We start from the raw sequence: 281,330 nt of genomic DNA on the forward strand, positions 1-281,330 counted from the left end.
TCTCTCTCAGTTGCTGCCTGGAATTTTTAAATAACAGAGATCTGGCTTTAATTGAGGTTTTCATTGTTTGAGAAGGAGCTACAAGGATTTCTGAACTAAAATATTTGCATAGTTTCTCTCTCTCTTCCCCACTCAGTCCTGAGAGGTGCTGGATGTTTCACCGCGATGGATGTCGTCTCTGGAGAACACAATTACCATCCTGTTGCTGCAATAGAAAAGATTTGAAGAAAGGTCTTCTGAATACATATTTAACATCTAAATGTTTTCCTTGCTGTCTTTGGGCCAAGTTCTTGTTCAATTGTTACTCAAACAAAACTCCCATTCATGTCAAGGCAAGCCAGCCTTTCATTAGCTCAGGAATTTAGCAAATTTGTGGTTAGTGCATCCAGAAATTGGTAGCATTTAATTAATCAAATAAAATAATTTTTAAAAGGGATTTTCACCACTGAAACAAGGATGTGTGGCCATTTGGAAACACTTCAGAATAAACTCGGTGTTTAGGCAAATCTTTTTATTATTATTATTATTATTATTATTTTAGCTCTCAGGCCCTTGGGTACCAACAAACACGTTGCCTTGGAGAAGCGCTGTTGCCTCAGTGACCCGTGACTTGGGAGGGAATCTTTGATAGAGCCAGACCCACAGAGAGTCTTAAAGATCAGGTCCCAATAACATCACAGCAGTAAAATCATAGAATCGTTAAGGTTGGAGAAGACCACTAAGTCCAGCCATCAGCCCATCACCACCATGAAAAACAGGACAGTACAGTTTGGGGGGCAGATACCACCATTTTCCATCCATCCATCTGTGATCCAGATTTCATTTTGGGCATCCCGTACCAGGAATTCAGCACATTGTGGCACAATTTGCTCAACAATTCAATGCTGTCTGCTATTCTATTCCTCGTTACCCTCCAGGTGTGGTCTAATACTTGCTTCAATAATTCCTTCTGATCATTTTCTATGGGCTGGAACTGAAATGACTATCTGTGATTCTCCACTTCCTGGACTTCACACCTCCTCTTCACAGCTTTTTTTAAGCATCACGTGTACCCTTCATAGTTGTTTCTTTCCCCATCCTCCACACACTCTCAAAGATAGCTGCTAACATTACAGAGATTGCATCAAGCAAATCTGTAGCTCACAATGGGTGGAGTTCATTGGGCCATCAGAATTTCAGTCATTAAACTTTCCATCATTGCCCTGTTTCATTCAAGGCTGCTATCTGTTCTTTTGCCAGAAGCACTGAGTGTGAGGAACATGTGCTCATGTGCTTTGCATCCCACAGGAAAGCAAAAAGAGGCTCTAAGTTCCCACTTCTAACCATCACAAAAGGATACTGTACAGAACATCCAGACTGGACATCAGCTAGCATACAAGTGTTGGAAAGGGTCTTAGAAATGTTTCAGTACCTCTGTATATTCACAGCTGCAACTTCAAGTGATTGGCAGTTCAACTTTGGATGCATGTAAGTGTGCCATAACAAAACCTGAGCATCCTGAAGCTGTCCCCTCTGGAGTACATAGTGCTATTCAAAATACAAAACCTATGAATGCATCAAGACAGCCAGAAGATCCTTAGGGGCTTAGAAGCAATGGGAACTGAGAAAACAACCAAATGGCAGGACAGGACTAATCCAGACAGGGTAACCCTCAGTTACCAGGCTCTGAAACATGGAAATTTCCATCCGTGGGGCAGCAAGCAGCTCTGTGTTGAGTTTGTCACACATCAGCAGTGGAAGTGGAGAGCAAGAACAACCAAATTCAAAGCCCCCTTTGATCAGTGTCCCCATCCTGCAAATAGGCAGTAACAGCTCGTATAAAGAGAAAAACTCACTTGGTTTTGCACTGTTACTTGAAAAATAAATACATAAATAAATAAATACTTGCCAGTAGGAGACTAAATTTCACTTCTAATGCTAGGAAAACAACAGATTTCTACATGGCCTTGCATCAAATTTAAAACATACCCTCATTTTGAAATGCTGTGCTGGAACTGCATGCATGTATGTGCGCATGTGCTTGTGTGTCTTGTATTGTTTAGTTATGGTAGGAGAGAAAATACGAAGCAGACCTCAGCACGTTTTTGGAGCTGCTGGATCTGCATTTTCTCTTGTAAATCAGAAATGACTCCACTGAAATTATGTTCTCAGATGCAGCAGCGTTAATCTCCATCTCTAATTGCTGTCATTCCTCCCTGGCTGTGATTCAGTGCTCTATAGCAGGGTAAATCTTTGACTCCATGTACCTATATGCTCCCTGCCCTGTACAGATGCCAGGGACCCGTCCTGTGGCTAGATACACCAGCAAACCTGATTCCGTGGAGGATTCAGTGCAAAAACATATGCTCATTTCATATCTAATCTGTGACAGCATATGTGTGTCTTTTATCCGCTGGCCTCAGGAACTGGAGCGTATTTGTGCCATGCACAGCCCCATTAGGTATTTTGTGCAAGAATGCCTCTGAAAGAGCTCTCTTGTCTCCAAACTGGTGAGATATTTTCACTGCTGAACTGGAGCAATCTCCATATTCCTCTTTCTGACCAATGGGGAATCTACAATGATAGCATTTTTGAGAAGCTGGAATGACTCATGGCACGGCGATGGAGCCACGTCGTCTCAGCATGGGCAGCTATTAATGGTCTGGATTCAGTAACACGATTATCTACGCTCCTCTATATCAAGTTCATCATGTGAATGGGGAACCCAAAGATGAGTCCAAAGGGAATGAACAGAACCCCCTAAAGTTGTAACTTGGCTTTGCAACAAGGGGGAAATCACCTGCCTGTGGAAGAAACGTTCGTTTTCTTTTTAATTGTAGTGCAGTTAGGTAAAAACAAGAAGGGGGACAACAACTCATGATGTGCTCAGGAAGGATGGTGGAAATAAGCAAGAGGGATTCTTTAAGGAAGGATGGAAAAAGAAAGTGTGGGGCCAATTTCCATAAGGAACATCCTCCTTCTTGTTCTAGAGCAGGCCTGAGGAAAGCCATGAGAGGTGGTGGTGGTATCCTCATCTCCTGCCTTTAATCTGCATAGGACCATTGTAGAATCATTAGGGTTGGAAAGACCACAAATATCATCTAGTCCAACCATCAACCCTTCCCCACCATGCCCACTAGCCCAGTCATGGGCTACCTGAAGAAAACATGGGGCTTTGTGGGTTAATAGGTAGTAGCAGTGGGAAGGGAAAATGCAACTGGGGGGCTGGGGGCTGGAGCTTCCCTGTGTGCCCCCCAGGGGAACTGCAAGGATTAGTGCCTGCAGAGGTGAAACACACAGTTCAGCAGATGTGTCCACCTGTGACAAATCACCACCTTTAAGTCATTCCTGTCCTCCTTTCCTGGATCAATACTACCTCTTTAGTGTCACACTGCCCAGGAATGGGCACTGATTTATTTATTTTTTAATCATTTAGATTGCTTTAACCCTACTCAGGACGATGGGGTAGATTAAGAAAGTCTTGCTCAATTAAGATTAACGACCTGTATATTCTGCTTTATTACATGGAAGTTGCTCATCGTAACCTGAACATTTTCTTACCTGGCAGTTACACAAGCAGTTCGGTTTATTGCAATTGCTTTCTGAGACTCATTGGTTTTCAGACAATGAAAACAGTCCTAGAAAGAGCACACATTGACTCTAGGTGCTCTAAGGACTGTATTTTGACTTCAATTCCACTTAAACAGCAACAGAAGAAAAACAGCTCAAATGGTTTATTTAATTAGTTGCCATAATTATCATATTCCTGATCACCCTGTGTTACCTGCTCTATTGAAATTCAGCTCTCAGATCCTTCTGTGCTGGTTCTGCCCACTGTTTGGTGGATGCTGCAGAGGGTAACATCACAATGCAAGATATTGGGAACGCAGAGCTCTGCAATCTTGCTTTGCAACCTGACCTGGGAACTGCTGGCTTGCAAGGCAAAGAAGTGCCACTGAGATTTAAAGAGTACCTTGAACAGTAAAAGCCAATACGTTTACTGCTTCTAGTTCTCACACTGGTCCCACTGTTATTAAATATCAGGGCTGTACAGTGCAACCAACAAAGGGTAAGACAGCAGAGGAATAAGTCAACCCATACAATGCCTTCACCTGTGCTACTCATCACCTTCATCACTCTCAGCCCAATCTGTCTGGGACCACAATGGATCTGAAGCAGGGATTTATTCAGTTCCCCTCTCACAAAGTTCTCACTCCCCAAAGCTGCTTTGTTTTCCTTTGAGTTTTGAGCTCATAAGCTGTTCTCCTTTGGTGTTTGGCACATTGGTTGGAAGAGCCAGAGAAGCTGAGAGACACTGCAGATTTAACCTGGATCTAATTGGAGCAATTCGACATCTTGTCTTAGTAATAAATCTCTCCTGTATTGCCTCCCCAAGCCAGAGAGGAAATGGAAGAAAGAAAGCAGTGCTCTCACATGAGGGCATCACTCCAGGCAGCAGAAACTGTAAAATACACATATATGTACCTATAGTACATACGTCATCACGCAGTGAAGGAGTGGTACCAAGGGGTAACTCACCTCATCACTCCAAAGCACCCCAATTAGGACAGGATAAATCATCCTCTGAACGGGCTCAGGTCTCTCCACTGAATGCAGATCCCCACTGAATTGGTCCATCACTAAAAGTAAGTCCTGAGCTGTCAGGCAGACAAACCTCTTTGGGATTTGTGTCAGGAAAAGGATGCTGCAGGACAAGGAAGATCTAGATGCATTTAAATGGCAACTCCATATGGAAATCCTACTGAAAGAAAAAGATGGGAGAAAGGCAGCTTCCCAAAATGCCTTCATTGGGAAATAGAGACTTGTTTGCCTGATGAGCTAGTTCAGTGTGGGATGGGATGGGATGGGTTAAGCATGAGCACTGGAAAACAATGTGGTAACACCAACTATTTGGGGATTTTTTAAATTAATTAATTAATTTATTGGTCACAAACTGTCCAGCTTGAAGCAACACATCTAAGATGCCAGTCAAAGGAGAGCTGATTTTTTAAGAGTTCAAATGTGCATTGGATGCCTGTAACCTGCTTCAAATACAGTGCTGATGAGGGCGGCTGATTAGGAAGAGGACATCAGAGCCTCAGGGCACAATTAACACAGCCCCTTCCACCTGCTCTCCTGAGCCTGCAGTAGGGATAATTAATAAACCAGTACCTGACCCTCACAAGGTGCAGGCTGCCTTAGAAGCCAAAAAAGGATCAAAATGGATAACAGAAGATCTGCTCTCAGACACCCCATGGGGTGAGAAAAAAAGGCCAGACCCAAACTAGAATGGAATTGGGTACCTAAAGTAGGACATGAAGAGCTCAGCTCTCACATAGCTATTATGGGGGCTGCAGACCTCCCCCCACCAGCAGAACACCCAGACTCACCACTGTCCTTCACCACAGTGAATTACATGTGGGTGTTTTAGTTCATCAGACCTTACTGTGCCTATGAACCATTGCTGTGACTCTGCCTGTGCAGGAGGCACAGACCCCTGATCCCTTCAGCTTTGCTCCACAAGGTTCTGTTCTCCTAGGCAGCCCAATAGAGAAGATCCAGGTTTGGTCCTCTTCCAAACCAACCTTCAAGTGACTAATACCAGATCCCCAGAGCTCTGCTTTGACCTCGACTCATCCTGCACTCGACTGCATCCTCGACTGTTACACTGAGCCTCGTGAAGGAGACCTCTAAGAACAGAGCATGCTGATTAATACAGAGGGCCAGGCTGATTTGTGACAACGTGGAACTTCATCTTACATCAAGCTTGAATTTGACTTCTCAGGTTTCCTCTGCTGCTGTTTGGCATGGCCATTTATCTACATCTTGTGACAGATCCACGCATCCTGACTTCAAATCTGCACCTCCTTGCAGCCATTTCTTCAGGAGAGAGAATAATATAAATGCCTCGATATTTGGCCATGACACTTTCCAAAGGGAAACAATAATATTCCCATTGTTTCAAGCCTTCAGTCTTGTAGCTCAGAGGATTCTGTTTTTTACATATATATTTTCATTTGAGTAACAGAACATAACGCTTTCTTTGGGCAGGGAAGGAATAGGAGAAAGAATAAAACTTCCTTCGGAGGTTAGAAAACTTCTCCAGCCCTCAAGTTCTGCTTGTGTATTACTTATCTGTGCATCCATCTGTTATGTACGCTGGATTATCCTGACCTTTCGGCATTCTGTATGCTGATTATCCATCAGCTCCATTCCTCTGATGATTACAGCCCCCTCAACTTGTGGGGAAGGGCTGGGATAGCCAGTCCGTCAAACTGTAGAATAATGAAAAGGTCAGACCAGAATAACATACAACCATATTTCAGAGGCTACATCATGCATTAGATTTGGGTACCTCATCTTCATAAGAGAGACGGTAATGAGGTCAGAAATCAGCACGGTGGTTGCTAGATCAATGGCGTAGGAAACAAAAATCAGAGATGCGCTGCAGCCCTGAAATCTTTTGGAGTTCCAAGCAGAAGGGCAGAGAATCTGGTTTCTAACCCCAGGTTGGGATGGAGATGTGATTCCTGTGCAATGGCACAAGAGGCAAAACTAAGCACATTTTACAGTGTGTCGTCAGTAGTGGTGAGTTGAAGCCAACTGTAAATTTCCCTCTCTTAGGAGAAGGAATTAAAACAGAACTGAGGGCTGCCCCTGGCTTGAGTCTGGCAATGGCATGGGCAGACCTGGGAAATGGTCCTATTTATTCTTTCCTCCTGGAGCAGAAATGTTCAGGGGGGCATTGATCCATTTCAGTACAAATTGAACCAGGATAGCAGGAAAACAATACTAGAATAAAACTGATCACCATCACCAACCAGCAATAAACAGCATGGTGTGCTACAGCACTGACCCCAGCTCCACGGCCACACATCCACACACAGACATCACATCCTTAGAGAAAGAGCTGCCCATTACTCACTGCACGACAGGGGCTCTGAACCTGCCTTAATCCCAGATGCTGATCCTAAACATCATGTAATAATGCACCCTAACAAAATGCACCAGGCCTCTCCCACGTCCAGGAAAAATAAATTAAGAGGAAAGAAAGAGAAGGGAAAAGTATAAAGGGGATTTGTTGGGATTTGAGTGCCAAACTCCAACAGGCTCTCCTGAAAATCCCTGCTTAAAGCAATAGACTTGTGTTCTTGCATTTCTTTCTCCTGATGTCAGTAATGATGAGCGCCAAATTAGTTTAAAGATCTCACGTATTGCTCCTGGTTTTGTTTGTTCGTTTATTTCCTACATTTTATTCTCCCAAAAGTTAATAAAGGGAAAATTCCCCTGCAAAAGAAAAGAGGGGAGGAAAGATAAACTCTGAGAGAAAAGACTGAGTTTTCATCCCATTTAAACCCACAGCTGATAATTGAAGAGGAAAGCTCTTTTAAATGAAGGATCTATTGGAAAGATTTGATTCCTGTGTTCCCAATTATGTACTGCATATTCCAGAAACAGGTTCAAGTGAAGGGCTTTGGCAAAGCCTATGCTTAAAATTCAGTACAGGCCTGAAGTCCACTGACTCCAAAGAGACTTTTTGCTATTGGCTAAAATTTTAGCACAAGGCCTGATCAGCACAGTCAAAGGTAAATGTGCAGCTCAACCTCTGCTCAAGTACTTTGCCTGGTCATTGTATTTAGTGCTCAAAGCAGCAAAGGACAAGGCTGGGAGGGGGGGAAGCATTAAATTGCTGAGAGATCAGAAAGTTCCCCACAAAAAAAAAAGAAGTTCCTTAAATTTTGGAGTCAGACCATCACCAAGAAAGGGCAATGAGCTGTTCTCTGAATTTCACCTGAATGAAGCATCCAGGAACTGAAAACAACCAACTTAATCTGGAGTCTGATTCACCATGAGCTGTCCACCTCCCTGTTTGCCCACCATTTTGTTTCATCCCAGTGGGCTGAAAACAAAATGTGCCATAAAACCACACGAGAGGCTCTGAGTTTGGTAAGTCAGCCTTTGATGTGAAGGAAGAGCTTCCAAAAAGCCAGCAGGGAATTTCCCTGTGGGACTTCTCCCATCCACTTGGAGAGAATCAAGACCTCAGGAGGAAGCGTGATGTCCTGTAGTTCAACCACAGACCTGGCCACAATCTCAACCCTGCCCCTGCCCTTCCTGAATGACTCCATGGCCATGTGAGAGCATCACCTTCAGCCAAATCTCCCCATGACCTCACATAGGTGGCCGTGCAGGTTGCCAACAGTGCTGGCTGTGTCCAGGTGGCTGGAAGAGCACTGCTGACCCTTGGCTACTTCAATCCATCCAGGGAGGCACGGGCCCTCCATGCTGTGAAATAACATGAACACTCAAAAATGCAGACAGTGGTCCGAATAACATAAAAACCGAATGTGTTATTAGTGCTGTCAATTTAGCCAAGAATGTTATGGCATGTGTGTCACTAAGAGAGACAGAAGCTATTATTGAAATGAGATTAGAATCGTTTTGAAACATCAACAGTGGCATTATAGTTGGTAACATTTCCATCTAAAATAGATGACATTGATGCTATACAATCAACAATGCCACTGGGAATACGATATAGAACAGAAGACTAGATTGTTTTACTCCATATTGATTTTCCCTTAGTAGTTTTTGATTAACTGTCAAATCAATTAGCTTCCCCCACCCAAACATCATATCACATTGCTATATTTTTTGGTGTTCCCCTCTCAAACTCCCTGTTCAATAGCAAAAACACAGGAGAAGCTTGGGCTCAAGCGTTTAGAAGTGCTCCAAAACAGAGGTATTGCAGGCGGAGATAAGGCCCTGCAGATAGCCTGCTTCTCCTCACACTGCTGGAGCCCAGCCATGTTTTTATTGAATCAGGTACTGAGGCACTAAGAGATCTGATTATAGCCTTGCCATAATGTCCTTTTAAAATAAAATGCGTGGCATTTTCACGGTGACATAATGTTCTTTCAGCTCAGAAGAGACACTGTGTCTAGAAGTTTTCGACCGGCTTGGCCTTCCCATACTGCAAAGGGAAAGCATCTATCTTGTCTATCTGCCCATCCATCTACTTACCCATCTCCATCTCGTATCTCTCTATAACCAAACACCTCCCCAGTTTCATTACATATATCGTCCACCCATCCCAGGGAGGCTGCAGGGGCTGTGCTGCACCTGCTTGTGTGCAGAAAACAGTGTATATGCAGAGGTGGGAAATGTGTAGAATGCCAGAGATACAGAGCATTGTACTTTTCTTTGCTGCCTCTATCACTTTCCTGGCATTGCAGAACTTTCCCAGGGCAGTTTGGCTGCTGCTCATCCAGTTCTCACATTCATGTAATAGCGAATGCCAGTGCATAACCAGAAAGCTCCATTCCAGACTGAGCCTAAGTCTGAACTTTTCTGAAGTTCAGCAACATGCTGGACCTCGTCCTTTGTTGCAGTCCTTATTTGCTAACCCCATCTATCTTCTCCCACACCTTCCCTTTGTTTTTCTAATTCAGATTGTGTTTATTGTAGTCACTAAAAGCCTCTCAGGGACACTGTACCACCTAGTCTATCTACCAGGGCTGATAAATCAAACAACATATATTACTATTTGCATTGCACCAACACTTGTAGGACCCAGCTGGGACTGAGTGCCTTTCATGTCAGAAGTCAGCTCCAGCTGTGAAGCTCTGTTGGCCTGAATGGGCACAGCAAGGCAAGGCAGGGAAACCTCAAAGTCACACAGCAGGTGAGTGTCTGGGACAGATTTGGGGTATCTCAGTTCCCAGTCCTGCCTCCCATCCATTCAACCCTTCTCTTCCTATTGAAAGATGCCTCAGACCAACAAGCAATAAATAAACACCTCTAATAAAGACCTCTGCTGTTCCATTAAAAACAAGACCAGCCCAACAACAGTGCACTATTTTGTAAGGAAAAGGGTCTTTATCTGAGTCGGAGCTGCCCCAGCGTTAGGTGTAGGGAGGCACAGTGAAGCCAGCTGCTGCCGCCACGCCGCCAGCCAAGACTTCATTTGTTTTGGCTAGCGCTGAAGAATCAGCTTCGGCATCTTTGAGAACAAAATGGTGCATGGAACCGGTCCAAGCTGCAAAAGATAAGAAGCAATAAGAGTCGCAACAGATTATTTGTCTGGGAAAACAGAAGGAGAATTCTATCAAAAAAGAGGGAGGATGCTGGTCCAGCGCTGCGAGCATAAGTTCTGTTTGCAGCACACCAGATGATCACCATTCGGGCTGCACAACAGGTGCTGGGCTGCGGCTATGTCTGGCCGACACCAAATTGCTGCTGCCGAAAGGGAATGACAGGAGAAAGTGATTTCTGCACGACTGCTGTAAAGCGAAAGGCTCTGCAGCAACACTGCAGTGAGGTCGGAGGGGAGGATGAGAGAGCTCGGCTGGAATAAACACAAGTCACCATGTAAAATAACCAGCTTGCTCTCCTGCCAGGTTGAAGATTAGCCACAGCCTTCTCCACTAGATTGTCAGCAGTTACCCTCTATGAGGGGTGATGAAGTCTTGCCTCCACATTGCCAATGTTTCCCATCTCCTTTACATAGGAGAAAGCAGAGCTGATGTGAGAGGGCAGCAGGATCTAACCAACCAGAAGGAAAAGGGAGAAAATGGAACTCTGTAACCAAACATAAATCTCATAAGCAGCGAGGAAAGACGTGCATAAAATCTGGGATTCAATTCTCACCTGATCCCTCAGTCAAACATAAACTCTTAAAGGTACCCTTTTCCTTTGGAAGAAAATCCACACTGAAGTTGAGATGCAGCACCCTTCTGATATTCCCTTGCAGATCTGGGTTCATGCAAACCCAACCCAAACTGAGAAGTGAAACCCAAAGCTCATTTCACCCTCAGATGAGATGATTTCAACTGTGTTTGCTCCTGCTTCGGTCCCTCCACAAAGGAGGTCTGTGTGCTTGGAAATGTCTTCTTTGTTTTTGCTTCTGCTCCTCAACTCCTTGAGGTGATCCCATACAAGATGCTGCTCCTCCCTATAAACCTTGGATCCCTTTGCAGAGTGCAGCATTGTTTTTTAAATTCAGGATGTTCAAGTCATTCTAATAAACACAGCTCTGCAGTCAAAGGGATTTTTAATCTCCCTTGATTTACAAGCATTTCATTGCATTTGAGTATCGAGTATTTTAATAGCTTAGCAGAAATTGCAGCAGGGGCTAATTAGAGCAACTAAGTTAGTTAGATTCCTGTGCATTTGGAAAGCAGGCTGCATCCTTTTAATAGGATAATCAAAATGGATCACCCCGACTTGTGGAGTTGCTCCGTAGGTACCAAGAGTGCTTCTGCATGCAGACTAAATGGGGTAAAGGGACAAGGATGATGGGGCGTGATGCAGCCCATCCACAGGGTCAGATCCTGCCAAGCACAGGGCACCTTCATTTCCCACAAAAGCAGAGGTAGCTCTGGGCAGCTCAGAAATTGGTAGGACCAAACCCTGTGGATAAAGCCCTTTTTCCACTACCATATTATCAGTCAGTGCTCAACTCACCCCCAGGACGCACAGTTGGGGATTTTTAAGACTCACAGTCATGGTCTTAAACTAAATTACAAACCATTTGGCATCAACCAAGTCTGACTTGCTTCAATCCCATCAGGCTGTTTCAAATTTTCCTCAACTTGCAGCCCTAGCCTACAACTAATGTGAAACACATTGGGAAGGTCAACAGACCTGTCCCCAGCTCCCTCCCCATGTCGCCGCTCCCTACAGTATGGTCTTTATGCTTAGACCCTGTCCTGGTTCCCACTGAAGACACAGAAGAGTGATAACCACACCTGGGGTACAACTCACACCCAACACAACTCTCTACCCTTGAGGGATGAAAGCCTTGATGTATCTGATTCTGTTGTCCTCCACACAAGGTAAATGATCTGTCTTCCAAAAATTACTTGGATAAAGGTATAGAAAGAAAGGGAAAATTCTACCTGCCTTCTGCAGAACTGTTTTTCCAGTGGTTTCCCACCTTACAGCTGGGAAATGTTCCACTTAGGGTTAAAGGAAAAGCTGGGGAGCATCTTTAATCCCCTTTGAAATTTCCACGGAAGGCTTTCATTTAATTTTCCAGGCTTCTTTGCCTTTCTCATGGAATAATAGCTGATATCATTTAGTGCAAAGCACAACAAGAGCCATTAAAAATGGTTATTAGTCTGGAACTGCTTTCTTAATACAAAACACACATGTCACACTCCGGGAGCTCAATTCTTTTTTTTTTTTTTTAAATAGACTTCAAGGTAAATGCCACTGCGACCCTTAGTTTTAAGGGGGGGAATGAGGGAGGAATCTGGTGCTTGAGCTGAGCTCATGCCCTAAGGCAGAGCCTCGGGCAGGAGGTAGAGCAGCCCCACCTGCTGTGTGCTGCTTGGGGGTGTGCTCAGAGCCCCTCAGGTGCACGTCTCATTGCTGCTGGAGGGAAGGAAGATGCAGCAGCTCTGCAGCATCCCACTGCTGGAGCAAGTCTATGGTTCAGCATCCTGACCTCTGCCACCTCTCAGGGGTGGCATTAAGGCTGACCACTGCTTTGCCTCAATGACTGCCCAAACACCACTCGTAGAGCAAGGAAACTACAAGTTCTTGCTATGGGAAAGAGTAAAACACAGTGCACCAACCTTCAGTAGTCCAAAATGTTTCAGTGGGAGTGAGACCACATTCCACATTCAGAAGCAACGTTGGTACTTCAGATCACCAGGGATTTCTGTATTTTTTCAGCCCCTCTCTCACACCTGAGCAAAGCATTAAGAGCAGAATCTGAAATGAAAACTGTACCCCATATATACTGCACAGCAAGGACACGGGGAGCTGGAGGCTGCTAGACCTGGTGGGAAGGCTCAGAATCCACTGCTTTACCTTCCTTAATGCAAGATATCCCCCTTCCTCGCAGACCTATTTCATTAACATTTTTTGCACTGGCAGAGAATATCGAATGCGTATCTGATGTTTGCGTTGGGGTTTGTTGCTTTTGCTCCTTTCATCACCTTATAAAGGCCACGTGGTGATTGCGTGACGCCGAGACTTCTGACAGATGTAACATATGTGCAACAATATTTATCATTTATTTAGCATGCTGGGTATAGCGGCTGGCAAGGCGCTGCCATTCCTGACTTAAAGGCTGCTGGCATTTCCATTAGATAAACTCCCGTCATGCAGGGGGTTAAGAACTCAGGCATTTCAAATCGCATCAGGCTGAATCATGATTCAAATCAGAAAAGCCAGTTTTGGGTTCACCAAGGGCTGACGACGTGGGGGCAGGGAGAGGTCGGGGCGAGCAGCAATGGATGGAAGGTCACGAACACACTCCTGCTTCCCAACCGATGACCAGGAGAACGCAGCCTTGTGCCTTAAAATAACAGAGGTGGGGGGGGGGGTGCAAGGGGTGCTGTAGGATGCAGATGCAGCTCTCACTACTTCAAGGTGGGATTTTGCAAAGCATTTGTACCTCAGCCTCACTGCTGCAGACATTTGGGGTGGAAGCAGACATAAGCCAGCAGCCAGCAGCTCTGGAAACCCCACCGCAGAGCGTCTGACAGTTGCATTTTCAGGACCACATGCCCGCCAGACACACAGCCTCCTGCTGCACACCAACGTCCTGCAGCTCTAAAAGGAAATGTCTGTGCTCACCCAGACTGAGGGCAAGATGCAATGGGACCAGGATGGACAGACCCCAGACCTTTTGTACCACCAAAGTGGAAAAGGAACAGGCAGATGCTGCAAAACCATATGCAGTTAGTGCAGTGCAGCCTTCCTTCCACCATCATCCTGAGCAAGCTTATAGATGCAGCAATCATTTCTATTTGATTTGAAATGTATATAGTTTAAACATATATATAAATATATACATTAAACTCACATACATACACATATAGCTATCTTAAAAGACCAAAACAATGACTACCAGCAGTTTCCTCTGACCCTGCCTTGTCCAAACAGAACAAGAAGCATCTCCTCACGCTGGTCCTAGCAAAGCACTGTTGCTCATAGCACAGCAGCATGCCACACATTTCATAATTAGGGCCTTGCAGGAAGATAAGGCTGTGGGTCGGAGCACATGAAAGGAATGTGCTGGGTGTGGGGAGACGGCGCTGAAAGGGGAAGAGCTGAGGACAGGCTGGAGGGGGATTGGGATGAGCAGCATGGCAGTGGCAGGAGGCTTCTCCCAAAGCATTGCAAACATTCAGAATAGGTTAGTAGGAAGAAATACATTCATTTTCCTTCCACTTGAATTTCTGGTGGAGGTTTGGCCTTCAGGTGAAAGGAACAGGTGCTTCACTGTGCTAAGGGAAGCCCAGCCACCAGAAATGATGGCCAGTGCCACAGCAGTACTGCTATCTGCAGGGGGACAGCCCTGCACAGATCTGCTTCAGGGTAATGTTTAAAAAGCCCAGCATTTTGGAGGGCTTCTCTGTTTGTTTTGAATAACCTCAGATTTGGCATCAGAGTGTAAGAAACTGCACATTTTTCTGGGCTTCCAAAGCAAAAAGAGACCCCAGCAGTAGTGAAAGACACAAAGGCACAAAAGCTTCCTTTGGCTGAGGCAGAAGATAACATTATTTGCTGAACAAAACCAGAGAAAAGCCAGGAAACATGAAATCATAGCACAGCACACAACCTGTGACTTCTGGTTGCCATCCCAGCCCCTGCTCCCAGCCCTTTGGGAGCCCTCAGTGAACCACTTGGTGCCATTCTTGGCTCCTCTTAGGTATAGTTCCTCCAGACAAAGTTCTGGGCTCTGAGCCCACAGCACTGGGCCCATTTCTGGCAGCAGTGAGACCTGGTGGCCATCACTGCTCCACCGCCAACCTAAAATGCCACCAACCACAGACAGACAGATGGGAACGTCGGGACCCGCGGCTCCATTCCTAAGGATCAGCAGATGCGTATCACACATACAATGTGTGTATTTTTGGCCTCATTTTTAACATCAGCCCAAAGCCGTTACAGGAATGGTGATGCCCAGACAGGTGTGGGAGCCATGCTCCTTTGTGCCAGACAAAAGGACCACCCTTCCATGGCACATGCTTTGTCAACGCTAAATCACTACAAAATGACCTAAAAAAGCAACGCTCACCTCCCTTATTTTTAATATATATTCAAATGCTGCATTGCTACCTGTGCGCCCTTTGCCTGGCTGTATTCTCCATTGGGCTGGGAGCAGCAGGCTGGCTACAAAGACGCCCATCCCAAAGCTTTGCATTGTATTAACAAAAGCAGCACATGAACCACCCCGTATAAATGGCGTGGAGCGTTTTCCTAAAATCAATCAGGCTCTATTATTCAGTTTAAGCCCAATCTCATTGTCTACTTCTTCCTCCGGAGGCCGATTGCTGCCAGGTAGAAAATTAAGTTTCCTTTACTTTTCTTCCCTACACAATTTTTCAGTGTTTCGGCACCGTTGTTCAGTGTGGGAAACCGACTTCCTGTCTCAATAAACAAGTGCACACAAGGCTTTTCTGGACACATAATGGGGTCTTTTTCTTCTTCTTCTTTTTTTTTTCTTTTTTTTTTTTTTCTTTTTTTTTTATTTTATACAAAAATCATTCCACACTTAACACATCAATGAAGCCACTTAAGCTCTGCTGCATCTGAATTAAAGGGGGAATTGTGTGATCAAAGAGTGTGAAGGAACCACACATGGAGTTCTTCAGACGCTCCACTTTTGTTACATTTGATACATAACAAACCCAATAAATATGCTTATCCCAGTAGCCCGTTCCATTATCTCATGCCCTTATGCTGAAGAGCATTTCCTTTAAGAGCTTTTTTCTCTCCTTTGTTTTATGGCATCGTAGATTTGAGGCAGTTTACGTTAAATTAAGATGCAAAAGAGACCGAGGGGGAAAAAAACAAACATATTTTTTCCTCCCTATGCCCAAATAAGATAAAAAATCGCTCTGCTCTGTGAGTTTATCATCATGCTCCGATTGAGCACATGGCAGAATGCACAGGCAGGTATGATCACCTGCAGAAAGGGTTATTGGAGCCGGCTCACAGCACAGGGCAGGAGGGGAATGTTTCCTAAACCCCTTTGCAATGGTTCTCTTCCCTATACTACTGATCCATTTGCTAAGAAAAATGAAGATTTCATGCACCTTTCCTGGTGGATGGTCACAGCTTCTGCTTTCTGGTTGAACCCAACATGTTCATAGACATCACAGTACGTGACACTGAGCATCCATGCCCAGCAGATGGCTAACACCAATGCTCATCTGAGCAACCTGCATTGACACAAGGGCTTGCCATAGGATTGCAAACTGCACGCTCGGAGCTACTAATTATTTGGTCTGCTGCAAACAATCGTTGCAAAGGATCCACAAGACAACTCATTTCAAAGTAAATGACAGGTGCTTTTAGCAGAGCTGCTCATTAATAGGTGTTTTAAAACATAATTGCCTTTTTATCTTATTGTTTTTTTCCTGTCTCCCCCCTGCTTTCCCCAAGGAGCCCTGGCAGAAATGCTGGAGACAAGATCTATCCACTGAAATACAGAGACCAGAATGCATTTTGGAAGCCTCTCTTTCTACCACAGAACATCGCCTGCTTCTCTCTTTCTAAAGCTGGATGAAAAATTATCCCGTCCTAAAACCACAGATGGAACTGAACACATTTAAATGCTTCTCACGGACTTCTGTGCAGCAACAACAGCACCTGAACTATCAGGAAAGAAATGTGTTTTCTGCTCTGTTTAATTCCCATCATTAAATATCGCGCCTTTGTAATGAACGGCGGCCCAGTTATAGCTCCCTTTGTTTCTCCAAGCAGTGTTTATCTCTTGTTGCTTCCCAAATGAAAACAACCAAACAAAACAACCCCCTGCCAGCAAGGCAGAGCCCAAACTTCTATGTAGGACATGGCTTCATCTCCAAGCTCCCACCAAAGCCAGCATGGACTTGAGGGTTTGAATGAGATAAGCCTCACAATATCTGACCTTGTGCCCTCAGGTTTTTTTTATAGCCCCGAGACATCAAACTCTGCTAACTGAGCTTTTCATCTCATCTGTGCTTACCACAAGTCCAACCATGTTTCTACGGAGCCTTCCTTGAAACTCGGTTCCTGAAATCACATACTTCAATGGGAATATCAGTTTTCATTAAAATGGGGGCCAAGAAAAAACAAAACAAAAAAAAAAAAACCCAAAAAGGAAGTATTTAACATTCACAGCTCAGGAGAAAAATCTTGTAAAACTTAAGCAAAGAGAGCCAGCAATTTCAGAAGCCAGAAGGCAATGAGAATACACCTACTACCTCTCAGCTTTGAGCACCCAATCTTTGCCTGTTTCTAAACACATCAATTCATAGCACCACCCCAACACCTCCATGCTACAGATGAAAGCATTTGGGCATGTAGAAAAGGAAGATAGAAACAGGCACCCAGCTGGTGCTAGAGAGTAACGCAACAGAGGACGTCAACAGAAGCACCCATGGTGCAAAGGGAAGTATTCAGTTATAGCCATAAGAATATTAAAGGCCACTTCCATACACCTTGGATTCACTTCTGGGTGAGCCAATAAGGAATAATCAGACAGCAGCTTTTAAAACAGCCTGTTTACAAGAGCCTGAGGAAAAAAAAAAAAGAAGTGGAAAGCCTGTAATATCTAACCCAAGTCCTTGCCAAAACACTCCAGTGATAATGAAACAAAGCGGCATTTAGTTTTTAACAAATTAAATTGAGAAAAGAAACCACAAAAGACCCACAGAGCCACAGCAGATAGCCGGCCTAGCAAAACACTGCGTCCAAAGATTAAACCAATTCCCCACTCTGATTTTTAATCTGCATCTAAATTGTGAGACAAATGTCACCAAAAAGAAACCAACCCAGAATGGGTATTTAAATGTGGGGTGGTTTGGTTTGTCCCGCTGTAAGAAATAAGGACTCCCTCGCTGCATTAATTCAATTAAGCTTAAAAACAGCCATGGGAGGAATGAGAAAAAGATTAGAAAACATTTCTTATCCACATATAAACTGATGTTTAGCTGTGGATTGAAAAAAATATAATAATGATGCTGTCCACTGTGTGGGCAGAGATGATCTCTCATTGATTTTGATGTGAAACATTTATTTCTATCAGTCACATATTTCAGGTTTTAAAACTGTTTCTAGCAATATCCACAAAGGTACCTGCATAGCGTTGGAACTTCTTTGCTATTCGTGGTTGGAATGGTTCGTCCAAGTGCTTAAATATGAAATCCTTCATTATGAGCTGCAGCCATTGATTCTTATATGGGGGAAAGTATTATAAGCCTGACTGTCTGCTTACAACCAAGTTTCCCCCACTAAATCATGTCCCTTAGTACAACAACTAAATGTTTCCTGATTATGCTGAAGAAGAAGTCAGTGTCACCATGATAACGTGTAGAAATGCCCCTCAAACCACCTGATGTATCCTTGACTCATCCCATTATCACTGATTCAAAACAAATAAATAAATAAATATTTATTTATTTATAAATATATATATATATATATATATTTAATATAATATAAATAAATAATAGTCTGAGCTGAGCTGAGAAAATAAAAGCAAAGTCTGAAGCCTGCCTTGTATATGTCTATCATCCTCTAGGAGCAGGGGTGCTCTAAGGGAAAAGCTCTGCACAGCAATCCTGCCCACAGGAGTGCCTCCAGAGAGGGGCTGGAACTGAAGACCCCAACTCTGACCTCTGGAATAGGACTTAGGAAAGCTGAGATCTCAGCCTAAATCCTTTCCTCAGACCCAGAAACAGAGCAATAGTACACACTAAATAAGAGCAGAAATGAAAGCAGTTTATATAGGTGTGGAACAAGGACATGAGCAGCCTGAGCCAACTGCTCCCTGTCCCACCACTGCATCCTGCCCTCAGAAATCACTGCTCAGCGCAAGGAAAGCTTTGTAGCACAGGATATAACTCATCACGAGCCAAAGTCAGGAGCTGAGCCATGACATTTTAATTTCAGACACTTCTGAAGGTAAGAGAATCTCTGTTCTGACTGAACTTTGGCTAAGCACACACTGTGCCATGATTTTAGTCTGCTCACAGCATTCCACACATTTTCACTGCGGGAGGAGGACAGAGAGAAAAAGAGGAAAACAATGAAAAGGAACAAGAAAGAGCAGGGAAGGGAGAGAAAGAAGCAGAGAAAAAGAAGGAGTTTGGTTTACAGGAGGTGTTTTATTGTGTCGATACCCAAAGGCTGGATTCAATAAAACCTCCATCTGGCTCTCATGCAGAGCAACCTCCTCTCAGACCTCGCAGCAGCCCTCCTCACCTCCACAGCCAGTTTTTGGAGGCTTGAGAGAATTTGCATGGCCTTCCCTCCTGCCACAGCAGGACAGGGCTCTTTATTGAGTCAGACCCACAGAAAGCATCTCTCTGACTTGCAATCATTGCTGAGATTAAGGGTGACTTCAAACCCAGAGGATGTGCCAAGTGTGCTTTAAAACTTGGCTTCAGAGCGTCAGCTATTCCCCATGTGCCAGAGCACCAATAAAGCCAAAGGACTTGCTGAAACACTGCACTGAGAGTTTGCTGAGCGAGGCTCACAGAGAGCCAGACGAGCTCTTTATGAGGGTCTCCAATGGCCTTCCACCCAACAGAACCTCCAGCTAACACATTTTCCAAGGTCAAATCAGAACGTAGGGTTAAAAACTCCCAGACCTACATAAGCCTCTGTCCTACAGTCCTTATTTTCTGGTCTGTCACAACCTCAGGTGCCAGAGATGTAGCACAAAATAAAAGGCTGGAAAGACAGCAAGATAAATGAAGCTCACATCGATAGACAGAACCAATTAATTAGGTGGGGCTGATGCATGCTTAGGCCTTTGTCAACTAAAACTACTTTTAACTCTCAGGAACACTTTTTTCCCTTGTGCTGCAAGGTTTGATCAATAAACCTCAGCTAAAATACTCATTTCCCTCCCCAGCAAGTAGGCTGCTAATTTTTAAGTCACTTAATTCCTTTGTTAATTCTCATACAGCCTTTTCTCCTCCTGAGAGCACACATCGTAGCTGGCATTCTGGCTCCCATTTTGTCTCATAGCAAAGCACACACAGACAGACAATAACAGAGGGGGGAAAAAAAAACCCACCCTATTCCCTTCTCAACAGATAATTCTCGTGTCTTGTTACAGAATTTTCAGGCTGTAAATCAAGTTGAAAAGCTAATTTAAGGATATTCACTTGCACTATTCAGGGCTGTATAAACATTCCCAATTCCAATTTTTCATAAAGACATATGCGAGCATTTAGAAGGGATTTAAAGAGCCATTTTGCAGTTGAGAAGCTCGAGATCCGACGCTTTATTTTCTTCCTCCCCCAGATTATCGTGTAATATTAATACACAGGAAAAAATACACATCTATATGTACATTTCCAGGGCCTCTACGTATTTATGAGGTCCCAAGGGATGGCAGAATTCCTTTAGCCAGGAGGAAGGCCAGAAGAAACTGCAGGACTGAGGCTGACTGCGGAAACATCAAATACACGGCAGCGTTCGCTCCGACGCTGCAATAGCTGTGCAAGTGCTGCGGTGTTGGTTTTCACTGTATCTGCTGGTTTAATTGTTTCTGCCTGTTCGTTTCTTTGTCCACCCAAACCGCTCGCCTAAGGGAGGTTTAGAAATCAAAAGGTAGGGCCGGAGTCGAACAGGAAATGAGCGCCGGTGTCGCGGCGTTATTAAAGCAAAAAAGTTCAGGAGTGGCTCCAGGAGCCAGAGCTCAGCAAAGGCTTCAATGCCATCTCCTCCTCCTCCAGCCTTTCTCTGCTCTTCCTGTCACCATCGCGACTAAAACTGAAATGGTGAGCATAGGATGGGAAGGATTTGCCCACTGGAGGTTTTCCCCTTCCGCTGATGAGTTTTGCCTTGGATTTGGTGCAATCCCAGCTGTATATTTCCCCATGCAACCTCAGCCCATGTGGGTGGTTGTGAGGACAGAGATGGTGTTTGGGTCGGGTGGGGGAGCGCGAATGGAGCTCCTGAAGTTCAGAGCACCTCAGCCCCAATTATGGCACACGGAATGAAAATAAACAGAGCCCACATAGAGTCCGTGAGAGGGATTTCCCCCCTTTTCTAAGTGCACTCTATCTCTGCCCTCCACTATCTCTCTCTCCTTTCCTCTGATCTCCAGGACAAAAGAGCCAACCATCACAGATTCAAAACCCAAGCGAGGAGGAGATGTACTTAAAACACCACATGGCCAATAAAACCTATTTTACAGCATATCCCACCTTTAACAAGCAACTTGACCAATGTAAGCCAAAACTCTGGCCCAAAATCCCTTTATTAAACAGCGAAAAAAAAACCAAAAAACCACAAAAACCCACCTCCATCGCAGCCATCTAAGCAGCCCTATGATTATTAGGGAAAAAATATTGCTCCAATTTCAAACATCCTCATACTGACTGTCTCACTGCCATCGTGTGCTCCCTAACCAAAAAGCATGAGGCCACAGATTCCAGGCATTGATTTGGGTTAATTCAAATGGCAAAGACGAGGTAGGCAAAATAACAAGCAATTACCTTTTCCTGCCTTTGAAGAACAATGAATTTGGGACCGGTCCAACTCCAGAAAGAGTGATTACAGATTGTAAGCCCAAACCTCCACCTTTTTTATGCATACAACCTATGTATCTGTACATGCATTCCACGTGCATCCTTTCTCTGTACATACACTTATCTGTATTCCGTAACACTCTACACTTGGAGGTTTAATTAAAGATAAAATTCAATTATTTATTACATGCCCTGCTAATTATTTCTGAAGCTCCATAAAAGAGAGCAGGAAAGCTACCCAACACAAGGCATAATTAAGGAGAAAGGCAGCATTTGTGTGGTCACTTGGTGGATTCAACATGCAAAACGTTTATCGTTTAACCATTTCCTTTATATTGTGCACCAGGGTGGAAGGCTCTGAAAGCCAAGCAGAACTACAGAATCGGCTCTAATATATTTTTGAGGGGGGAATATCTATGGCTGTGAGTATCAGCAATCGCTTTAGCAGATAATAAGCAACGTTAAATGAAACATGTAACTAAATAGGCATTAAGGGCCTTTTACGTACTTGGAAGAAAAGAAAACAGTTTTTCTCTTTTTTTTCCTCTTTTTTTTTTCTTTTTTTTTTTTTTTTTTATGCTGCAGACTGCAGGCATTTTGGTCTATCTCTGTCAAGTGCAATTCTTTCTTGATGAATGACAAGGTACGATAATAGGCTGCCGTTACCAGGACAACCAGACAGCAGAGCTGTGTGCCTTGAATTTTGTCATCTGAAAATGAAACCAGAAGCAAAAGAAAAGCTGAGAATCTAGCGACAGATTAACTCGAGGGGGGTGCAGCGGGGGGAGAGTGCAGGAGGAGGAAGGAGAAAGCAAGGGGGGCTGCTGGGGGGTGGAGGGGAGTAGATTACAAGCAATTAAAATTGCTGTAATATGTAGTATCCATGTGTGTGAGCCTGCATTGCCATTTCAGCTACTGTTTGCCAATAGGCTTTCACCCATTTTCACTGCCACTCCCTTTGTTCCAGAAATATATAGAAAGATTTAAAAAGTACCTTTCAGACAGCCCCTCCAGCACACTCACCTTCACCATGGGTGTCCCTGAAGTGCTGGCTCACACCCTGCTCCCAGCTGCACTTCATCCAGTTCCTCCCAGTTATACCTACGCAGCTGAGGCTACAGCTGGAAGCTGAGGGTGGGAAGCCCACACTTGTTCTGTGATTTATGCTGGGGCAGATAGTGTAGGACCTTACATGGAGACATTCATCCCATGGCTAAAGCAGAATCTCCAACCTAACCCAGTGCAACACAACCCAACACAACCCAGTGCAACTCAACATAAAACAATGCAACCCAATGTAATAAAAGGCAGGGTCCAATGCATTCCCCTGGGGTTAAGATCGTCTCAGGGAAGTCCCTTGGTTACACCCTACCAGGTAGGGTCTAATTTGTGTTCACAGACACAAGAGTTAGAGGGTATTCAGCAAAAGGTTGAAAGCAGGAAGACCGAAGAGGCAGCAGTGGCCAAACTCTGATCTGGGACCAACTTTCAGACTTCAGGGTATCTGGATCTGGGCTTTTGGTTTAGGCCTGGACCTTTTGGAGATGAGCAGAAACTGTAGTAGACTATTTTCTCTATCCTCTCCTTTGTACCCCAAAATATGAATAAAATAAAATCCAATGTAAGTGAGTTTTAGACCTGAAAAAAAGCCCACTCTGCAATGCAAGTATAACATACCCACAGGCCCTACAAAACAAGCAGTTATATTCATAACTGAGACAAAACTCTGCTCAAGCCATATTAACAAATAACTTTATCATATTTCCTCAGCAGTGTAACCTGAATCCTCATAACATTCATGTTTCAGAGTCACCATCTTCCACTCTCTTCATGGGTTTTACAGACATCTCTTATCAGCCTCTTGGATTATAAGACAAAACCTCCTCCTACCATTCTGTGGAAGAACTGCTGATAAAATAAGCCTTCTCCAGTTTCTCTGCCCCTCTAATTTCTTTGTCCCTTGGGCAAAATTCCCCGTGATCCTTGCACAGAGTGGGTGAATCATTCATGGTCTCCTACCAAAGAAGGCAGCGTTTTTGCCAACTTTAAAGATGAGGAAACCAGCACAGAGAAAAGCTGCCTGACTCAGACCCTTTGAAGCCAAAGGGACTCTGGTTTTCCATCAGTCAGCTTTGAACCAAGCCTAACGGCCTCCCATGGCTCAGAGAAGTGCAAGGGGGAATATGGGCTCCTGGCTCAAAACCTCAGGCCTCCAAAAGCCAACTTCCTTCCCCACAAGCTTTCTGTTCACAAGCTGATTCAAAATGGAGTAAATTCAATTAAATAGAAAGGCAAAGCAATAAATGTTGCTTAATCAAAATTGCCCCACCTTTGCACAGGAAAATTACACTCTAAGAATGACAGTAGTAAAGATGATGTGTTCTTGAAATAAGGCTTCATCACCTGTGCATGTCTTTGCATGGGAAGATCAGATGATTTTAAAGTATCTAAAGAAAGTGACTGTCCTTACTGTTTCTCCATAGACGCCATGGATTATAGAAGAATGACTTAATTTTTTTGGCATCTTGACTCTTTGAATATTTTCCATGGAAAAAAATGAAGTGATTTTTCTCAATATCATCACTTCTATGATTGACTTTTTTGCCATGACAAGTCCAGGACATTTCAGTTATCTTGATTTATTTTTGCTTGACTAGCATCCTATGACTATGTCTACATGGCACCGCAGAGAGGAACCCCTGCTAGCTCTGGCATCAGAAGCAGTCTAGTTGCATCAGCAGCTTGGTTCCACATGGACTAATTAGCTTTGGTTTTCAGGCAGGGTTGATGCATTAAGCATAGTTCTGCAAAGCTTTGGAGCTAGGTGGACTTCATCTCTACGGCACATCTGTAGAAGAGGAACCAAATGATGCTCAGGACTGTGTACATTCATAGTAAAAGGTGGTCTCACCTCACTCACAACGTATATAGGTCAAAGAAAGAGCTTGGATTACTGTTAGCAAGGAAGGATACCAGTGTTTTTTCCCCCAGTTTAACAGATTGAACATGAGGGTCAAATGGACTGATCCAAAACTATCTCTGCCTAAGCCCCCAGTTGGCCAAGACTCACCATGACAGTAAGGAGCACAGATTCCACAGATGGGAACTGAATTAAGACCTCTTAGTTTCACTACTAGCCCATCCTACTGCTAATTTATAACCTTCTTTCCATGTACCTCTGGGTTAACTCGGCCTGAAGCTGAGTTATGGTTCTTCTTATCCCCAGTGAGTTGAAGGAGCCGTGGAAGAGCACGCTGGAGTTTACTCAGCCTCGTGCATCCATCAGCAACGTGTCAACCAGTTTCCAGTTGTGGAATCCTTATTGGTGGTGATGATGGAAGAGGCACATGGAATAGGCGGGGTGTTCAAACCCACCATTGAGCCCGGAGAGGTGACAGCTCAACAAATCACCTTTAGATCTGTGAATTCAGCAGATTGTTTCTGGAAGTTGTTGAGAGAAAATAAATATGGAAAACCACAATGTCGTTTCTGAGAGTCACTTTTCAGAGCCTGACCACATTTTAAGTATCTGTTAAGTGATGTCCTTTCTCCTACCCTGCTTCTCGCCAAAACCAACCTCGTATCAATCTTCTGACAAAGACAAGTTTGACGCTGGGATTCCAGACACCAAAACAAATAATACCACCTACAGCTCTCATGAGTCACAGAACTCATGTGATTTAACAAAAAAAAACCAACAAAAAACACTACTAATTCTTAGTATCAGAGGCGCAAAAAAGGGAAATAACTCAGCTAGTAAGGTTTTTTCTATTTGTGAATGGTCTTGTGTTCCAACGAGAGAGAATGATTCATAAATATACTGATGAAACAGCACAAAGAACACATTTTTATGTACTCAATGGACCCAAAGCACAGTCCATTCGGGCTTGCTTTGGCCTCCCCAGCACCCCCTGGGAGATCTACCTGCCTGAGATGCACAGCTTCCTTTCCATTATTTAACTTCCATGTGAGCCCATCTGCCATGAACCTGAGCCAGCTCCAGCCTCAGTTTCTCTCTCCAAACATGTTTTGGTTTGCAGATCGCAGCCAGCTCAGATTGGCCAACTCTGGACAAGAGAAGCAGTGATGTCTTTGCACCTGCCCATGTAGATGAGTGCTATTGTGCTGCTTATAGTCTGTGAGGAGCAGAAACATGCCCTGGATAGGCAGGTCCTTAAAAAGCTTCTCCAAAAGTCTTTCCTGAGTGAGCTCTCCCAGGGACAATGCAGCATTTGTAAAAGGAAACTGGGGAATGTGATTCTTCTGGAGAGACGCAATGCTACACTTACATCCATGGCATCAGGATACTCTGGTTGTGGGTACATTAAAGTGTATTTGATTGCTGGTATTAAATGAGAGCCTTCCTAGTGCTTCTTGCTCAGAGTGCAGCGTCCAATAAATTAGTTTGGAAATGGCTTTAGACTTCTGCAATAATAGGTTTTTGGTAAGCAACAGGACTCTTAAAAGAACCACTTTATCATTATGAGAAGATCATAAATGAGAGTTAACTCACAGATACGGTCGTTTGCTAACCATCAGAGGTAATAACAAAATATGAGCCACTTTCAAATGGACTGCCAAGGAGGAAGCTGGGGGAAAAAAAAGCCCTGTCACCAATCCACAGCAGACCAACAAATGCAGGCAAAACACACCGCACTGCACAGCCCTGTAGATCCTCCTTCTGCCAGATTGCATCTCTCTTTTCTTTAAGCAAAATCATGGGCAGAGAGAAGTGCCTCGTGGGTCTCATCTGCAGTGTGTGCTGGAGGTGCGTGCTTCTTGCTTGCTCACAGCATCCCAAAAGGATGATCGTGCTGACTCATGCTGAGGCAGCTGGTTGTGGGGACGTGTGTTAAGGAGCTTCACTGGTGATAAAATGGCCCTTTGACATCCAGCAAAGTTGTGAGCAAAATGAATCCGTTGTTTATGGAAATGCACCACTCTGAAAAATAACTCTCTAATGCTGCTGGGAAGGGAGGGATGCATTGATAGGAGATGGAGGGGCTCAAGCTTTAGTGACAAAGGAGACCAAATATTTGGAGTATGACAAGAAACAGCCTATTCAATTAACTTATCTGCTTTCATAACAGTTGGAGAGTCTCCTGTGTCTACGTTGGTGAGTGGGTGGGGGTTAAGGTAGCTGTCACACTTTGATAAGTAGGGCACTCCGTTATGAAAGATTAAGGCCAGAGATGCAGATACAGCTGAGTGTAAATGAGACTCCCAAGAGTGAAGATCAAAGTTAGTAGGAAAGCCCCAGCAAAGCATGAAAACCAAACTTCCTACCAGAGATCTAAGCACAGAAAAGGCCGTGGTAACTCCCAGCTTCAGGGCCAGAGGCTGAAGACCTCATGGAAAGCTGCTGTGTCAAGCTCTGAGGGTCCTCCCTGGGTACAGGCAGGAAAAGAGGGGTTTCCTTGTGGCCAATAGAAAGAATCAACTTTGCAGGCTGGGGAATCGTGCTAACAAGCCAAGAGGAGATACAGCTTTGATATTTCTTGGCGTTTTCCTCCTATAAATATGAAGACCACAAGATGTTAATTCTTTGGCCAGAAGAGACGCTCTGGTGAGCAGCAGTTTACGTGACTACAAACAGACAAGAACCCTCCGGGCTTTCTTAAAGCTGTGTTTCCTTCCTGGCCCCACTTGTTCAAGATTTGTCTCTGCATTACAGCCAGCTGTGACTATGTAGGAGATACGGGAAGCCCCTTCTGACAGCACAGTGATGGTGATGCACTCCATTGGTGTAGGAGGGCACGGTGCATCGGTCCAAGCATCTCACTGTATTTATTGCTCTGCACATCCACTCCTCAGTGACCACATTCTGTGTCTACCTGATGGAACACAGGCAGGTTCTCCTTACTGTCAACAGAGCTGTGTTGTTACCTTCCCTGTTTCCCTCACTTTGTGAATGACTTCATCTGAAATTTGGGGCAAATCATTCAATTTCCCCATGCCTGTAAAAGAGGGTTTTAAAATGCTTGCAAATTTACCTTGCAAATTGCAACACAGCCATCAGGCCCATCTCACCCGAACATCTGGTGATCTACTGCTCATTACCACATTGTAATCATTAAGTTTGTGGAAATACAGTTTGTCAGCGGTGGGAATGAGGTCTGCACTGATGTTCTGGTCAGAGGGAACAATAAGGGAGACAGTGAAGAGCTGGTTTGGCAGTGGCACTTCTCACTTTTCATATCCCAGCCTCCTTTAATTAACTTCTCTGAAGCACGTCGAGAAAGAAGGATGGAACTCGGAGCTCTGCTTGCGGATGCTCTGATTGCAGCAAGGCTTTGCTCCCAGCAGCTGCTGCTCACTGCTGCTTTCAGGGAAGGGGACGCAGGAGGAATCTCCCATTGAGATGCCAGCACTGCACACAGTATCACTGCTTTACCTGGGCTTAGGAATTCTACTTAAAACTAATGGCTTAATGGGCAGTGGAGCATCCTGAGCAGCTCATGGGAAAGCAGGGCTGCATCGTGCACCAGCTCTGGACAAGGTGTTTAAATGGGGGCACAAAGACACTAACTCAGCAAGAGCCCTACAGACTCATTCTGAACTCTGCACTCCTGCATTCCTGCCCCACCATTACCTGCTGCAGTGGCTTTAGCTCTGGCTTTAGCCCATCCCTCCGACCGACAGGCAGTGATGGATTTCCAGCAGACATCACCCACAGGAGGCTCCGTTTTGTTCCCCTCCTCCCATTCCTGAAGAACTGGGTGCACATCCAGCAACTTCCAGGAGAGCTGGAATGATTTACATCAGCTGGGGGATTGAACCAGATTATGTTTAGCTTTAGTCCCCTGTTTCAGAAACAACAATGTTATGAATAATCCTTTTATGTTCATACATCTTGTATAAATATCTGAAACATGTATAAAACCGAGGGGAGGAGGGAATTCATTAAGGTGGTCCAGGGGAATATCGCTCTGGGAAAGAAGGGGCTGCTTAGGAGATGTGAAATGATTTTATCCCATTGCTTTGAATTAATTAGAAGTCTGAGCTGTACGTAAGGAGAGTTTTCCAGCCGGTGATTGGCACTGGAAGGTGGAAGCATCTTCCATAGGAACTCATGGGATCATTGCTGTGTTAGTCCAGCTGCCCTCAAATATGTGGAACAGCAACTCTGCTGTATTTTACTACAAAATTCCCACCAGGCCAGGTCCGAATCTGGAATCAATAGTAATCCTTCAATAGAGTTCAATGGACTTCAGGGCAGGCCCCATGTGCTCATTATTGAAAGTAAATAAAAGGGAGAAATAGTGAGTCAAAATGTGACACCGGTGGTGATTTTAATAAACCCCCCTCATTTTTTAAAGGAGAACTCTTCAGGCCATTTTTTTTTTTTATGATTTTTTTTTTAAGACAAAACAGTGCATGCATTGAATTTTGGGATCAATTACATCATGTCACACTGATTTCATCTGGTTACCGCATGTTATTGGTGGGAATGTAACTCGATGCAGCTCAATGCAGCTTGTGGCACGCTGTGATTTATTACAATGTAAATGATGAAGCACCCAAGAATGTTCAGGCAATTGGATTACTCCATTGACTGAATGTTCAGACGTCTATTTTTGGAGGAGATGTCAGTTTGTGCCATTTTAGATGGACCGACCCACTGTTATTGGGGGGGTGGGAGGGAGATCCCTCATCTCGTTGTGCTCTTAGTGTTACCTTCTGGCTTTCTTCCTTTCACGAGAGCTGGATTGTAATTACAAAAGGTGGGACTGATGTCTTAACAAACTTCACTGGGAAAGGAAAGGGCAAACTTCAGGATAAATCAAGCCCAAGTCCAAACTTTGCCTGCAATTCAAGTGGAATGAGGGTACAAATGGTGTTTTTGCCATGTTTTCTGGGGATAGGCCAGCAATGACCATTGCCCTGGGATAGAAACGGGAGCAGAACTTGCCTAGAACCCACCAAGCCCAGGGATACCAAGTTCTGAGCCCACCCCATCCCGTAGCCTCATAAATCATCCTTTAGATTCCCAAAGCTGGAAGCTGTTTAGACCCACGGCTCTACACAGACAGACAGGAAGTGGAAAAACTGTTCCTTTCTTTTGTTTCACAAATATTTTTAAGCCGGCTCCATGCCAAAACAAAAATAACTGTAAGGCTGGAAGAGCTCGGGAATAACATGGCACGACAATAAAAGGTTGGGCATTATTGCAATGGATTCTTTAATTCAGCCAAGAGGAGAAAGTGCTAAAATCAACACAAAGGGATCCCATTAGACCATTAGTAGATGAAAGGCTGGTTCCAATCGCCTGGGTTTACTCAGCTGGATCTCCTTAGGAACACTGGAAGCTGAGGTGGGGCCTGATCCTCTGTTACTGTGTTCCTAGGCATAAGCAGCTGGGGGGGCTGTGGGTGTGTGAAGGTGAGAAAGGAATTTAATGTGTGTGCATGGAGAGATAGTTACCACTGCTAGAGCAATCCATCCTATGATGTCAAATTAATCCATCTCTTCGGAAGTTGTATGAAGGTTCCAAGAATTGGCTCCCATCTCGATGACAAACTCCTCATCTTACATGAAAGCGTGAGCAAGTTCTGGGAAATGGATTACATTTGAGTTCCAGACTTCCTTTTGATACGGATTAAAAGCCCAGGGGAGTGGGCTCTGCTAACCTGAGTAGGGTCTGCTGAGGAGCTCTGGGTTTAATGCTTTAACATCTGATTCTTTGGGCCAACTTTAGTGCTGGTGCCATTCAGTCAACAACACCAGAACCCGTGTCAGAAAGATTGCTTTCCCATTGAGTCTGTGGTTACTGCATGATCCAAAGCCCAGCTCTGGTGGAGGTGGATAAAGGGGAGAAAGCCAGAACTCTGTGATCACTCCATTGATCATGTGATCACACCAGGGTAGAACCGAAGCTAATAAAGTGCAAGGGATGGTACTGCCTGATCTAAGTTAATACTTCACATGTCAGAATCACACCCTGTTCTGCTACTGCTTCACAAGGGCATCCCCCAACTCTTGGTACCTTTACCTCCTTTGTTGCCTTTTATTGCAGATCCAGAACTTCAGATCCCATCATAATAAAGGGACTGAACTGGTGCTGAGCTCCAGTGCTGGAGTGGTGCAAATGGAGCCTATGCAGCCTCAGGGGAAAGGTGGGTCCCTTTCCTGCAGAGAGAACAAGCTCCCCTTATCCCAAGCTAACAGTGCAGGTGATGGGGGAGCTCATGCCAAAATGAGCCTAGCATGACCCAGCAGATATAAGAAGTATAACATTCTTACAGGTGTAAAAGCTATTTGAGCTGTCATTGCAGCACACTGAGCATTAAGAGCTCTTTTATGGGGAGAGCTAATGCTGGGCAGGAGTCAACAAGAGATGGAGAGCTGTGCTAAGAGTGACCAAAGGGGCAGCTCCATCCCCACTGCCCTATTACAGGTTTATTCCCAGGCACGGAGGGAAAAGGCCGTAAAGGAAAACATTTTAAAACTCAGGGTGCATTAGACAAGTGATTGCAGGCACTGTGATTTATAGCTGTGGTAATGGACTGCATCGCAGAGGACTGAAATCCAATTATCAGCTCTGCCATCTCAGGCAAAGCGCCTCAGCCAAACTTCCTAATCAGTGCTTTTAGGCACCTGCCCACCCCATGGAGGAGCAGACCCAGGCATGAGGAGAGCAAAGCTCTGTGCTGAAAGGCAGCCCCTGCCCACACCATGCAGGGAAGAGGACATGGAGGCAAAACATCTTGCACTGCTCCATGTTTTACAGCATTAAGCCCTGTGTTGTGTTCTGACAGATACGTTTCAGTCTGAATTAAAAGCATCCCAAAATGTTTTGTCCTCCCAGTTCCGAGCTGAGGAGCCATTCCCAACAAGTGTTGTCTCCTTTTGGGTATTGAAACCCACAAAGGAATTAAAGCAAACAACCAAAAAGGAAGGTTTCACACGGTGTGTGCCAAAGGAATGCGGCTTCTCCTTGGGCATCTGTCCCTGAACAAGAGAGACCTTGGGTTCTGTATCTCAACTGAAGAGATAAATGTGCAGTCACACCTCCCTGCTGTCCCACCACGTTCTGTGCAAGGACTCAGAGAATCCCTCACAGGACATTGACTTTAAGCCTTCGTTCTGCCCCTGGAGCTCTCTTTGGCTGTCTGCAGCCCCCCAAATTCACTCCATGGGTTCCCAGCCATCAGGCTCTCCATGCAGGCTCAATGGCCAGAGGGTTGTGCTCGTTGTGGGTGGGGTTTGGGGACAGTTCTTCCTAAAACAGGGCAAGGAGAGAAAAATAAATCAATAGAGCATTTCTACATGTCTGTTTGTGCAGTGTCAGCTTGTATGACATGACTGTGAGACCATGGAACACTTGGCTGGGAAAAGAATATGGGGACTTTAGGTGTCATTGCAGCAAATGCCATGTGCTTATATGTTTATTATTTGTAACTCTCTGTGTATTGCAAAAGGAACCGTGCACTGACATAATGGCAGCGAGCAGAGCATCAGCAATGCAAAGCTGTGGCTTCCCTCCTTCTCCAGTTCTGCTTAAGCATCTTTCCAAATCCACATTAAAGGCCAAAAAACTGCACACGGGATGGGAGATCACGTGGAAAAGATCAGAAGGAGATGAAGGAGAAAAGAATTACGCCCAGGCTGCACCGTTCCTCATGAATCACCTGTGAAATGCAGGAGAGAGAAATACAGACCCCACTGGTTTTTAGTGTAGTTTGGCCTTAAAAGCTGGAAAATCTCTTTTAAAGCACCTTGCCCTGCTGAATATCCATGAAGGGAAAACACACCCAAATGACTGGAGGCCAATTCAGACCCTCTGTGCATGGGGTGCCCCGAGTTCTGCCCCCCAGCCCTCCCCACCCCAGCCCCAAGCACTCCATGCAGGTGCTCCAAAGAGGGAACCCTGGGGGGAAAGGAGAGGGGATCAAATGAGACAAGCACACTTTGGGTCACTGATTCACAGATTCACCCTTTACTGGATTCCATGCGAATAACCACGTATACTCTTGGCAGGTTCAGGCATGATACAAACACAGGTGCACACGAAAACCAAAGTCCACCAATCTCTTTTGGTTGCTGTTTCCCCCCCCCCTCCATCTCCATCCCACTTCTCACTCTCCCCATAGGAGCACCCAGCTGAGCCGCAGACTCCACGCAGAGCAGAGCGGTGTCGGTGCACTGAGGCAGCTCCTCAATCTCTGATGCTTTGCAGCATTTCTCACGTAATTCATCTTAAAAGCGGCGTCGGCAGAGAAGAGAGCAGCGTGTGATGGCTGGGAGGGCTTTCAGCCTTCAAGGAGCAGCAGCCGTGTCGTTCAGTGCATTGCAGGAGCCAGAGGAGCCGCTGGGGGATCTCTCAGGTGCTGGCTTGGCTCATCCTCTGTTGTGTCACATACAGCACCCAAGGAGCCCTTTGTGTCCCATCTTCCACAGTCACACACAGCCCAGGTGGGTTCAGCGTGGTGGATTTGAGATGAACCAGCCGCACTCTGACACTCTGTTGTACATTTAGCCACAGCCCATCCACCCCTCAGAGCCCACAGGTGTCACAAACCATCCTCGGACATTGGCTGCTGGATGCTATGCCTTACTTAAAGGATAAAAGCATATATTATACAGCAAAGCTTATGCTCACCCTCACACACCCTCCCTCCTCCTGACCACCTCCCTCCATCCAGACTGCATAAGGATACAAAGAACATACACTTGAGATACAGTGTCCCATCCATCAGCCCTCTCTGTTGGGACACTGCTGGAGGTCCCAGCTCGCAGGAAGGCAGGGTTGTGTCAGGTTGGGTATCAGGGGGATGTTGGCTGCAGCATGGGAAGAGCTGCTCAGCAGCACCAACTGCAGCACGTGGTCTCAGCCTTCCACTTGGCCTGCCTTGTAATTCAGAGACTCAACTTTCATCTTGGCTATATGTATGTAATTTTAATTGGTCGTAACGTCCTCAGATAGTAACACAGTTAACAGAGAGCCAGGCAAAGGGCACAAGCAAAAAGGAATTTGGGGGAAAAAAAGGGGGAAATGTGTGACTTGCTGATAAAAATAACATATTCATCATTACATCTGAGGGGGTCCCAGGGCATTTCAGTAACCCCACTCACAACCTGGAAACCCCTACAGGGGTAGGATGTACACTATGAAGTACTGCAGCCCCACAGACAGGAGTTACTGCACTGCTGCAGCTGTGCTGATGTCCTCCTGCTGCCTTCTCTCCTCATACTCCTTCCACACACCCTACATGAAACAGTCTCATAGATGTGGAGGAGGAAAAGTCTCTTTGCACGTGCAAACAAGTAAATATGAGGCAGAGCATCGCACGCTGGGCTGGGCAGCCCATTGTAACACAGGAGCCCATTACTCAATTTGGGACCAGAGCAAAGCCCAGAACTAGTGCTTAACCTGAGTGCATCCAACGCAGCCAGCAGATCAGCTCCTAAATGCACCACGTGAACATGGATACACGCTCAGATTGAGGCCGTATAATGAGATGCTCTAACATCTGATGCACCAAACTCCTGGGGGTGTGCTGTGGGTTCAGCGCCCTGCAGGTACCCGACATGCTGCCCTGCACAACTGCAGGCTGCCGGATGGGGATCATGAGCAACTACAGCCATCCTGCTGGACACCCAAAGCACTGCCCAGCTGGTACCATAGGCCTTGCTATCAGAGCAGAGCACACATCAGAGGGCACAGGCCCCACCCCAGCTCTGCCACGTGCTGTTCAATGGCAGGAAAATCAGACAGCAGGCAAACCACAATTAACTCCATAAAAAAAAAGATCTCGGACACCAGCATTAATTCACCGAGCCCAACTCCAAGTGAATCAACCCCATCACAATCAGCCCAAAATGGCTCCTAGCTGATAAGGATGGATCATTTTTAATAGATCCAGCTTTTATCAAGCTACGGGTCTTATTATCTTCCCCTTTATTGGCTAATATGGAAAATTCCAGCCTCATCTATCGCCCTCCTCTGAAAAGCAAATGGTTTTGTGCGGAAAGGAAGATCCTGAAAAACAGCCCCATTAAAACATGCGACTCTTTGTAACCTTTAGTGCTGTTGCATCGGGTGGTGGGAAACACAGCGTCGTGGGGAAATGTAGCGTATTATTAGATTTGATGAGATCCATTTTCCTGATGGCTTCTGAAAGATCTCCGCGTTAATTAGCCAAGAATACGGCCGAATTATTTCATTATCTCTACTTTTGTGCCATGAAATATGTTGTCGTATCACAACGCGCTACCTCGCCGCTGCTGCCTGCACTTAATGATGCCTTTATAGTTGGTGATTTCCTTTGTTCTCCCACTGTAAGTGGGCTTTGGTGGTGCTGGGGAGGGCGCAGAGAAGGATGCAATGCAAAAAAATCTGTTTTGGAAGTAAATCTGATGTGTGGGAAAACCTCTCTTGAGCTCCGGGTCCCTTCTGCCACATGCAGAACATGCTTTGCCTACATAGAATTGTATTGGTGCTACAGCAGAGCTGCACTCATTGCTAAAGCAACAGGGAGAGGAAGAGCAAAGAAAGCATCGCCTGGTGAAATGTGAAAGCAGCAAGGAGCGTTTTTAACAAGGAAGAGGTAGATTATGGTAATGACTCTGACTGGTAGGGTCCTTAAGCATTACTAATTAGCATTTATTGCCTGGATTATTGAAACAATGTGTGTGTTCCCAAGAGTGAAGAAGAACCGGGATGCTCTTCCTTCCTAATGCTGGGAACGGGGCTGGGCAGCAGCGCTGTGCAGTTGGCAGTGGGTGAGCAGAGATACATAGTGCCAGCAGGAACCCACAGCCCAGCCAGCTGCTCCACATCACAGCCATGCACTGCTCTGCTCCCATGATAGGGGGGGAAAATAATAATTAAAAAAATAGGGCAGCACAAAAGGAAAGTGGCCATTAAAGCGCCCAATTCATTTGGCAGCCGAGGAGCAGGTGAGGGTTTACCTGATCCTCTGCCTTCTGTTATTACTGGGGCTGCATGCAAATAAACATTTCACCATGTTAAAGTGCTGAGAAATGAAAGAGTTAACGGCACCGACAGCAAGAGGTGCAGCGTTCTGCCATTTGCAGCAAGTGCTCGGCTGCCTCCAAATGACTTTGAGGCTGCAGTCAGATTTCCTCCCAGGCTGCGCCTTCATAGCCAAGATTTATCACAGGGATGAAGTTTTGAATTAGAAATCAATTAGAAATTAATCAATCATTTAATCAGCACCGGCCACTAACGCTCGGCTATCGGATCTCAGCTCCAATTTGGTGGCTGGCCCAATAAATCCTTACGCTCTTTGGAAATGATTCAGAAGGAAAAGCCAGAGCATTGTCCAGGTTTGGAGCCACAAGGCCACGCAGCCTCGTGTTCCAATAAAAGGGCAGCAATGGAAGAAAGCTGCAGAACGCCTTGGATTATTTTTTATCCTTTATTTCTTTTTTACAGCCATCAAACCCCGGTGCCTTTCAACTTGGGAAAGCCAGTTCCAACTCAGCTACAAGGAGGTCAAACCCACAGAGCTGCACTCACAGATATCAGAGCTGTGCAAAATTCGAGGCTTGTTTCCTTTTCCCCTAAGCTCAATATTCCAAAACGACAGACGTTATTTCGTCCTCCTTATCTCCCTTTAATTATCTGCAGTACGTGTTGCACGGAATACTTGGGAATGCGTTAAATTAAATGTCAGGATGGCATATTCCATATATACCCCTAACTGCAACAAGGCATTTGGTAGAGCTGAATCCGCACCGAGCCCAATTCCTTCTCTCCGTTAATTCAACTCACACCCAGCTTTTATTTTTCTCTGCCATTTTCCTCTTCAAACACAAAACTGCTTTTATTTCTTTTTTAGCTCACAGCTCGCTTTCATCCCGGTTTAAACGCACCGGAATGAAATCAGCACTGAAGGAACGGTGTCAGGCTTAAGATCAGCTCTTCCTTCACCTCTACGGACACCACCAAAGCGAACCCCGAGCACAACACCCCTCCTTTTGTCTGCACAAGGCAAAGAACGCCGCAGAAGCGCAGCGCTGAGAGCTCAGCTCTCCCTCCCTTCGGCTATTAATACCGCAGCTCCGTTCGGGGAACGCTGACATTGGCGCAGCGCCCCGCGCAACCTGCGCTGGGAACCGAGGGGCGAGAAAACACCTTCCATCTCACTCGTTATACCTGGAAAAGCAAAGGACGGAGGGTCCCGCTTTGTGATCTCCCTATTTTATTACCGCACGGTTTCTTTCCTCTCATTTACCCTATTCGTATTATTTTTTCCCCTCGCAGCAGCAAGGCCCGGAGCAGCCGCGCTGTCCCTTTAAGCCGCCAGCCCCTCTAATTGATGTGTCTGGGCGAGTCTAGACTGGTAGTGATTGAACCCGCTCCCAATTATGTTCTTCATTGCGCCGGAGCTGAGCGCTGCGCGCCCGGCGGGGAGGGGAGCGGGCGCTGCCTCTGCAGCACGGAGAACCCCCCAACGCCTCCCCCTCGTCCTCCTCGGTGCCCCCCTCCCTTCCTTAGTGCCCCCCCTTTCCTTACTCACCCCCCCCCGGCCATTGTTTTGCCGCAGCTCCGCGCATCGCCCCCTCCGCAGCCGCGCATCGCCCCGCGGCAGCGCACAGACAATAGCGCCGTAAACCACCCCCGGGGGCTGCAACAAAGCGCGGCCCTGAGCTGTAAGATGGGTTTCAAACGAGCTCTGGTGGGGGGAAAAATAATTAATAATAATAAATAATAATAATAAATAATAATAATAAAAGGGAAAGTAGCTTTTTGTCTGTCTGTCCCCTGTGTGGGGATGGGGTCAGCACAAAGGTGGGCGGGTTGCTCCGCTCCCTTTGCCCAGCAGGTAATGGGACGCTCGGATAGGTTTCTCGCTTCGAAATTCGAGGTTTAACGTACAAACGCGGCTCCGTCGGCATCGCTTTCATAACGGTCAATAATATTACAGCATCAATCCAAAAGGGAAAATAAACAGCGCCGAGAAGCGAGCAGAACCTTTTCCAGTTCGATCCCTATTAAACAACGGTACCGTCGGGTGTGAGCAGAGCGAACCCGACGTTGCACCATCGATTCATTCTCGGTGCATTGTGGTCGGAGTTAAAGCGTTTGCATTGAGATATCAGACAGCAATTCGGTGCCGTAACAAGGTACAGTGACTGCGTTACAAATCGCCTTGCAGAACACAGATAAGAAATACAGATCCAGCCACAATTAGTTTTACAGCAGTATATATATATAAATAAAAAAAAACCTAAGGAGGAAAACAGCAACGGGAACACTCGTAACATTTGACATTTACATCGCAAAACCAGGAAAGCTGGACGTTCCAGAAAAGGACTATAACAAAAGTTCAGCGTTTGCTGGTGGTTTCTTTCAGTCATTTCCAACCAGGGCTGCACGCAGCCATTTTAATTCTTTATTTTCGCTCTAACAAGCGGTGAGATCCGACCTTTCTCCTGGCTGGATATTTATATATATATTATATATATATATTATTATTTTTTTCTCTCTCCGAAGAGCACATTTCTAAGATTAATCGGTTTTAAACTTGGAAGCATGAAGCATGCTGGGATTTCAGCTGAGGTCAAGCACCAATGTACCGAGCTGTTACTGTTACGCTCTCAGGGTACTCCGTGCTGCTCTCAAGGAGGAAAATAGCAAGGAGAGATGATGCTGCGAGCCCGCACCGGCCTGCAGCAAAGCACAGCTCTCCCAGCAGGAAAACACGTCTACGGCTATTAATACACCTCCGTATGTAAATATATATATACATATCTCGGGTTTATTTACCCCCATACATATTCATACACACGTATCGCCCGTGCGTGTCTCTATACACACACCTAAGAGCTGGATTTCCATGCAGCCGTCCCGCGTGTCTCTTATCTACACACGCGTGGATGGAACAACGCCGTGTGTGCACACACCCCCGCACAGCATCACCGTGAATGCACACACACACACACACACACATATATACACACACACTAAGAGAAACCTCCGGCATAACCAACGCTGTGTTCATGCGAGGCTGGGAAGGTGAGCAGCCACCACTGCCCTGCCATAAGGAAGAGCTGCACTTTGCTTTTTCAACCCCCCCCCCCCATATCTCCCTTTAAAAGGAACAGCGCTGTATGTGTGTGTACACGGCTCTATACACCCGCGTATACATTGGATAGATATAGAGAATAAAATAAAGATGTCAAAGCACAACTCACAGCTCCCAAGAGCCTAACCCGTGGATTTAAAAGCTAAACATCACAAGTTAGGGTCTCAGGGATTGAGAGGGGCGCAACGAGCTACTCCTGGCAGAAACCGGGGAGCAAAAATCAAAGGTAAAAAAAGGAGAGAGAGGGAAAGAATAGCAGGCAAGTTCAATTCCTGGCTCAAGATTACAAAACAGGACACACAGGTGGAAGGAAAGAGCTTCTCTAAGGACCCTGTGTTGAGAGAATACATTCCAGTTTTAATCGTTCGCACTCACACACACACACACAAAAATGACAAGGCGCGGCAGGTTCCTTACAGCTCCCATCAAGGTCGCTTGCGACGAATGCATTAAATAACGAAGAGGGAAAAAAGAAAAAAAAAAGAAAGGGAAGTTCGGAGCAGTGACGGAATTATTTTCATTGTTTCAACGAAAAGGAATGCAGAAATAAGAGCAGGAATATGCAGGCTCTCCCTGCAGCCGCCTGGCACAAAGCGTGCAGCAGCATAAAGGAGCTGCCTCCCCGCCCCCTCCGCCAGCCAGCGGCCGGCGGGGATGGAGAAAAACCCCGAGCCGCGAGAAAATCAGGTAGAAACTCACCATTTGGAAGCGGGGGAGGCTCCGTTCTTCAGCGCCAAGAGCAGGGGGGAAAAGCTCGGGGGGTAGCGGGATGAAAGGGGGGGGGGGGGTGGGGGGGCAGGGGAAGGGCAGCGCCGAACCGAGCCGGACCGGGCTGCGTGCCCGCCGGGTTTTGACACCCGAACGAGCGCGGGCGAGCTGAGCGAGTGCGAGCGTGCGGTGTGTGCGCAAGCCGGGGGAGGGAGGCGAGGGTGGGTGTGTGCAGCTGGGCAAGCCGCTTGCATTTTTAAAACATTTTTTTTTTTTTTTTTTTTTAAAGGGAATATATCAAGGAAAAAGGGGGGAAAAGGAACCGAATTCCTCCGCAGCTCCTCGCCCCGCCGCCCTCCTCCTCCTCCTCCTCCTCCCCTCCGCGCTTCCCACCGCCGTCGTTGTTATTATTATGATCGCTGCGGAGGGACGCGGCCGGGGGGGGGTCCGCACGCCGCGGCCCTCTCCTCACCCCCCAGCAGCAGCCGGAGAGGGAGCAGCCCTGCGCTGTCAGCGCTGCCGCAGCCCCGATGCGGCCCGGGGGCTCCGGAGGGAAACCTGGAGAGAAACCCCGGGCAGGAGGGACCCCGAGCCCCGCACGCACCCGCACACACAAAGGGAATCCATCCCGCACCGACTCCTCTCCGAGCACCTTGTGCAACCCCAGCCAATGGAAATTTACGCCGGCCATAACCGAGAGCAGGATTTCGTCCCCAGCCTGCCACCTCCTTCTCCGCTCTTCTCCCTTTCCCTCCCTCCCTTTCCTCCCTCTTCCCCCCCTTCCTCTCTCCCAACCCCCCCCCTTCCCCCATTCCCCCCCCCTCATCCCCCCCAAATAAATAATATGGATCTGCACCCTCCACCCATCTCTGGGACCGTTTTAGGCCCAGCGGCATAACCGGGGAGAAGCCCAAACGTACCGGAGGGCCCGAGTTGAAAAATGCAAAATATCCGCGGCTCCTCATCCGCCGCTGCCGACAGCAGAACCCCCCCCCCCCCGGCCCCGCCGCTCCCCGCCCCGCACGACACCGGGCACCACCACCGCCCCATCCTCACCCACCCCGTCCTTTTCTCACCTCGAGAGTCTGAGCCCATTCACCAAAGTCCTTCCTCGTCCAGGCTCTCAAAATCTTTTGGGGGGGTTTGTTTGGTTTTTGGTTGGTTTTTTTTGTGTTTTTTTTCCTATTATTTCTTTTTCCTCCTCCTGGATCAGCCAGTCCCGACATCATTAAACTCCAGTCCTCCTCTTCCTCCTCCTTCCTTCTCCCCCCCTCGCTTTTTTCCTTTTTTTTTCTATTTTTTTCTATTATTATTTTTTTTAATTTCGAAATAAAAGGGGGAGTGGAAGGGAGGGGGGGGGGGCGGCTGGGTTGGGGGGGGGAGGTGAGCAGACATAGCTGCATGAAGTGGCTGCCTTTTAGAAAGCACATTTAATCTTTACTGGCTCCCCTAGGCTTCGATGAAGTAGAAGGGAAAGGAGAGGAGAGGGGGAAAGAAAAAATACAGGCAAGGGAGGCTGTTGAGGGACAGCAAGCATCAGGCTCAAATCAACGACCAGATGAAAATGTACTAGACCACACTGCCCCCTCTCTTCCTCTCGCTCTGTCTCCGTCTCTCTCACACACTCTCACTCCTGGAAAGCTTCAGTGTCTGGTTACAGACTCTTTTGGATCCTTCCCCCCCCCCTCCCCACCCTCGCCCTTTGCCAACTATCCTAGAGATTCCTTGCATGCCTACTTAAATCTTTAACAGAATAAGGACCCGGCTCCCCCCCGCCGCCGCCGCCAGCCTCGCGTACACCCCGACCCGCTCCCCCCTCCCCAATAATCCCTTAAGCTCCCGGGAGGAACCGCCGCGGCCGCCCCGGCCCCGCCGCCGCCGGGCAGCCCCTGCCTGCGGCCCCGGGACCCCGCCGGCACCTTCCCGCGGGGCTGCGGGGAGAAGGGGAGGGAGGGGAAAGGGGGGGTTGGAAGAAGGAAAGGGGGAGTGGTGGGACCGCAGCTCTCCGCCGAGCATCCCTCTGGCTGGAGCTGGATTTTAAAACAATAAAATCCACCGCTGCTATCTCGCTCGCTCCCCCCACCCCCCCCACCCCGCTCCCCTCCCCGTCACACCGCAACCCGCAGCCGCCCGTGGAATAATCGCACGCCCCGAGTCTGCGTGGATGCAGGCGGACCGCCCGGCTCCTGCCCGCCGTGACTTTAGAGCTGACGATCTCCTCTTCTCGACCCCCACCCCTCCGCACCCACCCCCTGCTCCATGGCAGAGCCGCTGCCTCTCGCACCAGACTATATTTGCAATATGTGCTAATTTACCAGCTAGATGCCCTTGGATTTTAAAATGAACTCATCAGTCAATGTTTCTAGGACCGATGCTGCTCTCTCTCCTCACACACACACCCTCCACTGCAGACATGTTACTCATTCTCCAAGCATTTCCTCCCCGAATGTCCGTCAGACGTATATACACTTCATTGATCAAACCAAATCCCTTGATAACAATAAATAATAATACAGACAGTTAACATCAGCGGGGAGCGGGGCCGAGGGGGGGTGGGGTGGGGAGGAATGGGGGGGGGAGACAAAGATGACGACTAAATCTGCATTGTGCTCTGCAGGGCTGATGCCTGCAGGGATGCAGAACGCAGGTACGCCCCTAAAGATGGGCACAGCCCTGGCTAGAAAGCATCACCTGAGACCCCCCCCCCCCCTTACCCCGAGCTACGGGGAGGGGGGCACTGATGATACCCAGAACCGGACCCTATCCAGCCTGCCTGTGTGGGAACCGCAGGGGAGTAAAGCACCGAAAGCCGACGAGGAAATAAATAAATAAGGCAGCTCCTTTGTTAGGCAGGGAGCTGTGCAGGTGCTCAGCACTGCAGCGTTAAGGGTATCTATGCGGCCAGAGATCCCGAGGCTGCACGGTGGGATTTTCAGAATCATCTTCGTTCCCACTTCCATCAATTTCCTTTGTGCTACAGACAGCGAGCCCCAGTGTGAGACAGCAGGTTAGGAGGACGGGCTATTCAATATCCCTCTGTTCTACGGCAGGTATTTCACAGGCTTTGGTTTCGGGGCTCTCGGGGTTTTATTTCCTATTTCCCTGGGGCTAAAAGGGGGCAGGCAGGACAAGCTGCCTCCTGGGATTTTGGCTGGCTTGGCGTCTTGTGTGGGTCTGGCAAAGAGAAAGTGACTGCAGTGTAAGTGTTCGGGAAGTTGGGGAGGGTGGGGCTATCTAGAAATCTTTGACTCACTGGGGTAACTCCCTGAACGCAGGAATTAAATTATTACTCAAAGCGAGTTACATTTTACGAGCAGCAGCCCTGGAATGAGATTCTGCATGCATAGAGAGCTTGAAACAGCTAAAATAAACATATGGAAATACATATACAATGCATAATTCAGTTATTGGGTGCAATGCAGAAGTCCCTGAGTGACAGAGGAGGGGGAGTTATGCAGTAAAGGCAGCCCAGGAATCCATGCGTACAACATTTCTCATTTATACCAATGCAAACCTCACTGACATCAGCCTGGACAGGGGAAGAATCAGACTCTATGGGAGAAGCAGAGGATGAGAGAGACCGTACCCGGCAGCCATCCTCCCTTCTTACAGACTCCATCCGCAGCATCAGAGCTGTGTGCAAGATGTTGCCATCACAGAGGGCAATTTACATCCATTGTCTTCCCTGCTTTCCCCTCTTCCTTCCAACAACAACAAAAGTTTCTATTTCTTTTTTTTTCCCCCTAAGTTTTGCTGCAAACACATAATTTCTTTACACAATTTAACCAAGTCTTTGGAGGATACTTATTTCAAGCAGTTAACACCTGACCCCAATTTTTGTGGGTAATTAGTGAGCTAGATAACCACACAAAGTGGGTAATTATTTAGTACCCAAGGGTACTGTACAAGAGGGTAGAGGCTGGCAATGTTAACAAAAGCACATCTCTAATTATTGTATCTATACTGGTGATGTTTTAAGAATAGTTACTCCATCTAATGATCCATGATAAATCAGTAAACTATTTTGCTTCCCTTAGCATATATGCCTGGTCTAATGAAGGGCACAGCAGAGCCAAGCCCCAGCTCTGGACCACGTGCAGACACCAAGAGAAGCAAAAGGCATCCAGCTGGAGGAGGCAAGGCAATGGACAGAGATAGTAGCATAGCTGGGAGCTCACAGGTTAGTTAAGGAGTGGGAAAGCCATGCAGAGAGATGTTTGCAGAGCATGCCTACCTCTTGCATAGGCCATGTGGCCACGCTGGGTATCTCTGCATGCAACAAGAGTCCCAGTTGTGTTATAACACAGTTCTGTCTTGCTTATTGCAAATGGCACCACAAGTTGGGTGCTCTGTGCCTTGTCGGGGCTGTAAGGCAAGAGGGGAGCACTGAAAGAAAACCCAACCCTATTTTGAAGCAATGGCTGAATGAGGAAAATTCATCTATATATATATATTTGATATATATATCAAAAGTTTTGATCATGAGAACCAAGTGAAGAGTTATGCTGGAAACAGATTGGTCATCTACTACCCACTGACCACTGTCTGCAGCATTACACACTCTTAAGGACATCTTCAAGACATTACGCTCAGCAGCACGGCACTTTCCTTTTTTAATTGCTTTTATGAATCATCGCTGACATCCGGACACTTTATTTACTAGAGTGTCCAGCAGCCTTGTTTTTCAAGGGCTTAAACTGTGGCACCTAAGGGCCTCCAGGCTGGCACAAAGAAACAAGGGCGTCATCCTCTTGTGGTCATAGACATGCATTTAACTCTGCTTGGGACCATGCAAGCCAGGCACTACAGAAGAAAACATAAATGGCAGCATCACCCAGCACTGGGAGTGCCAGGAATTTGTAACTTAAAGTTTGAGGGGTTCCCCTAACTCTCCATACCTCCCTTTAGTTCTTATTTTTCCCTTCCCACAAGCAAAGTACAACTGAAGGAGGCCTGAAAATTGGTCTTGCCTTTAAAAAGGGACCAAATCTCCACAGTCCATTTGTTTCTAAGCACACCTGTTCATCCTACCAATATGAGCAGGTCAAATAGGAAAAAATAACCTTGCCAAAACCGGGGCTCAGTTCAGAGCAGCTGTGCTGCAGGCACCTGTCCGCACCAAGATTGAAGCTTCTTTCATGTGCTACAGGCCATTTAATAATCCAGCAACTTACAGTGTTTGGCTGCTACCATGCTGAGGTGAGTATAAATAAATTGGTATCCCCTTCACTAATCCTCTTAGGGACCCGAGTTTGCGGGAAGAGTTCTCACAGAAATGGAGTGAGAGCCATTTTTGCAGAGAGAAGCTGGAAAACAGAAAGGAAGAATGAATTTAATCACAGACACGGGTTCAAAGCAGACCTTGGTAGGTGCACAGTTGGAGCAGAAAGCAGAGTGCAGATAAACTATGACCATTTCTTTCCTGAAATGAATTGGAATTAGAGGTTCAAAGGAGAAAACGCATAAGGGAAGGGAGGCTCGGCCAGAGGGGATGCTTTAGGGACTTAAGCATTAACTATAAAACCTCGAGGTGTTTTTGAGACAAGTCAGTAACTTTACTACAGATTGACTGAAGCCTTTTCTCCCATAGGAGAAAAAGTTAAATTGGTAATTTTACCACACCAACACCATCTAGGAAATGGTTGTAACAATATCAGTTCTGCTTCGGCTCTATGTGAGGTGATAGGAGAAGAACTTTAAGAAACAATAACACGTCTTCAAGGGATTAAAAAATGTTTGCCAATATAAATGAAGAATTCTAACAGTGATTGAGGAAAGGTGCAAATTCCATGTGGGGAAAACCCATGGCAAAAAAAAGGTTGGGTGAAGTGTCATGGTGTCATGACCAGAACTGCCCTCTAACTACCAAGTGAGGAGTTGGGACAATCTAAGGCTTCCAATTTGAACCGCCTTGTCTTGTACAGCATTGTCCAATTCCACACCAAGGCAGCTTTTCACCTCTTCCCACCCTGCTTCCCCATATATAAAACCATCACATCAAAGCTTACCGTGTCCACAGAGAGTTCTGAGGCCCTTAGAAGAAAGCTGCTCTGTCCAGATTACTCTTGTTATCCTCAACCCTGTTAGTTGACAAAGAGGATGCAGTATGGTTGACGGTCGTAGAACTCCATTTCATCCCCAGTAAGTCCTTTTAACCCAACCCACCCACCAGCTCTCACCTTCAAACCCAAGAAGATCTATCCTCTCAGCTTAGAGAGGGGATAGTTGTATTTCATTTTCCACCTGACTCCAATTCTGCTAACACCTTTCTAAAAGACCGTTGAACTCTGAATCTTCAACCTCTAGATAACGGAAATACAGTCATTATTTTATGGACAAAACCATAAAACAATTTATCCTAAGGTGAGAAAAGCAAGGAAAAAGCCAATTGAGGCAGAGTTGTTCACCTCCAAGGCACAACAGCCCTGGAATTCTGCATCATTCTGTGCCTTATTTAAAACCAAGTTTGGGAAAATGGGAAGGGTTCAATAAAAGGTCAGTGGATGTAACAGAGGGATTTGAAAGAAAGGTTACAGAGATTAATTCGTTCTCTATCAAAGAAAGAGCACGAAAAACAGGAGCGCAGTACATGGAGTTATGTGTGTTTTGTCCACGGGGAGTTGGCAATATGCTTTTGAATGTGAGTTTTCCTGTACATACTGGATTTAACCAAACTCCAAAACTCAAAATGAAACTTGAACTTGTTTGGATGAAGTCACGCGCTAATGCTTAACATCTACTCCTGAATGATCTGCCATTTCCATACCACATCCAGCACCTGAAAACCCTCGTATTTCACATAGCTTCTGATCCACCAGGAGTCTCATGTAAGGCTTGATTCACATAAAACATGACCAAAGCTCCGAGAAACTCACTAAAATTTCAGATAAATCTCATCGGTTTTGAGCTGGTGGTAACACTCCTTCAGATCTGAGGTCTCATACCAAAAATCTGACAAATTTTCAGGTATTTCAGTTACAAACTGATGGAGCTCTATTAGTCAGAACCCAGATCCAATGTCAGTTTAGTTTAGTGACATTTTGGGAACCTGGCCCAGAAGGAAGAGTAGAAAATTAAATTAAAATTAGAAATCCATGAGGCTATAACGGGGCTAGAGTGAATTATATTTCAATAGGCAAAAAGTGTACGGGTCACACTGTACAGAGATGGAAAGGCTGAGCCTGCCTGCTGCAGTCCAGAGATCTATTCTTTCCCTCTCCCCCATGAACCCACTGTGGATCCTCAGTCTGCGCCCATTTTTTTTTCCCTTCATAAAACCAAAATAAGTAACATATCTATTTCACATGAGAAAGAAATGACTCTGAGCCATAATTAATGTTTATAGAGAGCCCTGATAGGTTATAAGGCGCGGAAGAACCTCAGAGCACAGTCATCCTACAACCCCCCCCATCCTCCTGTCACAGCCTTTTTCACCAGCAATGACTTTCTTTTTAAAGGGAGGCTGGAATTATTTCAAAGATAAACAACAAATAGTTTTCCAGGTGTTCTTGTACTCCAGCTATGGCCCACACTGGCCACAGTCTGAAAAATAGAATTAAATTAAATTAAACAAGGGGGGGGGGGGGGGGGGAGGGGGGCATATTTCTCCCAAGAACAAAAATATATTTGTCTCATCTATTGCTTAACAGTTGAACCAAAAGGTAGAACACCAAAATATTTTTGGTGGTGGCGACAGTGGTGAGAATTCAGAAGGTCTGTTCCTATGGTGAAACTAGACACAGAGCTCCTAACGTACTATAACTTGTTTTCACTGGTGCTGAGAATACTATAAGGTCACGTATCAGGAGGTGTGTGACAGAGAGCACAAATGTCAGAACATGGGGAAGATGCAGCAGCATCTGAGGACTTACGTTTGGGCCAGCAGACACCGCTCAGTCTCTGCATGCCAGAAATAGCAGCGGGACGCAAGCAGAGCAGCCAGTCTCCCCACTCCTGGTGCCAGTCTGTACTTCTGCATCACTGAACATTGCAGTGCAGGCTCTGTTACATCCTAAGTTTAAATTCAGTTGTTTTTACAACACAGAGACAGGGTAACATTCGTATCAGGTTGAAAATGAGGAAAACAAATAGAACAATCTGAATATGAGGTCACAACCTATTATGACAATAAATGACACTCTTCAAATAGGATTTTCGAAGCGTAATAACATCCTTTTCAAGTTGATTGTGTTCTTATCAGAGTAGTATTCAAATATAAATATTGTCAGTTTTAAGGCTGTATAGCTAATGAATGTATATGCCAGCATGGCAGCAGTCCATATGAAATCTATATTCATATAGATATACAGTATGCTCACTTGTAATTCCAACATGACATGCAACATGGCAGACTGAACAATTCACATATGATCTGCACCTCTGTCTTCCCTTCTGCATAAGAAGGGCCTCTACTTAATAGATAGTGAGTGAAAACAAAGAAAAATAAGCGACTCATCAGAGATCCCATAGGATTTTAGCTAATTCACCTGATGCCCGAGAGAAATCTGAACTCCTGTTTCCCAAGAGCAAACTCATGCCAGACACGACAGTGAACACCCACTTCTGGGTGCCTGCAGCTGCAGAGAGCCAACACTCTGAATCTGGTGCATAGAGGAACCCTTCCCAAACTAACTTATACTGGGATGGCTGATTAGCAGCACCTAAGTTTTACAGCCAAATAGACTCCAGCTCTGTGCTAAGAGGGGTTGTCCACATGCAACCAACAGCAGCACATCACTGTTTGATCACTTTCCTGCTCAATTACCATTTTTAAACAACAAAGAGATCATCTAGTAATGGAAACCCATTATTTGAACAACTTTTTACATCTTTTTCTCAGATGTAAACTCTTGCTTATGTAAGCCATTCCCAATTAATATGGGGCCCCCATGGGAAAGCCACTGCCTGTCTACTGATTTCATTTCCTACATCTTCTCTCGTTAAAATCACAATTCGACTCTCCAAAAGGGCAAAAAGATCCTTTGTTTTATCTTCACAAGATGACAGCGTTTTTTCCCTTGCCATTTTCTTGCAGGAAGATGTATTAGCACTACATTTGCTCCTCCATGCGGTGGGATTTCTTAAATAAAAACGTATGTTATATATGTATGGACTTGGAACTGGAGCTGCATTAGCCTATTAACTATCCACATTTGCTTCAGACTTGGCCAGCCACCTAGAAAACCTGCCAAGACCTTTCTGGCAGCCTTTTCCCAACAGTTCCAGGAAAACATGGAATATTCAAAGAATTTTAGGGCCTCCCGGCTTCGTTTGTCACCACTCTCGTTGCCCACTTATTGCTAAATCACAGGCAAATTGCTCTAATGCCCTATTAAAGATTTAAAAGCAGCCTTCTCCACAGCAGGGTATATGAGGACAAACCCACGCTCATACAGCCGCTGTCCGAGCGCAGGCAGGCCGTGAGGCCTCGCGGTGAGGAAAGGGACTGCTTGACAAACTCCAAAGCTCACGACTGAATTCTCTCATGTTTGGAGATATTAAAGCTCTCTCAGACACCCAAACAAAGAAGAGATTCGTTTTCTCCCCAGCGATATGCTGATAAATTGCCATTGAGGTTTTGCACCCGCGTTGTACAGGCTGGATTCACCTGCACTGCAACTGGAACCCTCTGCTTTGCAATCTAAGCCAGGATCTAACGCCTTTGAAAGCACGACAGCAAAAAGGCAAAAAAATCCTGCATGAATTAAGCTATTCCTCCAGCCTCATCCATAGAAGAAGGAAGAGAACACAGGTCTCTAATTTTGACATGAAGTTCAGAGTGATCCTTTAGGTATTACCACCAGCATTGGGCCCCCAGTGATTTATAGCAGCACTACAGTTGGAGCTCACTGACCGGTGCCATGTGTCATAGAACCCTACAAACAGAAGTGATTCAGCAGTCAAACTGCATCCTTACCAACACAGCAAGCAGCAGACACTGATCTTATTTTTTCCACTAAACCTACACTGTTTAATTTCTTACTCAGTAACTATTCTCACATACAAATGAAGGGAAACACGTGACTGAAATATCTTGGTTCCCTTAATAATAAGTTCTCCTTTCTCATTTCAAAAGCCACTGGGAAGGCAATTTCCAAAATCAACTCAAACCACAAGATCTGTAGCAGATAGCAATTGTGCCTTGCCTTCTCCCTTCCCATTTCCTTCCTGTTCTTCCTTTCTTCCTCATTCTTTTTTTTGAGATCCTGTCTCCAAATCTAACAACTTCACTTATGGGAGGAAATAGAAAGCCAAGGGGAAGCTGTGGCATTTGTCAGACTACAAACAGCACTATTGCAAACCACTCTTTGAGCCACAACTGCGATTCCTCATCAGACGAGATGAGAAGCCACTTCAAACACAAGGAAAAAAACCAACTCTTTAAAATACACCCACATCTGGGGCATTAACCCAGGAATGGGTTTGACCTTCTGCTTGCCACAATTACTTAAACTCACTAAGGCCAAAGAACACAGACTGTTTGCCTACAGCATTCAGGGACTGAATGGAGAGACCCCAAATCTCGTACCAAGCTGAGAGCCACAGATTTCCAGGCAGCTTGATTTAAAAGAGCCAGCTTCACCTGCCTCTGCTTTCTTTACTGTACAGTGGTCACACAAGCCTTCCCCATCACGCACAGCAGCTATGAGGGACTGCAGGTGGACCGTGTTGTTGAGTAACTATTATCAATATTGCTCCATCAACCCTTCATTATTATTTGTCAGTGTGAACCTGAGGCACAGCCAAGAGCTGGCCTTCCACTGGTTCTCCCCTAGTCCTGAACTGCCTCACTTCATTCATTCTAAGCCTTTAAACATGAAGTCTAAACTCAGCTCTGAATTAGCATAATTCTGCATATGCTTATTAAAAACTTCAGTATCTATCCTGTTCTAGACTTGCAAACTTCTTGGTCCCATTAACTTCTAAAAGCAATTAGGTTCATTTTTAATTAAGTACCGGTGAAAAAGAATTGCCTTTTAAAACATGTTCAATTTGTCACCATTTACTTTCACCGCGTGTCTCCTTGTGCTCACTTTGCAAGACTACAAGAATTTCTCACTCTACCACCTCATTATTCGCTTACTTTTCATTATGATGTAAATTTGTTTTCCTTTCTAATGGGAATGGTTCCACTATGGCGATTTCGGATATCTCCGTGCTTAGGCCCATTTTTGCTGGCATCTTTTTGAACCACTCAGGCTTGATAGCACTTCTCCTGCTCTACATGCCTCACTGATTTTGGTCCCAGAAATACAGACAGCACTCAGTTGAATTTCATGTTAATACTGTGCAGGGGTGCATCCACTCCATGTTTATAACAGGACCAAGCTGTAGAATGCTCAAAAAAGCTCCCATTGATGGCTTGAGCTCTGAATTGGCATTGGATTATGGAACAACAGGCAACAGGGACTGACTGACTGCCTATCAGAGATTCAAGGAGGAAGATGCAAAAGCAAAAGAAGATATATATATATATATATATATATAGTCTGTCTTTACCAAATGTCTGCCCGACTGGTTAAGGCTTTTTTGGACGCTGTCAGCTGCATGTGTAAAAAATGGCCCATTCACAAAAATACACTTACACTACAATTGTTAGACATGACATTTACACGTCACCGTTAATTATAAATGACTTGATCCTGACATTTCATTAATACATTATGAAAGCCATAATGAAACCCTATGAGCCGTGTGTCACACCTGTAACAAAGACAAGCTTTAGAGAAATCAAAGTCATGTCACCAGACCTTGGCAAAGGGTGGAAGGGGAAAACGGCAGTGGGGTGACTCACGCTTGGAGTGGGCTTATCCTCAGCAGCCTGAAAGGGACAGGGGGAAGCCCTGCAGCCCAACATCAGCTCCTATGCAGTGTGATGCAGTTGTTCCATTACCTGAACACAAGACTCTATGAGAATGTAGATGGAAAATGAAAATCAAGGACCCTATATCAGCCATACCCACCCTGCCTTTAAATTGTCATTTGAGACAAGGTTGGAGCATCTAGTTGGAGACAAAACTGTTTTTCGGCAGAGGTAGAAGGAAGCAGGGAGAGATGGAAGTAAGCGGGAGGCACCATGTTTAACACTGAATTTCAGAATCTCTCCTTATCCGCCCCAGAAACCTGATTCTTGGACTTATTTAACCAAGAAACAGGGCCATGACATTGCACAAAGAGGCTAATTTCACATGTAAAAATCTGATTTGCTTCAGGAGAATACATTTGATGTTATGAATCTATGAAGTTAAATATATGCACCTGGGACTGCCTGGAGATAAGGGGAGTCAGGGCAACCAGAAGTCCTGTTTTGGTCATAAAAAGAAAAATGTATAAAAAAATAAACCTCAATAAAATGATGTATTATGTAATAACAACTTTTGGGGTATGCGAAATCTCTAATCCTTGGAAGTTTCTATCAGGACATTAAATGCTGGCAGCCCAACACTATGCATCCAGACTGGAATCTCTTGAAAACTCACTCTGGAGAGTGCTGATCTTCATCCAGTTTCATACCTGAGCTGCAAATCTACTGCAAATCTATGATAAGGTGAGAGTGAGAACGAGAAGGAAAAAAGGAGGTCAAAAAGAGATGTGTGCTCAGATCTCCGCTCTGGCCTCAAGCTGTTCATTTCACACAGTCAAGTGCCTGAATGCAGAGCTGGTCTCTACCACCTAATTCTTCTATTTTCCAGTTGCACTGTAATCAATATCTGTATCTAATGGAAAGGAGATATTTTTCCCCTCATAGGTTATACTTTGTGACTCAAACACAGACAAAAAGAACTTCCTCCTTCAGCAATTTGCAACTTCAAAAGAAGAGAGGAGCCCATTTCCGAGGTCCGGGCTTTGAATCTCTGTAATGAAATTGTCTTATTTTTAACTGTCTGAGCAGCTTTCAAGCAGAAGCGTGTTAGAATTCATATTAATTTGTGCAGTACCCTATCATCATCATAATTTAGCTCCCAAGGTTGCTGTGCTTGGAATTCCAGTTATGACATGAATTCTATACATTTTATACAGATTTATAAATGGCATCAATAGAACACTTAGGGCCTTATTCATTAAACAATGAGTCATTCTGGCATTCCATTCTATTTCATCCCCGTTCTTGCAAAACTTTTATGTATAAATTTGACTGTACTTAATGCATCTGATTTAGCAGCAGAAGTGCTGCAGCATAGTTTCAGCTGGGTGTGGAAGCAGATGAAAGGCATTGTTTGAGGGGAAAAAACACAAAAGAAAGATCCCTCCAACACTGAAAGTTTTTGAATTTCAGTTTCCTTTCTAAAGGGTGAGCATTCAAGGCCCAGCAGGCAGCACTGCCCTGATTTCTCACTGCCACAGGTTGGTTGGCCCATTGAAGGACATGAGGCAGCTCAGAAGGCACCATAAGAGGCTCCAAGACATCCCTTAGTAAGCAGTTTATAGCTGTGACATCAGCAAATCCTAATAATGATACTGCATGACCACAACAAGCAGTTTACAGAACAACTTCCCTAGTGACCTAAAACCAAAGTAAGACCCATTACCTATCAGTGAGGAACCTATAGTACTAATAGTGACTAGCAGCATGGCTACAGATTGCTCCCCATCTTATAGTTTGGTCACTTCAGAGTATCTCATGTTATTTTACCTGCTCTTCATTCCTCCAGCTATCCAGGATTCATGGTTGCAAATTCTGCACAGTTTTCTGGAGCACAATTATCTCAGGAGTCACTTCTCTGTCAAATTTGGCTGGTGATAGAAAATGGTCTTGGAAAGGGAAGGGAGAGAGCACGGATACAGGAACGCACATGAACTAAGTGAGCACATTAGCTGCCTTTTCATTGGAAACCATTCCAAGACCTTATCGCTCCTTGGATGCTTGTAGTTTTCTTCATTAGGTATACAGGCACCAGAGCCTATTTTGGGTCTTATTAACCCACAGTAAATATGGAATCCATTTCACTACGTATTCTCTACACTATCTACCAAGCAATCACCACACCAAGAAACGCACAACACTATTTACACTCATTGCCCATAACAGAGAACAGGAATGTGTGCTCAAACAAAGTGCACCATCTCATTTTCATTAGTTCTCCCACCACGATATTTCTAGTACTTCCCCTTTGTACGTCAGACTTAAAAGGCCAAAAATCAGATCAAAGTTTAGATCCCATTATCAAAGGACAAACAATTTTCTAGGGGGTGGATTGTTTCTTTTTCATTTTACATTCCAATGGAAATGTGCTCTCTGAAAAACAGTTACTGTCTCTCCTACTGTTCACAGGAATAACTGAATAAAAGCTGGGAATGGAACAGCGATGGAAGAGAAGGAAATTAGGACACTTCTGTCTGTTCACTGTGCAAGCAGGGAGAAACAAGACTGGCAATTAAAGGAACCATTCAGGGCCAGGCACCTTCCTTTTGCTTCCTCCTCTTCTAATCTACAGCTCATGAGCTGCTCCTTTACTCATCGCAAAAGGTCTGTAATTGTAACACTGCCACATTCTCCTGGAAATCTACTTAAATGGCATATGATAGAAGCCATATGATAGAAGCTTAATTACATAGGGAGGGCATATGGAAGGCATATGACATAAGGACATATGGAAGGCATATGATAGAAGGGCATCCGAGGACATATGATGGAAGTCTAATTAATTGACAATACATTCCTCTCATCAGGGGGAGAGCTGGAATGTTGCTTTGTTAGGAAGAAAAATATGCACACTGAATTATGTTTATTGTTAACTCCACCGTACCACTGACCATCCTCCTTCTTCATTGTTACCTCTTGTTCTTTGGAGCAGACAGATTATTTGATTTACATATCCATCTGCCATTACATTTGATAGCCACAAGTATGTGTGTCAGTACACACAGTCATCATCTTTCAACCTTACAGAGTACCCTTATAGCTGCATGAAGCAGGCCTACAATTCTGCCACCAAAAAAGGAAAACAGGCTGTTCTTATTTGGGAATCATTACCATTAATATGTAATGTTTTTCTTAGAGAAGTACCAAGCAGATAAAGAATTTATCTGAGTGGTGTCCACTAACTCTATGCTGGATGTGGGTCAGCACAGCTTGTGGATTTACATCAATGTAAAATGTGCATATCCAACTGCAACTAGATCTATGGGGCAGAGAAATAAAGCAGCCTAAAGCATATACACAGCAGCAGTCCTAAATGAAACTGATACGATGGAGAAGCAAACCACCTTTACAAGATATGACCAGAAGCATCAGCCTTTGAAATGCCTAGTTTAACTGTAGGGAAAAAAACCACCTTGAAAACCACCATTTTAGCTAACTGTAATCATTAATGAAGATTCCCTAAGAACAGCTCTCCTGGGGACTGCGTAGATTTAGGTACTTTCACACAAACCCTTACTGGTTTTATCTGGAAGCATCAGTACCAGCCAGTACCTTTCTGAGAAGCAATGAGGGCCAGCTCCCACTCTGCTGCTGGCACTCAGCTCCTGGGGCAGAACTAACCCAACCAGACGCCAGCTGAAGCCAGGGGAAACCCACTTGCACATCTCAATTTCAGACACAGTACAGGACGTTTTCCATGTTACCTTTGGAGACTTCTGCTTGCTGACCATGAAGGCAATAACACTGATAGGTTGTCACGGTGCTTTTTAGGTATGTAACACATTGCGCTGCTCAATTGCTAATAAAGGAAGACAAGCATTACTAGTCCACTGAATTTACTAAATATCCAATAATACGATACCAACAGGTAAAGAAAACACCAAAGCGCTGAGAGAACGAACACTTGTGAAGATCTAGAGAGGCAAAAGAAAGGTTTTTCCAGCTCATCTTACCTGCTCTTTCCTGTTCCATGTGTCCAGAGCAAACACTGCTGAGGAATTATGGTCGCTCATCACGCCGCTTTTTGCAAGACCCAAGGAAAGCTAGGAGGTTGTACAGTTATCTCCCTTGGTGTAATTCTAAACTATACAACCTACTACCTCAACCTGGATGCATGCAGTCAAAAATGCTGAAAGCCACCCACCACTTCACAGCCGACATTATGTCAGAGGTCCAATTAAAAGAATTGTAATCATATCAAAAGTCCTCAACACTCCCAGAGTGCTCTAATTTGGAAGGAATAAATGTTGTGTTGGTGAAAAGGCACCAAACCAAACGCAGCTCTCCAGCACTGCGTATGTCAATACATCAGACACAGTAAGTTATGGTTATTGCTGCTAGGTATAAACAAGATTGTGGACATATTTCACACAAGAAGGAATTTTGTTCCTGGCTGAAAAAATAAGGCTTTTTCCTCCTCTGGACCACAGCACAGACATACACGTACATTTTCTAAAGCTCCCAGAAAGGTTTAGGGTGAAGTTTGTCCTAACACATCCTTTTTGAACATGTATAGCATTGACTCTGGAACGCGCATCTTGGCTCCTGAGCATTTAAAGGATGGTTGCAGAAATGGGATTGGGAGAACTACAGAAGGGGTTGAAACATTTGAGTCAATGTTACCCTTGCATCGATTCCTTGCTCAGATTAAATGCTTTTAGAAATGCAATACTGAGCCTGTCTCAGCAGTCAGAATAAGACAGTGTTCCCTTAACAAGGAACTCATTACATTTTTCACTTGTATTAGTTCACAGTCAAACAACCAGGATGTTATCTTTGTGACTCATTCCCATTACCCACCAAGCTAGTGCTTAAAGCAGTATGCTGCCTATTTATTACAGCTTACAAACAGGGATTAGCATCTTAAAATATGCCAGTGCAAACAGTGGAACTGAATCAGTTCTGAGATCCTGCTCTCAGGTGAATGCATCCTCAGGCACAGCGGCTCTGTGCTGGAAGGGGATTACATTGGAATCAGACCTCATGAATGAGTGCTGAGCTGTGCTGAATAGATGGCATCTTGGTTGCTCCTATTTTCTTAGGATAAAATAGTGTTGCTGATTGTGAAGAAGCCAGTGCCCTACCTCTGCATTCAGAGCCTGTCTAGAAAGCAAAGGAGGAAGAGGAGAAATAATACTGAGTGCTGGAATTCAGCTTGCAACAGTGGAAGAAAACTGGAAAGAAAAACATTTCTGCAAGGTTTAAATGTACTTGTTGTTAATAGTATTAGTGGAATTTCTAATGACTACGTGTTCAGGAAAGTTTACTTTGAGCTGTCAGGCTCTGTGGATATGGCACAGTATCACAGTTAATGGCATAGTATGGAACCATACCAGGACAGCCACTGTTGACCACTCTATTACTCAGAGCAATGACCCACACACACAGTTGGATCAGGACACCACGGATCTCCAGCCCTGCTCCAGACCAGGAGCTTTACTGCTGTCTGAAAGCACCCTGAATCCTTCCTTGACACAATTCCACCCTTTAGTGCACTGAGCTCTGCCCTCACACATGACATCCAGAGATGTAACCTGTGCAGCTCTATGGAATCCAATGAACCTCATGTAGGGTGGCAGGAGGCCCCAGATCCCCCTCAGTGATGTGACACAGGAGGCATGATGCCTCTCCTGGCTTTTTCAGAAGTCCTGTTTCACATTCTGCCTCTAATAGAGCACATTTAGGAGCTAAACCATTTCAGCATCACAAAGACAGGCTATACATGTTCTCTACAATTTACCTATGAATTACTTCCCTTTGTCATAATAATAATAATAATAATGCAATTCAAAACATTTAAAGAATGGTCAATCAGCACCTAATCATTCTAATGACGGAGATCACTGCTAACATCAGCACTGCCATAGGACTGGCGCAGGCACAACTTGCAGACCAGGCAGTTACAAACAGCGCTGAGCAAAACATCCTCCAAGAATTCACTCCAAAATAGAAAGGGAAGAAAAACTGGTTCGTTTCAGTTGCATCCTCAGCTCAGCAAAGGTCCTTTCACAGACATAAGAGAAAATACTTCATGAGCAATATTCTCACCTTGAGCCTAAATAGCCTAAATTTTTCACAGGTTGGCAAATGCCACTGTGACTGTTTTGCTCCTGACTCGCCACCTCTCCCTGCCTCCCTTCCATCACAACTTCAGCTTCCTCCTCATTGCCACGTTTCCCAACCCCTGAGCTGTCAGCTCTGTGCTGGCACTCACTCAAGGAGCGTTCTCGCTCCCTCCCAAGCGCTGCAGGGAGCTGGGAGCTGCACCCTGCTGGGCTTCCTCCCACCCCAAGGTGCTGGGGCAGCATCCCAGCATGGGGCAAGATTCTCACCAAGATGGTATTCGTGTCCCAGTTCCTATACATCCCTCTGCACCAGTTCCCATATATCCAAAGCCCTTCCAAAACAGTGCAATAGGAATAAACAAGCCTTTCTGTGGACCTGTACGTGACCTATGCCTGCTTCAGAGCTGCTTTGAAGAAGAAACACAGAGACTTTAAGATAAAGTATTTTTAAACACTGAAGCAGTTTCTGTCCCATACTCACACTCCGGTCAAATTTTAGACACCCCCTCAGTTGCTGCATAGATTATCAGGGCGAGATCTGCCATCAGTGAGAGCCTGGTCTTAGAATGAGATATTCTGTTCCTTCCATTTCAAGCTCAGATGAAGCCAGGACAGATGAAAGTGTATTTGCACCCTGGAGGAACAGCCATTTCAAGCAGAAAAGAAGCATCACGCTGCTACTCATGCCGTCAATTAGAGTATCCGCTGCTACTACTGACATGAGGAGCTGAGATCAAATATTAAAACAGAAGTCACCTAATTACCGTCACCCAGCACCTTCACTACATCCGCTTGGTATCTGCCTATGGACCACAAGCTCTTTGGGGAGGAGAGCAAGAGAGATCTCCAGCACCGCTATTATAGCACTTCCTTTTGGTGGCGTGGCTCCCCGTGTTTGTTTTTGGGTGATTTTAGTTAATTATGTCTTTACTCAATTAGCACAATCATACCCAATTATGCAATTAGGGTAAATATGTAATCTAACGACAATGTTCAATTACGATACGTATCGATGCTATAAAAGTTCCTATTAAGTATAGTTGTGGGGAGCATTGCGTTGCACGCAGAGCCATGCAGTCCTATGTAAATTAATGTATCTTGGGAGTGAACAGCAGCTCACAGACCCCATGCAGCATCAGATGGAGGTGCATGTGGAGCCTGGACTGCGAAGGGATGCAGAGCTTTGCTCATTTTACCTCCTGCTCCCCCCCCAAAGGACTTCAGGTGACAGCAGAACACAGAAACCTGCCTCCCTCCCTCTGTGCTGCATGAAGCCAAACTTTACATTTGGTTTCCCAAGAATGTTGGCAGAATTCTAACCCAGCGCTGCTTTTTAAGGATTTAATGGAATATTCCATTCTTTTAAACCAATTTGCAATGCAAAGCAGCACGTTCCATAGAAAAGCAGCTCTTCAGAATATCCCCAAAAATCAATGACACAAAAAGCAGTGACCCACGTATTACTCCTCCTAAACTACACCGTACTGTGTGTGCATTTGCAGACCACTCCTGTTGACCACAGCAATGGAACTTCAGGACCGATGAGCTCAAGGAAGCAGGATTCTGTTTTCCTATGATCAGCTGCAAAATCATCAGCTGAGATTTGGCTCTGAGCCTATATGACCGTGAAAGATACAGAAGAAGGAAGAGCCCACCTTCACATTCAGATCCCAGGCAGGCAACCCACAAGGCTTGCCAAGGAGGAGGTGGAAAGCAGAAAATACTCCCGAAGCAAACACATTTCCTTAAGTCATGGAGAAAAAAATAAATACCCAAACCCACAAACGATATTGTTCCGGTTTGAGGTCAGAAATCTTGTTTGCTAAACTTCAGCTCGGAGTGATCTGTTTAACAGAAGACTTTCAAAAACCTCAGACAGATGAGATTTTACAATGGAAACGCTGATGTGGTTCTATCTGATCAGCTCACCCATCGAGCCTTATTTCATGCAGCTTCACTATTAGGACTTGGTTGAGGAACCTCAAGTGGTCTGAAGGTTTACCCCAGCCCAGGGAGCATTCCTAGAAGCCTGGCAGGATTGCTGAGCTGGGCTGGGACTTCCAGAGCCTGCAAATTAAGGTAAGGAATCTCATCTGGGCTCAGCTGACATCCAGAGCAACTCAAATACTTTGAAAGCAACTTAAAACCTTTCAACGCATTACAAAAATGGTCCATGGTCGAATTTTTAGCAAGGGTTACAGCAATCTGAGGATTTACTCAATATCACATTTCAGTATCTGGTAGTTTCTAGGGGAAGGGTAACCAAGCACTTATTGTTGAAGCACGGGGAGCTTTTAGTCCATAGCTGGAGCTCTGGGCTGGATACAGACACTCAGTGCTGGGCCCAGGGGTGGCTCAGAGATGCTGGTAGCCAAGCTGTGGGGCTATGACTCTAAACGACCCCCAAAACCCATGGGCCCAGGCCTGTTCTATGGACATGTCTTCATAAAGCACCATACTGCTTTATGGGAAGGTGGGAAGCTCAGAGCCCAGGTTGAACACTCTTGTTGAAGACGCTGCATACCATGAGGAGGTCCCAGAGCCAACGCTGGTTTTGTATGGACATTCCTCCTTCAGAGCACTTGGGGCTGAAGCTTCTAAGTGATGGAGACTGCCTGGCTCAAGGATGGGGGTCTTAGTCCCAAACATCAGTGTCTAACAACATCCTCTCCCTATTTTCTCTCTTACTAATTAAAAACAAATAAACAAGGCACAATAAAATAGAATCCAGATTACTGAAATAGTAATTTCTCTGCCTTCTAAGAGTTTGATGAGATTTGATGATCTGAATAAGACTATTTGGATAAGGCTCAGATTCCAGGGTACCACAATCACATTCTGCTTACCAAGGAGAAACGGTCTTATTCTTTTGAGGGAGAAAACCATGATTTACCAAATCTGAACAACAAGAGGAGCTCGCTTTGGAAAAGGTTTGCTTTTCTTCTTCAGACAAGAAATGCCTCTGTACTAAGTGGCGAAATGGGGCACTGCTGTAGCAGAGCCTCCCTAGATGTGCACATAGCCAGCTTAGTTCCACAGGAGGCATTTTTTCCTGAGAGGTGCTAAAGCAATGATTGTCTATTGCTAGAGAATGCATCGCGCTGATCAAGGTACCAACTTTTGAGAGGATACTGTGATTTTATCATGTCCCAGAGGCCCTCCTGGTACATTCAGCATGAGGGGCTCTGGTTTGTTTCCAGCTCCAATAGCTGCCTTCTCTTTCTTTCCGTTCCCTGCAACATCAAACTGGGCAAAGCATCCAGCACTCCCTGCCTGTGGCGACCCTGCAGCGCGACGGCGCAATGGGATGCAGCCGCTGTGCCTCAGTGACAGATGAAGAGATCTCTGTGCACTCTGTCTGGCACTCAGATCAAAGCTGCTGCATTAATGTAAGCTCCTCATCAACTAAGTGAGGGAAAATATTCACGAGAAACATCCAGGTAGAAGCACCGCAGCCTCCAATTAGTTTCTTCCATCTTAGAGGGAAGACACATTTCAAGGTTCTTCCCATCATTTTGTCAGACTCGAGTTTCACTCTAAAACTTAATGAAGTGCAGTGAAATACAACCAGCAGAAAAGAAATACAAATTAACGTCGAAAACACAATACAGCTCTTTTCCAAAGGCTGAGCTGAAAAACAAAGGGGCGGAGGAGAGCATCAGAGGCTGCAGCTAAAAAGGGTGGGGGGAGCCTAGCAAGGAAAATTAACTAAAATAAACTAAAAAACCAGTGACGTGCTGTGGGTGTGCTCTGCAGTGTGTCCATTTGTCCCACAGACCATGGAGCATCTCCAGCTCACATTGGGCTGAGCTGCTGCATCCCCATGCAGGGGCACAGCTGCCCTTGTCTTTTGCCAAGCAGCAGAAAACCAGCAGTGACCAGAAAGCAAGCTGAGCACCAGAAGGGAGCCCAGCAGCATGGGCAGGAACCCTGGCCCTGTGTCTAATGGCACATCGCTCATGTTTGCTTTCTAAGCATCCAGCCATGGTTAGGTCAAGTCTCTCTCCAAAAGAAGAAAGATGGATATTGATCAGCAGAGCCCAGCACGCTGAGGAACTGCACTAACATACTGCACCCAAAGTAGTTTGTGCACTCTTTCTTCCCCTTTGACTCCGATACTGATTCTTCTAACCCCAAAGTGTGCTTTCAAGCTCCCCACCAGCCCAAGGGTGGTATCTCATTTGCGACACACAAGCCCAATTCCCTTGCCAAGGGTTTTTGGCACTCCCAACACAATATCACCTGAAGTGGCAGACTCCAAAATGCTCAGCGACAAATTCCAGGCTTCTCTCAGCACATTGCCAGATGCCTGATGTCTCCACATGGCTTTGCAGGGAAGAGACCACCATGCACAAATACACATTATGTCGGTAACTGCGTTTGGCCAGACCACTCCTCTTTGGAGGTCAGACTGAATGAGCCAAGACTTCCCTGACAGCCACAAACACAGGATTCTAATGCACTGAATACTCACAGCACTTAAGAACAAAAGAAAAACAGCAAAACAGTAACAGCCACTCTAGAAAAGAAAACAAACCTCACAGTCACAACGAGATGCAATCCCATCCTGCATCTACTGGAGGAGAAACCCTACTCATCCTAACATGGCAGATACAATGTCCATTAGCAAAAGGGAAGGAGGGGGCAGGAATCACTGTTTGAGCACTGGGAGCTTCCAGCGACTTCACAGGCATTGGCAACTGATGCCCAGGGGAGATCTGGACTCTGGGTGCATGTTCTGGGTAGTAAATCACAGCAAGGCTTCATCATGGCCTTACAATACCTTTACCCTAGAAGAGCATCCCGTATCCTTCTTGGTCACATCTTGCTACATTCATCCACATGGAGAAACAAAAGCAGACTGCATGCAGTTCTATTAGCAGAGGCCCTCTCTGCCTTTGTTTTATGCTTCTACAATTACCAGAAAACACACAGAAAACCCTGGAAATTCAGCAAGGGAGAGGAAAAAAAAAACACACAACATTTTTGGACCGCAGCAGAGTGCATCCAAGCAGCCAAGTTCAGAAACAGACAAACTGAAAAGTGGAAATACAGACCAAATCTTTGGTAAAATTAACACTGGAAAGAAACAGTCAGACTTTATTTTGAGTTCACGTTCTTATTATTTTCACATAGGATCTGTATGTTGGAGTTGAAAAAAAATAATACTTCAAAAGTAATTGTTCCACTTAGAAATGTCAGTTTTGCCCAGCAGGTTTCATACTGCCTGCTTACATGGGTTTTTCCCCTGCTCTACTTTAAAAACCATTTAAAAATGAAATAAATACCACAAAATTAGGAGAACCTGGCTTCTACAATGAGCTGATTTTAGAGGGAGAAAGGAGCTGGAGAGCCAACGGGCGGCTCTGGCACTGAGCTGCACAGCTGCACTGTGTGCAGGGACTGAAGTTACCCAAAATAAAGGCGAACAGAAGCACCTCTTACTCTCACAAACAAATAATCACTGAGCAAAGAATGGATCCCCATCACTTCATAAACAAAACAGCTTTCTCTACTCCCAACAACCTTGGAACCACCCCTGCCCATGCCCCACAGTCAGAGCCACGAGTAACGTCGCTGAGATTTCATTTCTTCAGGCTGATGTCACAGACCTCCCCTGTCCCATTTCGTTCGGGCACAAACGAGTTGTTAGTTGGTATGAGCATATTTTAACACCAACCCAAGCTGGAAAGCGATACGGTAATTGCAGAGCAAGATTTGCAGCTCTAATTTTACATTTCTTAAAAAGAAAAAAAAAAAACAAATAAAAAGGAGGAGGGAAGAAAGCATTAGTGGAAAGACACAAACAGCAGAATCGAACATGGTCAGTGTGAATGCAGAAACACAACACTTTGTGCACTTGCCAGACAGACACATACCTATAGATACAAGCTTGTGTGGAATATGACCACAAGTTCGGATCTACGGGTTTGTGGCAACAGGCACGGGTCTCTTCTGCAATTTGTAAGGTTTGGCTTTTGGCTTTGGTTTGTTGGTTTTGTTTTTGTTTTAAAAGAGGAAAAGTGTTTCTGCAAATGAAATGTCAGAACTGTTAGCAGGCAGCACCTCAACTCCGCTTCTCTGAAGGGGGAAGAGCTGCCTCTTGGCTTTGCTATACCATTAGTGCTGTTGCTCCAGTTTCCTTCAAAACCTCAGTAAAACAAAACCAATTTTAAAACAAATAAAAGAAAGCAGGAGATCAGCGGGTTTTTTTTTGTCCTCCTAACTATTTCCCTGAACACTCGCTGATGGTTACACAGCACTGAAGAAGTAACGGCCACTACCAACGCCGTATCGCTAAGGGTGCAGCGAGTTAAGAGAGCAGTTTTTGTGTGCAGACAGCAGTGCAATAAACACATACCCCCATCCTGCAAGAAGTGGTCTCGTTTCCATGCTGGCAGCTCGGAGGAAGCAGACAGAGCAACTGCCTCAGAGTTGTTTTAACTTTCAGAGAAGTCACTACTGGGCCGGGGTGCTACTGTCATTCTATTTTTAAAGAGAAAGAATCCTTTCGCTTCATGAACCGATCCAGAATATTCCCCCAGCTCCAACTCTCTGCTATCTGACAGCATTTCTTCCTACAATGACAGAGACAGATATTAAACTGCTTTGGATCTTTTCTAATAAGACCTCAAAGAGAATCGCGGAGCAAAGTTGCCAGCAAGAAACCTCCTCTCCTTCCCCCAAAGTTCCCAAGTTTTCTTGCTGGCGTAACTAACATTTCCCATTAATGCAGTTTTATTGGGTGGGCAACTGGTGGGGAATTAGGCCACATAGCAGGCAGCCTGGGAGCTCCAAGTGCAGCCTGTGCACAAAATCAGTCAGAGCAATTGCTGCTTAAAGTGTATCCACATTTTTACTTGCTGCATCTTCTCTTTCTTCAGACTATTCCCTATAAAATGAAGCAGTCAGCACGAGGAAAATCGTTCTGCTATTTTGATGCTTTCCAAAGTTCCCCCCACTTCTTCTGTAGGCTCTTAAAATAAAATGCTTCAACCTGCACACCCTGCTAAGCATGCAATTAATATATACAATTTCCCTTTATTGGAATACTGCTTTAACTGAGTTATGTGCAATTCTTGCTCCATCCAGCAACAGAGATGCTAAACTTTCACCATCTGTCCAAAGGTTATCTATTCAATTGATTGCTTAATGTTAGATTCCTACACTTCAGACTCCCATACCTACCTTTAAAGTATTCAGTTTTTCCAGAGTTCTCAGTGCCCAAAATTCAGACCAAGAACAGGAGGTTCAAGGGTTCGGCATCTGTGCAAAACCAGGAAAGCTTTTAGGTAGGAGCCCACATGCAATGAGAACCCCCAGCTTTCCAACAGCCTTCACCCTGCACTGTGTGCACTTGAGGCGATGGGGCAGAGAGCACATGGTCCTGCAGATAGAACAGAGTCACGTCATGCGCAAACGCACTCATTGTGCACTCCTTTGGAACTGAACTGCAAACGGCATATAACAAATGCTGCCCTACCAAAAATAAACCCAAACCCTCCAAGTACGGAGCTCATTTATTTCAGGGGACCTGAGGTTGTGATTCAAATTGTCTCTTGACCCTTCTGATGGAGCCAAATAAGCACAGTCACATTGCTGCTGCCTCTATCAGTGTTTCATACAATAGCAAGGATTTTTTCCATCAGATCTTTGTAAGTCACTCCCATGCTACAATGCAGCATTGCATAACAGAATATTTTTTTTCTTTCAGAGTACATTCATTTCGACCCTAATTTTCTCTACTCTGATGTATATGTGTGAAGGTATGATGACTTGCATGTCTCTGCTGGCAGAGAAATCCCTTATTTTTTGTGTGAGAAAGGACTGATCTCACCGTAGTACACATCCTATGCAAAGGTTACACTTCTAGCTTTATTAGCTCGAAATCTTTGTTTTTCTCCCTAAAATCTCACAGACTCATTTTCTAACCACTGGGATATAATTGAAGCCCTCAAAGGCAACCAAGTCTTGGCATGTGGGTGGCCTGCACATACCTCCTGTGGCAGGACGTGTGCCCTCAGCTTGCACTGGTTTGAATGGAAACTGCAGGCACCCAATGCACTTCAGCAACTTGTCCTCATTATTGAATGATTACAGAGACAGAACAAGGCGGGCCGTCCAAGAGCTCCCTACGTGCTCATCAGGGCAGCTGGTAGGTGTTGACCATAAACCAAAATATGCTCTTTCTTCAGCTGCCTAAAAGAAAGCTGCTCCGTGCTGCAGTTCTGGCCCTCCATCTCCCAGTGCCTCTCTACCTGACTGCTTCACAGAACAAAAGGGAAGAACGAGCGTTAGGCTCCATCACCATAGCTTCAGCTGTTAAAAAAGGAAAGAGGGAAAGAGAAGGCAGAAGGAGCTATCTTTAGCAAAGCACCTATGTGTGCCAAAGAAAACACTCCGTCAGGCCCCCACCGTGAATCTCATCGACCACTTCTGTGCTCCCTTGGGCCCCGCGGAAGGGCAGTGTGGTGGCACACAGACTGCATTCAGAGGCACCTACGTGCTGCAAATGACAAGTGCCCAGCAGCCAACCTCTTCCTTTTCATGCCCTTTGCAAAAGAAACTCATGGGCAATCTCTGAGACGGCGAACTGATAGGGGCAGCAGCAAGTGAACAGGGAAATACGAGGATTATGATTGTTTGTAAATGTGTTACTGCTTTAAAAAATATTAATTTCACTGTATATCAACCATATTCAGGGAGATTGAAGGAGTGCCATGGATTGCACAAGAAGTGGGTTTCAAAATGTTTCCCCCCATTGATCAATCATACAGCTATTGTACCTTTTGAAAACCTGATGAACACACACACGGTGGCAGAAAATCTATGGTAGGCAAACAAATCAATCGTCTTTCGCACTGCATTTGACTGGAATGCTAAGATCACAAATCAAAAGCCTCCACCTGCACCTCACGGACTGCACTCCTTACATAAAGGATTGTGATATCCTTATCCCAAGCATGCTTTGCTTCCCTATGAATTTTACAACACGTCAATGAGCAAAGGATCAGCACAGCTTTGGTTCTAGAGCCTGGCACCCAAGAAAAAAGCACAACACCTTTGTTTAGCATTAAGCCAGCCTGAGACTGGCACGTTCTGGATTTACAGCCAAAGGAACATAGGAAGAAACACAGAGAAATAAAGTCTCTAAAGACATAATGTTGGTTTTGGTCTGTGGGTGGTATTCTTGCAAACCACAAAGCATAAATGCCCTGTCCAGGAAAATCGATCATTATGGAATGCATTGTGTGCCTGAGCAAAGCTCTCTTTGCAGCCATTTCGTACTTCTGCCACAAAAATAAGTCAAATAAGAAAAACAACCACGAAATAATTCCCATTCTTTTTCCTTACCTCCCTCCCCAGTCTGTTTAGGCTTGTAAATACACACAAATACATATACATGTATATTTATGTATACACGCACACACACACACTCTCTCTACCTTCAGCACAAAGACCTATCTCAATAGATTTCTGCACTGAAATAACAAGAAGAAATTGTAAGGAAAAGGAAGGCAGTGAGTGGAGAGGCGAGGAGAAACCAAATTACCTCGTAGCAGCACTTGATGAGATTCCTTACCGAACGTGCGCTGCCATATTGCTAGGCCCAACTCGACGAGGAGTGCTTTCTGGAAGACAAAATATTTACGGATATTTTCATGGCCAGATCTCAAGAAATGGATCCCACCATTACACACGCAGAGGCTGCAGCCTTAGAAGCAAAAGGAACAGGCAATCCTAAGGGAGGAATTCCTCCCCCCACACGACTTTCCCCCTTTTTAATTTCATTTTTTTTTAGGGAAGCTGGTTTGCCACGTTCCGCCTCGGATCGATCCATTCCTGCCCACCCCAACGCAGCGATTCCAACCCACGGAAACAAAACATTTCTTGCAACACAAACATCTCAGAACTTTGCCAATTCTATCGGCACCAAAGCGATTAAGGCAAATAAAGCGCCATGGAAGTTGTAACAGCAAACGCATCCCCTGCTAGTTAGTAACACACATCCACTTCTCCCACTGATTAGTTATCATACAGAGATCCTTATCCAATTAAAGTCTGATAAAACAGAATCAAATAGGAGGATCGTTACCTGCTTTTGAGAAGGTTCACCAAGCAAGCATTTTAAGCTTTTTGACTCTTTTAACACTGATACAAGGAATAATTATTTCTCGCTGCCGATGCGATTGTTAAAAGAAGCGAAACCCCGGATTGTGGTGGCTTCGTGGATGCTATTCTTTTTGCACCACAGCAGGATTCTTGGCTGCCAGTCCAAGCTGCTTTCACTTGCCAAGTTTTAAGATGCCGGTTTTGCCTTTCATTTTATTGTTCCTTTCGCAACGTTAAAGACCGACTTAAAAAACCATGCACAGCTGCTATCGGGGAGGGGGGGGGGGGGGAATTATTTGAATTTTGCACAAGAATGGAGATGAGGAAGGAGCGCGCTGTGATGTAACCACAACGACACCCACAGAAATAGTCCGATATTGGGGGGGACGGGCTCGGCGCTCCCAACCCTGCCGTCTTCCCTGCAACGCGGTTGGGATCTGGCATAAGGGCAGGGAGCCATAAAAGCGCCCACATATACAGCCAGCCATGGGTGGAGGGTTCTACCTCGCCCCCCTCTTCCCCCTCTTAAAATCCACTGACAACCATTCCTCCCCACCAAGGATCTCTTGCAGGGTGAGCTGAGGTTGGGGAGCAGCCGAACAAAGGGATCCCACCCCGTGCACCCAATGCTGCTGGGAAGAGGCTCAGCACTGTGGTGCCAAAGCTGCCACCTCACTCTGGTTGGGGGCTGTGAACCCTTGCACCAAAAGAATTCACATATGAGAAGAGAATGATTTTTTTTTTTATATGTATATATAAATTTTAAGGAGATTGTGTAGAAGATGGGATGTGATTTTAAAAATAAAAATTACCGTAGATGAACTTAGTTATTTCGTTTTACTCAATGGAAAAAAAAAGCCATATGATTGGGGATGGTACCAAAGCTCAATGCCTTTCAAGGACCAAATAGCCACCCAAAGTTGCCTGTGATCCACCGCAGACTTTGACCAGCCACAAAACATACTACAAGGGCCCCCACCCAAGGTACAGCTACACCGTAAGGCACGGAGTGATGCAGCCCCTCTGCGTGCTGGGGCAACACACACTGCTTGCAGCCGGCTGTGCACCTTGTATCCGGGCACAGAAATCCCTCCTGTGCACATGGCTGAGCACGCAGAGGTGTGTGCAACCCTCCAGGCAGTGCATGGAAGCTGTTTCCAAGTGGCGATCACCCAGGGTGCAAACAGCTCCGACACCAGCTGTGCTGTGCAGAGGTTTACGGCTGGCTTTGCAGCAGAGCGAAGCGCAGGAGATGAACACAGCCCCCGTATTTCATATTTTTAAGAGGGGGGAGAAAAAAAGAGAGAGAGAAAAAAAAAAGACAGGCTACAGACAACCGAAAGCTCCCGTGAAAAGCAACGGGCTGAAACAAAAGCGGCGTGAATTATTAATAAGTGGGGAAAGAAAAACAGAAGCTTTGTTCTAAAGTGGAGCCATAAGATGTGAAATTTCAAAATCAGATGGCTCGGTCTGTGATTTCTTTCATTTAAATGAATTGATCTGTTGCTAAACTGCTGCTCCCGTGCCAAGAAAGTTTTAACTCTTTCGGCTCGGAGCTCCCCACGTTGTGCTGTTCTCTCTCCCGTCAACTGAATCGGAAAGCAGAAATTAAAAAGCAAAAGGGGGGGGGGGAAATAAAAAGCAATGTGAGCTTAGAAAAGGAGGGGGATTAGACTCGCAAGCACAGACAGAACACAAAAGAGCCATGGGATGGAGCGTCCCAGTGCTTCGTTAGAACTTCTACTGTATAAACAGCGGGATTCTTGTTCTTACAGTGCTGCTAAAACTTGGAAAGGAGACAGAAAGGCCTTCAACCTTCACGATCCCACATACAGCACTGCGGGGCGAGCTCAGCAGAAACACAGCGCCTGCCCTGAGTTGTGGTAAACATTCACTTACCGAGAGTGCCTTAAACATTTCCAAAACACCCTTCTTTCCTACATGTGTTTGCCTATGGGAGAAAGAACAACAAAGCAGACTGAGAAGCTCCCCAGAGCGGCCCAAAAGACAGCGGCTTTGGTAATATTAAGGGAGAGTTCCCAGCACCATCCCATTTTGCTCTGAGTTTGTTGTGCCCGCGTAAAAACGTACCTTCAAAAAGTTTTAAAAAAATAATAAAAAAATAATAAAAATAATTGAAAATGGACACAAAATGAAGGATAATTCCAGGGAAAAAAAAAACCACTTATGTGCAGAACAACAAGAAAAAAAATAGGTATTTCTATAAGGCATCTCCCACTTTCCAGTTCTGCTGCAGTTCCCCTGAACTGCTGCTGCTCGCTGCAATCTGCTGCCTGCTTAAGCACGGAATGACAGGCAACATCTGTTTGTATGGAAGCCAAGATCAAGCCTTCACTATTTTTTTGGCTCCGTTTCTTTCCTTTTTTTTCTGTTGTTCCCCTCTTCCCTCCTCCCGCCCCCCCCCCCAACCCCAAAAGCTCCACAGGAAAAAAAATAGAAGGAAAAGAAAAAGTAAAAACAGCACGGCAAGATTTTGAAAGCAACTCAAGTGAGGCAGCAACTATTTTCCCTTGGGTTATTTCAAGGTACAGCACTTGGAGGATAACTCTTCCCTCTCTCCACCCTCCCCTGCTCTCCCCACCCCACATCCCTTCCTTTGCCCCGTTGCTATTCATACAGTATCACACACACACACAAACCCAACGTACCTTCATCGCTTTAAGGCCACTCCCTCCTGTGGGGAGGGGGTTCTTCTGTAGGCAACTACAAAAATGGTACGGGGAGGGGAATGAAGGGACAGCCATGCCACAGTGCTCTCACCTTCCCTCATTTGTTTCCCTCCTTCCTCCATTTTACGGGCTATAAAATGCACGGCGCATATTTTCAAAATCAAAGAGTTTGTTACGAAATAAATAACACCCCCCCTCCGCCCCCCCAAATAAAATACAATAAAATACAACACAAATCAGCTCGGATCCAAACACAATTCAAATGACTAACCATGTCAGCCCACTGCCAACTCTGTGGCAAATCGGGAGAAAGCGCAATCATTCCACATGCTGAGATGTGAGCAACTGGAAAGAAACCAACTCTGGAGAAGTCACAATGCAAAGTATTACAGTGCTCCCAACCCCCCTCCCCACTCCCCCCCCTCCACCCCCCAGCCCTACTGCCACCCCTCCACGGGTCACCCACCCCACCCCATCCCCCAGGAAATTAAATAAATAAAGCAATTAATTAATTAATAAGCCACTTATTTGACAAAATAAAAGGAAAGGAGAAGGGAAAAAAAATAATAAATAAATAAAACAACACAAAACAAGAGCAACAAGCAGAGCTATTGAAAGACTTAGGGAATGTTTTATCCGCTGGTGGTTTGGGACAACGCGTGCACGCATACATATCCCATAGAAAATAATTATTATATATATATATATATATATAAATCAGACAAGTTGCTAAGGAGACTTGTGTAAACTCGGAATACAGGCACAGTTCTGGCCTTTCCCCCTGTATTCCATCTCGTATTCCGATCACGCACCACTGCGGCACGATTGCACCAATGCACTGCATTAATCTTGGCCTTAAACGGGCTGACTGGCAAAGCAAACTGTGTGTATATATCATCTTTCAAACTTAACAAGTTAAAGGGAGAGAGGGTGGTGGTGGGTGGGGAGGGCTGGGGAGGGGGGGGGCGGGAACCTTCATTCTGAATATAAAATATAGGAGCTGCGCTTAGTAAGGGAATTTTAAAGAGGAAGCGCTATGCGGGTGCATGCAGACAGCCACGCTCCCTCCCTGCCTTCCCTTTCCCACCTCTCTGCTCACAGCCCCATCCATGGCACATGTCTGATGCCCACCAGCCATGCTGGACCCCCCCGCCCCCACCTCATTCTCCCATCACAGTGGGGTGATACATATTAAACAACTTTTATTTACTTCTTTTTTTTCCTTTCCCCCCTCCCCCCCAAATTTCTGTTGTGTGTGCCCCCAAACCATTTTTTTCCACCTTCTACTATCAGCATGAGGGATATTAAATCAAGCCTGAAGCATCTGTGGAAGGTGACTGCAGCCGCACAGCACAATTCATTCCTCAGTGACTGACAGTGCATCATTAGGCCAGGACAAAATTACATTTGTGTTGGTTTTCTTCCCTCTTCTTTGTTATTTGGGTGCAGGAAATCCATCACCCTCCTTAAACCCTCCTTCCACTTCTCCATCTCCAACCCCCTCCCACTGACAGTCAGCACCCGCCTCTCTCTGCTTTGTGCACCACATTTCATGAGATGAGCACATCCCATGGGGAATCCAAATCTACAGGCTGCAAATTCAGCAGTGCAACAACACACCAGAAAAGCCAATGCTGCAGGCGGTGCCCTGGAGCAAACCCCAGCACACTGCCCTGCTTTCAGGTCCAGCTGAAGGCTTTGAATGCTCCAGAATGGGAACCCGCGCTGCCCTAACAAGCATCACTTCCCTTTATACCTGCAAAAGCACGAGAGGTGAGTCCATCAGCCTAGCTCCAGGATTGCCATGCAGCATATGGGGTGATGCTCACTCCCTGCCCCAGTGCTTGCTGTTCATATGAGGGACCTGAGCCCTGTGCTGTGGCAGGGCTGAGGGTGCTGAGCAGCCACACATCCCGCTGGCTTTGTCTCGGCTGTGATATATGATGCAGATGGATGGCTGTGACTAATGCTCTTGACAAGGCATAAAGGAGGGACAATATGGAAATGTGAAAGAAAAAGTATAGTTGGACTCTGAGCACCGTGTGGAGAAAAGAGAGGCCGGCCATCGAGAACAACTCTACTGGCATCTTCCACTTAATCTAATGACAGTCTCACTCATAAGAGCATTATCACGGCGCCCGGTGGGGCCAGCTCGAGCAGCATGCTTTCCTTTCAGCCCCAAATGACAGTGTGAGGGCATTACCAATAAAGGAGAAAATTATAAAGTTCTAATCGCTAAATGCCGGCTCCAAAGTAAGCCAATCTGCGGCACTGCATAGAAGACTAAGAGCAAAAGGCGTGTTTTAAAGATGCCTTTGGTGGGTTAGTGGTGAGAAGGTGGTGGAACCACCAAGAACTTCAGTCCCTGGGATTCTGAGGTGTCCTGCATTGCTCCCACACATCAGTTCTCATTCTGCACGCATAGAAAGCGAAATACTGAGCTCACCTGACTGCTTCTTTAGGTTTGAGAAGAACCACCTGAAACAAAAACACCACATGAATGAGCAAAGCTACCCACTTAAAAGGAAGATTTGCCTTTTCTTTATTGCCCTAACAAGTAAAGGAAAAGAAGGAATAGTCATCAAAATATTCTCTCTGATCTAACTGTGCTTTTTCCACTTAGATGAAACCACACGACTGAATGCTTCTCAGCCCCTGTGTGCAGATGCTCCAAGGCCTGGATGCAGAGCTGGAGCTGCCTGCAGGACACTTTAAGAAGTTGATGGATCTTCACTACACATCAGACCTGCTGAGGGTGAGCCAGACCCACAACTCAGAGAGAGAAAACCAAGTTAAGAGAGCCCTGCTTGAAGGGGAAGCAGAGCTCGACACTAAGCAGAGCTACACCCACACCAGCTCCATCCAAATCTGTGCAGACCACAGAGAGGACAACCACGTGTGCACGGCCCAGACACAACTTCAGCATTTTTCCAAGGAAAACAGAACCCAGAGGTCTCAGGCCACTGTACAGCAATGAAATAAATCTTCAGTCCCATAGGGCAGGGTATCAGCCAGGTGCTGTTATGGGCAGAACACTGCAAAGAAGTAAGGCAAGGTGGAAGACAGACAAATATGCTGAAACCACTGCAGATGCAGTTGCAGGTATTTCACATCCTTTCCCAGCTCTGGGTTCTCTGGTTTTTAGAGGAATTTCCAGCACTGAGGTTGTCTAAGTGAGGCCGCATTTTTGTTTTGGTTGCAATTTGAAAGCCACTATTTTTATCCACAAGTCCCCCAAAGCATCTGTTTCTCTCCAGCTATTTAAGACTTCCTTTTGTAAGACCTAGTTAGAGGTATATCATTAGTTTTAAACGTTCCTCTTTGCAGCAGCACTTCCATTTTATCATCGTTATGTGTGTCATTAGCTGTGTGTTTGAACGGTGTAATTGGAAGATGAGGGGATAAAATCCTTGCAGGGGGTTTGAGAGGTTAATTCTCCTTGTGCAAATATTTTGGGACAACACCTACTATTTGGTACAAACTGGTGCATCTCCACCTTTTCAAGATCACTCTTTAAAGCCACACCAGAGATTGGACCACTTTTTACTGCTCCATCACCAATATCTCCAAGTGATGGACAAGTAAGAAAGTCCTTCTCCAATCTCATGCTGTGGCAAAACACACCCTCATATTCACTTGACAGGCAAAGTACATCACTGCCTTCCCAGATGTAGCAGGATGTACAGTGTTGTTTTCATCACCCAGCTGCCAACTGAAAGCTTCTCAAAAGAGCATGGATGAGCATTAACCTATGGCCAGCCCTTTGGAAAGCCATCAGTGCTCAGCAGACCCCAGCTAACAGCAGGAGGCATGCAGAGTGCTGAGATCACAGCGGGCACATGCAGCTCATCCAGGCTGCCCAGCCCTACCTGGAGCTGCCACTGCCTGCCACGTGCCCCCAGGGAGAACGTTTGCACACACCTACACATTCCTTATGCATTATCCCATGGGAGGTTTGCTCCTTTGGCCACAGATTCGCTGAGCTCCAAGCAAAGCAGTCCTCAAGGAGAGAGTGCAAAGAAATAGCTTGACAGGCACCTCATTGGATTTGGAAGTTGGATAAAAACCATGTGAGACAGATGTCCCATTAAATGCTGGTGTTTTTAAAAAACCTTGAAATTTCAAACAAGAAACATTACAGTCCAAAACTGGACAAATGATTGTATACATTATTGTAGGCACACAAAGCTATGGGAGACTCCAGTCTTCCTTCCCTCCTGGCACAAAGCTGGGAGGTGTCCATATCAGGTACCAGGGAGTCAAACCTTCATCCCACTCAGGGCTATTCTTCACTAAGTCCTTCTCCAAAGAATTAGACCTCAGTGACCTGATCTCCTGCATCTAACTAAAACACAGCCATGTAGGCGTGCAGAGTTGTCTCTTCTTGGCCATACTTTCAGAGTTATTCACAGAGATTTCCTGCACCTCCAACTGAACCCAGAGGATCCAATTGAACTCTACCTTCATTTCCCAGTATTGTTAACCTCAACCATCCTGAATTGGGATGCTCTTACTGTCATCATGCTGACTGACTAGCATTAATCACTGTGTTCTTCAAGCTCATCTAAGCTTCTGAGCCTTTGCTTCCAAATGTTAAACTGTTTCCCCCCTATAACCGCATAGGTTAGAACACTATTTTAACTTGAAAGCTGTTTAGAAAATAGCCTGAGTCACACATCAGGAGCTTCCAGTACTGCACATTCACTATTAAACTCATGAGAGCAGAGCATGGTGTTTTTTACAAGCAGGGAGTGGAGGCACAGCAAGAAGGAAGAGTTTTCAGCAGTCGTCACAGAGGAAGTGCACAACAGTGTCTGGAATTTATCTCACATCCATTGGTTCCAATCCAAAATGCTTAAACCACAACATCATCCTTCGGGCCCAGGACACCAAAAAAATATATCTTTAACTCTCGCACTGAGCCTATTTTTGCCTTGGCTGTGCCAGGACAGTTGGATGGGAGCTGAAAATGGCCAAGAGATTCTTCTAGATGCTGATGAGGACTTCTAGTATCCAATGTATTTCTTTTTAGTAGGAAGTGCTGTGACCCTATTTCCCCCCAGCATAGAAGCAGGCAGAAAATGAAGTAAAACGTGTTGATCATCATAGCAAGAGTGATGGCTGAGGAGGGAAGGAAGGAAGGAGGGGTAAAAAACGCGTGTCTGCATGCTAGATAGCAAAGCAAGGAGGGTTGGAGCAAAGCAGATGAGTATCTACAAGTTGCCAATCCTATTTAGGAATGAAGGAAAGAACCCCCATGGCCACTGCTGGACACAACCAAGAGGAGAACACACCAACTGTGAGCATCATGTATTCCAATGGGAGTACAGAGCTTGCCTTGGGAACAAGGATGAAGCAGACAGAAAGTGTTGCACGTGTTGATGTCAAACCTTCTGGAGATAAAGCGATGCCTCCCTGAGTCGCTTACATATCTGAGACCAGAGCAGTTGTAGTCGAAATGCATAGTCCCAAACTAACCCTCACAGTTCAAGTAATGCCATATCTTCCTTTTCCTTGCTTTTGTGTAATTGCTTCTTTAAAAGCCCTGAAGATGTACAAGTAGAAGATGGCTCGTTTGTCACAGCAATGTTTATTGTTGCAGATGAGAGAGAGAAGTTCTTCAGACCTGCTTTAGATTAGGAAGAGACAGGAGAAATAAAAAGAGCATCTGACACCAAAATAAAACTATTTTGGTCACTGCCATCTCCCTTATTCTAAATGAAGCAATTGTGGGCTACGTTTGCTTTGCATTCATAATTAGCAGACAGAACAGATGGCAAAGGCGTCACTTAAAGCCACACGTCCGACAAAATAACCCAGGCTGCCAGTGCCATTTTTCTCTAGGAACAAGGAATACTTTCCCCTCTTCTTCCCATTGAAACGCATCCCAAAGAAATGAGGCCAGAAAACGTTTGCATCAAGTAGGGGATTCACCACAGAAAGGAACCCATTGTGTTTTGGAGTGTGCTGATTACTGGCTGAGAGCGGAAGAAAAGGGCAATAGCAAATGGATTGCTAAGAGTACAAAAAATAGGAATGGAAACTAGCGATACATTGCCAGCAATGTAACGAGGGGCTCAAATAAACATATACTCACTCCTCCCTTTAGTCTTGCAGTTCAAGCATAGACTGGAACTCAGGACATCTGTGCCTCATTTAGAAGGCAGCTGAATGGGAGAATCGCTATCACTGAAGGCATCTGTTGTCCCACACCCATACCTGATCCCTTCTGTATTAAATGCTCTTATCCTCCCAATACCTATCTCAGCTTAAGAGTACTGAAAAACTCACTGACAAACAGGAGCAGCAAGGCTTAATGCATTACCCATTGCGTACGCACAGCTCCTAACCTCAGCCAGGAGAGCCTCTTTCACTAGAAAGCTGGAGCAAGGCCAAGCAACGTGAAATGCATGTGTGGCACTCCCATCCTATTTCCTCTGCCACAAGCACAGACAAGGGCTGAGATATTCCAAAACCACATGCTAACTTGCTGAAAGCATTTTAATGCTGGTTTTTGGTCCACTGGATAGTGCAGTGCTCTGCTTGGCTTGTGACACCCAGAACATCGGTGTGTGAACATCTCAGAGGAACAGCATCTCTGGGGAATCTCTCCTGACAGCTCATCTTGTGTGACAAAGACCCTTTGTTAAGCTCCTAACCCTCCTACAAAGCTCCGGCAATTTAATCACGGTGAGTACCCTCTGTTGTTGGAAAGAAAAAGACTGATACAGTTTCATTCCTTTTAGAGTCTCCTGAGGTCCTCCAGCAGCGCTGCTGATGGGCTACAAGAGGATTGCACAGCCACTTCCTTGGGCAGCCAATGCATTAATACCACTGCATCCCTGAGAATAAACTGTTCTTCATACCAAACCTGATGGCTACTGTCACGACTCCTCTCTGTGGCCAACCACCCTCCTGAAAAAGGCAACCCCCCCATGGGAGACCCAGCCTGGCCAAGCCCCACCTATCTCCCAGGCAGCTCCACTTAAGACCATGCAGCATCTTCTTCCTTCACCTTCTGAATCTGCCACTTATCTCCCTTCCTTCCCTTCACCCTAAAAATAACCCATTATTCACACAATCCACCAACAGAGCGATCCCACTGAAGTCAAGGGTAGGCTATGAGACTTCTGAAAAACCAGTACGCTTCTAATTCAGGCAAAACGAGTTCAGCAGTTTAACAGGTGTCAAAATATTCCTCCACAGGGCTTAATAAAAGCAAAAAGCATTTGGACCCAGAATTCAACAGCAGCAGAACTAAGCTTGTATACTTGTTATAGAAGCATACACGTAGGTTATCCATCAGTTCATCCCATCTACATCCATACATGTTACCCACTGCACCACATTCTAGGCAGATCCACATTTGATATTTCACCTCTGATAGAACTACACAACATCAGTTAGAGGTATTAGATCTTTGCACAGGCAGACAAGCAGAGATGGGGTGAATCCCAGTGCAAAAGGGGGCAATTCCAAACCCCCACAGGAAAAGCCCTTTACAAATGGGTCATCTTTATGTCCATCTAAGTCTTAAGCACCTGTTGTTGTATGGCATCCTACTATTTCCTCATGGTGGGAACATTAGCTGATAGGCGTAACACAGCATGATTCTCCAAAGTGCCATGAAACGTGCAACCATCTCATTCTTGCCATCCAACTATAACTTCAAGAGAGTGAAATCAACAGTCTCACCACCAACGTATCTATTACTGATGCTCAATGCCATTTGCTTTATTTTCCTTTATTTATTTATTCAATTAAGCCTACGGATACCCAAGGCCATGTATTAATGCTACGTATTTATGGCACTCATTACTTCTGCAGCACTACTTAAGTTTCCCGTCGCCCAGGTCAGGTAGGTTGGTTCTTTCCCAGGTGTGATTTTCACACAGTTTCCTTCTCACCTTCTGAAGGCCTCGGCCTCTCTCAGCCTCTTGAAACTCAAACTATTGCATTGATTTTTGCATTTCTGAGCATGCCAGAAAGCCTCAGAACTGTGTATTACAGAACATTTAACAACCAGACCGTTGATATTGCTTGGGGCTTGCAAAATATAGATAAAGAAGTGCCCTGACCCAGCATTAAGACATACTTTCTGGTACCAACTTTAAGGTTCCTTTGGTTTTCTGTCCTCTCATTACAATAAATGATTGCCCAAATTTCTCAAAAGGGCAAAACTCAAATCCATTTAGATGTACCCATGCAGTAATACATAAAATAATAATTAATAGGTTACTTAGATAAAGGCTTTCCATCTTAGGGCAGAAGCAAGTATTAGTTAATTAATCATCAAGTTGGCATTAACTTATCTTTTGGCACCTACAATAAAATGTAAATCTAAAATGAGCAGCGTTGGGGGGGGGAACAAAGAAACAGGAAGCCAACAATAGTTTTGGAAATGGATGACAAAATCCAAATGTTCTGCCTCACTGCTGCTAAATTAAGCACAGCGTTATCAGTGCAAAGATTAAAAAGGGAGAGATTTTCCTCTGAACCTTAAGTCACACATCTTAGCTGCACAGGATATGACAGCAACAGTAAAGACAAGAGAATTTACTCACCCTGAGAACAAATGGAAATGAAAAAAGGGATCTGCTCAGGTCTTGATTTCCCCAATTGAAATCCTACAGAACAGAAGACAAAAAGGAGAACATCAGTTTGCTGCATTTAGCAATCAAAGAAGTGATCCCCGCACACCTTCCCTCCCAGACAGCCACTCTTGCTTTGCTCTGCCTTCACTCTTCCTTCCCCTGGAGGGCACCGCACAGGGGATTATGGCCAACCTGCCCTTTTTATCTCCTGCTAAGTGGAAAGGGCTCCAGCAAGATCCCGGCTTTAGCTGAATATTGTTCTGGGAATTATTTTGGTGCAAAAAGGATGAGAAAATATTTTTTCTCACCTACCATCAGAGGCTCTCAGCTGCTGAACAAAGATGAAAGAACTTCAACATGGAATCGACTTGTCTCCAATTGATTTTATTCAGCTTTTTCTTTGCAGCAAAACTCACTTTTTCAGAGAGGCCCGTTCCAGACGGGCACAACATTCAATGTATGCATCCGTTTGAGTATTATGGGATGCACAGCTCTACCACTGACTCGTGCTCGGTAACATCACTTACTCAACCTATGTATCTCACCATGTGTTTCTCAGATAAACCTGATGATATCATCCCCTCAGCAGAAAAAATGGTGAGAACAATTAGTGCTTTGTAAAATACTGCTGCAAAGATAACTATTCCATCTGGCCGTCTTATCCCAAATCCAGATGAGAACCAGCAAGGGAAATGATGATACACATTTCATTCAGAACTACAAATAATAAACATTCCGCTCAGATTCAAGTCAAAGGTTTTGCAACCACCTGTTGGTGTTTATTTGATCAAAGTAACTGTACTCCTTCCTGCCCAGGCACCAGCAAATCTCTGCCTGTTAACAGAGCCAGCAGGATGGATGTGCTCTTTGCTCCTCCCGAAAGCCATTTTATTAGCAAATGAACTGTGAATACAGGACGGATAGAAAGACAGCCTTGAAGTATCCTTTCTCCTGCCTTTCAATTTCAGAGATCTGAAACTACAATGAATCTCCCCACTGGAGATGCCTGGGTTGCAAAGGACCACAACGCTCATCCAGTCCCAACCCCCTGCCATATGCAGGGTGGCCAACCATCAGACCAGGCTGCCCAGAGCCACATCCAGTCTGGCCTTGAATACCTGCATGGATGGGGCACCCACAGCCTCCTTCTGATACCAGCATGATCTCAAATCCAGCAATTAGGCATGTTGTGATCTAATGCACAATTCCCTCCCAAAGCTCAGCCTTAGCTGCACAATCAGCTCAGAGGCTGCACTGCTTCACCCCAAATTCTCCAGCCACAGCAACCTATAAACCCACAGTAAGGAGAAAGATGCAGAAAGAAAGAGAGGATGAGCTTTAGGTGTTTGGTTGTTGGGTTTTTTTTTTCTTCACTGAATCTCCCATTCATTCATTAATTTCATTTCAAGAATGAAGTCATTTTTTTTTTTATGTGGCTGGTTATTTGACGAGTGAAGCATTAGATTTGTGAGTTGTTCTGCAAGCCAAAACATGCTCCCTCTCATTCATAACACTGAGCTGCTCTGCGTTAAACAGCCGATTATCATGAATGAAGTGGGTGTAACTTCCTTGAAATCCTCCAAAGACCTGTCAAAGCAGAGCTACTGCAGCTCAGTTTTCCCCTTGAAGCGCACAGATCATTGGTTTAATTGTTCCACGCTGATCTTGAAACACGCTCTCTTGGTTCAAAGCGTTAGGCAGTATCACTTCTTGAAGAGGAAAGGGGAAGGGTGGAGAACGGTGCCTCGGGATAAGAGAGAAAAGTGGGTCTATGTCTCAAAAAACATTTAGGTTTTCATTTGGAATCTAAATTGAGCTTCATCCATTTAAAAGTGTGTCAGACAAAACCTTACAAATCAAAGCTCTGGCCTGCTTTGCATGGATAATCAAGAGCCTCTGGCTCTTTCTGTAAGAGGAAATGTTTAACCCTGCAGAGAAGAGGACCGATCTGATGGTTGAAGTGCTGGCCAACCACTTAGAAAACATGAATTTGAATCAAGGTCTGCCATTCTCCACCCCACGTCCAACCTTTTGGTGCTGGCCCAATGTTGTCTTATATTTACAAACTCAACAGCCCTGTGTGCCTACAGACAGAAAGGTCGCACGTATACAAATAAATAAATATATTAACATCTTCCTCTACTAACTTGTTTAACATAAAGACCTTCCCAAGGATAGACATGGTCCTTAATGAAAAGACCCACAGCATCCCGGCTACTCATCATAACACCCTTCATGACACCAACAGACATAGGGCTTCAAATAGCCCTGGAGACAGCACCACTTCCCACCCACTCCCGGTTCCTCCATCCCATGCCCTCACTGCAAGGACATCCACCCTGGACCATTCACCTCTACCTGAAGCCCACCCTCCCCAGACCACTCATGGTGGGGCAGGTCCTCTCCCAGCTCCATCCTGTAAGAACCCAAACCACTTCCATGCTTATCAGCAAAACACAATCACATCACCACGTCCCGAGGTATCTATTCTGCTCCCATTACAGCAAGCGAGAATTCTGACACTGGTTTAAGCAGCAGTGAAAGCTGGCTGATGTACAAGCAGGTCTGACAGGTTGCATTTTTGCTCCCATTACTATGATGGGCACGAGGGTTCATTCCCATTTTCTTCAGCTGGCATTCGGTCCTGGATTTCAACTGCATCTGTGGTTGCATTGCTGTGAAATGTATCACTGCTTATGAGTCACGTTGCAAAGGACACGTTTGTAAACTGACCCACCATTGACAAAAATCCTCTCTTTCTTCTTGTAGGAGGCGAGATGAGGCATAGGTTCCTTGTCTGATTCATTTCCTGAGGAAATTTTTACTCCCTGCATCTTTTTCAGTCCTCATTCAGTCAGAGAGTAGCAAAGTGATTAATACCAAATCCATGCCTGACACAGACTGGAAGAAAGATGCAAATTCTTTAAAAACCAGCGCTTAATTAATGGCTTAGCAAAACAGCCCACTGCTAAAAAACGTGTGGGGTTATTTTTTGGTATCCTCCCCCCTCCTTCCCCCCCTTTCCAGTTGACAAGCTAATTGCAAGCGACGGCACAACAGCAAAACGCACCAAGGACAAATCCAGCACCCTTCGAAATCGACCCCTCGGAAGGAAGAATTAACAACCTGGACAGAACTGCAGGCAACTTCAGCCCTCCTGCATCTGCTGCTCGATCACACTCACTCACAGCCAGCTCTGGTCCTTCCTCACCACACTGCAGAAATCCTTTGAGAGATGCGTATCTAACACCTCAGACAAACACAGACAGTGACCAGAAAATTAAAACTGCCAGGAATAAAAAGATAACACAAAGAGAGCCCTGAGGAAACTGCAGTAAGTTTTTCTTGACCATTTTTATCTACCTGATTATTCATATCAAGACAGTACTAACCAAGTCCAGATCGGGATGGGGATGTAAGCAGTCCCTGGGGTTGCAAGGCTGCTCAGAACTTGGCTCTTGAGATCAGGCTCATTTCTCCACGTATGAGGGTGGTAAACGTTACCCTGAAGAATTAGGGGGAAAAATGAGCCCATCCCTTCCCTTCATTTCTTCTCCCTCTCTCCCTCTTTCTCTCCACATTCTTCTCCTCTTGTCTTTCTCCCTGCGAGCACTGAATGATGGGATTTTTGACATCAGAGGAAAGTCATCCCTTCTCCACTCCCCCAGCTCCCCTCTGCTTCCTCCTTATGCACGTCCGTCCGCCTGCATGCTATATCCCTGCTCAAAGAACGGGATCAGCTGATCCGACCACAGCTCCATCTCGCTAAGCATCCTAAATCCTGCCCACAGCGACCAGACTGACTGGTTCATTCACCCTGGCAGCCTGCGACCAGCAAGCCTTTAAAGCACATTTTGTAACTGCTACATAGCTGGCACCAACTATAGCAAAGTCATTGTTTAGTCAAGGTAAAGTGACCTCTATTTACTGAGCTCAGCTGCCCATGGGGAATAACTGGATTTGAGATAAGTGAAAATTTGCTGGGAAAGTTTCACTTTGGCCAGGCTGATGCTTACTACAATAAGCTAAATGTTTGGTCAGTTCATGCCCTTTCTCCTGCAGTTTCTTCAGCCCTTTGATTTATTATCTGTGACTAGACAGCAAATGACCCCGTCCAATTTCAGCGAGCCTGTGGTAAGCCAAAGACAGAAGAGAGATTTGTTTCACCGAGTGTATTTTCTGATCCCAAATAAATACCCTGTTGATTACCCTAAGCTGCCAGGCACCTGCCATAAGTTGTTTATTCGTGCATTAAAGAAGAGCATTAACCCAATCTGGCCATTCCCTCCACGCAGCCTCCCACATCTCCCTGCCATGACAGCCAGCAGCGGTGCAGCAGCGCACGCTGACTCCAGCTGTGCAGCAGGGCTGGGGAGCCCAGCACCACCCCAGGAACCGCGTCCGCAGTGACTCAGGCGTGACTCAGTCATGGCGCTGCTTCGGCTTCCTCCTTACTCCGGGGGGTGGAGGTAGGAATTTCCTGCTGGCCCCGTCCTTGTAAATCACCACGTCCTGTTGCAGCGGTGCTGCTGGTAGGGTCAGTGAGTGGGAGAGCTGGAGCTGCCTCATCACCTGCATGGGAGGAGGAGGGATGGGGCACATTGCTTGCCTGGGTGTACGCTGAGATGATGCTCAGGGACAGCACAGCAGGTCCATGGGTCCCACAGCCCCACATCCAACCTGCAGCATAGCCCTGACCCCTTTGCAATGTGCGTACAGCAGCATAAGAACCCAATAGCCATCCTACAACATCATGAGTCACTCTGATACAACCCCAGCTGATTTCTCATTAGGGTCCTTTCCAAACTGTTCTATGATTCTGTGAAGACAACATCAGAGATGAGAAGAGCATCCAGTCCTACATGTCTGTGTGGCATCCCCTGCACCTGTGCATTTGAAGATGAAAAGGAAGACATTTGGTGGAGGCTCTTGGACAACTCCACCAACTCAACAGCACCCTGTGAAAATCTGCCCAGCTGTCCTATAGAAAAGCTGAGTTTAATAACAGTTGTGGCTAGAGGGACTTCCCTATTTGCAAAAGAACCCAAAAACGTGAACAAGTTGTGCCACAGTTACATGGAGAAAATTCAAAGTATAACTAAGAGAAAATGGGTGACGTGTAATTGGAGAGGGAACCATATTAGCCTTGTGGAGGCCACCTTCCAGAACAGACCCAACCTGTTCACTGATGACAATCCATCTTCAGAGGAAGAAACTGAAGGAATGAAAGGAAAAGAAGGATGCTGGCAGAGATACGGAGCAGAACTCCTGGTCACACTCCAGGGATGGTGAGAAAAGACCACATTTAGCTTGCATCAGATACGCACAGCACGTACAAGCTAAGGATGCCACAGGAGTCCTTCCTTCCAACTGTACACGCAGAATTAGACTGACAGAGAGTGCTCACCTGATACACAGACATGTTGGATGATGCTTAATTACCTCACTTTGAATAGCTGTTTAGTGCCACACAAAAAAAAATATAATACAATAACATTAATTACACCTACCTGTGAGGGACCAATAGAGCTACCACAACAGGATTATAGCCCTTCAACCACCCAGGTGCTTCAGCTATAGCAGGGAAAGATAGAGCAGTGTTCATCCAATGGAGGAACAAAGACACGTGCTTGCAGGGAAATCATGGCCTGAGACTAGGACTATTAAACGTATTTTATATTTCTGATACTGAAGGTGGAGTTTGGGTACAGTCAGAAGATGACAGAATAAACCTGAATGAATTTTGACACGTTCCTTAAAAACGATGGGTTTTGAGAGATCAAATGGTTCCATTCTGACCTTCCCATCTCATCAGGAAGATGACGGATCTTGGAGCATCTTATGGCATCTATCATATCTGGGCATCAAAGACACTTAAAAAAAAAAAAGAATTCACAAGGGCTCTTATGCCTACAGATAGTATAACCAGATACAGTGACAAGGAAACTGAAACTAAATAGATTCTGACCAAAAATAAGAGGCTCGTTTTGAGCAGCCAAAGGCAATTAACCCCTGGAAGTGCTCCTGAAGGACGCTGGGTGGTTTTCCATCACTCAATGTTTTAAAATCAAGGATGGATGTTTTTTTTATCTGGACAGATGTAGCTCAGACAGGGAAGTCTTATGGCCAGCCCTATGCAGAAGGTCAGAGCAGACTCTGACGAGGATCCTGGCTGCCTCCATAACCTGCCCAGCCGTTCACCTACTGACTCCCCAGTGCTGTTCCTGCAGCACATAGCCTTGTTTTCAGTCAGTCTGTTTCCCCACGGATGACCAGACCTGACCCTGCTGAGATAACAAAAAGCCAAAGGGTTCAGAAGTGAGGAAAACAGGAAATCCAAACAGTGAAAATCTCAGCAATAACGTTTCCTAACAAAGACCTTCAGATCTCACTCTCAGCCAGCAGCTGTCTTCATGACGTCCAAAAAGGACGACGTTTAGTGTGATGAAGACTATCTTTCTGCCATTTATTTTTACCCTGTTTATTTTTCTACACTATGACATTTTCCTCATCAAAATCTTGGTCACAAACGAAGCTGCTAATCCAGATCTAAGAAAACATACACTAATGCATGTACTATATACGCTGCAAACCCATGGGCCTACAGGATGCAGTTCATGCCAGATAAAACCAAACCAATACCTGCGACCACCTCAACTCCCCTTTGGGCTACAAAATCATCTGGAATGTTGCAGAGCCTTTGTATTTGTGGAGAGCTGCAAAGAGACACACTATTACTTAATCTATTGTGCCGCAAGGCCTAAGACGGCAAAGCAACTCAAAACATTACTCCATTATCCCATGGAGAAGCAAAAGCAAAAACTGAAGAGAGAGGAAAGTTGAACCTGAAGGAAAGTACCTTATCTGCCTTACTGCTTTTGTATTTTAAGTCTTCTCCAAAGAAGAAGACATTGCACTGCATGCATTCAAACTGCAAGTATGGCTGTGACATCCACTTCAGCTCAACAGCTGTAAATTGCTGTTGCATCTACACCACTGAGTCCTAAGACCTCATCCTAGGTCTTAGCAATGAATGCTAAGGGAATTGAAGGTGGATCTTCTGTTTTAAGGTTTGGAAGTTGCCTTGCACTCAAATTTGAAATTTCATCGATGTTTTAGGTGAAATTTGACTTTTCTCCCCGGCAGAACAGGCAGGGCACGTGTGTGCCATTACACTGCCATCTAGTGATGCGAGTTCGCAAGGCAAAAGAGCTGGCAAAAGATGGCTGACCAACAGCAAGTACCAGAGCCCAACGTGTGGAGGAAGGGCCAGAATTAAGTTCAATTAAATCATACCGAGAGAAATGCAAAAGGCACAGCCAGTGGTGGCCCTCAAACTCATACAAGAGAGACATTATGGTGCACAGGATAGCAAAATGAATGCAAGGCTTGGGGCTGCAAAGAGGCTCATCCATGATCCAGCTGCTACCCATCGCGGGGCACGTTCAGAAAAGACAACTACAAGTCCCAAAATCCAGCTTCTCAGCTGGGTTTGTTCTGCCAAGCTCGTGTTCAAGCAATGACTCCATAGAAGTTTTTCAAAAGAGCAATCCTCTTTCACGCTCCTTGGTCATCTTCCTTCCAGCTTTACTAGATTATTTCTCAGAATAACACCCTCTTGACCTTCACTCAGTTGTATCAGGGTATCTGGGCCAAATTTCTTCTCTCTGTAATCGATTTTGGTGGTTTCCACCACAGACCATTCTGACAGCCTCTATCCACAGCCATCACTACGGTCAATCAGGATCCAAAAGGGATTTACTAAGCAGCACATTGCACCATTTATAGACATCCCCCCTGCTTAAGGACTGGACAGCAAAGCTAAAGCTTAACACATGAACCTGATGTGAACTGACCTTTATGAGTCAAAATCCCAATCCCAACGTTTTACTCATCTTGAGGATATTTGTCCTCAGTGGTATGTGTGTCAGAGGGCGTGAAAGTGAGAGTGCCTTGAGGTTAACAATTGTTCGTGCTCATAGTGGATGAATCATATGATAACACCACAGCAACATCCTGTATAATTGTTGGGAGCCTCTATTTCTGGCAGCGTGTCCCTAGGCTGTCTCATGGGTAAATGTTATTTGTGCTTTACTGTATAAAACCAAAAGCAAACAAAATGATACAACAGGACACTCTTCTGCAGGCACTTGCCAAAATCACAAGTGCCTAATTGAGCCTCCAGTTACCCGCTCCAATGATAAATTGTGTGATGAAGTTAATAAGGCTGAGATGGAATATCTCTTTTCTTCATGTGATTAGTGTGTGAGCAACTCTCCACATGTGAGTAACAATATTTGTGTTTCCTTAGCCACAATTGAACTCAGTGGGACTATCACATACATAAAGATCTGGGACGTTGCTTGTGAGGCAGTGGGTGCTGAGGGAACAAGCATTGCAGGTCAGAAGATTTATGTTTTCCTTCTGCATGACTGTAAGCAAGTCACTCCCCCCTGTTCTCTCTCCCTTTTGTCTATTCAGATCTACAGCGCACAGATTCTGCTGCTCTTTGAGCAACGGGGCTGCACCAAGAGCATACCCAGCTCACTTCACATTGGGAAACACAGCGGATGCTCTTGCAATACTCACACTTAGGGCAGAGGACAGTTCTTGTTAACACTCATAAGGTGATGGCAGGGTTTTGGCCACTGCCTTGTGACACTAGCTCCAAAGCACAACAAAACAACATGCTGGCAAACGCAATTAACATCCCATCCTTCATCATAGAAGCTTCAGGTGGAATGCCCTGGGAAAAGCTGGGCGAATGGCACAGCCACATTTTTTGCATGGAAGGGAACCAGGGAAAACCTTTCAATGATATAAAACTGTAACATTTAAGGCAGAGGAAAAAATCTTCCTCCAGAGGATTTCAAAGTATGGGTCTGTTTCTCAAAACAGCTACATTGAAATCCTTGAAATCATTGAAATCCCTGCCTTCTGTTTAGCTCTGATAATAATGTACTTCTCAAATGCCACCCAAGTTCACCCAAAGATCATCACTATTATTTTCCCACTTCCATTGGAAATGCTTGCAGTGCTACCTATAGAAACGGATGGGATACTCACATTAATATGATTTTTAGAACCATTTAGGGGGTCAGCCACACACCTTCCATAAAAACAAAAGCAGGCTTGCTCACTTTAAATTCTCATGAGGTTAATTTTAAGGAAGTCTTTAATTTCATGTTAAAGAAGAAGCAGGACAATGTTAGAGCGCAGGGCTTGAAAGCTTCCCATTGCAGTGGGAGCAGATGAGCGTTTCCACACGTGCAGCCCCGAAAGGAGCTGCTCTGCCTTCAGAAAAGACTGAATTACTCAGTTCTGAGACAAAAATAAACCCTCCAGAATCAAACAAACGAGCAGATCGGCAGCAGAAAACGGAACCGCTCCACCAGGCCGTGTTTGCTATTTTGGCTTCCAACCTCGGGGTCGTTGGCTCACATCTCACTGCATCCACAATCCCCACTGATCCCACACCAGCCCCCAGTCTGGGCCTAACCCCATCCGAGGCTCTGCCCTCCCCATGCTCCAACAAACCACTCGCTCCCTGCTCCAAAATAAGGAAGAAAAAAATAAATAAAAAAAATCCCGTCAAATTAAAAAATATATATCTTCATGGCTGCCTCCTCATTTCCTGGCTGCAGACGGGACCGGAAATAGCTCAATTTCCTGTGAAAGCTGCTCCCAGGGGAACCCAAGGCTGCCTGCAGCCGGCAGCGAGGGCCGGGAGGCTCCGCTCAAGTTCGAGCTGGAAAAGCAGTGCTGCTCTTTAGCAATGGGCACCCAGGATCACAACGTGATGGGGGAGGGAGGGGTGTGAGCAACAGAATAGGATAGGAATAAAGAACACGTGTTTGTGGCCAGGGGAAGTGTTACCACCACCATTCAGCAATGAATTCTATGATCCTATAACTTCACAACCCCCAAATCCCCCCAAATTTTAAAGGAGAACATCCTTAAGCTGTACTCTGCATGCTGGGGATCTGTTTGCTCATGATTATCCCGAATGGTGATTCTTTTCCCGCAATGAAATGCAATTTATTAAGACGACGTGAAGGTTGGATTCAGCAGAGTGCAGAGAGATTTAATAGTCCAGAGGGACGGGAGGGAAAAGATGGATGAACATGGACTACTTCTGAGAAACCCTGCAAATAGGTGGAGCAATTCACAATCCAATAAGCCCTATGGGGAAAGCCTTATCTTTCCTTCCTGCTCTGGAAATCCATTCTTCTGTGCCTTTTCATGGCTAGACAAGTCTCTAGTTATCCAAAGAGATGAAAAGTCCAAAGGAGCCCATATCCCTTTTAAGTAGTCACATTAGATTGTCCTTGCAATAGAGAAGCTGAATTGTATGACAGATTTTTTACCATGTTGTCTTTGCCTATAGGAAAAGAGCATTTGTGGCTATGGAGAGGCAGCTTGGGTCACATTCATCTCTCAAGTGTGACCATCTAAAAGTTGGATTTTGGTTCTCATTTAATTGTTTGGGTGCTTTCTGTCACAAATGAAGAGATATAACCAACCCTAAAGAAGAGGGAAACAACCAACGCTATCCGCTGCATCTCAATGGTAGCGGCTTGGTCTCGACACACCTGCATTTTAGATGACTAAACTTATTCAAGAGAAACCTCATTCATACAATTTAAGGAAAAATAATAAAACACCATAACACACAGGCCTAGCTCCCACTGAAATTAAATAATAACCTCAAAAAGTGGCCAACAGCAACCTCAGGTCACACAGCCAACGTGTAGCTGTGAACCATGGAGTCCTTGGAGCTGGCGCATGAAGAAGCAGCCTTGGACCTGACCTCTACAACACCCTACAGAGAGGATGTTGGTGGACAAACCTGTGCTGAGTTTAATCACTGAAAATATCACCTCAACCTGACCAATCAATAACCCAATCAATCTACTGAGCCTTCACAGTTCTTACCTACCGAACATCTTTGCTTTGGTAATTATCAATCACCCTTATGCAGGAAGGTACCTTCAGTTTTTAGAACTGCTTAATCCTTTGAGAGACAGATGAATTTTAATGATTTAGGTTATTAACCTAAAGGTTGATCCAGACTGGGAGGAACAGAATAATTTGTTTAATCATTATTATTATTTATAATTATTTAACATAGGGGAGAAAAATATCACCTTAAATGTCATGGTGAAGCTTTTTAATTGCCTCAGATGAAATTCAGAATAATCACTGCTCTGTAAATGTATACAGATCTAATTTTACATACCTTAAGATGCTGGATATTTATCTGAAAGATGCAAGGAATGTATATTCATTACTGTATAGGCAGTGACAGAAAATACTGGTCTGCCATTTATTGAGAATGAATTAGTCCTCCCAATTCATAACTCTGCTATAATTTGACTTGAGGCAGAAGGAAAAAGCTGAGCAAGGTGCTTTTTCTCTTCTTTCTTCATTCCAGGACTTTAACGTGTCCTCTATGAAGAAGTATGCTCTGTGGATGCTTAAGAACATTAATTTGTGGGGCTATGATTTATAGTACGTATTTTGGGGAGAAGTGTAGATTTACTTGCATTTCAAACGGTCACAATGAGGGATGCCCAGGAGACGGGGAATTTCAGTAGGTGACAAATAATGGTACCTGGGCCCATCATATGGGGACTATGAGTACACAGGAAATACATGAGACTCGACAGCTTCAAAGGGATTTTTTGTGGGGCTTTTTGTAGCTCACATAGTGAGGGAGGTGAGCATACACACAAAAACTGCTTCTTGAGATGGATATCTCTGCAGGGCCAGCATCCCAAGGGAATGAAAAGCATAAAATTGGGATATGGGTAAGGCAGGATGGGACTCCCCAGGCAGGTTCTGCTCCTATGCTTGTATTCACACCACCGCAACCCAGCAATGAGGCACCCAGTGTGATTTACTCTCAAATCTAAGTGAAATGGACACTGTTTTCATTTCCACGTGGAAAATACAGAGTGCTGGAAAACAAACATGACTTAAGCAACTGTCTGCCCATGTTCTCAGATAATAGCAAGCTTAGAGCATAAGGACATGCGAGCATCATGCCAGTAACTCTGACTCCAACACTGAGCTGATGCCTTGAGAGAGAATACAGTTTACTTTACATCTGGGCTGGACACAGAACCATGGCTGTGTGGATGCACTCAGCCACAGCACCTCTGCAGCTGAAGGAACAGCTTTCCTTCTGACAGGAACCTTCAACAATAAACAGCAGCTCAATGAAGAAACAAAGCCAGAAAGAAAGAGCCATCGGGCTCCCCTGTAAATCAGCAAAGGAACCAAGAGCCCAGTGTAGGGTGGGAGGGCGATGGGCCTCATCACAGCCAAGCTTCTGGTGTTGCAACAGCTCCTGTAGGCACCCCACATTTCTCTGTGCCTTATTCATGCTTTATTTTGCAGAGCCCTTTGTTTTCTGAGCGGAGCCAGATCAAGGCCTCCCCGTTTCCCACCACATACATGTCTCTGTGCCCCCGCTGCTGCTATCAGAGCTGGGGCACAGGCACTCCAAGTGCCTCGTCTTGGGGAAGCATTTGCATTTTCATTGGCACAGGTACAGCATTCAGAATTCTTTCAGGCCAGGCCAATTAAAACAAGCTGAAAACTGCTGAGTGCAGCAGTTTTAGCAAGGATCTGCTTACATTCCCCCTCTGAAAAAAGCAGGGGGCCCACTTTCTGTAACTCTCTCCCTCTCTGCACAGTGTGGGTTTTGCTTTTTTTCCCCTTTTCTTCTTCCCTTTTTCTTTTTAAGGTGGAATGACTTGTGCCCTTTACACGGGGGCTCTAAGAGATGGGTGGCAGAACTCGGGAATGCGGCTTCATTTTAAACCAAGGCCCGCTCTCTAACACCAAACTGAAGCATGGGAAAAGAAAAAGGAGAAGAAAACAACAAAAACCAGTAACCGTCTCCACATTAACACACTTTACCTCCCTCACAAACCTTGCATGGCATCTTCTTAAAAAGGAACAGAGCCACATAATTAGCAATCAGTTGAAGCCTAAGGCTTTTCTTCCACCACAGAGACTATTCAATGCTTACTGGCCCTACTAGCACACTCTTATTACCCCACGTTTCTTTTTGGACAGCTTCTTTCAAACATCAACTGTGCTGTAAATGCATGCTGACAGGTTAAAAGACACCGTTTTCACTCCCTCAAAGAAAAAAGCCATCCCTACGCTACCAGCGCTGCTTTCGTCCATATTGAGAATCGCCAAGTGCTCCAACAAGATGTGGGGTTTTTGGAACTCAGGGTTGTAGGGAAGGACTAAAGCACATGTGCTCAGTGAATTGGGTTTCTGCACACACACCCTTATCCTTGGAGCTTGGCAAGGAGCATCTAATGGCAGTGGCTGTGCTCATGGTGGTGGCCACTGCTCCAAACACCTGCAAGCCAGGAGCCACTGTATAAGGCGACTATCATGGAGAGAACACCTACAGACACCCTTGCATCTGCTTGGGTAAAAACAGGCTAATCCAGCAGGGCAAACCACAGCATGGGGATTTGCATTTGTTTTCATCTCCCAGAATGAGGCAGTGTCAGTCTTAGACCAGCTGAATTCATCTGAAATCCATAATATGAGTAAAACTGGGATCCACTCGGAGCTGATTTGGGTTTCAAACAACCACAGAACACGCAGGATTCACATACAGTGATCTCACCTTGATAAGCACTGGGTTTATAGTGCAACCTACACAATACAGCTCATTCCAACGCCTGCACATCCAGGAGTTACTACAGTATAGCTGGAAATGGAATCACAATGCAACACTGCCACATCATCTGCTCACCTAACCACCACAGCACTACTAACACACTAATGGGAGAAGCCTGTAAGAAACGAAACAGGTGACAGTCGGAGTAAACAGTGTAAAATGTGAGACAACAGAAACACCACATTTCTTAGCTCATCCCTGAGAGAAACAATTACCTTCAGCTCTTTTCTCTCTGCTTTCAGAGCCCTGGCTCTAAGAACGAGCTGGCCCAAGGGACCAGGAAACTGGGACATCGTGACTATTCTGGATCAAAACCCTTTTCTTTCTCAAAGGCAGCCGGGATGCCCTCTGCAGTGACCTCCAGCAGCTCAACTTGTAACCTGCTACACAGGTGACTCTAGAGGCCATTTATTGATTTAATTAGGGCAGACAAAGAAAAGACCTAATCAGTCCTTGAAGTACACGGAACATGCGATGAGCACGCTGCCATCCCAGCTCTGTCTGCTTAGAGAAAGCGAGATCAGTGATCTTTAAAAGCTCGAGCAGATCCACAACTTTCATAATAACAGGGACAGGATCTGACATTCACATGGCGACTTATATGCTGAAGCATCCTGAAGTACCTCAAAAGACCATGCAGCTCCACACCTCCCTCCCTGCCCTACTTTACAGCTCTACCTGCATGGTGGCATCTCTTCTCTGCAGGCCTGAAACAATCCCCAGCCCTCTGATCCAAAACCAGCAATGTCTTTTTATCTTATAGAAATCATTCCTGTTTTCTTTACATCACCAGTGAACCTTAATTAGTCCCTACCTTGACAGCCTTCCTTCAGAATAACAAAAACAGCAAACAATAGCAAACAAATATATATTAAAGTATTCTCAATTCAGAGAGACATAAACACAGACTGAACTGAACAGGTGATCATCAAGGGAAACCCAAATACAACAAACAACATACAGACAGTCACTGTAGCTGAGCTGTTTTGTGGGTCAGGATTACCTCCACCTGGGACACTTGGTTTTCCAGTGCCATTCTCTAAGGGCATCACCCATTCTCCCATATTGGGATTCTCCCCAGTAGTGCCCTACCAGGCATCCTTTCTTCCTGGCCCACAGGGAAGGAAAAAAAAAGAAGAGAATCAGGAAACACTCACTTGGTCATGTCCTGAGCAATTCCCAAGATGCGAATGAGCCCAGACTTCCTGCTGTCCCCTCAAATATGTTATTTTCCACTCCCACCTTTTTTCCTCCTACTTATCTCCCTCCTCCCTTGCCTTCTGAGGCTGACTGAGTCAACTAGTGCAGATTAGATGCCAAGCAATGCAGGCTCTGTACAAAGATTCAACTCCCACAGACAGGCTGGAGAGATAAAAGCAGTCTAGTCAAACACTGTCCAGAGACAGCACAGGGAGAGCTGGGCTTCCAGTGACTCTCACTGGGTGATGTCTCACACTGGTGACTGTCCAGAGACTGAACTGCAAGGACCAGAGGTGTACACGCTTCTTTCTGGTGCCTAAGTTTAAACAGAAATGAAACGGGTCACATTTTCCAAAACCACTGTTCTTTGGAGATTAGCTCAGCTGATGGAAACTGCGATTCAGAGGTGCAATGAGACAGCTCTCCTTGCACTGCCTTACAGGGACACAAAGGCAATGCCCCATAGGAAACCTCTTCAAAACCTGCTGTAACAGCACGTGCTGCAGGTAGGCAGGCCTGCCCATCCACAGTTGTGCCGTTCAGCCTTCCTTTGCAGTGCTCCCCTGCCATTTTGAGCAGCAGCAGCATTTTCTCCTTGAGTGATGCACAGAACATCACGGCATTTGTTGTGGTAAATAGTTCAGTGGCAAAGTGCCCGTTCCATCTGCGGACCTCCAAATGACCCTGAATGCAGAGGTACGGAAAAGCTTTCCATGCTCATCCAGCCCATCTCTGGTTACATGATAAGAAACGAGGCTGACACAGCAATATAAATGTTACTACTCGCTAAGAATGACCGCGGGTCAGGCCACAGGATCCAGGGGATACCCAGTAACAGAAGCTGTCATATTTATCGCTGGCGTCTTCAGAGCCAGCTTTAGTAGCTGGAGACAGAGCACACAAAAGGACTATTCAGAGCAGCCCATGGTCTGAAATGAAACAGATGCACTGTGGAAGTTTGCAAACTCCCCAGCACAGAAGGTTGGCAGATCTCTGCTCTGTACCCAGGGCCCATCTTCTTGGCAAGAGCCCTGCACACCCCGGTGCCAGTGGCACTGCTCCTGCTGTGCAGACGAAGGGCGGTCTGGAGGACAAAGCATTCAGCTTGGCAGTTAAAGGCAGGGAGAACTAAACCGAGGCTGAGAGCCCACTCGAGTTTTTAAGCCCTCCCACCAATTTTGGACGGTAAGGTAAGATTTTCTGTTGTTCGGGTGGTTCCTTTTCCTCATTTCTGGCAAATTATTGAGCAGAACGGGAAAGCACATTGCTGTAAAAGCCAGCATCTGACTTCCTTCTAGTTTTACACCACGTAAAAAAGCCAAGGTCAAGGTGCAAAGAATGCATGTAGGGGTCAGATTTCAGAGAACAGTACGGCACAGAGTGAGTTTGATGATCTGGTAAAAGGCAATACAGTAAAAATTGGTAAAAGACCAAAGGACGGGTTTGAAAAAGGTCAGTTTTGTGTCTGGAAAGTGTAAGACAAAATTCCAGTGTTTTAAATGGGGAGGGGGGGGGTGGAAGAAACAAACCCAAAACATTCCAGATTGAAATTAATTTTATACCCTTTCTAAAACCAATCCAAAATGCTTTTGTTCGTAGCTGGTATTTCAGGAATTAGTACAACCAAAGGCACCTGGTCTGGTTTTACGGACTGGAACGCTCTTGGAAAGCAATCAGATACGATTTGGACAAAAACAATGGAGGCCCAGACACAGAGGCTGCCCTGGGAGAGTATACCAGCTGTCTGCTCAGTTTCAAACCTCTAATCATGTTCTTGGAGAGAAAGCAAGGGGACCTGTTAGGGGTTGCCGAGCTCCGAGCTCAGGGCCAGGTCCAGGCGGTGGAGCCCACGAGAGGGAGTCCTCCCAGCACAGAGGCAGCCCCAGCGCCTTGGACTTGAATTTCTGGCACCCAGACAGCAGTAAATGAGACTGAGTTTCTGAGTATTCACCACGGGCTGGGGATGAGGCAAGTGGATTAAAAACAGTGGCACAAGGAAAGATGAAATAGTGGAAATGGGGAGAGCAGCAGGATGAAGGCTGGCAGTGCACAGATGGGCAGAGCACCTGCTGGCATGGCACGCATCGCTCCCAGGGAATCCAGGCTACTGGTACTGCCTCAAAGCAAAGCAAAGCCTCAGCCAGGAATATCCAAAGCCCTCCTTCAACTCTTAACAAAATCTTTACAAACTACACAGGAGCATTCAACAGCTGGTAGACCGCAAAGCTGCTCCTTCACAGATCGTTCCAAGAGACCCTGGTGCTCTCCCCATTCATTTCCTTAAGCCATGCTTTGTCTCAATGCAACCTGTGACATCACATGAAGATATCTCATTCTGCCTTCCAAGCACCCCAATGAGATGCAGGCAATTACCTGAGCCCTTTGTTAGGTGTCTAATACTCTTGTGCCCTGCAGAAGATCAGCAGTGTTTCCAAAGGTGATTCAGCCCACCCCATTGGCCTCTGTGCTACTTAACATGGGTACACTCAGCATGAGGAGGGGGGGAAGTCATCCAGCTTTGTGCACTCTACTCCAATCTCCGTACAGGACCTCCTGTTGCTGCCACTAAGCTCCCAAACCAGTGTGCCCCATACAGAGCCCTGGCACGCTCAATACCATGCAGTGGCACCTTGAATCTGTCCCCTTTCTGCCAGGCCCTGGGCCCTCCCTGTGATCACAAGGAGAGATGGGCACTCTCAGAGCAATATTCAATCTGTTGGGAGCCTCAGTTGCTTCCTGCACCTTATTTCTCTGCATTGACCCAAAGGTACGTTTGGTGGAACAGGTCTGTGACCCAGGACACGCAATCTTGTGCTCCATGTTACAGCAAATCTACAACTAAGAGCTTGCACATGCAGTGTGAGAGAATAAGAGCTGCTCTGGAGTACTTGCACTATAAAATGCTGCACGCCTGAGAGGTTTTTGGACTCCAAGTAAGCCACAAATATGAAGTGTGAATGGTTTACACTGGCACCTGGTCTTCTCAGCAGCTGAATATGCATAAACCATGTTGGAGTTAACCAAAGGAGCGATCAAAGCACCAGGAAGCTATTGTAGAACTGAGCCCTGGTTATGGGAACTGTAAGAAACCAAACCTTTAGAGGAGTGTGATTCAACTCCTGACCACCAGACTAAGGCACAACTGCTCCTGAAGCCACCCAAGACACAGACTTGCACCAATTGCAGATCTGGTCCTGTTTGAAACGCTTTCAAAGAAACCAAATTGCATTCAGTTTCTTAGGAACTGCCTCAGATCTCACATTACCAGCATCCAAAGAGAGAAATCAAAGCATAGCATACTTCAAGGTATGAATCAGCAAAAGAACTCCTGGATTTCTAAGATGGATTTGATAAGCTGCTGTTCCCTGCACTATCATTATTATTAATCGAACCTTTCAGAGATCTCGCAGCATTCTCAGCAAACAATGTCAGAATTCACATCTTTTTCCACAAAAAGCACCCATTGGGGTTAATGCAAAAACCATTCGTATGCAGGCCCAGATTCAGCCCTCAGGATGCTACTCACAGAACTCAGAGTCACTCCAGGGAAGAGGCTGCCTGATCACGGTGGTGATTCTATGACATCTGCAATGCACTGCACCGCTCTTGCCTTTGAATACAACTTCAGCCTCGCCTCAGTGATCCCTCCTTTGTGGTGGCATTCCTTTCCCATCCAGCTGCCAAAAGGAGATCTGAAATGAACATCATAAACATTGATTTTTTTTTCCTGCTAAGCATCCAAAACCATATCCGAGATAAACAAACAAAGCAAAACACTTGGCCTGAACCATATCCTGGCTCCAAACAAATCTGGATAAGAAATTTGTGGTTGAGATCTGTCATATTAAACCCAGAGAAGTAAATCTATCTCAGATGTGTCCATTTCTGTGATTCCAGGGACCCAAAATATTCTGTGGTTTGGTTAACATCCTTTGCCATCATTCTGAATGTCACTCATAGGCGGGTCTGTGTCATGGGGTCAGGGACACCCCAGTTGTGTATGAGAGAGCTAATCCAGACCCAGAAACACCAAGCAGCATGGAGGAAGATGTAGGTTTTATATGGGCAGTCTAGTTTCTGGAATCAGAGCATCTCTGCAACCCTGTGCCAGAACTACCTTTGGGATCTGCTCCACCCCAAGGACATGCCCTTAGGCCTGGGCACATCTCACTTACCTTTAGGAACCTGCCTGAAGTGCCTCAGGTGAGAGACATCCCCAAGGCACTCCTGCAACCAACAGCCAGAGGTACATTTGGAGATGCCAATCTCTCGCATTAGCTATAACGCCTTAGGGCAGTTCAAGCCCAATGATCTAAGCCAGCCAGTGCCTCAGATCCAGCTTTCCTTTGTGCTCTGTTATCCTGGCAGTTGTTTGGCTTCTGCCCAAAAATGGAGCACCTTGGGGATCTCGCATCATGGCCCAAGCTTTCCAAATGGCATCATCTGCAAAGCCTTAAGGACGTATGTGGATCATCAGTTCTCATACAGAGCATCTTTCCTTCCCATCGATTTTCCATCACTGCTCTAACTTCCAGCAAACACAAGGGATTTCCTGTGGCATGTGGGACTCGATGGCAGGACACCACTAAAACCAAAGACAACGAGAGGCTGCAGAGCTCCAAACGTGCCGCACCTTGCACTCGCAGCTCCCACCGAGTTCAACTTTTGCCTAATAAGAACTAATTAACACTGGACGGCCCCGCAGCAATTCCTCACCCGCTCTGGAGCAGAGGAGCCCATCACTATGGTGATACAACATTAAAGGGCTGGGTTCAAAATGCTTTGCTGGCATGAAGATGAACGCACCAGGCCAGAATCGGGGATGCCAGGCGAGCTGCTTGTAACTCTGGAGGAGATGCTCCAGGCTTACCCCAGTGTCACAGAGATTAGCCCTGGCTCACGGCCTTTGAGGACAGCTCCATCCCGGCAGGCAGATGGCTCGCCTTCTCATTTGGAGGGGCTGAATGACTTTCCAAAACCTTTGATTCCTGACTGATGTATTCACTTCAGGAGACACAAAAGTACAAAATCTCAGCATGGAGTGACTCCCGTGCTTTCTTTTTTCCTTCCTTCCCACCCCCCCGCCCTCCTGCTCCTTGTCTTTTCTTTTCTTCTCTCCCTGGACAGTTTTTATAATATTTGGAATGCAGCCAGAATGTCTGTCCTTATTAACTTGGGCTGGCTGTGAAACACCTGCAGCCCATTATAGCGGGAGGATGAAACAAAGTCAACTGTCATAGGTAAAGTAATGACCGCTTTTCTTCCTTTGTTTTAACATACTTAAAGGGACATTCGAGAAGGGAAGGCAAAAATGACATAGCTTCCCCATCGTGCCTGCCACTGACTGGGCTCAATGGAAGACACCGGGTCATATTTTTATCTGATAAGTGACTGCAATAAACAGTTATACCCTCACACCAGTAAGGATCCCAGTTTATTCAATGTGACAAGAGCTCGCTGCATTTTAATAGTGTCTCGAGCACCTTTTCTTAATTTATGTCTTTATTATGACCTGAATAGGTGTCAGGAAGAAACTTCCCTCTGGGCAGGTTATAACTAGACTGCCTACTGCCATTTCCCTCTGATATCCCAACTGCAAACACTGCCAGCTCTGGCCGAGCCTCCTTAATGGCAGCACAAAAAGAGGTGTGGGAAGGGACAGATGCATCCAAATCCCATTGGCAACCGCCTCTACCAGAAGGGCTGCACATCTGGAAGAGAGACCAGGGTACACCTTACCCCAAAGCCCTGCTAAATGATCCCCAAAGACCCACTGGTTGTGGGTCTGCACTATCCATCTGGAGAAGAAACGAGCCCTCCTCGCAATTAAAAAGATGTGTTGGTGCACAGGGATGGCTATTACTCCATTCCTGGTTCCTGATGAAATGCAGACAGCAAAGAGATCAAAACATCCCCATTGTTCAGCAGTGCCACAATATATATCTATATCTGCATTGAAGGAAAGGGCACAACCAGACCTCCTGCTATAGATGTCTTAACTAAAGGTGCGTGCATCTTAACAGGGATGCCAGAGAGATAGGGGCTAGCGGGACAGCTCGAGGTCTAAATAATTTATAATGCTCCTGAACTTTGACAACAAAGTACACAGTCTAAATGCAGCTCCAAGAGTTTTGCTGCTGGCAGCAGACTCACTCTCAAAGGACCAAATGGTATTTCAATCCCAGCTGCCCATTCAGTGGAAATGCCACAGTCATGATGTTAAGAGACCCAAGGTTCCTTCCAAAACTTTGCTGTATTTTAATCAAACTTACTTGCCTTGCTGCAAGGCAGTTGAGACATTTACCCCAGCAGCTCATGCTTTCAGTTCTGCATCCAGTGAAGTGCAGCCATAGGGAAAAGAAAGAAACGGAGATTGAAATCTTTGTCACCACAAGGGATTCTGCCAAATACTCCCAACTGCTGTCCTGGAGCATGGAAACACAATTCTGTCATTGCACACAGGTCTGACTATTTGCATTTTTAATAATTCAAGAGTTTAATTAGTATCATGGCCTTAATCAGAGGCTGAAAATACAGCTGAAGTCATCAGAGCTTAATTAGCTCTTTAAAAAAAACACTGCACTCTGAAAGCATCTTTAAGATGAAGGTCTGTCCTTAGCTCAGTGACTTGGGGTGCAGATGAACAGAACCTGTTGCTTGTGGTCCCCTGGATCAGTATAACTGAGAATAACTCAAAAATCCCTCAACAATACAAAAAGAAATCGGGTGTTTTCCCCTTGTTCTTCCCACAAATTGCCCTATGGACTCAGGAAACACTGATCAGATTGAAGAGAACCTCTGGTTCCATCCCTCAAACTGCATGTGAATTTCCCCCTGAACAGAAAACACACGCTCTTAGCACAAGCACCAACAAGTATCACTGGATCTTCACTCATGTGGGCAGGAATACTGAGAGCAATAACTCTGTATGGCCAGAAAATCACTGCTCAGCAGTGGGAAGCAGGAGCTCACAGTGCTCCCTTGCAGCCCCAGGTAGGGGCTGAAGCATTGCAAGGTCTGGTTGAAGGGATGGAAGTGGTCCACTGGGGAATGACCACCAATATGGGGCTGAGGGGACCTGAAGCCCTGGTAACAGCCATCCTTTTACTCAGCAGAAAGATTGATAGCATTGTACAGGACATCCTGGATGAACTTTTTCAAACAATATGTGATTTAATGGTGGGATTCATCACCACCCAACGCTGCGGAGGCCAAATATATAAACAAGTTCAAAAATGGATTAGCAAAACTCATGGAAGATAGGTCAATCATAGACAATTAAATATGGTAGTCCGGATGCAACTTCCAGTTCAGGAAGTTAGTCAGCCTAATGTCTTTCCACCTCTGATTTACTTGTAAAAAGGAAGCCTGAAAAATTCTCCTGATGCCAAAACTGTCCCTCGGCTCCAAGCATTAACTACAACCACAATATACACTCTTTTATTTGGCAGGGGGAGGGGATTACATTTTCATTCAGTAATGATATTCCAACATGCTATTCATCTCCCTTTGCAGCTCCTGGACCTCTGCGTAACCTCCCATCTCCCTGTCTCCCCAGGAGTATCACAAAGAAATTAGTGAAATCTACTGGAAGGTGATAGCAATCACAGATACTGCTAAATTCCATCAAGCATGGAATAAGGAATCCAGTCATTTATGTACATAGGAAAGGTCTGAGTGGATCACACTGTTAAAACATTCTGTCCTGGACCAAAGGAAGGTGCTGGAAAGCCAGGATGGAAAAAATATGAGCTGGTTTGTCCCCAGGGAAAGTTCTTTGTAACCTCAGGATAGTTAGTGCTTGATTTATTCCCTGACACATGCGTGCACAGAGGCTAATTTTATACATATACACAAAATACACACAGAGTACATCACACACTGGGCTGTTGTGTTTCCCCATCCCCTTCGGATCCCATTAAACTCCCACAGGACCCAAAGAGCAGCTCACAGCACAGGTTATCTGCTCTCTGTCCAGCTGCCCTCCTACCTGCTGCACTTCTACCCCCTGTCTCATTTTGAGGGTGTTTTGGGGTGTTGCTGGAGAGTAAAAGACAAGATGACAAATGAGCTAACACACAGCAATGGAATGTAAGTGAGTCTCAGCTATTTTTAATTAAGAAGCGATGACAGCTGACTAAATTCCCTGACACTGCAGTTAAAGGCTCCCTGACCCAGACATCATTGGACACTCTCCTATGACCAATATATATTGGTCCCGACGGTGCTTCTATTATTGTCCCCGCCGTCTCGACAGATGCGGGACTAACAAAATCTATGTCTATGATCAGCATGCAAATAGAGAGATAAAAGTGTGAATGCTTATGAGCCAGAGGAGGCAGCAGGTGAGAGGAGGACAACGAAGGTCATTTTCAAGGGAGTGCTGAAAGTGCCAATGTTTGGTTTTCAATAAATGTTCAAAAGGTTTAGACAAATCTAACTGCCATTTTCATTTTCGCTTGGTTAAACCAATGACGGATTGACCATGAGAGAGGCAGAGAGACAGAAAGAACAGTTCCTGCTGTAAGGCAGATAAAAGATAAGAGGTAAGGCAGTGTGATCTGCGGACTGACTTCTCTCAGCCCACAGATCACAGGGAGGGCCCCACAGAGAAAGCTTATCTTCTCATTCCCAGACCAAAGAACTCAGCAGCCTGGTAAGGGAATCTGGATTTGAAGGCCAGGGATACACCTGACTTCACACAAGGATTCCTTAACAGAGCTGAGAATACATCAAGGTGTCCTGCTCCCACTGCTACAACAGGCTGCCTATCCTGCAGTGCAACAGTACACCGTGAAGCTGATGCTAGGCAAGGTGTCGGCTCTGCATTGCTTTAGCTGTCTTGGAAAGATGTCAAGAGGAAGATACCAACCACAAAAAGCCAATACAAAACTCACTCACTTACTCAGGGCTTGCACGGGCAATGAATCCAGCATGATATCACTTTACCTCGAGCTCATTAGGTGGTTTCAATAGGACAGACAAAGAAAAGATGCCCTTCTATCCTCTCCAAAGGATCATGGAGAGAAGGGGTAAATTGGCAGACATGCCAAAGTCAAACAAATCACGTACAAACTTGGCATGAGTGAGACAAATACATTAAGGAACATCATCAGGAACTTTCCAGTACAGTTGCACAGAGGGAGGGGGAAAGAGATGCTTTCTGCTGTTGCTAAGACAGTTCCCCCAGCCTTACTCTCTCCCAACCCAATCGACGGGTGTTCTCCTCCCATTGGCTCACCAGCTGCATCGAATGATCATGACAGGTTTTCGTCCTCCTCGCCCTATTGGCTTCTGCCTATGGCCTATTATCAGGGGAGAGCAAATCAGACACGTAATCAATAGTTTGCGAGAAGGAACAGGGCTGCACGATGCTACATTTGCATGAAATCTCTTGCTGCTATGCCTCTGCATTCAGATAAGCACAGATTAGCTGCATCAGCCACGCTTGCAGAGGTGAGCGTAGATGGCAGATGGATTGCAAAGCACTGCAGTGAGCTGCCAAGGAAAGGCAGCACCCAACAGCCCAGTCCTGCCCTACAAAAGGTAAGCCAGAGTGAATCAAAGACCACAAGCATCCTGCCCCAGCACCAATGTAGATGTACACAGAAAACCTTTTTTGATAGCTCACCTGCACTAGTATTCCCAGCTTGGGTGCTCATCAGGGCAATGAGCTACGAAACCCAGCAAACTCACCCACTGTAGTTGGACACATGCACGTTCAATATACATACACAGACCATGTGCTTTTCGTCATTTACAATAAGCACATTCATTTAGGAAGGGTTATAACTTAGACTGTTATAATATAATACAACTATGGGGCATGACAGGAAAATATTCTCTGCAAATTTCCACTGCCAACCTATTACTTTTTTTTACTGGGGGAGCAGTTGGACAAAATACGTTGCATCAGTTAAAAAAATCTAAGTTTTTGACCTGAATTCATTCATATTTCTGACATCCATGGGAACAGTTTCTTCAACTTAAGATGGACCTTGAAGTTAGAAGGAAGAAAGAGAAAAGAGCCTGTCTAATAACCAGACTCAAATCCCTACTTGATCTCACTCTGTTAGGACCTTGAATTAGGTCTACAAGTTACCTACTTGGCTTCAAGTATTTTGGGATCTCTCTCCAGCTGATATGGTCTAAGTTTCATCCTAAGGCAAAACAGGAAGAATGTTCTGAGTTCTCAAAAGCATCCATGACTTTGGACAAATACATTTTATTCATCTTCAAAACAACTCCGTTCTCTTTTTGATCTTATGTAATAGTCTAGATGCCTGTGTTTTGATTCCTCCCAATTGTGCGCTCAAACTGGTACAGAGCTCCATGAAAGAAAATTAATGGACTGGAAGGAAACATACACTTTTTTTCTCTCTCTAAACCATGTGCCTCTTTCCAGAGAAGAAAAGCATGAAATTTAGCAACAACTGAGCTGATAAAACAAACTCAAATAAGAACTCCTATAGTAAGCTAAGTCTGCTTCAGCCACTCAGGAAGATAGAACCGATCAACGAAGCTTTGTAGATCAATAAAAGCCTCTTAAATAAAATGAGAGCTCTTTCAGACTAATTCAAGAAGCATCCTACAATGAAAAAACATTCTGTCCCTGACGGCTTGGGATCAGACTTCTTTTCTACTTACTCTTAGTGCCTACACAACAGCCTTTATCTGGACCAACTGAATTCTTACCAGGAACGTGTAGGAAATACTCTACACAAAGGTGAAGCTGGTATGTCACAACCCATCTTGCTTTGACTGTTAAGGTGATCAGTTCAGTTTTGATTGAGCACTTCACCTCCTAAGTAGGAAGGGGTTCTCCCTTACCTGGGAATTAATTCAGTCCTGAACGGCCTTGTTGGTGAGTCTGAGTCTGCAGCAAAAAGGATGGATGTGCACTTCTTCACCTCCACATTGCAGCAGACACAACCTAGGGTAACAACAATAAGAAACATGGATATAACAAGGATCATCCATCCCAATGGATGATCAGACATCAAACATAGGGAAGGGAATAAAACCTCTGTTACTTTCCCAGGGTGCTCAGACCCCTTCTGCTATCTGCTCATCCCACAGCAACACTGAGACATTCCATACAGCCCCAATGGCCGTACACAGCAGTGCAGGCAAAGGAAACAAAGCTGGAGCTCAAGCAGGGTAACGCTGGTGTTCACAGGTCTGTTTCCACACCCCAACACTGCTCATGGTAAATCTGTTCCTGGCTCACGGCTTGCACCGCAGGGCTTACAGGCTGCCATTTACCAGCAGTCTGGCACAGCTGATGTACTTTCTTAGTACATTGTATAACTGCTCGTGAAGGGTTTCAGCTTCTGTCTTTATCTGCTTCTGGTTTGTTTCCCAGCTTCATTTCATTAGTACGATATCCGAAGGAGTTCATATAATTAATAAAGCCAAACCACAGGAATATATCTCGTAACTGCTCTATTTCTCTGATGCCAAAGGCTAGTAAAAGGTCTCCAAACTTCGATTTCATCTTTTAATAGTTCTATGCAAGGTAACTCAATGTTACTAGTCCCATTTTGCTATTAAACAAAGGCACAGAAGAGTGATAAGAACAGTCCCAGGCCATAAAATAAGTAGAAAGAGACAACCAAACCCTGAGTCCCGATCCACAGCCTCCTGCTCCGTCCCAGCGGACAACATTCTTTCCTACGACTACTAAAAATATTGGGGTCTTCTGTGAAACAGATTGCAATGCTAATTATTGAGGTGAAACGAGCTACCCAGCATGGGAAACCACGGAGGAGAATAAAATACTCTCAACTTCCTGAACTATTGTACAATAAACAGCCTCAGAACTGGTTTCCCACAGAGACACCTGTATTTTAGGGACAGATAAGAAACAACACGTGCACATGCATAGTCACATCTTCTTTTTTCCTTCTAGCTGCGTACACACATACAGCCAACATGCACAAAACCAGAACACATGTGTGCATATTAAACACACATACATCCGCATCAAAGTTACTACAATCCAAAGGAACTTTGAAGTTTGACTCAGCACGGTCTGAAAAAATGCACAGAAGCACAAGAGCCAGCAAACCCTGAGCTCAATCCCAAGATATGACTCACCGGGTCGTCGGGAGCAACTCAATACTTTCACTGCCTTGGTTTCCCCAGCTGTAAAACAGAGCTAATTACACCACAGCGCAGATGTGGGAATGAGCTGCCTGCTCTGTGCTCAGTGCTTCAGGCACTGAAAATGCAAAGACCTGCTTGAATGAGAGCACGGAGCCAAGGCGCTTCCTTCAAGATGCCTTTCCCCAGCCGTTGCATATTGCACCTGCCCATGAAACGCCTGAGCTTCCCACGTGTCCATTGGTCACAATTTTCTGTCCTTCCCTCAATGTGTGCCCTTTCTCAATGGTACCACAACACCTTTCTACCTCTCCATTATATAACTGCATTGCTATATAAGCCAGGAGTGCCTTTGGTACCAGAGCCAGTGGCTCTCATGAACGCCAACTCTTAAAACAGAGAGAATAAGTAAACTAACAAGTTTCCAGGCTCATTTGTTTAGAATGACAGATTGACAAACATGGTCTCTTTTCACTTTTTTTCTTTTTTACAAACAGCTTTTTATATCTCATACCCCAAAATAAGCCCTGACCCAGCTGCACTGCCATGTTAAACAGTAATTACTCTATATAAGGCTGTCCGAATGGGAATATTTGTGGGACAGTGGAATGGAATTATTTTAGGCCTTACACAGACTCTCTCTGGGAGTGGTGAGGCTGGTGTGGGTAACATGGCGTACCTAAGAAATAAGTGGACACAGGAAGGTTTTTCCTTCTTCTTCCAGGCCTCCATTAAAACACACTTGGTGACGTTAAGCCACATTCCCCAGTTTCTACTCAGGTAAAAAGATAAAACTAAAGAAAACTAATGAAAACTGCACATTAATCTTGGCTACATCAAGGATGCACTCATCGCCATTTGGGCCCACTGAATCATTGTTGCACATAGGAGAGTCCATCAATACAGCAACCCTTTCCCCTCTCAAATACTCAGAGCATCATTTCCAAGGACCTAATTTGAAGCAGGTAAGAGCTTGCAAACAGAACTGCTCTCACGTTGGGGCACGGCCTGCCTTGTAGCAGGGTAGGGATCTCTAGGGGAATCCTATGGGCTGATGAAGCTTACAGAGTGGGCAATGCTCAGCTCCAAAAAGCTGCAGAAATTAGTGGCATGCCATTCTGGTGCAAGTGGCTGTTTTCCAGTTTCCAAAATATCCCTCCTTATGTCACGGTAAAAAAGTGTAAAAACAGAAAGTGGTTTAGCAAGTAGGAACATTGCAATTCAAAATAGAATCAGAGAGGATTAGAGCAAATACCCAGACTGTTCTAACTTGTGTTTACGGCCCAAATACTGTACCAGTTCCTGTTATTTTCAGGGCTTTCTTCCTGTGTTGTAACGTTCTCTCTGGGATTAAACTTGGCCCATACAACATGTGACTCATCCGACTGCAAGTCCTCAGGCATGTGCTGCAGGTTTGGTTGCTGCTCATCACTGACAACCCATCCTACAACCTCAGAGCCCAGTGCAACACGTTACACTGGGGCTTTTGCTGAAGGGGCAGGAAGAAAATGACAGCATCTGCCTAACGCTAATTTTTCACGCTTAATTAAGGACGTCAAAGCAGGGTGGGGGGGGAAAAATAAAAGCAAGTGAGTGTTTAATGATTTCGGAGGAACATGAGCCCATTTTGTAGTCAGTGTGCACCCTTGCAGCCAGGAATTTCAGGTTAAAACTTTGTTGCTATGGAACTCATGTTATCTGCAGCATGGAGCGCTGCTGATGGCCAAGCTAATCCCAGGAGGCACTCCTCTGCCTTCACTGATGGAAAACAGATTCATTGCTTTCAGGTTTGCCTTTCATTCTACCTGACTTTCTGCGTTCCAGAAGATAACTCCTTTTTCTGTTCCTGTCTCTGATTAGTTCTTCGTGTTACCTCTACACGACTTGATCATTCAGTACTGAACCCAACCTGCTGGTCTTCGTTCTCCTTCTGCAACCTGCACCAGCACTCCACCAAAACTCCCTTCTGATACACTATTGTCTTCAGAGTTAGTGTGAAATTCACCATGAGCTCAATTTTAGCTGTAATGAGGCACAAGATGTAGCAGAAGCTAATTGAAAGAATGAGAATTCAAAGAACGGAAAGAGGGGAAAAATCAACTATGCAGAAGTAATGGATTTGTGAGCCTAGCAACAGGCTACGAGGTTTCCTAGCTCTTAATTATCACTTCATATCACAATTAGCAAAGGTCTTCCAATAGAAAAAGATGTATATATGTATATATATGTATAAAACCACTTCCATTGACTGAATGCTGAATATCTCACCTGAAAGCAGATCCCCCCAAGGTTGTTTGCCAGTGAGAAGGAACAACCATGAACTGGGAAAGCAGCTTCTGTTGTCTGGTTCAGAGAAAGGACTTCACCAGTACTGGCAGATCCTGAAAACGAAGGAAAATCTCATTCAGTAGTGGAATTAGATGTGATGGGAGGGCATGGTGGGAGGAAGTTCTGCACACTAAGCTGGGAGGAAGCATTGGACACCATGTTGTGAAGAAGCATTGACATGCCTGGGGGATGGAAGGCCTGATGTAGGGATGCAGACAGGCTGCCTGATTGGGCTGAGGCCAACTTTAAAACCAATCCCATGACCACAACGTAGGAATTAAAGACACTTAACCAGAATTATGGAAAATAAACATTCATACCTTCCGTGCTGCTGGGCTGCTGTCAGACACTGGTTTATTCCTTCTCTCTCAGCCAACATTCACCTACATGGGACAAAAAGAATTTAAACTCCAATGTTACATCTAATGACTTAACAACACTTTCTAAACAGAGCTGAATCTCTTAAATAGACACTTTGTGCTATAACACTGAACGATGGGGCTGGCAGAGCTGGTCTGTATTCTGAATTGAAATGTAAGAAATAAGTAAAAAAAGCTGTAACAGCAAAAGTTTGAGGTCTGCCAAAGTTGATTAACTCCCAAATCCCATCTGTGAGGGATGCAGCTCCTGCAGTGCCAGCAGTGCAGCACTGTTGTACAAATATGATTCAGAACACTGTACAAATATTCATCACTTGATTTCCCTAATAACCAAGGCAGGTAGGGGGATCACTAAGACTATTCCTGATTTTACATGATGTCCAGCATCAAGTGTTAAGGACGGAGCTGCAAATATGATATCAGGGCCCAAACTCCTCATCTTCTGTCACCTTTTAGACCAAACAGCCTTTGATGGTGTCCCAGAGGGGAAAATACAAACAGAACCTCTGCTTAGGCTTCTTCTTTCTACCTATAGCAGAGCTCCATGTAGGGAAAGATTGCAATCACATGGGACCAAGATGTTCAACACATCAAAATCCATCAGCTCCAATGCCTTCAGTGAAGCTATGCCAAATTTACATCAGTTGATGGTGTGACCTATATAACAAAAACTTGCTTGAAGCAGCTAAGGAATATAGTCCTGATTTATTCCAAATACATTATATTTAACGCTGTCACTTCTCTCTTTCATGCCAACATGCAAGAGCAGGAGACAGACACATTTGGATCCTCTCAGCTGGGAATCGTGTTCTTGCAGCACTTCTAGATGATGCACATACTGTCTCTATTTGTGTTCACCCTTTCAGATGGCATGCTGCCCATGAAAGAAGCTGATTAGCGCTTGCCCTGGGCTATCAAGGCAAGGCAATAGCATGTTTAGATCAGCAAACTGCATAACAATATAAATGTCATTTCTTCTACTAGAAGCTTTGGCAATATTTGCATCTTGTACTTCGTTGCATGTATGTGCCAAAAAGAAACCCAAGGACACACAAGAAAGACAGGCATGGGATTCGCCAGCCCTCCCCATTGCCAAAACATGCTGTACAGCAGTGGGTGCCTCATTAATCCCCAAAGACCATCTCCTGGGTGTCAGATTGTATGTAACACGAGCACTGCTGGTACATATACATATAGCCTTTTTTGTTCAGCCAGGCTCACAAGCAGAAAATGAACCACAAGCAGTGTGTCTGGCACAGTTCAAGACACGATCTGTACACTTGCCCAGAAAAGATGGCATTCAGCCTAAACAGAATAGCCCTGGGTGGTCACTGGTGGGTTGTGCAACATCTCTGCTGCTGGGGCAAACTGTAGCAATACCTAGCAGATACAATGGAGAATGGGCTGAGGACACTGAGTGTGGGACACTACTGGAGTGCAAGCCAGGCCTCTAATGGCCTGGCACTCATTAGGGTTTGATTGTTACTGGAGACCTATATGACATGAAATGATGGTCTCACTCCAATTCCTGGTGAGCAAATGTCAGCACCATTATCACAGTGAGCATCCATCTTAGCCATCTTACCAAAGAAGCCGAGGGCTGAATGGGAAGAAAGGCTGATCTATGTCTCATTGTCAGTGCAGGGGGCTTTCCAGGACAGAGCTGGGGTGAACTAGCAGGGTTTGGAACTGCTGCCTTCCCAAGTCCTACTGAATTGTGCCGCAGACAGGATGGGATACAATAAGATACGATGCAGCGAAGATGTAGCAGAAGGGAGACAATGCAGACAAAGGCAGGAAAGGTGATTCTGTGCATAGGCAGAAGATTGTAACAGAATGAAATACTAAGCGGACAGCAGAATGATACCCCCAGACCACATTGTAAATACATAACTCACCAGGACGCTGTAGCAAATACAAGGAATATGCTCTGCAGTTTGCCTGTTGTTCATCCAGGCTCTCATCACTCTGGGGTACCCCAACAGTTTCATTGCACAAGGGCCTAAAGACCACAGCATGGACTGCAGGAGCACAGAGTGACCCTCTAAGCTTTGTAAAGCAGTTACAAATTACACTTATACTGGATATTTGAAACAATTTCCCATTGCCTGTACACTGATCAACCTGTTTCCAAAGCGTTTGATGGATCAGTTTGGGGTTTGATCACATACTGTGTCAATACTGGGTCTATTTATGACATGTATGTTTAAGATGATAAACAGGGCAGGTTTTGCAATGGTAATGTGGAAGATGAGAAGAACCCAAACAAAGAATCCCATTTACATAGCTATGTTTTGGACCAGGCCCACTGCGAATCTGAAGACAGAATAAGAAGCAGGATGGCTACTCCCTCCCAGTAAATATGCAAAGTTCTCACATACAATGGAAACAGTTTTACACTGATGTAGATCACGGTCCATGGATAATCAGCCCACTATTCACTTCCCCAGCTTTGCGGAAGCGTAATCAGGAAAGCATTATGAAGAAAAACCTGCCCTGCAGGGATAGACTTGCTTTAATAATGTTTATGACTTGTCCATATTGTATTTATGTCTGGAAGTTGATTTCCTGCGTTTTCCCACCCTTCCCCCAACTCTCAGCCCCAAAGACAATCTGCAAGCTGAACCCTCCCCTAGGATAAATGGGGGAAGCTCCACCACTCTGATGGACAACACTCTGCTTCTGCAAGCTCAACATCAGACACAGAAATAATGTGATTTTACCAAACACAAAGGTCAGAGCTCACCTTCCCCTGAAGTGCATGGCCAAAAAACAAGCCCACGTTTCACATATTAACAGATCAGGATTGCAAGCGCAACACTATGATTCTACTGTGTTGGCTGCTGGCTCGAGATCCAGGCAATAGAAGGCAATAATAAAAGAAAATGATATAAAGCTCCCCCAGTACCTGCCAAGCTCACCATTTTTATTGAGCCTTACAAATGTGCCATCAGTACCAACTCTTCTACAGCCATCAATCTTAGTCGCCCAAATCCATCTCAGAACAAACCCCAGAGAGGAACCAATCAGCAGAGCAATTGCAGGAAAACAGAGAGAGATTCGTTTCGTTTGTGTGCTCTCAGACTCATCCCTCAGGCAGAAATTTGCTGGGTTTGCTTCTGCTATTCCACTCTGCTTTCACTGCTCATTTCTGGCAAACCTGCCTCAAACTTCCCCATTTCCTGATGCTTTCCAAAGCTACCAAATCTTGAAGCCTGCTTTGGCTGCACGGTCAAAAAAGCCCCTGAAATCTACACGGTTCCTTTTTTATTTACCTTTTCTATCTTTGCTTATTCTCCACAAAGGAAAGTAACCCAACCTCAGTTTAAACCTGGCTGGAAACAAAAACCCTCTCAATTCCTCTTCATTATAAATGGATTGTCAATGTGTTAAATAAATCAGTGAAAATGGAAATCCAAAAATAAATAGCCATCCTGTCGTTGCTATGACAACTCAAATTTTTTACCTGGACAGAGATTCTATGTTTCACAGTCAGCGATGGTTGAAAAAGAGGGTCACATCTTTTTTTCCCTATCCTGGCTCACATCACCACCTACCCCCATGTAATAAAAGGGATTATTTAGGGTTACTTTTTAGCAAAGGAGGGAAGATCAAAGGGAGGAGCTGTTTTTCATTCTGGATAGGAGAGATACATTCATACACATTCACAACAACACAGCCCAGAAAGGACAGAGAGCACAAACACTACAGCAGCACTGCAAAGGCTCTGAGCTGCCCTTGCTGACACCAGACAGAGCTGGAATGACCAGAGGATCCCTTGGCCAGTGCAGGGAAGCCAAAGGATCATAAAGGTTGGAAAGGACCACTTAGATCATCCAGTCTGACCACTGAAGTCACTCGGAGCTCCTTGGCTGGGTTCTATTGTGATAAGTGGGTGACTTTGGGTCCCATGTCTGGGCACTGCATTATGTTCCATCATCTCTGGGCTGGCAAACATGTCTGTAAAGCAGCCTCTCCTCCATCCCAAGATGAAACAGAAAAGCCTCTAAAAAGTTCCAAAATTCAAAATGCCACTTTAAAAAAGTTAAAATCTCTCAAAATTGTGTCTCTTTGGTATGTTTCCATTGGCCATTTCCTTCACGGTAATAAGATGAGTTTTCCAACCAACATTGTCATGAACAAAATATCTTCATCCATTTGAAGTTTGGTAACCTGTTTTCAAAAAGCCATTTAGAACTGGGAGCGGTGGGAGCAGCACAACAGAAATTCTCCATCAGCCACCAAGAAGAGATTCTTTCAAGAAGAGAAAATGGCTTAATTAATCCCTATAAACATCTAAAGGCAATAAAATGTTATGGAGAACCTGAAACATGCACAATAACCCTGTCAGAGAAAGGCTAGATTTTCACAACCATGCAACTCATACCTGGCCACATTAGGCATTTTTTACAGCCAAATCTTTGCTGGTTTTCAAGCAGCCCAAGTCTGTACCCGGCTCCTCTTGTTTTACACAGATACACACACCCACATACGCACACACATTGGGATTGTGCGAGTGCTCTCAACAAATATGGGTGTTTGCATCCTGGCTTGCCCAAAAAGCAAAGCAGACTGTTCAAGCAGCAGCCGGTGAAAGCGAGCATTCAATTCTGCTCAGAGGCTCATTTTCCTCTAAATGGGCCTCTCAGACTCGGTGACAACTCTTCTCTGCCTGAGAAAAAAAACACTGGAATATATGAAAAAAAAAAAAAAAAGAACCTATTTTCCAGTGCAAAGTAATCCCCGCTCCATTGCCATGGCACCAGACATCCGTCTCTTTCTTCCATTGACCAGACGAGGTCCTCCTCAGCCCCTTTGCTTCTTTAAAACCATTTTTTTTCTGGTCGTTTTGTTCGTGTGTGTGTGTGTGCGCGCGCCTGAATTTGTTTCCTTGGGAGGGAAAGGAGTCATTAAAGTATTAATTTAGGTTGATTGATTCTTCGGGGACAGAAGAGGGATGTGGGGCTTTGTAATCTCTGGCATGATCTGAAAACAGAGCCTCTTCAGCGTGATACAATATGGAAATAATAAAAGGAAGACGCAGCTTGCCCTGCAGATAGCGCAGTGCACCGCTGCAAGGCGAATCTCTTCCATGAACTTTGTGATTTCTTCAGAGCGCGGTGAATATTCATGAAATGAAGGAGTACAATGCCACCTCTTTTGGCTACAGAGCAGCTTACATAGGATGGAATCATCCTGAAACGCCCTTCGCCATGGAAGCGGCTGAAAACCTGCCTGTGTGCTGCAGCAAAACGTATTAAACAGGAGCAAAAGAAAGAAAGAAGAAAAGCAGCCACCAAATCACCCAAGGCAGCACCCCAGCTCTGCCCACATTTCTGGATGCCCATCCAACCCCTTTGAGCTACAGGAATGAACTAACAGCCCTTCCAGTGCTGAGAAAGCACCGGGTCGTGACTCAGCAGCTCCTGCTTTGCTGCAGTAGATGATTGGATTGGTTAATTTTAAAAGATGTATCTGATTCCATCTGATTCCATCCTCGTGTTTCTAGGAAGCCACATGGGGGGGTGATGCTGCGGTGCCTTCTCAGCACTGATTCAGCACCTCGGCAGGATGGGGGTGCAGGGAAGGAACCCCCTCATGCAGCTCTTTGTGATGATTACTCTGCAAAGGAGAAAGGATCTGGTTTTACCAATGGGTTTGGGGGGGGGGAAACAAGAAAAAATTCCTCTCTTGCAGAAGGATTCATCTTTGGCTGAAACTTATTTACATGGCTCTTATTAATGAATAATTCTAACTGACCATCCCAGGTGCTTTCCCCTCCTTGTCAAAAGACAGATGGCTCAGAATCACCTACTGCCGCGGTCCACCTTTTTCATTTCATAATAAAATAATAATAATAATAAATCACATCAATTTTCTCTGGCATCCTCAGGCCGGTGCAGGAGGAGGCAGAGCAAGGCAGCAAACGTAAACGCAGTGCACGCCCAGACTGCGCCGCCGACGCGCACGCGCCAGCACACAGACACACACACACTGCATTGATTCCCCACGGCTCCTGCAGTCTGATCAATTCTGCATTCAGAGCAGACCTGGAGTGAATTTATTACACTTCGGAAACTTTTTAGCAAAAGGAGAGATGGATCCATTATGGCACAGCCCAGGGCTTCCATCAGACGTCTCCTGCAGCCCCCAGCTCCCGCCCCTTTTTGCACTGCTTCCCCCAGGGTAGGAGGAGGGCACCTGATTTAAGAGCTGAATGGCCAATATTAGGGGTCACCCTAGTGCTGCTGGTGTCGTGGCATTTCCCAGGGGCTCTGTCTGGCATGGAGGCCCCATTCTGCTGCACTAACTTCAGTATTTAGATTGCAAGATGCTGTAAGAGGGGAGAGGAAAGGAGAAACGGGGAAGTAAGGTGACTGAAAGCGCACAGCAACAAAACCAACTCACACTGAGCACAAACCATTTATCATCCCACCATCCACCATCATCTCCTACCCAAAACCAAGAGGATTCCTTCCTCGGTCACACAGCACAGCACTGCCTTGCCACATTCTGGCTGCTTTACCTTTGACATCCCATACGAGTCCGCTCCCACTCCACTAAGAGAAACACAAGTCTTCCCCCATTGACAGCTGTGAAACTAGCTTCTACCTGGCACATCCCTGCAGGACAGGAGACAGAAGAAGCCAAAAGAAACCTTCTTCCATGACAGGGCTCCGTTTCAGGCTCAGGACTGGTAAGACCCTGGGAAATAGGAGAGATGTTCCTATTCCAGGAAACTCTGGTCTCCAAGAAGGTTCTCCAGCTCATTCTGCATACAACAGTGGCTTCTGCACCCACGCTCAAGCCCTTCTGCCAAGTGCAGTCAGGAATTACATTAATGGAGCCCAGGAGAAGGAAGGAGAGAGAAGACTTCATCTCATCACTCGATGTGGAAAGGAGGGAGAGCAATAAGGGAATGCTACTGCCTTAAGGTGGGGGGCACTGTGAGCTCTCTCTTTGCCTTCAGTTCTCGTTCAATTTAAATCCAGTTTGTAATTCAATACCTTCCCCAGAATATTTTCCTGCCTCCTTTAAAACGTCTGGGTAGAGGTTATGAACTCCAATGTGATTACTGCTGCAAAAGAAAGAGGAATACGGCGGAGCAAGATAGCAGATATTAGACAATTAGTCAGGAACATGTCTTTAGCTCCATGACCTTTATGATTAGATTCGGTTTCTGGAAGATGAAGCTCCGATACGGATATAAAGTTGGCTGCTTGCCTCTACCTCTGCTTTGAGCCAAAGAAAATCTCAGTACCTACACCCAGAAAAACACCGCAATTCCCCAGCCCAGAAGTTTTGATCCTAATCTCCCTTTTCATTTTCTCACCACCACATTTGCTCTTGGCCAATGACACCGTCCATGCCAGAAGCATCGGGCACCTGAAGTGAATTCCTTTTCCCTGCTGTCTGCTCGTGCACAACCCCTCCTGAGGATGCTGTGAGAAGCAGAGCTCTCAGCTGCCTGCTACCCATCGGGATTTGTATCCAGACAAACAGAATCAGAACGGCAGCGTTTCACACCTCGTCTTCTCGCAGGCACCAACGGCGATGCCAGGTGCCAGACAGGGGAGAACCAATCTCCTCCATTGTCAGCCCCGAAAATCACGCTAAAAATAGAGGACATCAGATTTAGCTGAGCTGCATCCGGCTGCAAATTCACTGCAGCAAACGGGTTACGGCGGGGTGAATGTGATCCACGGAGGAATTACACCGTGCTGAGTAATTCCAACCAGGTCTTTCAGCGGGATCATGGAAACGAGACCAACTGCAATCACATTTGCCAAAGCCCCATTGTCTGGGCTGGTCTGCAATGCTTCCACCGCAGCCAATTCCACGGGCTGCCAGAAGAGGGGGATCACATACAGGGCTGACCGAAAGGGGAGTTTTGCCACCGCAACCAGTTCTCCTTTAACAGGTTTTTATTATTACTATTATTTAATACATTTGATTCCGCCCTCCCCCACTCCAATTTCCAATGGCAGAAAAGCAGAAGGAAAAAGAAAACCCTCTTTTCCAAAGCTCTCCACACCAAGGGGACAAAGCTGCAGGCAGCAGGGTAAGGTGATAACACTAATTGATTGCGGTTCAAGCAGGAATAATGTGGTCTTACATCAAGCCACGCTAAATTAAATCAAACTTGAAATATTTGGTTCCTGAGACAAATAAATAATGGGAAGAAGAAAAAAAGAGAAGGAATAATAATGAAAAATAATGGGGCTCCTAGAAGCTTTCATGGACCTCATTGAGGTTGCACGCAAAGTTGCAGGGAAGCAGGGCAATGCTGGGAAGCAGAGACTGCCTATAGGGGCAGAGATCAGACATAATGGAGAGAACAGCAATCCAGCACATGGAAGGCACTGAGCAGAAACTGTGCCCTTACCACCTGAAGCACAGACCTCTCCAACCACACAAGCGGTTGAACTCCTGAGATACACAATCAGAGCCTAAAGAAACCGTACTACACCAGCACAAGCCCTGAGCTCCTTATGAAGAGCCACCAGCACACAGCAGAGATGTGTTGATGTGTTCAGCCCTTCATGCACCTCCAGCCCCTGCCTGATCTGCTCCCATTTCACCAACCCACACATGCCAGGACACCACAGCAGCCCAATCCCTGCTTTTTAAAACACCCCAAATGTTCACTGTGGTAGCACACCCACTTAAGACATTGAAAGAGTCACAATCAGATGACACAGAGGGTCTCCATGCTGGTTTACAGTGATGCACAATGTTAGAAGAGCAAGAATGCACAACTAGGAGAGACTGGCACCAGGGGTGGATTAGGAGCCTGAATCCCATAGGCTGCCATGCAAATCTCTGTCATAATCCTTGGCTGCTTCCCCTTCCCTACCGATGCAGCACACCTCCATGCCCCAAATGTGAACCCCTCATGCATTACGGGCCGATTCTCTGCTGATAGAAGGGAATGATGCTGGTTTACTCAAGGCGAAACCCACCTGCTTCCCAAAACAGAGCTCTCAACACCAAGAATCACAGAATTGTAGGGATTAGAAGGGACTCCTTTGCAGGAGAAAGAAGCTGCTGTCAGACCAAACCCAGACAGACCCCTGGGGTGAAGGGGAGGAAAAGCAAAGCCAGCGGTGCTGGGAGCACTGGGGCAGGCAGCCGGGAGCCCAGGCAGGACAGGGCACACCCAGTAACCCCGAACAATCGGATGAGCAATCTTTGTCATGAACAAAAGACATCTGCTGAGTAAAACAGGGATTGACTCGGAGCAAGGACAAAGCCAGACGGTATCACATGACGCGCCAGTCTGTTCCAGCAAGATGCCAGGGTCAACGGCAACTAATGCACCCAATAAGTCAAGAGGAATCAATAATGCTAAACAACCCAGCCTCTTCTGTTTGAAGCAAATCAGTGCAAATGCAGTTAAAACGTGCTGCGTGCTCTGCACAGCGCAGACCGAGATGTGATTGAAACCCATCATGTGACACGGCCAGTGCTGGCGGCCCGAGGTTCCTACAGCTGCAGCAAAATGTCTCTGCTGGCTCCATGCGTGCACAGGGCAGGTTTGAATAGGGGTTTGTTATCCGTCTATTTTAGAGCCCTGAAATGGGAGGAGAGCTGGGAGGCACTGGGGTTTTAAAAGCACATACACATCACCCACGCAAAGAGGCTGTTTAATAACAAACCCCACTTCCCAACCACCCCCTCACCGTTAAAGTGCATCCCAGCTTCCAAATGCCGTCTGTGCGTTTGTGTGTGTGTAACATGCAAAGAAATGCATGCTCACCTAAAGCATCCAGCAACGAGCAGCCCACGGGGCGGATGTTACAAGCAGAAACAAGTGTCCCTTCCTACAGCAGAGGGTTAAAACTGGGTGGGCTGTAAGGTTCCATAATACCCCCCTCCTTGCTTTGGTTCCAAGTGGGGAGGACACCCCTCAGGGCAGCAAAGCTCAGCTCCTTACCCACTGACTTCTCTTGACCGCCTATTACTCAGCACAATGATTGCACTTCTGTATATTGAAAAGAAAAAAAATTAACATTGATTTTCCCTTATTGAATCTCACAAAGCTGCGGAATCATTTCTAAAGTTTATTCAGTTTTGGTTTTTTGGGGGGGCTTTTTTTAACTAGATTTTCCTTCTAAGAACACTCGATCCAGGTGAGAAAACTGCCAAGAACACAACATTTAAAAGCTCCAGTTCTTGGGTTTTTTAACAGAACTACTGCTATTACTGAAGGCTGCAGAGTGCATCTTTCTGGCCACTCTCAGCTGTTCCTGGAACTATAATGTGAATTTTATTGTTCATTTCCTTTATAAATTCTAAGAGGAAAAGTGCTTGTATTACAATACAAGGAGGACTACTTGAGTCTCCTATCAGTTCCAGAAACCTTCTGGGCTGCAGCACAGTGTGAGTGTAAGAGGTTAGATGGCACAGCCCTGTATGGAGAACCACAATCCAACATGCATGAATGAATTCTACCCAACTCAGATCAAGAAATACAGGAATGGGAGGCGATGCAAAGGGAGGCAGCTCTCCTCAGCAATCCACATCTAGGAAAGTGATTGAATAGAAGTAATCAAAGAGCAACAAAATGGCATCACAGCACACATCTCCACTTCCCCTGTTTTCTCTCTCACAGCCATCTAAGTGCTTCGTTTAACCTGCTCCTAAGTGCTGCCGTGGAGGAAAAGGCAAAGTTTTATGCAAGTAAAAATGACTCATCACTTAATAGGAGGCTCAGAATCCCAGTCAGCAAATAAAAGTAACCTTGGTAACTTAGATAAGCAACAAAACCGTGAGTAAAGAGGAGTTCACATTAAAAAAGCCAGTGCAGAAAACACATGTGAGGTTACCATGCCAGAAAGTCAGGCCTTGGCTGCAAGGAGCTCCCAGCCCAATGCACGGCCCTGCTGCCATCACAGCACCCAGCACTAAGACACAAACCCCTGCAGCTCTCTGTGGGAGAGGGCATGTGGATGATGGAGCACTGCTGCCATGAGCAAGGGGCAGGAAGTGATGAGATTTCCCCCATTGGATTCCTATTTCCCCATCCTCTCAAATATCACAGTGTGTTGCTGGCTTTGGTCATTTACACACAGTCCTCCGTCCCAGGAGCAGCTGCAATCCAGGACACGCAGGTAGAGGAAAGCAGATAATGCCTCTCCACACTCCAGACATAACAAGGCACAAAACACCACACAGCAGATTTATACAGCAGGAGAAGGGAAGGAATTAGGAAAGCTAATACCAAAGAGGCCCCAGTGCTACTTGGAGCTCTGCAAAGCAGCTGGGTGAAGGATGAATAGGACCAAGCAGCAATATTACTGTTATTATTTATTATATAACATCTCAGATTGCTGCATTTTCAATTCACCAACAACCACCTCCCGGCGCACTTACACTGTCACTCCGTTCTTATGCTGCCCTAGTTTTCCAGCTTTCTTCTATCTAGGTAAATATACGTGCCCCATCTCTGAAGCAGCCGAGTACCTATTATATCCTGCTGTTTCTCCCTTGCACTTATCCTATTATGCTATTACAGCTGGTGCAGGGTCGTGTGTTTTCTATTTTGTGACATAATATTGTGGGCCCAATTCCACCATCACTAATACAGTATATAATAAGGGTGAGAGGAGCAGGAGTGCTGGTAAGAGCTCTTCATGTGGCAGGAGTCAGGGCTACAAATGGTGAGGCTGCTATCACACGGCAGGAACCAGGATCTGCTCATTCCCACAGACACTGTTATGCCTTCCATCTATATATAAATTACCATTTTATGTCTGAAGACAGCACCGACCTAAAATAACAACCACAGCCAGTTAATATGTGCAAACAGACACGACTTGGATGTGTATCAGTGTAACCCCTCCCTCTCTGCCCTCGGAGCAAAGGATAATATTATTCCAGTTCTGTTCTCAGCCCCTTCCACTCCTGCAATGGGAAGCACGTGACCAGCAAAGCAGAGCACAAGCAGTGCCAGCAGGATGGGGGTCATCCTCCTCTCCTAGACTTCATGCAGAGGAATTTTTGTGAACTTCTGTTCTTAAAATCTCCACTGATGTTGTTGGAACAAATTCTCAGTGACCCTCAAGGATGCTCTGCTGTGGTCAGTGGGTCCAGGAGGAGTTTGCTGGGCTGGTGTCCACCAATGTCCATGAGGGCTTTGAGCATACACCCCTTGGACAGCTGGGGACAGTGTGAATTTCAGCTCAGTGACAGCCCTGTAGGATGTGGGTGGAGGAAAGTTGATCAAGAGCTCAATAAGACTGGATGCTCATTTACTGAGCTGTGTACCAATGATGAGCTTGGAAAGTGATGGGAATTAACTGCCATTAATTAAAATCACCTTCTGAGCTAAAGCATATACATGCCTATAAGAATAAAGTAGGTTCCTAAGCCCCTTTCTCAAAGTGTTGCTTCAGAGATATGCCTGCAGTCCCATAGAAAAGCCACTGCTGTGCTACCACGGCCACAGCCTGAGTGCTGCAACTCCAGCCTTGGGAACAAGAGCAACAGACCTGGACCGAGGCTGACATCACGGAAAAGGAAGAACGAGCTCATTTTATCCTATTTAAAGCTACAAAATGACTGCAAAATAGCATAATTATCGATTAGTTAAGGCCTTTTGTCAAAATCTTCTTTTTTTAATGTGGAATATAATGAGAATATAAATGATATTATAAGTATTATGGTGAATACGTATCTTCTGTTATGGTTATAGTGAAAGTCTCCTGCTTATCAGCAAAAAAAGAAGAGATATGCAAGTTGATGAAGAGCAAATTCTGCTTTTGGGTTCTTTCTCCATCTCTGACTTTTGGACAGGCTGCTCTAATCCACCTCAGTGATACAGGGCAGGGAAATATAGCAGTGAGGCCAGTTTGTCATCCTGAAGAATACGGGAGCTACTGAACCTAAGGGGACCAGAAGAGCATTAGAAGAAGACCAGTGAGAAAGGAAAGGAGGGATATTTGTGGTACTCAAGGGCTTTAGCTCAAGTCAGCCCCATCCCTAAACTCACAGGATTATCTGCACTGAGATTATTCTGTCAACTAAATAAAATAATAAGAAAGCCCTTCATAACTTCAGCTAAATGCTAAGTGAATTAACCACCCTCTGCCTGGACCAGACCAACTTGGGGAACAGGCTGAGGAGCTCCCGTATTTCTTCCTGTGGCCAGACTCGAAGCCTAAACCAAAATGTGGTTCCACTCTCTAGGAAAACTCAGCAGTTAATGAATGCTGTTGACCTGATAATGACTTTCCTGGCATAGCTGAAATAGGCTTACTGACTAAGAGTGATGCAAAATGCAGTATCAGTTTACTGAGTACTATTCCAATGAGTGCAGTGGGTTTTAAACTAATGAGATTATCACAGTGAGCTCACTTTTGTCTATCTGCCGTGCCATTTGGTGGCTGACTCCAGCCAGCAGCTTCTTGTTTAGAGGGTGAAAACCCCACTGTAAATAAGTAGATATGGGATAATCCACACATTAGAAAGAGCTTGATCCAAATTCCATTGGAGTTCCCTGAAAGACTCCTACCAGCTTGCTGGCTGTTGGATCAGCATCCAGAAATTAAACCCTTCTCATTTAAGACTCTTTGGGAAGTGAAGATTGCCTCTTACTGAGCACACTGCATTTGACCAAGATTTGACTGCTGTAAAAGTTACTAAATCTCATCAGCTGTTATTTTATCCAGAACAATCCTATCAACATATGGAGGTAGAGACTGTCTTGTTCAACAGTTCTTGTGGCAAGCACAGCCATCTAAAACTGAGGAGCAAAGCATGGAGACTGCCCTTTAGGTGAAGGACTTTGTAATAGCACAACGAGGAATGTATAAAACTCCTGCTTGTTTGAAGAGCAGAAATGTGAAACCCACTGCCTTACATATTCCTTTCCAATCAGTCTGATAACCTTGCTTTATACTCTGTAATAGAGAATCCCACTGAATGGGAACAATATTACAGTGAGGAACAAGGCAGTGAGAGATTAGAATCAGGTTTACTGCTTCTCTTGTCATAAAATCAGTTAGCATCATAGTTGACACCCGTATTAACAGTGGATTAGCTCACAAACACATTAAGTCACTTTTTCTTCTTGTGTCAGCCCGTAATGTCACAGGAATGGAATAATGTTAACATCTCATAAGCTTTTATCTACAAATGCGCATCTTGGGACTTTGGGGTTTGGTAATTTATCATAGCTACCTTGTCCAGCTACCCTGGGACACCAAAAGTACTTGGGATCTCCACAAGTAACCCAGTCATTCTATACAGTGTGAGGTCCAAGATCAACAGCCAAGACAGACCCCATTGCTTTGAGATTCGGGCACTCAAGGGATACACAATACACACTGACCAAAACACTACACCCTTCTCCAAACAGCAGACCCTGGCTTGGGGCATTCACAGTTCACCTTCCACTAATTGTAGTGACTACAACCTTGGCCAGAACACAGAAGTAATTATAACTTGATCTAGAGATGGGAGATTTGGGCTAAGTCTCCATTTAGCATCACTGTGTCACACATCTGAGCTAACTCCAAAAGAACTATTATGCCTATATATCTCAGCACCACTCCAGGGAGAGAGATCAGCTCAGGTCCTCAAAAGTCTAAAGCCACTTTAACGTGGCATAATTACCCTCTGCACCAGCCAGGCTGGTCCAGCTTTGAGTATGTGAACTAGCCTGTCTGCAGTTTGCTCTCCTTGCATTACCCACTGAGCAGAGTAGCCAGCTGGTGAGTTCAGGGGCCAGATCCAGTTCATGAGGCAGAAAATCTGGTCCCTGGGGAGGCTGGCTGATCAACAGGCCAGCCAGGCTAGTATTTCTGTGCGCCTGCTTAAGTGCGTGAAAGGGCAGGACACAGGTCAGCAGCACTTATTAAGTTGCCAGTAAATCGGGACACACATCAGACACATACCAGTGGGTTACACAAACACATGTTTACAGAGCTCGACTCATATGTCATATTTCAGCAGCTTCAACCAGACCATCCTCGTGAGCACAGAAACACCAGTGCAGAACTATCATGCAGCATTACAGACTAATTGGGTGCACAGCCAGCCCCCATATGATCCATACATTAAAGGAGAAATTAGCATTTGATGTCTGTTTCAAATTGTAAGCAGCCCCGCTGCAATTAATCACAGCTCGGTTGACAAAGCGCACTGCACTGAGATGACAACATGCATTCTGGGAAACTAACGCTGTCATCTTCAGCCACAACAAGTTTATTTTAAACCTCAGAACAATGAAGGTTTGTCACCGAGTCCCTTGTCTGATCCATTCCACAAACACAGCTTTATAACCAAGTAAGAAGCAGATGGCCCAAAGGATCATTTACCGAGGTTTAGATTTCACCATCACCTTCTGGAAGGAAGCTTCCAAACCAGGGACCTGAGTCCTCAAAGCAAGTAATGTTGTGTCAGTGACTGAAAGCACTTGCACAAAGGGCAGAGGGTATATTATGCTATGGTGTGTTACCTGTCTATGCACATTTAATTGCTGAACATTCACAACATGGCATTTATAAAACTATATACTGGACCAATTACTACTTATAGGATAGATTAGGTGGATGAGACCTCAGGAGGTCTCCAGTCCAACCTCCTGCTCAATGCAGCTTTGAGTCAAGCCAAGTTACTCAAGACTTCATTCAGTTTCTTGTTCAATCCATTGTTTCCAGCAAGCTATAATCCTCTGCTGGTAATCATCACCACCATTTGATTCCCATTGCTTGCTGGGTGTTGCTGAATCTTAATGCCAACTGGGCATTTCTCTGAGCTACAGCTTGTATCTGAATTATTATTTTTCACCATCCACCTATTAGTTATGCAGAATTCAACATGTATAACAAAGGCAAATGAAATCACTTGACATGAAGTCCTAACTCAAGCACTTAAACAGCTTATTTCTCAACAAACCAAATGAAACGAGAAAGTTAAATGAGGGAAGAAAAGCTTGAACTGGCCACTGAACTTTAGAAAGATGACTGCACAATCAGCAGGAACAAAAAGAACAGGCCAGGACCTACAAGGTGAGATGCGGCTCCCATTAGACCTCATTCTCTCCTCAAACAATGGATGAAAAACCAAAGGAACAAGTGGCAGTTAGAAACACAACTCATGTATTGCCCTTTTTAAACCTAAAACACACCCAGACCAAGATATAACCATTACAGTCAAAGCCCATATCAAGAAACCAAGTAAGTGTCCATGATTTTCAGCACAGGCACATTTCCACAATGACTAGTAGAGTTCAGAGCCACTGTAGCAAGCACCTGGCTACACTTCAAGCATAAAAATGAAACTGAAGCTAGGCCACAAATAGTTTTCCTTCCAAAATCACCTTGTGGCACCAAAAATGATGTTCTGAAATCCGAATTAAGACCAACAACTGAACATATGAGGCAGTTCTGACACAATATGAAATAGAGTCATTGCCCTGAACTAGAAAGAAAGCAACAACTGTTAAAGAAAACCATTCTTGCTCAATGCTGTCACATGAAAGTCTTCTGTTGTGCTTACAGACTAAGGGCTGTCAAAGCCCCGTCTTTGTTAAATCAAGTCACATGTTTTGAATAAGGAAGAATGAAATTCACCAATACAAAACTCTCAACCTCAGGGAAGACCAGACCAAGCAGGACAGAGTCCCTAATTGTTTTGGACAGGAACTTCCATCTGCCTTGCATCTTGCCACTGAAGCGGATCTCCAGCTGATGCTGAACATTGTGGCAGTTTTCATCAGTTTTCCCCTTACGCTTTCTGTATTTACAACTGTTTCAACAGACATAGTTAACCACAGATCTGCGCTGATTTACTGAAAACCAACATAATCTTATCCATTAGCAGAATAATTGTCTGACTGGTCTTTCACTCCACACCTCTCACCCAGCTTTCCATGGCTTAATGAGTCCCTTCAAGCAGGCTTTTCCCAGTGGAAGTTCATGCATTCTTCCATGTCTTATTTTAGATGCTTCCTCTTTCAGTAGGTTTTAACCAACCTATTTTTCTACCTACTAAGCTGAAATCACTTTGCTCCTGCTGAATAATATCTAATATTACATCCAACCACATGGAAACCAGCAACATCCCCCAGGGAAGGTGCTACCCATGTTAAGGAAGGTTTATCTGGACACAAAATGTGTTCTGATGACTTGTAAACCTCAAAAGGTTGGCAAAAGTAACGAGTTCTATAACCAGTGCCTGGAAGTGGTATTGTGCTACCTACGTATGTCTTGGGGGGGTAACAGGATATGGATTTGGAATGAGTAAAAGTTCGATAATCCAGTGATTGAGCTTTTCCTGACACCATTCATTAAGGTTAGGTCTTGCTCTTTGGTGAACATAAACCTGCCATATTCATGACCACACAATGCCATGAAAGCCATTGGAGGGATGCGAATGAACACATTCAAATGCAAGAACTGCCTTCTGATCCACTACGAAAACTCACTGACCACATTTATATGGGTGAGAAGAACAAACACTTCTAAAGACTGCTAAAAGAAGTTCCAGTGTGAGAAAAGTGATGCTTACCTGAACCTTGGTTTGGAACTGCAGGAGGAGAAAAGGCAAGAGGAGACATTCTGTGCCTTAGGAACATTGTTGGGGGCTGTCTGGCCCTGACTCCCATCTTCAAGAGAGCTCAGATGACCCTTTCTCCTTCTTGCCCATGAGAAATTCCCAATGAAGTCATCAAGGCGTTCCTAAAGAAAAAGAAGAGAAACAAACGTATTCTTCTGTAGAGCAGGACTGTAAGGGTTGTGCTTCACTGCAACCCTACAGGAAAAGTAAAATAGCAGTCTGGGCCACAAGCTGATACTCTGCACAACTTCAGGCTGTAGAATGCTCTGGGACAAGGAAGACCTTTTGTTGTTGCTGTTTGTTTGAAAAGCAACACAAACACAAGTTACCTTAATGAATAAGGACATAAAATTTGTTGAAAAAATTAAGAACACAGTCAAGCTTCTCCTCTACCCAAGAGAGTCCTCTCAGCCTTTATCCCATGGCCGTATCAGTTCTCCACTCAGTCTCTCTGAAATACCTTCTTTTATTTTCTGTAGCAAAGCACTTCTTTGGGGCCAAATGTTGGTGCCTCTGCTCTGGCTAAACTTTTTTCCCCCCAGGTTGATCCAACATCTCAAGCATCAGCACTTCCCTCTGACACCATGGAAAGTCCAGACACTCCAAATTCCACCCCAGCTCTTGGGAGAAGATAACGTTTCCCTGCCCAGACCTAGATGAAGGAAAAAACCCATCTACTTATTCAAATATTTGTTGCTAGACAGGGAAGGTCAGGCTCTGACCTCGCTTCCACAGGCGTAAGGCTGGAGTAATGACTGAAGTTCAGGCTCTGCACCTCTGTGTCTGCCGCCAGCATGAAGTCACTCGGTGGGCATCTATCACCATAAGTGTAAAAGGAGAGCTTTGCATGCATCAAGCTCGGCAAGATAAACCCACAGTCTCAAAAAGCAAAGAAATGAGCGAGGCCTGATCCTGACGCTGCATCAGTATTCAGCAGTGGTTGCAGTGGGGCAGTTCGGTCCTTACACCGGAGTAAGGAAAATCAGGATTAGGCACCATCTGCCTCAAAGAGTCAACGTGTAGAATTGCTTTACATATTTGAATCCTCTTCCCTGTATATCTTTAATCTCTTACACGCTCCAGGTTTTCCATTCAGCTCCGGTGACAAAAGATTTTTGCAACATGACAGTCCAGATTGAGAGAACAGAAACGCCAACCTCTGACAAAAGAGATACCAAACTTTTATCGGCGATAAGTGCTCCTCGCACGCAGACATCGGTCTGCAGCCGTAAATATAAGGCAGATGTCGAATGGAAATTAAACATTGTGCTCTCAGGGTGGCCTCGGCCACATTCAGAGCTCGATTTAAAACAAGGCCAGAGTTCTTTCATCGTTTCTTCAGAAAGCCTCAGTTCTAAAGATATTCCAAACAGACACATACTTGACCTAGAACTTGGCAATGCAGGACAGAGTGTGCACGTGAAAGCACCAAAAGGCAAAGCAAGTCATCTGCGAGATGGACCAAGAGAATTTCTTCATCAAATCGCTTCTATTTCAGCCTTCTGAGGGTCAAAAGCCAATTCAGGTGAAATACCTTTTCCCTTTTCTTTCAAAGTAAATCCGAGGTGATTGTTCATCATTTGGGAGGTGCAGGCAGCTCGGGGTGCTGAAGCACCACCAGAACAGCAGCACTGCATGCCAGCTTTAGGATTTCTCTGCATGCTCCTTTACGACCTGAACCATATTTACACCTTTGAAAGCGTTCTGCCTGTTATTATTAGGCACAGTAAAACAGCACCAGGCATTGCAACAACTTAGATAGCCAGACTTGAGAAGCACAGATTTGAATGGCCTGAATAACGTAATAAAAGAGTCCTAGAAATGAAACCCAAAGGCTGCTATGCACACTTTAGTTAGGAGAATAAGTATAAATTTAAGACTTGAAAGGATGCTCATATTTACAAAACCAGCTAACAGCATAAACTAAATAGCATTCGCTTCTCTCCTACTCTGTTAGGTTTTCCAGACAATAAAATACAGACAGTGAAATTACGGGATGATTTACCACTGGGATATGGAAATATGGTTGCACTCTCCTTGGATGCTGTATTTTTAGAATTAACTTTCTCCCCCCCTCCCCCTTTACTAAACAATTTCACATCAAACAGAGTCAAACAAGAAACTCCTGAGGCCGTGACTTTGTCACCTCTCCAAAGTTCGGATGGCTGCAGCAGCCGGCCTGCGCCCGCACGGCGATCAAACACAAACCCAAATGGCCATCACGTCCTGCCTGCATTTCTCCCCCCGTGAAAGGACAAAATCGTGACCGGATTTTACTTTCAGATGACCTGACAAACCAGCACTCCCTGGCACAAGCAGGGCAGTCATTTCCCCTCCATTTCCCTGTACAAGATTTAATCAGCTGAAACACAAACCTCCTTCTGTGCTGAGATCTTTGCGAACAAAACCACGCTGCAAAACAGTCTCTCTGGCCTTTTTAAAAATCATTTTCAGTCGCTTTAAGACACAAAATAGAGATGGATGGATGGACAGAGAAATGCTTTCAGTCATGCTTCTCCCCCCCCCCCCACCCCAAACCCTTAATATTGAAAAGCATCGGTATCCAAATAGCAACAGGAAATTTTTACCTTGTGGCTATAAAGCTCACTGTTCACTTTGCAGCTGCCTCTATTATTTTTTTTGCTGGGCAAAGCACCAACACAAAAGTCTGTCCTAAGAAAGAAACCAAGCTTTTGGCACGAGGGCAGCGACAAAACGCAAACCTACAAAGAATTCTCCCCCCCCCCCCAGCCCGTTATAATTCCTAATTTTGTGGGACGCATTTCTGGGCTGTTTATCATAACAGTGTGCAATAAAAAGGACGAGTAACTCTTGCAATTTTCTCCCTACTCCTCCCCTTGACAGGGGCCACTGATAGGGAAAGAGGCTCGGAAAAGCAGAGCGGTGAAAGGCTAAGAAACAATAGGCAACCATGGCTTTGACAATGCAGCCCTGAACCCTCCTTGCTCCCGCTGTGACACTTGCATTCAAGAGCAAGGGCGGCTGCCATCATAAGAATGGACAATGGCATGAGGAATACAAGGGAGAGGGGGGGGGAGGAAAAAAAAAAAAAAAAAAAAAAGGAAAGAAAAGAAAAAAAAAAAGGAAAAAAAAAGGAAATCAGATGAATTCAGAGCTAAGATGGCAGAGCTCTCACCTTTTCCGCCTTTTTCGAGTAATCTGGATGGAGACGTCCCGCAGAGAAGAGATAAAAAGGGTGTGCTGAACTGTTGGATGGTTCTGAAGACTTCTGCATTTGCAAACGCATTTTAGAACTATTTGTAGGGGTATATATGCTGCATGCCATCTCTCTGTCTCTGTCTCTCTCTCTCTCTCTGTGTCTCTCTCTCTTCTGTTTTATGTCCTGCTATCTCCATCACACACCTCTAATAGTATGAAGACTTTCTGCCCATGTAAGTAAGTGAGAGTGTGTGTTCCTTAATGTTTGAATCAAGACACACGTCTGCATGCATTTCTAATCTAAGGAGCCTATAGCAGTTACTACAACTATCAATTAGTCAGCAATAGCTTGAGATCCCCATGTGTCTGGGTGAACAAAGGTGAGAAACACATGCAAATAGTACTACAGCACCTGGGTCACGTACAGTAACTTAGCTAGCAACAAATAATTGCATCTGTTTCTGCCTTTTTGATGCTCCTTGCTCATTGTTATGTAAAGTTACGGCTTATTAATGTGAATAGTAACGCAATTAGACATGGCATTGTATATTTTCATTTGAACAACACAATAAAAGGAAATTAAGCTTAACTAGATGGAAATAAATGGTGACTTAAAGGCTTTAAACGAAAAAGATTCTCTGATCTGCAGCAGTGCTTCCATTTTTTGATCAATTGTTCTTGAGTTAAAGATGCAAATGAAGTAGATGTACTCGGACATTTCATATATATTAGATAAGAAACTGATTATTCTGGAGGAGACAGAGAGGACGCCCGACGTCCTGAAGTTAAGTCCATAAAAAGGGTGCACTCAATCTGTTACTATCCTTTTTAATTAAGCGACTTTTAAGAACATTTAAAGGGTGTTTTCTCCGATGTTTCAGACTCAAGCCAAGCAATTAAGAAGAAAGATACGGTACCTTTGACTCTCTCCTTCTTCTTAACCTCAAAAAAAAAACAACAAAAAAACCCAAAAATAAATAGAGGATTACCCTTAAAAACAGTAAAATGGGCTTTAGCAAAAAGAAAGAAAATTAAAAGGAAAAAGAAAGAAAAAGGAAAAAAGAAAAAACCTGAACGAAACGGCCAAGCGATAAAATAGAGACGCTCCACGATCCAGCAGCACCCTGAGTGCAGCACGAGACGAGCAGAGCGCGGCTGCTATCCGTGAGCAGGCAGCATTTCAGAGGTGGCAATGGATTCTGTGGACAACGTTATTTACACAGATTTGATAAGAGCGACAAACGGCTCCAACCCGTAATTTAATTTGCAGAAATTATATCCCGCGTGGCGAAGTGCGGGGAAGTCTGAGAGTTATAAGAGGTGTGAGAGGGATGGTTTGGTGCTGAGCTTCTCCCCACGTACAGCGTGCAGGCAGGGCTGCACTGCCTGACCCTCTGCCGGGAGCTCGCTTCCTACTCCTACCAGCTTCCTTAGGAGGCTCATTAGTGACACCAAAGGCAAAGCGTTCTTCCCAATGTTGGGCTCTGAGAACCTGCCGAGTTTATTTAGCTTTAAAAAGAAAAAAAATTAAATTAAATTAATAATAATACTAAATAAAATCTTCCCATTAAAACAACAGAAATACCTCCTTAAGGAAATCAGTGCCCAGCTCCCTCACCTAGCAGACTGCTATGCGTACAGCAGGTGCTCGCGGAGAGGCAATGCTGCGGGAAAACAACGCCGTGCCCGCAGCTCAGAGTCCCTGCAGAACACGGCTCTGAAGGCAGCGCAGAACTGCCTGCCATGCAGCTCCGCATCCCAGCCGTGCTGCTAGAAGTGCGGGCGCTATGGAGACGGAGCATCCCCAAGGCTGCACCCACGGAGCAGTGCTGAGCTCCGGGCGGGAGAGACACCCAAAGTACCAAATAATCGCTCCCCTTCGCTGAACAATGAGACCTTAAAATATACGTGCAGGGGTATTACATGCAGAACAGGCAGGGGGAGGGGGGAAGGGGGAAGGCGAGAACGTTTCCCATCGAGGCGTTTTATTTTGCGGCGCTGAAAAGGCTCTTTAATGCGAATCATTTCTGTCCTCGGGCCGGGCTGGTGCCTGTGAATGCACAGCGCAGGTGGAAGGGAGCATTTGTTTGGGAGTTTGGATGCAAACTCGTTGCTCGATACGTATCTGGGGGTGAAAAATAGTGAGCTGGGACAACAAGGTCACGAGGTGGCTGTGTGCTCACACCACTATGGCACGGCCCTGTGCTCCTCCAATGCCTGCCCCAGACCTCCAACTCAGCGCACCGATACAACGAGATCGTTTTCTTTTAGGAAGAACTCAGCTGAACAGACAGCACAAATGGGATGTAATGTAATCAAACGCTTCTCTTCATCTCATCTGTCTGCTCTGTAACCTCGTCATCCCACCAGCACCGACGACCACAAAGCCACACCATCAATTCGGGTCTCCTACGTTATTTCGCTATATTATTCCCCAACAAGACTCCAATTGGATCAGCTGCTTTTGCATTCCAAACTCTCCATCAACTTTCTAAGCCACGCTGTGTGCAAAGCAAACCGACCCTCAACTCTCTGCTGTGTTTTAATTGATGCATTTTGGGATATCGAGGGCAATTCCCAGATCACAGCTCACATTTTTAAACCTACCAAAGACCAACAGGGGATCCAACAACAGAACGGCCCAGGATCAGCCACAAAAACCAGGCTTCTAAACAGCGTCCTCTTAGGTTTTCCCCAAAGAAAAAGACACCTTCGCCTCATTTTCCAGGCCAAGCAGGATTCTCCCATTAAGGACAAATCACTCTGCTAGGTAAATGACAGCAGTTGGAAAAACAAACAAGCCCTCCCCTACAAACAAATATCTCCGAACGCAATAAAAATGTTGACAACGGTTACGTGATTAAAGCAGTTGTTTTCTTCATTTAGGGCCTTACCATTGGAATCATTCAAAATTAAGGGAGAAACATCAGCCCCTCGGGTTTTGCAGCAGAAATTTAATTTGTAGGGATAGTGGTGGGGTTTTTTTAACGTAGCTGTTTTTGACGTTGTGAGATAAAGCTCTCTTTTATTATTATTATTTTTTTTCTTTCTAATTTTATTTTAAGAATAGACCCCATTTAGGATTTCACGTTGTAAATCTCCCTGTGTCTGAATGCTGTTACAAGGTTTGACAATGAAAGAATAATTCATGTCAGACAAAAAGAGCCCTTCAATCAGCTTCATGCAGCTTTTCTCCTGCAGGGCTATGCCAAAACGAATGTGGAATCCTGAACTGAACCATCCATCACATTTCCCGAGTCTTTCAATTAATGACACTGCAATCAGATCGATGGCGTGTAATAAGAAAAGAGCTTTGCATTTCTATACCTATTAATTCGCTGAGTAACTCCAGTGGTAAAACGTGACCAGAAAGGGAAAAGAAAAGAAAATTTCATCCTCCTAGCAAGATTTTGGGGGATGTTTAAGCCATTCTGTACAAGCCTCCATTCTACATTCCTGTCTCAGCCCAAGCCCTGAGTGCTCAAAGAAAAGAATCGCATTGGCTTTCTTTTTTTGGCTAACAGCAGGGCAGCCTCCTTCCCAGACAGGTATTTCCCATTCTGCTGCTAAGCACACACAGCACTAAGGAAAAGGCTCCATCTGACACCAAGGAGCCCATTTTCCCCATCTCCCCCCCCGCCCCCCCCAGCCAGCAGAGCTCTGTGTGATCCGAGCTGTGCCAGCAATGCAGGGCAGGACTGCAGACCATTCTCCAGCATGAAGGCAGTAATTAGCAACCAAATCTCCAACTCACAGAGCATGCCAAGGATGGAGCTACACCACACAATGATGAACCTCCAACAAAACAAGGTGGGACAGAGCTGGGCAGGGGGGGGAGGGCACAATGATCCCCTGGTGGGATGGGAAACAGGACAAGAGCTGCCCAACAACCTTAACCCCCTCCTCTGGATCAGATGGAGCTCAGATCTCCAGCGCTGATGCTTATTGCAGCAGCTTTGGCTTCGCCTCAAAGGAAAGAAGCTGCAGCTGTAGCAGGAGATAGACCCGGGTCAACGCCTACAGAAAGACACTCTTTGGGGAGCAATAGGCTTTCAGTGAGGTTGTGGATTTTGGAAGTCTTCAGAGAGGGAAAAGAAATCCTTACGTGAGAAAATGAGAAATGGAACAACGCTGAACAACGGAGGCTTTTAAGGTTCACTTCACCAAACCCTTCCAACATCAAAGTGTGCTTTTAAAAGATCACTTCTGGCCGTCCCTCTTGGCATCCTACACAGTCATATCTCAGCAATTTCAAATCTCAGCAGCACCTCCCAATGAGCACTCAGTCATGGGCCTGCAGGGATGCAGTCACACCTCAGTGTGGGTGTGCACAGCAGGGGAATATACCAGCACCAAGGCAGTAGGGCAGGAGGACACTGCCCATGAGCTGGGCAGCAAAATAACTCCAGCCAGAGCATAGCAGCCAAGGAACAATAAATAAATACATCGCAGAAGCAAAGGCTGCTCACTGAGAATGAAATTTTGTGCTCCCCAGCATTCAAATGTCTGCTGGCAGGTCAGGGAGAGAGGAGGAAAGGGTGCTGCCTCCAGCCATTCTTCCAGCCCTGGCTGCCTTCCAGCGACACACAGTGCTTCAGAAGATGCAGGCAGGCTTGCTTACATCTGCTTCCCTCCTCTGTAGCCACAGACAGACTTATGCACTGATATTTTATTTCTCTTTCCTCCTCTTAAAAGAGTATGGACACAGCTTGCAGTAGGTATTCACTGGGTTCTTTCCCTCATCTCTCTGAAAAGAGCGCAGGGAGAAACTGCTGTAAATGAATTTGATAAAGAGATGGCTTCTCTAATTGTTTGTCTTGCTCAGCGGTTGGGGCAGAGGCAGCATCTGGCCTTGTGGTAATGCATCTGTCTGCAAAAGCTTTGGGGCCTCTGCTAGCTCCTATCAACAGGAAAGCCAGAAAACCTCTGCCTGCAGCACAGACAGGCATGGAAAAATGCACCAGGCTGGTCCAAGTCAGCAGCAAAGCCTCTGGAAGCAGAACAGACTCATCTGCTGCAATGAATTTAGGGCAATTTAGCTATAGGAACACAGAGCTGCAGCTTGCCTGGGTTCAATCCCTACTGATCACGACGTTGAAATAATGTCATTATTCAATTTGCTTCCTTCTGCTGAAATAGTAACTAAACAAGACACCTTCACAGTGCTCCTGGTGCTCTAACACATGGTTAATACTACAATTAAAATCCAGCATCAAAACAATCCATTCAGCTACTACCTATGCAGAACTCCCATCTCCTCCCTATCCTGGGATCCTTGGCCTTCTCCAAAGCCCCCATCCAACCACAGCACCACCATCACTTCCTTCTACAGAAACAAAGGCAGGTACATTTTGGTACCTCCATTTTGCAAATCATTATCTGGCAGCACAGAACTGTTAAAAGGTATATGAAAGAACTAAAGGAAAACTGAAGCACAACGGGAATAGGAATCCAACAAGAATAAGAAAGTATCTTCAAAAGAAACCTTCAGGCTCTAGAACTCAAGCAATCCAGCAGTTTGCAGACAAAAAAAGACTGAGTTCCCCAGTGTTCCAGTAACTGACCACTTAGGAGACCCAAGTTTGCTTTAGAGACGAACAGGTTTTGCTCAGGACTCATCTACTTGATCAACCAAAAATTGCTATTCTAATCCAAAGGAGCAATTTCTGAGTTCCCAATAGAAACAACCCAGGCCTCAGCTCTCCAGTAGAACTCCATCATGTCTGGCTCACAATGCCCAGGTTAGGTCTGACTGCCCCATCCAAAGCTCCACCTGATGGACATCTTTCAGTATCCTTAAACCTCCACTGAGGACAGAAGCTAATAACCCTTGCAGGTTCAAGACCAGCCCTGTCTAGCAAACAATAGCTGTGTTGTCAAGATAGGGAGTTTCCAAAGGACATAAGGATATCTACTTGGATGATTCTGCATTTCCTGCACACCTAAATGAGCCAGGGAGAGCCAGGGACCTTTAGAAAGGGTGGTAGCTGCTGCTGGAATGAAAGAAGATTGAGGAGCAGAGAGTTAGGAATCACACAGATCCCTGCAGGGTGGGGTGGGGGTGATCCCAGCTTTCCATTCCTCATGATGCTGCAGAATAAAAAGGAGCACTTCAGTTTAGTTCTGGGCTCTCTCTCCCATCTGATCTCATCCTGAGATAAAACAATGGAATCACATATCCAAATATTGGCACTCAGCACTCAGCCTTGTTTTTCACTGCGAGCCCAAAGGGCACGCGGCAGCGAAACTGCAAGTTCTTCTGAGCATGTCTAATCGGCTCTGCCTGCCAGATTTTCAATCTCTGGTGACCAGTTCTGTTCCCAATTTATACAAAAATGCAGCTTCTAGTATGTGTGGTGTTCTGAGGACAAGCCCCGGTCCTGGGGCCCATCTGAAACAGAAGAACACACACAGAGGGAGCAGAAAGGAGCTCATCGTCGGCCTCCTGATCTCCCTGCTGGGATCTCTGCTCATAGCAGGGGGCTTGGCAAGGACAGCTCTCAGACTGATGAACTTTGCTGCTGCCCCTCCTGGAGGCACAGAGCTGGGATGCTGGACAGGAGGAGGAAGGCAGAGCCACAGCACAGCTCCCAGCTGCTGCCAGCAGAAATTAGAGGGATGCTCCATGGAGGAGAGTGAGAAGAGCCTCCCTACACATTCAGGTCGGATGCATCGTCATCAGGATAGGAGCAAACAGCCCTCATCACCTGTTCTGTTTCCTTACTTGCTCAATTAACATCAATGCTTCACTAGAGCCAAATTGCTTTTAAAGAAGAATGAGACCTCTTTTTTTGTTGCTGGCATTCTGTTTCCTTTTTCCATCTAAACAGCTCTTCAAATGACAGCATTATGCACTGAGGAGTGACACTACTAATATAAGCTTTGACATCAAAAATCAGTTCGTGTAGTCTCCTTCAATAAAGAACTGAAAGAGCAACACCTCCAGCAGACAGATGACTTCTTAAAGCAGCCAGCATCATTCCCAATCTGAACGTGCTTTCTTCTCTCCACTGGCTACATAGAGAGCCTAATGGACCAGCATCATCTTAAACTACAAATAGACCTTAAACAACAAGGTGGATCTTCTCCAAAGCAATCAGACCTGGTGCACAAACTGGTCTCTCATTCCTCCCTGTAACATCCCAGGATGGAAGTTTCTCAGAAAGAGGTTATGGACAGTGTTGTATAGGCTACTGAAGCAAATCCCATATTAATTTCAAGTGCCTAGTGATTACCTTGTATGTTGCCTTGAGTCTCACCTTCTTATTGTACTCCTGTCCCTATTAAACTCCTATTCATGTACGCACACATACGTTTTGTCTCAACAGACATGAAGATAACCTATTTACACTTCTGTGGGCTGATAAATAAGTCTTATTGACTCAAAAGCTGAGAAGTGAGATAATTTGAGGTACTATCAGATGCATATCAGATTTATGCCAATGCTTACTGAGCAAACACAGATGTATCACTGTTCTGTAAGTCAGCTGCTGCATGCTTTAAAGGGATGTCACCTCTCCTCCGGGAGTATATTAGTCACATGTAAACTGTTGAACCTAGAGGAATAAAACTTTCCTCGTGGTCACAGTAGTTGCCTGATGGAAGACTTTATTACCCTTATATTAGCCTGTAAAATTACAATCATTAGACAACTCAAAAGTAACCACTGGTGTTTCAGCTCAGCAGCTGAGTACAACAGGCTGACCGTGCACTGTGCATATGATTCATACCTTCCAAGGCAGAATGCAAACATTACAGACTGCTTTGATTCACTGCAGGACTCCAGTGAGCTTAAATACCTGTGTGTAAGTGTTGAGGAGAAATAGATCTTTGATTCCCTCTGAGCTGTTCAGGAACCCAGGAGCTCCATGATCCCTATGGGTCCCTTTACCAGTCCTTGTAGTATTGCTCAGCCCCAAAGAAAACACCAGGAGAACATCAGCAAGCCAAGCTCAGCCTGATATAAGCAGGTGTGGATCCACACACAGTTCTGAGCTCTCAGCCCATATTCTGACTTGAAAGCATGGTTACAATGAAGCCAACAGTGCTGATAAAACATATACAGACCACGATTGGAGCCTTAGGTTTCTAAACCGTATTGAGGTTGCAAAAACAAATTGACATCAACATATGGAGAAAGTCTGAAGTTGCAGCAAACATTCGCATATGTGAGAAACTTTGCCGTGTAAGAGTCCCCCATTAAATTCAAATCTACAGTGCACAAGATTAAAGTTATTCAGAGGCATTGGTGTTTGCAAGATCAGGCCCTGAGATTTCTCTGTGTGCTAACAGTTACTTTAGGTTTAATCTGTTATTGCATTAATATCTATAAAGAGCATATATAAATACAAATCAGATGGCAGCTGCAGCCTCACCAAGGAGAAACAAAAAGACTGGGGGGGGGGCAGGGAAACACAAATTGCCACAATGCCTTTCTAAAGCCACGTAGAATTATTATCAGGTTCAAATTGCAGCTATTTTTGTTTCCCCCCCATATATAATACACGTTTTTATATACTTAAGACCCTCCAAAAACAGAAATGGCAAAGGAATGAATTTCAGAAAGGAGGACAATACTGATGGGAATAAATTGCCTCCAAATGCACAGATTGCCCCTACACAAGGAGGAAGTGATGGTCTTAAGCACAGCAACCCCCCTCAGACGTCTGTGAAAAGCCTGATGTGCTCTACTTCACCCTTAAGAAAATTCACTTGGGAATAATGACCTTTAATTTATTTTGGCTACAGAGATCTTCATCTGTGCTTCTGTTAATCTCGCTCTGAAGATTTCAGGGTACTTTTTAACTAGGGGCTGACTCATTCTCTAGCTGCCTGGTAGTTAATCTGCTCAGTTATTTCCCCAAATAACCATCTGCTCTACCTTGTATTTGTTTCCCTCTCCCAACTATCTCAGCTCTTGGTCTGTCCTGCTGGCTCATTCAGCACTCTTTAAGTTTCTCCTCTGGCCTTATGTCTGGTTGCTTATGTTTTGGACAGACAATAGAGGTGATACAGGCCATTATTCATGAGAAGCTTCAAGTGTAACGTGAGAAACATCTCATCTCCTGACCCCTGTTAGCATAAGAATCGCTGATAAAATTCTGGACTGAAAGAGAAGAATCTTCTGGGAAAAATATAGGCAAAAGTTTCACTTGAGAGATGTGTTTTGTAAGACGAGTCCAGATGAATTCTCTGCCCAAGGGCCAATCCAACCCCCAGAGCAGTTATGGGATCCAGAGGGGCACTGAGGGAGAGGCCTTACTTGCCTATGAGATATACAAGAGAAGGACACCCTTTGCCACTCCTTCAGCTCTGTGCCCTTGCATTTTACTTTCTTATCCAAGGATCACATAGTGACTTAAACGCTTCGTTAATTAAGCCCCATAACAATCCTGGAGAGGATGTAAATGTAGTTCTATTGATTCTATCGGATCACCTGGGTTAAAGACCGAAAAGATCTCCTTGGATTTTGACGCGTTACCAAATTAACAAGTTTTAACCAGTTTCAGTTGATTTTAGCAGAGCTGCATCTGAAAGAATCACATATACTGAAAACAAAGTCTCTGCTAAAGGATCGTCAGATATTAACAGAGAGCTCGTCTGATTGTAGAAAGTATATTTTGGTATCACTACCGTATATACCTGCAATTAAGAAGCAAAGGCAAGAATTGACCCACTTGGCTGCTGATGATAGGTGAAGGGAAGGGATGTAGACAATACAGCATGTCATACCTCCAAGCAGCAGAGATGCTCAGCCTGTGAATACATACCCTCACCTTTAGCCAGGGGAGCCACACAAACCAATGCTGAGATGGTTTATGTGCCAGCTCACCCTCTGGTAACAGGCAGCAGGAGCCTTACAGAAGGTCTTTAGCTGAGTACTTATCAACCAGAGCACGGCCCTTCAAACCAGTTCTGCCTGCCGCTGATACTTAAGGGTTGATCAAGCATCCAGACTCAACAGGCTAAGATCTGGCACAAATGTCAGAGATGCCAATGAATCAAAGCAACTCACACCAGATGGCCCCACTTGGCCTCACTGAAGCCCAGGTTCCCATCCAGCCCCCCAAGCCATGTGTGGGACTCACAGGACAGGTACAAATCTGCATCTACACTGTGTGATCTCACCCAGGCTGATATGCCCAAATCCCAGGTAAGTAGGGTGCCCTGTACCAGTCCTGCATGACAACACAGTGACTGTTTGCACTGACCTGCATGAAGTAAGAGCTGCAGGAGGAAATTCTTTAGCACCCATCAGCAGTTAATGACAAGGGGGAAGATTTTGTAATGCATTGGAACCCAATTCTGGCAAGGAATGCAATGGCAAGAGACTGAGAAAAAGAATTAATACATTTGAATGTCTGCACCTCTGAAATGCACCGAGCTCTGCCATGAATAAAACACAAGCACCACGGTTTCACCACCATATTGTACCAGTACTACAAACATCTTAAGGCATTCAGGAGGGGGGGGAGGTGCTACTTTTGCCTTTTACAGTTGAGTGAAGTGAGATGCAGAGGTGTATAATGTGACCCAGGATATAAATCATGTCTGTGTCACACACAGACCACAATAGCTCTCAGTTTCCAGCACTGCAGAGCTTATGGCTTGCACTCCTGCACTGGATTTAGCACAAATCACACTAACACCACCGCAAAGGAAAAGCCTTAAAGAAATGGCAAACAGCAAACCAAATGGGCAATTAATATTCTTGGATGGATTAAAGGCAAAAATCCACGTGTATATATTCAAAGTACTCCAAAACAAAATCTAAACATACTGAGAAATGTTTATAGGCATTCAAACTGCTGAAGGCATGCAAGGAGCTTATATTTCAAATACCATAGGTCAACATAAAGGAATATGTGAATTTCCAAACGCTCCTTGCTTGGCTGATCCATCAATATGATAACTAATACATACTTAAACTCCTCGATGTGTTCTCTGAAATTAAAACAACCAGATAGCACAGAAAGAGCTTAAATAACCATTATCGATGGATTTCAGATAGAAATCAAGGAATAATTTCAGAGAGATCACTCAAAACAGCCAAACAAAACAGCTTTGGAAATGGGACGGGGAGGTGTGAGCTGACAACCAGTTCTATTTTGCAGGCAGAGGCACTTCAGCAATCCAAAGTCTCCCCAAATTAACAGCTTAACAAAGTCGGTCCACGCTGTGCTCCCCATTAATTGAGGGTGTGGGAAGCTTCAGTAAAGCTTAACAATGTTCCACTTAATGATAGCACTCACGATGCTCTGGGGCAGGGCAGAATGTGCACCTCAACGTGTTCCACGCTGCCTTAAAGGACACAATAGAAAAAGCCTGGAATGCTTCTGTAGGTCCACAAGTCAGCAGCACTCTAAATGCATTTAGGGCTCTACAGGATAGAACCTCACTGAATTCTCAGCAACACTGAAATGCTACATTCCCATTGACTTTATGGGACACTACACACCAAGTCTTTCCTTTGCCGTCTGCTTTTTGTCTCATTTTCAACCTATCCTTCTCCTTGTCAACTGAACTTGTCAACTCCAAGAGTGGCTCAAGGTCAGCACTGAATCCACACACATCAGGTTGGAAAGGAGAAATGCTCTTCACTGGGCTTCTCTTCCTGTTAGTTCTGTGCTGGTGCTGACCCAGCCACCTCTCACACCCTCCTCTCTGCTGGGCAGAACCCTGCAGCTCTTTGCTTTCCATATTTGCAGTTATGTCATTTCTGGCTGACCCTTCCCAAACCTCAGCTGTTTTCCTCTCAGAGCTGTGGGATCACTGGGTACACTCATCTGCAGATCCGCCTGGGAGCTCTGAAGGCTTTGAGGGTCTTCAACTCTGACAATTCTGGGAAGCTCAGCAAAGCTTGGAACCATTTTCCCCATAATTTCAGCCTTTATTTTGCTTTCTCCCCCACATGCTTCCAAAAGGATAACAACACGTATTTTTCTAGCTGTAGAGCCGTTTCTTTCTTGTATACCGGGACAGTTGCTCACAAACATCAGTTACTGGAAATGGTGTCCGAAACTGTCCCGTCTCCACTTCCTCCACACAGATTCTCTTCCAAAAAAGAGCACACCAATAACTATCATTAGAGACAAAGTTTGTGGCTTGTGAAGTTTTGGTGCTTTAAAAATCAGGCTGACCAAACCAGCTTAAAACACAGCCTTGCAGGACATGGCCAGGCCACCACGGGCACTAAAGTCTGAAGCCTTGGGGTTCCATTTAGGGCTGTTCAGACTGAGTCCACATGCTTCAATACCATCTTCCTAGAAACACTGGCCCATAAGAGCCTAGAACAACCTCATGTCTTGGAAGTAAACGTCAAACACTCTTTGGTAACATTACCAATGCTTACTCAGTTAAATGCAGAATCACCCAACTTGCACATGGAAGCCCACCAATGCAATGCGAAACAGCCTCTTCTGGGTTCTTTAAGAGGTCTGAAATGAGTCCTACACATCTTGGATTTTCAGAGGAGAAATACCTCCAAGAATAAAGTGAGGAAAGCAGGTTCCCAGGGCCTCTCATAAATTTTGGCACAGAAAGGCATGTGCTTCCATTGAGTACATTTCAGAACAATATTTCCTGAGGCATTCTGAATGGTATTGATTTACATGCAAAAGATTACGCTTGCAGCCGTGCAAAAAGACTGGATAACAAAGGTGGAGGAACAATGCGTCAAGAAACCAAGCACAGACTTTTCTTCTTCAAGTTAATTAAAAGAAGCTAGGTCTGATTCCCTTTGTTTGACACCATTAGGGCACCATTCACTGCTCGGGAGTTAATCCTGATTTACTGCATCAAATCAGAGCGATACACACTCCGCATCTCACCCATTCCAAGCTGTAATCAGAGACTTCAGCACAATGCTCCTACATCTGCAACAAACTCAGATCAAATTTTACTAATCACCTATCTCTTTTCAATCCATTATGTTGACCATTAAGATAATCATATGAATTTGTAAGTCTGAGCTGGTGAGCCATGTGAGCCTCCTTAGCTGTGTTTCTATGGATACAATTCCCCCGGCATCTTCAGTCCACATTTGGTATTCCTGCCCGTCTCATTCGCACACTCAAATCCTCATCTTCCAAACACTCATTTCACTTGGGCTATGCTTTCTGTTTCTTCTGGCCATCCATTGAGCTGGATATCGCGGGGATGCTGAGATATCTGATAGGTCCTTGTACCCAATCCTGACCCAGCGGAATCAGGATGCAGACAAAAAGGCAGCACAGTCTCTGCAGGCCCTCTTAGTGCTGGGCCTTTTAGGTGCAACCAGCAAGCCAGAAAACGGGTCCTAATCATGTTTTAGTGGTTTGGTTTCTGTCATCTCTCAGTCAGGATCACCAGTGAGTTACAATGGGAAATGACATCTGCAGGAATTTAAAACTTCCGTGCTCCAGTCTCCTCCCTCTGCTCTCTGGCAGCTTCGCCCATCTCCAAAGAGAGGTCACTTATGAAGGTGGCAGCTCCTGAATTCCAGGTGCAGCCAATCTACTCGAGCCCAGGGACAGAATAATTCCTCACCCCAATGGAATGAGAAGCGTGAAGGCAGCCAGAAATTAACTTGATGGTTAAAATCTGGCTGTAGTGCATCAGTGAGTACTCCATCCCTAACAGAAGGACCACATCCCAAGCATCAGGGCTTCCACCACTCCCCTTTCTGAGACCACAGCACAGTAACCCCAGATCAGGCATCAGCAAAGGCAACAAGAGGAAGAGTCCATGCACTTTCTGCATCTAAGCACTCTGCCTTCTGAACACCCCAGGAATTAACTTGCAGTGCCCAAACCACCATCTGCCTCCATCACCTCCCACTTCCACTCCTGGTTCTCCCTCTTCTAACAAATGAAAACAAGCTACATTTTCAGGCAGGCTAATTTGGCACAGATCCCCTCAGCTCCACTGTTTGCACTGGAACTGCACTAAGTTGCACCAGATGAGGATATTGCTCTAAAGAAGTGAGGTTTTTTTTTGCTTAACAACAAACACACAAACAAAAACAGGTCCAGACGAGACCGGGGATTCTGAAGCTGCATTCCTGACTCCAGAAACTTCCAATGACTTGCAGTAGTCTTTGCTTAACCAAGCCACAAATTTGTAATGCCTTTAATCTTCCCATGTAAGTCAGTTCCTCTGCTCCCTTAATCGTTTTTGTTGCTCTTCTCTGAATTCCATCCAATTTAGCGCACGCTACAGACTACATTACATCCAAAAGGCCAGAAGTATGGCGTACAGAAGCTCATTTTCAAATTCTATGACCTCAATTCTTGGGAGGATTTCAGAGACCAGACACCGGGCTATAATTGAAGAATGTGTGCCCGTATAGCTGGGTAATTTAAATGCATTTTCTGTGAATAAATCTACTCGGTACTTTCTTGATCTGTACAATCTTCTGCCATAGGGGCCTAACATAAAAATACTTCAAAGGCTCTAACAAATTCCCTCAAGATGTGATCTTCAGCATTTCAAAAGCTGAAAGACGTAGACAAGGCTTAAAGTGATCATGATATATTTTCAAGGTAACACTTTTCAGCAACTCCCGTTCACCCGTTTCTTGAAAGCAAAATTATATCACCTCTCTCTCCGTGTAGCTTTTAACTTATTGTCTGCCTTACGAGCAACGCAAAGATGTGGACTTGACTTTAGGTTAGGGTTTACAATAGCTCATTATCTTTAAATGAAGCGCAGCAATGCTTCCTTCCCTCCTCTACCCCTCCTGGGCAGCCTCAGCCCCTCACTGCTGCCTTCAGCTCTGCAGCACCACTAAAGTTTTGCTTCGGATTCAACTTTCAGCCCTCATCTCTCTCCCCATCCAGGGTTGAAACCAAACCCAGCACATCCACGCTTCCAAAAGATTCATTTTACATCACACCTCAGTCCCATCTCTGGTACTAATTATACACAAAAGATGCTTTGAATCCCATTCCTCGTGTCCTCCAAGCAGTTTTATAGCAAACCCTCCCAGACAGCGGCATACTTAATGAGAATGCAGATGATCAATTGCAGCTCGCCTTGCACGGTTAACTCAATCAACAAACTACTAATGACTCCAGCATGCTACAGGTTGGTGGGGTTTGGTTGTTTTTTTTTGGTTAATGAAAACCGCATTGAGCAGATTTTTCCCGTTCTCCCAGGATCAAACGCCAATATGGAACGAGTTCTGCTACAACTGTAACATCAGCCTGACCGGCAATAGCAGCACACAGCCCTGCTGGCATTAGGGAGCAAAAGCTCTCCCAGACTGCAGGGCAGCCCCTCCCAGGTAGGTGTCTGGCTGCTGAATCTAAAGCCCCGATGAACACAAAGCAGCACTGAGAGCACAGAGCTGCCACCTCGGCACGCCGCGTTCCGAGACAGAAAAGCCTTTTGTTCGCATCACGCCGGCCCTGAGCTCCTCCTCCTCCTCTCTGCCTTCTGCTGCCATTGTGCTACGGGATAATTTGTAGCAGGTGAGAGCAAAATATGCCCCGCTTCCTCTTTCTTTCCCTTCTGCGCTGCCTGTTGCTGCAATTTCCTCTCACCTCCATTTCTCCTCCTTCCCTCCCTCTTCACATAGAAGACAATCAGCCACCCCGTGCATGGAAATGGAACAGCTGACCGTGCTCTAAAAGCTGTATTTATTGCAGTCAGAGATGGGAAACAGTTCATCTTGCCTGTTAGCTTCCTGTTAAATAAAGATCTGCACCCATGGAAATCAATGGAAAGAATTCCAGTGACTTCAGTCATCTTTGTATCCTCACAAAACAACCATCTATTCCCAATACTGTCTCACATCTAACGTGACCAATCCCTGAGATAGACTTCCCATGCCATACCCTGGAGAAAACGCCATCATTTCTCTCCATCAGGAGGAGACTTTGCCTCCATTTCTGACTCTATCACCACTTAGCTGAGTGCCATAAGACATGCCCCTTTCCTTCAACAGTCCTTCACAAGAATCACATGGAATGCTTTGTCCTCCAGCGAGCAGAAATGCTACTAAAGAAAACAAACCAACCAGGTATTGTTTTGCTTTTGATCAGCTTCATGCTGGGCCACCACACGCTGCCATGCTGCCCTTCCCAGCCTGCAACCAGAACTAAACAGAAGGTAAAAACTCACTGGGAAATGGACTTATTAATTAGGACTCGTGAACCAACTGGAAATGGTCAGTTCTCCTAAGCTGCTTCTCAGACTAAGCTAAGTCACTAGAACCATCTCAAACAGAAAGCAGAGGAGCTGTGCACAGCTCATCAATACGGACTGTGCTCCTCCACCATCCTCTCCACTTTAAAAGGCTTAAATATTAAATATTGTTCCGCCAAGATGTAGTGGAGGTCAATGCTTGACTTCATTCCTCTCTTAACAATGTCCTCAGGCCAGCAGCCAGGAATTCAGACACTTAATGACTTCCCTGTGCTAAGAGCTCTCCATCTCAGGCATGCCCTCCTCTTATCTACAGTGGGAAATGTTCCCATGCGTTTCATGGTGTGCTCTGACCACAGCACTCCTTGCTTCACTGACTTGCTCTTGAGTTTCCCTCCAGGTTCAGGCTTCCTGGCCTCACCTGCAGGTCCAGATTCAGCTCTGTTCTGGTAGCTCCTCAATTCCTCCTGTCAGCCTCAGCTTTCACCCTGCAGGCTCCAGTCTGAAGCAGTACGCAAAGTCCTCAAGCACTTGGAAGACTCTGACTTCACATCCATGTCTTCCAAAGTGAGTTATCATGGTTGAAACAACCTCCTTTTGCAGTTTGTTTGAGAATTTACTGCTCCCTGGCACATCAGCGGAAGCTCGTGGCTACTTGTGGGTTGCAGAAAGGAAGGGTGCATTTCAGATGACACACAGTCAAACTGTTGGACCATGTGTAAAAATAAGATTATACCTTGCAGGCTATGGTTCCAAGCAGTCCAGTTTAGCTGCAGATAAGGCAGACTGAGGAGGTTTAGGATGCAAATTGAGCAGTTTTTCTTCAAAGCCGTGCCAGCTGCTGAAGGTGCAAAAGACAGACTTTTAGGATAAGCTTTATAGTGCAATTTGTTTCCATCAAACTCTGCTTATGATGATTTAGCTGAGTGGATCCAGAATCTGTTACAGTAAAACAGGTCAAAGAGGATGAGGGAAAAGATATTCCCCATTCTTCAAAGGAAGCAAAACAATTTTTCATCTTTTCTGACTGGATATCGTTAAAGAAGATTACAGCTGCTATGATTACTTTCAGCAGCCTGGTGGTTGACCTATAATTCTGTAAAAATATAAGTAACCCTTCGCATATTGACTGTCAAGACTTCTCCCCTGCTCTCTGTTCCTCTCTGTCTACTTGATATGGAAAAAATTTGCTGCGTTATGGATCTTCACACAAAGACTCCTTGTGCTCGTTTTGCAAGTGGATGGAGCAGAGCAAAGCAAGCTGAGCACAGCTAGTTCCAAACTACGCCTGGTCATCTTACCTACACCTGAGAGAGCGCCTGCAAAGCAAACAGGGTAAGGAGAGGGGGAGGAGGGGTTGCTGTCACCTCCACCCCACAAGTCAGCAGCTCATTGCATCCCAATGTGCTGGGAGCTCCCATTAGAGCCCAAGCAGAGGGATCCCTGCTGATGGGGAAAGAAGTTCCCCTGCTTTCCTCACAAAGCCTTTGTTCACATGCAGCAGAGCTGATGGAGCTCACAGCCACACAGCAGGCACAGGGATTGCCTCGTGATCTTCGAGGGCATGTTGGTGATGGTGATCCTGGCACACGATGGAAAAGCAAGGTTAATGCAGCTAAGCACAGAGCAGGCCCGACGTATCTCCACGCTTGCCACTTTAAGTTTAACTTTCTCTGTTTACTTTTTAATTTAATGTATTCTTTTGATCTCCCTCTCTCTCCTTTCTCTTGTCTCCCTAAGTTTGCTGACACAGTAGAAGCATGACAAGCTCAGACAAGCTAACCTACTTTTTCTTTTTCTCTTGTACACGTTAACGCTCCCACTCTTCTACCTAGCATATGAAAGCACATTGCAAGTATCATTATAATGATACTCCCAATCCCCTGTGAAGTAATTCCCCCAGCTGACAGGTGAAGAAACTGAGACACACAGCTCTTAAATTACTTGCCCCTCCAGCTTACAGAGCAAGCCAGCAACACAAGTGGAAATGAAACCCAACAGGCTTCTGTTTTTCCTGGGTCCCAATCTATATGAAATAATTATACTTCCACCCATCACGGGTCTGTCAAACGCCTCTGTTTCTAAATACAGTACTAATAGCAGAACTTTAGATATCCATTACAGACCCACATAATGCACTCCAGTCCTTGTTACAGCCTCACCTTCCAAAGGCTCAGGGCAGGTTCAGACCCACACCTGACTGATCTCTCCCAGCCAGGCTGCTTTTCCTCTGTGTATGGAATAAATTCAGTGCTAAGCCACGAGCTCGATTTTGCAGAGATTAGATTTCCAGTTATAACGCTGACTAGAATTCAATATCCATCCCTCCCTCCGGGGTACCAAATAATCTTCAGCATTTGCAAAGCTGAACTTTCTAAAGCGAGTGTACCTTTAAAATTAGTCTGATATTACTCAAATTCAGATATTGACACCTTTGGGGTTAATATTCTCAGAGACGTTCCCTGCAACAAACCACACGCTCCTTTTCTTCCTTGAAAGCTGAAATCAGCTCAGACATAAAGGCAAACCACTGCAAGAAACCAATGATAAAATCAAAAGCAAACTTCGGCCAAGCCACGAATCAAGTTGAAATGAAAAGAAATCTCTTTCATGGTGAACAAGATTGACCACAATGGGGTTTGGCGCAGTTTAACTGTTGCACTTTAAAAATGCATCGTTACTTTAATATGAATTAAGTTCTATCTATCCAATGCAGACAAGCACGTGGTTCTTTACGTCCCTTTGTTTTGTCAGGCTGAGCCCTCATGAGCCATCACACCAAACACACTCAGCTCTACCCCCAGCAGCAAAGAGCCCCTCCAGATGCAGGAGGCTCCCACACATACCTGTACACTAGAGCCCAGAAATGGAAGCCCTAAGGCCATGCAGCATCACAGCACCTTCTCACATCCACACTATTTCTGTCCAAAAGTTTTGTCTGCAGCCTCCAACGCTGACACTCCAGGATGGACCTGTATGTGTGCATCTCCCTCCTAATGCTTCATTATCTTGAGCACTGCAATATCAACACCGCTCTGGAAAGAAATCAATTCTCCCTTTGCTCTGAGCGATAAATGCATGTATTCCATAATCAGCCTGAGAGAACAGACATAGGGGACTGGTACATCTGGGAAGCATACGAGAAGCCTTTTCATATATATATATATATATATATATATATATATATATATAAAATTATTTTGTGAAGCACCTCTCTCAAACCCACCTTCAGGTATTTTTCCTTCATTTGGAAAAGTTGACTGATGTTTTTCAGTTGATAAGATATTAAATAATAACCACCCGGTTGCATTACTTGAATGCTTTTCATGCCTAGAATCCCCCACTACACCTTATACATCTTATCCGCAGTGTTTCTTTTGACATCCCCATACCCTATTCCTGCCATCAGCCCTGGGATTCAGTTCTTCCAACACAGACGTGAGGTCACCTCAGGGGTTCTACTGAGCACACAAATACCTTCCTAGGACAGAAAGTGAAGGAGGATATCACATTTAGCTGAAAAATCACCGGGCACCAAGACCAGCAAGTGGGCACGGAGCAACCAGGGGCTGCATTCAGACATATTTCAGTGCTGAAATGGCTGGTTTATACTCAGAGCACAAAAGCACTTTCAGTCAAACATCATCTTCTGATGGTGATGCAACGCAAGAGTGGAAGGAACACTGAGATCTTATCTTCAGGGTGCCCCTTCCACGTTATAAACTACCCAATATTTCTCCATTTTGACTGAAAATTCAACTCCCGGGTGGAAAAAAAATAATAATAATGGGGAAATAAAAACAGGCAACTCTTTTTCTGGTGATTTGCTGCAGAATAACACGAGGTGAGCTCAGTGAGAGATAAATGAGGCCTCAGGGCAATGTGCTAAATCACAGGGGTGCCTGCTACCACATCTCAGTTATGCATTTCTGCTTCTCCCTCTCTCCGCTGGGTTTACCTAGGAGGCCCAAAACCACTTTTACAGGAGCACGGGGTCTTTGCTGTGCTGGAAATGCCTTTTTTTTCCTCCCTCCCTCTGTTTTAGGAGAGTGGCAATGCTATGAAAAGACCGGATCTTGTTTTACTTTATTGCCATTAGGGGCAAAGGAGAAAAAAAAAGAGAGAGAGAGAGACCTATAAACACAAAAATGCCAGGAAACAAGGAGACTGCATGCTTGAATGCCCAGCCCCGGCTGCCTTCTTCCATGAGTAACAACCCATATGCTGACAGAGGTCATGTGTGGACATCCGCCACAATGCAGACAGAGGAGGTGCAAAAAGATTCCCTTTATACCACCAGAGCCTTTTGTTTCCTATGGCAGAGCATCGCTCTGCACCTTGCATGAAGCGCAAACCTTTTTATCCCCATTTCTCCTCCAAATTGGTACCTTCTGCTCCACTTTTCTTCTCCACAGCAGTAGGTGCTACAGAAACGTTTCTGAGTGATTCGCTGCAGAAAATATTTGGGGAAACCAAACCAAACATTTGCAGCTGCGTGGCACAGACCCACTTGGAACCCATGGGCAGCAACAACATTTATCTATAAACTCTGAATGCAGGCCAGACTGGTTGATGTTTCACTAAGTGCAGTTATATGGGGCTAATTCAGTGCTGTCTGCGGCAGCGGATCCCAGCACAGCACTTGGAAATCTCCAATGCTTCAACTGCAGAGCTCAGTGCATTCCTCTGCAGTCCCACAGAGGCAGTTACTCTGCTTCATGTGCAGCTCATGGTTCGATATGGCCCCTTTAAGTCACCTCTCTCGATGAGCTCAAATCTCAGCACCAACCTTGGGTCTGAGCTGCAGTTTCAACCAGTCTGCCTGGGCGATGATTCGTTATCACCATCATCACATTGCAGATCCTTTTTGCTCCTTTCTGTCCCCAGTTTCAGAGCGCTCTGTGGTTATGGATGTAGAAACCAAGCAAGGTGGGAGGAGCAATGCATAAAGCACCGCATGCTCTATCCCATTCCTTGCACGGCATCCCCAAGGCACAGCACCAAACCAACAAAGTTTTCCATCCAAGCCTTCCACAATTTCTATAGGGCAGTATGTTTGCCCTATAGAAATCCTGGACTATTGATGAACTGCATGGGGCAGGGGAGAAAGACTTCAGCTACACGGTCAGGTCATGAGAGCAAAAACCACATATTTCAATAGAATAATGAAAGGGGCCAGGTGCTTAATCTCACTATTTGGAGAGAGTTTCAACTCGTGCTTACACATCACTTCTTTTTGACTATAAAAACCCTGAACGGGAACAAATAAGTGCAAAACAACAACTGAAAACAAAAATCAAGCAAAACAAAGAGGATCCATCACACGGCTGTAGTCCAAAACGAGTTTTCAACACACACACACAAAAGTTCTTTGTCCTCTCACATCCCACGTTACAAATACACACATGGTAACACAGCAGTGCTCAGATCCAAAATGATTCCAAGCCATCAAGGTGAGGCTTCTGATTCGGGCTCATACACGAGGATGTCAATGAAAAAGGTTTAGCAGCCCAGCATAATTGTAATATATACGCCAGTACGTGTGACCAAAGGGATTATCCCAGAATGGCTCACCTGATTACTTATACAAATGCCTTTCTTTCTTTCTTTTTCCTTAATCCAAGACCGTGCAGAATGCCATACGGCAGAATGGAGCAGGCTGTGTGCTGGAATGTCTGAAGGCCACAGACTTGGGATTTATATTCCATGTTGAATTCATTGTTCTCTCTCCTACCCCCGCTGCCCTCTAAAAAAATGCTGCAGCCATGACAGAAATAAATTAGCCAGAGGTACAGGTCACACCTTCAAGGGCAGTAAGCATTCTGGGTAAAATCAATAGAGAAGATGGGAGTCTCTAGCAGCTGAAGCAGAAAGAATGACGCATTGATAGCTTTACATATACTCAAACAAAGGCACTTTGGAGCAGCCCTCGTCCCTGCTGCCTTGTGAACACAAAGCTCGTTTTTCCAACCACCTGAACCCCAACAGCAACACAGAAGCGATTCAGAAAGGCAGAAATTCATTTCTTTGGACAATTTGCATATGGATGCAGAAAATTCTGCTTGCTTGCAGCTCCTCCCAGGGAGGAGCTCCAGATGATGAATTCCCACCCAAAGCTGCAGCTCCCACAAACTTTTACAGAGCTCACAACGTGCACAGAGCTTCGGTTCCACATTCTGCTCTTTATTTTCCCCTCCAGTTTCAAAGCAGCAAATGATTTATTCCAAATCACTTACATTCATTCAGCACCTCAAAGTCAGGCTTTGGTATTTATGAATCTCAGCCCCTCTGAAATAGGGCAATACCAGGCTTACAAGGATAAGGGCTACATGAAGATTCATGCAGGTTTTTACTAAGAGCTGAGTTAGGCAGGAGCTCTCAGCGAGACACACGACCTTTGCAGACACTTCATAGATCCCATGGGGTTCCTACCTGCATTCTCCAGGCTCCTAAAAGCTTTAAACCTGATCTAAGCTTCCACAATGCTGCTAAAAACAGGACTTGGACTCCACAGACCTTCAGGAGCTGGTGAAATTGCTACCCAGGAGATCCCTCCATGGGCAGAGCTACAACCTCTCCTCCTGTTCTATCCCTCCCAGACTTCCCCAGAGACAGCTCTGGCCCAAATACAGCACAATCCAAACCCAAATGAGCACTGATTTTGTGCAGAGCCAGCAAGGGAATGCCAAACAAACAGCACAACTTTCCCCTACCCTCCTCTTTTGTTTGTTCTTTTAAAAACCCACACAAAGTTAGCACGTGCATTGCTCTTTGATCATTAAGACTCCCACTTCTGCCCAGGGCTGAAATACAGTGCAATTTGGAACTATATTGGTACTTACATTCACAGAGCCTGAGAACATCATCATAAATGGAACTGTTTTCATCTCCAGTGCTACCTGTAAAAACAAATGAGGGGATTCATCATGAATGCCAGCGCTGCGTTAAACAATTATCCTTTGCATGCAGTCACTGCCCCATCTTCCATCTCCAGAACGTAGCAATGATGTGGAAATACCTGCAGATATCTCTGAGTTCTGGGGGGAAAAAAACCCTAAAAACTAAATCAATGTCTTGAGGAAAAGCATTCCTCAGAAATCAGCCGTGCTTTGCAGCTTCTGCTCTGAAGGCCTTTGTAGCTTTGAATGGTTCCTTGAACCCACCAGCACAGATAGAGAAGAGATTGCTTAGTTTTGGCCAATAGAGAGGAGAAGGCACAACTTCAGCTCTTAATTCAGGTCGAGACAAAGAAAGTGGGGAAGGAAAGGCACATTCAACACCTCCCCAGGAACAGCCAAAATGACCAACATCACCTCCTCCAAACACACATCAGATACAATGGCCTACAATGAGCTGCACTGCTGTTCTGCTGTGGTTAAAATACTGCCTGAAGTACCTGCTTTTATGTTAGACATCCATAGGAAAAACCCACCCAGTATCATTTGCACATTCATACTGAAACACAGCACAAACTCTGTGCTCCGTATAAAGCAGTGCATTGCATCTAGTGCAGCTGGTGCCAAAACAAATCATTCCCCATTTGTTTTACACTTCGCTGTGTTTAGTGATAAGTAAAGTCCTGCCCAGCTTTGGAGAACATTCCAATAATCCCACAAGCACATTATCTGCAGAGATCACATTTAACATCTGCAGGTCAAGAATGACCCAGCAGAGATACACCCATTGGCGCCTGCTTTCTTCCAGCAGAGCTGGATACCAGCTGACTTGCTTTGCTAAGTGCCTTAGCCAGGGTGTTTCAGATGGGTCTTGACATCCTGATACTCAGAATGCTCCAAGCGATCCCTGTCTTCAATAAAGGACATCTCCGTGTCAGCACTGAAACAAGGAAGTTGCCACAAATAACTGCTCCCAAAACCTAAAGCTGCTGCTCTGCACATCCCAGGACTGATGCAGACTCCCAATGGAGGTAACTGCTGTAATCCAAAGCTCAGTGCTGCAGGGCACGTCCCATGCTCACACCTCCTGCTTTCTCTATTCAGATTTCACCTCTGCCTATCGACTGTGGCTGATTTCAGAGGACATGCCTTCATTGCAAAGAAATGCTTACTCTGAAGGTAATAAAACCTTGGAAAGGCCCAGGTGTTCCCAAGGAGCACACAGACCCCTTCTCTTTGTTTAAAATACACGAGGATTTAAATTCAGTCCGTGAGCAGCTGTAGATTTGCTTTGGGAATACCTGGAAAGATGAAGGATGAAAACAGAGATGGGGGAGTATCTGGCTGGTACCCATTCAGCAGATGTTACAGATGGATCACAGATAGGGGTGTTAAGATACGGGTTCCGTGTCCAAAGAGCTGCTTCCCACTTGGAACATCTGCACGCCAATGAATTGCAAAATCTTAACCTTAGCAGGGGAAATGAAATAATCCAAAAACATTTCCTGTCTCTCATTATATTTTGCATGCGAAGTGGATCCATACAAAACTGCTGCATTTGGACACCTGAAAGCAAACAATAGCGCAGGGCAGGCCGCGTAGTTTGCATCTGGATAACGGTGCTATTTTGCCTTCCCACTGCCACGTAAAGGATCTAAGCTAAAATCTGTGGGCCTGAGAGGTCCCAAAGTTCATTTCTGAAACCCAAATCTGGACGTGCATTTGTGAAGCCTGGGCTTATCGCTTCCCTGCAATGCAAGGTATTTTTTATGCCAGAAAATATGAAAAGAGCCTCACAGGAATCCCTGGCGGTCACCCTCCCCATTGCACAGCTAAGCAAATGGAGGGACTGCATGCAAAGAGGGCAGAGTGTGCTGTGGCCACACAGAGCTCGTGTCCATCTGCAGCACAACCCTTCCTGCCTCCATAATCCCCTGCAGGTTGCAAAATCAAAGAAGTGAAATAAGGCAAAGCAATTTTCCCAGCCTCCTCTCATCAAAAAAAAAAAACTTCCTAGGATCTCAAGGGGATAAGAGTAAGGCAAGATCAGAGAGCTTCAGCTTTGGTCATTTGCAGATTCCTTCTGCTTGGCCTAGCTGCTCCCCATCCCTCCATGTGCACGCAGCAGGTAATCCTGGTGGGAACCAACCCAAAGCCCACAGAACCCAGCACTCCTCCTCGTGCTCTACCCTCACCCTCTGCAAAGACGAGATGCTGAGGGTTTTGTTTCTTTCCCATAGAGCTTTTAGCCGTGAGTGGCGAGCAGCAGCACAGCCAATTATTGTACTTTGCTCCTGGATTGTGCACTTCCCACTCCATAACCAGGAGCATCGTGGCTGACCTGGTACCCTTTCTCCTCCTGAGATCCTCTGCAAAGAAAATCAATTCCCACCTTAAAATAAGCAAACAGTAAGCACATGGCTTGGAGACACAAGGACTACGCATTTGCATATCTAGTTATTTAATTATCTCAAGTCTCTAAAAGCCATCTGACTCAAATGCTGAAGGCTGAGTATACTTTTCACACTTAGAAAACAAAATGCTCACTTTTAATAAGCAATACGACCGCCTTAAAGAACACAGGAGGACAAAACCTAACCAGATGCTTCTGACCTGCTGCAAACAATCATTAACTACAGACAGTTTCTAATTATTTGAGTCCATTTCACTTCTTGCTCTGTGGTCATTTTGTTCCTTGGCCGTGTGGCCTACGCTCAGAAAAAAAAATCTCCATTAGGCAGCACAAAGTCGCAGAAGAAAAATGACCCTCTTTCCTCTTCCTAAGGTTGTTTCAAGACCTCTAAAGACGTCTTCAAATGCAGGAAGAAAAAGTAGAAAGCACTTAAAAATTTAAAAGCACAACAGTCTGCTACGCTGAAACATGTTGTTATCAAATCAAATTGCTTTCCCTCACCCCTCTGCTAGCAGTTTTGCAATTCATTTTCCATAAAAAGCTGTGAATGTATTAAAGGCAATAACATCTCTGCTGAGACTGGAAGCGATCACATGAAGCAGCCACAAGATTTGCTTGATAACATACAGAGTTCATTATTCACGAACGAGTCTCATTTTCAGCCTTAAAGGAGAGGGTGGGGAGAGAAGGGGGAGCAGTCTTTTACAGCACACACACTTGAAGGTTTGCATTTATAGGAACCACTAAAAAGAAGAAAGAGCAGGAAAAGTAAAAGAAAACACACCTCTGTGCTACCAGTTTGCAAGAGCCAAAGCTCGGATCCCCAAAACACGCTCGCACGTTTGCACTTCAAACACATTTACCTTCCCAGAGCAATCAGAAAAGCTGCTCAACTTTCCCAAAGTTCAGCTCTGCTGCAGATGGGAAGGGACAGGGAGCAGAAAGCAGCACAGCGTCAGCCAAAGCCACGAGCTGCAAAAGTTCCTTTGCAAACCCACCCCCCCCTCCCTTCCCCATCGACCTACCAGCCTTGGTCTCACAGGTAGCAAAGTTTGTCCTCCTCCTCCACTGCAACAGCCGCACACGCACGCGGGCTGAGTGCACTGAGCATCAAAAGAATATTGTTTCCAATCTTCCCATGACTAAGGAGAGGGAGAAAAATGCGGTCCGGCCAGGTACTGTTTCTTCGTGTAAAGTAAATCCGGCATTCTGGAATGAGTTCAAACACGGGGCTTGACAGGCAAGGGAGAAAAGCTTTTTCACTGAGCATGCTTAGTCCTGCACTGCCTGCACACTTAATGAACATTACTTCCTTCCCAGTGGTTACTCCTAGTAGAAATCCACACCCCCTACTCTTTCAGAAGTCAGGAATGCAGCTGAAACCAAAGTCCAGAAAACAAGCCCGACACCCAGACATGGCCCCACAGATCAATAAACCCAGGTTGTGACCCGCAGGTCAGTTTGTCAAACAGGACATGGGGCTGAGTTTTTTCTCCACTTGGTATAGTTTGCTTTATGCTTCAGCTAATGCTGCTCGCTCCCCAGAGAAAATAAAACTGCACCGGCTTTTAAAGGATGATTAAATGCTTCAATAACAGATGGGAATTCTCTTTAAATCTCGTCTTTCCAAACCTGCTTTAAAATGAGGAATGAGCAGCGCATAAAGTTCTTCAGTTTCTGAGATTCCCTAACAAAAGTTGGTGGGATTCGTCCTAGGTGAGGAGCAAAAATAAAGACCCTTCCCTTTAGTGAGAGCCCCATCCTGTTCCCTTTGCAATCCCTCATTGCCTTCAGTGGGAATCACAGCACGGTTTTAGATTACAAATGCTCGCAGGCAAAGAGCTGTGTCTACTTCAGTGACCTGTACAGGACAGACTGGTTTTGGCACTTCAATTTGCAATTTACAATATTGCTGTGTCTGAGTGTTTGAACACCGTGCAGCAGAATTCTCCCTCCTTACAAAACCAGCCAGAGCTGCTGAAGAAAAGCAATTCGACAAAAATCGCATGTGTTATTTTTAAAGCTTTTCATTACATTTCAAGCTTTTCAGCCTCTCGCCGATTTTTTTTTTGCCTTCAGGTTACACTGAGTTCTCACATCTCAATTCTCACCCACAATAGGACCAGGAGTTTGGGTTTTTTTTTGTAATGAAGGTTGTGCTGGCCCAGAGTGCCGTGTCATAAAAACACCAAGTGCCATACGATGAGTTACAATGGAATAACAAGGGCTGTGGTATTGTGAGGGTAAGGAGCACTAATCAAAATCTAAGCTGTCATCATTCTCAAGGCCTCTAAGATAACGACTATCACACCACACTTTAAAATAGGTCACAATTTGATTGTGACCTCCGTATCTGAGCAACTGCAGACCTCATGTAGCTGTGGGTCTGGGTTTGAATGGGACAGACCACAGCAAAAGTCAAGTCCCTGGATTCCAGATGGATTCCAAATGTCCCATTTAGACCCCATTTAGATTGCAAATGGTAGCAGTGCACGTTGGGACTGAACTCACATGGGTACGTTCAGAACTGCTCAGCCTGTTGCTCCTGAGGTCAAAAGAAGTGTAAGTGCCCACATAGGCCTGTCCTTCCTCATCTCCTTCAGGATCACACAAGGAAAAGTCCCCAAACTGCATGACAAAAAGAAACCATGCTGTATTTCTGGTGTGCAGAAGCAGCCACATTAGGCTGATCAACCCCCAGTGTGCTAAACCAAAAGGCTTTTCCCTTTGGTACACCTCCATCTCACCTCCCAAAGCTTTCATTTGGGCAGGGAAGTCCCTAACAGCACAAAACAAGCTGTCAGCCCAACTGGATTTTTACCCCTGGACCATCTCTGAGCCACGTTTCATGGCTGTGTCATTCAGCTGCACAAGAGAATTAATCTGTAGGGTTCCTAAAGCCTGAGGCATCGAAAGCAGGCAGACAGTGCACCTTACCCACGACCAGAATGACCCTAAAGCTCAGAGGTGACGAACCCAGGGCTTAAACACAGGCTCAACCAGCAAATAGTTGCGGTGCTCGGAGAAACCCTTGTCTTCATCCGCTGCTCACAGCAACTCCTGCAGCCCAGCTGGGTGAACAGAGCGCCTGTGTGCTCCAATCTGGAGCCCAGGAGTTTTTAACACTGAGCTCCAACTGGGAGCAGGAGCACTGCTGCACTCCAGATAGAAAAGCTGCATTAGTGCTCCAAGCTGCAGCCATACATTGCCACTGCAGGTCTGTGCCATCCCCACCAAGCTCCTCAAGTGTGCTTAGGATCCATCTTCCTTACAAGTGCCACAGCACTGCAGTCCTGGAAGCTGAAGGCACACTGCAAACCCGCCGTCTGTGAGTCACAGCACAGGGAGCAGACTGCTGATTCCCTTCATGCCTAATTACCCATAAGCGGTTGGCACGACCGTTTGTTTAGCACAGCGTTGGCCCGGTGCTCAGACGAATCCCGTGTCCAAATGGGAAGCTCTCTACCTCCAGATTCCTTCTCGAAAGAAAAATCATTTAGGGGCATTCGAGTCCACAGAACTCTCCTGTTAATTAATTGAAAACTGTATAGAGCACCGTAAGCCAATGGTGCAATGTCTGTAAGTCAAGACAAGCCCAGCTATGCACATCCTGTCCTGCCATAGGATTGAGTCTGGTTTCTCTCTAGGACCCTACCTGCCTTTGAGCTGGGATTGCAGGATGACAGACCTGCTAGCAGTCCAAAGTGAATTTCAGCAGCAATGAGATGCCTAAACTCCCCCTAGACTCCGCAATTAAGGTCTTTCAAGAGCCAAGAGGTGGGCAGGATTGCAAAGGAGCATAGAAAGGAGACTTGTGCTGCACCTAGAAGTCATCAAGTGACCCTTACATGGATCATCAGCAACTGGAGAACAGTGTCTGTGAATCAGGATGAGGATCAGGAAAAGCACGGATAAGTGAAAAGCCTACAGGGAACTGCAAGAGCTTTGGACTACTTGATTTTTGGGATGATGCCTACACATCATCACGAGAAAGCTGTGCCCTAAGGCGCAGACCTGAAACAGACTTTGGCATGGCATCAGTCCTTTCTATGGTGAACGACGGAGCCCACCAACGCACATTCACCAAGATCCAATAGGGAACTATTGTTGCCACTCCTAATGAGAGCCAAATGGCTGCCCCTCCCAGAGCTGACAACTCCAGCTGGGGCGGCTTTGCTTCTCTTTTCCCCCTAGGATGCATTAAATGCGTTTTTGCTCTCCTTCCTGACACCAGAAAAGCCTGGATCGCTTCCCACTGTACTGTGAGAGCTTGAAACTTGGCCATGCTATTTACAGCATCGTCTTTGCCCGGAGGAATTGGAGCCGCATTGTGCTTTTTCCACCATATGCAAGCAGCAGGCATGGCTGCATATGCCAGCACCACGACATGGCGAGCTCAGCACTACCTGTCGGTGCTTCCCTGTGGCCACTCCAAGCACCACAAAGAGAGAAGAATAGGACTTCCCAAGGGATGCTGTCTGCTGGCTCTCATCTTCCTTGCTCCTGGTGCTTAGATGCACCCATCCTTCAACTGTCGGTGGGAAAGGATAAATTAAAGAAAGACTGTAAAGGGTGGGGCTCTATTTCTGGTCCTCTCAACTTGGTCCTCTCATGGAACTAAAACAACCTCTCTCTCCTTTTTCATCAAACCCAAGTAGCTGAGCTCAGAGGCAAGAAACTGAGTGAAACTCCACGATCACGTACAAAAATTTGACCCAACTGCCCATCTTTCATCCCCAGGATCTATTTTAGAGGAATTAATGCATTCATTTATTGATGAAATATTAAATATGAGTAGCTGGCAGGTTTCCCAGAATGCAGCAGGTAATCTAAACATATTAGAAGTAAAAGCACAAGAAGCTTTAACTTTAAAGGTGATGAAAAGAACTTGCTTTGCTAGGACAGGACGACAGAGCAGATATTGAAAGCCCAGCAGTTCCCAGATCTGCTCTGGTCTTCCACGTAACTTAAGGCAAATCATGTCTCTGATTTATAGTACTCAGAAGGAACTGGATGTAATTATTACAAAGAACGCTATGATCAATCAGAGACAGAGCTGACAAAAAGGCCACAAATAATGCAGGAAAGATCAAGCCACAGCCTTCCCAGAGATTCAAACTCAACTCCACATCAAACAAGGCAAGCCTCGCACCGCTCCCCTGTTGCACTCTGAAATGAGCCGGCTGCAGGACGTTCTGCAGCAAAACCATTTTCAACCCATTGCAAACCATGCAGAAGGCAGCAGCACCTTCAGAGAGCAGAGCACTGCCTGCACCATGGAGCTGCCTGCTGCCCAGCAGTGCAATGCTGCTGAGGTCAAAGTGACCGACACTGGCAGCACCCGCTGCTCTGCTCATATTTCACTGGAATTCAGTGCTTTTCTTCACGTATTTTTTAGATTTCTCACCAAAAATGTGGACTGTTTGTTTCCTCCTGACCTTTTTTTTTTTGAGCCTATTGCATGAATTAGCTTAGCAGAGTCTTCTTGCAGGATAATAAATAACAGCAAGTATTTCCTATGACAACCTAAGGTTTCTATTCCAGGCACAATAAATTTCATTGAGGGAGGAGGAAAGACAAACTGCATGAGCAACAGCATTGAGCTCAGGGAACTTCATTTTTCCCCTCTCACAGGAGAGTTGTTTCAAGGCTAAATGTTTTCTGTGCGCAGGTATATATGATAAATATTTGCAGAAGGATGCTGGTGCAGTGCAGTGCTTCTGAAAGGATTGTGCTACATCATTTGCGCTGCCTCGAAGCTGCAATGAGACATGATACTTTAAAAGGGCAAAAAAACCAAAGAAGAAAAAAAAGCTTGTCTGCCTTAATCAAGATTTGTTAGTAATTCCTGATAGAAGGTAAAACATTCAGAGTTTTGTTTCTGATCAAGTAGAGCTAAAAGCCATTATCTCATACTGAAGGAGTTGGATGTGTTTTTGCTGGCATAGGAAGACTCACCATCTATCAATCTCTATAGGATTAATGAGTTTGCTGGTGCCTAATCCCAGTCTGATAAAGGCTTCAGCTGAGCAGCACACAGTGCAGTGAATATCAGCATCCGACCACAAGAAAATGAAGAGCAGATAATACACATCCATGGCATCGCAAGGCACAGGCTAAAAGGCAGGAACACCTCAGACAGCTTTAGGAATTGAACTGGACCCTAAAATCTAACTGAAGTACCTACAAATTCCAAACATGCTCCAGCATTTGCTTTTCTGCACTCTGTGATCTCAGAACCTTAGCAAAGATTGAAGACTTCTCTGAACAGTGACTGGTGTGTTCCTTTATGGACCATTCCAAGCAAAATCAAACACCCTACTATGTGGTTAGCCAGAAATAGAGCTCAGACTATGAGTTCCCACTTGCCAATCTCTGGATGTAGCACCCTCAGGAGCTGAAGAGCAAGTTCCATATTTCATCCATAGACATCTCAGAGGAAGATGACAACCATCAGTATGCACAACAACAGGGTCAGGACGTTATAAAACAAGGCAGTAACATCAGTGTCCCCAAACACCTCCCTCAGCTATAAGCCAGCACAGTCCGCCTTAAATTCCTGCTTTGCACAGGATACGCATCATCCCCATGCAACAAATGGATCCATTTCATTTTTTCCACTTCAAGTTGCTGGTGAGTTCAGCTTTGGCACTCCAACAAAAAAGGTTTTCATTGCCAGCATGCGCAGTGCAATGGAATCAGAGCAGGGTGAGAGGAGTGGAAAGTCATTTATAAAGCAAATTTTGCAGCAGAGAGAATCATTAAGCTTTACCTTGGGATTCTATGTTACATTTCTTTATATAACACTGCGTTTAGCTCATGACAGTCTGCGGGGGAGAGGGGAAGAAAGGTAAAGTTTACTTTTCTTCCTTCATTTTTGTTCCTTATCAATGTTTGATTTTGCTAATGCTGAATTTCCCACCCAGTAAGGATTTGAACAGCTTCCCTCTGGGGATGTCATCACTTTGTTAAGGCTTCCCCACGTGCTTTGCAAAGACATGGAGCAAGGTGAAAGGCAGCAGGCTTCCCCTAAGGAGCATCTATGCTTGAGGAGGATCCCAAGGAGCAGTAGCTCTTCAATGGCCACATACCATCCCCAGGAGCAAGATGAACAACCTCAAGCACGACCACCATGATTTGGGGAACCTTTGCAGTTAATTTCCCAAGATTGGGGAAGAGAAGGTGTGATTCTTTATCACGCCATCTGAAGAGGCTCATGGAAAGCACCATTAAAACTGACGCTATGAGAAAGGTTGGTTTGGGATCTACTGATGCTGATTCTTCATTCAGAGATTCCCAAGCAGCCTTCCTTAGCTTGCATCAATCCATCTCTAACTTCCACCTGAACACAGCTGTCCTGCTGCTTTTCTCCTCCAAATACACACCCTCTAATCTTTCAGATCACTGCTTGCTGATCTATTCAAAGCAATCTCCTTTCTCCTTAAGACCTCCCTCACTCTTTCTTGTGCTGATGGTGACTGGTCTTAGCTGATCCCATTTAAGTGGTTTGCAGGGTCAAAGTGAGTGCCACGGTGTGTTTGTCCCATGTCCCATGAATTTAATAGCACCCTGTCCTGCAAATACTGTTGTCTATTTATGTGGCTACCATCATTGTTTTAGCTGCGCACCACACCACTGCATGTAATACTTCTCCTTTTGATCAGCTCCTGTATGGACTTAATAGTTTTTAAAGTGTCTGGGTGCATTCACATAGCTCCGTATCACTGCAGACCTTGAAGTAACTACTTCAGTAACTGCTAGAGGACTGAAAGCCTCTCATTTGTTACAGAGGTAAATGCAATCAATACATGCACATCTCAGTAAAGCTTTCATGCAAACAGTTTTGTCTTGTGTTTACTTGGAAACCACTTTAAGATGTATTTCTGCCATAAACACATAATTGTAAAGAAGTCAGCAGGACTAAAACTCCTGGTATTGAGTGCTACACCTAGTGGTGTTTGCAGGATTTGTAGCGTTTCTGACATTTAAACAAATAATTACACAAAAAACAACATTTAGAGAAACAAGTCATAACACAAGGAGAAGGAGAGGAAAAAGCACTCCAGAGCACTCGGCGCAGTTAAGCGGGGGGTCTATTCTTCTATCAGCATGCAAGAAATTTATGCAATTAAATTAGGATCATTAATGAAACTTGCTTACAAACTCAGCCCATACATAAGAGAAAAAAGCACAGCTACCTAAGCTGCAATGGTACTGTAACAAAGCAAGGGCAATGGATGGTGCTCTGCTCCATGGGATGAGGAGATGCTGCAGTCTGGTTTTTTGCTTATTGGCCCACTGACCCCTCAAAATACTTAAGGCAGTTCACCTTCTTTCTAAGGGCAACCATTTCCTCCTCCAGGAGCCTTATTCAATCCAAGTGCCTCTGCCCTGTGCCCACATGCCTAACACAGCGCTTAGGGATGTAGGCCTATTGGGTACAATGAAAGTGGTGTCTGAAATTTGCAGATGTCAGCCTGCTCAGTGAGCATCAGTTAAGAAAGCTTCTCCTGAGAGCTTGCCATCTCCTGCTGCTTAATTAAAGCACATGCAGATGCAACGCTCTGATTTCCTGGGAGTGCTCGGCCTGGCTGCCTGCCCTCACCTGAGCTGGTGGAGCATCAGCTGCTGAAATGTCACCGCCTGCAGCACTGCAGTCCCAAGTCACCCAGCAGCGCCTTCCAGCACTTTGCTGCTCCCTGCAGTGGTTCAGCAGAGAGCTCACGTGCTGGGGGCTGGGGCAGAGCAATGCATGGGCAGCTGGGAGCCTTCAAGGCATACCGAGAGATTCCACTCCCACTCACAGATGAGAGATTGCAGTTATGTGCCCAAGGTTATGCGAGGAAATTAATGGAAGAGATGAGACCATAGATCATTGCCCAGTTTCCATCACCAGTCATGCCCACAGACCCCTTGGTGCAGCAGCACGCATGGGTACAATGGGATACATGGGACAGAAAGAGGGAGAGAGTCTGAAGCTTCCTACCCCCTTTCCCTCCCAAAAGCAGAGCTCTGCTGGAGGACTTGGTGAGCCATTCCCAGCACCGCTACATTCTTAGCACTGTTCACTTGCCAGCTGGAAGGAGACAGAAGTTTCAGGGGTCAAAAGTCTTAAGTAATGCTCTGTTTCCAGCTCGTGTCTCCCGAGATGCAGGAACATCATCCAACTCACCGTGGACATCATTTCCTTTTTGTGTTTCTCTACTTTCAAATTACTAAGCAATACAAATGCTTTTAGCAGCCATTCCCACACGCTCAATGTACAGTTTCTAATACGCTAAACTTACCTCAATCACTTTTTGCTGGCGTTGTTAACACACAGGAGTTAAGCCACTGATTGCAGAGGTCCTGTCCATACCAAGAGGGGAGCAGTGGGTTTCCATGGGCTGCACAGAGGCTGTGGATGGGCAGATAGAGCAGCATCACTGGACACGGCAAGTTGGGCTCTTGCTGTCACCTTACAGCACACTGTGCTCCTACACTGTTCTGTCCCATAGCTAAGGAACAGCTACATCTATAATGTTCCATGGCTGAAGAGTTAACAGACCATTAAACAAACACATAAGCATTTCTGTACTAAGTAGTAAAGACTCCAGCAGGTCGGTTTGTTGCTTATAACCATTTCTGACACATACTACACGCTGCTATTGCTCCTATTACACAGCACATGTTCTCCCACTGTTTGAGATACACTCCAAAAACAGGATTAAAAGCAGACTGGAGGGTTTTGGAGCAGAGCAATATTCACACAGCCTCCTGTTTCATGTTACCTCTCAGCTGGCCTCATGTGTTCCAAAGAACCTCTGGTGACTGGAGGTGGGTTTTCATGCAGCCACAAGGACACGAGCAGGAAGACAGAGGTGAAGCCATTGTACTGAACAATGTGTAGAGACAAACACTGTTCCTGAGCTGTACCTTTGCAATGCTGCACACACAGGTGTTGCTGGGTGGTGTTCTCAGGTTGTGGCTTCTCCATGCACCATTAGAAGCCTTTGAACTTGAAACACTCAGCAGAGGCCACTGCGACTTGAGTTACAAGCACAACTCCATTGGCTGCTAACCCATAATATGCCATTATTCCTTAACCTGAGCAGCCATCAAAGGCAAATACACTTCACTTCTTCCACTTCCATCGGATTTTTTTCTTCTTCATGAAGATATCAGCAGTTTAACCCAATTCCTTTCCTTACTCTCTCATTCATATATATTTTGAAAATTAGAGGCAGGTTTAACGCCAATATTACCTTGACAGATCTCAGCCCACTGCGTGCAAAAGAAACCAGGGATCTTTTATGATGCCACCACCAGAGAGATTCAGAGAGTTGATACTTTAACACGCTCAGGAAAATACAATCATCACTTCACATAGCCATGCTTTTCAGGCAGTAAACCACGACTTGCCTTGTCCTTCACCTGCAACAGTCATTTAACCCACTCAACTGAGTGACTATTCTGTAAACAGAAGAGCTGGAAACCCAGGTAATTAAGAATAGAGCTCGAACTTGTATTGGAGAGTGAAAGCAATCCTAAGTAGTTATGCAATATTATTCAAAGTGTGAAGTCTCTAAACATGATGCTCTCAATGCTGGGAAGAGGCAATCTTGTTATAACAGAGTGCTGATGGCAAACTGTGGGCACGCACAGCACAAACGTGTAACCAGATGATGAGACTGAATGCCCCAAAGGCTTCACACAGAGATTGTGACTCCCACTGTACTAATCCAGCCACATCTTTCTACCTTTCTGCCTCCAGTAAGCATTACTAGTTAATACAGTAAGATCTGCACATCTCAAAGCAAAGGGGAATGGGAAGTATTGAGCATATGATGCATGGGAGATTTTTAATTGCTAATATTAACCTTCAGTCAAGTCCAGGACTCCTGAGCTAAGCCATCCCCTCCCTCAGCCCTCACCCACATATTAAGGACACATGGAGTTGAGGTAAAAACTTGGAAGAACAACCTGAACTGGTTTACAAATGGATCTTGGTAAAGGAAATGTGTTACCTGCGAGGTATGGAAGGTGACAAAGTGCTGGTGAGTTCTGCAATGCATTCTCAAAGATGAGGAATAGAAAGCAGTAACACAAGCAAAGGGCTGCTTCCTGGACCTATTGCTCCAAGGACCTTCACAGGGAAGGCCTGCAGAGCATTGAAGGGCTCCATCTCCTATATGCAGCACACCTGGGCAGGGTGCCTTTATCCTAACAACAGAAGGTGTGGTCACTGCAAGCAGCAGCCATTTCTGTGTACAGCTGCACTGAGCCTAACAGAATCAGGACTCCGAGGGGAGCTCCTTGGTCTGAGAACCTAAATCCATACCCAGATATTAGTGATAAATCCACACACATGCACTCATCCATCTGAGTGTGGGGCAGAGTGAGGAACCTTGAGCCAGCCTTGTGCAGAGCAGTGCAGGTCTGTGGGGCTCAACCTGAGCATAGGGCTCAGCACAATGTGCTCTGCAGCACACAGACCCCCTGCATCCCAGCACAGGGACATGCAGGTGGCACAGTGTGCATCCCAGCCTGGGACCGAGCAGGACAGTGAAAATCTGAGCTAACAAGCTCCCCTGGATCTCGCTCAGCTCTGCGTGCAGCCATTCATGTACTTCTGCTCCGCATCCTTTAGTAACCCTATTATCCAGGTTTGCTCATTGTCTGGGGTTTCAGTCACCCCATTATTTTGGACAATGGGGAACAGGCCGCGCTGTGGTTCCTTTCTGGCCACTTTAACACCCAGCCCTTTTCCTTTCTCTCTGGAAAGAAAGAGCAGAACTAAGTTTATAAAAGAAAATTAAATAAAAACCATATCTTGGGCTCTGACCCTCAGCTCTGATCTGCCTGGGCTGTCTGACAGCCCGACCAGCAAACGATCTGCCGGAGAGAATGAAATACGTGTATATAGATTCAGCTTTTATTTAACAGCTAATTAATTAATATTTCTATAAACACGCACACCTCTTTAGCCAAACTTCTGGAAGTCAGCACATTTTTTCACCGCAGCCCCTTCTCTTTTCCCCTTCTTTTTTTCGCCTCCCAACTTTATAATAAAGCCCCCGAGTTCACATAATGTTTGGCTATTGTTTCTTTAAAGAGGAATTCTCCTCCCCGCCTCCTCCTTTCTCTGTATCTCTGAGGCACCACATGGCACAATAAGAGCCCTTTCATGTTCAAGATGCAGAGTCGTTGCTGTGGTAACTCACCCAACCTCGCCGAGTATCCAAATAAATAGTTAACATTAAAAAATCAAATCAGCGACCCAGCGGGTCCGCCTGCAATCTTATCTTTACCGCGGTGGCTTCGAGGGACATTAAGGAGCAAAATAATAACCTTGTGGCCGGATGGGCCGCCTAGAAGTGTCGGTTATTTAAGACAGAAGGACGTTTGTGCTGCTCCGACGTGGGTTTGGCCGAAGCCGGAGCACAAAGGCAGCAGACGCAATGCAGAGCCGGTGGCAGCCGAGTGATGGTGTGGGGCTGCTCGCCGCTTGCAGACACATTTCCCTTCCCCGCCCCTCCCTCGTGTGCTGGGACAGACACCGCAGGGAAAAGCTTTGGAAGGATTTGATCTAACGGGCAATAAGCAGCACAAAGTGTCATTAATTGCTACCTTGCAGGAAACGCGGCTACAAAGAGAAAGCCGTGCTTTGCCTATGAGAGAGAGGGGGAAAAAAAAGGATCTTTCTTTCTGCCCTCCCTCTACGTGCTCAGACAAGCCACCGCTTGAGGCCCCCGAGTATCTGCTATTATCAGTTAAGTCACGTCTAGTGCCAGGCAAAAGGTCATTTCAGGTCAGCCCCGAGATGAAAGGAAGGGGTAATGTATGTGAGAATGCGAGGGAGAAAGGGGCGAGGGAGAAAGGGGAGGAAGGAAAAAGGATGCGAGAAGAGGAAGAGAGGGGTAGGCAGAGGGAGGGAGAAGATGAGAGGATGATATCAGCCTAAAAAGGAATGTTCTTATTGCCAGGAAACAAATAAAAGACCAAAGCGCAGCACCTCTGCTGCCACGCTGTATGAACTTGATTCCTCATCAAATAAAAAGGCTGCCACATTTTCCGGGGTCATCTTTTTAATTCATTCCTTCAATGAGGTTGGGTGTTTTTTTTTTCGGTTCTTGGGTGGTGGATTTTTTTTTCTCTTTCTTTCTTGCTTTTTTTTTCTAACCTTAACTGCTGAGAAAGGCAAATGCTCAGCAGAGAAAGGCCCGTCCATTGTCTGGGGTGCCTGCTGCAGCTTTCTTTGTCTGAGAACTACAAGAGAGAGGGAAAGGCTCTTTTTTTTTTCCTCCTTTTTTTTTTAATTCTTTTTATGCATCTAAAAAGAAAAATAAAATCAATTTTGCATTTAGCAGTGAAAAATAAAACACGGTGCTGCTGGAGCAGACAGCCCGTTCTCCATTGGCCTCTCCTCCCCTCTCCCCCTTCCCCTCTCAGCCCCCCTCCATTAGGTATCACTCGGGTAACATTTGCAGCCCGGCCCATCATTCATTCCTGACTCCTTTCCAAGGTTCCCCCTCTGCCCTGATTCCTTCCCCCCCTCTCCCTCCCTCCCAGCTCTCAGCTCTGCTGTACTCGTCTAACAAATCATTGCTGTAGGACAAGCGACCGGAGACTGCACACACACAACCCAGGCGCTGCCGACAGACTGCCAGGGGAGGGAGAGCTTTGTGTTTTGCTTCTTTTCTTTGTAACACATTCCCTCTCTGGGATGCCCTCCTCTGTGCTCCCCCAGCCATCTCCCCCCAGCCTCAAGCTGGTGTTACATCACACCAAACGCTGCCTTTCCCAGCGTGTGGCAGCATGGAGGGATCCTTGCAGCACACAGCAGCCTCACCCAGCCTCGTTAAAACAGCTTTTGTGCCTTCTGCCCGAGGGCAGCTCATGATCCTCCCTCAAACCAGTGCTATGCAGACCATGGCAGGTAGGGAAATGCCCAGGAAAATGATGCCCAGGAAAATGCCCTCTGGAAACCGGTGGCATCCCCGTGTTCAGAAGGTTTTATTTGTTATTGTTCCTGCAGACATTGGAACCAATCAATTAAAATTCCTTCTAAGATTTTGTAGTCGGAGTCCTCGGAGATGCCGCCCGGCTCCATGGCTAAAGCTATGGAAGACCAAAGCTTAAGTCCCACACCTAATTAATCGGGATGAATGGGGTTCACTCTCTCCTGCTGATGGGTCTTCATTGACAATAAATTGCAGCATGCATTTTTTCCCATTCAGAAAGGCTGCGTTTTTAGCAGAGGTGCTACTTGACCTCATTTCTCATCTCCTATGGCACCTCCTTGGTTGCACACTGTACACCCACAATCAACCCTGCTGAGCTGGTTGGGCTCTCTGCACTTCACTGCACCTCTGATAAAAATTCCTTCACAGTTTAAGGTTTTTATTAGACAAGCAAGAGTTCCAAGGTTTTCCATGTATTGTCTCATGCTAAAAGTTAAGGCACTCCATAGTGCCACCTGCCCCTTCTTAGAGCTCCTTGCAAACAAAAAGCATTCCCAGCTTTGCTCCACTGACAACTCCCAAAGTCATAGAACCTCATAGAATGGGTTGGAAGGGACCTTTAAGATCACCCAGTTCCAACCCCCTATTGTAGACAGGGACACCTCCCTCTAGACCACGTTGTTCGCAGTCCCATCCATCCTGGCCTTGAATGAACCCAGGGAGGGAGCATCCACAGCCTCACTGGACAACCTGTTCCAGTGAAAATAGATGGATAAATCAAAATCAAACGTCCCTTCTTTACACAGAAGTCATCCCAAATCCAGAACTGTTTGGAATTTCCAAGTTTTGTGGCTTGATTCTGCCCTATACCCAACACAGGCAGCTCTCACAGAGCCAACAGGAGCTGTACAAACACAGGTATGGAGGTGAAGTCACAGCAGTGACCATAACCCATTCTTTTTCCCCCTCAGATGAGCATTAAAGGGAGCAGTGCAGCCCTAACTCAGCATCCGTTCATTACTGCCAATGGAGAGCAAATCTCGGTGACTTTGAAAAGAAGAATAGCAAAGAACTCACAGGGAAATTAAAAATGTGAATGCATTTCTGATGTTGGTTTCAGGTTCCCTCCCCCCACCGCACTTCCTGAACATTACTATGCAAGCCTCTGCCACCAGATTTCCAAGATAGCTTCCTGCAATAGACTGGAGGCATATGCCATCAGCACCTGAATATCACTTTGTTGTTAGGGCCCAGCCATATGTTTCCTATTTAAAAAAATTACTTTATATCACAGGAAGCCACTTTTTCTTGCAACAATAGCGGAGGTTCATGTAACCGTTTCACCCATAGAGGGAAAAATAAGGACTAACCACCACCTCCAGCAGCTTCACCGAAGCATAACCCTTTTTTGTTTCCTCACGTGCAACAAATCTTACCTTCTCATTAATTTATTCAGTGAAATGGTGCTATTGCAACAGTGGGAAGGAGAAGACTTTAGGATGCGAACAATGTGCTGGGGTGGTGGAATGGTTGCTCAGCCTTCCAATATCAAAATAAAACTCAGCTTTACACAAGGATGGGGAAAGCACCATGAAAACTGAGAGCTGACCTCCTGACACACAACCTCCACCATCCCCTGACACAGAATACCCAACATCCTATGGTTACTGCTCATTCAGATCTTTGCTGTGTCTCAGACTGAAAAGGAAAGTGTAAAAAGTTGGAATAAAAAGTGAAGACAAGGAGGAAAGCTTGGAGGGCTCAATAGTTCCACCTTTTCAAGGCATTGTAATGGTGACGGGTGTAGCTTCACAAAGAGGGAGGGATCAGAGTTACAAACTCTGTGCTGTGTGAGAAGCAAACCTGTTGCTCAGTTAGAGCTGGGAGTTGTCAGAGCATCCCCAGGCAGACACAGCAGAGCGCTGGCAGTGGTTCGTCATCAAACAGAGGCTGTCAAAACACAGAGCTGAACTGGAGCTGAAACTCAGGATATTTTGTGGGGGGGTGGAATTAAAATATGTGACAAACTCTGCCTTGTTCTGAATGTAAGAGCTTCAGGGTTTATACCCCAACCTACATGAAGAACGGAGTGCTGCTCAGAGCATAAAACTCAGACACACGTGGCCTGCAGTTCCACCTCACACCTCTGAAATCCCCACAGGTTCAGAGCAGACACGACACAGCCCTCCCCGCAGAGCTTTGGCCGAGCTCCTCTCAAGATATTTTGATGTTTCCACTCCCAGCTGAAACAGCGCAACTCCCAAACGTCTGAAAAATCAGCAAACAAATACAGAGGGTTAAAAACAATCACACTGATCTGCCAAGTGGATGTTTTGGATGAGGGTTCTGGTTGGCGCTGGGTGTGCAGGGAGAGGCTCGAGCTGCCATCTGCGTCGGAGACGGTAATGGGATGTGATGGGAGCGCAGCCACCGCACGCGAGGAGCCTCTCCTGCACTGCTGCTGTTGTCCCCCGGCCTCTGAGAGCCCTGCCTGCATCTGGCAGAGAAGTTGATCAACTTGGGGTAGCTAATCAGGCTGCTGCAATTTCCGGCCCTTTCTTTCCCAGATTCCTCAGATCAAAGTTCAAGTCCCAGAATTATTATTCCCCGAATGCTTAATGAGCTCCAACCGAGGGACACCAAAGGCAAAGCTAAAACACTGACCGTGCACTTCACTGAGTTTGGCCAATGCAGCTAAAAACAAGAGGGTGGGATCCATAGCATGCAAAATCACAACGTACACGTTTGTATTTTAATCCAATTAAGATTCCTACACGCGAGCGGGGATAGCAAAGCGCTTCAGATGCTTTGTAAAGAGACGCCTGCTTTCCTCACTGCTTTCCCCACTTTAAAACTGTGCGAAGGTGGAATTGGCCCCGTTGTCAATCATCTGCGAAGAACTCTTTGGGGAGAACAGCAGAGCCCCACAAGCACAAAAGCTTCCTTGAAGACTAAAGTTCAGGATGTTGAAATGCAAAAGTCAGCTTTTGCCAGGAGGCACGATTTCTGAAGCCAGATGATTCCACCTCAGATTAAGTTATTGAAGATCTTTACATGCAGAAACATTTCTTTGTTCTGGCAAACACTCCTCGCATTTTCTATTCACAAACGTGACCCTTAGGAAAGCCAGCCAAGATTCCTTCGCGTTATCAGGTCAGAATGTTCAGGGCCCAATTATTTTAATAGTTATTAGAAAAAAAAACCCTCTCACAATGGTTCAGCACACCAGTGAGAACAGCATTCAGGGACTTAACAAGTCACTCTAACATCTGGCATGTTCTTTCGGGAAGACTAAACACACCGAGAGCCTTGCTGCAAAAGTCAATGGAAAGGAATGATAATTGCTCATTAGAATGCCTCCTCCACAGGTTATTTTTAACTTCCTCCACTCTTTCTAATCATGGGGCACGTATCAGATGATACTGAAAAGGGTCAGTGCATAGGTTTCTCTCCTCCTAAAACACATTTCCAGCAAAGCCTTTTCACGAGGCTGGGATTCTCAGGGCACGTTGTTGGCACCTGTTTTGTCATTATGCTGCAGGCAGGGGCCCAAAGCAAATGTTCCCCAAGAGCTGTGCCTCGCTCAGCCACCAAGCCAGACTGATGGGGCAAAGACACTAAGCTTAAAAACCTTCTTCTAGTCTATGAAGAAAGAAATCCTTCTCCCTCTGCCTTAAAAATACCATGCATGGGAAAAATGAGAGATGCCCAGCACAAAGGTATTGGAAGATATTAGGGAGGACAAGGACAGAGCCCCAGCATCAGTAACCTGATGTCAACAAAGCAATAAAGCTGAAGCCACTAAGTGTCACATGAAGCAGAACTGCTATTCATCTGCTTCTCAAGGAAGAAGAGTTCTGGCTGAATTTTCACCTCACTTTTCATCTCCAGACTGGGATCTGGAGGTTCCTCGTATCCACAAAATCACAGATCATAAAACCATGGATCACCAGAGCACACCCATGAGTGTGCAGAGAAGGCAGCAAGCTGGCATGGGCTGCACAGCACCCCTGAAAGGTCAGACTGCATTACCCAGCAGGGCAGGGATGCCTTCATAGCCCCAGCTGTACACCCTCTGCCTTTCAAGCAGTGCAATGCTAAGGCGGCTCGGCTCAGCCCTGCCTAAATGGGTTCAGATCTTTTCGCTGAACCCATCACCGTAGCATCTGGGCCTTTGTAAGTGACACAAAAACTGTTTGCATGGGTCACCCCACTTCCTCTCAGCATAGTTACATAAAACTGCTTCTTTTTTTTTTATCTTTTTTTTTTTCTTTTTCTTTCTTTTTTTTTTTTTTTTTAATGGGGTTCAGCAGAGCATTAGGAAAAAGGGGAGATTCTTTGTGACCGAACATCAAAGACTGCACACAAGGAATCTCGTTCTGAAGCCTCTCACCAGGAAAAGCCAAACGAATGAAAAGCTCCCATCAGACAGACAGCAGACAGCAAAGGCAGCGGACCTAGAGGCACAGGGAAAGCCTAAATCCAATAGTTTGCAGCCAAGACTCAGGAGGCTGTGTTCTTATTTAAAGCTCTTTTAAAACAGCATAAAGCTGCTTGAAGAGGAACTGAAGGACGTGCTCGAAAGGGGCTGTAATTTGTTTGTTTATCTGTCTGTTTTTAATAAAGAAACCGCAGAGTCTACTGGAAAATGAGTTTCACTTCTGTCACTGTCCCAGCCATTCTCTTTAAAGCAGTGAGACCACATCAATAGCAGCCAGAGCTCCCCAGGAATGGGCCCTGGAGCTCGGCTGCGAGCCCTGAGCCTCTGGGGAGGCAGTGGCTGGAGCTGCTGGAATGCAAATCCCCGTCAGCAGCCAGACACGACCCCTTGCAGGCAATCCCTCCTGCACCAACCTGCCCAGACCACCCTGGAAGGATACTTTGCAGGCTGAGGAGCTGCAAGCAGGCACAGAGGGCTTTTCAGCCCCAATATGCAGAGTGGAGCTGTGATCGGTGCTGGCAGCCCTGCCCAGCTCGTACCCCCACCCATCAGCTGTATGGGGAAAGCCTGCAGCTCCCAGGGTGGCTCTTACCCAGCCACCCCACCAGGGTGCCAGTGCCCAGCTCTGCACTGCTCCCACCCGGCAGCGTTTCTTCCCCGTTGGCTAAAAACCTCCTTCCAGGAACAAATTCCTCATTAGCACCGGGTTTCGCCGAACGCAGAGGTAAAGCGGACAACAAAGCATGCAGAAGAGCCCAAGACGAATTAACCCTCCCCTCTGGGTCAAGTTTTCCTCCAAGGCCGTGCCGCCTTCTTGCAGCCACTTGCACAGTGCAACACTGACCTCGTGTGGCTGCTGCTCCTCTGGCACGACCCGGAGCGGAGCAGGAGCATCTCTTCCACTCACCAAGTGATTATTTGGGTTTCCTGGGCAAAATGGGCTGAAAAACCCCACTCTGTGCACAGCCCTCTGCTTTTGCTTTGCATTAGAGGCTCCCAGAACTAAAGTCCTACTCAAAAACCATTGGGTGATGCCAGCCTCGGCCACCTTTTGGATACTACCCTGAATGCTCAGAGCCCCTGGAGCCACTCAGACCCCAAGAAACACAGTGTGACTGTCCACAGAGCCTCCTGTCTCCAGATATCACAAGTAGCCTTTTGTTCCTATTCAAATACTTGAGGATTCTCTTTAAAAATAAAGAAAGCCTGGCATTAGAAGACTTCATACTGAATAGCAGCAGCTCACCACCTGTAAAGACAAACAGCCGTGCCCAAGGTGCCAATGGGAAACCAGCAGGGGCTGTGCTTCAGAGAGCAAAGTTAAACCCATTTGATTGCTCTAGGTGACCCCCAAACCTGATGGGGTGCTGCAGATCAGAGCTGGAGCTGAGCAGAGGTAGGCTTGGCTGATAGTGGTAGCTTGCCATAGCAAAAGGCCACTTCCTTTGCTGTGCCAGCGAGAAGCAAGAGGAACCAGGGGCTGCTGCCCTTGCCAGAAGCTGTTAATCAGTTGCTTTTTTGCCCCTGCACAGAGCAGTGGCTCCTGCTGAGCTGAGAATTACAAACCTACATTTCCACTCCCCGCCTACCCCTTATTTTGAACACGAGGTTTTAAATGATGCATAACCCTTCCGGGCCTTCTGCTTGGGCACAGAAACTTTCCCACTCTGAGGGAATTCAAAAGTAGGTTAAACATACTTGTCACTCCAGAAAGTTCCTTAAAGCAGATGCAAGAGACTTTTTTTGGTCACTTCTCATTAGAGTTTGGTGCCAAGATGCCCTGCAAAAGCCAGAGGTGTGAGATCACAGCTGAAACACAGTGGCAATGGCAGGCCATCCTCCTCCATGTGTTTCATGGGCTGGTTCTCCACCAGCTGTCAGCCCTTCCAAAATGTGAAGCCATAAAAGTCATGTGTGACATTAAACTGACAATACCTGAATGCTGGATCCTTAACTGAGCACACTGTAGGTCTGTCACCCCCAAAGAAAGCAATGGCGATACCAATATCCAGATATGAAGCAACCCAAAGTACAAATATCACATTACCACATGGGGCATCTGCTCTGCCAGCTCCACATTACTTAAAGGCAAGGTAGAAGCACTCAGATTCTTCCTTAAAGCCCTCTTCCCAACACACAGTATACATGTCATCGATACACAATTAACTGCATGTGTGCAATGACGGAGACACTGGCAGAAGAAATGTACATCTAAAGGAAAAGAAAAGCAAAGAGACATGCCGTGACATGTTATCATTAGGGAGTCATAATTTCCTTCCTGTAGTCATACAACAGCTGTCACTAACATCTTGAACACAGACCATGTATTAAAATACCATAGCAAATGCCTTTTCAGGCAAAAGAAAGAGAGGGCATGTTAACTGGGTGAATAGCAGGAAGAATATTTTGACAGCTTGAATGCATTAACCTCCCCGTAGAACGCCCACAACCTTTGCTAGAACTTGGCTTGGTAGACATCTTTGGTGTGCTGGGTGAGCAGAGGGGGACTCAGCAGCTCCAGAGGCCCCAGGGGCTGCTCTTGGAAGGCAGGGGACACACATGGGCCTTGGGCACCTCTGGGGAGCATCCCTTTAGCTCCATGCTCCCAGATGGACACTGAGCTTGGATGCAGAAGGACCAAAGTGGAGATAGAAGGAACGGTGCCACAGGTTGACCTTGTATATGGGGACATCTCCTCCAGCCTTGCCTTTGGAAGCAGGGAAGGCGTTCTCTCACCTCCCAGCATCTGTTAACCAACACAGAAGTCCCACCAAAGATGCTACAGCTGGTGTTTCAAAACAGAAGGAATTCAACCTAAGCAATTGGATTTGTGGTGGCTTCTGTCTTGTACCCGTGCCTTCTAAGAAAGCTGCACATCACCAGCTTCACCAGAAATCCATCTTCTCTCAGCAGTAGCATCATCCAACACATTCTAAGAACACATTTTCCTCACACGGTTTTGGACTCCAAACATTCCCATGGTAGGGACGTGTTGGAGGTTTGCCATCAGTGCTTTCTCCAAGGCACTGGTTATTAAAGCCTTCAGAGCATCGTTTGCAGGAACGTTAGTTCTCCTTACAAGGCAGACTGTGACAATTCATCAGTCTCGGGCCGAAGATAATTAACCAACACCCAGAGCCATTTTTGCAAATACAAAGCCTGGATGGAACGAACCAAAGCAAGGAGAATAAAAATAATTAAAGAAATAAAAGCCATGACGGAGCTGTTGGCACTTGCCAACTCCTCTTGATTAAACTTATTTTCACCTCCAGGTGCATACACAGGATGAGTTTTGTTAATTAAACCTGCCAGTCAACTCATTATGCATTCAATTAAAAAGCCCGATGCCTTGATTTTATGCAGCTGGCGGGTGTGCGGTGACAGACTCACAGGCCTGTGTTGTTAGAGTGCATAAGTTCGAATGGGAAAGGGAGAAGAGATGCTCCAAAATATGGCAGAGTGTGATATTTGCTAATTGGGCATCCTCGTGGTGTTTATTCTCTATTTCTTTTCCTAGTTCTGTAGTGGATGGGGCTGTTTATCAGACACACAGCCTGGCTGCGCTCAGCAAAACTCGATGCAGAAAGTGGAAGAGCGCGTTCATCTCATTTGGAAACTCACATGGATGCTCAGAATATTCATGATAGACGCTGGCAAGGTTAAGAGACGACGAGAGTGGCACCTAGATGCCATGGTGATGAATGCTGCGTGAATAGATTAGACAGAGGCCCTGAAGCCTTTATAAAATTGTGGGGTTTTAATTTAGATGAAAGATAGCCTTTCTTCTTAAGGCATCATGCTGAGTCGCGGATGTGGATGCTGCCCCTGGCTCTGCCTCACACTCCTTTGCACGACCTTGAATCAATTCCAGAGGTCCGCCCTTTTAAGGTACCTACAGATGGATCTTCCATAAGCAGCTCCTCATCCCTCCACACAGAACCAAAAGCTCTCCCAGCTCTCCCGGCTATTTGCATTCACCTCCCGGAGAACACGCGATATTGCTTGTTATGTACTGCAAGCAAACCTGTTACAATGGCTCTCCCATCTCGGATATCAGGCGGAATGAAAGCCTCTAACGTTTGTGACAGAATAATCTGAGGCTGTGTGCAACAGTTCTGCAGTTGCCTCACACTGACATTTATTTGTAAGTCTGCTTCACGCTGGCCACAAATATGAGTAATGACCCACAACTGAGCTGACCCATCTGTTGTGCTCTGCAGCAGAGAATTTGTTTCCTTTCCAGTTTCTGTTGTTTCCTTCAAGTCTGCAGGCTTTCAGCAGAGCTTCTTGCACAGGTAGTTGGTTTGCTTGTGTTATATGCACCCAAAATGTGGGGTATCTGGTTTTGTTCCCAGATGGAGGCCAGGAGATTACTTCTGCTCAAATCTGGTTCCTGGGAGACATGGGATGTCTGAAGCATCAGCATCCAAGGAGAGCTAAAGACAAGGTGCAGGCACATGGAGACCCTGCTCTCAGGCTCCCAGTTCCAGCCCAAGGGAGAGTTTTCTTTGCAGGTCAGGGGTGTTTAGCCAGGTTGGCTTCACCCTCTGTCTCAGAGTGTGCTCCATTCTTTGTGATAATCTGGGAAATTTATTCAGGGTATGCATAGAGGTGATGGGTGCCCCATCCTTGGAGACACTGAGGGTCAGGCAGGACAGGGCTCTGAGCACCTGATGGAGCTGTGGGTTTCCCTGTTCATTGCAAGGAGTGGGACCAGACGGCCCTTAAGAGTCCCAAACCATTCTGTGATTCTATAACAGCAAGGCTTCAGGACACCTGCAACATCACTGCTTTCCTCTGGTGTTTTTTTCTGTGCAGTGCTTTATGACCGTGGCTTTCCATGCCTTCACTGCAGCTCTGCAGCTTGTTACTGGATATTCTGCAACTGATGGGGAATGAACCAGATGTTCCACGGGTCTCTCTGACTACACCTCAGTCCTTGAGTTGGCTGTAAATGTGAGGAACTGAACTTTGACCAGAGAGGTCCTGTGAGTCTTGTATGTTTTATCAGACCATGAAACTGAGAGGGCTTTGTTATTACTATTGTGAGCTGCTTTGCTATCTGGTTTCGTGCTCCCTGCAACTGCTGGAAGCAACGGCTCAGATTCACAAGGATGTCTCCGGACACAAAGATGCACCACATACTTGGCAAATCCCCATGGATATCTGTAGCAACCTAAATCCCATTGTCCACCAACATACGAGAATTGGTCTAAATCCAAAATGACTTTTCCTGGCTCCAGCTTGATGCAAATCAACTGTCAAGCCTCTGTTCCCTTGCTGGGTTTTTTGCTGTTAGCAGCTGTGTCCCTTGCAAAACTAGCAAGCAATTAGTGGTTGGCAGTAGCTATTGCAGCTGGCCTGGATTTTTTATTTCAACTTTCACTGAGATATAGTAGTTTGTGAGGAGGAAGAACAGATTGTGAAGGTTGTTGGGTCAGCATGGACCATAGTCTGAGAGAGACACCCAGCCCTGTCCAGCCAAATACCTTTGGGACTGTCTCTTATGTGGATATGTCATGCTTGGGTTCCAATGTCTTTTCTGACTCAGACTAGAACCTTCCAGATGACAGATGAGAGTCTTCCCTGTTGGGTCAGCAGCTGCTCTGCCCAAGGAGTCTCATTTCCCTACAAAGGTTTCCTAAGAATCATGGCTCAGCATCACACCTGGATGGAAGAAAGTGATCAAACTCCAGCTTTTTTAAGCAACCTGTCATCCTCGAATTCCAGCCAACCCTCGATGTTGATTATCTTCTCCGGTAGATGATGGTTTGCAATTCCACCCACGTGTGAACAGTTTATAAACAGATCCTAAAAACACAGAGAGCCTGCAGCTGCTGCTAAGCAATCCTTATATAGTACCCAAATTCCAGTGCAGGAAGGTAGCTGGGTTTGTATGGAGGGTATTTGGAGTGTCTCTTATCAAAGAGTTGCTGCCCCATGACTGGTATCACCAGAACAATTTGCTTGGTCCCTTCCCTAAAGCAAAATGCTCTTGTGACCTCAAAGAAAATTCAGAATGAATATTAAATAAAAATAACAGTCCAAGAGAAGCTGGAAGGCCTTTTTTTCCATCCCATCAGTGTAATTGCTGCCGTCTTCTAATCACATTCATTTGCAAGGATAAAATAGAAAAAGTAAATTACTGGTCTACAACTAATTGCTTTCTTCCTCTGACCTAGAAAATCATAATAATAGTTTGCATTGCTACGGCTCTTTCTATCTGGGGTTCTCAAAGCATTTTACAATGGCTTGTTAATCATTGCTCTCAGACCCCTGCAAGTTCAGTAACCAAAGTACAGTTCCTTTGACATGCCTAGAGATGCACAAACCCCATATGGGACATATGGGTACAGAGGAAATTTGACAGAGTCGCTCTCACTGAGCAATCAACCACACTCCCAAATGGAAACAAACCCAATGAGTGCAGCAGCACAGCAGAGATTTGTCCCCTGTCCAAAGTGGGGACTCTGCACAGTCCATGACAGCCGTATTGCAAGGCTGCTTTGCAAGAGTCCTTGTAAAACACAGCTCTTCTCTCTGTCCTGCTCATCTCCTTCATGCTGCTCTTGCTGTCTGCTCTATGGGCCACAAAGTTGTTTGCAACACGAGTTTTATGTCACTGCTGCAATGAATGGGCTGCACTATGGTTACACGCTCAGTGTGTTACGTGCCCAAGAAACCTTTGGAGAGCTGGAAATTGAGAAAAGGATCAGAGAAGGGAAAAGCAGGACATGGCCAGGGCCTGTGTGTAAATTGTTCTCATCCTCTAAAGACCTAATGCTGTCATTTCAGTTCCGTTCCTTTAGGTAATGACTGAAAATGCCATCCTTAGCGTGGGTCATTGTCAGCAAATTACTGCTTTCTAAAGATGAAGAGGCAATGACTTAAGAAGCAAGGAAAGATTAACATAACCAGAACAAATTCTGAGTTACTGCACTTTATAATGCTAAGCCCACATTCCTCTAGCTCCTTCCTTCTTGTATTACCCTCATGGTGAATCACATCCAATACTTAATCAGATTTAAAGTATGCCTGAAAGAAGACAATCTGTTTTAGCATGCTAGAGTAAATCGAATAATAATTGTCCCCTTCTTACCACGCTGACTTTGTATCCAAGAATTACAACATTTTACAGGTATTACATTAGGACTCAGTGTCTGTGAGGTAGGAATATTCCCACTTAATGGAATCAGGAGACAAATGGTGAAGGACAAACATTGCCTGGGTAGGAAACATGCCCCATCTGCAAAGTGCTGCCAGTGTTGGCTGAACCAGGAACTTCGGTTCTGCTCATAGGAAGATCTCCAAACCTTGCAGTTCATGTTACCTCTGGGGTCCTTAACACATTTTTGGAAGCAAAGCCATGCCCCTATTGGCTGCGTCTATGTAACCACCCTCAGCTGCTCATCCCTAAGTTGGTAGCACAAACCGAGCTCTGGCCCAGCAGCTAAATGCATTAACAGCATTTCTTGCAAGAAATATCCTTCTCCCTAAAGAGGTCTGAGAACGATTCTCCCTCCTGGCAGATGGCACATCTTGGCACTGCCACAGCCTGGCTCTGCCAGAGGTTTTCTGGAGCTCAGGACCATTGTGAGCCTCACAGAGAAGTTTGGCAGCAGTCAGCGACACTGAAAGATGGGAAAGAGCCTTCGAGTCTTGGATGTCGGTTCTGTAATAGTGATGGGGAAAGAGCAAAGCAAAACAAAAGGATTTGGAGATCAGATGGGATATTGAAGACATTATATTCATTTCCAGCATCACTAAGAAAGCCGGGTTAACTTTGTGCCAGAGCTTAAATACGAGTATTGCACATAAACAGCCAGGAGGCAGACTTACAACCAGTGGCTGGGAACTGCAGTAGGTAAGTAGGACGGTGGAATTAAAACCATTAGCACAGAATCCAGACTCAATACACCGTGTACCCACTAGATGGGGCAAAAAGCTACGTTCTGCCTCCTCTGATTCACCAAAGCCATCGCTGTGTCCCTGTGAATGCAGAGAGTGACTGCTCCAGGGGAACTTATAGCCCATGGAGGCTGATAAACTTCAGCAGAGCAACTCTCAGCTGTGTGAAGATACAATTAGGAGATATTTCCATCCAATATTCAGTGCTTGAAGTCTCCTTCAGCACAATAACATCAGGGAAGCTGTTTGTAGCTCCCATGTCTGCCTTCCCTATGGTGTCAGATCCAGAGCTGAGGAGGAAGGCAGACAATCTGCCTGTGTGTGTTACAAGGATGTCTCATCTTGTGCTCCCCATCTGTTGCAACTGTGTGTTTCAGTTGTTGGGTTTCTCAGATTCGTCCAAAGCGAACTCAAATATTGAGCAGAATGCAATGAAATCATGCAGAAATAAAGCAGAAATAAAACATACGTGCCACCCTTTCAAAACACCTCTATGGGCATTTTGGCAGGGCTGAGGTGAACCTCTGAGCAAAGAGCTCAGGCATCCAGACTTGGAAAAAGAGCATCAGTCGTGCTGACACTGAGCAGCTCTGCCCTTCTTATCCATCCTGGTGAGAAATAGTTCACTGCACTCACTGTGGTTTTGGGGCTTTTGGTGCCACATGATTGTTCTTTAAAGCAAAAAATTTGGAAAAGCTGCTAGAATACAACTGCTGATAGAAAACCTCATTGCTTCTATCTCTTGCCTACAAGAGTACACGAGCACACATCAGCCTTAAAGCTCTGGGACCAAACCCTGGCTCTGCAGTATTGCCTATGAGCTGTTCAGCTCCCCAGTGCAAAAGGATGGGTGGATCTCTGCTCTCCTGGGAGGAATCAGCCCTCACATGGGCTTTGATTTCAGAAGCAAGACAAAATGTTGCTGTCTCAGGGCAGCTTCTCTCCATGTGGCCTCAGCCATATGGTACACAAGCTGGCCAGCATCCTACTGCTGTGCTCTGAGTATGAAAATAGGGCTCCTGCCTTGAGGAAAAAAATGAACACCAGAGGGAAGTGCAGCACCAAAATGCAGCCTGATACGAGCAATGTTCATCTCAAAGGCCTGTGCTGTAAAAGAGAGTCTTCCCATGGCTGTGCCTTCTCCCCTTCCCCTTGCACAAATGCCTGGACCCATTAAAGGTCTCACTGCCTTTCTGTGGCTTCAAGGCTGCCCTTTCAGTGGGCACGAGGCACCTGGGCAGCCACAGCCTCCAACAACTTCAGCAAATGAAGCCCTCAGTTAAATGCAATTGGGCCTCGTGGTTTAACAAAAGTACAGTTGTAATTATCCGTACATTTCCTTGCCTAAATGCAAGGAACAATCTAATATCTCTTGTCAGGATGACCGTAAAGGGGAAAAAGAACAGGAGCCAGCATCCAGTAGCTTAGGATCCCACCAGGATTAATGGAGATAAGGAGCTCTTAGAGTGTGCTTTGAACACAAGAACAACAGTTCTCTTTCTTTGTAATTTTGAGGTCATTTTTTGATTGTAAAGAGGATTTCTGCACCAGCAGCCACCCTCAGCGCCTGGGGCTGGGAGCCACTCACAGCCAGGGATCCCAATGGGAAGTAGGAAGCTCAAAGCCTTGGTCCAGACTTCGTGTTCGTTAAAATGAGATGTATACAGTGTAAGAAACATTCCCCGGAGTCAAACAGAATGAGAAACAGATGGGCAATTATTTGCAAACAGGAACTCTTTTCTTCCCTTGTTTGCCTGCTTTGTTTTGTTTATCCCCCAAAATCCTAACAAGAAACACAAGTAGGATAACACCGCTACTTCCCACGAGCAGGGCTGGAGAAACAAACCCACAGAGCCCTGATAGGGCAGCGCATTAATCCTGCTGTGAGGTGTGGAGGAAGGCAGCCGGCTCCTGATTGCAAGGAGTTACACACAGGGAGGAATTCAGTGTACAAAGAATAGCCCCTGTCTTTTAACCATTCCCATCATGAGGATTTAAATATGAAACCAATTGCAAACACTTGCAGCCAAAGCAAAGATGTTGGGTTATGTTCACTCACACTGAAATTACACCTTCAAGACCCTCTCTGAGCACAGAAATGTGTCAGTAGTGGATATACACAACGTGTACAACAATCCTCCTCTGTCATACAAACACATGCACTATTAAAGGGTGGTTTGCCAGATAGAATTCTTACCAGAGACATTAAAAACTGAAGGCTGCATTACAAACACCTCCCTCAGATTCTCCTTATTTCCACCATCCCTGCTTTATCACCCTTTTTCCCATTTCAATGACCTTCATGGAATCTGATTGGCCGTTTTCATGTTTGCTTGCACACATTCCATCCTCCACTCGAAGGCCATTGCAGTGCCCAAAGAGAGGAAAGCTAAAACCAAAAACAAGGAGAAAAATGAGCAAAGAAACCACAGTGATCCTTAGAGTCACTCTACTGCCTTTAGATCATTGCTGTCTGTGAGACAAACCAAACCACCAACCTTGTATCTTTTCCAGTAATTAGAATTAGGAAGACTTCAGGTGATTATAAGCACTCTCCCTTCCTTTCCTTGCCAATATCAAATCAAACAAACACGGGTTGTTTTTTTTTTGCTTGGAGTAATCTGACAAAATCCCCCTTTAATTATACAGGAATGCAGCAAAGCAAATCGTAACCAAATTAATAATGGCACCGAAAGAAGAGTCAAACAGAAAGGCCTTTTCAGAAACGCTGCAGATTCTGTTCAACTTCCAGCATATCGACATATTTTACTGTGTGTGGGAGTTGGGGAAATCCCAGCAGCTTTCTATTGTATCTCCTTATTTCTTGGCTTATACCCAAGCAAGTAAATAATCGCTGCAATAAACTACATTCATACAAGTGTAGCAGAAACAGACATGAAACCCAACAGATAAGATAGTTCAAGATGTTTCTTGTGGGAAGCTCAGAGCCCATTAATGCTTTGCTTGCTCAATGTTTCACCCACCTACATAGGCCAGGATTGAACAGGGCAGATCATGAGCTGACCACGCTGCCCCAGTGGGGTCTGTACCACTATGGCAGAGTATTGGTGGCTTTAGGTGCCTCTGAAATCCCACCTGTGCTAATGGAGAGCTCCTGTGGGCTCTTATCACAGCACCACATACATCACTTCCCCATCTGCAAGTCTTCAGGAGGAATTAAAAGGAAGATTTGCTGCACGCAACCATTTGCTCTATCTGTGGAAGAACGAAGGGGGTAAACTTCAGCTTTGCAAGGCCTCAGCTGCTCACTGCCCCTGCCATTAGTGCAACCCAAGCAAGTCCATCATGCCAAAAGAAGCTGCTGTCCTCCCCTGCACTATTACAGTGAAACCAAAGTGGATTTTATTTGTAATGAGGAAAATACACTCCAAACTTGATGAAAATCCAAGCTGGAAAAGCCAATTCTCCAGTCCCTGAGGGCAGCTTGGCTCCCGCAGGCTGAAGGCCCAGCTGCTCTCTGCTGAAGCCAGCAGTGCTGGGACCCCCCAGAGGCCCAACACATCCCCACACCTCCACCCCCACCCGAGTCCCTGTGCAGATGGATGCCTAGCAAAGCAAGGGGATCACCCTGCAGGACAGAGCCACAGCTATGCACAGCTCCATTACCTAAGGCAGAACACCTGGGGAAAGGTGTTTTAAGCTTTAAGACTGATCTGCTCTCAGGAATGTGGCCCTCCCGCTTCCAGCAGTGCAATGGGACACAAAGCCCAGCAGTCACCGGTGTTGCTGCAGAGCAATGGTGAACTGCAGAGGAAATGGGCTGAAGTTTGCTGCAGTGTCTCAGCTCGGTCAGAAATCTGACTAATAATTTTGCCTCGGTTTTTCATGCTGTTTTGAATCAAGGATAAGGCAGCTGTTCACTTTTCTCAGTGATAAATCACTGTTTCTCGACATTTGGGAACTCCGGAGACAAAATAAGAGGGGAAAAAAAGTGCTTGGGGCGGACTCAATTCTTAATTATTTAATGCTTTCAGATGCTTGGACCCGAAGGCTGACACCTCTCTGACATGCAGGCAGATAACACGGGGGGTGCCAAAGCGAGATAAGGGGGGAGGCTGTCGCCCTCCTGCAGCTGCAGATGGGCCATGGGGACAATCAGTGTGTGTGAAACGACTTCAGCATGCAAATAACTGCCAGAGGAGGCTGAAGGCTGGGGAACGGTGATCTTGCTGTGCCCTTCACTGTGCAGCTTTTACTCAGCGTTTCTCTTCTCTAGGGACAGGCAAAGGGGAGGCACAGCCATTCCTTGCTGCTTCTCCCTCCTGTCCCAATACAGCTGGGAGAGAGCTGGGCCATGGTTCTCAGATGGCACTGAGCTCCTGGGAGGGAAGCTGAGAAGGAAAGCAAAGCCTCTGCTCTGCTTCCTGCTGTTGTGCTGTTTATTGCAGTGCATTGTTGGGGAGTGGACCCTCTGCCATGTGCTCACATGGAGCATCAGGCTGGAAGGACAGTGAAATTTGGCTTAGATTCCTTAGGGCCTGATCTCCTCCTATGGAAACACATAGCAGCACGCCCACTCACTGCCCAGCACACTACTCCTATACCCCCTCCAATTAATGCTGTGCTGCCATTTTTTTCCAGCATTGAAGGAAGTGATGTAAATCATCCCCTAAGAATGCATCTTCCTGGTGGTGAAGGGACCGCGTGTGAGTTTCAAGGAGGAAGCATTATTTCAAGGAATACATTCCAATGCAAAAAGCCTCACCTTGATCCAATGCAGAGGCACTCACCAAGGTTGCAAAGACCTGAGGCTGCTCCATCAGGCCTGAAAAGCCATTCCATGCAGGTATGCAGCTTAGGAACTTCAACACTGCATTATGTGGATTTCTTAATTGAATCTGGAGCAGCCAGAGGAAAGGGATTCTCATCTGGGCAAAGTCCTTGGAAGCTGCATCCATAACAAATTGCATTTCTGTTCTTACTTCCTGACTGACTAATACAGATGGAGCAAAAAAGCACACAGAAGTGAGGCACGTTGAGTTAAGTCAAAACACAGCAACCCTCTCCTCCCTCATAGGTTCTGATGGTGTGAATTCCTGGATATTGTTCAGATTCTGGAAGGTTTTGGGTAGGTTGAAGGCTGGGTCAGTACCTCACCTCTGGATAACAGCAGGAAAGAAGGTGCTTTATTGATGCAACAAACCAGCAATGATAGGGATAGGTTTGTCACTGCCAGCACTGCTTCCTGCTCCAGCATAAACTGTTGCACTTGAAAGAACAGCATCTTCACTGCTTTTATTTGTGTGCAGGGCTGTGTTCTCTCAATGCTCCCTGCCTTCCTGGGTGCTCAGCAGGGTGGACCTGGCTGCCTTCAGACGAGGAACTGGGGCAGGAGGGGATGTGGGAGAAAGGCAAAGGAGAGGTAAGAGGAGGAGGAGGAGGAGGATAACTCTTGAAGCTCTCCAAGGGGGAATTCTGAAGCCACACACTGCGTGTGATGGCCTGGAGAGGGCCGTGGAGGATGCAGAAACCCAGGATGGAGATAGAAAATTCGGAGCGCAACTCTGTTGCCTCTAACTAGATCTGCTTCAAAGCTCCGTGCTCTCACAGCTCATCCAGCGGCACCGAGCCCTGGAACCCCACAGCCCCAGAGTTCCGAGATCACCCAACCTCCCCCATGTGCTGCCTCTTCCCGGAGGAAAGAGGAGCATCGCGCAGAGCTCTTTCCTCCGTGAAAATAAATAAAGGAATAAACAAAAAAGAAAACAAAAATAATAGTGCGCACCTTCCCCGCTTTCCACAAGACAACCGGCGCTTTTCCATCAACCTCCCCGCTCAGAGAACCCCTCCACCCCCTTTCCTCCTCCTCCTCCCCCCTCTTCCATCCCTTAGCGGAGCCCGCGGCGCCGGGCGGCGGCTTTAAGAGCGGGGGCGGGCTGAGCGGGGCCGCGGTGCGGGCATTCGGCTCCCGGAGCTCCGGAGCGGCCGCCGGGTGCGCACGTGTGGCCCCGGGGCCGCGGAGCAGCGCGGAGCGGAGGAGGGCGCAGCCCCTCGGCCCTGCCCCGACCGCGGCCCCTGTTGGGGCGCTGCGGTGTGCATGGCCCTGCGCGGCCGGCGATGGCTGCATGATGGCCCAGCGCGGGCAGCCCGCACCGCACGCCATGGCTGCCAAAGAGGAGCTGTACAGCAAAGTCATCCCCCGGCGGAACCGGCAGCACCGAGCGGGGACCATCAAACACGGCTCGTCGCTGGAGATCCTGCTGTCAATGGGTTTCCCCAAAGCTCGGGCGTAAGTCTCCGCGAGGCTCCTTCCCCCCCCCCCCCCCCATTTCGTTTTTCCCCGTCGCGGAGATGCGCGCTCGGAGCCGGGCTGGGGGCTGCGCACAACCGGGGCTCTCGGGGCCCTCCTGGGCGGGGATGCTGCGGCCGAGCGGAGCCGTGGGGCCGCTGCGGATCCTGGCGGGTGGCGGAGGGGGAGCGGAGGGTCCCGGGCGCAGGTGGGCTCCGCTGAGGGCAGCGCCGCTGTAAGCTCGGGGTCACAAGCGGAGCGATGCTTCGGTCCCCCCCGGCTGAATGCAGAGCCCGTTCCTGCGCTCTGAGCGCTGCCTGGGCACCGTGCGTTACACACAAGAAGGGAAGGAGCTAGAGAAGATGTCAGTAGTGCGAAGTGGAAGGGTTTTCTGGTCTAATATAGTGATGTCCCGCTCTAATTTTCCTGCTCGTGCTTTAAATGAATGAGGCAGCAACGTAATGATAGCTTAACTATCCTGGTTTAAATATAGTGACTCCTAAAGTGGGACTGTGAGTTAGGAGGGAAATGAGATGGGGTGGGGGGGATTTGGATGTTTCCTTGATCTGCTTAAGTTTCCCTGTTGTTGCTGATGCCAGTCAGAAGTCATTGGGTTTTATTCAGACATTCCTGTAGGTTTTTGTCCATAAATACAGAGACACACACACGCAGTCCTAAGGACAAATGTCAGGCTGCTGTGGACCTGCTGGCACAGCCATCAAGTCCCGTGCGTGCTTTCCATTGTCCTACTTATGCTCCTTCTGCCTGTCAGTGATCTGCAGTCATGTACGGAAAACCAACGTACGGCACTTACAGACAATGCCTGCAAATGAAGATAGTACGAAAGTGGTGACTTCATGCTCTGTGCTTGTTGGGAAAAACAGATGTGCAGCTTCCAGAGTAGCTGGAGAGAGAAGGAGGTTGAGTGTGAATGGAAGTGGCTGTTACCTGTGCAACAGTGCCGTCACGGCTGGCAGGCAGCCCTGGTTGCACCTCACTGCGTGCTCTGTGTATGGTTTATATTCCTGCCTAAGGAAACTCCAATATTTGATAAAAATGAAACCAAAGCTTCATGTGTATAGAATAGGAAAGGTTAAACACGGAATGCAAAGCAGAGAGAGGGGAGAAATATCCCCTGCTGCAAGGAATGCTCATTGTAAGTGCCACCAGGCAGCAGGGTAGATTGTCTGGATACTAAATCCAGGATACTGTGCTGTAACCCTGCTGGACAACGTGCCTGTCTGCTGGGACGGGTCTGCTTTCCCCATCTGAAGGAGCTCGCAGTGCCCTGTTCCAGCCTGCTGGAAATGCTGCAAATAATTCATCTCTGAAGTTCACATAAGTAGCAAAACAGAAATAACAGCAGACAACCTGGCTTTGACACCGAGGGTGAGCTCAGAAGGGTGAGAAGGGCAACAAGGAAGCAGGACCTGCCCCAAGGGGCTCTGCTGCCTTCTAACTCCTGCCACATCGCTGTGCTGTGTAAATGCAGGAGATAGCCAAGTTGCTAAGGAGGCAAAACACCATCTCCCCCAGAGACACGGCGGCATAACAGCCTTAGCAGAGAGCCCTGGTGAGTCTTGGCCCAAAGTTCTCCTGCCCATTCTGCATCCCAAAGCTGGGATAATGGCAGGCAGTGGGGAGCTTGGTGAAGCAGGGCTGCAGCCAGGCTGGCACTGTACAGGGGTGACCATCTGCTCCAAAGCCTTGTGACAACAGAACTCTGAGCTGTCAGACTCGTCTGCCAGGCATGATGCTGAGGGCCATCACTGCTGGCAGCAGCCGGGCTCCTGGCACCTCCCTGGGCTGCATGGCACAGCTGGGCCAGGGGATGTGCTTGGAGATGGCGTGAGTGCTGCTTTCAGGTGACACCTGGTATTGAGAGCGTGCTGATACACTGCCCAGCATCCACCCTGCCTATCCCTCAGCTTCCAATTCCAGCAATTTCAGGTACTTCCTACCACAGGTCAGAAAGAGACCCCAAGGTTTCCCTACTCTGTCCATCTCTTTTCCTCCTTCCCAGCAGCAGCTGCAGTTCAGCTGAGCTGCTGTGAGCTACAGTGCGGTGCAATGCAAACTGGGGGCATCACCTCTGGATGGCAGTTGCTGAAACCACTGCACTACATCAGCATTTCGGGCTGTTGCTGTGAGAGTTATTTGTTGGGCTTTTCCTCTGAGCACAGGTTCATTATTTTTTCATTTTGTAATTAGCCCATTACATTACGTACTGTTAAGTCACAAAGGAGACCGTCCTGATCTCAAATAGTTCCTGACTGAAGCCAGGAAGGAGGGCAGAGGTGATGTTATCATTAACATTTTGCAATCTGGGCACTCAGGCAAACATTCTACCCAAGGTTACACGCCAGTCCAAGCAGATCCTCAGTATCTCAAGACCCTCAATGCAACCACATCTTCTTCTAGAAAGGGATTTCATATGGCTGTCATTTTCCAACAGTTGCACTCATTTGTTATGGGTCTGCTGCCAGTGCTCGCACACACAGCCCTGGTCTGGCTGCCTGCATCCCCCATTGCTGCTAGTCCTCTTATACATACTGATAGCCTTCCTGAGAGCAAGCACAAGAGAAGCACTACGTCATTTACAGGCCATTGAAACCATAGGGGAACAACCAGGTAGTTGTATGAGTTTCATGTCACAGCTGAAGCTCCTCCAAGCCATCCTCAGGAACAGAAAGTCAGAAATTTAATATGAGTAGAAATCCTGCCTTCTGTGTCTTACTGTGTGCATACATATATATGAACACGTAACATTTAGAATGTTTCTTGTGGTTGTGAACTCAAGCCACAGCCTTGTGTGCTGTTTCAGAAGAGAACTGGACATGGAGAAATGAAGATAAGTGTCAGGCCCCTGTCGTTACTCAAGCTAGGTAAATCACCATCCACAAGCAGAACACTGAAATTGCAGCCTTGGTGCTGTTTTGGTTGCCAGGCTCTGTGTGATAAGCCTAAGAGATAAGTGCTGTTTGTGACACAAGCGACAATGCTTTGCAGAACGGAGCTGATGTTCCTTCCCATCATCTCAGCCTGAAGCACTGCAGCCATCCCTGCAGACAGGCTGCCCATAACCATGGATCACATCACAGTGCTGCATTCCTGAGCAGGTCTGAGGCGCTGGGCATAACTGCAAACACTTCTCGCTCTCAAAGCTCACACAGCCAGGAATGTGACACAGCCACCCAGGATCCAACTTCACCACTTCCATGTGTTACACGTTTCCTTCCTCTTCCTTCCCACAGAGCATCACCTGGGTGTAACTCCACACTCACATACATGGACAGGCATCAGCTCATCGAGCTGCACCGCATCTTCTCAGTCCCCAACCAGAACAGAGCCGGTCTGATTTACTTCCCAGTAACTACAAGAATTTAGGACTATTAATTTCATTATTCTCTACGAGAAGAAGTTCAAGTCCAGTTTACAAACGCTGATTTCTTCTCCTGTGTTTTGAAAATGTTTTCTCGGCTGCTAAAACATGTTTTGCCTAGTAACAGGCTTAGCAACATAGCAGTATTGCAGCAGGAAGGCTGTGAAATCCCTCGCTCCTCCAGGGTTTGTGCTGGATTTGGGAAAATACTGAGCACACAAACAAGTGCTGCAGATTATCTTTGGATTTTGAAGTGGTTTCTGTTCCTTCTGTTCCTTCAGGGTGTTAATCTGCAAAATTAGCTGAAATTCATCTCACTACAATGGGCCAGCCCAAAACACGGGCAGCACACAGGGCTCCAGTTAAGCCCAAGCTTGGCATTTTCATGATTCATAGTGACCTGTGTTGGCCAGGGGGATGGAGGGAAACTGCATCTCACGTGAAGAAATGGACTTTGAATGCTTTGAAGGCTGTATTGAAAGTGCGTTTCCAAGCTTGTTAACAGCTCTGGAGGAAATCTTCAGCTTCCAAACAGAAGATCTGGACATTGTTGCCCCAGTGGCTGAAGCAGAAGCCTTCTCCAATGCCCTCCGTGCTCATCTTTAAGGCAGTGACTGAAATCTTCCTGAAGAGCTGGGAAGCCACAGCTCTGCCCACGCTGGGGTTTAACGGATGGGATTCTGCACTGTAACATGAGCAACAGTTTGAGCAATTAAATGCTCTCGTTCATGTATCGCAGTTCCTAGGGTCAGCACCGAGGTCTCTGAGCAATTGTACATCTGTGCTGGAAGGGATCCAACAGGTCTGCAGCACACCGTGGAGCAAGGATAGCAATGGAGTTAGCAGCTGCCAGGAAGGTGCACTGGAGGAGAGCTTGAGCACACACACATTTGGGACCAGGTCCCGTGGCTGCTCTGCATATGGATTTTTTCTTTTTCATTGGCTTTGTTGCAGATTTCTGCTGTGGGACTGAGAATGTTTCTGCAGAGTTCAGGTTGTTATGTACTCCATGTGTTTGGTGCAGGGAGATCTCTATCAGATTGCTCATTTCTTTAAAGATATTAAGTGATAAAACACAGAGGATTCCTGACATTCAGTGTTCCTCTGGAAGCTGAGTTAAGCTGGAAACCATAGCAAGGCTGGCACTTGTACCTCAGTCTGCAGAGTTTCTGTATATTAGCTTAACCACAAGGCTTGGGTATCTGGTCTCAGTATAACACCTATATCCTATTTGTATAAAGTTTTCATATGGAGAGAGATCTGACTGAAGAAGTCATTTCACGATCGGGTCTCAATCTAAAGGGTAGTGGCAACACCACCTCAGTCATTCAGGATATTCAGATATTCAGGACTGCCATTCATCATATCTGATAGCTGGGAGAGCAGAACAATCAGATATTCAGGGCTGATATCATCAAAGAAATGCTCCTGCCATAACATTGAGAGAGCTGCTCAGGAGCACAGCATCCCTGCACACAGACTGCTCATGGTGCAGCCAAGGTCAGCATGTCACTGCACTGCCTGCTGCATCAGCATTCACTGCACAGAAGGCAAACTTGCATGTGTTCAAGAGGAGAAACAAGAACCCTACAGTGCCTTCAGCCACTGTGCTTTGCTGGGATTTCAAATCTAAGTAGCATCATTGTGTGCAACGAGTTCCTGGTTCCATGGCAAGTCAGCCAGAGGACAGCTATCCCCATGTTTCTGTGCTTCTTAGGGCTGTCTAACTTCAAACAGAGTTGTTAGAAACCTTCCTGGGTCCTGAATACATTGTGGGTTTTGGTATTAAAATGACCTGGTGACAACAAAACACTTTGCATGTTGACATGGCTCTGTGATGATGCTGCATCCCTGAGCCAGCCCTGCCTCATGAGCTGCTGTACAGACACACTGTCAGACCTAGAGGGAATTCCATCCTCTGAGAGGTTTTAAGCATAAGTTTCCAAACCAAAACTGAATGCTTTTGAATGCTGCTAACCCTGCTGGCTCCTCTGAGGCTTGGGTTTTCAAGGCACCTCTGATGGTGAATCAGCCTCCCAAGTCCTGTATGCGCTTGCAAATGCTTCCCTAGGTTTAACTGGTGCTCATAGTGGATGCACAGCGTGTGCTCTGTGACTGCAAAAAGAATAGAGACATCCGTGTGTGTGTCTGTAATGCACCAGCCTAATTATCCTCAACAAGAAGAGTCATCAAAAGAGCTGTAGTTCAGCAGCTGACAGCGTTTTGGATTCCATCACCAAGACTCTCTGCAGGCTTTGTGCATTACAATGGGGTGCACCATGGTGCTTGTGTTTTACTCACCACTGTATAAACAGACCTGAAAAGAATAGGCCTTGGCTTCCCTGGGCATTATTCTGTCCCTGCCATCACCAGCACAAAGGCTGAATTTAGAGAGAAGTGTAAATTGAAAGGGGAAAAAAAAGGAACTGCAAGAAATAATAGGATGGGTTGAGGGAATTACACACTGGAGCTATAAGTGATAGGAGAGTCAGAGAGAGTAGATATCACCAGAGAGGAGGATGGGGAGAGGAAGAGGAGAGCACCATCCTCACCTCCTGCTGCCAGGCACCAGCCCCAGCATGGCTCCAACTTCTGTTACTCCTGGTTGTTACCCCTGCTCACAGTGAGTTAAACTGATGGGTGACATTCGTAGCTGTGTAAGAATGCCAGTGCTATCAACAGCTGCTCTGAAACAAGCACCGTTCCTATTCTACAGCCAGCAAAATTGAAAACGAGACCATACATCAAGTCGCCTGATGCCAGAGAAGGCACCTTAATGAACGCTTGCCATCCACTCAAGACAAAGGGTGCTCCAGAACTGCAGACTAAATGGTGTCAATGATGTCCTGCTCCCTTGTTCCACTACGATATTGAATTTATTCTTTGCAATCGATATTTCTTTCTGAGAGCGGCTGCCAACTCTTAGCAAGTGTCAGATCACGATGCATTACCCACGGATAAGTTGCAGTCAGTTCTCCCAGGCGCAGTTCAAAGAAATCTCAAGCTAAACAAGAATTGGATCAGGTTCATATTTACTCTGGTCCACAGGCGATGCAAGCAAGCCTTGGGATAAATGTGAATTACAGCTGCACCTTATGAGACACATTTATATTCCCTTCACAGCCTCTTCAGCCCCCCACAGAGGAGCTGCATTATAAATGCATTCACGTTCTAAAGGGCAAAGCCTTCCAGTAGCATCAGTCAGCAAAGCACCACTGACTTTGTTGGAGCAATGCTTACACACACCAACTGAGGGTCTCACCCAGCCATAACCTGACTTCCATTGCTACAAAAGCTTCCTTAAGGGAGATACTGCCTTTACACCCTTCACATAACACACACATGGAGCCCATGTGTAAGTAAGAATCACTATCAAGGCCTCTGGGAGAACAACAGAAATTTGGGGTTTGTCCCCTATGGCAGCTCACTGCTATATTGGGGCTACAGGGCTCCATCACAAAGACTGAGCTGAAGTGGCACAGGAGAGCTGATGCTGTTCTAAGTCTCACTTTGGTTTCATAAAAGCAATGCCATTACAGGAAAGGAAAATCAAACACACACACATATACTATTTCCTTTCTTCTCCCTGAAGCAAAATGTTCTGCTTGCCAAAGGAAATGTCAGCATTTATCCAAATTCTCCATCTCATCATCCAGCATCCCACACAGATCCATCAGATGCCACTTCAGATAGAGGAACTCACTTCCCATGGAGACCCTCTTTGTGGTCAGTGTCTCTTTCTGACTCCCACCACTTCCTGCCCCAAAGCTGCTGAATACAGAAGTGAGAAGAGGGGCACTAAAAATGAGTTCAGTAATAGACGTGAAATGTGATTCCTTAGGTTAAGTGTAAGTAACAAGGGAAGAACTCTTGGAGCATGCTGCTTTATCTTTTGCTTACTTGTAACCCATTAGTTTTGAGTATCGGGGATGTGCAGTCACTTTATTTGTGGAATATCTTTCTAATGACAAAAGCATTTGAAGCAGTTGAGCAATTTAGTTGACATTATGCAAATGGCATTGAGTGTTGTGACTAGATAATTGCCCCTTTGTTTCAAGGTACGCGTCAAAGCAGAGACAAGTTCTCAGTTGGAATGAAAATTCCCCCCAAATACTCCTTTTTCACTCATTTGCTGTTGCTATTGATGGTCTGGGTTAAAAGTGGTGAATTTCAGGAGCATCCAGGCAGCCCTGGGCACATTTATAACCTCTGCTAGAGGAGGGTTAGAGTGTTTTAATTGTTATTACCCAAACCTCAAGTGCATGGCTGGCTCATACCTGAAGTGTTCTGCTGCATTCATACAGAACTTAATAGAAAGAAGAGGCTCACACTGTAGCCATCCAGGTTAACCTTTCTTTTTGCTTAAGATTTTCTAAGCACGCAGAGGCAAGGGGATCTCACATCTAAATGAAGAGCTTTCTTTAAAGACGTAGATTGCATTGTAGGACATGAGAAGCAATAATCAAAGGAAGTTCTTCGTTCTCATTATCAGTTCTCGCCGTCTCACTTCTCACAGTACAGCACTTCTGTGTCTGACGCACAGCCCCTCTCAATTCCCTTCATTAGAGACCAAAGCCGGTCTGCCTCTCATCACTGCAGCCTTTGCACAGCCTCCAATCACTTCCCCAACTCAGTGTGGATTCTGCCTTTACTTTGCCACAAGTCATTTTCCAACCTAGCGAAAGGCACGGCTCCTTTCCCTCAAAAATCAATTGCTGTCAAAGCTCTTCTTTGTCCTGCCTCATTCAGACTGTATTGACTTGAAGAGGAATCATTCCCTTGGATTCAGCAGACTTTGAATTGGATTGTAAGCATTGATTTTCTTCCCTCACTCATGTGCTACTGATATCCAAGTAATCTATAAAGTAGCTTCAGCCAGGAAACATGATCAGCCTGGCAGAGTGTGCCAGGTCAGAACTCCAGGCTGAGACGTGACAGTGTTGGCAATGGTGGGTGACAGTCAGGCTGCTCTGCTGATGGCTGAATGGGTTCTATTAAGACATGCAGAGCAGGACACTTGGGTTCCCATTTAAGAAAGCCCTAAGCAGACGTTTATGTCCCATTGGTCGCAATGGATAGGATGGACAGAGGTACAGAAGTGTTTTGCTTTCTCTGCAGGTTAAGCAGAGCGGTCAGCCTGTCAGAGCAGTATTTTTCCCTGCTTTGCATCTGCTTAAAATGGCTGCATAAAGCAAATGACAGAGGGAAATCCAACCCACTGGGTTTCAGAAAGCAATGAGCTGTACCAGTTCTGGTTATACAGCACTCCAGAAACTAGAAGCTTGGCCTGAGAAGGGCTCTGAGTCACACTGAGCACCCACCTCTGTGCCATTTTTGCCCCTAAATCAAATCTAATGAAGTGCAGTTAATCTATTAGGTCCCCTAGAATTCTAGGGCTAATAACAGTAAGAATGTATGGCAAGAAATACACCTACTTACACTACACCTACTATATATATACACACATATGCATACATTTATATACACATACACGAGCACTCACTCCTACAATATACACAGTGAACTACACAGGATACGTACACTTGACATTAGGCAGCAATATGTGGTCAATGTGTGGTTTTCTTTCTCTTTTCTTTTTGTTCTTTTCCCTTTTCCCCTATAATACAAACCAAACCATCAGAATTAGCAACAGAAGCCAGGAGAGCTTGTTGGTTCAGAGAGGAACCTGGAGGATGGCCTGAGCTGTACATTGCTGCAGGGCTAATGGGCGAGTCTAAATGCTGCACGTGCAAACCTGTTCTATGATGTGTTTGCTCTGCCCAGGTATGTCCTCCTGGACACATCCATAGCAAGGTGAATAATGTCTTGTGTTTGCACAGTGTCTTACATTTGTTTCACACACTCTTTGCAAATTGTGGCCTGGATTAAGAGTAGGTTGTTATCGACACGACAGCTTGCAAAGGACACTGAGCAAATCACCTTCAGTCCCTTATGGAAAAGAACAGAGCTTTGGGGAAAGTGGTGTGTACACGCTGCCTTGCAAGGCCCGTTTCTGTGGTTTCACTTAAAAGATGCACCCCACTGCATGGCTGAACATGTACAGGATGTGAGCCAGTGGTTTCAGGAAATGAATGGGCTTAATTCTGATCGCATTTGCACAGTGATAAAACAGCAGTCCCAGGCCTTGCAGCCAGCAGGACTCTGCCACTGTTATCACCCTGTGCTCAGAGACCAGCCTTGGCCTGCTATGATACAGATGGGATGCCAGAAGTTATTCTTCCACACTGCAAAGGAGTAACAGCTCGCCCTTCCTTTAATGCACGCACATAAATAAAAGTATCAGGCTTGCACAGCCCATTAAATGAAACGTTCATCTGGCTTAATATGCCACTAAAGAGTTCTTCCTCTTCTTTTCCTACTCTCCGCCAATCAGTGACTTGGAGATCCCATGAGCCAAACTTTGCATTTGGCCCCAGATACTTGATGGCCACCACCAAGCCAATCCTAATTCATATTTCATCTTCTTAAACTATTTACACCTTGGCCTCCATCACTCCACAACGCATTATCCTAAAAGCACCTCAGTTTGTTTGCTTATTTTTTCAAGCACAAATGGCCTTACAATGACATAGAGTCATAAGGGTTGGAAAAGACTTCTAAGATCATCTTGTTAAACCATCCACCTACCACCAATATTGCCCATGGAATCGTGTTCCTTAATACCACATCCACACCTCCAGGGATGGTGACTCCACCACTTCCCTGTGCTCCTGGCTCTTCTAAGGAGGTACAGAGTCAGATACGATTTGATCATAGCCTTAACAGCTGTTAACAATTCCACAGTTGATGTGCTGTAACCCCACCAAGTCCTACAGCAAGGCCTCTAGCACGTTTGGAAAGGTCTCAAATTCAGTGCCACAAAGCCACATAAAAATCAATGGGAGCACAGTTATGGCTTGCAATATAGTATGAATGAGCCTGATCTTATTGATTTTTGAAGGAAATTGAGAGACCCTGAGGATGTAAGTTACCACAAGAGTCCAGACAAATGGACATTGGTGGCTATTAAAGCTGTGTTTTCTTGTACTGGGAAGCAAAAAATAAAACATCCCATGGAAGAGGTCAGTTAGGAACCCAGAAATCAGTGAGCAACACCAGGAGTGAGCCATTAGCAGGCCAGGCAGCCATGTGTTTCTTTTCTGAGCAGCTCTGGGATGAGCAGAACTATAAACCAGTCCACAAAGTCGTGTAAGGGTGTGATAGAAGCAGATCCTGGCACCTAATTCCTTTGATTCGTAGCTGAGTTTATTGTTAGGGGGATGACTGAGCTTGTGGGGAAACCATGCAGGAATAGCTGGAAGCAAAGACTGCCCCTTTATTCTTTGTGTGGAAAGAAGTACCCATGTATAAGCTTATGTTTGCACAAGCAAGAAACTGGAAGGACCTCAGAATGTAATCGACATTCTGAACAAGAGCTAAACTGTGAAATCACCAGGATTGTTGCCATTAGATTTCCTTAGACCTGAGTGTCATCTGCAAGGAAAAGATGACCCTGGGCAAAATGAGTAGGAGAGGCTGAAAGGCTGAGGGCCACCAAGACTTCCCAGATGAGTTTGGGCGGAAGCATTTGGACAGTGAAGACTGAAACCTGCCCACATAGTATGAATGAACCTCTATTCTACAACCGAATGCATACCAGATGCTGCAATTAAAGCTGGAGCTTCTCCCTGTGGCCCTGAAAAGGCAGAAGATGATTTAAACATGGGCCAGGTCAAAGCTCAGCAGTGTTTGGAAGCTGCTTTGCTGTGATTTCGGGTGATTTTCCTCTTAGCAGCAAACAGGTCACCCTTCAGTTTTGGATGTGAGCTTGAAGTCCTGTGAGCAGCCAGTTTCAGTTTGTAACCACCACCTCCTCCACAACAAGGAAAGTATGCAAGCCACCCAACCTCTCCTTTGATGCCAGGAGGTCTCAGGGACCATGTGTACTCCACTCTCTGTCTTCTCTGTTTATGCTGCACATGTCAGGGCAGGGCTTGCATCTCATCCTTTGAACAAACAGCTCCAGGCCTGAAGGAAGTCACAGCATCTCTCAGCCTGCATATCTCAGCATGCCTGCGGGACAGCACTCCAGGTTCAGCTCTGCAACTAACAATACTTGAGAAGGGAGAAAGTATAGTAAACAACGCAGGGTTATTAGCATTTGTTCAGTAGGGGTTTCTTTGAGATGTAGGTGGTTTGGTCTTGGATTTATTATTATTTGCAGTCAAACTGTAGTTCCTTGGCTGTTGGGCTGTGCCGTGTTAGAGTGAGAATTGATGGTTTATTCCTGTGGAAATAGATGGAGCACTGGAAGAAACAGCACCCCATTAGTTATGAGCAGATTTAACACCTCTGCAAAGCTACCATCTGCCACCAAGGAAGGGAAATTAAAGCAAGATGCCTGAGATGCAGACGGCTGCCAGGGTTTGGCAACATCCTTCCTTTCTGCTCTCCTGCTAAGCAGCAGGATTTGCTCTAGGAAAGCATCAGAGGAAAAGAAATCCAACGAGTAGTCCAGGTATTGTGCCATTAAAAGAGCACTTCTGTGGCTCCTTGAAAAGGAGTAGCTGTTGGGTTTGTTTGGAGGTTTGTGTTTATCATTGGTAATTGTCAGCCTTGGGGTTATAATTAGCTTTTCTGTACCATGTATTTAAGCAGGGGAAAACTGTGCTTTAAAGATCATGAGATTCCCTCTGTTAACAAAATGGTTGTGCCACATGCTGCCTGCTCCTTGCTGAGTCTTCCAGGGTTCAGATGTGCAGAGCTAGCAGAACCGCTCATCTTGCTCCATCAATAGAACAGGAAGAGGTTCTCCAGTATTGCCTAGACAACCCAGCAAGGCAGGGCTCCTGAACCACCCCACAGTGCCCAGACCAAAGGGCCAGGGGGGAATTAAGTCCATGTGGGGATACTCACGATGTACTTTCTTGGCCTACAAACAAGAGCAGCACTTATTCTTGCACAATAGTCTTAATCTAAGTGTGGAGCTTAAGCAAACAGGTCAGGACTTGGTTTTACAGCTCTCCTGCACAGTGAGACGCCTTTGCAAGGTGATAAAGACTGAGAACCCATAAAATCATTCAGCAGTTTTCTCACTCTGATAAGATGCAAATGAATCTCCACTAACATTCTGCTTTGCTGATATGCCTAACGCATGACATCAGAATTTCCTGCAAGCACCTGGACCAAAGTGATGGCTATCAAGGTGATGCTCTTTACAAGAAGGACAGGCAGTGCCAGAGACAGGAACTATTTACCTTTATTTTTAAAACTGAGAATGTGACTCAGTTGGGTGTTTTCATCACTAATGAGCTCAGATAATTCCAACATGAAATGTTACTGCAGAGGCTTCACTTTGTTTTCCTTCATAAGTCATGCCCTCCATCACCCTGCCCCTGCCACATTCCTGCTTACATTTTTGCCCCTTGTGTCACTGTATTATTACCTATGGAAAGACATCAGAGCACAGAGTAATTTTCAAGATGATTCGAAAGACTAAATGCAGTGAACAAAAGGAGTGGATGGGAGATGAGGAAGATTTTTTGCTTCTAATGGTCAGCAAGGAGGATGGGAGGATTCCCTCATTCCTTGTTCTCCCACTGAATCCGATGTGTTCTAAGTTCAGCTACTAACCCTGCTCAGGCCTTGGCTTTCTCTCTGTTAATGAGAGCAGTGACTGCCTGAGATGGCAGTGTAGAGCAAAGAACATCATTTACCTTCGAATTATGGAAAAACCCAACATCTTCCTAAATGGAGCACTCTCCCTTTAAGTCATTAAATATGTAACTGCAATACAGGCACAAATAAATTATTTAAAGTTATTTCTAGTTGTGTGTGGGAGGTGGGTGGGAGTTGAAGTTGATGGTTGGTGGTTAGAGCAGCCTTTAGCCTTTACATTTCTCCCTGGTTTTACACAAGCACTTTTCCTTTTTAATTCCTGTGTCTGATACAGACTTTGATCAAACTTCTGGGGGGTTGCAAGAGTTTCTTCTAACTGGAGGGTTTTCTCAGGCCCACCCTAAGAAAGGCCTTTGCTCTGCTGAAGGATGTACAGCGGAGAGCTACTCATAATGCATGAAAACCAAGCAAAAAGCTGCCATGAATGAATGGAAGGAATCAAACCTTGGCTGGCTGAGTGACAAACATGAAGCTCATGGTCATGCCAGAGCATCACACCTGGCTAAGTAGTTGGTGTGTAGGACTGGCAGCCCTGTACTGTACTGGGCAGTGGATGTGCTCCCATGCTGTGGTTGCCAAAGCTCTGTGCTCCATCTCTGAGGTCCCTGGCTTCCCTCCATGTGAAAAATGTCCTTCCCTAAGCAGTCACGAGGGAATGCAATTAAGGTTGCCTCGTGCAGTTCATAAAAGCTAATGCATGAAAGCGAGCAAAGACAAATTACAGCAGAATATTAGGAAGAGCATTTCTAATTGGAAGGTCCGCTGGCCTCGTTCCTTGAGCCTCTGAATGCTGAGCTGAAGGAAGCATAGGAGACTGGAGTGCTGGGAGCATTTCTGTGCTGCCTGGGAGATGGGCAGGATGAGTAATACGAAAACTCCTTTTCTACAAGATAATGCACGTTTTCAGTCTTTCTCAAGAAATCCAAGCACGGTTTCTGGCATTTTATTTATGAGCCCATGTTCATGAGAAACAAAAGCCTTGTTTTTGTTGTTTTTGCAAAGCCATTCTCTCTCCTCACTGGCATGTCTCCTCAGCACAGGTCAGGATGTTAGCGCGAGCTTTATCAATGCAGAATGAAACATCTCCTGTTCCTGAACTCCCAGTCACTGCTGGAATTGCTCTCCAGTTCTTGTTAACACATTTGGCTCTTCTCTTTGGTTTGTTTTCAGCTTGGCTGTGACTTCATCTTGAATTACAAAAATACCGCATGCACACACTGGAAAAAAAAAACACTACTGTTCTCAATGTTTCCTGCTGTGGAGAGCCAGATATTCTGCCTGCTCTTGCCTTCCCTCCAATCAGACCATGTAGGCTTGCATGGCTCTTGCAGTTTAGTTCCATGAAGGAAGCCAACACCTCAATCCTATCTCCAGTCTTTCACTGCTGAAGATCATCCATTGCATCCTTATTAGAGGGGGCTCTGATCTGGGGTGGGCTCCAAAGTCTTTCTTTTTTGTCTTTTATCTCTATACCTGTTTTGCAATCTACTGAATGGGAACATCCCATTAGTCACCCAGCCACTGTGAAAAGCAGCACGCCTTTCTGTGAGAGCATAACTGGGGCAATGAATGTATCTGCCAGACATGAACCAGTGATTATAACTGTTCCAGGGTTCATTCACTTCTAAATAGGGAATGTGATGTGAATATGAATATGCATGTCCATTTTTACTCTGTATCTCATATCTTCCAAGACAGCTGCAGGGGGCTGGGGATAGCAGGACAGATAGTAGCATTATTTGGGAGGAGTGTGAGTGAGCAAACCTCACACACTCGCGTACCAGGAAAAGCTCATGAGATGGTGGCTAAATAAGCCTTTGTGTAATTTTTATGTATGATTTTCCACTATGAGTCACCATCATTTACATGTTATCTAACACTGAGAGTCCTGAGCTGATACTACTTTCTCAAAGGGTGAATCCGGCTCCCTAGGCTGCATGCTGAGCTTGGAAGAGGTGCTCTCATGCTGAAGGAGTTAATGGTTTGCTAGAATAACTGTCATCAGACAACTGTGTTACAAAGAGCAGCAGTTACCAAAATACATTTTCGCCTGCAGCATGCAAGAACAATACAGCTATTGTATTGTAACCACAGAACTTGGCACAAAGATAAGCTTGAAAGCGAATCGTGTTTTGTTTGTTGCGGAAGTGATGGAATCCATTGAAAGGTTATTGTTCGACTTCTTTTGAAGCAAATTCCATCCCCCTTAGTGAAGAGTGTCTGCACTCAGGTTGGGAGGAGGAGGGGGCTGTTCAGTAGTGTTACCTTTGGTCCACTAGACAGTCTGGAGGATAAGGTCATTAACCTGCATCCAGGTGACCCTTCATAACCCCCCTCCAATGGACCATGATTTCTATCAGAGATAACGAAAAGCTCTGGAGGAGGTTCCTCAGTAAAGAGTAGCTCAGAATTTTCTATTTTCATCAGAAAAGCCACCCCCTAAAAATAAATCCTGGTTTGAAAGCAGAATATTTTCAGAACTTCTCAACAATGACACATTTTGTTTGCAAACGTGTAGTTCTTAGAGGAAAGAAAGAAAGAGAAAGAAGGAGAAGTTGACTTTCAGGCTATATAGGATGCTTAATCCTCATGGAAGTGGACAAGGTGTACAGGACTGAATTCATTCAAGCTGCACCGATTTGGGATAAGAGAGGAGGAAAATGCTGGAGATTTTAAAGGCCTTGAAATGATAGAGGATTATCCAAAAGTGCTCTTGCACATCCCTGTTAATGCATACACAGGATGGAGGGATAATGATAATTAGCCATATCCCCACCAACAACTACCACCTATTTCTCATTGCTGAGAGGAACTGCCACAGATTGAGAAGAATTGGAATTTCTGACCCTATTTGATTCCCATCTCACACCTCTTCCAACAGAGGACTGCAGACATTAGGGTTTATGAGTAAGGACAGAAGATCAGGAGATTGGCTTAAAGAAAGTGGGATTTAAAAAGAACACCATTAAAGCCTAAAAATGCATTTTTCCTTCACCTAAAAATGCATTTTTCCTTCACCTAAAAATGAATTTTTCCTTCATGGTCTGTAGTATTTTAGGATACATTTTGTTTTCTTTCCTTAAGCTTTTCTTCCCAGCAAGGAAGCATATGTATCAGTACTCAGTATTCTAATGAAACTCATTGATTCTCAAGTAATCACTCGATATTAGGAGCTGTGCCATTAAAGAAAAAAAGAGATGCAAAATGAAATTACAGGAGTAAGGAACTCCAGTATTATGAATATGGAATGGCTTTTACATTTTCTCTGAGGTTATTATGCCCTCAGCACTTTGCTGATTTTTTAAAGTGCATCATTTCATTTGAGTCACTTCCCCTACAAATTACGTGCTTAAGAACCTGCTGATGTTGCCTCTGACATTAAGAAAAACATCCCACTTTAGACTTTATTTTCCACCCCCCGCTATATCCGTGTTTTATCTCTATATACACTGTGAGGCAAAGAGGATTCTTTAGTTTTTTTTAATGAGGAGCAGCAGAGATGGGCTCGGTTACCATTAGGTGTCATGTACAATGCAGAGCTGCCTTCATGCTTCAGTCCTTCTTGTTGTTTTTCAGCATATGGCTTGTTTTTCTACCCTTTTAATTAACTTTACAATTGGTATTACTGATTTTAAGCCAAATTTATACCAAAACTGTGGTATTTTATCCAAAATGTCCTGGGCCAGTAGCCTCAACTCTTCCCCCACGCAATGGGGACAAACAGGCACTTCTACAACATGAGCCATTCGACCCATATTAAATGCCTGCCCTCTGGTACCCACACAGTGAGTTGCTATGTTTCAAAGGAAAGATTAATTCATCTCACTGAAACTACCCACAAATGAGCAATTGGTGCCAGTGTTGCTTGTTTTCCAGAGCAAACCCCTTCAACCTTCCCTTGAAGCTTAAGTTCACCCTTATGCTTCTCCTATCTCAGCTGCCTTTTCAGCTGTCTGCATTTACTGCCGCAAAGAAACAGATCCAATGGGAAATCCAGGCAGCAGAAGGGAAGATGGAGAAATCTATGTGCAAAGCAATGGAGAACCACCCAGAAACAAACACCATCCATTCTCCTTCCACGCTGTGTTACTGTTTCCCACTAACTGCTGGCACTCCAACCATCAGCCAGGTTCTGCTCCCACTCCAGACTGGCTGTGAATCCAGCACAGCTTCTGGGGGCTGCTGCCAGGATAACTGAGAGCAGCACATCCTCTCCAGCTCCTTTTGCACTTTGCAGTGAAAGCATGGAGCACTTGCTTTGGAAGTGACAAAGCCCTGCACTCACAGGTGGCCATCTTTTGCCATCTTCTGCTCTCAGGGTAGGCTGGAGAAGAAGAAACTATTTGGAAGTGCTGAGCACAGAACAGTAGCATTAGGGAAAGAAGCAAGGGCAAAACACAGTCATGCCGCAGTACTATCACAATATGTGATTGTAATGGGAAGAGATACAACAAGAATCGCTGATAAAAAGAAGAATGAAAAGAGTGAGAGCTAGTAGCAGGGTTGCTAAATGCTGATCAATGCTTTAAGGCGGCCTTTGATTTTTTTTTAATTAATTATACATTCCCTCATACTTTGTACTGCCGTTGATTTAATTGGACTCCTTATTTTTAGACAAGTGCAGCACAAGGAAGATAGGATACAGCTTTCAGAAGCTCAGCTCTAGCCTCATTCTGCCTCATTCGGTACCATTGGGAGCAAAATTAGGCTAATGCTGAGATCTTCTGAAAGCCTCGTGCTCCTGATGCAGTTCAGCACATCACACGGGATGGAGTAACCTCCACACAGCTCCACCCATGCAGGAATCCATGCAGAACTGGGCTCATCATCCCAAAACCGTAATGCAGGAAAGAATTAGTTTTGAGGAGCAGAGAAAGGTACTGAAGTCTGTCTGCTACTGAAGAATTTGCCCAGATACTCACTTCAGCCTCACCACATGCAAATGGTTTTGTGTAATGGCTGAGGGAGGCAGGGGTGGTTAACAGGAGTGGTTAGCAGCAGCAGACCAGCTCAAGGAATAAGGAAGGGCTGAGGCCAGGCTGGTGTCACCTCACCTGCCTGCACGCATGGAGCAGCAGCTGCCAGCACTGTGAGCACAGGATGCTGCAGACCCGCAGCCCTGAAATAGTTGGTGATTTTCTCTACGCCTCAGTTCCTCCAGTCATGAGATCCCCCAGACACATATGTCTTGTCAAAACACATTCTGCTCTTTCGACTTCCCCGGGATAATCATTTCTGCTAAACTTTCCCAGTATGTCTACAGTTTTAGCCATATAAAAGTGCTTCTGTTGGGAACAGTTTATTCACTTTCAGATCTCAACTGCTGTACAACAGTTTTCAGACCAAAGTCATGCCTGACCCATCGCTCAGAAGTGCAGAGCGTGCATTTGAACCCTGATGTCTGTGAGCATCCAGCTCCAGCAGTGCCAAGACTCCCAAGGCCACACTGTGCACATTTGTTTGATGGCCGATGCCTTTCTCATGACTGCAGCATTTCCTAGGGCTTGCTTCTTTGATGCCTAATGCCCTGTCACATACATACGGCACAGAACATATTGCCCTGTTGGCAAGACTGATATATTATTGCCACATTTGTTGCACTTACAAAGAAAAACACACTTCTTAATATGCTTTCAAGACATCACACACACACAAAATAGATAAGATGGAGCTCGGTTGTAGAAGGTTTCCATCACGAATAATTTTAGAAGAACACCCCCACATCAGTTCTGATACTCCATTGCGGGGGAGATCTACGCTATGGAAATGAGATGATGCCAGCGTGTATGTGTCAGTCTGCTCAACAATACCTGCCTGAAAAGATCAATCTGGATAGCAAGGTCTTCAAGGCAAGCCTCCAAGACCCAGCCTCCCACACAGCCCTGGCACTGTGATGAGGTGTGCCTGCATATGGGACAGGCTTATGGTGAAGCACTAAGGCGAGGTGTGAGCCGGCTCTGGTGAATGAATAGCAAAGGAAAAACGATGAGGAAAACCATGTTGTCCTCAGGCAACACATCTTGTCTGAAAACCTTTACGGTCAAAACTCTTTGCTAAAGGGAAGCACCAAATCTCCCAGCATTTGGTCACCTGAGCAATCCCAAAAAGGCAGGAGTCATGTTGCCCGATCACCAAAGCAGAGGAGGCAGAGGACAGGCCGGGTGGGGGGACAATTGACAAGAGTCAATTCTATCTTGGCAAACACTACTAAAATCCTTAGAAATTATTCCAGAAGAACAGACTCAAAGGCTTGATTTGCAATAACCTTTCAGCAGACGCTTTGCAGAAGAGCAGCTGGCATCTGCTTATATCTCACTGAAGTGTGTAAGTACCTGCTTGAAGGTAATATATGCATAATCACTCTTTGGTGTAGGGATGATTACTACATCCAGGTATCATCAAGGTCTTCCTATTTTCTTTCTTTGTAATCCACTTATTTATTCAGGAAGAATATGATCAGATACAGCAATAGAGTTAGAACTGACAGGCCTTATAAAATCAGGAAAGCATGCAGGGAAATACTCCCTCTGTGCAATAAAGTTTTCTCATTACATTCTCAGATCCTTTATCTCAGCGTTTCTCAGTTTATCACAATTCTTCATTTCCTGTTCCCTTTTAGAGTTCAAATGTGTATATAAAATATATATATATATATTTAATGTGGCTTTCTTTTTTTAACCCTTCCACAGCTAACATTCAAAACCTTTTATCCAGACCTTACATACAAATGCCAGATAATTTAACTGGATGCCACAGGGACAGCATAATAACATAATCTGGAGGTTGGGACTTCTCTCAACAACTGATTATATAACAGCAAAATAATTGTATGAAGCTTTTTAATGCTACCTGAAGTCGGTTAAGTGGGATAATGCAGACATTACCACGGCTATGCTTCTTTCCAGTTTGGATAGCCAACTTACTTGAGTGTGCAGGACTCCCATATTTGCCTGAATTTACTCCTCTTGCAACAAGAATAGGCAAACTAAAAGTGAAATCATTTAGACATCTCCATCAAAGCATTTGTCACAGCTTCATTTGACTACACTTTTCCTAATGCCACAGTCTGTGAGGTTATATTAGAGAGCTCACCAAAACTAGCAAAGACTCACAGTAGCTGAGGGCTAAAGAACAACATGAGACTGATACCCACACTGAAATTCACACCTGGGCTTGCTTACTAGCTATGTTTTCTAATGGAAACTTTGACATGAGCTTTAGTTACCGGTTTAACCACACACTTCATGTAGCTCTGAGGCACGAGACCGAGACCTGTATGAGATGTGTCACCCAACGACCGGCACCAAGATGCACCCAGCCCCCAGCACTATCTGGGGCTGTTTCAGCCCTGAGTCAGTGTCAGGTCTGTCTCGCTGTCTGCTCCATTCACCCTCCTGTCCGCCATGTCCTACAGCACTTGCCCACCTTCCCCATAGCAATGGTGGATAACCTGGACCTACCTAGATGGCAAGAAACACCGTGCAAGGAAGACTTATGTTAAAAAAAGACTGAAATAGTTGTATTGCTGAAAACAACCGAGGCTTGAAATAATTCCTGAACAGAGCTGTCTAGAGCAAGAGGCTATTTTGAGAGCCTCTTTTTGCCTCTAACCCAACTATCTCAGCACCCCACCCTTCTTCCTTCCACCTTCCTTAATTTCTTAGACTTCCTTCTAGTTGCTTTCTGTGAGTCTATTTTAGATGTGAGATTATGGTTAGCTTCTCTCTGGGCATCTACTTCTCATTTTCTGTCTCTGGGCTTCGCCTTTTCAGCAAAGTTGTGAGTCCATTAGTGCACACAACACCTAAGGTCCCTCACAGATTAACACACGTTGCCTAGAAAGAAGGCAGTAAGGTGGTGGAGTGAGCTTTCCCAAATGCAAAGCCTACATACAGAGCCAAACCTGCCAAGTCCAACTGTCAAGCACGAGTGTCTGAACAGCCACCTCCTGGGAGTTGCACATCCAGACATCCCAGCATTGCACAGAGGATCCATCTCCCAAAGCTCAGTGCTTGGTGGCTGGTAGAGCAGTTCATGGTAGGCCCAGTGTCACTGACTTCACAGAACAGCAGCTTTCTGGCAAATTGTGCAACTGCACCACCCCCAAACTTCCTGTTTTGAAACCCCAAGGAGCTGGAAAATGTTAACACCGGCACTTTAAAGTGCTAGTTGCGGCATTTTTTTTTCTTCTTCTTCTTCTTCCTAAAGATCTACATCACACTAGCAAGCTCTACACGGAGAGGAGCAGAGCGGGGCTGCACAAAGGGACTGGGGCAGGAAGGCTGTGTGCCACCATTACCCTCTGAGCACCCTGTGTTTGTTGCTGTGCTGTCACCAAGCAGGAGGTGACGTGGCAGATAGTGGGCTGATGGACACAGCATCCCACCTCCATCCATCCTACCCTGGGGAAACCCACTTGGATGGGGAGAGGAGGATTCAGCAACGATAGAACCAGGAGATGGCAAATCTGTTTCTCTGCAGCTCGCTTCTGTATAGGAAGAACAGCAGTGAGAAAGGAAGAAAGCGTGTTTGTCTTGAATAACACAAGGGAACTTCTTTCTTTCCAGTCAGCATGACAACTGCTTCCCTTTCTGGCTATCACTGAAATTCCAGATGATACATCTGAGCATACTTAAACCTCTAACTCGGCTCCATGCAAAGACATTGCCTTCCTGGCTAGCTAGAAATACATGAATGGTATTGGGATGAAAGTTCCTGCCCTACTGTGCTGCACAGGGTATTGAATAAGGACATCTGGTCATCCTGCAGCACTCTGGTTGGTATTTATACGAGGTGCTTAAATGGAACAGGGCTCTGCTTAAAGGCCTTCAGTTATCAACGCCTTCATTTGAATTGATTTGTATCATCTACCTTTGATTGTTTTGCTCATCTTCAGAATCTGCAGCCCTTTACCAGCTGCACTCATTATCCCTATCACCTTTACCAGTGCTCGCTCTGCAGCAGAGCATAGAACCTTTGTGAATCATCCAGCTGAGCTGCTGCCAGCTCTCATGACTTTGTTACAGAACACGGAGATGGTGTTTTCTTCAATATCCAGCTGCAGGACTTGTGTTATTTCCAGGCTCTGTTTCAGCAGGGGTACATCCCTAGATTTGCTTCTACCCTCACCCTACCCCTCTGTCAAACAGGGACCCAAAGGAGAGCACAGGGCTCCCAACATCTGAGCCCATTGCCCATATAAAAGCTGCACTATGGTTGTTTGGGAGAAAATAATCTCCTGTTTCTTTTTTAAACTGTATACCTCTTTAAAAATGTTAAATGGCTGCTACATTCCTTTCTTTATCCCGGACACTTTTTATGAGTCTGTACTTCCCTCTTCTTCAGCTTTAACAAGCTGGCTAAGCTGAGGATTAAGGGAATGACTTAGCACACATGTGCTACGGGAAGGGGAAAAAACACCTTTGAAATCTTATATAACATAAAAACCCAACACTCAAAGCAGATACACACACCCAGGCCCTCACTCTTGGCACTGAAAACTAATGGTCATCATGGTGCAGCCAGGCTGCAGCTTGCCAGCTGGAGCATCCTCTGAAAAAAGAACATTTAAGTGATGGAAACTAGGACTACATAGCAGCTCTTTTCCCAGCCTTATTTCTGGTGGTGCTTCCCATTGCTCTCTCTTTCCTATAACCAAGCTCAGCGTTCGCCAGCTGGGAGCAAGCAGCCACTGCTCCGGAAGGAATAGGAAGAGAAGCACTGAGCCCTGTCATGCTGTCAGGTACCTTCTGTAAATATTTATGTGACCTATGGGATACAGCATAGTCTGATGTCTTGCAGTCTCCGCAGCCACCGTGCAGCCCTGCAGCTCCTGTCAGAGCTCCCATCTTTCAGACAGGACCTGGGTCTCTGCCTGGCTGTGATCTGCTTATAGCACTGCTGAGCTCATTTGGGGTGCTGTGCTGAACTGTGTGTTCCTATGGGATCACAGCTTGGGGAGGACGTGGCTGCAAGGAGAACCACTGTTAGACACAGCGAGGGCTTTATGTCCTCTGTCATGTGCAGAAAGCAGCAGAAGGAAAAGCTGAGGTAGTCCCTTGAGGACTGAGCAATGCTTGGTGAAGGGAAGAAAAACCAACTCTTGCCACATACTTATTATGTTAGAGTGATTTCTTCCTTCCAAAAGCACTTGGGTTTTGCTTTTTTCCTTACAAACTGCAGAAAGGGAACCTACCCGCCCCCTCCCCATAAACAGGAACACGATCCCTAGTGATATCTTCCTGTCCCTATTTATAGCTGTAAGGTCACTCGAATGAGAACAGAAACGGTATCATATGATTTTTGGCGACCAACTGAATGAAATATTGAGAATTCTGAGGAACACGATTGAATAACCCACGACACAAAACATTGGGAAAAATCACCTCGATGTGGCCGGATTTGTTTGTAGGACAGCATAGCAGTTCTTAGACAAGCAGTCAATTATTTGGAATTTGGCTGTTTTCCCCTACAATAAATAATCAAGTAATTAAATGGACAGAAGTTTTGCTTGCAACATGGTTCTTCAATGGGCAATTGTTTCTTGAAAGCCCAGAATAGCCACATTTCTACTACTGCGCTGTTAACAGTGTAAACAATTGATGAAAACTGAAAGAAATTAAGAGATCTGCAAATGTCACTTAAGGGGCAGTTTGGAAACAAAGACAGAAAAGCTGGGAATTTCATTGTTTGCAAAGAATTTATAACTGTTTCCCTTTAAGTAGTGCTATAATATAGGATAGAGATTCAGGTAGGCTGATGGGAGTTAACTGTTGGCCTTACAGTCTATTCTGCACTGACAGCCGTGCTCCAACCTGTATTCCAACCTGCAAATACCCATTTTCTTCCAACATAAATTATGATCCATAATTTCTATCTTATCATGTCAGGAAGCTTCAAACTGAACCTAATGATGGGGAGAACCAAGTCCTTCCATCATGTTTAATGCGGTTTCCAGTAAATCTTTATTTACACAGCTAAATATTTTATGGGCCAAAGATTCAGGGTTACTTGAAATGATGAATTCATCCCTCCGAGGGGTTTTGTTCATAGATAAGAAGTTTGTCTAGGTTTGAGGCACATAATGAAAGGGAAGATTTAGTCATTCCCTTTCTTTTACAGGCTGCCTCCGTCCTTCCATTGCTCATTCACAAATCCCTGGTGCCTTTGTAGGCAGACAGCTTGTAGGTGGATCTGAGGTAGAAGCTGCTGCTGGTGTTTGTGAGCAGCGATGTGCAGGGCCGGCTCCTTCCTACAAACCAAAGGGTCAGCTGTGCCTATGGCAGGGTGAGGATCTCTGCTTATCACAGCAAAAGGAGAGCCAACAGGAATGGGGAAATTCAGCCCCAGGCAGCAGACAGAGGGGCCAACTCCTAATGAATTAGACATCAGTGCTGGAGAGCAAGAGGATGCTCTGCACCCAAGGGCTCAGCCCCACTGCATGACTCAACCCCTGCTTGGGGATCCCCGCTCACTGCCTGCCCCCAGCACTGTCATGTCCCCACTGCTGCCTGCCCTCTGCATCTCAGCTGTAGGAAGAAAATGGACCGAGTGCATTTAAATACCTCTTAACAGTTCACCCCTGTCCATCGTGCTATTTGCATTAACTTTGCTGCTTGGTAGCTCATTAGCCTGTGTGCAAAGCGCTGCTGGCAGCAATGCCACCCTCCTTTTTTAAATTGGACTGGAATAAGAAAGCTGAGCAATTACAAAGGATTTCTGTGCGGTGCTACTGAGACCGAAGGCTCTCTTTATGGTTAATGCATCATTCCCCATTACAGCCATTTCCTCTGAAGTAAATGGGATTTTGCCATTATACTTCATGTTTATTGATATATATTTCCTAGCTGAATTGACATTACTCTGTTGCTTTCTTTTTTTCCTACCCTGAAATTGCAGGAAGCCAAAAATCCTTCAACAATAATGAGTTAAATTCTGTAGTGTGCAGAGCTCTGCACTCTCCCATTAAGTGGGCTGGGATTAAAATGGACACCATTTACACATTAATATGTATTCTAGAATAGATACCATATATGACTCAGGCTAAGGGGCCAATTGCTGGGACATGTCCTAGCAATATCTCAGTGCTGTTCAACCAGAGGGAGACTTTCCTTACAACTTGACACTGAAGACTAAGGCAGAACAAACAAAAATACCTGATTCTTTGTAGTAGCTAAAACCCCTGCAGTGCTCTTGGAAGGTGCTATTAGCATCTTTCTCCCCCTCTGCACACCTGCAGCTCAGAGGTAGCATCCCCCTCCCTTTCTCTTCTATTTGCTGTCTGGTGCATTGCTGATTGAGCATCCTGTACTTCAGCTCCATAGGCAGCAGCAGCTGAGAGACCAAGCTGAGATCCAGCTGCAGTGTTGGCATGACCAGAAATGGTCACTGTGTGATGGCAGTTGGATGGATTCTGAAAAACAAGTTATTTTCTGCCTTTTCCTCTTCTTTCCATTTCTTACCCGTAGCTGCAGAGCTGCAGCCAGCACTTGCCACTCAGCATGGATAAATCTGAGCACCTAAGCCATAGTTAGTCACCTAATTAAGTGACCTGATTTTTCTTCAGGATCTGAGTTTTGTCTTCCAGCTCCCACTCAGCAGCTGGGAAAATCAGGCCAATTCTCAAAGTGACCAAACACAGCTGGGATGGGTTTTGAGCATTCAGCTTCTTCAAAGCGGATCCTACCAGGGCCTCAGAGCAGTCAGAGGAAGGGTCCTCTCCAGGTCCTGACTACAGAAAATGCTATTAGGGAGAGATTCAGTGCCTGCCCTAACCAGGAGCTATCAGTCAGCAGCAGCATCCCCAGCAGTAAATTAAAATCTCTCAGCTTCAGGTCCCGTGATAAAAATATACCTTGCCTTTTGTTTGCTTTATGCAGTATTTCCTCCTTGTGCAGAAAATTAAATTGAAAAGGGAGTTTATTGTCCCTGTGGATGAGATAGGCACCTTCTGAAATTGCTCATGAACAAAAGTGTGTGGGGCCCAGCCTTGTGCTTTCTGACACCCTTTGGGGTCCTGGGAGTACAAAGGCAATGAGGAAGGAGCTGCAGTCAAACCCAACAGAGCTCCATTGTGCAGCTTGTTCCACGGCAACATCAATTCATGAAGCCAACAAGGGTGGGTGGCAGAGCCGTCTGCCCTGCTAGATTCCTTCAGAGATCTGCTCTGGGGGCTGGAGAGAGTAAATAGGGAGAGCAGTTTGCAGCAGGAGAAACTGCTCATCTCAAAGCCAGAGCTTATCTGGGAGAGCGTTCTGAATTCACTGCCTCAGACACAACACAGATATGCTCCCTAACAATGGCTGGTCAGCTGAATTTAGTATTGTTGGATAGAGCCTCAGCAAGAGGGGGAGGTCAAACAAGCAAAGCAAGGCAACAGAAATGGTGGATGAAACTACAGGGAGGAAAACCCATTGCTCTGCCCAAGGAGCGGCCTCCCTTACAGCTCTGCAGCCCGTGCTTTCTGCAGAACTACTGTAAGCAAAGCAGTGGCCGTTGTGCAAAATACATCTGTGGCAGCCTGGGCAAGGTCAGCCAGGCAGAACAGAGCCAACCACGATGCTGGTCTGTCCTTGCAGAAGCAGGTGCTGGGACAAGCGGATCTCAGATGAGTGCTGGCAGATAAGGGCAGCAGAGCGCTTCAGGAGGAAGTATTTTCATAATCGCACATTTGCAACACAGCCCTTTTTTTTTGCAGCATTATCTTTCTGCCTTCCTCTTACTCTCAAAATGAACAAAAATATGTATATTCAAAGGGGTGGGGAAGCCGGTGGCAGAGCTGAAACACAGCTGAGTCAACAACATGCGTCTATGACCAAGTGGGTGACATTTCACATCGCCGCATGGTTATCAGAGCACCCTCCAAAGTCATCACTGCAGACAGAAAGGGCAATAGGTACACACATAAATGTCCCATGTGGCCCTATGGGCACACAGCTGGAGGGTCCCTGCTGCCCTAACCCTAGAGCCATAGATCATGACCATCTTCCCTCACTTTGGACCATTTCCTACAGCCAACCCAACACCCTCCTGCAGCACATAACACAGGGGTATTCAGTGCACTGATCCTGTCCCTTTGGTCAGACACATTCCCTCTGGCTTCAAGATGTCAGCAAGCTTTCTGAATTATCATTAAACTGTAACATACCATTTTTAGTAGGTTACTGCTTGAGGCCAGCCACTGTAAGCTAGAAGTTTTTCTGTCCTCAGACAGATTTTGTCATTAATAGCTCTGAGACACCCCATCTGTTTCTAGCACTGCCATCTGTGGGATCCCTCCTCTTCCCCTGCATTTAGAGGAAGGCTGCCTGGGACCCCACTGCCATCACTGTGTGCACCTCAGCCCTTCCTCCTCCCACACCACTTTGCACAAGTGCGTGCCGAGGGATTATCTGTTGTGAATTAGATTAAACCAACATCCCCTTCAGTCTGACCTCCTTCCTACCACATCTGTAGCTCTTGAGAGCAACGCTGCCCTTTTGCCTTTAAGCAGGAAGCCTTGAAATGAATTCAAGGTGCGTTGGCCTCCCGACACCCAGCTGAGGTCTGATTTCTGCCCTCAAATTCTAACATTTCTATCCTTTTCTGCCTCCTTCACTCATAATTTTTCTTAGATATTTATGCCTTTTGGATTCTGTGTGGATTCCTCATTTTGGCATTCAAAGCATTACAAAGCTGAGCTGATCCACAGCTGCATTTCAGTGCTGAGCATTTGGAAACACTACAGGGATAAAAAGGCAGCACCACCACACAGGTCTGTTCTGCAACTGGAAAACCCGCTTACCAGAAGACTTCAGCCTTGTTAGCTAGAGTGAAAAGGGATATACAGGCATCCTGATGGGAAACGAAGAAAAGAAGAGCACATTCACGTAGCAGGGGATGAAGGGAGCTAGTAAATTTTGGCAGGTTATTCTAACAGGGAAAGTCTCAGGTTTGTGCCCCCTGGTGGCAACTGCATCTCTCCTGTCCTCAGTGCTGCTGCAATGGCTGCACATCAGGGCTGAGCCTCAGCCACGGTCACATCAGCAGAAAGCAGCCTTAGGACTGAGATTAATAATTGCACGACTAGACTGGAACACAGGACACCATTGGTTTGGATGCTTGACGTGTGGCTGCAATTATTTCAATTATCCTCAGCTTCACCCCCAACGTTTGACTCATAGTTTTTCCTGTATGTATTCATAACACATAACCCTCCTTAAAGGGAATTCAGGCAGAACTCAGGTTGTAGTTAATTTGAGGCTAAAGGTGTCTGTTTTGCTTGGTTCACTGTCTTATCAGAAAGCAGATGTGACTTTATCCATACAATCCACCAGCACTGAAATGTTCTCTTCATTTTGCTTTCCCTTCAGACAAAAAGCACTGGCATCGACAGGTGGAAGAAGCGTCCAAGCAGCATGCGACTGGTTGGTATGAAGTAATACATGTTACAAAGAGTACAGGAAATCAGGGGCTTTAATGGCTAAGATTTCAGCCATTAGACAGTAGAATGTTACTGCAGGTGTTTTGATGGGAACATGGCCTGAAACACAGCTGCAATTAGAGACAGTGTTTGAGGGCTGTAAATAACCAATGGAGGAAAAAGCCTTGTCTGAGAGTTGGCGATCTCTAGGAATAGCAAACAAGGGGGAGAGAAAGGAACAAATCCTCCTCCACCACAATGCCCAAACTGAAAACTGAGAGCTGCCTTCTCAGAGATGCTGAGCCATTTCCAGTGCTTTCCCCACCACATTATGCACACTGAATGTCAGACAGGCAGAGGCAGTGACTGAGGTTACATCTTCAGACTTTCAGTCTGAAACTAAAATCCAATTTCCTGTATTACTTAGTAGTGGTAATGGGCTGCAAGAGAGACGGTGCACCTCACAGCCTGACCCCCAAGAGTTGATTCTACTTATAAAGGGAGAAGGAAACAGAACAAGGAGAGGGGGAGCTGCTTTTGCTGAAGAAAACACCTTTCTATGCCAATCTAACTCTCCTTTCTCCCTCTCTCAGGCTGTTCTCCCATGTGGGTGATCCATTCCTGGATGACACCCTGCCTCGGGAATACGTCCTCTACCTGCGCCCCACCGGCCCCCTGGCTCAGAAGCTCTCTGAGTTCTGGCAGCAATCAAAGCAGATCTGCGGGAAGAACAAAGCTCACAACATTTTCCCACATATCACCCTGTGCCAGTTCTTTATGGTAAACCAGAGCTCCTCTTTCTGCCGCCTTTATGCATGCATGTATGAGCAGCCCTTGCCAGGCTCAGGCTGGAGAGGCTGCATGCTTCATTCAGTTGCTGCAGAAGGGTTTGAGCTCAGGAATTCAGGGGTTATGACAAGAAGTGCCTGGGCTTGGTGAGGAGGTAATTGGGTTTTAAGCGAGCTGTTTTCAGGGAAGAGCAGCAGACCAAATTCACGTAATCTCAAATGATTGTTAACATGAGAAGAGCGTGTGTGGGGATGAGGCTGGGGAGGTTATATGGGGATAGCTGATCCTGCTGCGAGGACAAGGGATGGGCAGAGGACTTCTGAAGATGCCTGTTTCTGTGACCCTGTGCTATTTCTTACTGCGTGCAGAGGCAGACCATTCATACAGCACCATTCACGCTCACCCACTTGAACTCCCTTTCTCTACTAAGTGCACAGCAGAGCTGAGTACAGGCATGGGGATCAGCTCTCCACCTGAGCAGTGCTCATCCTTTTTCCTTTGGCAGTGTGAGGACAGCAAGGTCGATGCTCTCACGGAAGCCCTGCAGGCCACTGTGATGCGCTGGAAATGCAAATTCCCTGCCCCTCTGCCCTTGGAGCTCTACACGTCCTCCAATTTCATCGGGCTTTTTGTCAAGGAGGAAAGTGCTGAGGTGCTCAAGAAGTTTGCTGCAGACTTTGCTGCAGAGGCTGCCTCCAAAGCAGGTGGGTGACACTACATCATATGAAAGCCCTCAGTTCTCCCATAGAGGCCATTTCAGAGGTCGTCTTCCACACTAACCTGACAGTCTTCCAAGGGCAGGCAAAGGGATAGTGCCCAATTAATATAAAGTATGCATGGGAAATTAAATGTCAGGGCTGCCCACAGGGAAGCAGCGATACCTGTGAGCTGAACAAAGGGTGGCCTGAGAGCAGCCCCCCTCCGGGTGCCTTGTTTGTCAGCAGGCTTTCACTTTAAATATCACCTCACGCTTAGTGTCAAGCACTGCTCCTGAAAGGGAAGTTGACATTTGGCAGTTCTTTAACCTTTCAGACAGACTGCAGCCTGTGGGGCTGAGCATTTCCTGCTCCACTCGCTGCCACAAAACCTTCCTCAGCCTCAGAAAGGCTGCGTTCAGCACTTGGCTGCACTTCTGAGATGCACAAAGGGCTCTGAGAGAAGACCCAGAGCACCCTGACAACCTCGAAAGAGCCTTTCCACCAGCCCTGTTCAATGCCAGCCAACCTCCAGCCCAGCCCATGCCCATCAGTTCTTTCTTAGGGGCAGCTGATTGCTGCACTGCAGTGTGCAGCTTAGTCAGGTTATCACACTGAAGTCTGTGGGGCTTCTTTGGAGTCCCAGAGCATATTGTCTCTGACTGACCAAAGAAAGAAAAAAGAATGAAAGATGGATGAACTTGCAAAGCTACCCCTGATGACATTTAAAGCCTTGTCTATGAATAGCTGCAATTCTGACTGAATAATCAGTCACATTTAATTGCAATTTTTGGTTGAATAAGCAGAAGTAAATTACATGCAAACAATGCATTCTATGTTTTCTACATCCACTGGGAGAGTCCCAGTGTTTCACAAACTTCCACCTTTCTGCTTCCCTGAATCTCTTCCTGATTCAGATTCTATTTCTGCAGGATCATTTTGAATCGTTATTTTACCTATTTCTGCTTTCACCATTTGGGAACACCTTCCCTTCCATGAGTGAGCTACTAAACCAGCAAGAAAAAGATGTAATCAATTAACATGGATATGTAAATTCCAGTGATTTGTAATTTCAACAATATGAGAGAGAACAGGGGAGGGATAGTAAAAATGAGGCTGTTTCACTTGCTTCTTCAGGGGAGATCCTCAGCTCCCAATGACAGAAAGGCTGCTCCTCACTTGGGAAGTCTCTCTTAGCGGGCCTGTGTGATCAGCATTACAACAGTTGTTATCACACCATCCAGAAAAGCCCCTTTTCTGAATTCAGATGACTTTTGGCAGCTTGGCAAGGATGTTTGGTCTACCACCCTGGTGTGACTAAGAACTGAATCAGACCACAAATCTGATGGCTCCATCCAAGGCACGGCAGACACAGAGAGCCCACATCTGGCTTACCCAAAGCCCTTTCAGAAACTCGCCTCCAGTATCTTCTGCTTAGGCTATCTTAAAAAGCTGCACTACCACCTCCTGCTCATGGGCCACAGCCACTCTCACACCTTAGAGAAGCTGCTGATCTCAACAGCCCCTTGTTGGTAACTGACATCTTCTTGCTGCAGATGTGCACGTGGAACCCCATAAGAAGCAGCTCCACGTGACGTTGGCCTATCACTTCCAGACCAGCCACCTGCCCACGCTGGAGAAGTTAGCACAGAACATCGATGTCAAGCTGGGCTGTGACTGGGTGGCTGCCATATTCTCCCGAGACATACGCTTTGTTAACCACGAGGTACGTGCTGTGCAGTTTGTTTCAGTCCAAAAAGAAACGTTTATCTTCGTGGCCTATCTACTTCCATCACTCACAGGTTTCTACAGTTGAAGTGATTAAGCCCCTTGCCATAGTTTTCACAATACTGTCCTTATCCAACACAATATACAGAAAAAATATATATATTTCCATTCCCCAAGTCAGATGTTTAAGTCTAAGCCAGCCACCTGAGGTTCCCTTTGCAGTCAGTGCAGTGATAGAGCACCACCCTCTTCCCTATCTGAAGAGCCAACTTGTCCTTTAGAAGCTGCAAGCAGTCAATGTTATCACCAACCACAAAGGGAGCTGCTGCTGTAAACCAGCTCACATCTGTGCCTATCTAACTGAAGGCAGCCATGTGTGAGAGCCCAACCTTGTGCTATCAGGCGACAGTGACTAGCTCCCACCTCCCTTTGAAGATATCACAGATATCTAGGAGGGTTAATGAGCAAATGGGCTGATGCCATTCAAGCTGATCCTGAGCACCAAACTGCTGTGAACTACTGGTGTCATGGTTTTGTATAGGTTTCCTTCCATTAACAACCCCTTCATTCATTTGTGCTTCTGTTTCTTCCTCAGACTCTACAAGTGATCTATCCTTACACTCCCCAGAATGATGATGAACTTGAACTGGTCCCTGGAGACTTCATTTTCATGTCCCCAGTGGAACAAACCAGTACAAGTGAGGGCTGGATCTATGGCATTTCCCTTGCAACCGGCTGTTCTGGGCTACTGCCTGAAAATTACATCACGAAGGCGGATGAATGTGGGACCTGGGTGTTCCATGGGTACGTAAAGCTGCTCAGTCCAATCCTTGTCACTGCAAAAAAGGGAGCTCAGCAGCTGTGATTTCACCTGGGTAAGCGAAGAGATTCCCAGGGCTGCTGAGAAAGTGGCTTTGGGGGAAACATTCTGGCATACCAAGCCCCATCTGGTAAGCAAAGGAAGAGCAGGTGCTAGCCCCATGCATGGGATTAGAGAGTGATGTGATTTATTTAGCTAGGATGTTACAGCAACTGTTACTCATAGGATGGCTGCTGCTGGTTGACAGAGCTGGAGCAGATGGCCATTGCAGAGCTACCACAGCGTAGGCATCTCTATGGTGGGACTTGGGTCACAAAGCTTTGAATCTGTGCATTAATTTGGGAAGTGAGATTTGTTGTGTATGATTCCATGGGGAAAAGGATTCCAGATCAGCAAGATTTCGTTCTAGCTTCACCCTGAGTCCTGCCCAACCCAGAAGACCTTCAGGCAGGGATAAGCACAGCAAGAATCACTCATTCATCCCTCCTGTCACAGCTATTCTTTTTCTGCCTGCCATGTGAAAAATGGCCACCAGTCATAAAGGGCTTCAACTCACATGTGAGCCAAACTGAACAGTCCTATCCATTTCACATCTATTGCCACCAAACTTCAACTCATCTTCCATTACACAGAAATAAAAACCCTCCAGTAACCAGGGCTGAGCAAAATTACAATCAAAGCGCATGAGCAAAGTCAATCAGTGAGTCTGATTGAAGACAAGACTTAATCCAGACCCTCCCATTTGCAATCCAGCAAAAATTGTCTTTTCTTCCCACTAAATTTCCCATCCAAAATCATCTCACGTCCACAAACACTGCTCTGCACTCTGCTTTTTTTCTTACAGTACCTGCAAGGATTTTGAGGCCTAGAGAACATGGGGAACAATTACTATTGCAGCTAAAAGGAAAGACAAACATTTGCAAAGCACTCTGTCTCCAGGCAAGCAAAGAAAGGAAATGCCCCTTCCCTGATTACTGCTAAAGACTATAAATCATGAACTGGAGCATGCAATATGAAGCATTTATCAAAAACATTATTATATACCCGGAAACGGTCTCATTTTACACAACAGCTTCCCAGAGGGAATATTAGGTTACAGAACGTCATTCGGTCAAAACAATATAGCAAGAAGCAAACACAACCGAAGCCCAACTGCCATCCAGGCCAAGATATTCACCATTACATCCTCTTGGTAAGAGGAGAATGGAGCACAAATAACTTCATTTCATAGACATGAAAGAAAGCATGGCACTACTCACCAGGACTGCAGAGCTGTAACGTTGAGGAGGTGGGACCAGTGCCCAGCATTGGGAGTGGGGCTGCTGGTGGTGAGCAGGGCTTTGTGCTGCCTCTGCATACACAGCCACGTCCTGCTGCATCCCTGCAGAGGAAGAAAGAAAAAACAGCCATTGAGTTTTCCCTCTTAGAAACAAGACTGCATTTTTCAAGTGAAAATCATGCATTATTGAGACCATCACTTAAATATAACTCACTCTGGGCTGCAGAGCACCCACACCCTAAACCTCCATAACCCCTTCTTGCCATTCCTGCAGAAAGAGTGATGGTGTTAAGGAGGATTTCATGTTATCTAGCAGTAGTTTCAGGCCCAGCACTAGCTATGTGATTATGCAAAAAGAACAGCTAATTATTTATCTTTTCCAGAGTTGTAAGAGACAAGCTTCAAGAAGCAAAATGCATGAGCCAAAGATGCTCATTTGGGAAGCCTGATGTTTGTTCCTGTTTGCTCTAAATCTTATGATCTGAAAGTCAAGGACACTCCATGACTGCTCTGATGCTAGTTCTGCATCCTGCAAGTGAAAAATAGCCTTCCTGAGATGAGTTTGACACTCCCCTTTGGGCTGAAACTGCCTGCATTTGTAGCAGTGTCAGGAGATCTGTTCTGACTGAGCCTGGGAGGGCACCCAGCCATGGCTATGTTAGAAACAAAATGTTTTTCTTTTACCCCTTCTATGGTACCAAGGTAGAAATCTCCTCCTGGTAGCAGCACAACCTACTGGTGAGCTGAAGCTGCTTGGAATGAATATACATTGCATATACATTTAATGGCATGCAGCAGAAAAGTACCATCTTTGCATCAGTGCACCCAGCACCATCCAAAAGCTAAAACTTGTGATGATTCCCTGCACTGTTTTTCCATTACCAACAAAGCCAGAAATAGTCACCTCCTCCACCCCCAAATGGATAGAAGCACTATAGATATTACATAGCAGGCTATTTTGGCTGGCTGAGAGAGGCCAAAGCTATTCCTTGCCCCTTTAATAAGCCTGAGAAATCAGGCTTGGCACAAGTAGAATGGGGAGAAAAAAAGAGCCCTAATTTTTCAAGCTATTTGTTCCTCAGTAGTTTTTTTTCCCACTGTTTTCTTCCCATTCTGTGACAATATCTGGTTACTTTCCCTGGAGATCCCTCTCATCCAGATAGCAGTGAGTGACAAGGCAGAGGAGTCCTTTCCTACACTGAGGACTAATGGCATCGTGTCATGACAGAGACCTTCCCTCCATCACCTCCACTCTGCAAAGGTTTCCTGGCCTGGAGAATATTGACACCAGAATACAGCAGCATCACCAAGAGCGAGGAAGGCAAAGCATCTCCCCCATACCATCAAGAAGACAGTAGATGCTATTGTCTGCTTCATTCTCCGTGTGCCAAGTGGAGGAACCACAAGCCTTTGGGAAAAGCATCCAAACAATGACCTATGCTTAGAAGATGACTAAGCTGAAATAGTGTCAGTGGTTTCTGTTTTCCAGCAGCAGCAAGGAGACACGGCTGGAGGCAGGGGGGTGGCTCTCCTCCAGGCACAGTGAGATAGGATGCCTTTGCCTCATCACCATTTGCAGTGAATCCATGTATCTATTTATAGAGAGCACGGCATCCATGGCCTTTCTGCAAGGACTTAGGGAGAAAATAAGTCTCAGAAATGGTGCAGCAGTTCCTCGGGAAGAGGAACAGTGAAACAAACTCAGTATTCTCCTGGCTGGTGCCCCTGAAAGACTGCAATGTGAGCACAGCAGCAAGGGGCTGAGAACTGCAACAGTGAACTAAAGACCAAGAGCTCAGAATCAAGGTCCACTCTGTACAACAGCAATGGGCCTAGCTAAGACCTTCAACTCCTTCTCACTCTGAGATGTTCATGTTTCTGAGCTAGTGAGGCTGTATCTATGTGCAGCTGATTGTGCCTGTGCTGACCGCTGACAGCGATAAATGCCTGCCCGTGCTCCCTGCTCAGGGCTTGGCACACACTGATGCACTGCAGAGCTGCTGGATCAGAGCTGCCCTTATCCTGCCAGCTGGAAGCACAGTCTGAGCATCTCCCTGCAATATATCATATGGATGTACTCTGCACAGGAGGGTTAGACAGGATTTCTCACCCCAGCACCTGGTCAGATTTCTCACAGTTTATCCACCAATATTTCCTCCCTACATGTAACTGGTTTTCAAGGTCTGCCTGGTACCTCAACTTATTGTTGCAGCCCAGTCCCACCAGATAAGGGGCCAATATCAGGACCAACAGCGTGGCACTTTTTACATCTTCAAACTGGCACAAGACAGATTGAATTTGCAGATTGGTTCTTCACAAAAATGCAGATGACCTACTTTAGTTCCACTGGTAGAGGCACGGGTGTTATTTTAACAGCAATGAAAAGCTCCCCTGAGATTTGATCCTATCTAGGTGCTTGTCAGGAAGCAAATTCTAATGTTTTTAAGGCACTGAAAAGTGCAAGCGAAGGCAACTATTTCTGTCAAAGCAAATGACCACATCCATTAAATGACAACCTTTTTTTAGTGACTAAGCAAGTGCAGCCCATTCAATGTAAGCAAGTGAGCAGAGGGTCACTGCAAGTTCTATAATTGCCTGTCAGAATTTGCTCCCCTGGGTCTCGGTCACAGGCTTTGAATGTCTGAGCATGAGAGCTCCACTCAGAGGGAGCGTCAGTAGATAAGCATCTTGAGGGTGAATGGGATCTATTATGTCCCTCTGGCCGCAATTCACAGGAAGAAGCACTGCTGAGAATAAATTCCCACTGTAGATGGGAAATGGAATAGACAGCACTGAAGAATGTAGACACAACCACCCAGACTGAACATGCCACATCCCTACAAGGCAACACAACTGTTTTGTGTATGGGAGCTCTGAGAAGTGCCCAGGATGACAGGGAAGGCTGTGCTCCAGCTTTGCACTGTATCCCCCTAAGCAGCAAAGTACTGATGCTCTCCTTGCTCCTCCCAGCCAAAAGGATTGATGCAGGTCAGCTGCAACCAGCAATTCTGTGCACTGACTTTCCCCACCCACAGCCTTCTTCTTGCTAGTACCAAAAGGGACATTCCAGTTCTATTTAATATTGGGAATGGTCCACAAGAGCAATCTGCTACATTGGTAAATTAAGATGTGTATTTCTCATTTGTAGCACAGCCAGTGACCAGCCCAAATCCCAAACACTACACAAATATAACAGCAGCTCACACCACAAAGGGGAGAAAAAATTCTCTGTAGCAATTAGTTTCCAAACTGGCCCACAAAGCCATGGTGAGTAACACGCAGCAGGTCCCCAGATGGGGTTGGTGCTGGCCCTGTGACTGTGAGAAATGCCCTGGCATTTTCCATGAGAACATTAGAGGTCTGACAGCCGCACACTGCTGCTCAGTGAAACTGTTCCTAAGGAAATAGGAAGCCCATTAAGACAAGGTCCATCTCTTCATGTGTGTATATTACCTAGCAAGGTGCTCTCTAGGCAGAACTAAAATACAAGTAATAACGTAATAATGTGAACAACAGTAATTATCATCTGTTCCTGCAGACTGCAGCCCAAGGGCACGATGCCTGAAGCGCTCCCAAAGCCAACACCTTTCTGTTTCTGGCAGGTCCTACTCAATCCTGAACACCACATCTTCCCCCTCCCTTCAAGCCTTCACTGATGGAGCTCTGGAAAGAAGACAGCAGGAAGACCAAGGGCCTGGGGACACAGGGCCACTCACTATTATCTGCCAAAACGTGCAGGTAGGGACCTGTGTGCACACAGAGATCAACACACACTTTCTACAACAAATCTGGTCCCCTGGTAGCTGGAAGTTTCTACTTGCAATTCTCTACAAGCTTTAGAAGGGCGCAACAAACCACATGCAGAAAAGACATCGCTGTTGCCCAGCCCTGCTCCATCCTCCACTCAATTTGGCAGTTTTACACCAGCATAACCAACTTCAGAGAGTTTCCTGTACCTGCATGAGGCTAAAGCAAGAGCTGACCTGCCCTGGGTGCCGCTCGTAAATCAGATCTCAGAACAACACATGCACTTTCACAAAGGCCAAACGTGCTGTCATTTTTTCTTCCAGCCGCTGAGAATAAGCAGCCAGCCGGGGCCTCAGAAGCGCTGCCTCTTTGTCTGCAGGCATGGGGAGAGAATGGATGTCGTTTTTGGAAAGTACTGGTTGTCACAATGTTTTGATGCCAAAGGTGAGTGGGCTCCTTTGGGTCCCTCAGGCTCTGGGTTTAGGTGAAGGAAGGAGAGTAGATGGAAACCCTGGTTTCCAAAGAGGTGCTTTGACACTGTGACAAAATGGCTGCACCAGAGGCAGCAAAATAACCAAGGAGTAAATGCTGCAAGAGCAAATTCTATTTAAGTAGCATCACCTAAAGAGCATTCTCATTTGGAAGTGATGCTGACAGTCAATATCCAATGCAAACACCTGTTCAAACTTTGTATATTTTGTTCTCAGACCTAATAACACCAGCAACTGCTCCTGACCTCTCCCTTGCAGGAAGGTACGTGCGCAGTAACCTGAATATGCCTCACAGCTTACCTCAAAGGAGCGGCGGGTTCAGGGATTATGAGAAAGATGCGCCCATCACTGTGCTTGGCTGTATGCAGGCGAGGCTTGTTGGTGAGTTGCCCCTGGCAGGCATGAGTTTGCCCAGGAAGCTTTGCTGTCTCCCTCCCACGCACCCAGACACAGAGAGAAAGCAGAAAAGAAATGAATCTAGGGCCCCAAACTAACAGGATTTAGGTGTTTCAAGAACCTTCAAGCCCCTTCTTGCCTCATTCAGGTGCTGCAGCTGAAAGAAAGGCAAAGCACAAACCCCAAGCTGTCGTATAACATCGCAGCCATTGCCTTATCTCAAATTCAGATCCTTCAGAGCACTTCACGTTGGTCACATTTAAAGTAGGGCAGCTAAAATTATACTTGCTTCCTAAACAAAAATAAATCACCGCACGGCAGCGGGATGCGCGCTCTCCAGGCCACATGGCATCAGGGTTTGCAATATGCACATAACAGAAGGCAAATCTGGGAGCAATTGCAGTGCACTTGGCTGCCGTCATTAAATGGTCCCGGCACACAAGTATGTACGTGACCAGGCACCATCCAGCTGCCTGTGCTGCTGCAGCACCCATCTGACCTTGGTGCTTGCTTTAGTCCTAATTCCTCCCACAACTGAGCAAATGAGCAGCAGCCCTATGGCAGAAGGCTGCTACACAGGCAGCCCTTTCTAAATTAGCCCACGTCTCCCAAGAGTTTTAGAGATTGCTTTGACATGGTTACAGCCATCATTAAACACATGAAGTCGAGGTTAATAACCCCTTCTTACTCCCACCTTTGTGCCCTGCCTCTTCAAATGGAACAAAAACACGACTCTCGTAGCACAGGTCGGTGTGATGCTCAGAGTCCTGTTCTCATTTGGCTCCCTTAGGCTTCGTGAGAATATTAATAACCCTAAGAGTGGAGCTGATTCTTATCTCATTTTCAGTGATCTTCCACCTGTGTAATGAAATGGTAATTTATACTAGCAAAGAATCGAGCCAATTGAATTAAGTTGGGTTTGAATTAAGTTGAATCATTCTGATTTATGACTTATAAATGAAATTAAATGAAATTCAAGCTCTCTACAGTTTCTCCTCAGTGCACTATTCACTTTTTGGCTAAGTGCGAGAGAAAAAGAAATAGAGCAAAAGCTGCTGTGCTTTTTTAGCATACTGGTAGAAGTACATGGCACAATAAACATAGAAAAATGTCCTAGTTCCACAGCTGTGCATGCAGTAATAACCAAATATGATGGGTACATTCATTTCCTGAGACAAGCAGTGCAGCTGGGAAGCTCCTGCAGCTCCTAGCTGGGTGGCAGATACCTGCATGCTGTTGTTGCTGCTACCATGCCATTGCTCAGTTTTTATTCATGGCCTTTAAAATTTGCTTGCAGGAGAAGCCTTGCTAGAAACTAACACCATTGTAGACTACATCTACAGCTCCCCGTCCCTTCGGTGCGTACAGACAGCACACAATATCCTGAAAGGTAAGAACTTATTGAGCAGGAAAGGCTGCAAAGTGTAATGCATTGCAGAAACTAGGAAGGGAAACAGAGATGAGGCGTGAGATCTCCTGGTATTGGAAACAGTTGAAAAACAGCTCCAAAATGCAGTCACGCCTAAGTTCAGAATATTGCATGTAATTGCTGGCCAGCAGTTTACATGCCTTTGCACATCATGTGCCAAGTACGCAGATCAACTGCTTCCCCTTTTCAGAATCACTATTAATCAACTGACTACTTAGTGTGAAAAGAAAGCCCACTGTTTTAGAATCAGACCCAAGTATTAGAGCCGCAAAGTCTTGCTGCCCTCCTCCACAGCCCCTTTCAATGACACCAAGCATTCTTTTCTGCCTTTTCCAGGTATGCAACAAGAGAACAACCTGAAAATTCGGATAGAGCCGGGCTTGTTTGAATGGACCAAATGGGTCTCGGGGAGCACCCTGCCTGCTTGGATACCCCCCGTGGATTTAGCTGCAGCTACTCTAAGCGTTGATACAACCTACAGGTAGCAGAAAGAAGGAGTGGGGAGCATGGATTGCTTTTTGGGTTTGTTTTCAAAGAGGGCCACTGTTGCATTTCTAACCTTAAGCAGTGGCTGGTAGTGACCAGAAAACCTTCAAAGTCTGTTTGTTTTGACCCATTTCCTACAATGTAGGAGCTAGGGCTCAGGTAGAGCCAGGCAGCCCCACCTTTTCACTGATCTTTCCTCAGCATTTGTGCTGCTCAGTCCTGGTGTCACATCCCCAGCTCCTGCCCACACAGCTCCTCCACCACAATGCCCTCCAGCCCAACACACAAATGCTTTTTACTGTAAACTGCACAGAAAAAGGCTAAAAAAGAAAGCCTGTAATACAGCAAAGAATAGACAAGATCATCTGTTTGGGCTTCCTACTCTCAAATTTAGGATTCCTTTATACAAGCCAGACTCACAGAGCTCCCACAAAGGAAACTCCCCAGAGGCCACAGGGCTCCAGCTCTCCACTGCACCTCACAACCTGCATTGCTGGGGCTTCACACATGTAAGACCTTGCTATTTTAGCATGAGCCTGATCACAGGCTGAGCAACCTCAAATCGAAACAAAACCTTCACAGAGCATACACGCACAGGAGTTCCACCTAAATGGGCTTGGTGACGAGCACGTTGTCTCTGGGTTTTTGTGGTTATGATATCACCAGAACCACCGGTGTTTCCCGGAGTCCCAGAGCACCCAACTGTGTAAGGATGTTCAAGTGAAATAAGCAGCTGAAAGTGCAAAAAGCAACAACAACAAGAAGCACAAAAATAAAACAGAAACACCCTGATATTTTTCCATTCCTAATTATACCATCACTAGAGTTGTGTCCTTTTGCTCTGCAGCTAGAATTCCAACACCCCAGGCTATCTAAATAGAGGACCTTACACTGTATTTATCCCTGGGTGGGTTACCACATGTCTTCTACATAGCAGAACAGCTGGACCACTGGAATCTCAGCTTCAGAACACACCTGCCTTCCAGAAAGGCAATGACAAACACTCTCAGCACAAGGGAAGAGCCTGCTCTTGTGTGGGACTGGGAGATGTCCCCTGGTCCACCTCCCATCGCTGCAGTAATTCCTGCAGGCAGAGCAGGTCACTGGATGGAAGGAAAAGTTAGCTCTCTTCCTTGCATAACAGCATGAAAATCCATCATAGCAATCCTTACACTGAGCTCTGGGGGCCCAGGGGATTAGAAGAGTTAAAAGAACATATACTTTCAGATGAATCATAAGCAGCACTTCTAACACTTCTTCTAATTTACCATACTTGTTTTGCTCACAGACCTCATATTCCTGTCAGCAAGTTAGTGGTTTCTGAATCTTATGATACATACATAAGTAGAAGTTACCAAGTAACGAAAGAAATCATCAGTGAATGTAAAGGCAAAGGTAAGTGCTCCACTCTCAACCTTTTATTCTTGTGTTTGCCCACAAACCTTGGCAGCACTGTGTGATACTGGTTGTCACAGGTCTTGGGAATGGGAGCCTGAAGTAATTGGTGGAAATCCATCCAAGTGCTTTAATCAGAATTAAGTTTTAGATAAAAGTATGTGTGAGACAGCTGGAATCTCACCAGACATTTCAAAATGAAATAGCACTGAGCTAAGTGATCCCAAAAATTGCTCAGTGCTCTATGTTGATAAGCCATGCATTTCCCTGCATACACTAATTTAATGCACTGTCATATAATGAACAGAACCCATTCTGCACATTTCAAATGGTCAGCCCCACCTGGGGCACTGTCCCCAGAGCTGGCTCTGTCTCACACCTCAGCCTTCATTTCTCACTGTTTCAGGAAACAACATCCTGATAGTGGCACACGCATCCTCCCTGGAGGCTTGTACCTGCCAGCTCCAAGGGCTCTCGCCACAGAACTCCAAGGACTTTGTACAGATGGTCCGAAAGGTAATTAGCAGCAAGGGGTAAAGCTTGCTGACTTTAGAAAGAGAGATTTGCAACCTGCTTGGCCAGACAGAGGACGCTTTGTTCCTCTCATCTGATCATTGCTGAGTTTCATCCGCTTCAGAAGTCAGGAGGGTAAAGCAGATTGGTTAAAGAGGCTTTATCCGATGTGACACTTCTGTAACAGAGCAGGGGGATCAGATGCTCACCTACAGCTGGTACCTACTCAGTCCCTGCTCACTGCTTTCATTTCCTTCTCTCTTCATGCAGATTCCATACTTGGGCTTTTGTTCGTGCGAAGAACTCGGAGATACAGGTGTCTGGCAGCTTACAGATCCCCCCATCCTCCCTCTCACACATGGACCGACTGGAGGCTTTAACTGGAGAGAAACCTTACTACAAGAATAGGCAAAGCTACACGAGCAAGGAAAACCCACGGCCTTTCCAAGCGTTGGAGAATGTCTCTTCTTTCTTGTGTTTATTGACAGTGGAAAAATAGTCATAATGTTACGTGGATTACACAAACAGCTGTTCTAGCATATCTTACACGGCCAGAGTCATGCCAAAATTCTCACGTACAACTAAGCAAACACAAAAGGGAGTGACTGGGGGGGGGAAATATTAAAGTATAGGTTGAAAATCTCACACTGCAGGGAGGCTGTTTAGTCAGTAGCTCAGGTAGATTTCCCCACCGTGAACGGAGCTCTGATCACACCAATAACTTCCACTGCCTCCCACTCCACGCCAGTAACAGCTAGCACCGTGTGAAAGGCCAGCATTCAGAAGGGGCTTTTTCATTGCTATTTTTTGCAGAGCAGTAGCAGGCTTGCTCAGGATCACATGCTCACTCCTCACTCACAGCCCCCAGGTTCTTGGCACCTTTCAGAGGGCACTCCACCACCAGCAGGGAACGAGAGGTCAGCACTGCCTCACAGGCAGCACCAGATGCTCCTCTCCTGCAGTCCAGCCCTCTGCTGGGTGCTGTGCTGGGCACACTGCTGGTGCAAAGGCTGTATGATGCTGATCTGCATTAGGAGAAGATGCTGAGTTCCACAGTACTTACCGATGAAGACTGCACATCAGAAAAGGGCATTATAGTGAACAAAGACCGGGCGCCGTTTCTTTTAAGTGGAGGTGAAATAACTCTTTTCCAACCAAATATGGAAGATACATAAGTGGTTTTGTTCCCCTCTTTGAGGATTGAAATCTACCCTTGTACACAGACCTAGCATAAAGCATTTGTGTCTTTGTGTCATTTATAGCCCCCTCAGATAACCCTGAAGAAGGGGTTCTGCCTTTACTGAGCTTTTTGTGCCGGTCATTACACAGCAGCGGCTTTCTGTCAGGCCTGGTGAGGTTCTGCACTAAGCAGATTTCTGCAGAGAGTAACAAAGTCAAAACAACACTGAAATACAGCCTTTACTGCATGCTCTCCTTCTGAGTACCATCTGTCATTAAAGATACAGCAGAGCTGAAAAATCAGGGCACTGAAATTCAGTAATGGAAGGGTCAGCTTTTGGGAGAAGGGAAGGGCTTCCATCTGGACCTACAGCTTTTGAAATCCCAGGAAGTGCTGTAGCAGAGCTGCAGTCCTCATAGTGCAGCAGCCTAGTCCTGCAAGGTGTCAACACCAGCTAATTCAGAAGAGGATGCTACAATACCCCATAGATGAGAGTTTACAGTACTAATTGATTTAAAGAAACCTGCTCTGAAGCTAATCTGCTAAATCTCCAGAAAGCTCCTGCATATGTTTGCGTAGCTTACTTTGAGAAGGTACATAAAAGCATGCTTACATGGGACAAAAGAAGACTTGGGCAACATACTCCTTCCTTGATGCAGAGAAAAGCAGCACCAGGTCTAAATTACCCCAAAAGACGATAGCTACAACCCAGTCAAAGAAAGAAAGATTAATTTACTTGTCCTAAGAATCACAGCTTGCCAAACCATTCCCCCAAAGAGGGAATCCCCAGGTAGAGACACTTCCCATAGGGCAGCCAGCCCTTAAATGAGGCTTAGGGAGATGCAGAACTAGGCTTCACCTCATTGCTTTCACCTGTGCCCCTAGGGCTGGCTACATTTGGACCACCATTCAGAGTATGTCCATAAAACATAATCAGGATGTACCAGAAAACAGACTGGCATCCCAGAGTGCCCCTCTTCTACCCAGGTTTCCCTCTTTAGAAAGCACTAACATCCTTATTTAAAGCATTTGCACAGAAGTTTATAGAGGCCAATATTAACAAAGGCTTATTGTTCATGGCAAGATCAGAGCTTGATTTGAGGCAAGTTTCTCTGGGGCAGGACTGGTCTTCCTTGCACTGGATAAGATGTAGCTGCACTTCCAGCATCAGAACAAATAAGAAGTGGTAACCTGCAACAACACCTTGTTTCTAAAGCAGGTAAAATGCTCAGCAGCTGTGATGTAGCAGATCTTAAGGGGCTGAATTCAGCTTTGTCTCTGCTTTAACGAGCTGACCCTGAGCTTGCCAGGGCAAATACAGCAGATGCTGTACAGATGTAGCTTCAGCAAAGAGCTTATCCTGTGCAATACGTACATTGTCACAATGCATATTGGTTGTCTATTATTTATACATTGATGACTGTAATACACCGTTGGCCCATCCATAAGTGCATTACGATACCAGGGATGTATATTGAAAAGTCAGGGAAATAACTTAGGAGATGACAGAAAGAAACTGCTTCTCTGCAGTTTAACTGCTGTCACTTTAGTTTTTGCCTATAATTTAAACTCTTCTTGGCTGCGTACAGACGTTTTGAAGAGCATTTCTGGCTTGTTTTCCTCCAGGCTTACTCACTGCAAACTTGCAAAGAGTTTATTTAAAACTGAAGAGGCGACAATCACACGACAACTAATTTGGTTACTGATGTGCGTGTGATTCTCCGGCTGGCGTTTGGTTTCATGCTGTGGGTCAGCAAAGCGTGATGCAAAGCAGTGGAGGCTGCTTAAGTCCTGCTGCAGTTAAGCAGTGTTACAGAGTTTATTCAGACAGAAGCGTTAAATAGAGAGGGAACAAAACCTGAATGCACAATTAGAATATTGTACTAGCTGATCTTTGCATATAGTAAGTAATGCAAAACACAAGTGTGCTGTTTGAGAAAGCAGAATATGTTAAAATACTCTCTTCTTAAAAAAAAAACTATATTTTTGGATGCTTGGGAAAGTATTTTGACAATTGTAGTCTTATCTTGCATTCGATTTTTCAGGTGTCAAGAATGTCAGGAAGAAAATCTTATTTTCTTCCAGCATTTTGATTTCTTGTAGGGGTTTTGTGTTAAATAATGTCACGTTGATGAGGCTTATTGGGAGAACAAGGAAACAAAAAGATGTTCCTTTTCCATTTTTAACTAAGATGTTAAGAGTACAGAACAGTTGCTGCTTCACTTTCACTCCATTGCTGCTCATTAATGTATATTTAATGTCGCTTCAGCGTTCTATCACAGAAGAACGTAAGGCTCGATCTACCACAAGGTGCAATCCTTCTTGCCATCACTGGGAGCTGCATCAGATCCCAGGAGTTTAATTAGGATAAAGAAGGCACGCAGCAGTTGCTAGATTTCTCCCACTCTTCCCAATTAAGGCATGAAACTGGCAACCTGCTAGGGATATTGTTCTTCCAGTGTTGATACAAGAATCAAAGTGCAGCATCAAGCTCTAGCACAGCAGTTACTGATAGGATGGCACTAGGAGGCACTAGCTATGTTTCACCAAGCTAGGATTTGACCAAAGCTTTGCACAGGGCCTGTATCCCTGGACTGGATTATCTCCCTGTGCTGGGGAGGCTGGGAGTGCACTGCATTGATGCCGTGTACTCCCATCAACAGCTCATGCAAACTGAGGATGCAGGTAATACCTTCAGACCTTCCCTTTCTGCTCGCTCAGTTTCAGAAAGACCAGCTGATGGCAGGAGCCTCCTCCCCTCTATTGGCGGCTCCTGGTATCAGCCTTATTAGGCAAGTGATAATTAACATCCACCAGATCATCGGTTCTTTAGAGATTTCTGTGGGAATTATTCTTCCCAAAGGCAACACGGGTGGTAATTCAGCAAAACAGAAAGGAGAGAAGAGCTGCTAGTGCCCAGCACTTAAACATAGGGGACATTATTTAAACTTCAAATACAGATGGTGGTAGCAAACACACTTCAAATGGTGAATGAATGAAAAAAGGAACACAACAGGTCCTGCAATCAGCTGTGTACGCTCCAAACTGCCACTCAGTTCTCACCACATCCCCAGACACACATTGCATGGGGAATGCTGGTGAACCACCCACCCGACATAACAGAGCACACAGCCCATCTCCTTTCTGTTCCTTCCCATTAAGATGTATTTGCTGTGGACTGTTCTTAAAACTTGATGTTATCAGTGGATACGTTTTCTTTTCCATTTTAAACCTGTTGTATCATTCTGTTTATTATGTTTTCTAGTGTGAGCAGATCGTATTTATTTGAGAAAAAAAAATATGTTTGCTGTTTAAAAAAAGAAAAACCAATAATTGTATTGCCAAAAATAGCTGTAATTACCTGTGACATCTGTATTTTTTTATGTAGGGGGAGGGTCGGTTGGTTGTTTTTAATCTCAAGTGCTAACAACTGTTAAAACAACCAGTGCGTTTTAATTTGCTTATTACATTAAATGGATTTCTCTGAAGTCGGACAAAAGCGGCTCATAGATGATTTAATAAAGATGTCGTGCTCCCACACCTTGCCCTTCCTATTTAAATGTTGAAACACGGAGGAGAAAGGGGAACCTGAGCTCTTTTCCTCCCTTCACTGCAGATGAAGTTTGTTTATCTGACAGCAGATGGCACAAAACCCTCTCAAGACTTTTCTTGCTGCACAGGGTCTGTGTTTCCCTGCGGGTAGGAGGCAGATGACTCAATGTCATCTCTACTGCTCCATGGCTTCTTCCCCTCAAAGTTTCTTCATTGTCACATTTGGATGCACGGCACTGGAAACACAGCTTTTAAACAAAAGCAATGGCTACCTTTATAATACGCTTTTTGTCCCTTAATCCAGATGTCTTAATCCAGCAGTGTTAGCGACTCAAATCAACTAATTGCATTGAGTTTTATGGCACACAGCTCTGTTTTCTCATGAAACAGATCATATCTAGGTTGAAGGCACAGCTTTTGTCAGGCGTATGCTAACAGAGCAACACTTCCACACACCTGAAAACTTAATGGAAATCGGTTCTAATAAGTCAAAATGATTTTGATGCATCCAGCCCTGCCCCAACGCCTCTGCTCAGCAGCGATCCGTGTGTCCTGCTGGCACCTCACTGATGCTCTTTGCTCCTGATGGAGCCACACAGCACGCAGCAGATTACCTTGCTTGTTTGCCAGCATTCCTGCAAGCAGATCAAGACTATTTTACCAGAGATTTAAACTGAGTTTTCAAGCCACCTTGCAATGACTGCACTACAGCAGCACCCAGCAAAGACACTGCCTTGCTGGGGGCCTGCCCATCCAGTGAAGTTAAACCCTGCACAGTGTCCCTATGGGATCATTGCAGCAGCTTAACCCAGGCCAGTGTTTCTTTCAATCTTCACCCCAAACTACAGCTCCTCCCCCCTCCCCTGCATGGGTGCTGTATGAGATGGAGCTGGAGGGGTGCAGGGTGAGGTGCCCCCACTCCTGTCACCCACCAGTTTCACTTAGGGACCCATGAGGTCACTGGTTTCTCAGCAGTCATCAGCACCTAGGAAACAAGAAAATGGAACTGCAGAAAAAAGGATAGGGGGCAGAGATCCCGACAGAGATGAAGTCATGGTAAATCTGCTCCCACTGTGCTGAAAAGGGACCCGACAGGGAGAGGAAGTCTGCAGATAGCCCACACCACCACCACAACATGACTTTCACCACGGTGCTGCATGTCACAGCTCTGCTCCTGCTGCAAGGTAAGCAATGCACTTCTACCTTTCTTTCTTTTTAAGAAACCTAGCCTGGAGAACTCCATCTCCAGAGCCATACATAGAGCATTACACAGCATGGCTTTGCTGCTGTTGTTTTCATACTGACAGCATTGTGTTGTCACCCAGATTCCAGAGCTGTGGAGCAGACAGGGTGCTGAGTTCCAGTTGACTCCTAAACCCAGGATCAGTGAGACCAGCTCACCTCCCAGCATGCTTAAGATGGGGAATTGAGTCTCCCATAAACATGAACAGCAGACTACAGCTCACTTTCCATAGCTTGGATATTTGTATATGTGCTTGCTCACATATTTTTGTAAAAAGAGGCTAATATAATAACTCAGAGTAATTTAGAAAGCACTCTGAAAAAGCACTTTAAATGCTCAGCCTCCTCACTCCAACTAGAGGACACATCTTATCCCTACCCTGCTCATCTCTTCCATACACAGTAGAGCATGCGAGGTTCACATTTGACCATGTCAAATACAGAAAGATTTCAGTGAGGAAAGAGGCAGAACAGCTTTCTACAGCTCAGGATTCTCAGAATGACAACTCTTGTGCTGGCCTAATAGCCTCTCCCTTCTTAAATGCTAAAGCAGAAACTGTAGCAGTGCAATTGCTGATACGATGGTAATAATCTCACAGATAAAGGCATATTATTACAGAGGCCACATCCAGTCTGTCTAAACAGCAACAAGGCATGTTTCATGCACAGTAAACTCAGGATATTTTATTATCATTGCTTGCGTTGAACAGAACTTGGGCCTTAAGAATCTGTCAGTCACACTCCAGCTGAAATAATTCTTGCCGTGCCCTTTCAGTTTGCTACAGATCAGCAGCTCCCTCTTTCTGGGTGCACAGCCCCTCTTCCCCAGTACTATCAGAGCCTGCTGTGTGGCAGGTTTGCACCCACTGAGCCCTGCTCACAGCACCTCAAGAAGCAGCTCAGTCTCCCATTCGTACATGGGCAGCCACAGGTCAAAAATAACTGGTTAAACAGGATGTCTCTACGGGCTACGGTGTTAAAGATAACTCTGAAATGATAGAGCTGGTGTTCATCACTGCAACAGCGTATGTGTTTTCTGGTGGCTAAAATAATAGCAGAGGCATGTACCATTGTACTCTGTTGCATTTCTAGCAAGAAACTGCTGCCCTGTCTTGCTAAGGTGGAAGGATGGATTGCCAAACCTGGTGGCAGACATTTTTCCAGGTACTCAAAGCACCTGGGATCCACATAGCATAAAAACCTGGCTTTTGGATCTGGCACAGGAGCATCCCCTGTCCCACAGAGATTGCACTGCAGAAATCATTATGGCTTGAAGACCATAGCCATGCAAAAGCTGCCCCATAAGGGGAGAAATTCGACATGTGAGTCATGGTCTGCATGAAGCCATAGTCTCAGCTGGAAATTACATGCATGCAACATCCCCCATTTATTCTAGTTCTCTAACCTCAAAAGGTGCAACTTGAAAGACCCCACACTGCTGCTAGCAACAGGAAAGAACCACCACGCAGCCGCTGTGCAAAATATAGAAAAGCACTGTGGAAAACCACACACACGAGGCCCTCTCTGCTCCTTTACCAACATGCTACTGGTGACGCAGGCTGTCACAAACAAGACCCCTGCAAGTCCATCTCCCTTTTGCAAACTCCCACAGGTTACATGCACCCTGAGAAACAACCTGAGAAACTGCTTTCAGCAAAGATCGAGTCCAATAAGAATGCCCTAAAATGTAGCTGTTACATTTTAAATTGTTTCCAAGAAAATGAAAAGCTTTCCTGAAGCCTGAGAGGATCCATTTCCCCAGACCACTGTGCTCATGTGTGCAGTGGGAACTTGCAGCAGCTACCTGAAAAATAACATCAAAACAGGAATGAAAAATAAAACCATCTCGCTGCCTATTTACTTAACTCTGACCAGGGCACTGATCTCAGTCATTTCTCCAGGGCATGTTGTCTCCAGAGAAAGCAATTCATTCCAGGTCATCAAATATTTTCTAAGTGTTTTATGTATCTCTGAATAACCTGAGAAAAAACACATTCCAGAGCTCCTCTCTGACTTGAACTGGGAGGAGTGAATGCAATTTCATTTCAGTAACCCGTGCCAGAACAGGTTTGTTCATCCTGCCTTCAAAGCCCATTTAAAACAGCTGCAGAATTACCTTTCCTGTATTAAAAAAAGCCTCGTTCTCAGAGCTGTCAATCATTCATAGCTCCCACTCAGTTGCACACACTTGCAAATTGGGCTCATCAGCTCCAGAAAAGAATAAGGAATACGAAATTGATTTATATGGGGAGAAACGTGCATTAAGGGGTGTGCTGTCAGTTCCTCATTGACTCATGTGGAATAGCATGTAGTGCCTACATCTGGCTGTGCTGGCAGATGGAGGGAACAAACAGCTGGTACAGGTCCTACCTAGTGATTGTGGTGAATTAATTCTATCAGTACAATCGTACAGACAAGTTTCCTCACCTTGAGAAAAGGAAAGCTGATGTAAAACATCAACACTTCACATCACTCTGTATCGTTTTTTTCCCCCTCTCTGTATTTTCCAGGAGCTGGCAGTGAAACCATAACTCTACAGGAAGGAGAGGACCTGAACCTCAGCTGTACCCTCAGAGGTGACGGCAGAGCCACCAGGCAATGGCTAAACCCCCGTGGGTTTACCATTTTCCTTGACAATCGCTTGGGTAAGTGTGAAACCTCAGTGCAGAAGTTTCCATGCAGAGCAGAGGGGTCAGCCAACAGTGGGCTTTCCAGCCCCCACAAAGAACCACTTTGACTCACCCAGCCACTGCTGGGGGTGGTTTGACATCCAGTCCCTTTCTGGCAGAAGCCGATGAAATGGAAACCCCCACAAGAGTGGTCTGGCAGCAGAGCTTTTAGCGATGAACTGTGCTCACCACCAGCACCAACAGATTAGCACAAAGCCCACTACTGCCTCAGAAAAGCAGGAGCAGACCTGCCTGAAAGCTCTGGGTGCTCTTCTTCTCATCAGCAGTGTTACATTCAGTGCATCAAGGGGAAATGTTTAGAAAATAAGCAATGGTTTCTTATACATGTTGACAGAGCCAGAGATACTATTACTGCCTTCCCTTCCCTTCCATTCCTTCTATCTCACCTCTCTCTGCTTGATGTTTCATTGAGCTGACACAGCGATTTAACAAGGTCAGGGAAGTAACACATCTATGAGCATCTACAGCATCAGAACGTAGCTCAAGCAGACAAAACAGTATCTGTCTTAAACCTGATGATGCAGCCCACAGCGTCAATATCCTTGATTATCTCTCAGCAAGATGCATGATGCAACAGCCACAAAGATAGGAGTTTGCAAAGAATTTGCTAAGTCCTCTTGTAGTACCAAAGAAAACTGTCCTCCTTTAGAGAGGAACCAAGTTACACACGGACATTTTCAGTTATTATTCAGATTCACCACTGTGAACTTTTGTCCCACTGGTTCCTCAAAACCCACTTTGTGAAGCAGTTTCTTCTCTCATTGTCTACAATTCTTATACTTTGTATTTCCCCGCTACCGTGAAATACAGCACAGCTGTGATACTCTCCCAGCTCTATATTTCCAGAAGACCTCATCTGAAACATTAAACAGAAAGATAGTTTTATCTTTTTATCTCTAATGACTGATTCCCATCCCCAGTTTCAGTACTCCATGTGACTTGCTGGCTTATCCCCAAGACTCCCACAGAAGGAACAAAGCAAAGACTAGAAAAACTAGACAGAAAAATGGGACTGTGCAGCACAGCACAGTCATATCAGAGACAGTTTCATCTAACTAATTAGGTAAGGATAGGACAAGAGAAACAGCCAATTAATAAACTGTTAATGAAGAAGTATAGGCTGACCGTGATGTTCATTTACACGCCACAATATACAACCAAAGAGGGGAAGTGATTTTTTCAACACTGGAGTAAGGCTTGAGAAATAGGGAATGAGGAAGAGAAAGTTCATGTATCTTCACTCTATGTTCTTTGCTCGTGAGTCATATTGCTGTTCTGACTATGTATTGTGTGCTCACACCCCACTGTTTGCTTATATTTATCTGTCTAAAGATTTCAAGAACCCCAATTACCATAAGCCCTGACAACACAGGAGTAAGACCCCCTGGCTGTGCAGTGGCCAGGAGGCAGCTCTAAAGGAAGGAGAGCAGTTCACCTTCCACTTGCCAAAATGAACACCACAACAGGTTTTATAAGTGAAAAATACATATATATGCTGTTTTCCCTATTGGCAGAGCATGTACCCTTCACCTTCATCACTTTCCTGCTGTCTCTGCTTGTGCAGCACCAGCTAGAAATGCTTCACACCAGAACTGCTCAGTTATGCCAAATGCTGATGAACAAACAAACAGAAATCACAGTAGACAAATTCAATCTCACTCATTACTGCTTTGATTATCCTTGTATGTGCCAACACGCGTAACATGACGAGTTTTATTTTCCTTACAGCCTTAAAAGATCAGAGGTACAAACTTATCCATTATTCAGAGGATGAACTGTCTATCAGACTCTCTAATGTAACGGTGGATGATGAAGGCGTATATAAATGCTTCTACTACAGCACACCATTTAAAAGCAAGATGACAACTGTTGAGGTGCTCGGTAAGTCCTCTTCCCTGCTCTAATCTACAGGAACAGAATAACAAAGCCAGCTCCTCAAGTCTCAGCTCAGCCCTCCCAAACAACACTACATATGCAGCTGTTCATAAAACCAAACAGAAGTACATACTGCAACTGATTCTAAACCTTCTTCCTGCAGCTGTTCCTTCTAAGCCTGTACTGCAAGTATCCCGAGACACAGAAGGAAGCATTACACTGTCTTGCTGTACCCAAGGAGGTAAACCACAACCCCAGATTACCTGGCTGTTGAATAATGGAATACAGCTTCCCGGTAAGTGCTAAGGGCAATATAACCATCCCTACTTATCAGCCTTATTTATTAGTCTTACTTATCCAAGTATTCACATTTAAAAGTATTGAAGGGGTAAAAACACCAGCAGATGAGACTCTCGCTCATCCTTTTCATTTTGTACAACTTAGGCCTTGGTGGTGTAGGTTAGGAGGAAAGTCAGCACCAAATACTGGGGTCTGTGCAGGGGAGAAGGTTCACCTGATGTGCTTATGTTCAGTGCAAGAATGACAGCAACTTGGCACCAAAATCCACTGAGAATCTGGAGTGAAATTTCACTGACATGAAATGAAACCAAAACTCTGAAGGCGCAGTTTGCAAAGCCCAAGCACAAAGTCACTTAATAAAACCATTATAACTGCTTCCATTTTGTGACTGGTAGAGGCTTTCCTCAGCTGTGCTGAGCAGCTCACACCCACATCAGCTGCCCTTCTCCCATTAATCTGTTCAGAGGCAGGTAAGTCACTAGCAAAAGCAAAAACAGAGCTCGAGAAACACACAGCTAACATTCCCCTGCAACAGGGGCCTGCTGGCCTGAATAAAGCTAGAAATCAACACTATTGAGGGAGGGGAAAAAAAAGAAAGAAAAGCTGTTGAAATCTACTGCTTAAAACAGCCCAACACACCACACAGACAACAGATAACCTCCACAACATACATGGCCAACTAAGCATCTTTCCATTTAGTTCAATAAAAACCTGCACTTACCTTCATGTCCTACTTGCATCCTGAGACTTGTAGCACAAACACCAGTAAGACACTAGGGCCTGTCATACCAGTGAGAACTACCTCACCTTCAGCCTCATGTCCTGCAAGCAGCTGGGAAATTAAGCATCTAAGGGGTTATACCGTGTGTGTTTGATTGGTTTAACTTAGAGGTGGTTTCAGATGAAGGGATATTTGCATGAAGAAGTGCCGATTCACCATCCAGCTTGTTTGTGGCAGATGCAAATTCATGTTTGAATGGAAACCGTCCTAATTCAGTGTCTCTCAAGCTTTCTGCATGTGCTTTTCCCTTTTTGTAGGTGACTACCTTTGAGCAAAGCTCTCTTCTCCCCACACCCGCCTTCACCCCATGCTTAGCTTGAATCACGCATTGCAAATATTTATACTAATCAGAAAATAGCTAATAAATTTTAATTACTGGCAGCGCCTCAGTTCCACCAGGGCACAGCAGGGGCAAACCAGCTGTAATTACTGAGCTGTTGCTGACAATTAAAGATGATTTTCTTTCTAACCAAAAACACTCTGAAATCCTTAGTTCTCATGTGACCCCATAGGGGACAGAAAAGAGGGCTGAGAAATACCAGTCAATGTGATACAACAAATTATCCATAAGGGCTAATTTGGAAAGAAAGAATTTATTTCATTTAAGAAATAAAGAAGTTACCGTGGTAATAGATAAAGAGAAAGCATTGGCTTTTTTTCCAGAGAGCTTCTACCATAGAAGCAGTCAATATTATTGTGCCACTGTGGGCATTTAAGGTAAACATCTGAAAAAGAAGTCCACCAGAGCAATTCTTTGTGTCACATGAAATACATCTCTATCATCCCATACAATATGAATGGAGTAGAAGTCAACACACCTGAAGGACTGAGACATGTTAGACATGTCACAGAGCTCTCTTTAATTCATTATGCCATGGTGATTTATCTTTGTGTTTCACCTCTCTCAGTAGAAGGAGGGTCTTTATTAGACCTCAGCCATGCTGCAAACCAGCAGGTCCTTACCCATCAGGGCCATAGCCACACATAGGTGATTTATTGTGCTCATTAAAGGCTAGAAGTGCCACTGGGTGTTGGGACATCCCAATGCAGTCCTACAGGCTGTGTGAGCCCTGCAGCAGGGGAATTTCCCCATGTGGGTCACAGAATGAGCAGAGGTTTTGGGTTGGGTGAAGGAGGGGCAGTGAGGCCTGCACTTAGCAAGGAGGAAGACATGACCTTGCTGTCATTGGGTTCCCATGCACTCCATATACATGGTGAACCACTTGTGCATAGTGATCATGCACGGTTTTAACACAGTGAAGTAACGCAGATAGTGCCTGGAAGATTTTTCATTAAATTGCTCTTGACTAGAAAGCACTTCAATGTTTTCTTCCCATGGCTGTTTAGGTGACACCAAGCACAAGTTAGAAGCTGATGGGAAGAAATGGACCACAACCAGCACTCTCACAGTTCTGGCATATGGGCCCAACTCAACAGCCAGCTGCCTCATTCACCACAAAGCACTGGGAGAAGGGAAGCTCACAGCGCCTTTCCAGTTCGAGGACGTTGCCAGGACAGGTGCTCCAGCACATTTTGAACAATAGTTATTGCATTTGAGCACTCAGGTAGAGAAAGTCATGCAAAACTAAAACACATGGCCTACCTCCTCATGTGTGGAATTCATTTTTACAAGAGAAGGCCAACTGGGGCATAAGAAGAACTCCAAATTAAGCTTTTATGTGGGTCTCTTTTTCTTTTCCTACATACCTAAACATCCACTGTTGCTTTTCAGTGACAAATACAACTCCTGTGTCAACTACACTAGAGGTGGATACGTATATCTCTGAGTATACGCAGCCTACAGGTAGGCACCAACTGCTTGGCCTATTTGTAACTAATACACAGATCAGACCATAAGATCTATCACAAAGAAATACTGCACAGTGTCTCTATGTAGAGGCTGGGCTGCAAAAGAACAGCTGCTGTCTGTCAGCACTGAGGAATATTTTGCACTGCATTCAGAACTTTGTTTTGTTCCCCAGTGACCACAGCGGAGTCAGGTCTGAACAGCAGTACAGACTTCTCTCCAAGCTACCCACAACGGAATGGTATGAGTTTTACTTTCATTTTTTTTTACTCGTGGTGTTAAATATATTCAGAAGGCAGGGGAACCAAAGGTGGAAAGGGAGGGCTATAATTCTAACCACAGTTCAATATAGGGGACTCAAGCAGCCCAGAACACAAAGAATACCACAGCAGGTTTCATTTCCATGGACTGGGTTCAGTTTCAAAGTGTGACTTCTGATTTTTATCATGTGTTTGAGGGGTTTTCCTTCAGGATCTGAAAAACCAACTATCCCTTCTGCAGTACCAGAGAATCCATTTAGCATTATTTAGCAGCACAGAATCAATGACAGACCAGTAAAACCTCCAACCAGCTGTCACACCTACTTGCAAGTTTAGACCTAGTTACATACATTTATCAAACCAAGGCAGAAACACTACAGAGAACAGCACTATAAGCCATCTTACACACAAACTTATGACTTAGAAAAGCAACATTTTTGCCTTGTGAGGGAAGCCCTCCATTTCACAGCCATAAAAGCAGGCAAGCTCTCTCCCATCAGATGCATCACAATTACTTTCACGTTGGCAGCAGCCAGACTAGCTGCTCTCCTGGAGTGTCAGAAAGGTGCAGTGTGAGCTGACGTTGGGATTTCTCTGCATGGTTGCACTAGGTGGCACTGTGCAACAAAGATTATCGGTGCATATAGACAGCTGAAAATTGAAGCTGTTCTACAGGAGAACTGTTTCCTATAGGAAAATGAAGAGCTGCACCACACAAATTGCTTGACCCGAACCCACTGAGCAGCACCCGCATCTGCTTAGTGTTAAAGTGCAAGTAGTGAGAAGTCGACTGTTTTAGAAAGAACTCTTTGTATTTGTTTAAAAGTGTTATATCAGTGGTTACAAACTTCACAGTATGGCTACATCCTGTTGATAAACAATTCTATATACACTAAGAGGGAACATGAATCTTTCAGCACAGTGTGTTTACCTGGTAAGGAAGGAAATGAATGCAAAGTTCTGGCAGATACAGCATGTGCTACCATTTCAGTTCTACAAATCAAAGTTAATTATACCAAAAGATATTGCCTACATGTGTAAGGAAGTCAGAACCCACCTCTCTTGTTTCTGCAGGGCCCGAAGCAACATCAGCTGCAGCAGGAGAGCTGTCTGGTACCTCTGCTCACCACATCCCTAATGGTACGTTACTTGCTATGGTGATGTCCCCAGGACAGCCATTCTCTCACGCTGGATTATTACATTTCTGAAAGGCATAAAGACAGCAAAAGTTCATCTTAGATAGGGATACAAGAAAATACCTGCTTTAAGGAAAAAAATAGCTGCTATTCTTGTATTTGCAAGAAGGCAAAGCAAAGTAAGGGAGAGGAAAAGTTAAAAAAATAATAAAGTCGAAGCTCACCTCCTTTTAATTTGTCTGTAAATGAGAATTATTGAGTAAGATATTCTGAGGATTTTCTGTTCATAAAGCTTACGTAGTATTTCTATTAAAAAGAAATACTGTGTTAAGGAAGTGAGCACAGAGTTTTTGAGTTAAGAGCTCCAGAAGTCTCTTTCTGCTACATTACCAGGTGCTTGGGACTTCAAACCTGTTGCAAAAACATGGAATTTTCAAGCATCCCTCAGCCCTTCTTGAAAATACCATTCTTTTCATCTCTGCAGGCACTGAAACAGCACTCAGTGGCACAGCCAGAGCACTCAATGGTACAGATGGAGCACTCAATGGCACAGTCACAGAGCAACTTTTCAGGACAGAAGCCTTCTTCCCAAGTGAAAACATAACTGTGACTTCCATCATCACCTTTGGTAAGAACTCCTAAATACTCTTCAGGGACAGCTTCCAAACATGCAGCAAGCATGGAGCAAGGTGTATTTTGCTCTCCCACCCTGCTGATCCAGCTTGGTCCAGGATATATCATTCTTGTTTTAATTACTAGAAACTCACTGGAATTTCTTTAACAACACAAACATACATCTGCTTCTTACAGAACAAGATGTGAAATCTGAAGGCATGAGTAAGAAGCAGAAGGATTTCCTGCTGCCACTCTTGGTGGCAGTTCTCATTGTCATGCTGCTCATCATCGTAGTGCTTTTCACAAGGAAGCTGATAAAAGCTCATGGAGTTTGGAAGAGAGGTGAGTGATGGCAATGTTTGAATAACTACTTTATTTCAGAGTCAACTATATTGTTTTCTTAAGCATAATAATTTATAATCTCAATTATATTTGATTTTTGCACAGAAAATGATACTTCAGACCAGACTTTGGAGAGTTATAAATCCAAATCTAACGAAGAAAGCCCACGCCATGAGAAGAATGGACAAGGTAAAAAGTTCCAACCAACATAAGTTGACCTCTGCCAGATAGAAGTGCTGCTACTGACCACTGTAGAAGCAGACTGATGTCCGCCTTACTGCACAGAGACACTTCCACACTGCACAGTGTAAACTGGAATGATGCAAAATTAAGCCTTGCCCATTCTGAGGTTGCAGCTTCAGCAAGGGTGACACAGAGCTGCACACAATTAAGATCACTGGGTTTCTTGTTGAATAGTTTTGACTTGATTATCCCAATGGTTTTATCTGAATTTAATTTGATGGAAAGCTATTCAAAACATTGTCAGTGGTACTTATGGTTAATTCAACTATTGTTAAACAGTCCTGAATACCCTGGGTGTTTCATCATTCCATAACACTATTATTAATACATATTTTGTGTAGGTGCTTCCCCCATCATAAAATCAGTAACAAATATGTATTTATCTTTCAGTTGTCAATCAGAAGTCCAACATGCAGTATGTAACAGAAGGATACGTGGAAGCAACACAAAAGAATCCAAGTGAGAAAAATACTACAATACCTGAGGAACAGCTCGCATGTGGAAAAGAAACAGATGTGTAGTGAAGGGGTCATCCTGGCAAGCCTATTAAATATACAGATACACCACTGTTTTCTGGACTCCATGTTTCAGAATTCACAAATCAGTAGGATTTCAAGGAGCAGACATACAAACGGTCACCTGAAATAATAAAGACAATTTGGATTGTTTGCCTCTGAAGATTGGCAGATAGGGACAGTGCTCTTACATAGCTATTTGTACCTATGAAGACCAGCTTAGCTGCAGTCCTCAGAGAATTTAATTCACGGTTGATTTTAATGGTCTCTTCCAACCTTTATGACTCCATGATAATCAATCACTGCCAGAAATACAGGTCCTCAATCCACCCTAATTGCTATTAAGGTTATATGCAGTTAGTCCCAAGGACCACAGGATATCCAGATACTCACACACCACTTCCACTGCAAGCACAGGACTGACCAGGAAACTTTGGGAGATGGAAACCAATGGGGATTTCATTTCATTCTGACAACCAAACCTGGGCACCCAGCTGTATTTAGCCAAATATCCCCATTTAATGGGACTCTGCAACCCAGGGCTGAATGCACTTACCTGTGGTGGGCAAGCTGTGAGAAGCAGCAGGACATTCTCTCTGCACAGAAATATGGTAATGGTGTTTCAGGGAGCTTTTCTTCTGCAGGAACCTCGTGCTGTGGTTCCTTAAGGCACAACCAGGCTCCAGAATTAAATGGAATGTTCTACAGGAGAAAAGCTGCACTTATTCTTCTCATAAGGGATAATTACTCCTCACTGGACTTTATTCTGTCTTGGATGCTGAATGAAGTGAATGCCCTTGAAGTGACTGCTAGAAATAGTTCATTTTTATGTGGAAAACAATGAAAATATTGCTTCATTTCGGGAGGCTGTGGATGCCCCATCTGTGGAGGCACTCAAGGCCAAGCTGGATGTGCCTATATGCAGCCTGGCCTGGTGGTCTGCAAGGCCCACGGTACCGTTTGTCCTCATCAGGCAGCAGCCATAATTCTAATAAACCAAGCCTGAAATGACCACAACCGGCTTTTTAAGTGATTTTATTTCACCACAGGGAACCATGGTGTGGAGGCCTCATGTCCCCCCCCCCCCACTCCAAGCACTTGGTAGGTGCCGAACCGCGTCCTCCGCCCTAACCATGGTGACGGCACGGCCCAGCCCACTGCAACCAGGCGACGTTCTGTTGCGAGGAGACAGATTGTTCCGAGCCCACCTTTTCCTCCGGTGTCCGGTCCAGGGATGCGGATGATTTAGGAACAATTTAACGCGACCGTAGTGGAAAGAGACTAATCAGAAGCATTCGTGTGCTTTTACGCTGCGTCTGACAGCCGAGCCTCAGGAGTTGGGTAAAGGGAGCACACATCGCTTCTTGTACCTCCCTGCAGTTGGCAGACGGCTCTTTTTGCTTTGTTTTAGCTTTGTTTTCATTTCCATAAGCTGTTTTGTGCGTGAGGAGCTTCTTTACCAGTCAGACATCCCCTTAAGGCAAATTAGTGCATTCCGTGTTATTAACTTTATAAAGGAATACCTGTGCTGTAGGTGAGGATAAACATTTTAACTATAGATCACTGCCACAACTCCTAACTAACACAAACACCTTCACTCACTGTATGTCCTCTTTGGTTCACTTTCCTGTTTTCCAGACGCAGGGTTGGTGCAAACCATGAGTGCCCAGCACAGCATGAACGCGTCAGATACCGAAAACGTTCCAGTTTCTTCTCCAAATACCGTCCATGGGAGTAAGGAATCCTTACCTCGGAGTGAGGACAAACAGCCACGCTCTCGTCCTGTGAGTTGCAAAAAGCCACCTGCAAAAGAAGGGAGCATTGGCTCCGAGCTGCGTGGCTGTCAGGACTCTGATTATAAAAGCCTTGTTCAGGAAAGACAGTATCAGTTAGAGCTCCAGCAGCTGATTCAGGCTAATGATGAGCTGGTAGGACTGAGTGCTGATGAGATGGAGAAGGACAGCTTAGAGGAAGATAGCTCGGATGAGATGATTTCAGAGGAGCAAGAAACTGACGATTACTTGATGTATTATATAGTCAAAATACCAAAGAAAGAGAGCAATGGAAGGTAAGGCATAGGCTTTCAGTAGATAAGCATGGTTGTTCTAACCCTTTAAAGCCTCAGGATGCACATTACCTCTTCAAAACCAACTTAGATCACTGAAGTGCTATTAAGAGCTCCCAAGGTCCAAGTGATGTGCAGAACTACTGTTGCATCATATCCACATTCATAATTATTGTACCCATTTATCACATTGGCTAAAACACCAGTGCAGGAGGTTAAGATGGAGAGAAAACATCCCTTATAGGCTCTGCATACAGATGCTCATGCTACAAGCCCTTTCATTCCCATCTAAAACAGGCAAGCAGGAAGGTAGGAAGTGGCAAATGGTTTGTGTGGCATTTTTGAGAGCATGGATGAGAGGATTTCTGGAGCTGGAATCAAGGAGAAAGAAAACACAGAGAAAAGAAATCCTCCCTTCATTTCCTGCAAGAAGATCCACACTGAACAAACTAAGTCACTGTCTGTAAGAAAACATAAAGGCAAATGCTGATAGGTTGAAAAAAGGCAGTTTTGTTCTTAAAACTGCATCAATCTAAAATTGTTACCATCATTAAACATTCTTTAGGAAAGCGTTAACTTGCTACATAAATAAAATCAAATTTGCTGTCTTGTGCGTGAAAGGTTTAACACTATAAATTGGGAGTAATTCTCAAGTTTAAAGGGATTAAATTAAACCTGAAGTAATAATAATGTGCAGTTTCAATTTAATTGTCTACTTAAAATAAAGTGGCAAACAAATGAAGACTAAATGATTAATAGCATGCTTTTATTCACGTCCTCAACAGGCAAAATGGCCAGTTATTGAACATTTTATTGTGAGTGCAAATGATGTTAATTGTACTAGAAACATGCTCTAATTTTTAGTAATTTTTTTGACTGAATACTGTGCTGAATGTGGGGCTCTTCATTAAATGGAAATTTGATTTTATTTTGTTTGAACTTAGCCTAGTAAGTACTCAAATACAGTCCATTAACCAGAGCAAATATCACAGCATATGCATATGAACCCCCCTCTCTACATCCATTACTAACCTCGGAATTTGAAGAGGAAATGCTGCATCTGTTGTCTACGTACCACACTTTTGTTGATGAGTACAGAGTCCATCTAACCTTTATATCAAGTTGGGGGGAGGAATAAAAGGTGCACTTCTTGTCTGCAGATGATTAGAGATGAAGGAGCTCTTCACACTCATTTTGTTCCCGTGCAGTGACCTGGCCTGTATAATCCTGTTGAGCTGCTGCGCACACATTGCAGCACAATAGAACTCCCTGGCATTATACTCTGCTATTTGAATCATTACAATTGTATCAAATATTTCAATACTCGTTTCAAAATATGGTCACCTATTTTGCTTTACCTGCAGTAACTACAAATAATAATATTTTCGCTGGTGTAAACCATGTCTAGTATACAGGATACCATCATGCTTACACGAAATGAGAAGCATTGCTAGAGAAACAGATTTTATTACTTAGGAGAGTCTTGAAATATTGGTATATGCTTAACCAGTGGAGAAAGAAGGAGTAAATGATCTTTGGAACTGTTAATGTGATCATTACTGTGAGCAGGTACATCACTTCTATTTTGCACAGCAACCTGTGTTCTGTAGGTGACTGTGACATCATCAGAATGGAAACACTAAGATACAGTTGTTTTATCTATTAGCTGATTCTGCTTGTGCTGACAATGTCTGTGCTAAATTTAGGATCAAGGTTGTCTGCCTCTGTGGTCTGAATGTTAGGCCAATATATCATTCACTAATAATGGAAATTAAATATGAAAAGGTGGTCATGTATGAATTTTATACTCAAACATAAGACTTATAAAACTGTTCTACCTTGTTCTTGTCTTGGTCCCACAAATGGTCTCACTGTATGCACCAAACTGGTGTGGTTGGTTATGTTTGCAGAACACTTGCAGACTCAAATCGTACACCGAGACACGCAGAATGTGTGCAATTCATACCTGAATCATTTTACATTTCTGTTTTAAATAGGAAACAGCAGCCTGTAGACAAATATGCCAACCTGAGGTATGATCCTAACTGGAGGAACACAAAAGAAGGAGAGAAAATTCTTAAAGCATTAAAAACACGCTGTGCTGCTAAAGGAGGCAGCATGGACCTTTGCCAAGATTCATTTTACCTCCATCCCAGGAGCTCCTCAGGAGAAAAGAATCAACAGGATGCAAAGTTTCAGGAGTCATTCACTGAGTCTGGTCCAGAATTACTAAGCTTTCGTGAGCCAATTGAAAGTCAACCTCTTAGGTTACATAGCAGAGGGAATGAACCTTCTGATGGCTGTTATCGCAAAGATTGTCCTACTACATACAGCAGTGCTTTGTCTCTTCAGATTCCAAAAAATCAACCCCAAAAAGTTAAAAAAGACTTTGTGGAAAAAAACAAGCAGACTTTAGGATTACGTACAGACAAGAACAAATCCTATCTTCAGTTACACAGCAAAGAGCAAGAAGTTACTCAAGAGCAGGTAGGTAACTTTGGCAAGTTCTAACTGCTATAAACTAAAGTCTGCTGTTGAAGTAGAGTAGAACTTGCAGTTTCCCATGAGAATCTGGTTCATCTATTGGTACTACATGTATTCCTGGCCACAAAGCATGTCTGCATCATCACAGAGGCAGTCTCCCAGTAGTTCCTAAAAGATATGCTGTCTTCCTTCCCATAGGTTCTACATCGTCCCTTATTCTTTGGAGCATCAGATTTTGCTCAGCTTGACTGACATGGAGTTATATATTATAATCCACTCGCATAACTAGAAACTTATGATGTTTTTTTTGTGGCTAATGAGTGGTTGACACAACACTAGAGGGCATCTGCTGACCGTGTTACAAGGAAAGCAACAGTGGACAGACTCTTATCTCAGAGCTGTTAAAAGCACTTGTTGGTTTTTTTTCAGTTATAATTTACTTGATGGTAAAAATAATTAGCATAGATGGCTGCTAATTAAAGCTGTGTTGATATGATTATGTTTACTATATGGGGAATTCATAAAATGATTTATATGTAAGTATTGGAACTAGGGATCAGGACTTCATGGTGTAGATGTTTTTTGAAGGATGTGTAGTAGGAAAAGAGAACAACAACAAACCTAATACTGCTAAAATCAGACCTGCATGTTAAGATTACCTTGCTGATGTAGCCATCAGGCAGGAGCCAGGCAGGCTGTGTATGTGCAGAAAGGTGTTTTTCTTTCCTCAACCACATGACAAAGCAGCAAAAGCATCACCATTTTTGGCCAGTTAGCCTTGTGTTTGCTGGGAATAAGCACAGGAAGGAATACTTACCTTTCCTCTTCTTAATCAAGACATCCATTCTTCCATCTTGTTGGAGGAGTGTATGAAGGCTTGGTAGGAGCATCCTGCTGACCAAAGCTGGCCCGTTATCTCAAGGCTCATGATTCTCAACTCAGCAATTAAGTCTTCTCAATTAGGCCAGCCACCTCACCTGGAAAAGTATCAAAAGTACAAAAACAGTCGTTTTATCCTCTGCAAAGAGAAGCCAGCAAACCATGTGCAGCCTTCTGGAAACATGGAACACATTCTGAATGCAGTCTTATCCTATACTGGATTATTTTGAGCTTTGAAGGACTTTGAAGCTTTTTTATTGGTGTAACTGCTGTTAGGAAACTAAATAGCTGGGGGCACTTGAAATGAGTACATTGCATACAAGTTTATTCAACTGACATGGTATCATCATCATGGTATTTTCAGCCTTGTTCTTGCAGGGTTTACAAATGTTGCCTCTGTGCATACAGACAGCAGGCTGCAGGTACCAAAACATACTATAAATGTCTGTTGATCTGTATATTTCCTAATTGATGTAGCATTTTATAAAGCATCAAGTTCTTTGCAGTGTTGCCTGATTCTTTAAGAACCTGATGATGAATTTCAGGGAGGGAGAGAAAGAAAGAGAGAGAGGCAGACAGAGAGAAGTAGCAGCCAAATCTAGCTCAGCTGTACTCAATATGAGTTGCTTTCCTACCTACAAGCCCCTTACTTCAAAGCAAGGAACATAATGTACAATTTTTTAATGGCTCTAGACCAAGGCACTCAGACTCTCTGTGCACTGCGCCTTACCTCAGTGTAAACACCTAATCAAGATTGCCTGCGCTACAACAATAGCAGCCAAATGCAATTCGAGAACCACAAGCCTTTGAAGTCCTCACTGCAAAGGCCGGTTTTCTAGTCTGGGATAATGACATGCCATGATTGCTGTCTTTGTTGTATCTTTTCAGTAGAGAAGCAATTATGGGCCTCAATTTAACAGAATAGGCATTACACAGCTTATGATGCTCAAAATGCAATTTCATTTGATCATTTTCTCAATTTGATTGGTATTAATAGAATAGTTCACAAAAAATGCTGGCAGAGGTTGTGTCCTGTTCCTCTTTCAAAGAGATAATGTAGAAGTATGCTTTACCTGCCCAGTAAACCATCAATACAGTGAGGCAGTCGGTTCCACCAAAAACATCTTGCTGACTGCCAAGCTGCATCTGTCCCTGGTTCAGGAAACCTACGTGGTAACTTTCAGTTTGTTAACTAGAGACAGCTCATAGAATCTACATCACCATTTGGGGCAGTGAGTTCACCTGAAAGCTCAGCAATAGACCCCACCTGCCTTTTCTATAGTTCTCCCGACCTCTCACCTCCTAAAATGCAATTTTCTTTTCCTCTCTTCTCTCTAAAAGTAAAGAAATACACCCCAGTATCCTACTACTATTAATGGTGTGGTTTTTTTTCCCCTTGCTTTTCATTTGTTCTTTCAGCCTTTAATCTTCTTGTTATCTATTATAAAATACCTAATTTACCATTTGAGCTTTACTAGGAGTCAAATTATTTCTACCTCCACAACTTTTAGACCCTTTATTCTGACTAGGCTGTATTAGCATATGGCCATAAACATTCTATATTTTTTAGGTTGCAGATACTAAAACTGTTGATGAGGAACCAGCTCAGAGTGCCTTGCCAAACATGGAAATGACCCTTGAAGACAAATGGAACATGAATGCAAAGGTTTCTTTTTGATAGAACACAGTAATTGAAATGTATTTGTTAAAGCATGCAAGTTTGACTGTTTCAAGCTGTAAGCTCATTACTTTGATAGTGCCACTTAACTACATTAAATTCTTAGGTGTAAATCTGCACATCGTGACAGGAATGTAGCTAATTCTGCATATTGGTGTATTTCCTCAGTTGTGAGGATGCTGAACTAGAACTCAACTGCTGTTGCATTATTTGTCCCATAAACCCCCAGCAAACATCAAGGGTGGCCATGAAATGTGTTATAAGAAGTTGCAGCAACCTCCTGCATACACATAAGTGTGTAGATCTATTTCGTGCTGGCCTTTCAAGCCAATGTGATAGGATTGTCTTTGGAGCAATGAAGAGACCAGGTTGTCATCACTGGAGGAAAAAGGAAAAACAAGGATTTTAGAACCAGAAATTCAAGCTAATTGGAATTATTATTAACAAACCTAGTAAATGCCCTCGTATTAAATTTGAAGCAGTTCAGCGAACTGTTCAAGTTCCTCTCTGTTCACTTAAGAGTAGAAGCTGAATTTTTATAAAGAGCAAACAAGATTTTGGGCTGCTGTTTGTATTAAGAGATAAGCTTTAAATCTGAAGTTTCAGAACGAGGTATTTCTCAGGGCTCCTCATGCCATTTAAATGGGAAGATATTGGCCTGGGCTCATTTTGGCAGTAGCTCATGCTTTCCACTGTTGGCACAGTATGGCAGAGCACTAATCATTACAGCAGAGGTCGAGTTAACAAATCATCATCTTGGCACCAGGAGTCAGGATTCCCCAGCGCTAAAGCTTTTGCCAAAACATGCTTCTCTGTATGTGGATTTAATACCTACCATTAAGTAGTTATTCTGAGTGCATATGTTATGCAGTAGTTGCAAGTGTTGCTAACAAAAGAACCCTAGAGAGACAGGAGGATGGAATGGAGGATCATAGTGCTGACAAAGATTAAATGGACTGAGAATGGATTTGTGTATTACCTAGGAGGAAAGCCATGCCTTTCCTCAAAATGGGCAACACAGGATGCTGTAATTGGAAAGCACTGAATAAGCCCCAGTTTTAGAGTGTGATGGTTTAGCTGAATACAGTAGTCCTGGTGTGCTTAAATTCTTAGTTTTTTTCTTCCCATTTAGATAATGTTTTTCAAGACACAGGACGGGGAGGAGTGTTTGGTTTAGAAGTGATTTAAATCATTGACATAGGTTTGTTTCTGTTGTGGACCAATTTAACAGGGTGTGTATAGCCGTCTTCTCATGAAATTTCAGTACCTGAATGACATTTATTGTGCTATTCACAAATACAAGTGAAGTGATTTGGATTAAGTCTAGTCAGGCCATCACCTGTTATAGCCACAAATATAGTGACTGAGTCAGGGTTACACATACCTAGGTCTCTTTAAGGGCCCTTCAATCAGAATGTGTTTCCTTAATCCAAAACCTTACAAATACCATAAAGTGAAACTGTTGTCCTACCATTCTGGACTTCAGGAAACAGATGTTTCCCCTTTACCATGTCACCCTGTGCTAAAAGTTCACTTTTAACATTACTTTTCACCCAGGTGTTCATTCAGATGTACATAACGTTGCTATAACCCCTTTCAGGTTGAGACTGTGGGCACTGTAGCAGGCAGATTGCTTATAGACTTGCATATTGTTGGTTATAATAAACACATAAAAGAGCAACCACTGAAATCAACTCCACTTTTGAAAACTTGTTTTAGGCTATGCAGAAAAAGCTGTCCCAAAAAAAGAAAGTAAAATCCAATCAGTATCTTAAGGGGAGAGCTCTTGCAAGGAATGATAACCATCAGCCAGCAGGGAGACCAGCAAAACCAAAGACTCAGCACCACCAGATGTCAGAACTTCAGATTGCTCCCATGCAGGCAACGAAACAAGACAGCAGCAGTGCACTGCAGAAACGGCTATGCCCAAATCCTTCTGTTGGCCCTGACACAAATACAGCAGCAAATTCAGATACTTGCTTAAATAATATCCCAGTGCGTACTAGCAAGAAGAACAAGAATTGCCAGCGCAATCATCCAAACGGACTTCCACGTGACAAGCAACATTTATACAACCATGCCACTGTGCCATCCTTCCCAGGAGATGGCAGTACCAGTGGTCAAGCACATCCAAATCAAAAGCGGACTTCATCTGATTTCCATGTTAACTATCAAGGCATGGTAAAGGATCAGGATTATAAAAGACACATTCATGCTACCAGTAGTTTACAGTAAGTATGTGTGCTGAAACTGTGTCTTGATAACACTTTGATAAAGAAAATGTGGTTTTTTTAAGGTCCAAAAGGCAAAATTCTTTGATTCAAACCTGCCTATAGATTACTACTAACTTAACATTCATTTTAACTATTGGCTTTCTCTGTGTTATTTGGAAAAGGGCAGTTCTAGACTTTGTGCTCTCTTGCACACAGAATTTTCCACAGTTGAAAGAAAGTCTAGAAGGGGAACTTTGAAAAACAAATGGCAAAGAGTCATGTGCATAAACCTAAGTCTAGTGATATCTGCATAGAGTTATATCAAAGCTTGCCTTGTAGGGTGAATATCCAGAGTCCTTCTAGCACCAATACTGGCCTGCCACACTACTTTTGAAAGTTGTCCCTATTTGCCATCATGGATAGACAGACACTTTTGTGCTGATTCTGTAGGAGTTAATCGTTTTTGTGCACAAGTTCTAGAAACAAAGACTGGACAGTGTTGACGTGGTAAAGGGCATGAAAATCTAAAATCAGCTGTGTAGAATTTCAGATAGACAAAGCATTAATTATTTCAATACTCAGCAGGCATAATCCAAAGCCCTTTAAAGGCAGTTTTTGTTGACTTAAGATAGATTTATATAAGGCTGAACATTTCCCCATCTAATTTTTTCTCAGTTTCTATGAACTTGGATGCAAGCAAAGTCAGTCTCTGTGAGATTCCCACATGTCCACTTTCTTGTTCCCATTAGCTTCTGTGAGCAAGGATCATTCTTTGTACAGATGACTTGTTGTGCTATCTGCTGCATACTAATAAAGATTTTTTTTTCTTTTTTGAGGCCTTCCCAAGCTTCTGTTCACAGTTCACCTGCAGCCCTTTGTCCAGTCTCCCAGCTAACACAAACTGTGGAGCAACAGCACCAAGAAATTGTTTGTTTGAGAGAAGCTGGTGACTTGCGCTCATTCACCCCACTTCCACCTCTAGTACCCCGCACAGAAAGTGAGGTACATCTAGAGAGAGGTGATGGAAATCAAGTGAAAATAAGTCGAAGAAGCTCTGAAAACTATCTCCTGCAAATGGAAAAGGAGAAACAGCGTAAAGTCTGCACGAAGGTAAGCAAATAGATGTAGATTAGAGAGCTGTACCTTTCTGCTTTCTCCTCTGATTAATATATATATCTTGGTAATCCAAAGATCTTCACTAAAAAGAAGAAAAGGAAGGAGAAATGAGAACTTTTTCATTCTTACAGAGAGAAAACACATGAATGCATGATAACTTGCCTAGAGGGTTAAAGATGAAGGAACAAATGTAGAAACAGACACTGAAGATGAAAACATTTACTGGTGTTTTTTCTGACCAAATCATTTTAATCTAGAGAGTGAGGTAGTTCACCACTTCTCCTTCCATCACTCTGAGACTTGATTATCTCTAAGAACACACAGAACAGTGTTTGTCCTTTCGGATAACCAGTGATAAAATGATTTAGAATAAAGCTGTTTGTATAAAGCAGCAGGTAGCCAGGCTTCAGATCTGAACAAACCATTATCCTGGTCATGCTCATTTGCTATCTGACTCAAATCTCTTGGTTTCCAAGGGAATCAAACTGAACAAGATCAAACTTAGAGGATTTGTAAGGCTAACAACATAAACATTATTACAGGTCTGCTGACAATCCCACTGTGGTCCTTATTAAAACCTGCTTCCTTTAGTTTTTTCTGTGTGTTCGGATTTCATACTGTAACCGGTTACACAGATGCAGTGGAACAGCATAGGGGTATCCCTGGGCATCCATGACAAATTAAATGTTTAAGAAGTTAGCTCCACATTTCAGGGCAGACAAACTAAGCTGGAGTAATTACTCACGTGCTTCATCTAGGAGGCAGTTTGTGTATTGCTGCTTGAATGCCTCTAAGAAGAATTAGTTGGACTACAATCAGAACTGAAGGGAAGATTTCCTTTTCTCTTTCTGTTCCCCTGAGTTCACAACATTATTATTGTCCTGTATTTTCAGTAGCTCAACTGAAAGGTTGGGTGTATCACAGAAGAGTAGGGATAGCTGATCATCACATCAAATAGAAGTTTAAGTGCTTAGGTTTAGTTTCTTAGCAGTTGAATCTGAACATGTGCAAAGTGTTGCCTTGTAATTTGGATGATTAGTAATTACCCATCTAGATTCAAAGGAACTGCAGAATAATTGGATTTCCACAATTACTTCAGTCTTTTTTGGTCACTTAGAATTCTTGAAATGAGACATGGCAGAGGTAACACTGAGACTGCAAGCTGAATCCTGCTCTTGAGTTTGGTGTCCTCTACAAGACTGGTTTTAATTATGCTTTATATCAATGAAATAGTATATATATATATATATATATGTATATAAAGGAAAATCTATCATTGAGGTGTGTTTTTCAGCCACAAATCTCAAAAACCTATATCACTCTTGATTTGAATCTTGGAGGCCTTGGACCTGACTATGAAGCCATCAAGGAAAAAGTAAGTGGTCCCATCTTAACACTCTGCTTTTCAGTTGTGCAAAGTGAATTTGGGCAGGGGAGAATGGCAGAGAAGTTATAGCTGAGAAGCAGTTTGTGTTTGTCTTGTATTTTGTGTGCTTGACTCTAGGTCTAGCTTATGATCATAAGGAGAGACTTCAAATAGAAGGGAAGACAAGTGTAACATAAGTCATTTCAGCCCTCTGAAACAGGCATTCGTTCAGTGGGAGTAGCTGGACATCATATACTCACACAGCTGAGTTGCACTGACATTCCCAGCGTAGAAAATGGTGTTTCCTAACCTTGAGGAGGGTGGAAGTAGAAGAAGATATAAGTAATGTAAACATGAGAAGAAGACATTTGGGTGAACTTTACTTACTGTTAAGCTAGTGCCAGGTATTATTACCCTGTTGAAATGGAAACAGGGTTTGGTGCAAGTATCAGTTGGTATCATTTGATCTGTTTTCCTCTGGTAGCAGCTATATATCTGAAGTGCTGCAAGCTCTGCCCTCCATGCTTTGAGGCTATTAATCTGATAACAGTTGCTTTATTTGACATTCTCTAGAGAAAGTTTGTAGGGCAGTGGATAGCAAGTATGATAAAACAATCATCGTTTTGGGGTCATTTCCTATGATTTCCTCAGCCATCCCATAAATGAGAGAGATTAGAGATCTCAGATTGGAATGGACTGAGCCTGGGACACAGTGTGTCTTTAAAAGCTCCATAACACCTGTGGAGCCTGGCATGCTACATGGTATTATTGCACTGAAAGGAAATCATTGACATTGGCTGATGACTGGGGCAAGGTAGAGGATGCTGCTGAATTTGAGCATAATAAACTGCTGAAAACATAAAGAGACAGAGTATCAGTTAAGTAAACAAAGCACGTCATTCAGAGCCTCAAAAGCCAACATAGAAGTTTTAAAAGTCACTGCAAAAGCTGACAGATATTCACACAGCCATTCTAGAACAGAATTGATGCATTGAAACATTCAGACTAAAGACACGTTGCATTTCAGTTGAGCTCTATCCTCAATATGGTCCAAAAAAAAGCTCTTAAATGTGAAGAATGACTAAAAACTATACCACTCGTCAGGGTCTGCTGTTGTGTTCTGCTGAGGAACGATCAATACCTTAGCCAGCCTAAATAGCAACAGGGATACAAATGTAAGACTCCAGAGCAAAAAGGTATTTCATTGATGGCTCCATGTTTAGTCATACACGTTGTTTCTTTTGTCAGAAGGAGAAGATAAAGCAACAAAGGGAATATGCACAGCGAATTAAGGAGCAAAACATGAAAAACCTTCCTTCGGTTCAGACATTACCGACAAAACCCCAGGTCACATCTGCAAGACAGAAGGTAAGGACAGATAAGGACGGAGTTCTTGTCAAATGTTTGCAGGGAATGATTCTGGACTTTACACATAGAAAAAGGCAGGCATGAAAAATGAAGAGCAGGACCCCTACAGGAACTCTGTCCAGTGCAGCACACTCAGCTTCGCATCAGTGGTAGAGGCCGTGCTACTGCAGAGTGCAATCTTCTGATGGACCACAGATATCCACTTGTTAGTCTGTTATCCACCTGCCTGTCAGTCTCAATCACAACTCTTTGCACTTCAGTTGCATAGCTACATATACAAACAAAGGAAATCTCTTTTAAGATTGGATCCCCTTTTCCCTCTGTAATTAAGCTCTGAAAGTAGTGTGTATTATATCAGATCAGTTCTGCTGCAGCTCAACAGTTTGATGCTGAAAACACACCAGATATTTCTGAGGTGATGAATGAGAACTGTCACATAGAAAGAAGTTCTTCATTTTACTATCATTTGAATTCTGCTTCTTGCAGTTACTACTGAGGTATCTAATGCAGAACACCATCAGAAATAAAAGATCAGGAACTAGAAGAGCTTCTAATTTGACTCAACAAAGAAACAACCACATTATCTTGAAGTATTGGACAGGTTTTCTCTTAATCACACTTTCCCTAATGTTTGTGGTTTTAGGCACTGGAATATGCAAAGATGATTCCTAAACCAAAGACTTTCACAGCAAGGCAACCAGATGGAAGGATGAAAGAGGAAAGAGTTCGTCTACCTCCAATTACACCCTTGGAGAGTTTACAAAGCAGACACGAGAAGGAGAAGCAAGTTATAGCTGCATTCAAAAACCTTCGTATCTTATAAATGTCTAGGAATGATAGGGATATCTTCAAGGCAAAACATATCAGAACTGTTTGATTAGGAGCTATAACATTCACATATTGATTTGCCATACCATTCAAATATTAATTCCTTTAAGTTTTAAGTTTTAGAATGAGCTCCACAATATTGATGAGGTAAAATAGTAACATAGGTAGCATTTTAAATGTGCTCACCTGTTTTCTAGTTTTTTCTTGGTTGGAGTTGAAGATCTCCTCCAACCTGAGCAATTTTATGACTCAATTTTGCAGGCAGAAGTTTGTGTCATACATCATCTTTGGGGGAAGTTTAGTGAAAGAAGCATCTTGAATGGGGGAAATGTAGGTCAGGTTGAAGGGAGAATATTCTACATATCAAAGTACAGCCATGGACATGTGCCTTGCAGTTTGTGGGACAGGACTGCCCTCTACCCCAGTCTACTTTCTTCTCCCCTATGGGATCTTCAGCACTTGGCCCCTCTTGGTAGAACCTGCATGCTGCAGTACAATCCACCCAGCCAGGCTGGTTGTTTCCATGCAGTGCCAGTTGCTACTTTCCTACTTTCATTTTTTTAACTAAATAGTAACACTTTGAAGCATTTCTGGTTAGAGAACATCAATCTGTTGTTTCTGCTTAAAAGTGATAATCCCCCCTTAATACAAACCTCAAGTACCTATTTTAATGAAACCTTCAGATGAATATCAAAGAGCTATTTACTCGTATCTAATATTTTAATTAGATTATATTCTCAATTTAACCCATTAAACTCCCTTTGATGATCTCCATGTTTAGTGTTTAGCCCCAGATGCTGAAGGTAATGAATATTGGACCTTTGGTTTAATGAGAACTTCTGCCTTTCCAGCCTGACTCCCTTTGTATCCCCCCCTTTTTTTTATTTTCTGAGCTATAGAATTCAGTTAATTGAAGAAGTCTCTTACCACCACACATTAAGGAACCTAAATTAGCATCTCTTTTCTGATTAGAAAATGCAAGCAGACATTTTCTCTTTGATCTGAGGATTGAGTTGAAGTAGGCAACAGCTCCCTGAAAATGAGCTGATGGCCTTATTATTTGGCTGACATGCAGATGCGTCCATGTGGTGCAAAATGCTTAATGTCTTAATTGATCACCTTCCTCCCTATCTGCCATCTCACTACCTTGTGGAGCTCCCATAAATTAGGATGACCCTTGTGGGTAGGTGGTGTGAGGCTTTTGGTTTTGTTTTCTTCAATAAAACAATAAACTTTGAAAAAAATATTTAACTACTGAACCTGTGCATATTTATATGATGCTGCTTTTAGGGGGGGGGCATATATACATATTTAAATACATAAATATATATACACACACATATAAATATATATATATATTTAAGTCTGATCGTGATCATCTCACAAACCATTTGGAAAGCACTGTATTTTTTTTTCCCCCAGGAAAAGACATTATTTGCAGCATATGTGCAAAGAAAAATCTTTTGATCTACCTCAATACTAATGCAAATTCTTCCTGCACCTAACAGATATGGTGGCACAAAAAGGGACCATACAAGTAAATGATGAGCATCCATCTGCTTAAAAGCAAAGGCCAAAACTTAATGTCTTTCAAATTAGGAAGGCGAGGAATTTAAATAAGAAATAGGCTTTGAATTTTGCATTAAGTATTCAGAGAGAGATTTAGTTGGAGTAGAACCTGTCTGTTGTGGTCCCATGGCTGCAGCCCAGCTATTTGCAAAGCCTGGTGTTATTCACCATGAGCACAGGCTGCCTTTACAGGGGCAGAAATGTGCTTGTGTTCACCATACAATGGAAATCCTCAGCATTTTACTTTTCAGGTGTCTTCTACTTGCCACCATTCCTTAATGTTTTAGATTGGGAAAGTGTAGAATTCAAACCAACTTCTGCCTTGAAAGCCCACACAGGCTAATAGGGCACAGCAGTTCTTGCTGAGATCACCCTTCTCTTAATCATACTCTCTATATCCACCTGCCTTTACCACCAGGTGCAACACATTCCTACTGCTGCAGCAGCACAGACCACATTGGCAGCTGCAGTCATCCCATAGCAGTTCCAGCAATGGAGCTACAGGTGTTTCATCTAAGTTTATTATGGTATAGAAACAAGACAAATCCAAGATAGAACTAAGCCACCTTTAAGCTGAGCAAGACCATCTCAACAAGAGTCTGCAGTTAATTAAGTGATGCTGTTTGTTACTGCAACTAGAGAGAAGAGTTTGTTACTAGAGAGGAAGAACAAACTCACTTTGTTCATCAGTTCAAGGGGCTGCAATGCTTTGTGCTTGCGGTGCTGTGGTCATCATCCTGCTCACCTCTCCCAGCCCTCCTCTGGACCACCTGCAGAAACTTCAGGTTGCCAATGGAAAGAAATCACGCTGTCCATTACCCAGCAGAGAGAAGGAAGGAATGGAAGTTGTAAAAAGGAATTCACACTGTGCCAGCATCACAGGCTTTTTTTTATGCTGAGTGAGGGTTTGTGGTAATTTCAGGGCTGATACCAGCTGTGCTTCATAGCAAGATCTGGCAAATAATTCTCCATCCAAGCCCACATGGCTGATTATGTGTGATCAGAGCATTGCATCGCTGTGACCATGGGATGAAAAATACAGGGTTGGGAAAGCTTCCCTGTCCCTTAGAAGTTACAAGCAGCAGAGGGGGGAATGCTCAACATAAAACTGACGTTAATGGGAAGATTGTATAGATCAGTCTATATTGTGTTTAATGAAAACAGCCACAAGCATTAAGCACTTAGGTGTAAATTAGATTAACAGGAAACAATTCCATTTAATAAACAAACACACACAAGAAAGTCAAGATTTTGCAGTGGATATATTGAAATACGGGAGATCCACTAAGATCCATTATTTCCTACAAGCATTTCCACCCGTCATTTCCCAATGTAATATGTAAAAGAAAGAAAGAAAGCTCCAAACAGCCTCCCTGCCACCCTCGGGGGGGGCACAAAGGCAGGGCAGGGAAAAACCCGCAGCTCTCACTGAATAGAGCAGGACCAGGAGTCCAATCTCGTTTCATTGATCCTAGGAGCAAACCTCAGCAACAAGAACAGCCGGCGGCTCCGCAGCTCTGCTTCCTTCCCAGGACCGTATCCCCTCTCCGAACACATCGTAACCTCTTCCCAAACTCTCACCCGCAGTGCTGCAGTCAGCCTGCAAGGAGCTGCTTCTCTCTGACCCTTTCCATCCTCTGCCTCAATCTCAGCCCGTGTTGGTACCCAAACAGCCCGTGTAACAACCCGGCCGGGACCGCGACTTCCCCAGGGTCGGACGGTTCGTGTTTTGCATGGATTTATCGCTGAGGTTATTAGCAAGTAGCGGCTTTGGTTTTAAACGTGATTTGATTTCAAAGCGTGATTATAAAGTTAGTCAAGAGCGGGGAAGACAGAGGAGGGTTTGAGATTAGGATGTTATCCCTTTGGTCAGCCTAAATCAGCGTCGCCCCGACCCTACCAAGGAGATTAGGGCTCTGGGTGCAGCGGGACACACAGAACTGCCCGGCGTCCAACAACACACCCGGGCCGTGCTGGGGCTGACAGCAGCTCACCCAGCACCCATTGCTCGACTTACAACAGGGCGGTGTGAGCACCCAAAGGACAAAGCTGCCTTTGCGTGTACACACCCCGAAATTCCCTCTGCCTTTTTGCTTTGCGTTCTTGCCCCATCCGAGTATCTTTATACGCCTTTCTCATGGCCACCAGCGTCTTCATTAGAGACGAACAAACGGTTCTTTGCACCAGGAACCGCTCACAAATGTACAGAAAGTGATTTTTTTCCTCTCTCTTTTTGCATTCAGATGCAATTTGGTAAATGATTCCTTTTATTCCCCCCCCTCGGGTGGAGCTCCTGCATCGTTCTAAGCGTGACGGAGGTGAGCGGCACCGCGGTGTAAATAGGAATGAAAACGGCCATCCTGAATTATTTCTAAATCCGAGGCAAAAGACACCGAGCTGTTTTGCGTACCGATGGCTGAGTGTTGTATTTTCCCCCCTCCTTTATTATTTTACACGTAAAAAACACACAGGGAAATCCACGGTAAGGAAGGAGGCACGCAGGTGCCAGCCGTCTATATTCCATGGATTAATCAGAGGACCCGCACGTCCTCTGATCCAAAATACACCAGAAAACCGAGTCTACTTCTCGTTAAGATATAAAAGATTAGAAACTAAGAAGTAAAGAGAGAATCTCCGCTCCGGGGCAGCCCCAGCCCTGCCCGACACACGAGTAGCCCCCACTGTGCCCCGGTGCAGCTCATCCTAGGGAATATTAAAGAATAAATCTTTGGTTACCTGGGAATTAAACCCGTTTCCTGGGGAAGGCGAAGTAGGCGCTGATGGCGGCTGCAACGAGGAGCTCAGAGGCTGTTGCAGGAAGAGAGGAAACGGGAGCGAAGCTGCGAGTGGGTTTTGTGCAAGGAAAAAACCCGCAGGTGTCAAACCTGGAGCTGAGGAGGAATCGCAGCTGCAAACAGTCGGAGCTGTTCGCTCCGGGCAGCCCTGCGGGATGGGGTTATTCCAGCAGCTCCCCTTCCCCAGATGGGAATCAGCTGAACGATACACCCCCTACCCCCTTCGGCCGCTCTCAGTACAGCCTTATCCCTGGCAGCTCAGTAACCACACCACGCAGCCACGGAACACCTTTATTTAAAACCGAGGGGACTTTGGGGAATGGAGAAAAGTCCGATGTTTCAAAGGGAAAGGGGGGAACTTACAGCAAACTGCTCGTCGGTTGGTTCGCTTTTATTTTTTGGCTCTTCCCCCGCTGGATTTCCAAGCAAAGTTCAGGCTTGGGGTGACGCCGGGATGAAGCCAAAGGGGCGATAAGATCCCGGAGGTTTTATTCCCCTCCGTACCGACCCCAAACCTCGGCACCCCGGCAGCACACGGGGCTGGGGCAGGGCTCCTAAAGGCGATGTGGGGCAGCCAGGATATCCCCCTCCTCCAGGATGTCCACCTCGTCCTCGGGGTCCTGCAGCAGGAAGGGGCCGGGGGGGCCTTTTCGGGGCTCGGTTGCAGCCGGCTCGGGGAGCTCAGGCTCGGGGGAGCTCTGCTCACGGTTCTCCTCGTGTTTAGGATCGTCCTGGCTTTTCCTCAGCTGTTTTTTGTGTTTCATCCGCCGGTTCTGAAACCAGGTTTTCACCTGGGGGAGAACACGAGGAGAAAATAATAAGAATAGTCATGTAAAAAGGAAGAAAGAAAAATATATAGCAAAGAGAAGGGAGGCTGCACGGAGCCCTACGGCCCCGTACCTGCGTCTCGGAGAGGCTGAGCGCCGTGGCCAACTCAACCCGCTCTGGCGTAGAGAGATAACGCTGGATCTCGAAACGCTTCTCCAAACCGGAGAGCTGAGAGTCGGAGAAGACGGTGCGGGCTTTGCGGCGGCGGCAATGCTTCCCGGGCAGCTCGGCGTGAGCGTGATGCGGGAACAGCGCCGGTACCGGCACTCCTGCGGGGACACACGGCGGGGACCCGGGCATTGAGTGGCCTTTCCCCATGCCTTTACCCCCCCTGGATATATATATGGGTTGGTTTTGGGTGTTTTTTATTTTCTCGTTTATTTCGTTTTCGAAGTCGTTTCATTTCTTTTTATTATTATCCATTATTTTAATTTTTTTTAAAATTCCTTTTCGCTTCGTTTTTATTTTGCTTTGTTTCTGTTTTATTCTCTCCTATTTTATTTTTTTTTCTCTGAAAGCCCCCCATCTCAGCCCGTCCCATCGGATGGAAAGGGAGCGATCAACCTCCGAGCAAATAAATCCAACGAATTGCACCTAGAAAAAACGGGGGAGACGGGAGAAAAGCCGACGGGGGTGAGGGAAGGGGAGAGCGGCCACAAGGGTAGAAACTTCGGCCTTCAGAAGAGAAACTTTGGAGGAAGCGGCTCTGGGAAGGGTTCGGGGGGACGGACGGGAGCGGAGAGTCTTCCCCCGTCCCGAAAGGATCCGGCACGGCCCCGGCACTGCTGGTCGAAGTGGAAAAGCGAAGCTCGGTCCCATTCCAGAACCATAATGTTCTCGGTTCAAATATAAAAACCAGTTCAAAACGAAATAAACGGGCAGAGGGGGAGAGGGAAACCGTGGGGTCTCTGGGCTCAAGATCCCCGCTGATGAAGAAGCCGAGGGCTCGGCAAGGCAGGGAATGCAGCCCCAAAGCACAAACCCGCAGAGCCCCGCACTTACCCGAGGTGGTGAGGAAATAGGGGTGGTGATGGTGGTGCTCCGGTTTGTGCAGGGCCGGGTGCGGGTGTGGAGCCAGCAGCGTCGGGGCGGGCATCAGGGGGTACCCATAGTCCAAGAGAGGGACACGGGAGGCCAAGGAGCCGGCGAAGTGCTCGGGGGGCATCTCCCGCAGGGGCTTGGGCTTGTGCAGCAGGATGTCCTCGATGAAGAAGGAGGTGGGTCGGGGAGCGGGGACAGGGTGAACCGGAGAGGTGAAGTTGAGGTTCATCTCGGATGGCCCCGCTTCGGATTGAGGGGAACGGAGAGAACGGGGATGGGGGCTGGAGGAGAAAGTGCGGCCGGCTGAGCGTCCCGAGCGAGGAGATGGAAAGGGAAATAAGAGGAACGATAAACAAGAGTGATGATAAATAATAATAATAAAGCAATATGAACGGTAAGAAGGGTCATAAAAAAACGATTCCCCCAGGCACAAGGGATAACGGGGAGAGCCGGGGGACGCGAAGCTGCGGGATGCGCGGGGCGATGCGCGGCTTTGAGGAGCGCTCCGAGAGCCAATGGCGAACGGGAGGGAGGGGACGCGGAGCCGCTCCGCTTCCGCGCAGCTTCCCCCACCCTCAGCCCCTTCCCCAGCTCGGGGCCGGGAGCCGCTTCCGAAAGATTTTGGTTTTGTTCTCCGTTTGTCTTTAAACGCCAAAACTTGGGGGTGGGGGGGGAAAGAAAAAACGAGTTGCGCTTTCCCGACCTGTGCCCTTCTCCGCTCCTAACCGGTCCCCACTGCTGTTCTACTTCTTACCCCAGCGGGTTTTGTTCCCATCCATTCCCCACTCCGTGTTCTGCCAACATAACCCCCCTCTCCTCCCCCTCCGGTCTTTCCTCTGTGTTTTTTTTTTTCCCCCCCCTAATCTGTAACATTCATTTCCCCGGAGTCAATTTGCTAAAATGAGGGTGATACACCACATCATAGCCGAGATAATTTCGCTTCGCATCTCAGAAAATTGCTCTAATTATTGATGTTAAACTCGGGGAAATTAAAAGAAGGCACTTCTCCTTCATCTCCTGATTTTAAGCTCTAATTTGTTGAAATCGAGTTGTCATCACAATTCCAATCACTACCGTTAATAGTAAAAGTGTTCTAATAGAGCCAGAATTCGCGCAACCCATGCTATTAGATAATTAAGAAAGATGTTAGAAAGGCAAGTGCTAATCCTTGGGCACACGGACAGCGTTTCCATCTGATCCAGCAGGTAGAACAAATTAATTACCAGAATCAATTAGTCCTAAAAGTACAGTTCTCCAGGAAGTGTAAGCCACGTCTTCCATATGGATGAGCTGGTAAATGGTAAATAGATGAGGGAAAGGGATAAAAAAAAAAAATAAAAAAGCCTTTAAAAGAATAGAAAAGGCGATGCTCGGGTGTCAAAGAGGCTGCAAAGCGGAGCGCCCGACTTCTCTCTGCGGCCGCAGGGTGGAAGTGAGCGGGTGCGGAGCTGTGAGCAAGGACGGCACTGCGGGGGTGCGGGCAGCCCCCGGCCCCGACCCGCTTCTTTCCTTATGGAAACAGCGCTTAGAGTGCCGTGGAAGCAGTTAAAATAGGGATGGATCTCGGTGATCTTAAAGGTCCCTTCCAACCCAAAGCATTCTGTGATTCTATATGGACGCAGCATCGGTTGGGGCTGCCAGAGGGTCTGTGTGCTGCCTGTTACACCTATAGGTGTATCCTATAACTATATACTATACACTATATAGGTGTATCCTATAGCTGCTTTTCTGTCTGTGCAGGCAGGTAATGCATGAACCAATCGCACACACATTGTGCTATGTGGGCACTGCCAGTGCATGGGAAGGCACAGTGCTCTCATCACACATTTGTGAGCTATCTGTGCACGTTTATATGCATATACATCACACAGAATCACAGAATGACCCGGGTTGGAAGGGACCTCAAGGATCATGTAGTTACATACACGTATATATAGGAACCTGCAGCAGTGCCAGGAGGGGGCTGAGCTGGAGGCTGCGCTCCTCCCACCACGGAGCTGCCAGGGGGAAAAATAAAACCAAAACTGTGTTGCAGCATCCCTTCCATTGCTCATCCCCACATCAGGCCCGGCTTTCAGCTGGAGAGTTGAAAATAGAACCGGCTGACAACTTTCTCCAAGGAGCAAATGAGTAAGGAAACAAATTATTATCAGGAAGGAAAGGGCCACATGGCCAAGTTGTTGGTGCAGGGAGGGCAGCCAGGGGTGGGTAAGCTGCTTGCCTGCCCATTTCATCAGCTGGGATTGCTTATCTGCAATGGCTGGGGATTAAAGGTGTGGTACTTGGGCCAGATTTGGTCTCAGATTTAGCCTCTCTATAGGGCTAACTCCAAAACCAAAAGCAGAAGCAGCAACGCTCTGTCTGTGGGAAAGCTCCCCCAGAGAAGGGAACCTCTCTGCACTGCACCATCCAGGATTTTCACATTAATTCTTCTGTGTCTTTCTATGCCAGATTCATGCCTTTCTAATAGTGACATACACATACCCCCCCCACCACACACACACACCCCGCAGTATACGTATACAAACAGACGTGATTCAATACGTTGTACTCAAGGGCTGTGCCTGCACAAATGGCAGTTGCCATTATTTGAGCTCTTAAGATCATTTGAAGGCGCTGTGGGGAAAATTTTGCATAGGAAACACACATTTATTTGGCCTATGGGGTCATTTGGAAGGTTGGTGTAGCAGCGCCGACATTAGCTTTATTTTGGTAGGTTGCATTAGGGATAAATTTGGTGCAGCTTAAAAATACACACACTTACCTTCCTGATGCTCTTGAAGAGGCAGCGCAGCTTGGGAGCCCAGCCTTTTCATGCCTTTCAAGACAAATCCACTCAAAAAGGAAAGGTTAAATTAAAAACAGACAGCCTTGATATGCTCAAAACGGGCTCAAACGGGAGCTCAGTTTGAGCAGCCACAGACACAACATGCAGAGGGCTTTGAACACAGAGCGAGGCTTAATGGAGGATGTTCTGTGAGCTGTGCTGCAGGCAGAGCCTCCCCACCCTGAGGGCAAAGCTCAGGCCTTGGGACAATGTGGCTGCAACCACACAGAGCCCACCTTCATCCCATCCTGCAGCTCTCCAAACCAACATCATGGTAATTCCAGGGCTGCAGCTCTAGGAAAGCAACACAGGGTGTTATTGAGGGTACCCAGAACTGTGGGGACGAGAAGGGAAATGACACCACTTGTGGGCAGAAATTGTTTTAGACAGTTGTGATTTCCACACACAGCTCCCAGACCCAAATATTCATGCATGGTCTCAGCAATTCTGTTCCTAAATCCAGTTTTGCCTTTGTGCTGAAAACCCGCCTCGTCTGATAGTCCTGATTAATTCCTCAATGCACAGCACTTGCATAAAGAGAAGGAAAACATCAACACTGACAGATGAGATCTGAACGCCTGGCCCAAAACTGTGGCTCTTACTAAGAGCTTGAATCTGTGCAATCTGTTCAGTGATCTCAAACTCGGATGCAGCTTCAGCTGCGTATCTGAGACTGTTCTTTTCTTCTTTTTGTTGTTTTTTTGTTCCCCCCTTTCTCTTTTCCTTTTAAGGATCAGAAATTGGGAGGGAGGTCGGATGTTTCCCTGGGACCTGCTCTCAATTAGTGTTCTCTCCATTGGGTTACACAGTAATTCTCCCTCGTCGTGTGGCCAACCCATGGGCATCCCTCACTCCCTCGAGACCAAGGTGATTATTTCATCCAACACCATCTGTCCTTTGGGATCTCAGCTAATCCTTTGCTCTCAAAAAAGAAGTCCATTCTCGATGCTGTTGCCTTTAGCACATTCATGCTCATTCGTTTTCTTTCATTCCAGCTGTGTAACAATCATGGGCACAACGCAACGTTTTCATTCACTCTTTTGCACTGACAATTCAGAACCTCCCCTTGTTTCTCTCATTTCGTGGCATATGAACTGTGCGCATCCTTGCTTTTACCCTAATCCTCCTTTTCCCTTTCTTCCCCATTCAACCTTTATTTTACTCCCTTTGTATTCCTACTGTTCTTCGTGTTTTCTTTCCTACCATTATTTGCCAGACTGTTGCTCCAAGTTCCTCACAAAAACCCTTTGAGTTTTCCTACTCAAAGGAGCAGTTTAAAGATGCAGTCCTGAGCCTGATGCCAGGTTGGTATAAGCCAGGAGTCACAATGAGAAACAGCACACAGAGCAAAACGATGCAAACACTCGCATTCTTTCCATTTCCACTCCTTGATTTCCAACTGCAAAGCGTCTCCTTCTGAAGTCTTACAAATAAGCAGCACACAAACGATGCACCTTGAGGTCAGATGAAGCTATTGGGTCACCCAGCCTGTTACACACCTCCCGAATCACACACACCAGGGTCTCCTCACCAAACACCACCCCAACAGCTGGTGGGATAAAGAAACCAGTTGTCTAACTCTTAAAACAACGCTTGATCCATCCTGATCTGCAGACAGCAAACACTTGCATGGAAACAGAGTGAACAAGCAATTTTCTTTCTTCTCTACATGCAAGCCTCTCCACTCCTATGCCTTTATATCCTGCCTAGCTCCATTGAAAATCTACACACAGCACTAAGCTTTCATAGCCTTCACTTACAAGATCCAGCTCTTCCAAGCAGCAGACCTTACAGATCACGTAGGACAAGTCTCAGCGTAACAGCTTTGTTTTTCCTGCTGGTTGAACAAAATGCAGACAAAAGCCACATCCTTCACCCCCCCTCCCTTTCACACTGTGTGTGTAACCTGCACAGCCACAGTCACAAACCCACTCTGCTCCAGCGGATCATTTCATTAAGAGAAAAGAAATCGTTTTGCTTTGCAAGATAATTAAACCTTTTCCTTTCATGTTTGCTCCGACCAGATTGCAAAACTAGTTGGACCTAGTTTACAAAAAAGATAACCTTTTTGATGTGCGGAGGAAGAGATTGGTTCCATTACTTGCATTAGTCAGAGCTGTCTGTGCTGTGGCCTTCAGAATAAAGGGAGAAATGTACTTTAGAGAGATCTGAGTAACACACTTTACTCAAAACATTTTTGTATTATATTGCTTCTTGACTGTTTCAGCTTACTCTGTATCTGTGCACTTTATTTTAAGCACTCCAGAAGTGGATGACAGGTCTGGGGTAGAAAAGATAGAATCCAGCCAGTGTCCTGCAAATGCATTTTCAAATAATGCTTTAAAACTGAAAATCACATTGGAAATGGCATTTTCTGCATTTCCAAGGATGAAGTCTTCAAATGGCAATGGATGGAATATAACATTGCCTGACGTTAAAAACGCTTTCCATGTTTGCCAACGTTATTTTCAGCTGGAAATACTAAAATGCTCCTGATCACCTGGAACAAGAATTGATGCAGATGGGTGTCCTGTAATACACGACTAATAGTTAAGAGTTGCACCATATTTCGACGCTTCAAAAATGCATCCTATTTATTTAGTTAGGCAATATTAGATTCAGCTCAGCTCTTCCTCATTCTGGTATTTTAGTATGATTTCCTTCTAAAAGGAATGAATTGCACGTCCCCATCTATGTCTCCTCTCTCAGTCTACTGCAGTAACGTTTTAATAGCTGGGTTCAGTCAGAACAGTTGGACAATCAGCTGCCCTCAACTCAGACTTGTCCAATATGTCTCAAAACCAGGTAGTAGAATGGAGGAGAACAGCACTGCTAGCACTGCATGGGCTTCATTCCCTAACCCAAAGGACAGCACTGACCTCAGGGTCTCCTGAATGCTGATAGCATTGGAGCATCATCCTCCATCAGCCCTTAAAGCACACAGGTACTCCTATAGTACATAAGTACATACATAAGGAGTATAGTACTCCTTATGTACCTATAGGACATATTTAACCAGGCCCCAGGATCAGTTTTGCTTCTTGCACATGGGCTAAAGAATCCCATAGATGGGCTGAACATATAACTCATGGAAAACTGCACAAACTTAGAACCGTGCTACGATTGCTCACATACATGATGCACAAGTTTGATTTGCTCCATCCATCAGCCTACAGCCGCCTTGGCGAACTAGTTCACCATTTGTTATAATAGAAGGAAAATTAAACCTTAACGCCCAACAGGTCAGGAGCCAGAAGCTTGAATGGAGAAAAACAGCAACTTACACAAAACACCCTCAAAACTAAGGGGGCATTTCAGAAGGTTATAAGCTCGTATGTCCTTCTAACGGGGTCCCAAATAAGAGGTGTGTGTGTGTGTGCACTCCTGTGTGTGCATCTCTGTGCTTTTCCGTCCAACTGAGATCAGTACTTGAGGTTCAAAATAAGTACAAAAAGGAGAATTTTCCAGTTTGTATCCTCTGGCAAATGCAATTTCCCTCCCAACACACATTAAATTCATTTAGCCTAGTGCATTTTTAATAGACATTATTCATCTATTACCTTAATGAGCTTGTGGTGAAAGCATATTGCCTCCCAATTTTAACAAAAGCAGTCTAATATTGCTGCAGCTTTTTCCCCTTTTGCCTTCTAAGGCAGCAGCACGGAGAGGGGAAGAAAAAAAGCTATAGAAACGGATAAGGTTTTTATTCTGTGTCACAACACTACATTAAGAATAAAACCTTCCACTTAAACACTTAAATGAAAACATCGAGAAACTAATTTACCATTTGTAACCACATGATTTAAGTAGGAGCAGCTTTAATTTTCTTCCCATTTTCCTCATATTCAATGTGAGCCCACATTAGATTTCACTGGCTCAAATCACAACACTTAAAGCCACTTTCATTTTCTTTTTGATTAAATAATTGAAATTCCTGTCACTGCCTGCACTTTACTAGCACACAAATTTTATGTGTAAAGATAAATACTCTTTCTTTCTCCCTTCTCTGCCTGTAGGATTTTTGTTCCCTCCTCCTCGGTTTAATCTTAAAAGCAGGCGAGGTTTACTTTATTGATGGTTCCATAAAATGGATCAGTACTCCATTCACCTATTTCATGGAATTACACCGCTCCCATTAAGTGATTGTTTGGAGAAATTATGGAAAGCCATCTTCTCTAATTTAGCTGCCGTCGTCTTGAGGTTATATTGCCATCCAAGCCGAAAAGGACAGGAGGCCGAGCTACCCATGTGCCTCCTCTCCTGTGTGCATCCATTGATGGCAGGAGCCTTGATTTTTATTGAAGTATTTTGTTTCAATTAGGGTAACAAGTTTAATTCATGCTCCCTAATCAGCCAGCGAGGCTTGGAGGGATCTCCGGCTCTTGGCTCTGCTGTTGGGTGGCCACAGCAAAGCTGGCTTCTTCCCTTTGATTTTCACCTCCATTGGTGGTGAGGAACCTCTGGGCCATCCCTTGATGGGCACTTTGGCCCAGATCTGAGCTGTGATAGATCCTGTTGGGCCACAGCCTTGGGTGCCGTTGTTGCTCTGGCTCCAAATGCAGCTCAGTGCAGGAGATTCAATGCATGGTGATGTGTATTGCCTGGAGGTCAGCAAAGTGAACTTGGAGAGATCGGAGGCCCACGAACATCAAGAACGAGATTGCCTCTGCAGATGGAGAAGTCAGATTAAGTCAAGCCAAAAACTGTTCAGTGCTAGGACCCAAATTGTGTTCCAGCCTTGCAAACAGCATTGCATGAAGACAGGCTGGCAGCCAACTGCAGAGCTCATCTCACCACCTCCCTGTCCCTGACAGCTCTGACTGCCACCTGACTTCTGGTCCCCTCTCCCATAGCAATAATGATTTACAGGTGCTCTATAACCTGGCAGCAATGCCAGCCCAGTAAGGAGTTTTTCACACTTAAATGCACTCCTGTTTTCTTAGAAGGAAAAGCCAGAATACTCTTACAATTCCTATGGAAGAGCAATATCCATCTTCTGACCTCATCCCCCCACCAAAGAGCCAGCAACTATGACTTTTGTATGAAGTTCTATGAGGAAAGATTGGTGAGCATCCAAGAGCAGCCAGGCTTTCCAGCTGTACCTGCTGAGCTCCTGGGACTGCTGCCTCTCATTCCCAACCCTGCCATGCTTTTCTCTTTTCACCTACACATCAACCCCTCTCCAAACTATTTAGAAGCCTTTCTGATGCCCTTGGCTGTGCATTTTCAAATAAATATTTGCAAATATATATTTCTTATTTATTTCCCAAGGAAAATTTGCCACCTGCATTTGCAAGCAGGTTAGGTCCAAAAGTTAGAGGCCTCTCTGTGAACAAGGTCAGCCCCAGCTTTTAATTCTGAAAGGAGAACCAAGAAACAGAAGAAAAACATCTTTGTTATCACCCCTCCTTTTCCTTCCAACTATTCACCCTAGAGGACATTGTTGCCGTATAATAACTGGCCATGTCAGAATCAATTAGGCAACTCATAATAAAGCAGATGCTGCTATTGTGAGGATGATGCAGTGAAAGTATGGGGATAGGAAGGTCCTCAGCGCAGCCCAGGCTAAGCAGATATGATGCTAATTGAATTCTTGCTGGCAATTTTTCACCCCTAAGTGAACAAGAAAGAGAGGAATCTTCGAGTCTCATCTGTTTAGCTTGTGAACAGGGAAACGTTTTCAAGCCAGTAAATGAGCAACCTAATCCACAGAGATGCCAGCAGGGAGGGGTTTCTTTCACAGCAGCACCACCCCAAAACCCTGCTATGCTGAAAGTGAGCCGTGCCCCTTCACCAACCAGCAGCAGTAGTCAGAGGGCTGGTTATTTTGTTTAAGCTGAAGGAAACTGAGTTGTACTGTGTTTTTTTGCTTGGTTAGAGGCTGCAGATGCCCAGGGAGGGATGCCCAGAGCTTCAGGGGCCAGCTGGTAAGTGGAGCCTTCCCAACCCAAAGGTGAGGGCTCCTCAGTGTTAGTGTGGACTGAAACCTATGGTTAAACCTGCTGGGTGCTGTTGTTTTTTTGGCTAACATCCTTGCCTTTTAATGCTCCTGACACAAAAGGAGTGATTTCTCCACCTCATAGTTATCAATGAGCAATTAAGCCTCTTCTAGTAACTCTATGCTGAGGAGGCCTTTTAAATTAAAATATTTTCTATATGATTTTGTTAGCTGCTAAATGAAGATAGGGAAAAACAGGCTAATTACAGCTACCCTAATTAAGCTCCTACAATAACCCATAATTACACCGTATTTATCACCTTTGTGTCAGACTCCTTAACCTGTTGTGGTTTGTAATCATCATGTCTGCATCGGGGGCTACAAGCTGACATCTCTCTGGCCTGGCCAGATTATTCATTGAAAGTATGGAAACAAACTCTCTATTTGTGAAACTGTAATTAGGGTAATTTATGAGGCTGCCCTATTAGCGGCAAAGCCAGGTTAGGGAGTTGGGCTGGGAGTTAGTCAGCACACAAAGTGACTCTAAGTGTACTTTAATAAAGAGACAGTGCAAAATTAACTAACTCCTGAGCAGTGCCAACAAATGGGCTTTGAGGAGGCAGTGTAGGATCAGATCCAGCACTGAGGCTGACCCATGTCTGAAGCAGCCACACACAGAGCTCCTCCTGCCTCAGTTTCCCCACCTACCTGGTAGTGCTCTGGGACTGAGGCATTGCTCACAGCAGCCCCTGCTGTCTGCTCTGAGCCCACAGCAACCAACACAGCCCACCCGGAGGGAAGGAAAAGCTCAGCTTACAGCTGCTCCAGGTTTCCTCTTGCATCCCTTCATCCTTGGGCTGGGATTGAGCATCATGGGTCAGGGAGGGCGCACCCAAGAAAACCACAAAGCCATTGGCATCTTCCAAAGGAGCTGGATGGGGTGAGCTGGACATGGGCTCAGCATCTCATCTCACAGCAGGGCTGGTGCCACTTCTCCAACTTTTCCCTTCTGCTTACAGCCTGCCCTGCCTCAAAGCACCGTCACCAATGCACACACAGTGAGTGTGTGTGCCCTGCAGCTGATAACCCGACCTTTCAGCTCCCTTGCTGTGACAAGAGAACAGCAAACAGAGAAGCAGCTCCTTATGCACACACCGGCACAGAAGGGATGCGGTGTGCAGGGCAGAGCCGGGCTGGGCTCCCTCTTGTGGCCCTGCAACGAAAGGTACAGCTCCGGAGTGACTCCACTTCTCATCCCAAGTTCAGCCCCAAGACAGAGCCTTATTCCCTTGGGTGAGGCTCCTTTGCTGCCTCAAACTTCCCAGCGAGGTGGGCTGCGATCTCTTCATCCCTTATCCTGACATTTCTCTTCCTCCTGGGTAATTTCTATGCTCTTTCAGCCTTATTTATGTCACCGAGCTGCGGAGACTTCTATAGACGCCAACCAATGCCGCAGTGTTTATGGGTGGTGAAGTTCATCATAAGGAAATGAAACAGCCCCCCAAAACAGAAGGGCATAATCTCTGCACTGAACAACACTGCCATTGTGGAGGTACCCAGAAGAAAAAATGTGTTAAATCTTGTCATTTTGCTGTTGGGAAATAAAGGGCAGCCAGCACTGCCCACGAGGCCATTCAGCGCTGATTTATTGCTTGAGACCACAGAGACAAAATCAAGCCATTCCAACCTTTTAAAAGCTTTCTTGCAACAAACTAAAAATATCCATTGCTGACAGATGCAGGCTGTCAATAAGGAACTTAAGAACTCAGTATGAAGAGTGGAAAGAGTGCAAAGTCTTGATAAACATCTCAAATTGGGTCTTACTCAGTGGGAAACGAGTAGTTTGTCGTGGTAATTGTAAAGGGCATTTTACATCGAATCAATTAAATGAAAATCTTTTAAAGCCTTTTTGAAAAGGGAGACCTTTTAAAGTTAACAGGTGATTTTAATTGGAACCATGGGACTCGCAGCACGGGAGGTGGGTTGGGTCTTTTTGTTGAGCTGCTTCTTTTTGGATGCATTCAATACAGGGAAAAAATCGATCCACTTCCATCAGCATTTGAACTCCCAGAGTCTTGCAAGTTGAACTGTGAAGCTAAGCAAGAATTACAGTTTGCTCCTGCTTTGCCAGGGTTTTTTTCTAGCTGTTAAATACGCTTCCATCATCGCTCCTTAATTGTGGAAGATGCAGGAGAATTTCTTACCTTTGGGTAAGTATTTTTAGTCAGAATCACAGCCATTAAGTGCTATAGGAGTAGCATACGTTCTTAGAGAGAACTTACCTTGACAGGAGGTGTCATACAGACAGACAATCATTAGCAGTGATTGCAATATTTTGCTGCTAGACTCATTTTCTTTCTGCTTTGCAACTACAAAACCTGCCCTGCAAAGCTGAACAGGCTCAGAGCCCATGGGAGCAGCAACCTGAGCAAAACCTCCTGCAATGGCATCTAAAGAAGAGGTGAATTCCCCCAGCTCTCTTTGCTCTGCAGTTCACAAGCTTGAGCTCTACCTGCCCTGCAAAACTCCAGGTGCTACAGATGAAGAATCGATCCTTTGGTGGAGTCAGGGAAGCAATCACATCAACCTGTGGGTCCTTCTCCTCACACGTTGTCTGGGAGCTTCAGCCTCAAAGTGCAGCACCCAAAAATCCAAGGGAAATATTCCATTTATCTGATGGGATCAGGGTGAAGCTTTTAGGTGGGGGGCGGCGTGAATGTGGTTGCATGAAAACTCATATCTAACAAAACCAACCCAGAATCTGTTGGCATTTCTTCTTGCTGGATCTGAGCAGCTACTGCCCATTAATTTGAGCACATCTGTTGGGGAACCAGCACTATAAGGACAGAAAGCAGCTGGGGGGACCTAGCATAGAAAGCTCTGCTCCACTTACAGCTCTGCTGGCCCAAGGACACCAAAGAGAAGGTGTTTGCTCCCAGCTCTGGGGAGAAGGGATGTGTCAGAGGAGAACTGAGATGCTGGTGCTGGGAATACATGGAAGGGCAGAGCAAATGCAGCTTGGGGTGATTTATTGGGCTATTGGCAAGGAAAATGGTGTCCCCTAAAGCAACACCTTCTAACAAGAAGACAGCAGTCCCTAAATGAAGCCTGGCTGATGGGGGCACCCTGAGATCCTCCCTCCCTGAGCTTAGGATGAAGAAGAGGCAAAACAGGGCTGAAGAAATCAGACATCACCATGACATGAAACACTCAGATCACAGCAAACACGAACCACCTCCCCTTAACACAACAACACCTCCTGCCTCTTTGTCCCCAAATAAACTCCTCTAGCAGCAAGCAGGGAAACCGAGACAGAGCCAACAAACAGCCTCACGGTGGGGAGAAGCCCCCCCAGCATCACGTCCCCTCTACCTCTGTGGAATTGCTGTGCTGCTGCCTGGTGTTGTGTGATTACTGTGCTGGGTGTGAAGTTACAGAGCGGGGACCCAATCGCCAGCTCGGCTGCGGTGCTGCTCCAGTCCTATCTGCAGGGGTGAGCGTTCTGTATTTTCCTTCATGCCTGCAACAATCTCGACAAATAGGCTTTTAAATTAAGCAGTGATTTGGAATATAAGTGAGTGCATTTAAGCTGCTAAGAGACGGAAAGATCCTAATGGCTGAAATATTTGTCATATCACAAATAAACTGGCTGTATCGGGAGCTACTAATATAACTAATTTTTACCAAATCCTTCACTGCTCTGTGATAGAAAATGAGGTCAGCGTAGGTTGAGGCAACACAAAATGAGCAGCTGCCAGAAGGCAGCACAGAATACTGATAAAGGACTCTGCAGGAACTGTGTCTGCTGCCCACAGAAAAAAAGGAATCTGTTTGTTCAAATGAAGGCATAGCTTTTCCCGAGGTTTTAATGATAGGATGCCAACAAACACAGGCTCTCAATGGATCTGGAATACAAATGCATACCAAGAGCCTCCACACCTCCCTGTCCCCATAGAGCAACTTTCCCTTGGCCTTTCCATGATTTAACCATGAGGGGTGGGCAAATGCTGAGGGCGTTTGGGTGTGAGAGGACAGGGCTGTGCCTGGAGCATTAATGGGAGCTGCCTGTTCTCATGGTGCCCTGCAGCCCTGATACAACAGCCTGAGCTGCTTCCAGTTCCTTCCAGCACAGATAACTGAGGATATCACAGCCAGGAATGGGTTGAGTTTGTCCTATGGTGATGCTAAGGCTGCCTCAAGTGCTTGGGACCAAGTGGGATGCAGCTACATTCCAGTTACATGAGGAAAACAACATCATTGTACCTACTCATATTAAAAGAATGCTTGGGAAGGGGAACGTTCTCCTTTTACAGACAGGAGCTTTGATAAACAGGAGGATTTTGGTTCCCAGAATCAACACAAACCTGAAATGAGTTCCATTCAAGCAAAGGGGAAACTGAGGCACAATTCATCCCCTACTAAGAAGGAGAATGAGGGTGCCCATGCCTTTCCCCATCAGCAGCACTCTACCATGGCACAGTCAGCTCATAGATGGGTCCAGGCTGTGATTTGGGGTGATGCTCCTGGCTCGCTCAGTGCAGCCCCACACTCAGCCCCATCTGCCGGGGCTGTGCAGCAGCCACTGAGCTCGGCTCTCCTGGGATCGATAGCCAAGAGGCTCGGCAGGGCAATGGGGACCACTTGGGAGCATCAGACAATTTAGGAAAAATAAGATCAACATAGATTAACAATAAAACTTAAAGCACGCGGCACTCGCCAAATGGAACGGTAGAAGGGTTCATATTTGATAACCATTAAATGGTTTAATGAAATAATTATAACTCAGACTCCTGAGCCCAACCACAATCGATACCTATGAGCTCTAAGCAACAGCATGACCCAAGTTCTGCCATTTTCACAGTGCTCCCCAGCAGGCAGAGCGTGCGACTATAAATGCGATTGACGGTAAAGTTGCATTAAAACACCCCCATCAAGGGCAATAATAGATTAAAGGCTACAGAGGCACCGCAGTTGGCTGGTCAATACGCTTTATTTTCCGCATCACCCCCAATTTTGCCACCCTCCCGTATACTATTAGTGGGAGTCGATTTGCTGTCAATGGCCAGCACTGGCAAGAGATGCATTAATGCAGGCTCACAAAAGAAGTGTGCATGGCATTATCACTTCACTCGCTTTCAAATTACAGCCTAATGCTGTCTCCAGGCAGCTTGTGACACGTTAACACTATGTGCTATTTGTTGGTATATATACGGGCTAAATATCTCATAGCTGAAGGTTTCATCCGAGATATTTGATGACAGAAATAAACTACTGCCTGGTGGGAAACGGTTCTGAATAATAGAATTAGGTGTTGTTGGAAAGTCAATGGGAAAGGGATGGGGATGGTGAGGTGGGATAGTGGAGGAAGAGTAGATAAAGTGCACGGGGAGGAGGAAAGCTGCCAGGAAGGCTGATGGGTGCCCACTTTCTATTAACTAAAGGCAGTGTTATTAATATATCCAGCGAAGGGGCAGATATTACCAATCCGATTCGCCTGTACTTTGCTCCAGATCCCAGGCTGGGTGCTCTGCTGCTGCTTTCAAGAGTTAAAATCCTCACATATAAAGGAGATTTTTCAGTTGAAATACAGTAATGCACTCATTGCTTGTCCTACTAAACATCCACAGCACTAGACACCTAAACAGACACCTTAGCACTTTGAGAAGGAGCAGAGATTTCATTTAGTGGCAAGTCTTAAGTTTCTTAAAGCATCTGAGAGCTCTGCATACCTTTAGGAGAGCTCTTTCTTCAGCATTTCAGTTCCAGGCAGACAGGCTTAGCACTGGGATACTGCTCCAGCAGGGCTACGGTCCTGAAGGCACAAGTGGCCATTCCTTTACAGCATTAAAGCAAAATGCTCTGGTTTGATACAGACCGTCATGGGTGTAATGCAACCTCACAGCATTAGGAGACAGACTGGGTGTGTGCTGCTGTAAAGAGGTGCTGGTTTGACTCACCCACCATTTCAAAACAGGTGCAAAGATAAAAACCTTCCCCAAACCAATTCCATTTAGCCTCTGTTACTGTTGTGTGCTCTTAATAGGGTACAGATGCCTTAAAGAGATGCTGCTGAGGCCTCTTAAATAAACACACTTTTGGGGATTTGGTTTTAAATACTGGTAAAGGAGGGATTTTCAGAGATTACACAGGCAGATACTGGCCCCTGGTGGCAGGAGCTCAGCAGGACACTGCGGGGTGGGCAGGCTGCAGTCTCCCTCACAGCTGGTCTGTGTTGGGGCCTCTAACAGGGATACCAGCCTCCTTCACAGCATGTCCCTAATGAAAACCTTAATTTGAACCTGAAGTGCATGTAAGACAGCACTGAAGGGTACAGCCCTGAACCCTGCAGTTCAAACATAAGGGTGTATAGCACATCTACAGCCTGTAAGCAGGTAACATGCCTTCCTATCACAGCATCTATACGTCACCCTTACCCCACTGATCTGACTCATTAGGCAGCACAAAGCCACCTCCCACAGCCTTGGGCACAAGATGGGGCACTACAGCTCTATGGGCAGCAGTGCCTGGGCCTCACCACCTTTGAGTAAGAACATC

At 45.4% G+C, this 281,330-nt stretch overlaps 5 protein-coding genes and 6 long non-coding RNA genes across 44 annotated transcripts; 8 read left to right on the forward strand and 3 right to left on the reverse strand.

The window, feature by feature from the left end:
- Positions 1–9,836: 9,836 nt before the first annotated feature.
- On the reverse strand, positions 9,837–12,676 carry LOC146755285 (uncharacterized). Its single transcript, XR_014938252.1, has 2 exons — positions 12,561–12,676; positions 9,837–10,018 (listed from the first exon to the last, which is right to left on the reverse strand). It is a non-coding gene; the product is annotated as an uncharacterized LOC146755285 (long non-coding RNA).
- Positions 12,677–32,389: 19,713 nt separating this feature from the next.
- LOC107324204 (uncharacterized) lies at positions 32,390–155,938 on the reverse strand. 19 transcript variants are annotated; one of them, XR_014938255.1, is made up of 18 exons: positions 155,494–155,920; positions 152,006–152,058; positions 125,808–125,977; positions 108,231–108,293; positions 107,851–107,963; positions 104,308–104,410; positions 81,956–97,169; positions 78,534–78,596; positions 72,416–72,447; positions 69,949–70,314; positions 69,179–69,230; positions 66,720–66,798; positions 64,355–64,432; positions 63,528–63,744; positions 45,247–45,318; positions 44,413–44,544; positions 40,315–44,041; positions 32,390–33,030 (listed from the first exon to the last, which is right to left on the reverse strand). XR_014938255.1 is itself a non-coding variant. In XM_085526115.1 (4 exons), exons 1-3 carry the CDS (start codon positions 55,112–55,114, stop codon positions 45,273–45,275), a joined length of 246 nt encoding a protein of 81 aa, XP_085382241.1. In that variant the 5' UTR covers positions 55,115–63,520; the 3' UTR covers positions 32,390–33,026; positions 45,247–45,272. The 19 variants fall into 19 exon arrangements, 2 of the variants coding, with proteins under 2 accessions (XP_085382241.1, XP_085382242.1); XR_014938259.1 differs by lacking the exon at positions 63,528–63,744; XR_014938260.1 differs by lacking the exon at positions 63,528–63,744 and having other exon boundaries at positions 64,355–64,553.
- Positions 33,023–40,098, forward strand: LOC146755286 (uncharacterized). The gene is made up of 2 exons (XR_014938278.1): positions 33,023–39,217; positions 39,528–40,098. It is a non-coding gene; the product is annotated as an uncharacterized LOC146755286 (long non-coding RNA).
- LOC146755287 (uncharacterized) lies at positions 71,489–78,042 on the forward strand. The gene is made up of 2 exons (XR_014938279.1): positions 71,489–71,742; positions 72,593–78,042. It is a non-coding gene; the product is annotated as an uncharacterized LOC146755287 (long non-coding RNA).
- LOC107324202 (uncharacterized) lies at positions 78,831–101,129 on the forward strand. Of its 10 annotated transcripts, none has more exons than XR_014938270.1 (4): positions 78,831–81,897; positions 82,859–94,667; positions 95,077–100,470; positions 100,993–101,129. It is a non-coding gene; the product is annotated as an uncharacterized LOC107324202 (long non-coding RNA). The 10 variants fall into 10 exon arrangements; XR_014938271.1 differs by lacking the exon at positions 100,993–101,129 and having other exon boundaries at positions 82,859–92,668; positions 94,486–94,667; positions 95,077–98,892; XR_014938273.1 differs by lacking the exon at positions 100,993–101,129 and having other exon boundaries at positions 82,859–86,846; positions 87,045–94,667; positions 95,077–98,892.
- Positions 140,939–144,747, forward strand: LOC146755288 (uncharacterized). The gene is made up of 2 exons (XR_014938280.1): positions 140,939–144,487; positions 144,595–144,747. It is a non-coding gene; the product is annotated as an uncharacterized LOC146755288 (long non-coding RNA).
- A 5,169-nt stretch (positions 155,939–161,107) lies between the features above and the next one.
- On the forward strand, positions 161,108–162,312 carry LOC146755289 (uncharacterized). Its single transcript, XR_014938187.1, has 2 exons — positions 161,108–161,322; positions 161,399–162,312. It is a non-coding gene; the product is annotated as an uncharacterized LOC146755289 (long non-coding RNA).
- Positions 162,313–186,673: 24,361 nt separating this feature from the next.
- Positions 186,674–233,960, forward strand: UBASH3B (ubiquitin associated and SH3 domain containing B). The gene is made up of 14 exons (XM_015884154.3): positions 186,674–187,014; positions 215,425–215,478; positions 216,068–216,254; positions 216,769–216,967; positions 218,515–218,684; positions 219,282–219,490; positions 224,388–224,523; positions 224,856–224,976; positions 225,282–225,404; positions 226,717–226,809; positions 227,185–227,329; positions 228,623–228,729; positions 229,136–229,245; positions 229,513–233,960. The coding sequence occupies exons 1-14, from the start codon at positions 186,851–186,853 to the stop codon at positions 229,648–229,650; spliced, it is 1,956 nt and encodes a 651-aa protein (XP_015739640.1). The 5' UTR covers positions 186,674–186,850; the 3' UTR covers positions 229,651–233,960.
- Positions 233,961–234,974: 1,014 nt separating this feature from the next.
- Positions 234,975–245,943, forward strand: CRTAM (cytotoxic and regulatory T cell molecule). Its single transcript, XM_015884244.3, has 12 exons — positions 234,975–235,158; positions 237,727–237,861; positions 239,635–239,787; positions 239,945–240,076; positions 242,210–242,380; positions 242,595–242,666; positions 242,845–242,910; positions 244,004–244,069; positions 244,550–244,693; positions 244,876–245,022; positions 245,128–245,211; positions 245,656–245,943. The coding sequence occupies exons 1-12, from the start codon at positions 235,110–235,112 to the stop codon at positions 245,784–245,786; spliced, it is 1,350 nt and encodes a 449-aa protein (XP_015739730.2). The 5' UTR covers positions 234,975–235,109; the 3' UTR covers positions 245,787–245,943.
- Positions 245,944–246,904: 961 nt separating this feature from the next.
- JHY (junctional cadherin complex regulator) lies at positions 246,905–261,023 on the forward strand. 3 transcript variants are annotated; one of them, XM_015884242.3, is made up of 9 exons: positions 246,905–247,314; positions 247,419–247,848; positions 249,843–250,332; positions 252,779–252,874; positions 254,606–255,117; positions 255,936–256,209; positions 257,510–257,590; positions 258,830–258,949; positions 259,593–261,023. In XM_015884242.3, exons 2-9 carry the CDS (start codon positions 247,439–247,441, stop codon positions 259,770–259,772), a joined length of 2,163 nt encoding a protein of 720 aa, XP_015739728.2. In that variant the 5' UTR covers positions 246,905–247,314; positions 247,419–247,438; the 3' UTR covers positions 259,773–261,023. The 3 variants fall into 3 exon arrangements, with proteins under 3 accessions (XP_015739728.2, XP_085382245.1, XP_032304951.2); XM_085526119.1 differs by having other exon boundaries at positions 246,925–247,314; positions 247,419–247,564; XM_032449060.2 differs by lacking the exon at positions 246,905–247,314 and having other exon boundaries at positions 247,378–247,564.
- A 3,395-nt stretch (positions 261,024–264,418) lies between these two features.
- BSX (brain specific homeobox) lies at positions 264,419–268,972 on the reverse strand. 5 transcript variants are annotated; one of them, XM_085526120.1, is made up of 4 exons: positions 268,775–268,972; positions 265,972–266,313; positions 265,042–265,238; positions 264,419–264,932 (listed from the first exon to the last, which is right to left on the reverse strand). In XM_085526120.1, the coding sequence occupies exons 1-4, from the start codon at positions 268,824–268,826 to the stop codon at positions 264,696–264,698; spliced, it is 828 nt and encodes a 275-aa protein (XP_085382246.1). In that variant the 5' UTR covers positions 268,827–268,972; the 3' UTR covers positions 264,419–264,695. The 5 variants fall into 5 exon arrangements, with proteins under 5 accessions (XP_085382246.1, XP_032304952.2, XP_032304953.2 ...); XM_032449061.2 differs by lacking the exon at positions 268,775–268,972 and adding an exon at positions 267,234–267,513; XM_032449062.2 differs by lacking the exon at positions 268,775–268,972 and adding an exon at positions 266,765–266,815.
- Positions 268,973–281,330: the final 12,358 nt, after the last annotated feature.

This window comes from Coturnix japonica, chromosome 34 (assembly GCF_054131305.1).
Source record: "Coturnix japonica strain WE chromosome 34, WE-NBRP24, whole genome shotgun sequence".
NCBI lineage: Eukaryota > Metazoa > Chordata > Aves > Galliformes > Phasianidae > Coturnix > Coturnix japonica.

Coding starts and splice junctions, on each gene's coding strand:
- UBASH3B (XM_015884154.3), top strand. CDS start 186,851: ATGATGGCCCAGCGCGGGCAGCCCGCACCGCACGCCATGGCTGCCAAA. Junction 227,330..228,622: donor AGCGTTGATACAACCTACAG/GTAGCAGAAAGA, acceptor TTTTGCTCACAG/ACCTCATATTCCTGTCAGCA. Junction 229,246..229,512: donor TTGTACAGATGGTCCGAAAG/GTAATTAGCAGC, acceptor CTCTTCATGCAG/ATTCCATACTTGGGCTTTTG.
- JHY (XM_015884242.3), top strand. CDS start 247,439: ATGAGTGCCCAGCACAGCATGAACGCGTCAGATACCGAAAACGTTCCA. Junction 252,875..254,605: donor AATGGAACATGAATGCAAAG/GTTTCTTTTTGA, acceptor AACTTGTTTTAG/GCTATGCAGAAAAAGCTGTC. Junction 255,118..255,935: donor CATGCTACCAGTAGTTTACA/GTAAGTATGTGT, acceptor TTCTTTTTTGAG/GCCTTCCCAAGCTTCTGTTC.
- BSX (XM_032449061.2), bottom strand. CDS start 267,291: ATGGAAGACGTGGCTTACACTTCCTGGAGAACTGTACTTTTAGGACTA. Junction 266,314..267,233: donor TTTAGGACTAATTGATTCTG/GTAATTAATTTG, acceptor CGGGACGCTCAG/CCGGCCGCACTTTCTCCTCC. Junction 265,239..265,971: donor CTATTTCCTCACCACCTCGG/GTAAGTGCGGGG, acceptor GTGTCCCCGCAG/GAGTGCCGGTACCGGCGCTG.
- CRTAM (XM_015884244.3), top strand. CDS start 235,110: ATGACTTTCACCACGGTGCTGCATGTCACAGCTCTGCTCCTGCTGCAA. Junction 242,381..242,594: donor CGAGGACGTTGCCAGGACAG/GTGCTCCAGCAC, acceptor GTTGCTTTTCAG/TGACAAATACAACTCCTGTG. Junction 245,212..245,655: donor CCATGAGAAGAATGGACAAG/GTAAAAAGTTCC, acceptor TTTATCTTTCAG/TTGTCAATCAGAAGTCCAAC.
- LOC107324204 (XM_085526115.1), bottom strand. CDS start 55,114: ATGAGCGACCATAATTCCTCAGCAGTGTTTGCTCTGGACACATGGAAC. Junction 47,250..55,054: donor CATGGAACAGGAAAGAGCAG/GTAAGATGAGCT, acceptor ATTTAAACTTAG/GATGTAACAGAGCCTGCACT. Junction 45,319..47,109: donor CGGTGTCTGCTGGCCCAAAC/GTAAGTCCTCAG, acceptor GTCAACTAACAG/GGTTGAGGATAACAAGAGTA.